Raw genomic sequence first — 288,358 nt, 5'->3', positions numbered from 1 at the left:
TGGTAATCTGAAACATGATTTGATCTGTTACTTCAACTCAGTAAACATCATTCTTTAGTAAAGCTGAGAGGCAGCTAGGACTTGGAGGGTTCAACACTTCAACCATGATGTCAATCTGACATTTAGCTGTGCTTGTATGCGAGCTGATTCTTAAAGACTAATAATGGCAAAGTCATATCGCACAGACTTCGTGTGATATAAATGGTGTGATCGTCACCTCCTGGCAGGGCAGTTACACTGCACAGACATTCACATGACATGCCATACTATTACTGTAAACTGAGAAGACATGTGTTTTCCTCACCACCCCTGACTTAGACCGCATGCCAATGCTGACAGCAGTTGGAAAAAAGGCATCGTTCACACTTCCTCCCTGCCAGTACCCATTGACATATGGTCAGTGCCCCCTTCTGCCTGCTTCCAGATTTTCCCTTCTATATTAGGCAGGTTTGGCACCTGGTTCTCTCTGCACCTGTAGCTCTCTCTAGCTGCAGATGCTGAACACCTTGGCTTCAAACTACGTTTCAAGAGAGACTATTTATAGACGTATTTGAAAGTGTATGAAATCTGGTGTTTAATCGCGTATTCATAGTTAAATATAACTCACCAAGAACAAGAACGACACTTTTCAACACAAATTGTTTTGTCTTGATACATAGTATGAAAGGAAGGAATCACTTTCCTGTGAATAAATTGTGACCTATTGTCTTGTCTGTCAACAAGACCCCCTTGGCTCATCAGAACTGAACCACAAAGCATTCTATGTCAATCAAGTGGTCAACTGTAGTGTACTGGATAAAGACAGTTTAGGATGCATACAAGAGCAATCATTGAGAAGACAAACGTTTCTGCAGCCCGTTCTAAGCAGTGTATGTCTGGAGGTCCTACTACAGTGACATTATCTTCCTGATAAAAGCTGTTGATCCCTTTGGTCCCCTGTCTGTCTGCTGAGTGGTTGTGCCCCTCCTGCTCCTTATAAAAACGCACTGAGTTCATAGCACGCTCAATGTCCACTAGATGGCGATAGAACCAAATGTTTCACGCTGAGAATGTAACGTAGCTGGGGGGTAGTGCTTCTTCAGACGGCTCTCATCCTACTTCAGATGGCTCGCGGTTTGGGGGGCTTTTGAAATGATAATGAAATACTTTTATGGGTGAGTGAGGGGTGGAGTTAATGAATTCGTGAATCGACTGATTGATTAATGTGATTGTGTATCACGTTATATTAACCAACGTACATTTTTATAAGGCAACACATCCATAAAAAAAACATATTGATGAACAAGAATGAAGTCCGTCATTTAACTCATTAATGTTGGATTCACAAAAAAAAATGTGTATGTTATTAGGGTTTCAAAAATGTCCGTTTGTTTATTGGGTATAGAAAATGTGTAAAACGGGATAAAACTGCTGCAGGAAATATATAATTTAAATGGGTGACATTGGATTTGAGTTTAATCCAATTGCTTGGCATTTTAGCCAGTTGTAGTCTACTACAACTTGGTTCCCCTTTCTCGTCAATTCAAAGCTTATTTCAGTGTGAGTTTACTTTAACATGACAGTCCGTGCAACTATACGTCGATGGTAAGCTATTCATTTAAACAATCACCGCAAGAATATCGTTAGAACGAAGATATGCATCAGTGAGTGCATATCAATGGGGAATGAGGACTAGTCCACTTCCTATTAGATCACATATCAACAGCCACTTGACATTGAGAGAGAGGAAATACAACAGCATGTCATTTAAACTCAGCACAGCTAGAGACAGGCAACCATATGTACTTCATATTGCAAAGACATGAAGTACATAGATTGCCCGAAATACGCGTATGGACAGTTCATTTAAAAAATATATGGTTTATCTCGCCAATAGTACAAATTATATTCTAATCTGTAAAGTGAACAATATTCGATTGCAGATTAGATGGTTCCTTATTTGCAGATATTTGATGATACTATTTGTACACCCGACATGCATTTCTCTCTTGTAGGCCTATACTTTTGTCATTATAAATTAGATAATTAATTATGTGAAAATGAATCGATATGAACCAAAAGCTTTCAAGCAACCCTAACATCGCAATTTCAACAGATATCACGTGTAAAAAGTAAGCATGTTGTCAAATGCTGCAGAAAATGACAAAATATAGTCACATAAAATTGATAATTGACGGATATAATTACATATTCCATCTTTCAAAAAAAATCGTTACACAATTGTTTCTATAACCTAGGCTATCTGAATGGGTATAATAGTATAATGAACATTCTAAGGATCATGCAAATATGCTTTGAGGTACTAATTTGGGAGTAATGATATAACTACATCTGCAAGTTAAAGTTCCACGTTTTTAGTACTCAGCTCATCACTTACAAAACAACATCTCAGGTGTATGTAGATGCATCCATAATGACATACAGGGGACAAATGAAGGATTAGAAAACTGAATAGCGGGGCTCAAGCAATTCACACATATTTATTTCTGCATTTTAGCAGCTTCAAACCAGGGAGTGAAATCCGGACAGGTTGTTATAGCTACCCAATCCACGGGGGTTCCGATGTCTATTTAAAAGACCTCGGACCCTCCCTCTTCTCCTTTAAACAACATTATATATCACACACAGCATGCCAATGCGACCACGTCTTAATGAGCACTAAAACATTATCTTCTTAAAATGGGCTCATTCTTGTGTTTGCGTTCAGCCTAACTGACTCAGGCAAAGAGCGCGCGCAAGGGAACGAACAGCTATCACCAGAATTTCCCCTTTGGCAGTACCTGCTGATTGGGTCCTAAAAGCAAGCTGGTTTTAACTTTTAATATTTGGCTCCTGTGTTCTGCCATGACTAGTCGCAAAATACTGTTTCTCTAACCTATCACTAGTTTTAGGACAAGGCGAGACATTTTGGTAAGCAGCGCAGATTGTTTCGTTTTTTGTCTCATTGAAAAACGAGTGTGCGCGTATGAGCGCGCGTGTATCTGGTGAAGATGTTTAGCGAAACCTTTTTAAGGATGATATACCTTGGATGTTTCCTGTTTCTTTGTGGGCTTACGCATGCCATACCAAGTTACCCTATCTGGTGGTAAGTTTACATTTCACTCTACTTTTAACTTCATTCTGCAATATCATATGCTAGTTATGCCTGCCTGTTATTTCAACAATATACAGTACTTTATGTTAATTTATTGTTGCTTTCAGTTCGTTTCTTTGAAAGGATAGGCTAATATCAGCATGTGGTTTCCAACGCTGGTCACCCTGGCAATTAAGTTGTAGCCTATCATACCGGTCTAATTGACCCTGTCAACGGGCAGTTGATATCGACGTTAACAAGCTGAGACGGAATCGTGAAGATGGGTTACAAAGCTAGTCAAGTGAAATTGTATGAAGAAAAAAAATAATGCACGTGAGTCAATGACACTATTGATTTCAAAGTGCACACATTGCGGAAACAAAGGTATAATACCGACACAGACTGGTTATGCAAAATAAAACATTTTTTTTGTGCAAACTAGTTTCAGCATGATTTGATTAACTTAAAAAGAGGTCATGCTCCGTTCTGCTTCATTCAATATTCGATGACAGACATAGGCCTAATGGCAGGTGCAGAATACGTTCGTTTATGAGAGAGGCAGTGGGAAAAGGGAAAGGTACATTTTTGGGAATCAAAATGAATTATGTTCTTATTTTAATGAGACTAATATCTAATAATAATAAGAATAATGTGGAATCATAATTCAACAAAATACGTGCAGTTTACTTTCCTTTCCATTATTACTTATTATTACTCAGAAAATGTATACGCAAAATGTACATTTCCTAGTAATCTCAATGATTTCTTCGATATCATGTAAGGAATCCTTTATACACAAATTTAATAAACGGATTTCACTATTAAGAATATTGATTATTTCCCAAGTATTCAATTGAAATTGGCCTATCAGTTATGTTATCCAATGCAGTTGTGTAACCCCATGAGATAGAGGCTATACTACAATTATTTGGATATAGCCTCAGCCACTGATTCAGCCACTTTCAACGATGCTTCATTAACTACAGTTTTATTTGGTCTCCATAGCCAAATAATCAAATGTAATTTGTTGGTCTTTTTATGGCACTGATGTTGATCATTTCCCAAACAGTCAAATTCCCTTTGACATCTTATTGTGTTAAGCAGTAGGCCTAAGGAGAATGAGGGATGCCTTCAAGCCTTGAGTTAGGGGTCAGTTGAAAAATGAATGAAACCCAATTGCCCATTCCCAGACTGTGGAAATTAGGGTGGGAGATTTTCAACTGGAATTTTCTTTTGATTCTAAATAATCCATCGTTGACCGAATGTTTTATTTTAAAGGTAAGAGCTGTCTGTTGTCCTCTCTTGACAAAATATGAACTGTTTTCTGAGTTATTGAGTAGGCCTATTGCGTGTTGTAATATTATCATGATTGAAGTCACATTTGGAATTGAAGTAGATTGACTGACAGGCCATTATAGGAGTTTTAATTGATAAATGATTGATTTCTGTTGAAAGAAATTGATGAAAGGAAAGAGTGGGATTTGAGACAACTGGGCATTAGGTGGACTGTTAGAGTCAGCCGATCAAACTGAGAGAGAACAAATTATGGCAAAGTGCAGTTGGAGGATGGAAAATTGGATGAATGTGAATTCCATTCACTCATCTTTAGGATGGATTTCGTAGAAAGGCTTGTGGAGCCCTCTTGTTGAACAACTCATCTTCCCTTGAGAGGGCAGACATTTGTCAGATTCTGCAGCTCAGCGGCATTAGAGCCAGAGGACAGGGGATGCTACAGAAAAGACACCGTCCTAGATCAGAGATCCTCAGTCCCAAGACATTCACTACAGGTTTGGATTTCACCAATCGCACACCGCGTCCTTCAACAAATCAATATTTTCCTATGAAATATTAAAGATGCTGTGTCCTGCACTTATTTCAGCTAATAGGTCTCCTGGTGGTAATACTGATGAGAATCTAATTACATGCTCAGCTGGACAGAAATCCATCATAAACAGTGGTGGGCTCTCTAGTCCTAGATCAGCACTCCTACTCTTAGACCCAGGGCTGGGAAAGACTGGACAAAATCAGGATGGGTTCTTTCTGTGGGGAGAAACCTAATGATCTATTTCTGTTTTTCGCAAACCTCTCTTTGAGTATCCCCCAGACGTTCCCCTATTTGATCTATACCAGTACCAGTACCAGCACCAGTACCCGATTCAACTGGTGATAATCATCAAGCCGTTGATCAGCCATTTTTTACCTCAATATCAAATCATTTCTGGGTAACAATTAAGTTCTGTACAGTGATTGCTTTCAATTAAAATTGTCAAAAAGAAACAAAAATAGCTTTTTAGCAAAGGGCAATTTCTCAAACAATAATTTTGATTGGAATGTCTGGGAGTGGTCTGAGTGGGGAGGGAAAAACTGAAAATTAGCTGTTATTGGCAGAGAGGTTTGGAACTATCTTTCTTATTGGTCTATTAACTAATTTACTGCATAGTGATGTCACCATGGAAGGCCAAAACAAAATCCCACCAAAACAAGCAGAAATGTATTTTCAAACAGCTCTTACACTAAAATGGAATTAACATAATTTTAACTATTTCACAGTATTATTCCAACCTCATAGTGTGGAAATACATTATAAAACACAGGAAATCAAGTTTTTGATTGCGCTAGGCCTTTACTGTGCCTTCTGAAAGTAATTATTCCACTTGACTTATTCCAAATTTTGTTGTGTTACAGACTGAATTAAAAATTGATTAAATTGTTGTTGTTTTTTCTCACCCATCTACAGACAATAATGACAAAGTGAAAACATATTTTTAGAAATGTTTGCACATTTATTGAAAATGAAATACAGAAATATCTCATTTGCATAAGTATTCACACCCCTGTGTCAATACTTTGTAGAATCACCTTTGGCAGTGATTACAGCTATACGTCTTTCTGGGTAAGTCTCTAAGAGCTTTCCACACATGGATTGTGCAACATTTGCCCATTAATCTTATCAACATTTTCAAGCTGTTTGATGATCATTGCTAGACAACTATTTTCAGGCCTTGCCATATATTTTCAAGTAGATTTAAGTCAAAACTGTAACTCAGACACTCAGGGACATTCATGGTCTTCTCGGAAAAGAACACCAGTGTAGATTTGGCCTTGTGTTTTAGGTTATTTTCCTGCTGAAAGGTTTATTCATCGCCCAGTGTTTGGTGGAAAGCATACTGAACCAGGTTTTCCTATAGGATTTTGCAAGGGCTTATCTTCATTCAATTTATTTTTTATCCTCAAAAGATTGCAAGCATATCCATAACATGATGCAGACACAATTATGCTTGAAAATATGGAGAGTGGTACTCAGTAATGTGTTGTATTGGATTTGCCTCAAACATAACACTTTGTATTCACGACAAAAAGTTAATTGCTTTGCCATTTTTTTTTGCAGTATCCTTGTTGCAAAAAGGATGCATGTTTTGGAATATTTGTATTCTGTACAGGCTTCCTTCTTTTCACTGTGCATTGGGTTAGTATTGTGGAGTAACTACAATGTTGTTGATCCATCCTCAGTTTTCTCTTATCAGAGCCATTAAACTCTGTAACTGTTTTAAAGTCCCCTTGGCCTCATGGTGAAATCCCTGAGTGGTTTCCTTCCTCTCCAGCAACTGACTTAGGAAGGACACCTGTATATTTGAAGTGACTGGGTGTACTGATACATCATCCAAAGTGTAATTAATAACTTCACCATGCTCAAAGGGATGTTCGATGTCTCCTTTTTTCTATAGGTGCCCTTCTTTGCGAGGTATTGGAAAATCTCCCTGGTCTTTGTGGTTGGATCTGTGTTTGAAATTCACTGCTCGACTGAGGGACCTTACAGATAATTAATTGTATGTGTGGGGTACACAGATGAGGTAGTCATTTAAAAATCATATTAAACAATATTATGAGTATTGGTTGACATTATGGGGTATTGTGTGTAGGCCAGTGACATAAAATCTCAATTTAATCAATTTTAAATTGAGGCTGTAACACAATAAAATGTGGAAAATGTCAAGGGGTGTGAATATTTTCTGAAGGCACTGTAAGTAGAACTGGCTGTGGCTACTCAAGGAGAGGTTTGGGAAACACTGGTCTAATACAATGCTGACAGAGAGGGTTGTTCCCTGAGTTCCACCAGAATCAAAGTGACAGAGTTATGTACAACCCACAGTACACAGTCATTCACCCTCTCCTTTTTGATCATAAAAGAGCTGTCTTTTGAGTTTCTTTTTTGTGGGGCCAAGATTGTATCAAAACACCAGAACCAGTCATGATGACTGACAGAAGATGGCAGGCTTCCATTTGGTCACAGCAAACAGCCTCTGGCACCAAAATAAAGTCATCAACTTGTGTGTTTATGATTTGCTATTGGTGGGTGGGTCAGAGCACTGATTCAATCTGGGCAAGAGTGCAACGACGAAAGCAAAACAGAGGCGAGCAAGTCCAAAGACGCCGCTGAGCGTTCTCTGGGCTTATTGTGTCACCCCTACCAATACAAACAACGCCCAGCTGAAGCTGCAGCACCAGGCTATAAGAAGCTGATGTGAAGTCACCATTGAACTCTGCATACTTTATGTTATATTGAGTTTTGATTCATTCTGGCTTTAATGGAAACTAGATACCTCACTAAAGAGTGAGATAAGAAGCTAAAACAGGCTTGTGTTTCATGGTACTGTAACTTAACCCTCCTGATGTGTTCCGGTCGAATTGGACCTATTTACAAGTTTTCTCTCTGATAAATGTAGTTCAATTAATCTGACTGTCATAAGGTTCCATGAGGTTCCATGACAAAAATGACCGGTCATTAGAAATGAATGGGTGAGACTACAATTAGTGTATAAAATTGAGTTCAGGCACATGCCCATTCATCAAATGGACACACACACACACACACACACACACACACACACACACACACACACACACACACACACACACACACACACACACACACACACACACACACACACACACACACACACACACACACGCACATACACACACACACACACACACCTCACTCCCTTTCTTGGCTTCCATGGCAACCCCCATGGGAACCTTTCCCCAATAGAATCCTTCCCCCACGGGAACCACACCTGTTGGCATTCTCACAAACAATCGCAACATTGTTTCAATAATACATTGAACTTTTCTTGCAGCTCTGGTATATAAAGCTTTTTGAGGCCTTGCTCACAATTCATTCTGTGGCACAATGACCAAATTATATACTGTATGTGAGGCTCTTGATCATATCTTTGATCATGACACTGGTGAGGAGAGAGTCCTTGTTAAACTTCGACACAAAGTAGTCTGTGATAAATAGCACAATATGTTTCATCTGAGTATTTGTTATAGTCAAAATAATCCATACATTATGCTTTTTTTTTAACTCGAAATCGAGTTGTATGAGCTCAGGTCAATGAGACCTACAGGCCATAAATAGCAAATATAAGTTTAAAACTTGTAATGTTCACAAGAACTTAAGTTGATAAAAAGATCTAACACAACATTAGGTGATAATATATGTATTATTATGTATTTATAATCAGCTGTAATGGGGCAGTTATTTTGGACCGGGAACACAGAATTAATTAACATGAAACGAACACAACAGAAGGGTTAACACCATTTTTTACATAAAACCTTGCTGTTGAACAATATGTGCCTTTTAACTCCTCTCACTAATCGTGTCTTTACTTTTGCAAATAACTGTCAATCATCCAAGAACTGACAGATATTATTATCATGAAATGTCGCTTTGTGGAGTTTTGTTGGCAGAAGCTGAACACTCCTTGGAGTTAGAATGGTTAGAATGTACAATGGTGGAGGATTGGTGGAGGATTGGAGGAGGATATGGGACTCGACCAACACAGGTTCATGTCTCTCTAACTCCTCGACCTGTCATGGCTCAGCCTGACACACACACACACACACACACACACACACACACACACACACACACACCACCCCACCTTAAAAGATAAATACCTGGAGGTGAAAGCTTGCCGCACATTCCTTTTCCCAAACGTGCTCTCTTGATGTCAAAGTCGGCTCCAAAGCCCCAGGGCCTGCAAGAGTAAAGTGGTAATTCTACGGTACCCTGCTTGGGCTTGCTGAAATATGCATTAAACCTAGTCTGGATACACTTAAATGAGAGGAGGAAAGATCTATACTGACTGAGACTAGAATCAAACATGATATCTATTATTTTCTCTTGTGTGTGTATTTCTGATGATAATATGCAGCTACTGTTTATGGAGATGACACTGGCAAGGTTTATATGAATCCTCAATCGTCTTGGTTTTGTTTGAGTTTGGGTATCACCTAAAGTAAAGGAATCTGGTATAAGACACATGATTCATTCTTTACCTATGAGAAAATGAAAATGACCTTTGTAATCAGAAGCACTTTTATTCGCTAAGCACATTCACATATACCCAGAATTGTACTTGGTGATATGGTGCTGCTGGCGGTATACATAACCTGGTCTCAGAGCAAAACCAATTATATTTGACTAAAATCTGTGCCACTCCATTTAGTATGATATGTTTTTTTACGTTACGTTACCTTACATTAGCTAAAATGTTAATGTTGTCTGTGATGAGGTTCGGACACGCAACCTTTGGGTTGCTAGAAGTCTGCGTTGTCTGTGATGAGTTTTGAACACCCTTCCTTTGGGTTGCTAGAAGTTTGCATTATACGCCCACCTAACCACCCTAACCAAACACCATCCTTTTGTTTCTAACCTACTGTCTTATCGAACATAATATATCATACTAAACAGATCAAATAATGTAACCTAATGTAAAGTAACATATCATACTAAATGGAGTAGCACAGATGTTTGTAAAATATAATATGTTTTGCTCTAAGACCAGGCTCCGAGACCAGGCTGGTAGACAACGTATTATATTATAGAGACAGAAACAGAGAGGAATTTAGTTCACATTAGAAGTTAGATCTATGAATTACAAGGAGGAACAATTTACTAATAAATGAAAACATTTTGCATTCAACTTAAGACCACAAACTCCATATATCTTAAATGGAGTTGTACAACATGTAAAATATGTATTTTTTAGTACTCAATAACACCATGTACTCCATAGTCTACCTCTGTAATAAATCCATAAATCATATGGTTGAAGCTTTCCCCACTTCCTCTCCTCCTACTTCCTAACAGTAATAGAGGTGACCTGAATCACTCAGCCTGTATAGGACGTCCTCAGAAGCAGAGCTAGCGTGAGGGCCATGGGTCTGACCGCCTTAGGGCCCACACACCTATAGGGGCCCTGTAAGGGGCTCCCTGTTCTTGCAGATAAAAAAAAATAGAAATAAAGATAAAACATTATTTAACACTCTAAATCATGGCAAAATGGATAAATATTATATCATAAATAATATAATTTCATCAAATCCTGGAATTTGTCTAAGCTGGTGTTGGTTATTTTATAAAGCAATGTCCAGCTGTGTCTGTCGCTATACCCCCTTGAGGGGCCCCCTGCATGGCCTTGGAACAAAACGCAGTTATCGGAAAAACACCATTCTAAAGCTCAACTGATACGAGTGGTTTCATGTGACAGAGGTGAAAATCTCCATTAGAAACACTGAAAGAGGTGAAGTCTAAAGATGCAACTAGGATGAGTTGCTAATATGACTAAGATTGTGCCTTTGGCTTCTGGACGAAGAAAAAACGTTGACATGAAAACCAATAGAACATGAGAGAAATGTTGCTTTCAATGGCATGTCAGGAAGTCTTTATAAAATACAGAGTGGGGTTCCAGATTTTCGGGAACCCGATTTGCCATAGCTAAAGTTACTGAGATTTCTGCGCATGTGCGTGATTTTTTTTTACATAGCTGCTGCCCACTCCGTACCGTCTCCCCCTCCTTCCAGATTGTTTTATGTAGCTAAGCTTACAACGCTGACTACGTAGCTGCTGCTTCCCCCTCCTTGATCAGCCATGTGCGCCTTTGTCTGGTGTAGCCTACAAACTCCATGTTGCACACAAAAGACATGGTCAACATGTTCAAACGATTGTAGAATAGTAGGCTATTAAGCATAAGCACGATTTGATGTTATTTTTCAGGAGGGGAGTTAGGCTAAATGCTGAGCTATTTACATGTTGGGGCACCAGGCAATGCAAAACAAACTTACCCACTGTCAGACTCTGGTTACCAGTCCGGATACATGCTTGGCTGCCTAGAGCCTTTCGCTGCCCAGAGGTGGAACAGCCACAGTAGGTAGCCTACTCGTGCTGTACTTCCATGATCATTGAGAAGCTAAATAGCCGTTTAGAGCCTGTGTGTTGCTAAAACACAGATCGTTTTTACCCCAATGCAAAACTCAAGTGGGGAGTGACACCTAATTAGCGTTGTATTTTTTCATCATCATTGCAAACATTCGCTAAGCAGGAGGAAGACAGGCAGTCAAAGTAATAGTGTTCTTTTTTTCAGCAACTGTGGCTAGTGGCTACAATATGGCAGCAACTATAGCCTACGTCATCACACAGAACAATTACTGTTTTTGCAATGTGTAGGGACTGCTTCCTGCTTGTGCAACTGCAATATTCATTGCAACAGACAGAGAAGGTTGTAGCCTTCATAATAGGCTATATGTTTTTTGGAATGTTCATTCAAATTGCCGCAGGGTTTTTTATTTCAGCTGTTTAGAAAGATAAGGCAGACACCTAGGCTGCATCATCATGGTTTAGAAGAGGGTGAGTAAAGAGAGAAACTTCAAAGATTTGGGGGAGTGTCAGCAGCAGCTACATATACGTAAAATAACACATGCGCAGAACATGATCCAGATCTTTATCTTTGAGAAAGAGGTTTCCAGAGTATACAATAATTCCCTAAATGTTTCTACGGTTGGATTTTGGCTAGGCTACTTTGAAGCAAGGTAAGACATCCCTTGTAAATAGGCTAGGAAGTTAAACTTCCAGGGTTCAAACAGTTAAGTATATCTTCTCAACATGCAGACTGCCTTCAACCAAAGCCAACCCTAGATGTTAGGAGGCCCTCAGTGAAATCTTGTTTGGGGGACCCTCTATTACAGGGATTGAAAATATTTTAGTGGCTCCCCTCTTGATGGCGGAGAGGGAAAAAATATGTTTTTGAGTTAATTTCCTGCAATTCTACACATTTTGCCATGGGGCGTAGACAGGGCTCTAAAGGGCGACCAATTTCATTGCATATGCAATGAAATATTTTGCTGTGCGACCTGAAGTTTTAATTTGGGAGCAACAGTTTCTAAAACTAAAATAAATAAAAAAATTAAATGAGTAACAATATTTCACCGCAACAATCTTTTCTACTCTGCCCAAACAAGCTGTCACATCATGCTGTCAATTCATTCACTCAACACATTCTTCCAAAACAAGAACATTGCTGCTTTCCACATTGCTTCTAAAGATGAATCCACATGTTTTGTCTATTATACTATTAGTTTGTGTATCTTACTCTCTGCAAAACGTGAGTTAGTCAGCTAGTCTAAGGAAGCTGGCATGTGGTTAAAATAATTCTAATCATTAATGCTAATTGCTAACTAGCTAGCATTTAGCTAAATGCACTAGCTAGGGCAAAGCAAACGTTAGCTCTAATGTAGGTTGCTACCAGTGGTGGTGTAGATCAGTATGTTGTAATCGTTGTCTAAATGTAACTTCTATTCAAATGTGACTCGAGTCCTCTGGGAAATACTGAACAACACTTTGGTTCCTACCCTTTCATAACTCTTACCTGGCTTTTTGATATGTTGTCACGCTAAACAACACCAACCATAGAATTACAATAATCATTCTATTTCTGTGATTCCAACAGTTCACCCAAGTGTTTTGATTTTGCTGCGAAGAGACAGAATCATTATATAATTTATTCTGATATTGCCCCCATGCAGCTAGTTTCTGGTCACAGGTTCAGGTTAATTTAAAATTAACCCTACAAATAGCAGTGTTGGGAAATTTGGAAAGCTATAGTCAATCAATCAACAATATAATAATACTCTGAGGAAAATAATAATATTTTTTTATGTAACCTTTATTTCACTAGGCAAGTCAGTAAAGAAGAAATTCTTATTCACAATGACAGCCTACACCGGCCAAACCCAGACAATGCTGGGCCAATTGTGTACTGTCCTATGGGACTCCCAAACATGGCCGGTTGTGATATAGCCTGGAGTCGAACCAGGGTGTCTGTAGTGACCCCTCTAACACTGAGATGCAGTGCCTTAGACCGCTGTGCACCTCAGGAGCCCAACTAGCTAGCTTACAAACTGTGGATACTGTGCGATTAGAAAGATTCAAAATTAATGTAAGACATCACAGCACAGTCTGTTTTTTTTGGCCCATATCGTGCTGCCCTACTAACAACCTGGCAACTTTAGCAGTATATGCAAACATTTGGTGGCACAGGAAAAAAAGGTAAAGTGATGTATTTTAACAGGAGATGTGCTTCAAAAGTAAGTAGGATTATTTGACTGTCTTTACACAGGCAGCCCAATGCTTATATTTTTTATTTTGACCAATCACATCAGATCTTTACACATCAGATATTTTGTCAGAACGTATCTGATTGGTCAAATGAAAAAAAAGATCAGAATTGGGCTGCCTGTGTAAACACAGCCATATACAGTGCCTTCCGAAAGTATTCACACCTCTTAACTTTTTCCACATTTTATTGTATTACAGTCTGAATTTAAAATGTATTAAATTGAGATTTTGTCTAACATAATAACCCATAATGTCAAAGTGGAATTATTTTTCAAAATGTTTACAAATTCATTAAAAATGAACAGCAGAAATGTCCTGAGTCAATAAGTATTCAACCCCATTGTTATGGCAAGCGTAAATAAGTTCAGGAGAAAAAAATGTGCTTAACAAGTCACATAATAAGTTGCATGGACTCACTCTGTGTGCAATAATAGTGTTTAACATGATTTTTGAATGACTACCTCATCTCTGTACCCCACACATACAATTATCTGTAAAGGCCCTAAGTCGAGCAGTGAATTTCAAAAACAGATTCAACCACAAAGACCAGGGAGGTTTTCCAATGCCTCGCAAAGAAGGACACCTATTGATAAAAATAAAAACGCAGACATTGAATAGCCTTTTGAGTATGGTGAAGTTCCTAATTACACTTTGGATGGTAAATAAATACACCCAGTAACTACAAAGATACAGGTTTCAGGAGAGGAAGGAAACCACTCAGTGATTTCACCATGAGGCCAATGGTGACTTTAAAACAGTTACAGAGTTTAATGGCTGTGATAAGAGAAAACTGCGGATGGATCAACAACATTGTAGTTTCTCCACAATGCTAACCTAATTGACAGAGTGAAATGAAGGAAGCTTGTACAGAATGAAAATATTCCAAAACATGCATTCCGGTTTGCAACAAGGCACTAAAGTAATACTGCAAAATAAAGTGTCAAAGCAATTCACTTTTTGCCCTGAATACAAAGTGTTATGTTTGGGGAAAATCCAATACAACACATTACTGAGTACCACTCTCCATATTTTCAAGCTTAGGGGGGCTGTATCATGTTATGGGTATGCTTATAATCGTTAAGGACTGAGGAGATTTTCAGGATAAAAAATAAATGGAATTAAACTAAGGACAGGCAAAATCCTAGAAGAAATCCTGGTTCAGATTGCTTTCCACCAGACACTAAGAGATAAATTCACCTTTCAGCAGTACAATAACCTAAAACCCAAGGCCAGATCTACACTGGAGTTGCTTACCAAGAACACAGTGAATGATCCTGAGTGGCCGAGTTAGTTTTGACTTAAATCTACATGAAAAATTCAATGCCAAGTCCTGAAAATGGTTGTCTAGCAATGAGTAATGACCAATTTGACAGAGCTTGAAGAATTTAGTTTTTTTGTTGCACAATCCAGGTGTGGAAAGCTCATAGTGACTTACGCAGAAAGACTCACAGCTGTTATCGCAGCCAAAGGTGCTTCTACAAAATAGTGACTGAGGTGTGTGAATACTTATGTAAATTTGAAATTTCTGTATTTCATTTTCAATACATGTTCTAAGATTTCTTAAACATGTTTTCACTATATCATTATGGGATATTGCATGTAGATAAGTGAGAAAATAAATCCATTTAATACATTTTGAATTCAGGCTCTAACACAACAAAATGTGGAATAAATCAAGGGGTATTGCTTAGTTGAGGTCAAAATAGCTCTTACAATATTTCAGTGGTATAAATACTTGGTAGAACTGTAATGCAGAAACCAGCTACCCTCTGAAAAAATAGTTATACTATGGAAAATGTTATATAAATACCAGATTTCCTATCCTGCAATATTCTATATGTGCAACTTGTTATGGTATTTGGGTTGTTTAACATTTGGTTTAAAGTGACTGAGGATTTGGGCATGCTTTTTGAAGCTTCCTGCCATATGTAAGACATACGTAAGCCCTACCACTCCCATTGTTTCACTAGCAGCGATGCTAATGCTGGCTGTGGGGTAAGTAAATAAAGAAAAACGAAGCCATATTTTTGGTCATTATCTCTCAGGATCAATGGTTGAATAATTTTTTGTCACTAAAATTAAGTATATTTCAAATGTTGGTGTACTGCCCCGTTTTTAACGAATAAATAAGACACAATTCATATTTATTTCAAAATTCGAAAAACTAAATGATACTACTATCAAATTATGGTAAATTAGCTTTTTAGTACTAGTGTGGATTGCACTTTGGAAAAGAGATGCTTATTATTTATTAAGACAAATATATATATATATTCGATTTCCAGAATATGTTTTGGTTATATTTTATTTAAGGTAACATTATTTACATGTCTATTTACATGTTTTTGATCCCCTGCTGATTTTGTACGTTTGCCCACTGACAAAGAAATGATCAGTCTATAATTTTAATGGTAGGTTTATTTGAACAGTGAGAGACAGAATAACAACAAAAAAATCCAGAAAAACGCATGTCAAAAATGTTATAAAATTATTTGCATTTTAATGAGGGAAATAAGTATTTGACCCCTCTGCAAAACATGACTTAGTTCTTGGTGGCAAAACCCTTGTTGGCAATCACAGAGGTCAGACAATTCTTGTAGTTGGCCACCAGGTTTGCACACATCTCAGGAGGGATTTTGTCCCACTCCTCTTTGCAGATCTTCATTAAGTCATTAAGGTTTCGAGGCTGACGTTTGGCAACTCGAACCTTCAGCTCCCTCCACAGATTTTCTATGGGATTAAGGCCTGGAGACTGGCTAGGCCACTCCAGGACCTTAATGTGCTTCTTCTTGAGCCACTCCTTTGTTGCCTTGGCCGTGTGTTTTGGGTCATTGTCATGCTGGAATACCCATCCACGACCCATTTTCAATGCCCTGGCTGAGGGAAGGAGGTTCTCACCCAAGATTTGACGGTACATGGCCCCGTCCATCGTCCCTTTGATGCGGTGAAGTGGTCCTGTCCCCTTAGCAGAAAAACACCCCCAAAGCATAATGTTTCCACCTCCATGTTTGACGGTGGGGATGGTGTTCTTGGGGTCATAGGCAGCATTCCTCCTCCTCCAAACACCGCGAGTTGAGTTGATGCCAAAGAGCTCCATTTTGGTCTCATCTGACCACAACACTTTCACCCAGTTGTCCTCTGAATAATTCAGATGTTCATTGGCAAACTTCAGACGGGCATGTATATGTGCTTTCTTGAGCAGGGGGACCTTGCGGGCGCTGCAGGATTTCAGTCCTTCATGGCATAGTGTGTTACCAATTGTTTTCTTGGTGACTATGGTCCCAGCTGCCTTGAGATCATTGACAAGATCCTCCTGTTTAGTTCTGGGCTGATTCCTCACCGTTCTCATGATTATTGCAACTCCACGAGGTGAGATCTTGCATGGAGCCCCAGGCCGAGGGAGATTGACAGTTATTTTGTGTTTCTTCCATTTGCGAATAATCGCACCAACTGTTGTCACCTTCTCACCAAGCTGCTTGGCGATGGTCTTGTAGCCCATTCCAGCCTTGTGTAGGTCTACAATCTTGTCCCTGACATCCTTGGAGAGCTCTTTGGTCATGGCCATGGTGGAGAGTTTGGAATCTGATTGATTGATTGCTTCTGTGGACAGGTGTATTTTATACAGGTAACAAACTGAGGTTAAGAGCACTCCCTTTAAGAGTGTGCTCCTAATCTTAGCTCGTTACCTGTATAAAAGACACCTGGGAGCCAGAAATCTTTCTGATTGAGAGGTAGTCAAATACTTATTTCCCTCATTAAAATGCAAATCAATTTATAACATTTTTGACATGCGTTTTTCAGGATTTTTTTGTTGTTATTCTGTCTCTCACTGTTCAAATAAACCTACCATTCAAATTATAGACTGATCATTTCTTTGTCAGTGGGCAAACATACAAAATCAGCAGGGGATCAAATACTTTTTTCCCTCACTGTATCTATGCATGTAAAATAGGCCCAGTAGCAATAGAAAGGTCGGTTCCTCCTATTTTTAGAAATCAAAACTCAGTTTTTGCGCACGACTGCGCGTAGAAAGGTTTTGCAAAGACTGGGTTTATAAGAACAGCTGTTTGAGGAGCTGGGCAGTGTGAGCGCTCACTACGAGATAGGGTTTTTCCAATAGGCTCTGTATGCGATGCGCATATGATAAATAAGAAACATGACTAACTAACAAAAAGACACACATTTAATTCCACTAAATTATGCAAATGACCTGTAGACCGATAAGCTTGACCAGTCAAATTTATTTTCAGCAGTTAACCAACTAACGGTTAACTGTTGACATCCTTAGTGTTGATGCCTAATTTGTGTTTTATGATAGGCCATATCAGCTATTCATTTTTTAAATGATTTGGTCAGAAGGGCGCCTCGAGAGCACCCCACTCCCTCTGTGCTGAGACTAGCGCCACGCCTGTACGTCCCGAGACTTATGACTGTGTGTATTGTCCAGGCAGGTTCTGTTTGTCTGTCTGGCCTGTTCTGATCTGATCATCTACAGTATACACTCACACAGTAGTCAGACAATACTAGCTTTAACCAGCTCATACATGGTCAAACAGGAATCAACAGGTAACACCTAAAATAGTATAACCATATTATCAGGCATGGGGAACAGCATAATGCAGTACAAAAATAAGCGCAGCACAATGGTGAGATAAAAACATATACAGTAGTACAGTATCTATGTAGCTAGTGGGATAGGTTGGAACCTTGCCGCTGTTTGTTTTCTTCCACCTGCTGACCTCACTCAACACCCACAGAGAAATTCACAAGTTCTTCCTGGCAGAACAGAACGTCTACAGGTCAAATTAAAAGCTGTGCCACTTGTTTTCCCTTCTTCCTCCCTCAGTCTTTCCCAGACAAGATCTTATCTGCTCACACTTGCGGAAGGGGCTGTACTTGTGTTGCTGGTTTCACTTGGCATGGTTCAGAAGTCATCACATTCCTGCTCTACATGTTATGGCTATTAGGAGCAAGTGTCTGCGGTGGGTTGTGATGTGGACTCAGGTTTCTGTTGTGCGAGGTCTGCTGTGCTCAGCTTAGCGCCTTAGGGTGCGGATTGACAAGCACCAAAGAGAGGTCAATTTGGAATAGGAGTTTCCTTGTTTACTGACGTGCTTGCTTTCGTTCATATGTATTGCAGACAAAATGCAGGCTGTGAGGACTTGATATCCTCTCAGACTCTTTTAGAGCCTGTTTCCCCCCTGTCTTTCTTTTTGTATTTCTCATATATGATTAACCAGAGGTCTAGTCATGTCTCTGAGCCAAGGAAAATAATATGGGAAAGCCTTTAAAGTGAGCATGACACATTGCTCCGCCATTTGCTCGGGGATATACTTTGGAAAGTACTAAATGGCTACACTTACTCGGTAACCCATTGACGTATGTAGGCTACAGACAAGAGGTTGAAAGCAGACGCATGAGACTAGGTGTATTCAGTTAAGCTTCATTTGTTAGAGCAAACAATATATCTGCTACATTGACTTGATTTGCGACGCAAACGTCTGGTACACAAGGTCAGCCTGTCTCTCAGGGACGACCTGGGTCTCGTTCTCCAGTTGCAATGTAACTTAAGCATTACGATGATCGTACCAGTCGCATCGTTATTTCCGAGGCAACATTTTTAAGTGTTTCCCGGAACAAGCACGCAGAGAGAACATTCTCTAAGTGCATCTTTAGCCATTGGTCGACACTGGTTGGATCGAAAGAAAAGCAACACTGTTCTCGGATCAGCCTTCTCCACTCAGATCTTGCCATAATATCTTGTCACACATCATGAAGCATATTGAGGCAAAAATGACAGGCAGTAAGTAGCCTAGTGGCAAAAATAAAACTCAATATGATTTTAATATGATTGAAATATATAGGCTCATGTAGCATATTTATCTTTTAATGCAGTTATCTCGGTTTTCATTTGAAGCATTATTTTATCTATCACTTGTTGATAATAATTGCAAATACTTTGGCACTTTGTATTTGTAGTCAACTTTGTTCTGAAGTTATTAGAGCTTACAGTCAGACAGATGCCTAAACATCTTGATCATATGTTTAACGGAGATCTTCTGCGAGTAAAGTGATGCGGAAGGGCAAAAAGCATCTAACGATGCACTTTAGCTCCTCTACAAGTATCTGGATCACTCGTAGATGTGCGAACGTTTTTAAGAGCAACGTTACTAATGAAGCCTCTGGGAAACAGATCGGCTACTAAAGATACATCGTAAGATGGTTCTAATGACAATCTCAATGCTACGAAGTCTCTGGTAAACCTCGCAGTGTAGAGTGATACGGTTAAATCATTTCTTTTTTAGAAGTGGAATTTAGAAATGCCTGGGGTGAGACTCGGGCTCTGTATGATAATCTTGTTGTTGTGATCACAGAGTGATTACTTCTTTAACATCGTTGCCCAGGTCAACAGATAGTGAGATAATTGAGCTGCGCAAGTCCTGCCTGCTCCCACCTGCTCTGGCTTGAGGCCTACTGTCGGAGCCACGTTTGGGAGTGTCAGAAACAGTGAGCGGATATCCCTTCTTTCTATGTACTTGATCTTCTTTTTGTCCAGCTCCTGTTATTTTGGATGAGTGTAAAACTCCCTTGTTCTACTGTTGGAGGTTGGAGCAGATCACTGTGCAAACAAACACTGCACTGTCTGTCTCTGTCATAATGGCCAAATCACTCAGACGTGGATCGCCAGATTACTGTCATCAATAGCAGCTTCAGTGAGGACTGAGTTTACTGCAGAAGGAGCTGTTGACTGCAGTGCCAACAAGGAACTTGTTGCTACTATGCAGTAGTTGCCTTGCCAATGACAATAGGAAGTCAGTTATTAGATCAAATGTTATGTTACGGTTGTAATATAATACGTTTTTATTCATGGTGAATTGATTGATATAACAATCCCATTCATAGAATGAGGTTTATCCAATCCTATCGTCTCTATGAGCTGTATTTACCTGAGCTGACAACAATGGATAGTAATTGGAATGGAATTAACCCTAAACTGTATGTAGTACTCTGGGAGAGGGTGAATGGAAATAAATGCATGGTGGCTAGATGAAAACAATGTGATGGATTATGAGGAGCAGAGCAGAGGAACAGTGAGTGAGGAGTGAAGGAAAATACTGTATGTTAAAAGCTTTATGTGGAAGTGCATGAGTGTGGTCTGAGTGTATCTTATTAATATATTGTAATACATGGGTGAAATACAGTAGGATCTCAACCAAGCACCTATATTGTGGAATGGATAATTGAAGTGAAATATATTTGCTATCAATGTGTCCAAAATAGTTCCCCCCGTGGGGACAATAACGTGTATCAGCTGTTGTTAGAACATAGTGGCCATCATTTAATCTAATTTCATGCTCATGTACATGCTTCCTTTCATCCTCATTGGATGGTTGTCATCCTCCCACTCTCGACCCTCCCACTGACGGTAGTAGGCCACTGTACAAAAGAGTGGAATACAAACTGACTGGAGCCAGATTGACTGCGTTCTTTAGATCAAACAATTACAATTACAGCATGCTGCTTCAAAAGTCTTCTTCAAAAGTACCACAATGACATAACATGAGATGACAGCACCGAGATAGTTGTCACGTTTCCATGGTTACGAGCGATGTTAACACCTTAATTGAAAGACACACACACACACACACACACACACACACACACACACACACACACACACACACACACACACACAGAAAGATATAATCAGAGAACAATCAAGTTTGCACTTGTTGCATCCCAGAATATCCGTCCTCAAAGAGAAAGGGGGATGGATGGATAGATATGTAATTAATACATCCGTCTGAAGTCTCAATGTACAGTTGTACTCTCATTACCCTAAGTCAAGGGCCTGTTTAGCGTGTGGACACTTAAAAAAAGTTGTGGTTCTCTGTAATAACAAGGTGAAGCTTCCAAGTTGTCAACCTAGAGGTCTATGAACCACTTTGGGTTCACGGGGGGACTTTCATCTTTCCTCGTGGCGTGGTTAACTTTGTGGAGTATAGCACTGGGACTGCGGTTTAAATCCACACAAAGGCCAGGTGGCTACAGAGGGGATAGATAGAGGGATAAGGCATTGATGCTTAATGGTAACATCTGACACACACACACACACACACACTGCACGTACACACATAAGCACAACATACACACACAAAGAAAGAGAGACACACACAAGCAGTCAGTATATCATGTCACTGCCTCCTCTCTCCCCGTGCAGGTCCCTAGCGGTGGGCCACCAGTACTCGTCCCTGGGCTCCCAGCCCATCCTGTGCGGCTCCATTCCTGGCCTGGTGCCCAAGCAGCTGCGATTCTGCCGGAACTATGTGGAGATCATGCCCAGTGTGGCAGAAGGGGTGAAGATCGGCATCCAGGAGTGCCAGCATCAATTCAGGGGCCGTCGTTGGAACTGCACCACCATCAACGACAAGGCCATCTTCGGACCAGTGCTGGACAAAGGTAATGTATGGTAATAGATTTATAAGAGAATGCAGGACACACTCATGAACAGTAGTGTAAAGTACTTAAGTAAAAATACTTAAGAGTACTACTAAAGTAGTTTTTGGGGGTATCTGTTCTTTACTATTTATACTTTTGACTACTTTTACTTTACTACATTCCTTAAGAATGTATTGTACTTTTTACATTTTCCTTGACACCCAAAAGTACTCGTTACATTTTGAATGCTTAGCAGGACAGGGAAAGAGTCAAATTCACGTACTTATCAAGAGAACATCCCTGGTCATCCCTACTGCCTATGATCTGGCGGACTCACTAAACACACATGCTTCGTTGTAAATGATGTCTGAATGTTGGAGTGTGCCCGTGGCTTTCCGTTCAAACAAGAAAATGGTGCCATCTGGTTTACTTAATATAAGGAATTTGAAATTATTTATACATTTACTTTTAATACTTAAGTATATTTTAAACCAAATACTTTTAGACTTTTACTCAAGTAGAATTTTCCTGGGTGACTGTTACTTTTACTTGCATCATTTTCTATTGAGGCATCTTTACTTTTACTCAAGTATGACAGTTGGGTACTTTTTCCACCACTGCTCAATGTCACGGCTGTCGAAAGGATCGGACCAAAGTGCAGCGTGGTTGTAGTTCCACATTTTATTTAATCCGTGAAACTTTGCAATACATAAATAACTGAATTGACAAAAACAACAAACCGTGACGCAGAGAGAAACAAACACTACTCAAAATATAATCACCCACAAAACCCAGGAAGAAAAACCCCTACTTAAATATGATCTCCAATTAGAGACAACGAGGACCGGCTGCCTCCAATTGGAGATCATCCCAAACAAGCCAACATAGAAATACAAAAACTAGAACCTAAGAACATAGAAATAGAAAACATAGAAAAACACAAAACATCCCCTGTCACGCCTTGACCTACTCTACCATAGAAAATAACATCTTACTATGGTCAGGACATGACACTCATAAAACACTGCAAACTAGCCATCTTTGGACCAGTGCTTGACAAAGGTAACAACATATCTTGAGAGAAAAAGGCACTATAATAAAACAGTGCAGCCTTGGCATTTCTCCTACTGGGCTACTCATCCACAGAACAGGATGGCTATGGGTGACAGCCTACATTATACATTTAATAACACTTGAGAACCAAGTCTTAACTGTGAGAACCAAGTCTTAAACCTGTTTGCTACATTAGAAAAAAACATTACTGTGCTGTATAATACAAGTGACATTATTTTCCTGCATGACTTGAATACATGCAGTGAGTGTTTTCCCCGTATCTGTTCCCAAGTTCTTGAAAGAATACTAGTGTACTATAATAATTTCCTTGCCTGTCAATGTTGGTAATGCTTGGCATTTCAAATGAGAAACGATTCCTAACCCTGTCTCGACTAAAACTCTACCACTCACTTTAATCAGGGCTGCAACTGGTGTTGATATTGAGAGGATAGAATAAGACCATTGTGTTGTAAGTTGTTGTTATATTATGTTGTTAGTTGATAGATCAAACAAACAACTGTTTTAACTCCATCCTGCCTCAGTCAGTGTGTGTGTGTGTGTGTGTGTGTGTGTGTGTGTGTGTGTGTGTGTGTGTGTGTGTGTGTGTGTGTGTGTGTGTGTGTGTGTGTGTGTGTGTGTGTGTGTGTGTGTGTGTGTGTGTGTGTGAGAGAGAGAGAGAGAGTATCATATGCAATTAAAATCCTTGTTCAAATAGACTTGTGAGAGTCACTCAGCTATGAGCTGTTTGAACAGATGAAATGATGTGTATACACACTTTGGGTGGAGAATGTTGTCTTTTGTTGGAATTTTCTCTGGAAGGGAATCCCCTTCAAGGCCCCCCCTCTCCCTCCCCTCAGCTTCTATGTGAGGTGTGTAAAATAGGGATGAAGTCAGACCTTATAAATGAAATTCAAGCAGAAAATTACGTTTTCTAATTTCTGTTCTATCATCTCTATTTGAGATTAAGTTAACCGAAGAAGAAGCACCCATATTTTACTCTAAAAATGTTCATCCTTGTATTATTCAGCTGTCATATCATGAAGCTAGTGGATTCTCTGTCTCCACACTATTGCACTGAGACCCTGGGATTAGTTGCCAGTAGTCAAGGGTAGAGGATGAGCAGAGAGGAGCATGGAGGGGTAAAGGAGAGGAGAGGGGGAAGAGGAAAAAGAGAGGGGGGGGGGTCTAAACCTGTCAACTGGATTTGGAAAAGACTGATGTTTACTATAGTGTGATTTGGGGTTAGTTGGGGCAATTGCTTTTAATAAACTCTTGAGCCAGTTGTTACATTGATGGAGAAGGCTTGAGCTCAAGTAGGTGGGTAATGATAGGGGTTCACAGTCCCTGGCCTCATTGTGGTGTAAATACCTCCACATCACCCCCATGGCTTCTCTCCCTCCTTGTCTAAATTGCAGGGGCACTGGGTGGAAAGGGGAGGTGGGGAGAGAGGCAGCCGGGCCAGGCTACTCTTTGGGTCTGGGGGGACTTTAGTAAATCATTTTGATTGGATTAAGGTCAGTGAAGCCCTTAAAAAACGTGAGAGGTCAAAGTGGTTGGATTAAGTGTCTTTGTCAGGGTCCGGGTAGAGTGACTGGCAGGGCTCAGGGTCTTTTGATAGGGCTTAGTAAGGGAGAAGTTTCTCATTTCATTTGCTTTGATTGATGCTTGTATTTGTCTGCGCATCGGGTCCATTGTCCCCCGGCAAGGCTAGTGTCTGTTCTGTTTGTCTGCTGAGCAGACGGATGCGTGTTTGTTTCCTCCTTAGGCTTTTTTATTGGGAGAAAGGCTGAAAGGAACCATAGGCCTCAAAAGCTTTGCACCTATCTGTTAGTTAGCCTATTAATACCGATCCCTTGTCTTAACCAGTTTATTGGCAGGCATCCCCCTGAACAGCTTCCAGGCAAAGCTGAGGAAAGAGCAGGACTCAAGTTTGCTCCTTCAGATACATAACCTACTGTATATGGCATCACGTAGGTAGGGAAAGGATGACTGAAGGAAAATATGTGTGATTTAGAATGGATTTATACACTGAGGTTACAAAACATTAGGAACAGCTTCCTAATATTGAGTTGTACCCCCTTCTACCCGCAGAACAGCCTCAATTTGTCGGGGCATAGACTCTACAAGGTGTCAAAAGCGTTCCACAGGGATGCTGGCCCATTTTGATTCCAATGCTTCACATTGACTGGATGTGCTTTGGGTGGTGGACCATTCTTGATATACACATGGAACTGTTGAGCGTTAAAAACTGCTGCGTTGCAGTTCTTGACACACTCAAACCGGTGCGCCTGGCACCTACTATCATACCCCCTTCAAAGGCACTTAAATCTTTTGTCTTGCCCATTCATCCTCCATCCTTGCCTAATCACCCTCAAGCCAGACAATCCATGTCTTCATTGTCTCAAGGCTTGAAAATCCTTCTTTAACCTGTCTCTTCCCCTTCATCTACACTGATTGAAGTGGATTTAAGGTGACATCAATAAGGGATAATAGCTTTCACCTGGATTCACCTGGTCAGTCTATGTCATGGAAATGTTTTGTACACTCAGTGTATGACAGAGAATACACGTATTTGAATAGACACACAGGTTATAGAATGCCCTGAAACACTGAGTGACTTATTGCTGGTTCTGGCAACAACCCGTTGTACTGATCACACCCTCTCACTCACACTATCTCTCCTTTTGTTCAGTACACATCAAACAAACAGTATCATGCAGATGTGCTGTTATGCAAACATTCTACATCGTATTCGGATCTATTCGGTTTTGGGACAGTTTTCCTTGGTGTTTTCCATCATTTGTTTACATGAATGCATGTGGAACCATCCTTATCCGATAATCATGACAGAGATCATGGGCAGCCAGTTATCTTTCTCCCTCACGTTAAACTGGAGCTCTTCCTGAGCTCTCTTCGTCTCTCTCACTCTGTCGCTCTCTCTCGCTCTCTCCCTCTCTCTCGCTCTCTCTCTCCTCTCTCTCTTTCTCTCCCTCCTCTTTCACTCTCTCTCTCTCTCTCTCTCCCTCTCTTTCTCTCCACTCTCCGCCCTCCCTGCCCTTGTCACAGGGCCTAGCATACCTCCAGGCTATGTCTGCGTCAGCACTCATTAATTTACATTAACCAAAGTGTCAAAACATGGGCCGCTGGAATCTATCTGTGATGAAAGGGGAAGCAAACTGTGCAGGTGTTCTCAGTTTGTGTGTGTGTGTGTGTGTGTGTGTGTGTGTGTGTGTGTGTGTGTGTGCGTGCGTGCGTGCGTGCGTGCGTCGAACAGGACAGGGACATTCGTTGGAGAGCTTGTTTGGCGCACTTGGAGTAGGAGAAGTAGCAAAACCCTAGTGTGACTTATAGAGTTGCTTAGAACAGGGAAGGCCAACAAGAGTGGACAGACAGTCACACGAACACAGACTCAAAAGCTCAGTCTCACAGGTATAAACATGCACTGTTAGTCACACCAGTGGATTAAATGGATAAAAAAGATATTGAGTGTCTTTCTGATAGGCTAGGTCTCCATTATGTAATACCTGTAAGTGAATATGATATGGACTCACAATTAGCAATAATATGTGGTACTGTCCCAATTGTGAATTATAGTTCGGTATTCATTTCACAGTTGGACTTTATAGTACTGCAATACTCTCGAGAATAATGTGCCACTGACAACCATAGTCACAAGGGCTGGAAAATCAGGATATTTTTACTTGATTGATGGACTGATATATAAAAAATAACTGTCTTAGATGGAAAATAAAGGCAGTGCATCTGCTTTTATATTCTAGGTGTTCAAATGTCAATGCGTTCAAGTGATGCACTTTCTATGCTTCTCCTAGGTGCTTAATGCCTCAACTAAACCAAGCAGTGAAAAGGTCAGTCAGGGAATTCAGGTTATGACCCCTGACCTCAGGATGAGAAAGTGTTACAGTTTAGGATGTGCTAAGAGGGCCCTGCTTTTCATAAAGTGCATGTTTCTCCATGCTGGGGGAGGTGAGGTTAGCGCACCATAATATCATTAACTCTGGCTAAGAAAGAAAGAATGGGTGTGGTAAATGGAGTTGATGGGGGGACCTTAGCCCCGCACCCCACTGGGCGCTGCTCGGAGCACAATATCTCTGCAACCATGAGATTAAGCCGGGAGAGAAAGCGCTTTTCCCCATTCACACGCCCTTTAGATTGTTTTATTAAACCATTTGAATAGGGATTTCCCAGTCTGCCGACATGCGGGGTCTGGCCAACGCATAGTTCTCTGTTGCTATGACTTAACTTGGTCCCCACTAATCACTGGCGAGGGCAGAATTCATATAAAATATCTGGGGCCATTGTGGGGCTAACGCGGCGTGACAGTGGCAGCACAATAGGGGATTCAGCCCCCCAGCAGGTCGTTGGGACCACTTGCCATGCCAGGGTCCGGCAAACTATGATAGGGGGGGGGTCACAAGTAATCAGTCCACTTAGGCTAGGCACCCCCCGACACATTCTGTTCCAGGTAAGCCCTGGTCTGTCCCACCCACCACCCACCCCTAGATGTCAGGACCTAGTTCTTGTTTCTCCGTCTCTCCTTCTTTTTCCTCATCTTGTCCCCAGAGATCTTATTTTCCTTTCTTTTGGTCTCATCCCTCCATTTCTCCCTCCTCTCTCCCCCTTTCTTTGCTCCGCGGCATCATTGTCAGTAAGCCGTAAGGGTTTGACCCGTGGTTTATTGGCTTCCTGATAATAAAATAGAAAAGACACCCTCCCAAGCTTTAGACCATTCATACCTCCAACTACCAGCCACCACCTAGTGACTGCTTCAGGGTAATGGAATAAGAATTCAGTCAACATTAACTGTGCTGTCATTTGTAAAGTTCTATCTGTACGTTTCAAAGGAAGACATTTTTGGATGGGATTCAAGCAAATAAATTAGCCCTTTATTCTGTTTTTATTCTGTTTTCCCAATCCGCGGTGTATATATATCACACAATTTCAAAACATTATGAGCAAGGAGCAGCAAAGGATATTAGAGATACTGGGGATAAGGTTGGGTAGCACTTCTTTGTATAGTCTGTCTATAGATACTCAATAAACTCTCAGTAACATGTCAACTGGACTATAGACGTTCAACTAATCTATACTAGACTGTTAAGTCATCCGCATCCTTCCCGTCCGAAATAGTTCTGAACAGTTTGTGCCTATATTATGACGACACTTTGGTCACATTTTGTGACACATTTTGGTATCAGGTACGTTTTTTTTTTTATGCTGTTCGTGCTCACCAAAAAGAATTTTGGAGGCAAGCCGAAGTTCGGTAGCCAAAGTCTACGTCCCTTCATCGGTCATTGGTCAATAGTAGGGATTCTTCAATGAAGTGATTGTTGTCGTTCAATGATAGACGACTCGTTTTCATGCACATTTTTTCACTTAAGAAATACTGCACCAAACATCTTAGTTAAATGAAAAATCGCACGACTAACATCTACTGGGCAAAAACATCAAAATTAATGACAGATCTTTTGACTGGCGTATACTGGCTACGGCGTCTCAAGATGGACAAAGTACCATTGGCACTTTTTTCAATTGAAATAAAATAAATCTTGTTTTTCAAGCGAAGGTCTTTTAGGGGAGTGTGCGTGCACACTCATTCGGTTCGCCTAGCTGAGTTCGTCTAGGCGCCAGCCGACCCGAAGCATGCGGAAGCCTTTAGTTTCAATGCTGAGATGCGACATCCCAGAGTAAACCATAATAGTGCTTGGTACAGTCCTGCTAAGGGAGGGTGTGATGGAGAATGGATGCCAGTAAACCTCTGTTGCATCATTGTTCTTAATGCCCCTTATTCCTCAAACTGGTTGAAACCTGCAGCCTGGGAGGAGCTCACACAGTACCTACTCCCCATAGTCATTTACTTATCTCTCTCTCACTCTCCCCCCCAACTTGTTCACTCTTTCTCTCCCTCCCCAACTCCCTCCCCTTTTCTCTCTTTTTTCTTCTTCTTGTCCAACTCTCTCACTCTTTCTCTCTTTTTCCCTCCCGTCATCCTTTTGCTCTCCTTTTCCCTGTTCCTCTCGCTCTCTTCCCCTTCTACTACCCTCTCTTCCTAGCTGTCTCTCTGTTCTTGTCATTGTGCAAGACCATACAAGACCTAAGCACATATATCCAGGGAATCCTTCCTGTCATAAGGGATCCTGTAAAAATCAGGGACAGTGGAACGTCAACGAGACCTCACTGAAACATTGCACCTCATATTAAATGGTTATAGTTTGACATGTACGACACATCCCTGAACCTTCCCTCTCTCTCTCTCTCTCTCTCTCCCTCTCTCTCCCTCCCTGTTGTGTCTCGGCTTAGTCTTATAGTGTGAGGCCATTTTCCTAACCTTTCAAAAGCTTAATTGAGTCTGTTAATTATAGTCCTGTCAGGCCTGTCTCTTCCTCTCATCTCCCTGGAAGTTTCTGATGATGAGTCACCAGTAAACTATGTCAGACAGACAGAGACCTCCCTCCCTCTATCGCTTGCTCTCTCCCTCCCTCTCTCACCACACGCACACACACCCAAGACAGATGACTGTCCTTGATTGCTCAAGCAGATCAGATTGGATTGGATTGAATTGTATTGGCATGCCAATCAACATAGTCATACATTGCAGATGTCTATGACACTGTCTATGGAATGTGTACGGATCGGAGCTTGATGGAGCATTGTTTGTGTGGAGCATTGTTTCACGAACAAGTGTGGCCTAATGATTACGTAAATGGAATATTTGCTTTGGTAGGGTTGATGTGTGACATTTACAGTATTATATAGTATTATACAGGACAGCACAGAAAAGTAGCAGGTGCCAGCATCATCGTTCTGTAGACACTGATCTGAATTCCTACATGCTTTTTGAGATACATTAATGGGTACATTCGAGCAAAGTTATTGGTAACAATTTATCATTCTCTGCACTGCAATGGTTTCAGATGTATGGACCTGTATGTAAACCATATAGATGTAGGATCTTAATTTGAGCTGGTTTGCTACAGCAGGAAAATAATCCTTCAGCAACAGGAAATGTGGATTATTATGATGGACATTGATGGACATTTATGATGGACATTTAATGGACATGTTTGTAGGGGTTGATACATTTCTCGTCAGGGCAAATCAAGTCTGAAATTTCAAAGTGGAATTTGCAAACTTTAGAAGACTTTTTAAAACTGAAATACACTACAATTTTGCATTTTCTGCTTTGTGGGAAAATTCACAGCCACAAAAGAGTGATCAAATTTAGATCCTACATCTGTATGAACTATACTCATTCACAAACAGAGATCCTACACACAAGAACTGAGCTGCTTACAAGCAGCGTTGCGTAAAGACCTATGTGGTTGTTCACGTCTGTAAGAATGCACCCATACGATAGATATATAAATATGACATCTACTTCTCCCTCTCTTTACAGCCACGCGTGAGTCAGCATTCGTTCATGCCATCGCATCAGCTGGTGTGGCGTTCGCGGTGACACGGTCCTGTGCAGAGGGTTCGGCCACCATCTGTGGTTGTGACACGCGCCACAAGGGTCCGCCCGGCGAGGGCTGGAAGTGGGGCGGCTGCAGCGAGGACGTGGAGTTCGGCAGTATGGTGTCCCGGGAGTTTGCAGATGCCCGTGAGAACCGGCCCGATGCGCGCTCCGCCATGAACCGCCACAACAACGAGGCTGGACGAACAGTGAGACATTTTCTCTCTCTCTCTCTCTCTCTCTCTCTCTCTCTCTCTCTCTCTCTCTCTCTCTCTCTCTCTCTCTCTCTCTCTCTCTCTCTCTCGCTCTGCATCACTGATAATATCAGCCTTATGGATTAAACATTCATAAACATCCCCAAGTGTTAGTTAGACTTAACATTCATTAAACTAATTGCATCCCTGCGTCTATCTCTCCCTCAGTCTCTGAATGACAACATGTTTCTGAAGTGTAAGTGCCACGGCCTGTCCGGCAGTTGTGAGGTGAAGACGTGCTGGTGGTCCCAGCCTGACTTCAGAGTGATTGGAGACTACATGAAGGACAAGTATGACAGTGCTTCAGAGATGGTGGTGGAGAAACACAAGGAGTCCCGTGGCTGGGTGGAGACGTTGAGAAGCAAGTACAACTTCTTCAAACCCCCCACGGAGCGAGACCTGGTCTACTACGAGAGCTCGCCCAACTTCTGCGAACCCAACCCAGAAACAGGCTCGTTCGGGACACGCGATCGCACCTGTAACTTGACGTCGCACGGCATTGACGGCTGCGACTTGCTGTGCTGTGGCCGGGGACACAACACCCAGACGGAGAAACGGAAGGAGAAGTGCCACTGTATCTTCCACTGGTGCTGCTACGTCAGCTGCCAGGAGTGTGTTCGAGTCTACGATGTTCACACCTGCAAATAGATAGGGCCTCTGGCACCACTCTTTCTGCACCTCACCCCATTTTTTTAAAAAATTTTAAGACTTCAACATATAAAACAAGAAGCTACTGTACGAGTCGGGCTCAGAGAACTTGAGAGGCTTTGATTTGACTTTGATCTAGTGTTAACCGACTCGGCTATAGTACAGTCAGCTAATAGGCAAAAGAAATATAGCCGCCTGTCATGTGATGCGGTGGATTCAGCCTCTGTCTTAGAATGCTGTGGTAGTTCTAGAACACAGAGGTGCGCCCATGGAGGCTCCATTCAGACAAACAACATGATGACGTTGATGATGTTGATGAACACCATCTCATCGATAGAGGCAAAAGAGGAGACCATTACAGAGTGGGCTGATTGTAGCCAAGGAGGGACTTCCAGTGATTTCCAGAAAGGTGTTTCAAGGTATTGGTTTCCTGACACAAGAAAAGAGAGCTGTAGGTTTTATACGGGCTATATAAACTGTGCTGTTGACAAGCACCATATTGGTGAATTATCTGTGTACTCTGTGTCGTCACCTTCATGTAGAGCATAACAGCACTGTCTAAACCTTTGGGACACCATACAATCTATGATGAACATGTCATATTTTTCTATTCCCACTAGATAGGCCAGCAGCAAAGTAAAAATTGGCTATATTATAAAACTGTATGAAAACAAAATGTATATTTTTAATCTTAATTCAAGGTTACGGTTAGGCATAAGGTTAGCAGCATGGTTAAGGTTAGGGTTAGGTTTAAAATCAGATTTGAGGAAGATAAATTGTAGAAATTGGAGGGGTTTACGACTTTGCCGCTTGCCCAGATAGTGACAACAATATTTTTCAAAATATTCTGTGGTACTCTCTGCTCTCCACCCTCATGGTGTTATTTTTTAAATAAAATGCTTATGAGTTTATATATCTACAAAAAACAGCATTTCTGAGCTATGTTCTCAACTTTGTATTACCATAACCAGGTTTCCATCCAACCTTTTTATTTGTTCATGTCGGATATAGAAATGTAATGAAAGGCCTGATGGAAACAGCAAATTTGCCTAGTAAACTTCCAAATTTCGACAAAACAAAATACTTTAGACAATGTGCAAACTTTTTGTGTTGGTAAAATTAATAATGCAAAAAATGACGCTGGAAATGCTTTTATCTTCGAGTCACGCGATGACTTGTTGTGTGGTCCTCCCACTACGATTTGTAAAAGAATGCCATTTATTAGGCTACAGATTAAATAAATTACGATGAACTTCACAGGGGGGTGACATTGCACTGTGATGAGCTTGATGCACCTTTCCAATAAATATCAAGATACTTATTCTGGTGACATGATAATCGATGCTTGGCTACCGTTTGACAAATAAAAATAATCTCGCTATTTTGTCCATAATAATCTCATCATGTCGGCGTATTACCGCACTGTATCTGCGAGCTGTTGGCTAGAGCGCACGTGCCAATACCAGAGTAGGCACATTCGCTATATAACGCAACATTGTTTTGTGACAAAACGATCAGTAGAGTTGAAAATGTGATGGAAACCCATTTAACTTGTATGGGAATTCAACCGCGAAAGTATGTTTTATGTGCACTACGTCATCACATACAGACTTTTATCTGCAACAAGTCCGTTTGATGGAAACACATATCTGGTGGGAAACTGAGCAGATTTAATTTATGCAGATTTTAGAATATTCGCATGAAAATCTGTCGTCAACTGGATGGAAACCTAGCTATTGATACACTCAAAAGCACATATTCTACTCTACATTTGTGGTATATAAGTGGTAACTAACTTTTCGACTGAGTGAATGGGATTTTTTTAATGTTAAATATAGATCTAGTGTTAACCTGGTACTAATGTTGGGGTTAGAATGCAATTGTACCTAAGTGAATGTTGTTTTTACATTTCATGTTCTCAAATCCTCTGGCTTTTTTTTTATCTGTGGTATTAATTGGGATTATTCTGATCTCAAAAAGCACATGAGCACAAATCAACCAAACAACAGGTTTGAAATTAAGAATATTGAGAAAGCATTGACGTGTATCCCTATACAATGTACTATAAATGTCTCATCGGAACCTTGCTACAAGAGGTTTGGCCACAGTACGATCGATGATAAAACAAAGTTTAGCCCAAAGACAAATTACTTTCAGCTGGAGGAGCATGAGGTGGTCAGTCTAAAGTGAGTTTGAAAGTTCAGCACTTGTGTCTAGTTGAAGAGTATGAAGCTTATTCTCCTCGTTTTTATCAGTGTTAGTAACGTTCACCGAAACACAGTGTGTATATCACCACGTGACCCGGTGCAGACAAACCCATGCTATTTAGTGTTTGAGAATGAACGTTTGTGAAAGGGAATTGCCCACTAGAATATTTCTGTTTTTTGTTATGCCCATGAATGCACGTATGCTATGTTATCTGTAAGCTATTACTTATTGTAATCTGAAATGCTCCTCAGCGTATACTTTGTATGTCATGAACAGCAATCTGATGGCAAGTGGTAACCCAGATGCAGTTGCTGTAAAACTATGACCAAAAACTGTGTATCTGATTCTGATCCCTGGCTTATTCTTTCTCCTCCAACCTTAGAAATAGCAGCATCACTGAAACTATCAAGACTTTCCCCTTTGTATGCTGCTAATTATTAACATGTATGTATGTACAGTGCCTTCAGAAAGTATTCATACCTCTTGACTTATTCCACATTTTGTTGTGTTACAGCTTGAATTATATAAAAAAAAAATTCTCACCCATCTACACACAATACCCAATAATGACAAAGTGAAAATATATGTTTTAAATGTAGCAAATTTAATGAAAATGAAATACAGAAATATCTAATTCCCATAAGTATTCACACCCCTGAGTCAATACATGTTCTAATCACCTTTGGCAGCGATTACAGCTGTGAGTCTTTCTGGGTAAGTCTCTAAGGGCTTTGCATGCCTGGATTGTACAATATTTGGCCATTATTTTTTTCAACATTCTTCAAGCTCTGTCAAATTGAATGTTGATCATCGCTAGAAACCAATATATTCAGGACTTGCCATAGAATTTCAAGCAGATTTAAGTCAAGATTGTAAATCGGCCACTGAGGAACATCCACTGTCTTCTTGGTAAGCATCTCCAATGTAGATTTGGCCTTGTGTTTTAGGTTATTGTCCTACTGAACGATTCATTAATCTCCCAGTGTCTGTTGGAAAGCAGACTGAGTCAAAGGCGAGTTCAACATGGCTTCTGTTTCCAGGGAACATGTTGCCAGAGTAACAATTTAAATTGAACGATTTTAATGAACATTCAAAAATGTTATGGTGAAATATCAAACAGCTACTTCTTGTAAGGATTACTGTGGCTTTTTAGCGACAATATTCAACCTGAAAACGACTTAGCTTTTCCTACTAAATATAGTAGAAATTGAATACACCACAGCTTTTCCTCTAGGAAAACCACTATGCTTGAAAATATGCAGAGTGGTACTCAGTAATGTGTTGTGTTGGATTTGCCCCAAACATAACACTTTGTATTCAGCAAAAAAAATTAACTGCTTTGCCTCATTTCTTGCAGTATTACTTTAGTGCCTTGTTGCAAACCGGATGCATGTTTTGGAATATTTTTATTCTGTATAGGCTTCCTTCTTTTCACTCTGTCAATTAGGTTAGCTTTGGAGAGTAACGACAATGTTGTTGATCAATGCTCAGTTTTCTCCTATCACAGCCATTAAACTCTGTAACTGTTTTAAAGTCACCATTGGCCTCATGGTGAAATCCCTGAGTGGTTTCTTTCCTCTCGATCAACTGAGTTAGAAACGACGCCTGTATCTTTTTAGTGACTGGGTGTATTGATACACCATCCAAAGTGTACTTAATAACTTCACCATGCTTCACCAAGGGGTTGGATACTCATTGGCTCTAGACATTTCAGCCCTTCATTTTAAATGAATTGGTAAAAAAAAATGTAAAACTTTATTCCACTTTGACTTTATGTGGTATTGTGTGTGACAAAAAAAATCTAAATTTAATCCATTTTAAATTCAGGCTGTAACACAACAAAATGTGGAAAAGGTCAAGCGGTGTGAATCCTTTCATAAGGAACTGTATGTTTATGTATGTTATTATTCTTTCTATGAAAGAAAGTGTTTAGACTTAGTTTGAACAACAATGTGAAGTTTTCTACTAATTCATTTTGCATATAGACAGCATAGACATGTATGTACATTAACCAAATAGACATATTTTGATAAGTATTGTTTGCTATTCTTTGTTTTGGTTGGGGAATCATGTATTGACTGGTCCAACTGTGGATTCCAATTATGTTGAGCATTTGCTCAGATGAACTACTCATTGCTTGGACAAATCTGACACCTGTTTTACAGGTCTACTGTACATCAGTACACCTATATTATGTGAGATCAAATGCAAAATAATATTCATACCTTTTGCAGAACAAAAATTACAATACTGAACCTTGAATCAAGAGTTATGAAGACCATAAGTAGCAAAGAACTTCAGCAATAGTGTTGCTGGTTCCAGAAGCTCTTGAGAAATAGTAAAGATTGATGGTTAATGAAATAGTCAACTATATATTTTCTGTCTCAGGCATGTGTAGCTCTCACCATGTCCATCTTCCATAGACTTAGACATTCCTTATACATTGACTGCTGTAATCCTGTTGAAATGAAAGGCCAGCCCTAGAATGATCCTATCACGATTCACATTATATGACTTTTTGACTATGATAAACTACTGAGCAACCATTGTTGATACAAGATGTGCTTTTCTGCATTTATATTTTGTTTAATGTTTTGTCTGTCTGTCTGTCTGTCTGTCTGTCTGTCTGTCTGTCTGTCTGTCTGTCTGTCTGTCTGTCTGTCTGTCTGTCTGTCTGTCTGTCTGTCTGTCTGTCTGTCTGTCTGTCTGTCTGTCTGCCTGCCTGCCTGCCTGCCTGCCTGCCTGCCTGCCTGCCTGCCTGTGTAAACAATTTGCTGATGTTATAAACGTTTTCTTATGGTCTTTAAATCCAAAGTTTTGTACAAATTAGTTTTTGTGTTTTTATGGATTTCTAAAGTCTGATGTTTTTATGATTATTTATTTTACCGTAAATGTATATATTAGTAAGTAAGAGTATATATTTGCAGATAAAATCCTTTTTCGAGACAGTGTTGTTACTTGTAGCACTGTAACAGTTTTACCTCAATGTCTGTTTTAAAACTGATTGTACACAGGATACTGTTTGTCCTATTGTCTGTACTAGATTGATAGATGTTAACTTTATAATAACATAATAAAACAACATAAAAACTACAAACATGGAGTCACTTTAAATTCATTTTTTTATACTATATATAGGCCTAGTCTCATCGGATACAAATTTCCATGCAGAATGATTGGTAACAGTGTGGGGTACTTCCATGTCACCATCTTCTTTCCATCAACCACAAACGTGTTTACAGTGAACAAAAAAATATATATGTAAAGTGTTGGTCTCATGTTTTATGAGCTGAAATAAAAGATCCCAGAAATGTTCCATATGTACAAAAAGCTTATTGCTCTCAAATGTTGTGTACAAATTTGTTTACATCCCTGTTAGTGAGCATTTCTTCTTTGCCAAGATAATCCATCCACCTAACAGCTGTGGCATATCAAGAAGCTGAATAAACAGCATGATCATTACACAGGTGCACCTTGTGCTGGGGACAATAAAATATGTGTAGTTCTGTAAACACAAAACATTGCCACAGATGTCTCAAGTTGAGGGAGCGTGCAATTGGCAAACTGACTGCAAGAATGTCCACCAGAGCTGTTGCCAGATATTTAATGTTAATTTCTCTACCATAAGCTGCCTCCAACATTGTTTTAGAGAATTTGGCAGTATGTCCACGTGTAACCATCCACATCCGGCTTCTTCACTTGCGGGATTCTCTGAGACCAGCCACCCAGACAGCTGATGAAACTGTGGGTTTGCACAACCAAAGATTGTCTGCACAAACTGTCAGAAACCGTCTCAGGGAAGCTCATCTGCATGCTTGTCATCCTCACCAGATCTTGACCTGACCGTAGTTCGGCATTGTAACCGACTTCAGTGGGCAAATGCTCACCTTTGATGGCCGCTGGCATGCGGTAGAAGTGTGCTCTTCATGGATGAATCTCGGTTTCATCTGTACAGGGCAGATAGCAGACAGCACGACACATCTCCTTTTCATAGAGTTGATCAGGCTGTTTGTTGATTGTGGCCTGTGGAATGTTGTCCCACTCCTCTACCATGGCGTCGTGTGGGCAAATGTTTACTGATGTCAACGTTGTGAACAGAGTTCCCCATGGTGGGGTTGGGGTTATGGTATGGGTAGACATAAGCTATGGACAAGGAACACAATTGCATTTTACCGATGGCAATTTCAATGCACAGAGATACCGTGACGAGATCCTGAGGCCCATTGTCGTGCCATTGTTCTGCCACCGTCACCTCATGTTTCTGCATGATAATGCACGGCCCCATGCCGCAAGGACCTGTGCACAATTCCTGGAAGCTAAAAATGTACCAGTTCTTCCATGGCCAACATACTCACCAGACATGTCACCCATTGACCATGTTTGGGATGCTCTGGATCGCTGTGTACGACAGCGTGTTCCAATTCCCGTCAATATCCAGCAACTTCGCACAGCCATTGAAGAAGAGTGGGACAACGTTCCACAGGCCACAATCAATCAACAGCCTGATCAACTGTATGAAAAGAAGATGTGTCGCGCTGCATGAGGCAAATGGTGGTCACACAGCAAATACTGACTGGTTTTCTGATCCACGCCCCTAACATTTTTTTAAGGTATCTTTGACCAACAGATGCATATCTGTATTCCCAGACGTGTAATCCATAGATTAGGGTTTACTGAAGTTATTTCAATTCACTGATTTCCTTATATGAACTGTAACTCAGTAAAATCTTTAAAACTGTTGCATGTTGCATTTATATTTTGGTTCAGTGTCGTTCTAGAGATTATATAGTCCTCGCTGTAGATAAAGGTATCTACATCACAGGTAAGAACAGTGAAGGCAGTCCAGTCACCACCCCATTCCTAAAAATGATGTTGACTCATGTTGAGGTGAAATCATGCTTGACTGATGACATCTATAAAAACAGAGAAAATAAACAAAAAAGAAATCTGGCCGTAAAACAGATCACACTGTTTTCTTTCTCGCCTAAAATCTTACCATGTGGAGGATGGATGCATCTGGCATTACAAAAACAACAAGACAGGTCTCCAGAATACTGTTTTTTTCATTCACTATATTGCAGCATTGAGCATAGAGATACAGGACGTACCGGACTGGGGAGGCGCACTGGAGGCCTGATGCGTTGGCCCGGCACAGGTTGCACCGGCCTGATGACACACTCTTCAGGGCGAGTGCGAGGAGCAGGCACAGGACGTACTGGACTGGGGACACGCACTTCAGGGTGAGTGCGAGGATCAGGCACATGATGTACCGGACTGGGGAGGCGCACTGGAGGCCTGATAGGTGGGGCCAGCACAGGTTGCAGCAGACTGCTAACCGGATCCTCTGGTCGGATGCTGCGCAGAACACACTTGCACAACATCTCTCTCATCTCTCTCTCTCTCAACTTCCCCATTGCCTCCCTGACGGTCTCTGGCTCTTCAGGGCGAGGGCAGGGAGCAGGCACATGATGTACCGGGCTGGGGAGGCGCACTGGAGATCTGGTGCGTGGAGCCGGCACATATGGCACCGGACTGATGACCCGATCTTCAGCCCGCCTGCGCTGCCGCATACTCCTAGCCAACTCCATTCTCATGTATCCCTCCTCACACTGTTCCATCGAATCCCAGGCGGGCTCTGGTACTCTCCTTGGGTCGACCGACCACCTCTCTATCTCTTCCCATGTGGTCTCTGGCTCTTCTCTCTGCTCGAACGCCAGCTCCATGTGCCCCCCCCTCTGACGACACGCTTCTCCAGAGTTTGCCATTCGGGCTCTGGCACTCTCCTCGGCTCGACCAGCCACCCCTTGTGCCCCCCCCCAAAACAAAATCTTGGGGTTGTCCTTGGGCTTTCTGTGGTCGCGAACCCCGGCGTTGTCGCCGTCCTCCATCATTACCTTCCGTCTGCCACCAAGGAAGGGTCTCGCATCCACCCATCACTTCTTCCCATGTCCAAAATGCCTTCACCTGGTGAACACGCTGCTTGGTCCTGGTTTGGTGGGATAATCTGTCATGGTTGTCGTAAGAACGGGACCATGGCGCAGCGTGTGTAGAGTTCCACATCTTTATTCCAAAGTGAAACTTCAAGCAAAAACAAATAAATCAAATAAATCAAATAAACGAACAACTAAACATGACTACGTGGTGCACAGGCACAAACACAAAACAATATCCCACAAACACAGGTGGGAAAAATAGCTACTTAAATATGATCCCCAATTAGAGACAACGATTACCAGCTGCCTCTAATTGGGAATCATACAAAACACCAACATAGAAAATATAAACTAGAACACAACATAGAAAATATAAACTAGACTACCCCCTAGTCACACCCTGACCTACTACACCATAGCGAAACAAGGGCTCTCTATGGTCAGGGCGTGACAGTGATGGAAAGTCTACAGGTACAAACCTAGATGACCAAACTGTGTACAATAACGTACATTTACATTGTGGTTTGTAAGGATGGTAAATTAATACTGCACAAAAACTGGTTGTTGACCATGTTATTTGATCAAGATGTTGATGTGGATGTTTTGTGTCTTTGCCCATAACTTCGCAGAGAAAGGGACAGGGCAACTATTGAATCCTGCAAGATACTGTTCTTAATTATACAACTTCCTTTTTTGCCAAGCTGACTCTACAGACGTCTATATCAGTCCATTAATACTAGTAAAAGCCCAGTGCAGTAGTTTTGTGAATTGTTTTTCAAAGAATGGTTCGACTTGACACACAGTGTCATAACACGTTATGACAAGGTCATAACCATGTCATAATATGTCATAACAGCTGACAGAACTTGTCATAATCTGTCATAATATGGTCATAACACTGTCATGACCCATATATTTACACCTGTAGTGACATTTATTGTGTTATTTTACGGCTGTCTATGACACCTACATAAGAGTGTCAAAACCCACATTTATTCAAATTAGTTTTTCCCCTGTCAAGAATCTTCCTTTTGTTTAAAAGTTTGTTACTTAAATCCTTTGTTGTTGTAATGAATTCCTTAGAGTCACGTTTTTTCATCATATTTTAAATAACTTAGAAAATACACTATGACACTGTCATGAAGCATTATCACCATCCTGTGTCCCTTTACTTGGACTAGGAAAGTACACTTTATGACACTGTCAAGAAGCATTATGACCATCATAATCATATAAGCCAGATAGACCTCTCACGCACATTCCCTTATGATAGTTATCAGTCAAAAAGAGTGTCTTGTCATGCTGCTACATTCATCCCAGTCATCAGCAACAGAGCATTGTGGGGTAGGTTTTGTGGGTTTTGACAAGCTCGTGTAGCTGTCATAACCAGCCACAAAATAACGCAAATATATGTCACAACAGGTCTAAATATATGTGTTGTGAAAGTGTTATGACCATATTATTACAGGTTATGACAAATGTTAGCTGTTATGACATATTATAACATGGTTATGATCGTCTCATAACGTGTTATGACGCTGGGTGTCAAGTAAAGTTTGACCAATTATTGTTATCCTAAAATATTGTCATATAATTATAAATTCAGTGTATACAGGTTTTGTAAAAAAGGTCTGTATAAAAAGGCTGTAAAATATATGTAAACAGACCATAATGTCTCAATGTTTGTTTTCTTGAAAAGCTGAGAGTGTTATACTATAATACTGTCATAAGACCTTTCATGTCCATTCTATTATTCTAATTCCTAATTCCTGGATGGAACTATCAAAGCAGAAGATAGTCTCCTTCAAATGTTGCTATTTGGTTGCATTGACAACCAAACACAATTCAATATCACTTTTGGAATGCAGTAAAAAGCCTATTAACTTGACAACAAGTTAACTAATGATATGTTGGATTCACATCTCCAACTCAACTAAAAATTAAAGTTAAAGAATAGGATTAAGCCGGTGGCACAGATGGAGCTATCCAAGCCATATAGATGCATCTCCTTTAATTACTGCAGTGGGCTCAATGAGAGTCACACAGAGTGTTTCTTGGTAGTCTTAAACAAATGTACTTTGAAACAAAAGTATACACCTCACACACATGGTTATGGGCTCAAAAAAAAGAAGACACCTGTACCATGTCAGATATAGAGTTTATATGTATTCAATCTTGACTTTGCATCCCTATATTACACTTCATATACATCACAGAATACTGAAATATAACAAAACCATTTGACATAGAAACACCGGATTTTCAGCGTATTATTTTTTTGGGGGGGATTAATTATGAAGTTATGAAAAATATTAATAACATTCCAACCATGAGGCCACTAGAGGGCGATTTGGTCATTTGGCTACATGTTGATATTTGGTTGCGTTGTCAAACAAACACAGTTTGGTTAAGGCTACAAACTGAAGTAAGAGTATTTATTCAACCTTAAAATGAGTAACATATCCATGGCGACATTTGGAGGTTACTGTAACTATAATGTCTTCTTATGTAATCATTGAAAGCATGCATGTTCAAGATCGCAGGTCAGTGGGGTTCTTCACAATTGCTTTAATAATCTGCCCAAAATCTTGAACGGCATTGATCACCTGCACCATGTACTTTTAACGTAATCTCAATTGCAATTCAGGTAATTTGGTTGTTATTAGATGTGTACATTCAGTTGTTGTATACATTAACAAAATATATGTAATTGTATTCCCATTTGAACTGTGTTGTGCTTTTAAGTATTTAAAGTGCAGTGATACACATTTAGGTGACAACTAAACCTAAATAAGCCGTTGTTGGTAATCAGGCTTATTTTGTTTGCTGTCGTGTCGTCAGCAAACTTGATGATTGAGTTGGAGTCATGCATGGCCACACAGTCATGGGTGAACAGGGAGTACAAGAGGGGGCTGAGAACACACCCCTGGGGGGCCCCCGTGTTGCGTTTCAGTGTGGCGGAGGTGTTGTTGCCTACGGTCCCCACCTGGGGTCGGCCCGTCAGGATATCTAGGACCCAGTTGCTAACCCAGTTTTTTGCATGGGGTGCATCTTAATCCACTGCATCCACCGATGTCGGCCTTCCCAATCTGCGGTGGAAGGTGGCAGAGCAACAGCGGTGTTTGTCAGACTGGGAGACATCCCAAAAATCTGTTTTCTCACGAAAACGTCTGAAGTGACCGAACGGTTTGGACTAGAGTCTATTCTCTAAAGCTAAGACTCTCACAAAAGTGTTATCTGTTTTGCTCTACGACACCCACAAGCTTCACAGGACTCACCTCAAGGTAACCCGGTAACAGCCCGTAAAAAATGTATGAAAATTAATAGGATTTTTTGTGACAAGGGTTACACATGTAAAAAAAAAAAAAACATCCTGATGCTTTCCTATATCTGTCAGATACATTTCAGACACCTGAAACCATATCTCCTTTTGATAAATGTTTTGACTATCTGTTTTGGCGTGTATGAATGTGTTATTCAATGTGTTTCTATGAGCTAAGAGCAGTAAGGCAAAATTCAATGTTTCATCAAATCCTTTTTTTTATATAAAGCATTTTTTTACCTACAGGGGTCATAAAATTCAACATCAAATAGCTAAAGGATCTTTGGTATGACCGTCTTTAAAAAATGTATATGTTAGCTTAGTAGACCCCTCCCCCCCACGTCATTTCATAAATATAATTCAATGTGATGCAGTTAAATCTACGTTGAAAACGGATTGTACAGTACATCACTGGGGCCATGCTTCCTGCCGTCCAGGACCTCTATACCAGGCGGTGTCAGAGGAAGGCCCTAAAAATTGCCAAAGACTCCAGCCACCCAAGTCATAGACTGTTCTCTCTGGTATCGCACAGCAAGCGGTACCCCCTCACCCCCATTTTTACGCTGCTGCTACTCTCTGTTTATTATCTATGCGTAGTCACTTTACCTACATGTACATATTACCTTAATTACCTTGACTAACTTGTGCCCCCTCTCATTGACTCTGTACCGGTACCCCCTGTATATAGCCTTGTTACTGTTATTTTATTGTTGCTCTTGAGTTATTTGTTGTTTTTCTTTTTTATATACATATATATATATATATATATATATAGAGAGAGAGAGAGAGAGAGAGTGAGATTTTTTTTTTTCTCTGTTTATTTTAGTAAATACTTTCCTAACACTTATGTTTCTTAAAACTGCATTGTTGTTAAAGGCTTTTAAGTAAGCATTTCACTGTAAGGTCTACACCAGTTGTATTCGGCGCATTTGACAAATATTTATATTTTTTTATGTCCAAAAAGTAATCAATGTAAGGGAATTTTATATTTTTTTCACATATCTTTTAACCTAAATCCAATAATATGCTGATATGTTGTGTTGATTTCAAATTGAATTCACATCAGCTGACAACTCAACCAAATGTCAATCAAAAATAGACGTTGAACTGATGTCTGCACCCAGTGGGATGCTTAGATTCATCATGACATCTCTGATTTAATGATTTGTAAACAGCGACAGTTTCGTTGCAAACAAGACACGCTGATTTACAGTACCTTCAGAAAGTATTCATTCCTCTTGGCTTCTTGCACGTTTATTAAAAATGAAATGCAGAAATATCTCATTTACATAAATATTCACACCCCTGACACAGTACATGTTAGAATCACATTTGGCAGTATATTACAGCTGTGGGTCTTTCTGGCTAAGTCTATAAGAGCTTTGCACACCTGGATTGTACAATATTTGCCCATAATCTTTTTACAAATTCTTCAAACTCTGTCAAATTGGTTGCTGATCATTGCTAGAAACCATTTTTACTGTCTTCTTGGTAAGCAACTCCAGTTAAGATTTGGCCTTGTGTTTTAGGTTATTGTACTGCTGAAAGGTGATTTAATCTCCCAGTGTCTGGTGGAAAGCAGACTGAAGAAGGTTTCCCGCTAGGATTTTGCTTGCGCTTAACCGTTTATTTTTTATTCTGAAAAACTCCCCAGTCCTTAATGATTACAAGCATACCCATAACATAATGCAGCCACCACTATGCTTGAAAATATGGAGAGTGGTACTCAGTAATGTGTTGTATTGGATTTGCACCAAGCATAACACTTTATATTCAGGCCAAAAAGTGTATTGCTTTGCCTATTCTTTGCAGTATTACTTTAGTGCCTTGTTGCAAACAGGATGCATGTTTTGGAATATTTTTTATTCTGCACACCATCCTTCTTTTTACTCTGTCAATTGGAGTAACTACAATGTTGTTGATTCATCCTCAGTTTTCTCCTATCACAACCATTAAACTCTGTAACTGTCATCATTGGCTTCATGGTGAAATCCCTGTGCGGTTTCCTTCTTCTGTGACACCTTAGTTAGGAAGGACGCCTATATCTTTGTAGTGGCTGGGTGTATTTATACACCATCCAAAGTGTAATTAATCATTTCACCATGTTGAAAGGGATATTCAATGTCAGTTTTTTTTTTACCCATCTACCAATACGTGCCCTCCTTTGCATGACACTGGAAAACCTCCCTGGTCTTTGTGGTTGAATCTGTGTTTGAAATTCACTGCTTGACTGAAGGACCTAACAGATAATTGTATGCGTGGGGTCCAGAGATGAGGTAGTCATTCAAAAATCATGTTAAACACTATTATTGCACACAGAGTGAGTCCATGCAACTTATTATGTGACTTACTAAACACATGTTTTACTCTTGAACATATTTAGACTTGCCATAAGAAAGGGGCTGAATACTAATTACCTCAAGACATTTCAGGTTTTTATTTTGAGTTAATTTGTAAAAATTATGAAAAACATAATCTCACCCTGACATTATGGGGTATTTTGTGTAGGCCAGTGACAGAAAATCTCCATTTAATCCATTTTAAGTTCAGGCTGTAACACAACAAAATGTGGAAAAAGTCAAAGGGTGTGAATACTTTCTGAAGACACTGTAGATTTGGAGAAATATGATAAGATGAACGCATAGGCCTATCTGTCCCTTCTAAGCCTGTCATTTTGGTCATTTGTGTGGTATTAAAAAAAGATTCTGCTAAGGTCTCCAGACATGTAAAATGAATTGCATTTTTCTCTGACCCGCAAATCTTTTCACCCCTGCTCTTGTCTGTGGTGGTCTGCGAACCCACAACCTTCTGGCAAGCAGCCCTGCATGCTATCAAAATGGCTAATTTGCCATTAAATGCCTACAGGAAGAATAACATAGCTAAGGCTTTGGATTAGGGTTGGAGTGAAAACCTACAGGACAGTAGCTCTTCAGGAACAGGGTTGGAGAGCCGTGCTCTGGTCTCTCCTAGATGTGAGGGTAAATGGTAGGCATGTTCTCTGATGTCCACTTTATGTTTTAATAATTATTTTGGGTATAGGAGAGGGTCACTTGTTATTTTTTAAAGCATTCAGAGAGGCTTTAGTGAAGGGGCGATCATGGTAAACCTTTATTTCTCATTTCTAACAACAGTAGACAGTGTCTCTGTTCCTCCTCAGCTGTATCTTACCTGGTCACAGTGAGAAAACTGCCTGAGAACTATGGAGATGACATGTCTACCCCCCCCCCCCACCCCCCCAACGCCACCCCCCAAGGCTTTGCACAACACTGCCCTTTGGCATGCCAACTGCCAAACTACCTGTTCACTTGTAAAGGGGATAAGATGGATAAGATGCCTCACTGCATCGATGCACTGACTGGCTGGACAGACAAATGCAGCCAGCCTCAGTGGGTCCTTCACAATAACTATCTCAACAGGCAGACAAAAGTACATTGAGACTGAATGGACCTAATCCCTTGAGATGCCCTTTCATATGCCTGAAGGTCATTGTATCATCCATGGTCATCTCCTGCTGATGGGGGAGACTATAGACAACACAAAACAAATTAATAAAGTTGAATGCTTAAAATGCCAGAGATTAAAATCCGGATGAGTTGGTACAATTAGAATCTGGGAAAAGTCCACAAGCGGAGGGACAATGCTGTCGTTATCCTTGGCTTTTCACAGGAGAGAAAGAAAAAGAGAGAGGCAGAGAGAGGGAGAGAGAGAGGCAGAGAGGCAGAGGGAGAGAGAGAGGCAGAGAGAGAGGGAGAGAGAGAGGGGGGAGAAAAAGAGAGATGGGGAGAAAGAGGGAGAGAGAGAAAGAGAGAAAGAGAGCGCTTTGGGAGGAGAGAGCGCTGATCTGATCTGGGGGTAGATAGATTAGAGAGGGTGATCTGATGAATAGAGCCCACCAGTGCTCCAGCTCAGCCCCGAAGCCCCGACCGGACCCCTGATACTCTTTCATACCCACAACAATGTCACCACCAGAGGCCAGGGCTCAGTGCTATCTAACCCCATTATAAAATAATAAGATTGATACACAACCCCCCTCTGAGAGGAATGGCTACAATATAGCCAGGCAACTATGATACCTATTCCTTTCTGTTCTTATTCATGTGGATTCATTTGTCTCCTAACTCAAACTGTATAGCTGGCTGTCATTCATAAGTTCTTCATAGGCCTGGGGGTCCAGCAATACATTAATGAAGGAATGATGGCAGTTCATGAAGATTCAAGAAAGTGCTGTTGTTTCTCGTAACATTCACTTGTGTGTGCCCCTTCGAGACGATTGCAGTTTTGCAGCTAGAGACAGAGTAGATTGCTTACAGTCCAGACCAGTATAGCGCACTCATTCCACACACTTTGATTCTTCCACTTTTCACATTGACTGAAAAGGACCAGAAAACCTAATACAAAACATGAAACAACCAAACAACAGAGAGATCAGAGGATGGACAGAAACTCCCCTGCAGCAACACCGAGGGGGGAATTGGGCCCTTCCCTCCCTTCTCTTCCACCAGAGCCACCTAACTGCATTGTCACCCACGTGAGACGTACCTTGTTAGCAGATAGTTGCCAGAGGAGGATACAGCGGCTCCAGCTATGAGAGCTGGCATCCTGACTGTGAGAACTTTGACACGGCTAGACCCTCAAGTGGCAAATCCCAATAACCATATAAATGGGAGACAATGGTCCTAATTGCAATCAGTACCCTCCACCTGATTTGATTTCCTGTTTTTGCTGTTGTCGGATACAGAGAGAGAGAGAGAAAAGCCAGGGATTCACAATAGAGGGAGTCCCGTCCCCATCCCATGCATTTCAATAAAGCTGTGGTATTCTGGAGGGGTAGGTAGACTGGGGCATGATATATAGTGGTTGGTGTTCTGTGGTCGTCTGACACAAAGCCTGTCCTCTACAAGTGACATGATGCAAAACACTCCCACTGTCTAAAGTCACACTTTACTTTCAACAGTCCCAGGCCTTGTCTCACTTTTCTTAAAACCTTTTGATGTCCAAACAATGTAGCATGGATTCCTTAACGTCATATTTGCATACAGATCACAATGAGATGTTGTTATTGTTGTTGTGGTTGGCCTGGGGATGGTGATCGATGGCTATGGCTTTTGACAATTTTGTATTTGTTGTTTTGCTAACACTGTACATCAGTGGAGGTTGGTGACTTGAAAAATGGAGGAGGATGGGAGACCCACGGTATAGGCATGGGAACGCACGGAGACGAAAAAGTGTTTCAAGAATCGTCAAAGACTAAATATTTTAACCTAAAGCATTTAATAAAGAAATGTATAGTATAATATTATGGGGAATTGGAATGAGAGGGCTACTTACACAGCGTTGGGAAGGGATCACAGCAGAGATTGAATGAGGGTATGAGGCATGAGTTGAGGAGTTCAGGGGCTTGACTTCAGTGCAGGACAGGGGTTGAGGTGTCCATAGGATTCAGTGCAGGACAGGCTCATCATGGATGGAGAAGAGCCCAACTCTTCCACTGAAGGAAGAACAGGATTTGACTGGGAAGACAAATTCAATAACACAAGACACTACACAGTTAGACAAAAGAGCTAAGAATGAGTTCATGTCAGGAGAGAGTTGACAATGGTAGAGGAGTGGAGTAGTCATTACCTCTTAATCAGGGAACAGGAGGGGACTTAGCTGTAAATACAAATAGCAGATACATTCCATTGCAGCAGTGCCATCGTAAGTTGACGTTAAACTCAGACATCTCAAAATTAACAAAGTCAAACACAGAACGCTCATCTCCCTCACTTGACACATCAAAGTAGCCCAAGAAACATTCCTGAATCAAGCCCTGATCCTCCTCATACCTGACGATAACTGACAACTGCAAGAAGATTGGTGGCACCATAGGTCCCAGAGTGGTGGAGCAATTTTGAATTGATTTCGACATCCCAGAAAAGACAGAAAGTTCCATGTGTTCAGCAAGTAAAGCAACGTACAATTACCGCTGCAAGCTCCTCGTAGTTGCACTTGTTAGCGGAACTTTCCCCCTGGTCATGTCCTCTAAAAGCCAGTTCTTGCATACCCAAAAACGCAGTGGTGTTAATAAGCTTGAGAACAACCCTGTTTCCTCTTACTTTCTCATTGTGTTGTGCAGTTTGAATACTGTCACGTCCTGACCAGTATAAGGGGTTATTGGTTATTGTAGTTTGGTCAGGACATGGCAGGGGGTATTTGTTTTATGTGGTTCGGGGTTTAATGGATATGTATTTATGTAAGAGGGGTGTTTGATTTATGGTTACGGGGGTTTTGGGTAATGTTCTTGTTTTGTATTTCTATGGTTTTCTATGTTGTGTATTTCTTTGTGTTGGCCTGGTATGGCTCTCAATCAGGAACAGCTGTACATCGTTGTTGCTGATTGAGAGTCATACTTAGGTAGCCCTGTTTCACCTGTCCCTTTGTGGGAAGTTGTTCGTTGTACTGCTGTGTGTTAGCCTGCAACACTGTTCGTGCGATCGTTTTGTTTGTTACGTGTTCTAATAAAGTTAAGATGAGCACCAACCCGCTGCCCCTTGGTCCATTACGTACGACGACCGTTACAGAACTTCCCACCACCAACGGACCAAGCAGCGGGCCCAGAAAGAGGAAGGATCCTGGGCCAGGGAGAGAAGGGAGTGGAGGACATTTTGGACATGGGAGGAGGTAATGGCAGGGGACAAGACCCTGCCATGGAAACAGGTGGAGACATCGAGGGAGGAACGGCAAAAGTGGAGCGAAGAGTGGGCCCAACGTAGGATGCATGAGAGGCAGCCCCAATAATTTTTTTGGGGGGGCACACGGGTAGTTTGGCTGGGCCAGGGTTAAGCCCCAAGCCAACTCCCCGTGCTTATCGGAGGCAGCTTGTTACTGGTCAGGCCCCGTGCTATGGGGTGATGCGCATGGTGTCGAGGCCGAGCATTCACAGGCCGGTGTGCGCGGTGCCAGCACCCCACATTTGCCAGGGGGAAGCGGGCATCCAGCCAGTAAGGGTGGTGCCAGTACTGCGCTCAAGACCACCAGTGCGCCTTCATGGCCCAGTGTATCCTGTTCCCGCTTCTCGCACAAGCCCTGAGGTGTGTGTATCCAGTCTGGTGTCTCCTAAGCCAGCACCATGCACCAGGCCTCCAGTGCGTCAGCCCAGTCCAACTCGTCCTGTTCCTGCTCCTCGCACTAGCCCTGAGGTGTGTGTTTCCAGTCTGGCACATCCAAAGCCAGCACCACGTACCAGGCCTCCAGTGCATCAGCCCAGTCCAACTCATCCTGTTCCTGCTCCCCGCACTAGCCTTGAGGTGTGTGTTTCCAGTCTGGCACATCCAAAGCCAGCACCACGCACCAGGCCTCCAGTGCATCAGCCCAGTCCAACTCGTCCTGTTTCTGCTCCCCGCACTAGCTTTGGGGTGCGTGTATCCAGTCTGGCATCTCCAGTACCAGCCCCACGCACCAGGCCTCCAGTGCGTCAGCCCAGTCCAACTCGTCCTGTTCCTGCTCCTCGCACTAGCCTTGGGGTGCGTGTCTCCAGTCTGGTACCTCCACTACCAGCCCCACGCATCAGGCTTTCAGTGCGCAGTCCCCGTCCAGAGTTTCCGACGACAGTGCCCCGTCCAGAGCTTCCGACGACAGTGCCCCGTCCAGAGCTTCCGACGACAGTGTCCCGTCCAGAGCTTCCGACGACAGTGCCCCGTCCAGAGCGTCCGACGACAGTTCCCCGTCCAGAGCGTCCGACAACTGTGCCCCGTCCAGTGCGTCCGACGACAGTGCCCCGTCCAGTGCGTCCAACGACAGTGCCCCGTCCAGAGCGTCCGACGACAGTGCCCCGTCCAGAGCGTCCGACGACAGTGCCCCGTCCAGAGCGTCCGACGACAGTGCCCCGTCCAGAGCGTCCGGCGACAGTGCCCCGTCTAGAGATGGCCCACAGTCCGGAACCAAGAGAGACGGCCTACAGTCCGGAACCGAGTGAGACGGCCTACAGTCCGGAGCTCCCATAGTCACCCTACAGTCCGGAGCTCCCAGAATTGTCCTTCTGCCTGAGGTCTACAGCGAAGTGCTTCAGCCCGAGGTCTACAGCGACGTGCCTCAGCCAGAGGTATTCAGGGGGGGTGGACAGGTTAGGTGGTGGACTAGGGCCAGAGCCTGAGCCACCTCCACATTAGGAGTATTGGGGAGGGGGGGAGTAGCAGCCACCCTCCCTTGCCTCCGTTTAGTTTGGGGGGTTTATTTTGTGTTTATTTTGGGTGAGGTGCATCCAGGGTCTGCACCTTTGGGGGGGGGTATTTGTTTTATGTGGTTCGGGGTTTAATGGATATGTATTTATGTAAGATGGGTGTTTGATTTATGTGTTCCGGGGTTTTTGGGTAATGTTCTTGTTTTGTATTTCTATGGTTTTCTATGTTGTGTATTTCTTTGTGTTGGCCTGGTATGGCTCTCAATCAGTAACAGCTGTACATCGTTGTTGCTGATTGAGAGTCATACTTAGGTAGCCCTGTTTCACCTGTCCCTTTGTGGGAAGTTGTGGTTGTACTGCTGTGTGTTAGCCTGCAACACTGTTCGTTCGATCGTTTTGTTTGTTACGTGTTCTAATAAAGTTAAGATGAGCACTCAACCCGCTACGCCTTGGTCCATTACGTACGACGACCGTTACAATTACGCAGATCTTCGTCATGATAGATGCTGCTTTTTCCCACAAGCTTGAATCTGTTGTGAACATTTATATACTCCCTGCTTTTGTTTTACAGTTTAACTGAACAATGTTCTTCAGGTCACTGTATTCGCCCAAGAGTCGGACTTTCCAAAAAGCAGGCAAGGCAAGCAATATAGGCGGCTTTGATACCAGTTGGTACTGAACACACTCACCTTTTCATCCTTCTTCATGAAACTGATCTCAGGCAATGGTCGACCCTCGGTTTTAATTTGCCCCTTTCCGTGTACCGCAGAGAATGAAACGGGTTTTTCAACAGAAAGTCAACCAAATTTGCGGTAGTGTTGGTGGCGAAAACTGCACACTCGAGCTGGTAGCTAGCTAGCTACTGAAATTAGCAAGGCAAATTGAAATAACACAAAAATAAAGATCTAAAACAAAGAACTATTTATTATCTACCTCCTCAGTCTCCTGTACTTTGAAGAAACTAATTTGAATTTAATAATATCGCTAATGTCACCAACTCACCAAACTTCTCAACAAATAGAACCCCCCCTAATGATCTGCGGCACAACCCCAATACACACACTAGGTTCATTCTCTGATCCTAATCTTATGATTGGATGGACAACATGTCAGTTCATACTGCAAAAGCTTTAACTGGTTGGAGGTTGTCCTCCGGAAGTGGTCATAATTACCATGTAGGTCTATGGAAGTGGGTGAGGCCTACGAGCCTCCTAGGTTTTGTATTGAAGTCAATGTACCCAGAGGAGGACAGAAGGTAGCTGTCCTCTGGCTACACGATGGTGCTACCCCAGAGAGTGCTGTTGAAGTTACTATAGACCTTCATTGCAAGACAGTGTGTTTTAATCAATTATTTGGTGACATATGAAAATATTTAGTATAGTTTAATCTAAAAAAGGATAACTTTTTTTAGTGTCACAATTTTTTTTAAAGGAAATTTCACTGAGGAGGATGATCCTCCCCTTCCTCCTCTGAGGAGCCTTCACTGCTACATATGTAATAGCTAGTGTCCTAGTGCACTTATAATTCATAAGAGTGTCAAAGAAATGTTGATTTGATCATCTAAGAGCCTCTTCACACTTATTATACTTTTTGTAAAAATACCGTCTGCTACACATATTACTCAAATGTAAACTCGCATACTTGCTATGGCAGTAGCGCAAGCCACTAGCTAACAATTGCCCCCCTTGAAGCGACGTAGTGTAAACAGTATTTTCTGGTTGAGCCAACACTCCTACAGTATAAATAGTAATAGCAGAGCAACGTTTTTGAAACAGCTGAAATGTATTGACATTTTCCTAATATTTGAGACTTGTTTTAATGAGTTTTTACCTGAAATTGCAGGAACAGCCTGTTACAATCTGAAATTGTCGCAGTAGCTGCCAGCTGCAATGAGCCACGTAAAACCATGGAAGCTCATCCCCACCACCAAAAACATGTCAAATGTAGATCATACAAACAGGATGTTTTTCATTTTGTAAAACTGTGTGCTGATTTCAGAGGTGGCGCCACAGGTCCTGGGGAGGTGGGGGAATTGTTTTCCTGGGCCCAGAGTTTTTCCTGCCTCCAGAACTTAGTTGTAGCATATGACATAGTATTAAATCAGCTGTTAAAAAATATCTAAAATAAAATGTATATGGACTACGATCAGGTCACATGTTGTTTTTTTTTACTCCTGGACAAATTTACACAGACAAAGAGACAACAACTGGGATTTGACAAAAACAAACCAAAAACAAACAGCGCTTGCTGTTTGCAGGGTTACATCATGTAGGCCTTTGCATCAGTAATTAAAATGGTACTCATACTGTATGTCATCACTATTGTGTTGTTGTTTGATTAAAAAGGTCTAGGTATTCTGTCCCACGGACAGAATAAAGAATAGAAGTTAAATGGGTTAAAAACACATTTTCAACTGATGGTTTTCCCACAATTTTGGGGAGGCTTATATAGCGTGTGCCCGCTCTGGTATTGGTGTGTGCTATAGGCGCACTGTTGGCTAGAGCATATTTACCGTAATTTCCGGACTATTAAGCGCACCTGAATATAAGCCGCACCCACTGAATTAAAAAATATATATTATTTTGAACATAAATAAGCCGCACATGTCTATAAGCCACAGGTGCCTACCGGTACATTGAAATAAATTAACTTTACACAGGCTTTAACGAAACACGGCTTGTAACAAAAATAAAAAGGCTTTTACGAAACACGGCTTGTAAAAAAAAAAAATAGGCTTTAACGAAACACGGCTTGTAACAAAAAAAAAAAATTTGCAGTAAACAGTAGCCTACCAAGAAAGTCATTGCTCCAGACCAAGCTCCCGTGCAGCAGCTCTATTTCCTTTTCCAACAGCCAGATCAATCGCCTTCAACTTGAAAGCTGCATCATATGCATTTCTCCGTGTCTTTTCCATGATGAGGGTGACAAAATGACTACCGTAATCAGAATGATGGGAAGTTTGAGCGCGCTCGATTTAATCTAAACAGTAAACAAAAAAGTTGTTTGACCTTAACCCGTTCGGCAATTTCATTGGTCTAATGAAAGCTTCATGCCGCCAAAAAACTGAGCACGTCACAGAATGTGTTTTTTTTTTTAAAATTTAAAGCGGGAAAAATCCATATATTAGCCGCGTCATTGTTTAAGCCGCGAGGTTCAAAGCATGGGAAAAAAGCAGCGGCTTATAGTCCGGAAATAACGGTATAGCCTACATGATGAAATTATTATTAAAAAAAGAGCGAGATTATTGTTATTTGTCAAATATCAACCAAGCATCGATGATCCTGACACCAGAATATTTATTGGAAAGTAGCATCAAACTCATCACCTTGCACTTTCACCACTCTGTGAAGTTCATCATAATTTATTTCATCTGTCGCCTAATAAACTGCATGTGTTTTCTGACGACTCATAGTGGGAGGACCACACAACATGTCATCGCATAATTATATCAACATTTGCTCATAAAAGCTTTTCCACCAACGTTACCTGCATAATTCATTTTATGACACAAAACCATCCCACCTTGTCTAGCATATCTTGGTTTCTCAAAATTTTGAAAGTTTACAGAAAAATGTTTCTATCAGGCCTGTCATTACATTTTTTATCCCACATGTACTTTACTTTCATAAAAAGTTTAGATGAAAACCTGGTTATTGTGGAATAGTTTGTCATTACTGGCTAGTGGCTACTGTATATAAGGTCAATTTCAGCTGTGGACCAAAAATGTCACTGTTGCCAGTCACGACGAAAGGTAAGGCAAGGCAAGGATGTCATGTGAATTGAAAAGTAGAAGTCACTTTCGCCACCCTGCTCCTCAGACTCGCCTTCATATCTCCTGTTTTATATATTTTTTATTTAACTGTGATACAGCCTGAGATCAAACCAGGGTCTGTAGTGAAGCATTTTGGAACTGCGATGCAGTGCCTTAGACCGCTGTGCCACTCTGGATCCCCTATTGGGAATGGGGCCTGAGATTTAATCAAATCAACACTTCTACCTAACTAGATTAGATTTGAACCTTTGCTGATGGCATTTCATAGCAATGGGACTAATTCCTGACATTGAACAGCAAGTTGGGAAAGAATGTGGTAGTCAAAGCACTATTCGTATATCATACGTCCCAAACATTTGCCACAATAATGGACGTACAGAGCAAGCTACTTGAATGTGTGGACATTTCATTATGATTAGGAATTTGAAGTAAATCTTTTGATGTGCATGTGTGTTTCAGATCCAGTGCAATATTGCTCCACATTCACTATACTTCCACACACCAGCTTTGAGCAAGGCAATGAGTGACATAATGGCATGATTATAGACTAACTCATTATTCTACACTTGTAAGGTAAACTATGTTGATAATGCTAGATTGAGGTGTGAGTATTATTGAGGCCTACAGTAAATGTCTTTAGAATACAGAAGTGCAAAAGATTATCACTTGCAAGCAATATATATATATATATATATATATATATATATATATATATATATATAATATATATATATATATATATATATATATATATATAATCCAGTTGCAACAAGTCAAAGACGTGATTTCAAACACTTCCTTTAGGTTAAACATAGACATGTGTTGCTTCTCACACAAACCTGATTACTGAGAGTTAACAGTACTTTAAGATAAACAATCAACACAATCACATTCCACCATTAAATCTAGACTAGGCCCAGGGGCGAAATATTATAGAAGTATCTTCATTTATTTAGGTTTATATGGTAACTTTTTACTGGATGGGGACTCAGTTGCTGATACAAATGCCTCTGTTCTGTTGCTGTGAAATATCTTATAGCTTAAGTTGTGGCAATCACGGCCCTAGCCAATTTAATATTTTATAGCCATGGAGGGGAAACATGAGAAGTGTGTCACCTGCCCTGAATGAGCTGGTTGGGGCTGTCCCCTGGCTTTCTACAGATGAGAGCAACAATCAGGAGAGCTGTGGCACCTGTAGACCATTCTTCTTCCTTTTGAAGTGCTTGTTGTGAACAAAGGAATTTTGCCACCTTTGTACTTTACAAATGTGGAGGATAATAGCAGGGGGGATGCTAATGATGTGAGATGTGTGTGCGTTTATGGGTGTGTGTGTGTGTGTGCGTGTGTGTGTGTGTGTGTGTGTGTGTGTGTGTGTGTGTGTGTGTGTGTGTGTGTGTGTGTGTGCTACTGTAAAGGCAGTCTGGAGGTTGGTGTATGTGTGTGTATGTATGTGTGTGTGGGGGGGGGGGGGTTGACCAAAGGTCAGCTAGGATCAAGGTAGGATGCGGGGCAGAGAAGTGGGAGCAGACATGATCAGTCACCTTTTCACCCCCTAACCTGAAGCAGTTCAACAGGTATGACATGCATGGACAGGGTTGGGGATTAACTGATTGCATGTAATCTGATTACATTTCTTTACTCCAATCAGTTACAGCATGTCACCAGCAAAAATATTGTAATCAGATTACAGATATGTTTGAAAAACTAGATGATTACTTATTGAATTACTTTTAAATTTAGAAAGGATGTTTGCACCTTTCTGTTTTCTCAATGACATTCAATTCAGCATTGAAAAAAGGTGCAAGTTTAAGTTTGTCTGACCACAAGTCAGAGACCAATATGATGAAACACCAAATGCATTGGATGGATCCTTTTTGTCTTTTTCTAATGCCTCTTAAGGGGAAAATAATCAGATTCCATTACTGAGTTTGGGTAATCCAGAAGTTACGTTACTGATTACAATTTTGGAAAGGTAACTAGTAACTATAGTGTATTACATGTATAAAGTAACCTACCCAACCCTGTGTATGGATTTCCTCTCAGTTGATCTTATCAATGTGGGACAACATGGGTTCATTCATGTATTCAGTCATTCATTGAACAAGGACCCTGTACTGCAGCTCATGGCAGAGACGTTTCCTATTAAGATCACTTGCATCTGTAGTAACTGGACAGGTTCAGATGTAGGATCTCTTTTGTTGATGATCATTTTCATGCAAAGCAGGAAATGCAAAGTTTTAGTGTATCTGAGTTTTTAATAGTCTTGTAAAGTTTGTAATTTCCACTTTGAAAATTCACACTTGATTTGCCCTAACAGAAAATGTATAAACCTGTACATAAATATCTATTAATTATTATCCACATAATCATTCACACGTTCTGTTGCTGCAGGATTATTTTCCTGCTATACCGAACAGGCTCAAATTAAGATCCTACATCTGTAAACCAATCAGTTACAAAAATACACTGCGTAAAACACAACTAAGATAGACATTTTCTGTGCTCTACATCACCATACGAGACTACTTACAATACTACAGCAGGATTTAAGTCAATTTATGTTTTAAAACTTTGTCAACACTGATTGTGTGTGGGAGCGTGCATGTGAGCGTGCACGACTGTCCTTACGGCTGTGCATGCATAAAGTGTGTGTGCATGTGTGCATGTGTCTGTGCGTGTGTGTCCCCGATAGGGTGTATCAATGACAAGGTGACTAGCATGGGGAGTCCCCCAGTAGAGGGGTTATCATTAGCAGGGACTGGCGCTGGCCTCTGCTAGTTCCAGTAATTACCTCACAAAGGGCACTGCCTGCCTTCCCACTGCTTTTCCCACACAGGCTCAGAATTCCAAGCTGCCCCAGACCTGCAATCTCCTTGGTTTTAGCCAGCAAATTACTGACAAGTCCCATTCTTCACAGCGCTGTAATTGCATTTTAGTGCTGTTTTTATTGGGGTGCCCCCCCCCCGTGCCCATTGGGGTGCCCCCCCTCCGCAGTCCCCATTAAGGAAGGGAGGGGGGGGTTAACATAGATTGCATTATTTCTCATATTGGAAAATCTAAGAATGGAGGGAGGTACATAACCAAAAAGAGTCTTACTTTTCTATTTCTCTCATCTCTTCTCAATGTCCCAATATCACTGATTGTCTTTCCACCATTGCCGGTTCTGACATCATAACATCACTGCTAAGTTAACTATTCATCAGTTGCATATTTTATGTCTAGAAAGGAATTGAAATGGTCATACTTTTTATCCGTTTTTTTTTTTTTTCAAATAAACTTTTTGCCATTTTTCAAACTGGCATTTAAATGTGTATGTCCAGGAAGTGTATGGGTCAGTCTACTATTGGCTGACTTCTTGTCAAGCGTTATAGTAGTAGTTGAGCATCTTGGCTTGTCTACAAGTGTAATCACTGCGTGTTGTCTTTCCCAACCCTCCACATTATTCCCTCAGTGTTTTACTGTGTGGAAATCATTAGTCTCCATGTCAATACAAGCTCTCATTATCACACGTAAACAGATCCAGCTGCATTCTTAGCTCTGCCAAGCTGTTCCTCTCTTTTCCCTTTTTTTCTCTTCAATATAGTTACTTTTCTTTTCATGGAAGAGGGGACAAATTCTCAACGTTCCAATGCCGGACAACCAAACAGTTGCTCGTTTGAAACGAGAAAAGGAGAAAGGGATGGAAAATGGCTGCAGGATTAGAGGATCTAGACAGGATAAAAGAATAAGAGATTCTTGGTGTGATCCAGTTTAGTTTGAAAGATGGAGGGTCTTAACAAGGATTTGAGACTTTAGACTGCTTTGTGCCATTATTTCCATCCAATGCAGTTTCATCTAAATTGTCTGCAGTTTGGTGGTCCGGACCGTGCAACACACACACGGCCTCTTGTCATACCTGAAATCATATGCTAATTAGTTACTCATTTTCACTCTTAAATAGATTGAAAAAAAAACACGCACACACACAATTGCAAATATGTTTGCGTTCCTTTTTTATTTGCTGTCCTTCTTTTGAGATGCAATTATAAAGGATAACGAAAAACCAACAGGAATGTAAGGCCACGTTACACTGCCCTGTGTTCTAAGTCTAAAGCTATATAACACTGTAAGTATTGTATGACCTTGTTTTCCATTTTTCTGTGCCAAAAAGTGGAATAAAATGTGATACAAAGTATGACCAGCTCTCCCGATTGTGTGCCGTGGTGCCCCAGGGTAGGGGTAGTTGACTTAGGGAGCAGACCAATTCGTCTGTGCCATAATCTGTCCATCCCTCCCTCCATCCACCCTCCGTCTGTCAGTCAGAGCAGGTTGACACCTCTGACCCTGCTAAGTGTCTAATGGGTTGTCAGAGGGCTTCAATAAAGCAAAATGACAAGCCCTCTAATGCATTACTACTCTTGGAGCTGCAGTTCCAGCCAGCAATGAGAGGCTGCTCACTGTGGCCTATTTAGCCTTGAGGTAGACAGGTGTGCTCCGCTCTGGAACAACACACACACACACACACACAAAGTGGGAAAAATGCATCAAGCAACAGAACTCATGGGGATTGGGAGAATACAGGCGAGAGCGAGAATTCCTCTCTTGATAACAAAGAATTAGGGTGCTGTTGATTCCACAAAGTACACTGGCTGGATGACATGCTGGGAAGAAATCCCTGATTCAACTTCTGTCAGATAATTATAGGTGTATTTTCTGCACTACCGCAACTATTTGGATTGTTTTAGAAACGACACTAATTCCATCACGGTTTACTGTCCAATTACCAAGATGACATACCAGATGTACTAAGGCTACACAATTGGCCCAGCGTCGTCCGGGTTTGGCCGGTGTGGGCCGTCATTGTAAATAAGAATTTGTTCTCAACTGACTTGCCAAGTTAAATTTAAAAAAAATATATATATATATATACACAAACAATAATCACATTCCAAACACAATTTGGAATAATCTATAGCCTCTAGCTTTATTATATCACTGATGGACATACATACACACCAAGGAAACACAATACCTCCAGGAAAGTTGTCAGTAGCAACACAGACCCATACCCCAGTCAGCCCAGCCCCAGACCACCTTAGAGTGATATGTTGTGAGCGTGTTGGCTCTGTCAGCATCTCTCTCTCTCTCTCTCTCTCTCTCTCTCTCTCTCTCTCTCTCTCTCTCTCTCTCTCTGTCCAGACCCAGTCACATTCACCCTGTCAGTCTGATGGAGGCTTGAATGAGGGTTGGTTACAAATAATTTGGCATCGATGTTGTTCAAGGCAGTAGGTACCTTTGATGCCACAGGCTTTCAATTGGCGCTGGGTCTCTCAGCCCTCTTCAGTCTGTGCACCGACACGCTACTACATTCCAACCAATGATCTAGCCCAAGGTGGAACAGGTTAACATCTTACCTTTGATGCCTCCTCTACAGAGTCTTTGATTGAATCATGGCACTGAAGGTACAGGGTGGGGCATCCTTTATTCTTTCTTTAGTCATCATTCAGGTACTGCTCATGGCAGACGAACAGGGACAAACTTCAAACGGAGACCACTGAGAAAGAAAAAAACGATATTCTCCCTCTCTTTGATTAACCTCAACTTATTGTTGATAGTATTGTCAGGTTTATGAATATTGGCCACATGATGACCTGAGTGCCTGTTCTCAACTGAGAAAAACAGTACATTTCTGCACACTGCAACAGAGGTCAAACAGAGTCTGAAAAACTACTCCAAGAAATCTGACCCCTTTGGCCAAGAAATCTGACCTCTTTGGCAATGACACAGAGTGCCATGTGAACTCTCACACATCGCTCGCCAACACACACATCTTACCTCATGGCCCACAATGCCCATGCATGGTTGATAATACATGGCCCCGCTTCTCCCTGAGGAAGTGTATCATTGAAGTGCTTGTCTCAATCATCCGTCACGGATGTCCCTAGTAGATATCCCCTACGGCTCCAACGGCCAACACAATCACCACTCATTTCCCCCATTCAGAACCAATATGGAATTCATGTGGACCAAATTGGCGCCAACAAGCAAATGTTACTGTTTAGTAGATACATTCAACAATATATTCTTTTTTGCATCTGCTATTTGGAAGCGCTTCCTCATATATTCGCAGAAGTTAGGGTGGAGAATGGACTGCTGTCTTCAGTCCCCAAACATGATCTACAATAGGTGCTATTGTTTTATTGTGCTGTGTGGTCCGCATTGGCTTCTTGGTGTAACTGTGACAGTCTTATCCAAACCCCTAAAGTCCCAATTACTTTAGATGACAATATTACATTTATGGTGATACTTGTGTCCAGCAATTGGTTTATTTCATCATGTCTTCTTCTTTGCACAATTCGTCATCAAAATCTCATCGAAGATGAGGGTTCTCTGTGCAATGGAGAACCCTCAACGTGGTACCACACATTTCGTTACGCACCCAAGGCGGAGTATACTAAATGTTATGTAAATCCCCTTAACGACCTTTTCAGGCCACCGACAATCGCCACACAAAGGTGATTGGCAGCCGACACCATGGTGCACATTTATCCTTTGCCCCGCACCGCCTCTCTCTATGGCGCCCCCTACTGTGAGAGGCGTGGGGTAGGGTGCCCAGTGGCGGTCGTTGCCAACGGGGTAAAGCCAGCATGGATCCTCTCACGGCAACCATGTGGGTCGTGGTAATAATGTTCAGTTTGTTTCCTGTCCCACACACCCGATTCCCTTTCGGGAATTGGCCCGGGCCGATATTCCGGCACAGGGAGGCATCCAATGCCTGTTCGTCTGTATTCCAGCATGGATTGGCCTTCTCTAGCTCCATTGTACGGCTCACAGGGAAGCCTATTGGTGGCCCCATTGGACCACTCCACTCCATAATGTTTCTATTGTCATCATTATTATGATTTTAATTATTTGCCCCAACCTCCATCCTCGAACCCATGTCTAGCCCTCCCAGAGAGGGATATGCATGGGCTCCGTCCATACACAAACTGTCTCTCTTCTCTAATGTCTCAGACTCTGAAGGACTACTATGCATCTGCTGATGACAAAATACCCCCCGATACACACGCACGCACACACACACACACGCACACACACACACACACACACACACACACACACACACACACACACACACACACACACACACACACACACACACACACACACACACACACACACACACACACACACACACACACACAGACACAAAAGTCCACTGTTCCCAAGCCCCTTACTGAGATTGTTTATTCTCTCCAGGCCTCATCTCAGAGGGGAGTACGGCTGCCCCCTACTGAGTCCCATACCCACTTCCTACAGCGAGGGAAGCCTGTTCTGTTCAGCCCGCTGGCCACCTTCCTCCATTCAGACACTGCTGACTAGCCCTGCCGACTCCCTGCCTGGTCACCCATAAATTTGCTTTGATTTGGGCATGAATGACTCAGCTACATGAATAACACATCCAGGGTTGATGACCTAAGCTGAAGACGCTACTTCAACATTTCCCATGGTCATATGTAGCCTACAGCGTGTGTAATAGACAGTAACTCTTGGGGGCCTTACTGTCCTTGCTGGGGCCCAGTCTCCTGTCACAAAAGGATGATATGGGGAAGACATTGACAAGCGTGTGTGTGTGTCTGTGTGTGTGTGTGCGCAAATTCGTATTTGTTTGTGTTTGTGAGTGTGTTTTTTTCCAAAGGGCGGGTGTAAGATATACGCCCTGTATTATCTCAAGTTGTAACAGGCTGTCCACACATCTGAACTGTCACTCTTTAGACAGTTATGAAGCGATGAGGAAGAATCCCAACATATGGACGCTACCGCTCTTATGGACCTGTATGACCGGACTATGGGAGGATGTGTGCAGGATCTCGCCTACTGAAACCAGGTTGTGGTATGTCCAAAAGGAGCATTTATAAACTTTTTTTTATATTTTTCAGATAACTATGTATATATGATATGAATAACTTTTCTCCCACATACAGTTTGAAAATTAATAGATTTTACCCAAACAAAATGAAATAATTTAGCCCCGTCCATGGCATTTTGGTATTTCTATTCATGATGCAGTGAGTAATATTGATAAACATTGTTTTGATTGAGCAATTGACTGAGGGATAATATTAGATTGAAAAATACATTTTAGAAAAATAAATGTCGTAATAAATTGAGAATGAGGCTCATGCAGAATGACCACCAGCGGTCCTTTGGAGCTCAGTTGGTAGAGCATGGTGCTTGAAATGCCAGGGTAGTGGGATCGATTCCTGGGACCACCCATACATAAAATGTATGCACGCATGACTGTAAATTGCTTTGGATAAAAGTCTCTGCTAAATTACATATATATTATAACATACATAATCCCCAATTTAAATACTAGCTTTACAAAGACTATTTCAAGCATCGACTGCAGCTTGTTATTTTGTTATTTCAAAACCTGCAGGGAAATAGTGATTGCTCTGCTCTCACGTACGTCCTTGTGGCATCTTGGCTTATTGGCAAGATGAAAAAATGAAATATGTATATTTGACTGGATGCCATGCAGTTGTTTCCTCCTAACACGACCATCATCACCTGCCCCTGTGCTCTGTCTTACTCACCGTGTCTGTAGATCAACTGACTGGGGATATACACTGTATCTGGAAAGTATTCAGACTCCTTGACTTTTTCCTAATTTTGTTATGTTTCAACGTTATTCTAAAATGTATTAAATTGTTTTTTCCCCCTCATCAATCTACATACAATACCCCATAACGTCAAAGCAACAGCAGGTTTTCCATTTTTGTATAATATCACATTTACATAAGTATTCAGCGCTTTACTCAGTACTTTGAACTACAAAAATCTCTGAAACTGGAAACACTTATCTCCCTCACTAGCTTTAAGCACCAGCTGTCAGAGCAGCTCACAGATCACTGCACCTGTACATAGCCCATCTATAATTTAGCCCAAACAACTACCTCTTCCCCTACTGTATTTATTTATTTTTTTATTTTGCTCCTTTGCACCCCTTTGCACTTTCTTCCACTACAAATCTACCATTCCAGTGTTTTACTTGCTATATTCTATTTACTTTGCCACCATGGCCTTTTTTGCCTTTACCTCCCTTATCTCACTTCATTTGCTCACATTGTATATACACTTATTTTTCTACTGTATTATTGACTGTATGTTTGTTTTACTCCATGTGTAACTCTGTGTTGTTGTATGTGTCGAACTACTTTGCTTCATCTTGGCCAGGTCGCAATTGTAAATGAGAACTTGTTCTCAACTTGCCTACCTGGTTAAATAAAGGTGAAATAAATCAACTTTGTTGAAGCACCTTTGGCAGCGATTACAGCCTTGAGTCTTCTTGGGTATGATGCTACAAGCTTGGCAAACCTGTATTTGGGGAGTTTCTCCCATTCTTCTCTGCAGATCTTCTCAAGCTCTGTCAGGTTGGATGGGGAGCGTCGCAGCACAGCTATTTTCAGGTCTCTCCAGAGATATTCCATCGGGTTCAAGTCCGGGCATTGGCTGGGCCACTCAAAGACATTCAGAGATTTGTCCCGAAGCCACTCCTGCTTTGTCTTGGCTGTGTGCTTAGGGTCGTTGTCCTATTGGAAGGTGAACTTTTACCCCAGTCTGAGGTCCTGAGCGCTCTGGAGCAGGTTTTCATCAAGGATCTCTCTGTACTTTGCCCCATTCATCTTTTCCTCGATCCTGACTAGTCTCCCAGTCCCTGCAGTTGGAAAACATTCCCACAGCATGATGCTGCAACCACCATGCTTCACCGTAGGGATGGTGCAAAGTTTACTCCAGACGTGATGCTAGGCATTCAGGCCAAAGGAGTTCACTCTTGGTTTCATCAGACCAGAGAATCTTGTTTCTCATGGTTTGAGAGTCCTTTAGGTGCCTTTTGGCAAATTCCAAGCAGGCTGTCATGTGCCTTTTAATGAGGAGTGGCTTCCATCTGGCCACTCTACCATAAAGGCCTGATTGGTAGAGTGCTGCAGAGATGGTTGTCCTTCTGGAAGATTTTCCAATCTCCACAGAGGAACTCTGCAGCTCTGTCAGAGTGACCATAGGGTCCTTGGTCACCTCCTTGACCAAGGCCCTTCTCCCCCAATTGCTCAGTTTGGCCGGGCTGCCCGCTCTAGGCAGAGTCTTGGTGGTTCCGAACTTCTTCCATTTAAGAATGATGGAGGCCACTGTGCTCTTGGGACCTTCAATGCTGCAGAAATGTTTTGGAACCCTTCCCCAGATCTGTGCCTCGACACAATCCTTTCTCGGAGCTCAGCGGACAATTCCTTTGACCTCATGGCTTGGTTTTTGCTCTGACATGCACTGTCAGCTGTGGGACCTTATATAGATTGATGTGTGCCTTTCTAAATCATGTCCAATCAATTGAGTTTACCACAGGTGGACTTCAATTAAGTTGTTGAAACATCTCAAGGATGATCAATGGAAACAGGATGCACCTGAGCTCAACTTCTAATCTCATAGCAAAGGGTCTGAATACTTATGTAAATGTGATATTGTGTTTTTTATTTTCACTAGATTTGCAAAAATAACAAAATCAACTTTGTCATTATGTTGCATTGTGTGTCGATTGATGAGGGGGGAAAACTACGTAATCCATTTTATAATAAGGCTGCAACGTAACAAAATGTGTAAAAAGTCAAGAGGTCTGAATACTTTCCGAATGCACTGTATGTGGAGGGTGTGACTGACTCATTGGTTCCATTTGGAATCAAGCAAGACAAAACAGTGTTTTGTTGCTGGATGTGCTAAATTTGGTTTTGGGATGGGAATTAGGAAATCAGCCAAACTCTACAGGCTAGGAAGATATAGGAGTCACATAGCATACATTGCTGTTGAGGCCTCTGTTCGTTCTCTTCCCTACTATCTGTCTAATCACACTCCCGCATGCTAGTTCTGTGGAGGACCACACAGTAGCAGGCTGAGGCTAACGATTGACTGCTTTTACTGTATTGAGGGTGTTAGAATCACACTGCATTGATGCATGGTTTGGGAAGGAGCTTCAATGCAAGATTTGCATTGACTTGTTCTTCAAATGTAAGCATTGTGAAATTCAAGCATTGCGATAGTATTCCTTATTCAGCCTGGTTTGGTTAATTAGAACCCCAATAACTGACCCATAGTATTGACGAAAGTAGTTTGCAAGACTGTGTATTCCACAAAGAAACATAGCCTACCCCCTATGTATAAACTTGACTTGGTGGACTTTTACATGAACCGCATTGTAAAGAGGAATGTTGGCAGCTTTTCGTGTCTTTAAATATAGCCGTTCTGTTCTGGCCTTACAGCATGTTTGGATGTAACGACCGAAGTAATTGTAACTAATTAAAGCTGAATATTTCACTTTAAATGAACACAGCTATGACAGAAACCAAAAGTAATGACAACATTAAATCACTGGTACTTATATTGCACAGACCTGTTTGGTTGGAGCTGTTTTGTATAAGGGCATTTCCATCATGTGCCCATTTCCATCGAAAAGGACACATGAGCACCATCATGTTTATTTATTTTTTTATTTTTTATTTCACCTTTATTTAACCAGGTAGGCAAGTTGAGAACAAGTTCTCATTTACAATTGCGACCTGGCCAAGATAAAGCAAAGCAGTTCGACAACATACAAAAACACAGAGTTACACATGGAGTAAAACAACATACAATCAATGATGCAGTAGAAAAAAATAAGACTATACACAATGTGAGCAAATGAAGTGAGATGAGGGAGGTAAAGGCAAAAAAAGGCCATGGTGGCAAAGTAAATAAAGTATAGCAAGTAAAACACTGGAATGGTAGATTTGTAGTTTGAAGAAAGTTCAAAGTTAATATAGAAATAATATGGTGCAAAGGAGCAAAATAAATAAATACAGTAGGGGAAGAGGGAGTAGTTTGGGCTAAATTATAGATGGGCTATGTACAGGTGCAGTGATCTGGGAGCTGCTCTTATAGCTGGTGCTTAAAGCTAGTGAGGGAGATAAGTGTTTCCAGTTTCAGAGATTTTTGTAGTTCGTTCCAGTCATTGGCAGCAGAGAACTGGAAGGAGAGACGACCAAAGGAGGAGTTGGCTTTAGGGGTGACCAGAGAGATATACCTGCTGGAGCGCGTGCTACAGGTGGGTGCTGCTATGGTGACCAGTGAGCGGAGATAAGGGGGACTTTACCTAGCAGGGTCTTGTAGATGACCTGGAGCCAACCAACGAGAGCGTACAGGTCGCAGTGGAGGGTAGTATATGGGGCTTTGGTGACAAAACGGATGGCACTGTGATAGACTGCACCCAGCAGTCTATCACAGTGAGTAGGGTATTGGAGGCTATTTTGAGTAGGGTATTGGAGGCTATTTTGTAAATGACATCGCCGAAGTCGAGGATTGGTAGGATGGTCAGTTTTACAACGGGTATGTTTGGCAGCATGAGTGAAGGATGCTTTGTTGCGAAATAGGAAGCCAATTCTAGATTTAACTTTGGATTGGAGATGATTGATGTGAGTCTGGAAGGAGAGTTTACAGTCTAACCAGACACCTAGGTATTTGTAGTTGTCCACAAATTCTAAGTTAGAACCGTCCAGAGAAGTGAAGTGCCAATTGATGTCAAATGAAAGCCAAGAGTCTATATTTTAGCATAGATACATCTTTCAACCTTTTTCCATCTTAAAAAGTAGGCATAGGTAAAGGCTTTGATTTCTGAATAAACAGATGTATAACAGGTCTTAGAAAACATCAAGCAGAAAATGTCTTAAAATGTATTAGAAATACATTAGAGCACAATAATGTTGAAGCAAAGACCCCTGTCAACTAATATCAGCACTTATATTTAGCTTTGGAGAAATTGTTTACCTTCTGTAAGTTTATGAAATAATACTATTGCCTTGAGCCTTGTACTTCCATTACCAAAAACACACATATTTTTAAGATACAGTTGAAGTTGTAGGTTTACATACACTTAGGTTGGAGTCATTAAGACTTGTTTTTTAACCACTCCACAAATTTTTGGATAACAAACTATAGTTCTGGCAAGTCGGTTAGGACATCTACTTTGTGCATGACACAAGTCATTTTTCAAACAATTGTTTACCGACAAATTATTTCACTTATAATTCACTGTACCACAATTCCAGTGGGTCAGAAGTTTACATACACTAAGTTCACTGTGCCATTAAACAGCTTGGACAATTCCAGAAAATGATGTCATGGCTTTAGAAGCTTTTGATAGGCTAAATGACATCATTTGAGTCAATTGGAGGTGTACCTGTGGATGTATTTCAAGGCCTACCTTCAAACTCAGTGCCTCTTTGCTTGACATCATGGGAAAATCAAAAGAAATCAGCCAAGATTTCAGAATAAAAATTGTAGACCTCCACCAGTCTGGTTCATCCTTGGGAGAAATTTCCAAATGCCTGAAGGTACCACTTTCATCTGTACAAACAATAGTACGCAAGCATAAACACCATGGGACCACGCAGCCATCATACCGGTCAGGAAGGAGACTCTGTCTCCTAGAGATGAAAGTACTTTGGTGCGAAAAGTGAAAATCAATCCCAGAACAGCAAAGGACCTTGTGAAGATGCTGGAGGAAACAGGTACAAAAGTATCTATATCCACAGTAAAATTAGTCCTATATCAATATAACCTGAAAGGCCGCTCAGCAAGGAAGAAGCCACTGTTCCAAAACCGCCATAAAAAAGCCAGACTACGGTTTGCAACTGCACATGGGGACAAAGATTGTACTTTTGGAGAAATTTCCTCTGGTCTGATGAAACAAAAATACAAGCCGAAGCACACCATCCCAACTGTGAAGCACGGGGTGGCAGCATCATGTTGTGGGGGTGATTTGCTGCAGGAGGGACTGGTGCACTTCACAAAATAGATGGCATCATGAGGAAAGAAAATTATGTGAATATATTGAAGCAACATCTCAAGACATCAGTCAGGAAGCTTAAGCTTGGTCGCAAATGGGTCTTCCAACTGGACAATGACCCCAAGCATACTTCCAAAGTTGTGGCAAAATGGCTTAAGGACAACAAAGTCAAGGTATTTGAGTGTCCATCACAAAGCCCTGACCTCAATCCTATAGAACATTTGTGGACAGAACTGAAAAAGCGTGTGCGAGCAAGGAGGCCTAAAAACCTGACTCAGTTACACCAGCTCTGTCAGGAGGAATGGGCCAAAATTCACCCAACTTATTGTGGGAAGCTTGTGGAAGGCTACCTGAAACTTTTTACCCAAGTTAAACAATTTAAAGGCAATGCTACCAAATACTAATTGAGTATATGTAAACTTCCGACCCACTGGGAATGTGATGAAAGAAATAAAAGCTGAAAAAAATCATTCTCTTTACTATTATTCTGACATTTCACATTCTTAAAATAAAGTGGTGATCCTAACTGACCTAAGACAGGGAATCTTACTAGGATTAGATGTCAGGAATTGTGAAAAACTGAGTTTAAATGTATTTGGCTAAGGTGTATGTAAACTTCCGACTTCAACTGTATGTTCTAATTTCTTCTCCCTCATGAGGAGGGAGGTTAATGAAAGTTCACAGAAGTAACAAGTAAAGGTAGACCTATCAATTAGTTTGTGTTTTTACTGATTTAAATTATGAAGTGATTAAAACTCGTAGGACTTACCAAAAATCATTAATGGATTTACTGCAACTGACTTGGCTACAATGTCAAATAATAATGGTCACAAACTACAGTTGGATCACCTGCTACTGTCCTCTCTTCCACTGTTTTCTTTCTCTTTCTGTCATCTGGTTGTCAAACCAAGAGTGTTAAAATAGTCTGGACAACTCCTCCCTCTCTCTCTCCCTCTTTTTCTCTCTCTCTCTCTCTCTGCCTTTCTCACTCTCCAGTTATTGTCACCTCTCCCAGCTCTTAGTGACACCTACCCATGAGCCCCCTCTCTTTCCATTTACTTTAACCAGCATCCTCACCCACTGAGCACTGACTGACACCGGACGTCCATGGACATTGAAAAGTAGTTGAATTTTGGTCAGCCCACCCTGGCCTTAAAGTTAACGTCAACAGACGGACCGAACCGGACTAAATCTGAACCTATTATATCATAGAAGTATGTTTCACAGGTTTGGATAGTACAATACAGTACAGTAAGTAGAGCACAGTAGGGTACCACACAATACAGTGCAATACAGTATAGCACTGAGTACAGTACAGCACAGTACTGTACAGTGAATAGAGCACGGTATAGTACAGTAACACACAGCACATAACACAATACAGTACAGTACAATACAGTACAGTACAGTACAGTACACTACAGTACAGTGAGTAGAGCACAGTAGTGTACCGTCCAATACAATACAGTAGTGCAGTACAATAAAGAGTAAAGTAAAGTAAAGTAGAGTAGAGTATAGTACAGTACAGTACAATATATTTTACTGTTCTCTGCTGTACTGAACAATAATCTACTGTACTGTAGTCTACTGTACTCTGCTGAGCTCTAATCTACCCTACCATACTCTACTCTGCTCTGCTGTGCTGTATTGTCCTGCACTGTACTCTACTGTGCTCTGCTGTGCCGCCCTGTGATGTCCAAACTCGTGACACATGAGGAGAATGACATTCATATCCATTAAGCATTTCTGTGTAGTACAGATCAAGGACCCATGACGTAATTCTGTTACCGTAATTGCATTACAGGATGTAAATCCACTTCACTTATTGTAGTTCGATAACCTCAATGTGTCATGTTATAGCTGACACCCCACTGTTTCTGCAGGAATCTATGAATATTCATTTGGAGTAGATATTTAATAGTCTTTGGAAAACGGGGTCACATAAAAACCTGAGGGACATTTTACCATAAATGATTTTCTGATGTTGGCATCTGCACAGTTCCACTAAATCCATTTTATTTATTTTTTTCAATTTTGCATTGTTCAAAGTAGCCCTTGTGCATAGAGTTGTATGGTTTGTTAAACTTTGAAATCAATATTTTTTGTTTGGCACAAAGTGTAATTCCGTTATCGTGGAATTGCCCATAAGCAGTCAGGAAAATACTAAATCACTTACTTGAATCAGTAAAAATAAAAAGAGCTGAGTGCGCAGTCTTAGCTAGTAATTTATTTTTAAATAAGTGTGCTTTCCATTTTTTCAACTAGGTAGTCAACAGTAGCTTATTACTTGGGAAATCCCAGTCACCTTTGAAAACAATCGCTTATGTATGCTGTGCTGGGTTTATACCAGTAGACTACCTACAGCAGATGCATTTACACTGAGTGTACAAACATTAGGAACACCTTCCTAATATTGAGTTTCATCCCCTTTTGCTCTCAGAACAGCCTCCATTTGTCGGGGCATTGACTCTACAAGGTGTCGACAGCATTCCACAGGGATGCTGGCCTAAGTTGACTCCAATGCTTCGCACAGTTGTGTCAAGTTGGCTGGATGTCCTTTGGGTGGTGGACCCAAAGGATACACACAGGAAACTGTTGAGAGTGAAAATTCCCAGCAGCATTGCAGTTCTTGACACACTCAAGCCGGTGTGCCTGGCACATACTACCATATCCCATTCAAAGGCATTTTGTCTTGCCCATTCACCCTCTGAATAGCATACTTACACATTCCATGTCTCAAGGCTTTAAAATCCTTTTTCAACCTGTCTCTTCCCCTTCATCTCCACTGATTGGAGTGGATTTAACAGGTGACATCAAAAAGGGATCATAGCTTTCACCTGGATGCACCTGGTCACTCTATGTCATGGAAAGAGCAGGTGTTCGTAATGTTTTGTACACTCAGTGTATAGCCAATGTTTTTCACTTGTTGTGATCTTTAACATTTTTCCAGTGCCACTGCCAAAATCAGTTAATGTCATCTGTCAAAAACAGATAAGCTCTAATTACAAACACCTGTGATGCTAACAATTGAAATCATCATGTTTGTTTTTGATAAAAGCTTTTAGCCTAAACCTGATCTTAAAACATTTGGATTTGACCTACTCCAGTTTGCAATTTATCCTGTTGAAATCATGCAGACAAAATTCAATATATAAGGCAAATAGATATTATTATTAGTTGGTCACTAAAGAAAGAGATACCTTTTTGAACATATTAGTGCCCCATTTGAATAGGAATACACATAGGCTTAATTGTATAAAAAATGGCAGAGTGGACATGTCCCCTGAAATAAATAGTGATCCTCTTGATCTTGGTCTCAAAAGTAAAACTGAGATATGAGGAAAGGAACAAAAGAAAATGAAAGGCCAAATTAGAAAAATATTAGATTGATTTGGCTCATAATTAGAACAGTCAAACCACAACCATTCGGAATAAAAACATATTGCAGACAAAACACAGCACTCCTTTACAAGTGAAGACTATGGTGGTTGCCTGCAAAACAAAAATATGCTGAAAGGTTTTCTTCCCCAGGCATTTGGCAGGCAAAACCACAAATTAAGGTTCCCGTAGTGAGAAAGCATTATGAGGAGGCTTCGCTGTGTGGTCCTCCACCAACCACAGACCCACTTTCTCCCCTGCTGCTCCCTCCCTGAGTCCCAGGCGCTGCCCTCTCTATTGGGGAAGAGGTAGACATGGTTGACCCTGGATATATGACCGTGAATCTGAGGAAGTGAATTTGAAATATTGTTGGGGACCACATTTTTGGAATTCCTGTCACATAAATATAGGCCTATGTGAAATGCACAACAAACTACAATCACAATAGTGTGAACTGAATTGTCTTTAGCAGACCTAGAGAATATCCCTATCCGTCCCTTGGAAACCTTCAGCCTGAATTTATTTTATTTTATTTAATACGTTTATTTGGACAGGGACAATGTACAACAAAAACACAAGTCTCAGAATTGAGAAGTGCTGCATTGCACCAGATTTAGTTCATGTGCAAATGACGCTTTCCTACGACATACTTCCGTGTTCATGTCCTTAGTCTTTTGAATGGGCTTGATGATTATATGAAATTCATGAAAACACGGTCATATAAGATATATAAAAAATTATATTTGCGTTTGTGGATGAATTTACTTCTGCCAGATGCCTTTCATTAAGTTTTTGCGCTGAAGAACAATGCACTACGTTTTTGCCCATTGAAGACCATTAAAAAAAGTCCAGAAAATGTAAAAATGACAAGGCTACTTGCCGCGTTACTTGCATAGCGTATTTACATCTGCAGTCCCCAGGGAGGAATTGGCTGCGCTACCCTGCTCAGATGTTGCACACATCAACGAATGGTTGCGTGCCACGTCATCGACGGTGTCATCGACTGACAGTTTTTTTCTAACATATGTGGTTAGCTGATACGTAAAATACCTATCCAGGTGTTGTAAGATCTGGCATGCTTAAGCAACTCCTTGTCTTACGTCAAATGGCGTCACTCCTACACAACACAGGTCCCTCATGCGCTATCGGACATAAGACAATGCCCATGCTGATGACTCTATAAACCTGAAAACATAATATACAAACAGACAACATACTGTGCATACATCAGAATGTACAGTGCCTTGCAAAGGTATTCAACCTCTTGGTGTTTTTCCTATTTTGTTGCATTACAACCTGTAATTTAAATGGATGTTTATTTGGATTTCATGTAATGGACATACACAAAATAGTCCAAATTGGTGAAGTGAAATGAAAAAAATATCTTGTTTCAAAAAAATTCTCAAAAATACAAAACGGAAAAGTGGTGCGTGCATATGTGTCACGTACGTCATAGGAAGGAGATCAAGGCGCAGCGTGGGTATCGTTCCACATCTTTTATATTAATGTGAAACTTCGCAAGACAAACAATAAACTATAAACAAAACACAAACCGTGATGACAGAGGTGCTACATGCACTAACTCAAAATAATCTCCCACAAACACAGGTGGGAAAAACAACTACTTAAACATGATCCCCAATAAGAGACAACGATGACCAGCTGCCTCTAATTGGGGATCATACAAAAATCCCAACATAGAAAAAAGAAACTAGAACCAAACAACATAGAACTAAATAAACTAGATAAATCCCCCCAGTCACGCCCTGACCTACTCTACCATAGAAAATAAGAGCTCTCTATGGTCAGGACGTGACAATATGTATTCACCACCTTTGCTATGAAGCCCCTAAATAAGATCTTGTGCAACCAATTACCTTCAGAAGTCACATAATTAGTTAAATAAAGTCCACCTGTGTGCGATCTAAGTGTCACATGATCTCAGTATATACAAACCTGTTCCGAAAGGCCCCAGAGTCTGCAACACCACTAAGCAAGGGGCACGACCAAGCAAGCGGCAATATGAAGACCAAGGAACTCTCCAAACAGGTCAGGGACAAAGTTGTGGAGAACTACAGATTAGAATTCGGTTATAAAAAAATATCAGAAACTTTGAACATCCCAAAGAGCAGCATTAAATCCGTTATTAAAAAATTTAAAGAATATGGCACCACAACTAACCTGCCTAGAGAGGGCCGCCCACTAAAACTCACAGACCAGGCAAGGAGGGCATTAATCAGAGAGGTAACAAAGAGACCAAAGATAACCCTGAAGGAGCTGCAAAGCTCCACAGTGGAGATTGGAGTATCTGTCCATAGGACAACTATAAGCCGTACACTCTACAGAGCTGGGCTTTATGGAAGAGTGGTCAGAAAAAAGCCATCGCTTAAAGAAAAAAATAAGCTAACACATTTTGTGTTCGCCAAAAGGCATGTGGGAGACTCCCCAAACATATGGAAGAAGGTTCTCTGGTCAGATGAGACTAAAATTGAACTTTTTGGTCATCAAGGAAAACGCTGTCTGGCGCAAACCCAACATCTCTCATCATCCCGAGAACACCATCCATCCCCACAGTGAAGCATGGTGGTAGCAGCATCATGCTGTGGGGATGTTTTTCATCGGCAGGGACTGGGAAACTGGTCAGAATTGAAGGAATGATGAATGGTGCTAAATACAGGGAAAATCTTGCGGGAAACCTGTTTCAGTCTTCCAGAGATTTGAGACTGGGATGGAGGTTCACCTTCCAGCAGTACAATGACCCTAAGCATACTGCTAAAGCAACACTTGAGGGGTTTATTAAGGGGAAACATTTAAATGTCTTGGAATGGCCTAGTCAAATCCCAGACCTCAATCCAATTGAGAATCTGTGGTATGACTTAAAGATTGCTATACACCAGCAGAACCCATCCAACTTGAAGGAGCTGGAGCAGTTTTGCCATAAAGAATGGGCAAAAATCCCAGTGGCTAGATGTGCCAAGCTTATAGAGACATATCCCAAGATACTTGCAGCTGTAATTGCTGCAAAAGGTGGCTCAACAAAGTTTTGACTTTGGGGGGTGAATAGTTATGCACGATCAAGTTTTATGTTTTGTTGTCATATTTCTTGTTTGTTTCACACAAAAAATTTACATTTTGCATCTTCAAAGTGGTAGGCATGTTGTGTAAATCAAATGATACAACCCCCCCAAAAATCCATTTTAATTCCAGGTTGTAAGGCAACAAAATAGGAAAAATGTCAAGCAAGCCACTGTTAATAACACGTTCACAATTTGATCTCTTTTGAAATGGAACCAACTCACACTTGAAAATTGGGTTATGAATAGAATAGCAAGTAATGGAAAATGAAGAATAGAATAGATCTATTCTTGCAACCAACCCTGTCGCAGAGGCATTATGTTCTCATTGCTTTTTCCATTGACGCCATGACATCTTTTTGCTTGCTCACATTAGCCTCTATTGTCAGTGCATGCACACCTGTCTCACAGGCACACAGAGGACATTGTTTTGTAGTAAGTTAGTAAGTGGACAAGGTCTTGCCATGACAAAAAGAGAGGGGCAATTCTGGGCCGGGTTGGCTGGCTGGGCCTCTGTACTCCACCCCCATAATGGCAACAGCTGAGCTACCCTGGTCTCACCCTGAGACCGTGAGAAGACAGACATGATGAAAAGCCAAGTGTCTGGAAGACAGCCCTCAAATGCCCCCGATTGGCACTGCAGATCTGCCCACATGAAAAGGCCTATGTGCCATTGTATTGTAAGCAACAGTGCTGGCAATATCAAGGGTAAAAGTGAGGTTCATTTCTCTACTCACTCCAACACCTGGGAGGCAAGACAGGGAGGGGCATGTACAGAAAGAAACAATGATGTTTTGTAGCGACAGCACCACCACCCCATGGCCTTCTTCTGAAAGTGCTTATATTATTATTTGTACACTGGAGTACTAGGAAAACCAACGTCCATCAGTCTGATAATGAAGACGTTGAATTGGACTAATATTCATGTGTTTATGACTGTATATGTTTTATAAACAGTGTATGTCTTGGTTAGAGTTACATAATCGTGTTCTGCCTTATCAGACATGTCAGTGTTGAAACTCTATCTGCCCTGTGGCTAAGCTTTATAGGAATACAGGAGGGTTTGCAATGGCCTAGAATGGAAATATTGAAACAAAACCTACTAACACATGCACAAACTGATTGTCTTGCGTTGTGCTGGGTGTGAATAAAGACTAGCTGGGTCTCAGATATGTCTTTTTAACCTTGGTCTGGATCTTGAGGGCACAGTAGGCCTATCTGGCCTTTGGTAAAGTCACTTGAATTTCTGTCGGCCAAGTCTACGGAAGTCTATGGCAGAATGAATTATCTCAGAGTCACAGGAGGTTGGTGGCACCTTAATTGGGGAGGACAGGCTCATGGTAATGGTTGGAGCGGAATGAGCGTAAATGTGTATCAAATACATCAAACACATGGGTTCCATGTGTTTGATGCCCTTTCATTCACTCCTTTCCATCCATTATTATGACCTGTCTTCCCCTCAGAAGCTTCCACTGGTCAGAGTGAATTATTGCCCAATGCACTGAATGCAAACTTATTCTTGAGTATGACACTTTTTAAAGTTGATGGGGTGCTGGTGTTGTGTGCATAGTTTAAAAGAAAAAGAAAGCGTTAGCTAGTAACACTAGCAGTCCAGGAAGAGGACTTGTTTATAAAATACATGTAAACACTTCTAAAATGGCACATCAATAGGTTAAAAAAAAAGTTGTTCAATACAATCCATCACAACCTATAAAGGGATAGTTCATCCAAATTATAAAATGACATATTGTTTTCCTTACCCTGTATGCAGTCTAGTGACAAGGTGGAACAGTAATCCATGGTTTAGTTTGCCTTCTTGCCAAACTCTAGCTGTTATGATATGGGGGGGGTGTAGATTAGTGAGGGAGTTCTATTAACCTAAGCCGCGGTGCACAGGTCTATGGCCCGTGACATGAACGGGCAAAAGCTGTGAGGGAGGAGTGCCCTTCTCAAAGTGAAAAGTAATCTGCACCACTTGGTCATGTTACCAACAAAACAGCATGGTGCATTGTCCAGAAAACATACATCTCTTTTCCATAAAATGTATGTTTGAATTTTCTAACTAATTTTCTTTGGGTAGGCAGATAAAGCGTTTTTATCAAAAGCAATCACTTTTGCATGTGAAAACACAGAATCCAACTCATTACTCCACGTTCTTACACTAGCCTAGTCTACGTAATTTTTGTTTTGAGACGACTTTGCTGCAGGCTTTGAACGGGGCACCTTGCTCAGGCATGGGAGGCTGCTCGGTTCCAAAATGAATGCAATCACCCAGGGAAAACTCCTCCCACCCAGTGGCGTGTATTCATAGCTTCCAAAGGAAAAAAAGGGTAACACTTTACTTGACACCCAGCTTCATAACACATTATGACAAGGTCATAACCATGTCATAATATGTAATAACAGCTGACATAACTTCTCATAGCCTGTTATAATTTGGCCATAACACTGTCATGACACAAATATTTAGATCTGTTGTGACATATATTGCGTTATTTTATGGCTGGTTATAACACCTACATAAGAGTGTCAAAACACACAAAACTACCTCATGAGGCAAAACATTCCATTAAACCATAGCCAACGTGACAACATGTTTTTTCTATACATTTTTTTTTATTGACCATATTACATTATCATTGTAATTGCGTAGACTGATGTCAAACATGCACCCACCCCAATGCTCTGTTGCTGATGGCTTTGACGAATGCAGGAGCAGATTTCATAAGCAGGACAAGACACCCTCTTTTTGACTGATGACTGATATAAGGGCTTGTACGTAATAGCCCTATCTGGCTTTTATGATTATGATGGTCATAATGCTTCTTGACAATGTCATAAAGTGTATTTTCTTAGTCCAAGTAAAGTGATACAGGATGGTCATAACGCTTCTTAACAGTGTCATAAAGTGCATTTTCTTTGTCCAAGTAAAGTGACACAGGATGGTCATAACAATTTATGACAGTGTGATAGTGTGTATTTTCTACACGTTATTTAAAATATGATGAAAAAAACATGACTGTAAAGAATTAATTACAACAACGACAAAGGATTTAAGAAACAAACTTTTAAACAAAAGGAAACTTCTTGGCATGGAAAAAACTAATTTGAATAAATGTGGGTTTTGACAGTCTTATGTAGGTGTCATAACCTGCCATAAAATCATGCAATATATGTCACAACATCAAATCAAATCCAACTTTATTTGTCACATGCGCCGAATACAATATGTGTAAACCTTACCATAAAATGGTTACTTACAAGCCCTTAACCAACAGTGCAGTTCAAGAAAGAGTTAAGAAAATATTTACCAAATAAACTGAAGTAAAAAATAATTAAAAGTAACACAATAAAATAACAATAACGAGGCTACATACAGGGGGTACCGGTACTGAGTCAATGTGCGGGGGTACAGGTTAGTCAAGGTAATTTGTAAATGTAGGTAGGGGTGAAGTGACTATGGATAAACAGTGAGTAGCAGCAGCGTACAAAACAAATGGGGGGGGGGGGTGTAAATAGTCAGGTGGCCATTTGGTTAATTGTTCAGCAGTCTTATGGCTTGGGGGGGTCGAAGCTGTTAAGGAGCCTTTAGGTCCTAGACTTGACGCTCCGGTACCGCTTGCTGTGCGGTAGCAAAGAAAGCAGTCTATGACTTGGGTGACTGGAGTATGACAATTTTTTGGCCTTTCCTCTGACTACGCCTAGTATATAGGTCCTGGATGGCAGGAAGCTTGGCCCCAGTGAAGTTCTGGGCCGTAGGCACTACCCTCTGTACCACCTTACAGTCAAATGCCGAGCAGTTGCCATACGAGGTGGTGATGCAACCTGTCAGGATGCGCTCAATGGTGCACCTGTATAACTTTTTGAGGATCTGGGGACCCATGCCAAATCTTTTGTGTCTCCTGAGGGGGAAAAGGTGTTGTCGTGCCCTCTTCACGACTGTCTTGTCTTGGTGTGTTTGGACCATGATAGTTCGTTGGTGATGTGGACAACAAGGAACCGGAAACTCACGACCCGCTCCACTACAGCCCCGTCAATGTTAATGGGGACCTGTTCGGCCCGCCTTTTTCTGTAGTCCACGATCAGCTCCTTTGTCTTGCTCACAATTGAAGGAGAGGTTGTTGTCCTGGCACCACACTGCCAGGTCTCTGACCACCTCCCATAAGGCTGTCTCATCATTGTCGGTGATCAGGCCTACCACTGTTGTGTCGTCAGCAAACTTAATGATGGTGTTGGAGTCGTGTTTGGCCACGCAGTCGTGGGTGAACAGGGACTACAGGAGGGGACTAAGTACACACCCCTCAATGGCCCCAGTGTTGCGGATCAGCATGGCAGACGTGTTGTTGCCTACCCTTACCACCTGGGGGCGGCCTGTCAGGAAGTCCAGGATCCAGTTGCAGAGGGAGGTGTTTAGTCTCAGGGTCCTTAGCTTAGTGATGAGCTTCGTGGGCACTATGGTCTTGAACACTGAGCTGTAGTCAATGAATAGCATTCTCACATAGGTGTTCCTTTTCTCCAGGTGGGAAAGGGCAGTGTGGAGTGCAATTGAGATTGCGTCGTCTGTGGATCTGTTGGGGTGGAATGTGAATTGGAGTGGGTCTAGGGTATCCGGGAGGATGTTGTTGTATTTGAGCAATGACCAGCTTTTCAAAGCATGTCATGGCTACCGACATGAGTTCCACGGGGCGGTAATCATTTAGCTCGTCTGGTAGGCTCGCGTCACTGGGCAGCTCGCGTCTGGGTTTCCCTTTGTAGTCCGTAATAGTTTTCAAGCCCTGCCACATCCGACGAGCATCAGAGCCGTTGTAGTAGCATTCAATCTCAATCCTGTATTGACACTTTGCTTGCTTGATGTTTCGTCTGAGGGCATTGTGGGATTTCTTATAAGCATCCGGATTATTGTCCCGCTCCTTAAAAGTTGCAACTCTAGCCTTTAGCTCGATGCGGATGTTACCTGTAACATTTGTATTTGTATTTTGTGGAAAAGAGTTCCATGTAGTCATGGCTCTATTTAGTACTGTGCGCCTTCCATAGTCTGTTCTGGACTTGGGGAATGTGAAGAGACCTCTTGTGGCATGTCTTGTGGGGTATGCATGGGTGTCCGAGCTGTGCGCCAGTAGTTCAAACAGACAGCTCGGTGCATTCAACATGTCAATAAATACAAGCAGTGATGAAGTCAATCTCTCCTCCACTTTGAGCCAGGAGAGATTGACATGCATATTATCAATATTAGCTTTCTGTGTACATCCAAGAGCCAGCCCTGCTGCCCTGTTCTGAACAAATTGCAATTTTCCTAAGTCCTTTTTTGTGGCACTTGACCACACGACTGAACACTAGTCCAGGTGCGACAAAACTAGGGCCTCCAAGCAGTTTAATCACCTCAACTTGCTCAATTTCCACATTGTTTATTACAATATTTAGTTGAGGTTTAGGGTTTGGTGAATGATTTGTCCCAAATACAATGCTTTTAGTTTTAGAAATATTTAAGACTAACTTATTCCTTGCCACCCACTCTGAAACTCTTTGTTAAGCGTTGCAGTCATTTCAGTTGCTGTAGCAGCTGACATGTATAGTGTTGAGTCATTCACATACATAGACATTCTGGCTTTCCTCAAAACCAGTGGCAATTCATTAGTAAAGATTGAAAAAAGTAATGGGCCTAGACAGCTGACTTGGGTAATTCCTGATTCTACCTGGATTATGTTGGAGGCTTCCATTAAAGAACACCATCTGTGATATGTTAGACAGGTAACTGTCACGTCCCGACCAATATTTAGGTATTATTTGTATTATATTTGGTCAGGACGTGGCAGAGGTTTGTTTTGTATTATGGGGTTTTGTGTGTGGTGTAGTGGGGTGTGTTAGTTGTTGGTATAGGTTCTAGGTTTGTTTTTCTATGTATAGTTAATTGGGGTTGGACTCCCAATTGAAGGCAGGTGTGTTGAGTTGCCTTTGATTGGGAGTCCTATATAGTAGGGTGTGTTTGTCTTTGTGTTTCGTGGGTAGTTGTTTTTTGCACTGCTAGGTATAGCCTGCGAAACTGTCATTCATTGTTCTTGTTTTCTTGTTTTCACGTGTTCTCATTCATTTAATAAATTATGATGTTGAACACGCAACCCGCTGCGTATTGGTCCACTTTCTCTGACGATGATTTCACTATATCGTCTGACGACGAAGAAATCCGTGACAGTAACTCTTTATCCACAATATAGCTGGGGGTGTAAAGCCATCACATAAGTTTTGCCAGCAGCATACTTTGATCGATAATGTCAAAGGCCACAATGAAGTCTAACAAAACAGTCCCCACAATCTTTTATCATCAATTTCTCTCAGCCAATCATCAGTCATTTGTGTAAGTGCTGTGCTTGTTGAATGTCCTTCTCTTTAAGCATGCTGAAAGTTTGTTGTCAATTTGTTTACTGTAAAATAGCATTGTATCTGGTCAAACACAATTTTTTCCAAAAGTTTACTAAGGGACGGTAACAGGCTGATTTGTTGGCTATTTGAACCAGTAAATGTATAACCATGTATAAATATATTGGTCATGACAGTGTTATAACCATATAATGACAGGTTATGACAAGTTATGTTAGCTGTTATGACATATTATGACATGGTTATGAAGTGCTACCAAGAATATATATATATATATATTAAATAATTCATCTTTCGTGTCTCTGTGTTTCATAACTGTCCTCCAATTTGCAAGAGGCTGAATGTATCTCACAGGAGAAAGCACCTGAGCGAGTGAAATAGTGCCTCCCTGTCTCTGTATGTGTAGGCCATCTATCTGATGCTGTCTGGTTAAAAAGAGTATGACATTGTTGCCGCCCATAGCATTGAATGCAAGGGAAGCCAGTGAGCATTTGGCCTCCCTTGATAAAAAAAGATAAAATAACAGCCAATCAGTGTTGTGCTAAACTGAGCGTGCTCAGCTGTGAATGGTCCTGGCGCACCGAAAGAAAGTGTCAAGGGAAACCAGTTTGGATTTGGCTTTACTCCAATCACATCACATCGAGACGCGAGCAACACGTCATAGACAGAAACAACTTGAATTATAGCATCTTGTGTTGTTGTCCACCAGTGGCTAGCCAGCTAAAACTGGTCGTTTCCTGAATTAGCCATTGAAGGAGAGAGGGACTTAGATTTAGACTTGTGGTTTTACTTAATTCTCAGTACTGGCCAATGATTATAACGGTGATTCTGATCCAACCATAAATTCTTACTTTGTGCCCCTAGCCTGAGAGGATGGAAATTCAATTCGTAGCTAGATGTAGAAGGCTAATGTTAACTAGCTAGCGTTGCCCATAAAAGGAAGTTACGCTAGCGAGCAAGAATTTTAGCCAGGTAGCCTAGGACAACAAAAAATAAAAGTGTGTAATGTATGACCGAGTCATAGACTGTTTAATCAACATGAAAGAGAGAGGGTGGCATTTGCGTTTCTCTACAACTAGGGTGAGTCAACAAGTTTTTCTACTTCCACGAACGCACGCACGCACGCGCACATACACACACACCAGGGGCGGAAATCCCGGGGGGGACGGGGGGGACACGACCCCCCCATCCTGGGAAAAATATGATTTGTCCCCCCCAATATATCACTGAAACATAACTATGTAATTTAAATAATATTAATAATACGCAATGAAAGCAATTGTGCTGATTATAGACACTTAATAGCGCGTTTTTAAGTTTCAAAAGATTGCGACCCCCCCGCCCTTTGCCTCACAATGGTTTGATCCACTGCCAGTTCCTTAGTTTGCACGTAACTGCCGTGAGGTTCATCCAGTCAATCGCGCACACACACACTAGCTGAATATGCAGAGCTAGCGCGCAAATATTAACTATTAAGCTAGCTAGTACCTATTCCATTTATGTGGCGTCGTCAAAGATGGAATCAGCATGCAGATGATGTAAGTTAGTGCTTCAAAGTCCCTGTGATAAGGTTAGCGATAAACTGAAGTCCAAACTGAACAGAACTACACTCTCATCTACCATTGTCTTAAATATATTTAATGGTCTCGTTGCAAAAGCTAAATTGTCGCAAGGGAACTTTTATTTATTTATTTTATTTCACCTTTATTTAACCCGGGTAGCAAAGATTATAGCAAACACCACTGAAACTGAATTGGTGCTCGCTAGCTTTGCAAATTCAGCTATTGTTGGAAGCCAGCCAATATGAAACAAACTATTAAAATTACAAAAGGTTGCAGCATATGTTGTGTAAATGGTGAACTCATACAGCTGTCAACTCTTGTCATTTTAATCCGTTTCACATTTGCTAGCTACCTTTTAGATCGAAGCCCATATAGAATGATTGAAGATGATAGAAGCCCATCTCCTACTGTAAATAACCTACACACTGTGTGTGTAGCCAGCCAGGTAGAAAAATGGCTGAAAAATAAAAGACGGATATCAGAGTATTTTTCAATACACCAAAACGCATAGTAAGAACCCTAGTAGCCTAATATCTCAAAGACTAGTTGATAAAATGTTCATAAGAAAGAAATGAAATTCTAATGGAAATGTTTCACAATGATGTCATTAGGCAGAGCAGGCAACAGATGGCACACAGACAGCAGAGTTGGGGACAGATATGCAGGGACAGACTGGCAGAGACAGGGAGTCTCAGGTAAGTTTGTTGAGTCTTTGTTTGGCAACATTATGAAAGGTTCTCAATTTTTTTTACTTGTAAAATAGGAACATAATTGGAAAATGCCATGGATAACCCCCACTCTCAACTTAAACTGGTGACTGAACTAAGATTTGTTAAAGGCAATGGTATTGCTGTTGTGATTAGTTGTGTAGTTTTGGGTACCGGTTGTTAGGAGTACGGCAAACACCTTATTTCTTTGGTTCCTCAATATACACTTACCATATTAAAATGTAGGCTATGTGTTACAGCACTACTTTTGGTGTCCCCCTCAGGAATTGCTCTTGAGAAAATTTCATGTAATTGTCCCCTCCAAAGTGGATATCAGATTTTCGCCCCTGACACACACACACACACACACACACACACACACACAGAAATCCAAACGATCACGGCTCAGGAGAAGACTCAGATGCAGACAGTAAAAAGAAAAACAGTTTATCACAAAAACAGGGGGCAGGCAAACAACAAGTCAAGGGCAGGCAGAGGTCAGTAATCCAGAGCAGAGTACGAAAGGTACAGAACGGCAGGCAGGCTCAGGATCAGGGCAGGCAGAGGTCAGTAATCCAGGTCAGTGTCACAAAGTACAGAACGGCAGGCAGGCTCAGTACGGGAAAAACGCTAGTAGGCTTGACGAGACAAGACGTACTGGCAACAGACAAACAGAAAACGCAGGTATATATACACTGGGGATAATGGGGAAGATGGGCGACACCTGGAGGGGGGTGGAGACAAGCACAAAGACAGGTGAAACAGATCAGGGTGTGACAAGAACCATCGACAGCCACATCATATTTAGCTTACATTGATTGAACTAAATTGTTTTTGGTATCTTTTAGTTGTCACTGTATTAGACTAAGCAGTGGTTCTAAATCAATAGTTTTTTAGTAGTTGCTCTACCGTTTTGTGATGAAACAAAGGTTGAATTTATTCTGCCACTATGTCTTCTTATTGTCTCGGCCTTTAGGCCTATATATCACGGTCGCAAGGAATATGAACTAGCAGGATTTATAGAGCAAACAATTATCACAACACATATGTTGTAATATGGCTTCCCTAGTGATTTTACACACGCATCGCTACTGCTCCCACCGGGGTTAACCCTGGCCAGATAATCTAAGCATACAGTTAGGCAAATCAGCATCTCAGCTGGCATAGCCATGAGGCTGCTGGGTTTTTTTGGTGGCCATGAGGCCTTTCATTTTTTTTTGAGTCTTTAGTTTGTGCATGCCTTCTGTATTTTTCCTTTTTATACATATGTATGTTTCATCACCATCTGAACAAATAACAATCAGTGTTTCGGAAGCTACTCAGAAAATATAGTTCACCAAGCATCCAATTACTTCGTACTGGAAGAAGTTTAGCTACACTAAAGCTCCCCTTAGGTCAAATATACCGTAGTTTAAATTAAAGTTATTTTAAAAACGACTTAGTGAATATTATATGTAAATCTGAAATGTCATAGACTACAAATTACACAACAGAATGTGTAATTTAGCCTATTAAACACAAAAACTATGTTTCAAGTGAGAATTAGGCAGGTCTGATGCTGAAAAAGTGACGAAATTATTACCCATATTTTCTTTTGATTTAGAATTTTTTTTTAGAGTGTAGTTAGCTACACCACTACATAGCAAAAAAAAGTAATTCACTACTGGAAACACTACCTAGATTTGATTTTAGTTCAACTACCACCAAGCTACTGCAAAATGTAATAAAATTACTAGTTGAATTACATGTAATTCACTACTCCTCAACACTGATAATAATCCGCTTGGATTGGCCGACCAAGATGTCAGGAAGGAGCTGGCCCTGGACCTAAGGTAAGGTGGCTAACTCCTGGGTACATACATTCAGCACCCAGTCGCTCACATTGTCTTCCCATATTTATGCACACATCACATCAGGTTACAGACCATGTACAGTTGAAGTCGGAAGTTTACATACACCTTAGCCAAATACATTTAAACTCAGTTTTTCACAATTCCTGACATTTAATCATAGTAAAAATTCCCTGTCTTAGGTCAGTTAGGATCAACACTTTATTTTAAGAATGTCAAATGTCAGAATAATAGCAGAGAGAATGATTTATTTCAGCTTTTATTTCTTTCATCACATTCCCAGTGGGTCAGAAGTTTACATACACTCAATTAGTATTTGCTACCATTGCCTTTAAATTGTTTAACTTGGGTCAAATTTTGGCCCATTCCTCCTGACAGAGCTGGTGTAACTGAGTCAGGTTTTTAGGCCTTCTTGCTCGCACACGCTTTTTCAGTTCTGACAACAAATGTTCTATAGGATTGAGGTCAGGGCTTTGTGATGGCCACTCCAATACCTTGACTTTGTTGTCCTTAAGCCATTTTGCCACAACTTTGGAAATATGGTTGGGGTCATTGTCCATATGGAAGACCCATTTGCGACCAAGCTTGAACTTCCTGACTGATGTCTAGAGATGTTGCTTCAATATATCCACATAATTGTCCTTCCTCATGATGCCATCTATTTTGTGAAGTGAACCAGTCCCTCCTGCAGCAAAGCACCCCCACAACATGATGCTGCCAACCCCGTGCTTCACGGTTGGGATGGTGTTCTTCGGCTTGCAAGCCTTCCCCTTTTTCCTCCAAACATAACAATGGTCATTATGGCCAAACAGTTCTATTTTTATTTCATCAGACAAGAGGACATTTCTCCAAAAAGTACAATCTTTGTCCCCATGTGCAGTTGCAAACCATAGTCTGGCTTTTTTATGGTAGTTTTGCAGCAGTGGCTTCTTCCTTGCTGAGCTGTCTTTCAGGTTATGTCGATATAGGACTCGTTTTACTGTGGATATAGATACTTTTGTACCTGTTTCCTCCAGCATCTTCACAAGGTCCTTTGCTGTTGTTCTGGGATTGATTTTCACTTTTCGCACCAAAGTACTTTCATCTCTAGGAGACAGAACGCGTCTCCTTCCTGAGTGGTATGACGGCTGCGTGGTCCCATGGTGTTTATACTTGCGTACTATTGTTTGTACAGATGAACGTGGTACCTTCAGGCATTTGGAAATTTCTCCCAAGGATGAACCAGACTTGTGGAGGTCTCCAATTTTTTTCTGAGGTCTTAGCTGATTTCTTTTGATTTTCCCATGATGTCAAGCAAAGAGGCACTGAGTTTGAAGGAAGGCCTTGAAATACATCCACAGGTACACCTCCAATTGACTCAAATTATGTCATTTAGCCTATCAAAAGCTTCTAAAGCCATGACATCATTTTCTGGAATTTTCCAATCTGTTTAATGGCACAGTCAACTTCCGACACAGTCAACTTCTGACCCCCTGGAATTGTGATACAGTGAATTATAAGTGAAATAATCTGTCTGTTAACAATTGTTGGAAAAATGACTTGTGTCATGCACAAAGTAGATGTCCTAACCAACTTGCCAAAACTATAGTTTGTTAATAAGAAATTTGGGGAGTGGTTAAAAAAAACGAGTTTTAATGACGCCAACCTAAGTGTATGTAATCTTCCGACTTCAACTGTATATAGGCATAAGACCCCTAAATAGTACAAATTCAGCAAAACAAGTAAGCTAGTTATCAATGGCCTTAACGGACACCCCCACAGCCCTGCAAGCAAACCTCAAAAAAGTCCTTCATAAACTTTTTTAATTTCAATATGTACTAGGAAGGTAAGTGTTTGTTTCTTGGGCTTCAATACTTTGACTGAAGAAGGTTCAAAATAATAAATAAACTGATTGAAAGTATAAGGAAGGGGATATCAGTGAACAAATACCATGTTCAAGGCTACAACTTTGCCAGTGCAATGAGTGGAGCTTACTTAGGTGATCTGAAGCGTATATCAGACCGAAAGCCTAATGCTTCTTAGGTAGTTCTTTATAAGTTTTAATTTCAGGAAATGCAGAGGCAACAGTTACAGGGATGGAAAACACAGCTTGATTGAAGGGAGTTGTGCTTCAAATACAACAGTTCTGTAACATCTTTAATTGAGCCTCTCATTCTCCTTAATTGCTAGCCACAACACGTTATGGAAAGAGATTAACTCTATATGAAGCTCTGGGGACAGGTCGTCTGGATACTGGACAGCCAATAAATTGGCAGATGCAAACAGATGATCATCTTTAGCAGACAACAGTTCTTGAGGGCTTGAACAAAAAAAGCTGTTTGCGAGATCGTTCATAAAAGCCCGCATTTGATTTGTGTGTTTGCAATATCAACAATCCCTTATCTCTGGTATATTTTGGCATGCATCATTCAAGACTAAAATTAAATTGTGTGCAGCACAATGGACATATAATGCACAATGTTTCAGGAAAGACTGTCTGGGTTGGCAATACTCAGTATTGAAAACAGTCGGGCCCGCAACCTGGACCTACAGGCCGTGGTGAAAACATTTGCACACAAAAAAGGAGGTCTCCAGGACACCAGGGGAGTCTCTCAAATTTGATTTAATTTACCATGAATATTGCAGCCCATTTGTGTATGCTATTTTAGCCGGACAAAGACGAGTTCAACAAAAAATTGTGGCTGAATTTATCCTCAAGCTGACTACTTTTTCCCTCATTCTTAGGCTATTTGATGTGTCATTTTTATAAAAAGTTTATAAATAGCAGCTAAATACGGTATAATGCTATAGATAGTACACTGCATAATGAAACAATCCCTAGTAAGGTAGGGTTTTGAGGGTGGACTGACTGTATTATTTTCCTATCCAAATTGGGAGCGAGCCCAAGGACGGCTCATGTCATGCAGGTTCAGGTAGCCTATACAGGACAGTTGTATATAGTGCATTCGGAATTCAGACCACTTGACTTGTTCCACATTTTGTTACGTTAGAGCCTTATTCTAATATTGATTAAATCGTTTTTTCTATCTACCCTCGATCCTGACTAGTCTCTCAGTCCCTGACGCTAAAAAACATCCCCACAGCATGATGCTACCACCACCATGCTTCACTGTAGGGATGGTGCAAAGTTTCCTCCAGACGTGACACCTGGCATTCAGGCCAAAGAGTTCAATCTTGGCTTTTTCAATCTACACACAATACCCCATAATGACAAAGCAAAAACTAGTTTTTACAAATGTTTGCTAATTTATGAAAAATGAACAACTGAAACATGACATTTACATAAGTATGCAGACCCTTTACTCAGTACTTTATTGAAGCACCTTTGGCAGCGATTACAGCCTTGATTCTTCTTGGGTATGATGCTACAAGCTTGGCACACCTGTATTTGGGGAGTTTCTCCTATTCTTCTCTGCAGATCCTCTCAAGCTCTGTAAGGTTGGATGGGGAGCGTTGCTGAACAGCTATTTTCAGGTCTCTCCAGAGATTTTAGATCGGGTTCAAGTCCGGGCTCCGGCTGGGCCACTCAAGGACATTCAGAGACTTTTCCTGAAGCCACTCCTGCATTGTCTTGACTGTGTGCATAGGGTCGTTGTCCTGTTGGAAGGTAAACTTTTGCCCCAGTCTGAGGTCCTGAGCGCTCTTGTGCAGGTTTTCATCAAGGATCTCTCTGTACTTTGCTCCATTCATCTTTCCCTCGATCCTGACTAGTCTCTCAGTCCCTGACGCTAAAAAACATCCCCACAGCATGATGCTACCACCACCATGCTTCACTGTAGGGATGGTGCAAAGTTTCCTCCAGACGTGACACCTGGCATTCAGGCCAAAGAGTTCAATCTTGGTTTCATCAGACCAGAGAATCTTGTTTCTCATGGTATGAGAGTCTTTACGTGCCTTTTGGCAAACTCCATGCAGGCAGTCAAGTGCCCTTTTCTGAGGAGTGGCTTCCTTCTGGCCACCCTAACATAAAGGCCTGATTTGTGGGGTGCTGCAGAGATGGTTGTCTTTCAGAGTGACCATCAGGTTCTTGGTCATTTCCCTGGCCAAGGCCCTTCTCCCCCAATTGCTCAGTTTGGCCGGACGGCCAGCTCTAGGAAGAGTCTTGGTGGTTCCAAACTTCTTCCATTTAAGAATGATGGAGGCTACTTTGTTCTTGGGGACTTTCAATGCTGCAGAAATGTTTTGGTACCCTTCTCCAGACCTGTGCCTCGACACAATCCTTTCTCTGAGCTCTACGGACAATCCCTTCGACCTCATGGCTTGGTTTTTGCTCTGACATGCACTGTCAACTGTGGGACCTTATATAGACAGGTGTGTGCCTTTCCAAATCATTTACAATCAATTGAATTTACCACAGGTGGACTCCAATCAAGTTGTAGAAACATCTCAAGGATGATCAACGCAAACAGGATGCACCTGAGCTCAATTTCGAGTCTCATAACAAAGGGTCTGAATATTTATGTAAATAAGGTATTTCTATTTTTGATTTTTAATGAATTTGCAAAATGTCAAAAAAACTGTTTTTGCTTTGTCATTATGGGGTATTGTGTGTAGATTGCTGAGCACAATTCTTTATTTAATTCATTTTAGAATAAGGCTGTAACTTAACAAAATGTGGAAAAAGTCAAGGGGTCTGAATACTTTCCGAAGGCACTGTATATACAAAAAAAAATGTGGTCGCTGATTAGTATGCTGTTGCATCAAACATTTATTTTATAATCTGCAGTGTTCGAATTTCCAACTTTATTTACTGAAAAAGTAATTATATCATTACCAGCAGTCTACAAATGTCAGCATTGCGTCACTGTGTGTAGCTTTGTGAAATGTTAGGCTTAACATGAGAAAATTATGACAAAATATGCCTACCAATAAACATTTATCCATAAGCTAAAGCTAAGCTAAAAGCCCTGGCACCACAATGATCGGTAAAGTCTATACTTCGAGCTCCGACCTCGTGGTGGTCCAGAGAAACTGCATGGTCAATCCCTCAGCATTGATATAAAATTTGGGCAGCGCACGGCGATGCGGTATGAAGCTCAATTTGGCTTCCACATGCCACCGGAGGCTTCACAATTGCATCACACTATCCATATGGCGCCTCCGACCACATTTTAAGATCAAGCATAAATGGGGTTTTAAGCCAGTGCTAGTTATTTGTTTCATAAGATATGGGGGCTCATCCGGAATAAATGTTAACAGATGTGTTATTATTATTATTTCTTAATTTTTTTGTTGTACTTTTACCCCTTTTTCTCCCCAATTTCGTGATATCCAAATGGTAGTTACAGTCTTGTCCCATCGCTGCAACTCTCCTATGGACTTGAGAGAGAGAGAGAGAAAGAGAGGCAGTGTTTTGTGCTGAGGTAGAATATAGTTGGGTTTTCTCAACGTAAAGAGGGATCAGTTAGATCAGGTGGCAAAAAGGATGAAATAGCAGAGGAGTTGAAAAAGTTAAATGTTGCTATGCTTTTGGGTGAAGTGGAGTGAGTTGTTGCCGCCGGTTCTGGTGGAAAGCAGTCAAGAGGAAGAATATTTGTTGGAAATAGCCAAGTCAGAACAGGAAATAGCTCTTGAAACAGAAGATGAATGAAGGGCAGCATAGAGGGGAGAAAGTTAGTGTTGCCAGTCAGTCAGACAGTCGTGTTACTAAACCAGTTTCCACCTGTGATCAGAGTGATGAGCTAGTTTCCCTAAGTGATCAGGTTTGGGTAACTCCAGTGACAAGTCAGGTGGGTCAATGGGCGGAGTCTCTCAAGGAGTGTTTTGTGGTATCCCCAGTGTGTGCTGGTACTCAGGGTCTGAAGAGTGCTGATAGCAAACCAGATAGGGAGGAGGATGATTTGTGTCGGGACTTGGAGGAAACATTCTTTGCCAAACTAAACAGTGGTTCCAAGGAAATGTTTCTTGCTAGTGAAGGTGGTGATTCTTGTGTCTCTAACTGAGACCTTCTGGGCAAAGATATGTGATGTAGTGTGCCCTCTGCAGGTTGAGGAGGAGGTTGATTTGGGTGTCAATTTAAGGGAGACATTATTTTTGAGTGACACTGGGCCAATAGGTTCTATTTGTGGTCTGAAAAAGGAGTTGGTTCCCCCAAGTGATCTGTTGAAGTCAGAGATTGTCAGTGAGCATTTTGTTATTTTATCTGAGATGTTATTTTCCATAGTTGAGGAGGTTGTGGTTACTCAGCAGGCTGAGCGTAACGTTGTTTGAGTGTCAGGTTTTGATTTACCTGACACGTTTCACAGTGAGCTATGGGAGGGAGGAGATTCTTCTCAACCATGTTATGAGGTCACGTTCAAGCTGACTACCATTGTCATGCTGAGTGAAGGAGGGTCTCATTTCATACACAAGCGCATTTTCTTTCACGTTTCCTCTGCTCGCCGCCTTTCCTCGATTACATTTGACATTTTTCAAAAGTAAGTGGGAGGACGCATGAGGTAAGCAAATGTAATTGAGAAAAGACCCTAGTGTGGTTCCTGTTAAGGTGGAGGAAATTGAGGAGGATATGGCTAACAGTTCCCCTCCAGTGAGTGCTCAGGGTTGGAGAAAAGTTGTGGTCAATGTTCACTTGTCCCTGGTGGTGGTAGCCCCAAGTCTCCCAGCTAACACATTTGGTTCCTTGGAAGTTGTGGGAATGCAAGTTTCTGGTTTGCCATTGGTTCTGGGAATTAATCCATACGTTTCCTGACCGGTAAAACGTAACGTTTTTGTTTTTTTACTTTCCGGGAACGTACATTTTTAGGTTACAAGGATGTTCTGAGAACGTTTTACTCTAGTTGCTTGAAAGTTTTCCTGGGAGGTTTTATTAAAGGGAAACTTAAAAATTCTTCAACTTCATATTCATCATCTCCAGCACCAACATACTGTATGTGAAAATGGTGCGTTTCTATGTTTTGTAGTACAAAAGATCATCGGTGTGCGTCCTGTGATTTTGGCCAATTGTGAGCAGGCATTACCTACTAATTGCCAACCAATTGTCTACTAATTGTTTGATGATGTCATTGGAAACATTTTTTACTTCAAAACATAGAAACAAGGAATTTTCACATACAGTATGTTAATATTGGGGTGGTGCCGGAGATGATGAAGTTGAACATTTTTGAAATTTCCCTTTAATGCTCTGAGAATGGAAAATATAGGTTATTTAGATTTTTTGTTTAGAAGTTTCACTGAATGTTTCAATAAGACTTACTCTGCTAGCTAATGAAATGGTTACCCGGGCTATTTGCATTGACCCCATTATTTTTATTCTTATCTATTATAATTTTTTGCACTGACTCTCTTACACAGGCTCGATGTACACTCACTGGACTCTAACCACACACCATCACAAACTACACTGACACTCAGACACACACACACAAAACTATACCGCCAGCTGGTTTTTCAATACATTGTGCGGATAGGAATAAAGAACTCTCCGGGAAGAAAAAAGGCGGAAGTGTATGTTTCGTGATTAACTACTCGTGGTGTGATTGTGGTATACAGGAACTCAAGTCCTTTTGACAAACGAACTAGAATATATCACAATCAAATGCCGAACGCATTACCTCCCTGGAGAATTTCTTCGGTTATCGTCACAGCCGTGTATGTTCCCCTTCAAGACAATACCACGACAGCTCTCAAAGAACTACACTGGACCAAGTGAAACTACATATCCTGAAGCCACATTTATTATAGCTGGAGACTTTAATAAAGCAAATCTGGGAAAACGCTACCGAAGTTATATCAACACATCGCCTGCAGTACTCGCCCTTCAAAAACTCTCAACCATTGTTACTCTCCCTTCCAGGATGGCTACAAGGCCCTTCACCAACCTCCCTTTGGTAAATCAAATCACGACTACATTTTGCTCCTCCTAACCTATAGGCAGATTCTCAAACAGGAAGTATCTGTGTTAAGGTCAACGCAACGCTGGTCTGACTATTTGGAATCCATGCTTCAAGACTGTTTTGATCACGCGGACAAGGACATGTTCCGAGTTGCCTCTGAGAATAACATTGAGGTATAACTGACACGGTGACTGAGTTAATCAGGAAGCATATAGGGGATGTTGTTCCCTACTGTGACGATTAAAACCTATCCAATCCAAAAAACGTGGATAGATGGCAGCATTCAAGCAAAATTGAAAGTGAACCATCGCATTTAACCACGGCAAGTTGACTGGGAATATGATTGAATACAAACAGTCCAGTTATGCCCTCCATAAGGCAATCAAACAGGCAAAACGTCAGTACGGAGACAAAGTGGAGTCGCAATTCAAACGCTCAAACACGAGACGTATGTGGCAGGGAATCCAGACAATTGCCGATTATTAAGGGAAAACCAGCTACGTCGTAGACACTGCTGTCTTGCACCCGGACAAGCAGAACACCTTCTTCGTTCTCTTTCAGGATAACACGGTGCCGCCAACACGGTGCCGCCGACACGGGCCACCCCCGACGACTGTGAGTTCTCGTTCTCCATGGCTGGCGTGAGTAAGACATTTATGCATTTATGCGTTCTCAGAGCATGCGCAGACCAGCTGGCTGGAGTGTTTACAGACATATTCAATCTCTCCCTGTCCCAGTCTCGTGTCTCCACTTGCATCAAGATGTCCACCATTGTTCCTGTACCCAAGAAAGTGAAAGTAACTCACCTAAATGACTATCACGCTGTAGCACACTTCTGTCAGCATGAAGTACTTTGAGAGGCTAGTTAAGGAGCATATCACCTCCACTGTTCTCCTACAGGTTCTAGACTTCCTGACCAGCCACCCCCCCAGGTGGTGAAAGTAATCAACAGAACCTCCACTACGCTGATCCTCAACGCTGATCCTCTTGTACTCCCTATTCACCCATGACTGCATGGCCACGCACGCGTCCAACTCAATCCTCATGTTTGTAGATGACACAATAGTGGTAGGCGTGATTACCAACCGATGAGACAGCCTACAGGGAAGAGGTGAGGGCCCTGGTGGAGTGTTGCCAGGAAAATAACCTCACCCTCAACGTCACCAAAACAAAGGAGCTGATCGTGGAATTCAGGAGACAGCAGTGGGAGCACGGCCCCATCCACTTCGACGGGGCCACAGTGGAGAAGGTGAAAAGCTTCAGGTTCCTCAGCATACACATCAGTGACCATCTGAAATGGTCCACCCATACAGACAGTTTGGTGAAGAAGGTGGAACAGCGTCTCTTCAACCTCAGGAGGCTGAAGAAATTCAGCTTGGCCCCTAAGACCCTCACAAACTTTTACAGATGCACCATTGAGAGGACCTGTCAGGCTGTATCACCGCCTGGTACGGCAACTGCACCATCCGCAACCCGGTGTTAAAGAAAGGCCAAGAAGATCATCAAGGACCTCAGCCACCCAAGCCACGGACTGTTCACCCGCTATTATCCAGAAGGCGAGATCAGCACATGTGCATCAAAGCTGGGACCGAGAGACTGAAAAACAGCTTCTATCTCAACACCATCAGACTGTTAAATAGCCATCCAGTATTCTGTCCTGAACTTGGTCATTGTCACTAGGCGGCTACCACCAGGTTACTCATCCCTGCACCTTAGAGGCTGCTGCTCTATGTACAGTGCCTTCAGAAAGTATTCAGACCCCTTGACTTTTTCCCCATTTTGATAAGTTACTGCTTTATTCTAAAATTGAACAATCGACACACAATACCCCACAATGACAAAGCAAAAACAGGTTTTTAGAATTGTTTGCAAATTCATTAAAAATAAGAAACAGAAATGTGTTTCTACAACTTGTTTGGAGTCCACCCGGGGTAAATTGAATTGATTGGACATGATTTGAAAAGGCACACACCTTTCTATATAAGGTCCCACAGTTGACAGTGCATGTCAGAGCAAAAACCAGGCCATGAGGTTGAAGGAATTGTCCGTAGAGCTCCGAGACAGGATTGAGTCAAGGCACAGATCTGGGGAAGGGTACCAAAACATTTCTGCAGCATTTAAGGTCCCCAAGAACAAATTGGCCTCCATCATTCTTAAATGGAAGAAGTTTGGAACCACCAAGTCTTCCTAGAGCTGGCCGCCCAGCCAAACTAAGTACTTGGAAGAGAAGGGCCCTGGTCAGGAGGTGACCAAGAACCCAATGGTCACTCTTACTGAGCTGCAGTTCCTCTGTGGAGATGGGAGAACCTTCCTGAAGGACAACCATCTCTGCACTACTCCACCAATCAGGCCTTTATGGTAGAGTGGCCAGACAGAAGCCACTTCTCAGTAAAAGGCACAACAGCTCACTTGGAGTTTGCCAAAATGGACCTAAAGGGCTCTCGGACCATTAGAAACAAGATTCTCTGGTCTGATGAAACCAAGATTGAACTCTGGCCTGAATGACAAGCGTCACGTATGGAGGAAACCTGGCAGCATCTCTACGGTGAAGCATGGTGGTGGCAGCATCATGCTGTGGGGATGTTTTTCAGCGGCAGGGACAGGGAGACTTGACATGATTGAGAGAAAGATGAATGGAGCAAAGTACAGAGATCCTTGATGCTCCAGAGCGCTTAGGACCTCAGGCTGGGGCGAAGGTTTACCTTCCAATAGGACAAAGACCCTAAGCACACAGCCAAGAAAATGCAGGAGTGGCTTCAGGACAAGTCTCTGAATGTCCTTGAGTGGCCCAGCCAGAGCCCAGACTTGAGTCCGATCGAACATCTCTGGAGAGACCTGAAAATAGCTGTGCAGGGACACTCCCCATCCAACCTGACAGAGCTTGAGAGGATCTGCAGAGAAGAATGGGAGTAACTCCCCAAATACAGGTGTGCCAAGCTTGTAGTGTCATACTCAAGAAGACTCAAGGCTGTAATCGCTGCCAAAGGTGCTGAGTAAAGTGTCTGAATAATTACAGTACCAGTCAAAAGATTGGACACACCTACTCATTCAAGGGTTTGTCTTTATTTTTACTATTTTCTACATTGTAGAATAGTAGTGAAGACATCAAAACTATGAAATAACACATATGGTATCATGTAGTAGCCAAAAAAGTGTTAAACAAATCACAATATATTTAATATTTGAGACTCTTCAAAGTAGAATGCCAAGAGTGTGCAAAGCTGTCATCAAGGCATAGCGTGGCTACATGATTCCATATGTGTTATTTCATAGTTTTGATTTCTTCACTATTATTCTACAATGTAGTAAAGAGTAAAAATAAAGAAAAACCCTTGAATGAGTAGGTGTGTCCAAACTTTTGACTGGTACTGTATATTTGTGTGATATTTCAGTTTGTTATTTTTAAGATATTAGCAAAGAATTCAAATAACCTGTTTTTACTTTGTCATTATGTTTTTACTTTGTCATATTGTGTGTAAATTGATTTTAAAAAATGTGAATACATCTGTAACGTAACAAAATGTGGAAAAAGTCAAGGGATCTGAATACTTTACGAATCCATTGAATATATATTTATACTCCGGACTCCGACAATGCTCGTCCTCATATTTCTTAATTCCATTATTTTACTTTAAAATGTGTGTATTGCTGTGTATTGTTAGATTTTACTGAACTGTTGGATCTAGGAACACAAGCATTTCGCTACACCCACAATAACATATTCAAAGCATGTGTATACGACCAATAAAATTTGATTTGAAACCTGTAGGAAATGTTATGCTGTAGTATTGAAATCCTCACAGAAGAACATTTCTTTACTAAGAAGACTGGTGGCAAGTACAAACAGTGTGAACAGTACACCAGGTCGAGCTTTGGAAGTGAAATTAAAGTGAATGAGCGTGAGTTAAGTGAAGTGGAAGGTGTGGTGATGAGCTCTGAGCCCGAGCCTTGCATTGATGAACATGATAAAGAAGAATCTAGTCCAGTAGGAGTGACATTTTTGGAGAAAGTGGATCATTGCCGCTTGGCGAATCCATGTGTGGTTTCAGGGTGGGTGGGAAAGGAGTAGGGTGCAGTTGAGTCAGTGAAGGTAACAGGTAGTGGACTTGATATATCTGTGTGTGTTTCTTCTGCCCAGGGGGAGTGGGCGAATCATGTCACGCAACTTGGGGCAAGATCGGTTTCTTGCTTTGCTCTTATGAACAGGGCGCCATTGAAAGGAGTGATTTACGGGGTAGCGTTAAATGCAGAGGTGGAGCAATTGAAGGTGAAGATTTGCAGTGTTTGTAACGACTACTGTTTGGTGAGACGCAGACCTGGTGGATGAGCGTGGGTAAGTAGAGGAGTCACTGTCTGCCCTTTTTAGTTCTGAATCAGTCTTTACTTGACAAAGTCATGTTAGGATATTTCAGTTATCCTGTTAGTGTTTTTGTGCAAAACCCACTGCGGTGTTTCAGGTACCACGAGTATGGTCATGTTGAAGGCGTGTCAGGAGGGAGATTCCAAAATGTGGGAAGTGTGCAGGAGGGCATGGGACAGAGGAATGTGTAGTTTCAGTGGAAAAAGTTGTGTCAACTGTAGGGGTGCCCATGTTGCTGGAGATCGGAAGTGTCCGGTGTGAGAGAGGCAGAAGTAGAGGAGGATGGTTTGGTCAAGGGTGAGGGACCCTGAGAGGATCCCTGTTGTTGGTGGCGGTAATGCAAGATAAATTGGATGCCAACTGCCGTTATTAAACCTCACAGAAGAAGACAAACCATTCTAGCCAACAAGAGGGCAGATACATGTTTGAACAACCACAGTGATTCTTGTTATCAGGAATCCTTGGGATGTCCCTACCCCATTGAAGTTGACATTTTAAATGGTTAAGGTTAGGTAAGGCTTATGGCTAAGCTTAGGGTAAAGACATCTGAAGGATCCAGGGATGCACTAACAGGCACAACTCATATATTTTTTTAATTTAAGTAGGCAAGTCAGTTAAAAACAAATTCTTATTTTCAATGACAGCCTAGGAACAGTGGGTTAACTGCCTTGTTCATGGGCAGGACAACAGATTTTTACCTCGTCAGCTCAGGGATTTGATCTTGCAACCTTGGGTTAACTAGTCCAACGCTCTAACCACTAAGCTACCTCTCAAAACATATAAAGTGTTTTTGTCTAAAAGATGACAGGATGTCATGTGTCTTACTTATATCAGTACACTCATAATAACCTGAGCATTACAAAACAGGGATTCGATCTTGGAACCTTTCGTTAACTTGTCGAACGCTCTAACCACCAGGCTACCTACTGCCCCTCAAAACATATAAAGTGTTTTTGTCTAAAAGATGACAGGATGTCACGTGTCCTACTTATATCAGTACACTCATAACAACCTGAGCATTACAAAACGTATTTTTGATCAAATAACCCTCTTGTAACAAATAAGCCATTCGATATTTTGTTGACCATATTCGACTCATTCATCTCCATACAAAAACTCCTTGCTTGGTGTGTGAAAAAATAAGAAAAACGCCATCTGCTGGAGAAGACAGATTGTAATCCGTGTTATCCCTCTTCCTCTCTGGCCATATGCCAAAGGCTCTGTTTCGGCCGTTTCACGGAAGTAATTCTGGAAGCTCTGACGTGACTAAATAATAATCGCCATCTTGAGGAAGGAAACGCCTTGAAGAGGAAAGAATTGAAAACAACTGTAATTTATACTCTTGATGTTTGAATATGATAATAGTCACATTTTACATGGTTTTTATTTGCTAAGTAGCTATATAACGTAAAAAGGATTCATTTCATGGCGTCTAGCTAGTTAAAAAGTTCTGGAAAAAACTTGCCAGGTGGCTGGCTAGGCTAATTTAGCTGGGCTCCACTTGCTAACGTCGCTAGCAAAACATCCAGCTAACTAGCTTAGCTAAGTAGATAGCTAACTTAAAGCTAGCCATTTGTCTACTGTCAAATCACTGCAAGACAGTTTTGTACACGATAGTTGTCTTCCTTTATTCAACTGGCTAGTATACAAATGATTTGTATAACGCAAGATAGTTAACGTTACCTAACTAACAGTTGACGCTAACTACATGGTTAGCTAGCTCAGTAGCTTCCTGTTAGAACTTATCTTGCTAGCTTAAAAAATAACTTGTCAGCAAGTTTCTAAACTAGGCATATTGAACAACTCATAAATGCTTAAAATATGGGTTAACCTATAATTGGCAGCGCAAAAATACACACTGACTGTTACAAAGCTGATTGGTTTTTCTCTTGTTCTCTAGTTTTCCTTCTGACAAAGTTAAATCCCTCATCTTCACTATGGGGAATTTATTTGCAAGTCTCTTTAAAGCATTTGGCAAGAAAGAGATGAGGATCCTCATGGTGGGTCTCGATGCTGCTGGTAAAACAACAATCCTGTACAAGTTAAAACTTGGAGAAATTGTAACTACCATTCCAACTATAGGTAAGTAGTAGTACTGGTGTTGTGTAGGCCTACATGTTGTCAGCCCAGTTTGTATGTATATTATATTTTGTGTAACATTGAGACTTAAAATGTTTTATTAAAAACAGCATAATTCATTCCCCCCTAGACATGTTCATGTGTTGCCTCAAATAGGTTGTACAGGTTATTCATATCTTCTCTCCTCCACTCAGGTTTTAATGTTGAGACAGTTGAGTACAAGAACATAAGTTTTACAGTGTGGGATGTAGGCGGTCAAGACAAAATTCGACCGCTGTGGCGTCATTACTTCCAGAACACACAGGGTAAGTTATGTGCAGACAGCAAGTGATTTCACTCCTGTCAAAGGGGTGAACAGACTAGAGCAGGGCTTGGCATTAACTTTTTAGCCACTTGTGCTTTTGACAAGTAAGACTGATTATACTTTTTTTGTCCAAAAGCTCAAGTCACTTGCATTGTATGATGCAAATAACCACTTTACAAAATAAGATGCATTACAAACTTTTTTTAATATACAGAATCAGACAAAAATGTAGGCTACACTGCCTATTGGCTTCTTTACCTATTCAAGCCTGTGTCAAATTACAACAATGCCCCTTTAAGGCTCTCCTGGAGGATGGTTCGCCACCCTTGGTAGCCTATAAAATATTGCAGCATTACAATTACAACCAAATACCAAATGTCTTTATAAAATAATTCCCTCCAGGGCTCGAAATGAAGGGTGTCTGGTCATCCCTGGGAAGATTAAAAAATACATATATGGTTCAACAGACTCTGGGACAGTTATGGGACGACTGATCCAAAATTCATACAACCACTTAAAAATGTTTAAAGCAATGAGGCTGTTGCAACAGATCAGACCGTTTAGCTTAAAATGTTGATAGTTTTATTTCTTCGTATTATAAGCTAAACAATGCACACATGGCTGTAGAGTACACGCAAATGTTCCAAAATGCAATTAGCGGGAATACGCTTGTTCTCAAAAGCACACCGCACTGGTGAGCAGTTTCATCTGACCAGGATGAAAATATAATTTAGAAATTAAAAGGGTAGATATAAAGATACATCAACTAGCATGGGTTACTAATATGACTAGGATTATACCTTTGGCTGCTGGACAATAAAATAATGTTGATTTGAAAACTAATAGAACATGAGAGAAAGGCTGATTTCAATGGCATATTAAGTGTTTATAAAATAATTCCCTCAACATTACTATGGTGATATTTTGACCGGGCTATTTTGAATCAAGGTAAGACATGCTTCATAAAATGTCCAGGTTTTAAACAATTAAGTTTGTGGTTAAATAGTTTCAATAGCTTCCGCTCAGATTCAAGGCGGGTGATGTGCGGTGCGCAACAGGCACTGTCCTTCACTCTCCAGTCTTGTGACCATTTGATCTGAATTAACTGTGCCTCGAGTATGTCAACAGAATCATGCCTTTAGAAGTTATTGTTAATTATCCTTTACTATATTTGTCAAACATGACCGTCTTTTAACCTATATTTATGTAATTAAAAGTCTCATTAAAGTTTCTCTACATTTTCTGTCACCTCACTTAAGTTAGCATCGATTTGGACATGTCACCTACATTTTGACATGTAGACTTTTTTATTGGTGTACATGGAAAAATAGATTTGAATTGTATTCCAATGTTAGCCCCTCTGATCGTAATAGGCTAATTGTTTTGATATTGTGATTTTTGTGTTAATTTCTATAATTTTTTTACTTGTCCATTCGGACAGCTTAAATCTATATACTTCTTGTCCGACAATTAAAAAAAAAAAATGTCCTGGACAAGAGGGCAAGCATTAATGTTGACCCTGTAGAGGCAAGTCAGATGACTCAAAATGTTCATGTTTTTCTCTCGGGGTGTTTTTCAGGTCTTATCTTTGTTGTGGACAGCAATGACAGAGAGCGCGTGAACGAAGCCCGTGAAGAACTGATGAGAATGTTGGCAGAGGATGAACTACGAGAGGCAGTCTTATTAGTATTCGCTAACAAACAGGTATGCTACATTTTTTTCATCTCAATTATCCAGTGTATGATGCCTAAAAGCAGCCGACTTACATTTTTGTCTTAATAATATAGAAATTACTATATATACACCCCTGTACTATACTTTGGATGTCCTTCCCTGGCTTAGCTTTTGTCTCATAATGGGAAAATGTCTCTTTTCAGGACCTCCCAAATGCTATGAATGCGGCCGAAATCACAGACAAGCTGGGACTGCACTCCCTCCGCCATAGAAACTGGTACATCCAGGCCACCTGTGCTACCAGCGGAGACGGTCTCTATGAAGGACTGGATTGGTTGTCTAATCAGTTAAAAAACCAGAAATAGGCCTAATCATCCGCTGTCCTCCTCAACTCACATATACCGTTTTCACACTATCCTGCCGACCCAAACCGTACAGTGGCTCGGATGTTTTCCTTCCACATTTTCCTTTCCAGCAAGGTTCTAGCAACTGTGGTAGATGAGTAACCAGGCCGATGCAGTACAGCTCGGCAAGGTTCAGTTTGGCTTGGCTTAGTAGTGTGAAAAGGGTAACACTATCTTCTCTCTACTGTTGTTTGTACTCTTCTGATGTTGCAAATTGAGCTACTTTTGTCAAAACGTACCTACTGGAAACCTGCCCTCATTTCTCATCTCAAGTTACAACAATACACCATATGGGCCAGGAAAGATAATAACCCAATCTTGGAAAACTGTCAGGGTTTCTTATTTAATGTAAATAGTAAAAAAAAATGGGGGGGGGTTATGAGGCAGCTTATTACACACTTACAAAAATGGACCTGGGTTATTTCCTCTTCTTGGCAGACATACTCGTGTGTAGTAAATTGAAAAGGGAGGCAAAAAAAAATGATTAAACCAGCTATCATGGGACCCCATGTCTCAACCTAACATTTAATGACTGCATTATACGTCAGCTGGTAATTTGTACTGTAAGAAGGAGCGTTTCATATATATTTTTTTTTGGGGGGGGGTTCTGAATAATGCATTTATACAGATGCACTACTTGAAACAATTATGGTTTAATACCTCAATGCTACAATATCCTGCTCTCCCAAAATACCATTTAGCAAAACACTGGCATTAACTAGTTGTACTGTGAGTATGTTCTTGAGATGAAGCCTAAAGCAGAGCTCATGGGCTTCAAAGTCAAAAAGTCTTGTCAACACTTACCAGCTTTTGTTGTGTGCCATATCATTTTGAGAAGTGGCTGCCATGCAGTCTGTTCCCGAGTCTCATCATTCACCTGCTTTATGATGAACAGAGGTGCAGAGGTGTCTGTTCAGCATTGTTTGTATGACAGCGGTTTAGGTTAATAATCATGTGTACTGCCTTTGTCACAATGAACCTGAATTTAATAGCAAAAAAAGTGCAGGATGTGGTCCGTATGTTGGTCTTGTTGGCGAGCAACACGTGCATGTTAGAGATTCATAGATTCTTCACAAATCAACAGATCTTTACAATGCCTAGAGAAGCAGAATTCCTTCCTGTCTATCCATTTGCTATAATAATCCCATATCCTGTGCAGAATCTATCTCAAACACACATTGATTGTCAGCGGGACTAGCTAATTGATTGTTTACATTTTTAGTCTGCACAAGCATTCTGTCGTTACCCCTCCTGTTACCCCTCAACATCCGCATCACAATGACTTAGCGCCACAACAACCCTATAATTTAAGGTGTATGCTATGTGATGCACTGGTATGACAAAACAGTTATAGGCCTACATTCTGACGTCCTGCATTTGCCTCCATTATGACCTCAAGATGTTTTCATGCCTTTTAATGAAAATGATAAAAGTATATTGTTTTGGAATGAGGCATGTGTCAGTGGCAATAAGAAATCTGTATGAGCTCCACATTTTTGAAATTAGTGCTAGTATCTTCTCTCCTTTGCAGCTCATGTTGTCTGTGGCAAGTTCTGAGGTATACTTTTGTCCTCATGTCAAAGAAACATGCTGTTCCATTACGAACCTTTGAGCATCTTATCAAAAGGTTTTGGGTGTTATTCCACCAGCAGGGCTGGGATCGAATTGAAGGCAGTCAATTCAGGAAGTGAATTTGAAACTTGATTGTAATGAACTTTCAAAATGCTTCTACTCCACAGTTTGAGAAGTCGTTGAAAATAGATGCATTTTATTTAATTTTGCTTCCTGAATTGACCCCAGCCCTGTCCACCAGAGTGCTATGGAAATGTCGTAGTGTTTCTTTTAAAGGCGTTGGATTAAAACAACTTCTCTTGATTTTAAACTGATTGCTTGAACCTTTGTTGAAAACCTTGTTAATCTCTTTACCAAAATGTCTAAACAGGTATTTTTTTTTAATGTAAAGTTTCCGTTAATTTTTTTGGAGAAAAGCACTGTAATTAAAGCAATTAGATAACGTTTACATGTTCTGTTTGTCTTTGTGCAGTTAAGTGAAATATAAATTGGATTTGATCATGCTGACATTACATCATTAACCTCTTATCTCCTTGGACTCTAACATTATCGGTTGACAGCAGATCAAACCAAGGAAGGCAACATGTATCTGAATGAATCTACCAACTGTCCCTAAGCAAATTGTGTATTTAAGTTCACATATTAACTATTAATAACTTCCAAGTTAGAAACTGGCCCTGCCCCATGCGTACAAGTTAAATCAAGCCTCTCTCCCATTGACTGTTTGAATTCAAAATGACTTCACATCCTTTAAAAATGGACATGGCCTGTACTTTGGTGTCACAGCCTCCACTCTCTTGCCCCAAATCCTCAATCACACCCAACTACTCTCACCCCATGACCTGGGACTAATGGAGCAGGTTAGTCAAAGGTGATGACAGCCAACTAACTAGCCAAAACTGGTGTTGAATAAGTGACAAATGGAGATAGTGAGGCCTGTCCCTGTATGTCTGTTATGTTGGTGTCTGCACCGGGGGGGAGGCAGGCAATAATTGGGGAGCAATCTAGGACAACGCTCTTTCAGGTTGATTAGGCTGCCATGGTTAACGCAGCCAAGCCTATAAAACATGGCAGGAGAGTATGGTAGAAGAGGGAGGGGCGGGACTCTCAGGTCCCTTAGAGGATGGCTTTGTCTCTGCCTCCTCTCCTGCTGGTCCATCAGCTTGGTTTGTGTGTGGTGGTCCTAACGGTACTCGGCCATATAAAGGACCAGCCTGGTTTTTTGCACTTTCCTTTGTGAATGCCTTGCTCTTTTTAGTGCACCCCCAGGTGCCAGCCAGCAGAATGCCCCTTTCAGAGCCAATTCAAGGCAAACGCAAACACTATACTCCATTATGACCACTGGAGTGCATTCCAATGGTATCTCAGCCACAGCCAGGGAGGCAGGGAGCTGAACCTAGAACAGAATGGAGGGATGGGGACAAAGGAGTTCTGGCTTGATGGAGGAAAGAAAAGGAGCAAAGCTGCTGAGTAGTGCAGGAGGCACAGTGGGATGGAGAGGGGTATTGGAGGCTATAAGCATCGGAATGAGAGGATTTTCAACAGATGACCAAGAGAGACAAACCAAATAGGAGGTGACAAACAGTTGATGGCCCACTTTAAACATTTTTTTTTTTTTATGTTTTGGTGGTATGGGCAAGTGTGACACCAGAATGAAATATTTTGGACAGCAATAGTTTTTATTGACAGTAACTTAATTTCAGCACCAAGTACACATCTACTTATCTTGCTTTCAGTACTTACTAGTCCCTGATTTACTTGCATGAATAGTGGCAAAATGTCCCTCAATTTTGGTAGCTAGATCATAAAATACATTTGTGTTGGTTCAGAAAAAAATAACCAAGAAACAAATTCAACAGATAAAAACGACAATCAGTTCCAACAAGGTCACAAGCCTGTGGGTGGTTTGAGGAGTAGCCTACAGATTGACACACTGTTCTCAACCACAGTCCACTGAGTCCAGTCCAGAGGTACATGAGGACAGTCCATAAACCAGTCAAGCTGCTCTGCTGTGGACTAGAGGGCTCCTCTCCTTCTGCGTGTGTCTGATTGTGGGGTTAGGGGGAACTTAATCGTCCGAGTCTGTGTCATGGCGCCGCCTGTGGCTTTGTGTAGGAGCAGCAGGGGCTGCCTTGTGGCTAGCACGGTGACGGGGGACAGGGGACCCCCTGTCGGAGGAGTCTGTGTCATGCCTCTGCTGGCGTCGTTGGGAGGAGGAGGGGTGGCGCTCGCCCTTTGGCCCCCCCCTTGAATGGCTGTCATGGGGTCTGGCTCCAGTCTGACTGAGGCATGATGGATTATGATGATGGTGGTCCTTTCTGTGCCTGAGGAGTAACACACACACACACACACACACACACACACACACACACACAGAGTCAATGATTGGGACTAGTAGGTGGGGGTTGAAGTAAGCTGTTGTGAGAGCTGGCTGAGGAAGATAAAGCAGAGATACACTTAATGTTATGATACAAACCTTTACCTCATCTATGAGGATGATAACTACCTGGGTTCCATATGAGAATAATAAATAAGGCCTTCCCCACTCCACCCCCCCAAAAACAAGATAAGCATTACGTGGGCTGGATGATGCATTCACTCAGTTCAAATCAACCCTACACCCATTTTAAAATTTCATAAGACTACCTCTTCCTGTTGCTAAACATCCTAAGACTCCTTTTTCATCATTGCCCTGTAGTACCACCTAATTAAGCAGCTGGACACATTAACTGACACATCCTTAGTAAGGGTAGCTACAACCTGTTCTATATTTCGACCAAGCATACACAGTTTAATGGTTGACAGAACTTTTGAAGTTTGGCACAAAAACTCAGCTTTTGAGATGGAACCAAAAACCAGCTCCACCTCCCCCTGCAACAGTGATTTAGCGCCCTCTAGTGCAAAGACTTGTCTTGTAGCATTATTAGGACTTGTGTCAAATCAAATAAATATTTTTTGGTCACATACACATGGTTAGCAGATGTTAATGCGAGTGTAGCGAAATTCTTGTGCTTCTAGTTCCGACAGTGCAGTAATATCTAACAAGTAATCTAACAATTTCACAACAACTACCTTATACACACAAGTGTAAAGGAATTAATAAGAATATGTACACATAAATATATGGATGAGCGATGGCCGTGCGGCATAGGCAAGATGCAGTAGATACATATGAGATGAGTAATGTAGTGTATGTAAACATTATATAAAGTAGCATTATTTAAGTGACTAGTGATACATTTATTACATCCAATTTAATTATTAAAGTGGCTAGAGATTTGAGTCAGTATGTTGGCAACAGTCACTCAAGGTTAGTGATGGCTGTCTGATGGCCTTGAGATAGAAGCTGTTTTTCAGTCTCTCAGTCCCAGCTTTGATGCACCTGTACTGACCTCGCCTTCTGGATGATAGCGGTGTGAACAGGCAGTGGCTCGGGTGGTTGTTGTTCTTGATGATCTTTTTGGCCTTCCTGTGACATCGGGTGGTGTAGGTGTCCTGGAGGGCAGGTAGTTTTCCCCCGGTTATGCGTTGTGCAGACCTCACTACACTCTGGAGAACTTTACGGTTGTGGGCGGAGCAGTTGCCATACCAGGCGGTGATACAGCCCGACAGGATGCTCTCGATTGTGCATCTGTAAAAGTTTGAGTGTTTTTGGTGACAAGCCAAATTTCTTCATCCTCCTGAGGTTGAAGAGGCGCTGTTGCGCCTTCTTCACCACACTGTCCGTGTGGGTGGACCATGTCAGTTTGTCCGTGATGTGTACGCCGAGGAACTTAAAACTTTCCACCTTCTCCACTACTGTCCCGTCGATGTGGATAGGGGGGTGCTCCCTCTGCTGTTTCCTGAAGTCCACGATCATCTCCTTTGTTTTGTTGACGTTGAGTGCGAGGTTATTTTCCTGACACCACACTCCGAGGGCCCTCACCTCCTCCCTGTAGGCCGTCTCGTTGTTGTTGGTAATCAAGTCTACCACTGTAGTGTCGTCTGCAAACTTGATGATTGAGTTGGAGGCGTGCATGGCCATGCAGTCATGGGTGAACAGGGAGTACAGGAGAGGGCTGAGAACGCACCCTTGTGGGGCCCCAGTGTTGAGGGTCAGCGAGGTGGAGATGTTGTTTCCTACCCTCATCACCTGGGGGCAGCCCGTCAGAAAGTCCAGGACCCAGTTGCACAGGGTGGGGGTCGAGACCCAGGGTCTCGAGCTTAATGACGAGTTTTGAGGTAAGAATGGTGTTAAATGCTGAGCTGTAATCGATGAACAGCATTCTTACATAGGTATTCCTCTTGTCCAGATGGGGGCAAGGGCTGTGTGCAGTGCGATTGCGTCGTCTGTGGACCTATTGGAGCGGTAAGCAAATTGGAGTGGGTCTAGGGTGTCAGGTAGGCTGGAGGTGATATGGTCCTTGACTAGTCTCTCAAAGCACTTCATGATGACGGAAGTGAGTGCTACGGGGCGATAAGTCGTTTAGCTTAGTTACCTTAGCTTTCTTTGGAACAGGAACAATGGTGGCCCTCTTGAAGCATGTGGGAACAGCAGACTGGGACAGGGATTGATTGAATATGTCCGAAAACACACCAGCCAGCTGGTCTGCACATGCTCTGAGGACACAGCTAGTGATGCCGTCTGGGCCGGCAGCCTTGCGAGGGTTAACACATTTAAATGTTTTACTCACATTGGGTGCGGTGAAGGACAGCCCGCCGGTTTTGGTAGCAGGCCGTGTCAGTGGCACTGTATTGTCCTCAAAGCGAGCAAAGAAGTTGTTTAGTTTGTCTGGGAGCAAGACGTCGGTGTCCGCGACGAGCTGGTTTTCTTTCTGTAATCCGTGATTGACTGTAGACCCTGCCACATACGTCTCGTGTCTGAGCCGTTGAATTGCGACTACTTTGTCTCTATACGGATGCTTAGCTTGTTTAATTGCCTTGCGGAGGGAATAGTTTCACTGTTTGTATTCGGTCATGTTTCTGGTCGCCTTGCCATGATTAAAACCAGTGGTTCGCGCTTTCAGTTTTGCGCGAAATTTAGGGAACCTTGTTTTCAGATTAGCCTTGATAAAACCCCCAGCTACAATAAATGCAGCCTCAGGATATGTGGTTTCCAGTTTACATAGAGTCCATTGAAGTTCTTTCAGGGCCGTCGAGGTGTCTGTGTGGGGGGGGGGATATACACGGCTGTGATTATAGTCGAAGAGAATTCTCTTGGTAGATAATGCGCTCGGCATTTGATTGTAAGGAATTTTAGGTCAGGTGACCAAAAGGACTAGAGTTCCTGTATGTTGTTATGATCACACCACGACTCGTTAATCATAAGGCATACCCGCCCTTCTTACCAGAGAGATGTTTCTGTCTGCGCGATGTGTGAAGCGTGAAGAAACCGGGTGGCTGTACCGACTCTGATAACGTATCCCGAGTGAGCCATGTTTCCGTGAAACAGAGAATGTTACAATCTCTGATATCTCTCTGGAAGGCATCCCTTGCTCGAATTTCATCTACCTGGTTGTCAAAAGACTGGACATTGGCGAGTAGTATACTCGGTAGCGGTGAGCGATGTGCACGTCTACGGAGCCTGACCAGAAGACCGCTCCGTCTGCCCCTTCTGCGGCGCCGTTGTTTTGGGTCGCCTACTGGGATCCGATCCATTGTCCTGGGTGGTGGTCCAAACAGAGGATCCGCTTTGGGAAAGTCGTATTCCTGGTCGTAATGTTGGCAAGTTGACGTTGCTCTTATAGCCAATAGTTCTTCCTGGCTGTATGTAATAAGACTTAATTTCCTGGGGTAACAGTGTAAGAAATAATACATTAAAAAAACGAAATACTGCATAGTTTCCTAAGAACGCGAGGCGACCATCTCTGTCGGCGCCATATACTATTCACAGTTTCTTGTGATAAATGTTGTATTATCATTTTAAAAAGGCATAAGGATAATATGTACAAATGACCTGCAGGTTAAAAAGGCAGAAACATGCTAACCTTTTACTGTCATTGTCTGAATCTGAAGAGGAAGAGTCTCTTCTCTGCCTTTTCTTCTTCTTCTCCTTTTTTTTTTCTCTTTTCCTTTTTGTTCTTTTTGCTGCTCTCATGTCTATGATGGGAAAGTATAACAGACAAGTCTTGATTATATATATTTTTTGTTTAGACAGTAATGGAAGAAATGTACCTCAGGGAATCGATTGACAACACAATATGTGATCAATAACACGTTACCTTTGATCCATGTCCTGTTTCTCTGTGTTCTCAGACATCTTTCTGGCTGAGGCTTCCTGGCTTCCAGACTTCCCTTCTGTTTTATGGTGCTGTGAAAATAATGCTCTCCATTATGACCATAATCATGTAACATGTCTATTACAGCATCAATTCCCAAGCTGTATGAATCATGTAGCTACACCAGTGGCGGCTCCTCAGAGGAACAAGGGGACCATCATACTCAGTGAATTTCATAAAAAGTTATCATTTTTAGATACAACTATAATAAATATATTAATGTCACCAAATAACTGATTAAAACACTGTTTTGCAATGAATGTCTATAGTAGCCTCAACCGCATCTTCTGAGATAGTTCAATAGTGTAGCCGGAGGACAGCTATTTTCATAACAAAACCTAGGAGGCTCATGGTTCTCACCCCCTTTCGTAGACGTACACAGTTATTACGACAACTTCCGAACGATGTCCTCCAACCTATCAGAGCGCTTGCAGCATAAACTGACATGTCTATCCAATCAAAGGATCAGAGAATTAATCCAATACTGAAAGCATAAGCTACAGATAGCTACCACTGCAGTGCATAAAGTGTAGTGAGTAGTTGACTCAGAGAAAGATAGTTTAGCAGTTTTGAACAAATTCATTTCTAGCTATATTTAGTATTTTTCTCTTCTTCTTAGTTTACCTTTCACTTTGCTAATGAAGCGAATTTAGCCTACTAAACAACCAGATTCAGAGAACAATGCTATTTATGTTAGCTAGCTGGATGAAGGCTATCCAACACTGCAACTCATCCAAGCGTATATGTACATTCCGCCGATTCTGTTGCAAAACGTTTCTTTTTTTAAATATCCAAAACATACAATATACTTGCAGTGAAGCCGCTCAACAACTACACCATACCAGTCATCCAACACACTCCCATTCAGAGCGGCACACAGAAGCATCCAGGGTCAACACCCTGCTCAAGGGCACGTCGACAGATCTCCCACAAGGCCAAAAAAAACAGGGACGCGAACCCTCCAAGATCCCCCCACAGCTGTCCCTCAACCATCCGAGACCCTTCCCACTGTCCCCCCCAAAGAAAAAAATATATATATTTTTTTAAAATAAAATGTATTCCATTCCCCACCCCCCCCCCATGCACAAACAACCAAGAAAATTAACTCATGAGAAAAAAGAAAAGAAAAAGAAAAAAATGACAAAGACGACTAAAATCATAACAGCAAGGCCAACTGTATATGTTTGAGTGCATGTCTGGCACTATTTACGTGAGTGTGTGTGTGTGTGTGTGTGTGTATTTGCAGCAACTCCACTCCCACTTGTCTCCAATTCCACATCCCCAACCCTCAGCTTCCCTCAGCCCATCCCGCCTACCTCTGCTGGCCACCCTCGTCAGATTTCTACACAACATATACAGTGAGGGAAAAAAGTATTTGACCCCTGCTGATTTTGTACGTTTGCCCACTGACAAAGAAATGATCAGTCTATAATTTTAAAGGTGGGTTTATTTGAACAGTGAGAGACAGAATAACAACAAAAAATCCAGAAAAACACGTCAAAAATGTTATAAAATGATTTGTATTTTAATGAGGGAAATAAGTATTTGACCCATCTGCAAAACATGACTTAGTACTTGGTGGCAAAACCCTTGTTGGCAATCACAGAGGTCAGACGTTTCTTGTAGTTGGCCACCAGGTTTGCACACATCTCAGGAGGGATTTTGTCCCACTCCTCTTTGCAGATCTTCTCCAAGTCATTAAGGTTTCGAGGCTGACGTTTGGCAACTCGAACCTTCAGCTCCCTCCACAGATTTTCTATGGGATTAAGGTCTGGAGACTGGCTAGGCTACTCCAGGACCTTAATGTGCTTCTTCTTGAGCCACTCCTTTGTTGCCTTGGCCGTGTGTTTTGGGTCATTGTCATGCTGGAATACCCATCCACGACCCATTTCAATGCCCTGGCTGAGGGAAGGTGGTTCTCACCCAAGATTTCACAGTACATGGCCGCGTCCATCGTCCCTTTGATGCGGTGAAGTTGTCCTGTCCCCTTAGCAGAAAAACACCCCCAAAGCATAATGTTTCCACCTCCAAGTTTGACGGTGGGGATGGTGTTCTTGGGGTCATAGGCAGCATTCCTCCTCCTCCAAACACAGCGAGTTGAGTTGATGCCAAAGAGCTCCATTTTGGTCTCATCTGACCACAACACTTTCACCCAGTTGTCCTCTGAATCATTCAGATGTTCATTGGCAAACTTCAGACAGCCATGTATATGTGCTTTCTTGAGCAGGGGGACCTTGCGGGCGCTGCAGGATTTCAGTCCTTCACGGCGAAGTGTGTTAACAATTGTTTTCTTGGTGACTATGGTCCTAGCTGTCTTGAGATCATTGACAAGATCCTCCCGTGTAGTTCTGGGCTGATTCCTCACCGTTCTCATGATCATTGCAACTCCACGAGGTAAGATCTTGCATGGAGCCCCAGGCCGAGGGAGATTGACAGTTCTTTTGTGTTTCTTCCATTTGCGAATAATCACACCAACTGTTGTCACCTTCTCACCAAGCTACTTGGCAATGGTCTTGTAGCCCATTCCATCCTTGTGTAGGTCTACAATCTTGTCCCTGACATCCTTGGAGAGCTCTTTGGTCTTGGCCATGGTGGAGAGTTTGGAATCTGATTGATTGCTTGCTTATGTGGACAGGTGTCTTTGATACAGGTAACACACTGAGATTAGGAGCACTCCCTTTAAGAGTGTGCTCCTAATCTCAACTCGTTACCTGTATAAAATAAATCTTTCTGATTGAGAGGGGGTCAAATACTTATTTCCCTCATTAAAATGCAAATTAATTTATAACATTTTTGACATGCGTTTTTCTGGATTTTTTTGTTGTTATTCTGTCTCACTGTTCAAATAAACCTACCATTAAAATTATAGACTGATCATTTCTTTGTCAGTGGGCAAACGTACAAAATCAGCAGGGGATCAAATACTTTCTTCCCTCACTGTATCTTTCAACTCTGATGTTTAACATACAATTTAAATCTATCTAATCGAATAGAATCCACAGATTGCGAGTTGAAAATAAATACTTTTACTAAGAGTATTAGTATATTAGTAATTGACTGACACGGTCTCTGCAGATCTCCTAACAGTACTATTTCTAGGGTCAATTTTAGATCAATGTTATGCATTTTCAGCCATTCCTGAACCTGAGACAACAAAATCTGCAGAGCTTTGATGATTTTATGCCCCAAATACTCAATGTTTTGTTGTTGGCAAGAGTTCTATATAATAATTTTAGCTGAAAAGCACGAAGTATTGAATCTTGCGTCGTTTTATATATCAAGTCAATAACACTGTACCATGGAATCAGTACATCAAAAATCTCTTCCCAACTATTTTGCAATCTGTATGGCACAGTTGTCAACATACTGGTCCTCAAATGAAACTGGTATACTTTCCTATTTATGCAATTTTTATTCCTCTGCCTGTTTTGATCCTTTATATTGGGCCGACAGACCAGTTCCCTACCTCCTCCCGCTGCCACCTGCCTCCTCCATGTTTTAGGTAATGCTGTAATCAATTGGTTGTACGGGAAGGATTGAGCAGACCTTCCCGTACAATTCTGATAACTCCATGAAAGATATAACTCTACCATTCCAATTAACAACATAATTTTAGAACAAAATACCCTTTTCAAACATCTTTCCCATAAATACAGGTATTTTAACAACCAGCACATTTGAGTTCAGCCATAATGTTTGTTCTCTTTTCAGGGGGATGAAATTGAATATGTAGCCAGCTCTGCAATGCTTTGAAAAAAAGTATAATTTTCAATTAATCTTAAATGAGACATGGCAATCTGCACAAAGGCATTTTTTAGACAATGGATGAGCTTTTCTTAGTAATCTACTTGAGAACCATTTAAGGTTCAAGTAAAACTTTTGAATAAGTGAAGCTTTTAGAGAAAGGTTTAGTGCTTTTATATTAATAAACTCAACCCACCCAATTCATATTCATTATATAGATAGGCACGCTTTATTTTGTCTGGTTTAGCATCCTAGATAAAGCAAAAGATTTTTGCTCATATGATTTGAAAAACGAATTAGCAGGAGTAGGCAGTGCCATAAGAAAGTGAGTAAACAGATTTGACTATGGAGTTAATCAGGGCAATTTTTCCATAAATAGACAGGTATTTACCTCTCCACGGTTGCAGGATCTTGTCTATTTTTACAAGCTTTCTATTGAAATTCATTGTGGAGAGCTTATTTATATATTTTGTGATATGAATACCAAGTATGTCTACTTCATCGTCAGCCCATTTTATAGGTAAATTGCAGGGTAATGTAAAAGTTGTATTTTTTAAAGATCCAATACGTAATATTGTACAATTATCATAATTAACTTTTCTGGACTAAAAGCTATCTAGATCTTCAATGAGACATTGCAGGGATCTAGGTTACGGACTTAATATAAAACTTGAGTCATCGGCATACATGGACACCTTTGTTTTTAAGCCTTGGATTTCTAATCCTCTAATGTTGTCATTGGATCTGATTTTAATAGCTAGCATTTCGATGGCCATAGCGAATAGATATGGTGACAACGGACACCCTTGTTTAACTCCTCTTGACAAATCAAAACTCTGAGAAGTAGCCGTTATTTACTATTTTACACCAGGGGTTGCTATACATTACTTTTACCCATTTTATAAGAGAATCACCGAAATAAAAAAAATAAAATAAATCCAGTCTTACTTTTATCAAAGGCCTTTTCAAAATCCAGGCCTGGCTTCTTAGAGGTTTCATGATGTTCTATTATTTCTAGTAGTTGTCATATATTATCTCCAATGTATCGTCCATGTAAAAAACCTGTCTGATCAGGATGAACAATACCTGGTAAAACCCTTTTCATTCAGAGTGCTATGCATTTCGCTAGTATTTTTTCATCCCAACATTGAAGTGTTAGGGGCCTCCAGTTTTTTTTAGATAGACTGGGTCTTTATATTTGCCATCTGGGTCTTGTTTGAATAATAGTGAAATCAGACCATCCTGCTGAGTACCTGACAGACTACCATTTCTATAGGAGTAGTTAAAACAAGCTAACAATGGAGTTGAGTATATAAAAAAAGGCTTGATATACTTCTACCGGTATGCCATCAAGCCCTGGGGTTTCTCCAGACAAAGGATTTAATAGCCTCAAAGTTCTCTGTAATTTGGCCTTCGCACTGATTTTTCTGACCATTTGTTCATTTTCAATTTTTTATATTATTTGGAAAGAATTCCTAACCGTAATCTTCATTCAGTGGGAGAGGATGAGACGGAAAAGAGAACATCTGCTTAAAATGTTTAGCTTCCCCTTTTAAAACATCATTCGGAGAATCATAGATGACTCCATCTTCAGTAACGAGTTTCTGCAAATTATTTTTGTTAGCGTTCCTGTGTTGGAGATTCAGGAAGAATTGTGTGCATTTTTCAACATATTCCATCCAGTTTGCTTTATTTTTGTAATAGATTATATTAGATTGTTCTTGAATAAGTTCAAGTGTTTTGTTTTTCCTCTAACTTATTTTGTATCTACCTGTACTATTAGTTCATGTATTTCCCTTGTTAGTCTTGTCTCTTTAGCCAGAAACTGCTTTTTTATTATTGATGAATATTGAATTGAATGACCTCTGAAGGTACATTTAAAAGGTATCCCAAACAGTAAGTGGATTTGCTGTTCCTATATTATACTGGAAAAATGGTTATAAATGATTTTGTCTTAGATTAAAATAAGTTGTCCTCCAGTAAACTTTGATTAAATTTCCAATATACCCGTCCACATGGAAATTCTATAAGAGTTATGTGAAGGCAAATTAGATGATGATCCGATCGCATTCTATCTCCTATTAAAACTTTTTTAACCTTTGATGAAAGAGACAAGAAAGTAGTCAAGACGACTAGCTTGATTAAGTCTCCTTCATGTATATCTCACTAGGTCTGGGTTTTTTAGTCTTCAAATATCCACTATTTCTAATGTGTCCATAATATTTGTGATTTCCTTAAGGGCACGGTGATGATAGTTTGTAGAGTGATTTCCCTTACGGTCCATTGAGGTACTTAACACTGTGTTATAGTCTCCTACCATAATGATTTGATAATTTGTTTCCTGTAAGTTCAATAAATTGGTATAAATATTTTCAAAGAAGTATGGGTCATCCTGATTTGGATCATATAGATTAATGAGCCAAATCTCTTTTTCGTCCACTTTCATATTCAAAAATATCCACCTTCCTTGCGAATCATTCCTAACTATTTGCACATTCATTTTTGTTAAATTAATATCATCACACCTTTTGAGTTCCTTCATCCATGACAGAAAATTATTTCACCACGCCATTATTTTTTCCACGCAACTTCATCTAAGGATGTAGAGTGAGTTTCCTGTAAACAGTATATGTTATATTCCTTTTCTTTTAGCCACATAAAGACTGATCTTTTTTTTAATAATCTGCTAAACCGTTACAATTATAACTGGCTATACTTATTTCACCCTTACCATAACTAGATACTATTCTCAGTCTAAATTGATAATAATTAGTGCTTGTAAAGTTACTGCCATCAGAGGTATTATGACAGTCAAAACTAGAGCGTTCAAATGTCTGATATTTAGATTTAAAAAAAAAAAAAAAGGTTCTATGCCCCTGTCTGTAAGCCAATGTCACAGATGTTAGAAAATTGAGACAAGATATTATGTGTGTAGTAAATCTAAGTAAGTTGATGTGTATGATATTGGATGTGATTTAGTGAGTGTGTACGATGTCTGTATATGTGTGATGTCCAAATAAATAATAACCATGCAAAATGGCGGGGTTAAGTGTCTGTGTGTAACATGTAGTGCGTATAGCCTTAATATTCATGATGATAATTGTAATCCATATTGTATCACCATCATAGTTGCATCATATTTACCTTTAACATCATTGAAAAACACATCCCAGCACTTCCATAGCAATTGACGTTTCACATGATCATGAAAGAGACCTCGCATTACTATAGAGACGGCTTCACTACAGTACAAATGTATCCCATACAATGTTATTATTCCCCAATGTCCCTATTCTGAGATCTTCCCCTTGCTTGTTGTAAACATGTAGATAAAGACAGAAAATATTAACAAGAAACATTCAATTATAGAACAGTTCGACAATCGAGAGAGAGGTGAGAGGGAGAGAAGAGAAAAAAGAAAGAGAGCGAGATCAAGTGTATATGTATTAGTCCGTATGTTTAAGTGAACATGTAATTGAATACGTGTGTGTTCATATCCACTTCAGTGTTCAGATATTTTTACAGTTCCCATAACGTTACTTTCTTTTTTTTCGTAACCTGAAGTCCCTGTAGAATTTTGTACAGCCACAGTGTTATGGAGCTGTCTCGGAATAGCTGTCCATCTATAAAGCGTTTGTCCACAATGAGAAAGGCACGCTTACCCCTCTCCCTCTGTTGCCTCTGTACAGGATACAGTCTCTTGCGACGTTTGTTTATCTCCTGTGGAAATTGGTCATTGAGACCGAATTTGCTCCCTTTAAGCCCCTTTCCCCTGCTTTTGATCAGCTCCTTTTGTTGGTGGTGTTCAAATTTTGGAATGATCGGTCGGGTACCCTTGGTCTTGTTTCGCCGAGCTCCAAGTCTGTGTACACGGTGGAAAGACACCTTGTTTACAGTCTCTAGAGGAAGTTTCAAGGTGGATTCCATGAATTCTCTAATCATGCCCTCTGGATTATTGGATGCGTCTTCAGGAATCTCAGAAAATATTACATTTTCATGCATGCTACGACTTTGTATGTCCAGCTCTAACTCCTTCATCACCCTGTTTTCCCGAGTAGACAATCCATTTTAGAATCGTGGATTTCTTAAATGGAAGCAAACGGAACGAAACGGGATGGACCTACCTGAATTTGTCCAATAGAAACTCATTTTAGTTGCAAAACTGAACATTTTGCAACTGTTTGGACTAATGATTACGCCCCAGATCAGCTAGATGCAGGCTAGGTATTGAATGCATCATTGTCTGTCACCTTGATTACACCAATTTGTCTCTCAAACTTTCATTTGTAGGCTAGGTTGTAACAACCTCATGATGGATATAGGGCAAATTCAAGTATTATGTAGTAGCCTAAACCTATCGATGATATATTGAGCTGGGGGAATGGAATATGAATGACAGTCATCCAATATGCTGTAATAGAAATACAGTCATGCTCATAAATAAAAAATAAAAAAGTGTCTTCCCTGATCTTAAACGCCACTGGGATACAAATGTGTAGCTAACACAAATGGATTAACACACCAACACGTTGTTGTGTACTATACTGGATAGCTAAACTGAGTTTGGATGTATCTACACAGAGAGCATGAAAATAAACTTACTGTGAAGACTGTCAAGCCAATTTTGGCAGCTTCCTTCTCCTTTTGGGAGAACACCATTTTCCGTGACGTTGCACTGATGACAGAAAACATATCAATAAATACTCAACTAGTACAGCTCCAATCCAATACGGCAAGCACTTTCTTTCTCCATTTGAAATTTTAAGGGGATACTCGGCCATGGATTCATCTATGTTCCTACAAAAATAGAGTCTAAAGAGCAACATTGCTTAGAAAATAAACATCTCTAAACTGAGGATACATAAACAACTCAAGTGCCATAGTGGCTCCAAAACCATTCATCGCTTGTTGGTGAAATCTCCTACTGTAATACATAATCAGAACCTAACACTTTTGCAAATAGCAGTCAGTTACCCAGAGCTTCCAAGGCCTGAGACTCTATCCACATCTCTGTCCTCAGCTTCCGCATCCTCCCTCCTGCACACATCTGAAAGGTCCTGTTGGGCACATTGCAATTGGAATTAAAGCAATCATGTTCTCATCCCTAAAATGTATGATCAAATTTGATTGGAAATGGATTATGCTTGCTATTTGGGATCTGGTCTAGTTACTGTAAATCACTGTGACAACTGCAAAACATATATTCTTTTTTATTAAATAAATAAATGTGATTTTTTGAAACGTTATCTTCCCTGTTCTAATGCAGTTGTGATACTATAAAACAAAGACATGATTGTGATCCAAAACATACAATCTAGCACATAATACAAATGTGTCTCAAAAACACTGAAGGAAAAAAAGTAGCACCTCTTTGGTCAGGCCAGTTGGTTGTCTCTTTATATTCTTGTGGCCTCTGAGAACACAGAATAAGACATTAACTTGACATTTTATTCAAATATTTCTGTAAGGTTCTTATTTTTGTGTGATGTTCCTCTTACAGGGCAGCCATCAGTGCCTCTTGCTCTGCTGCTTTCACAGTGGCAAGCTCCTCTTCTCTTGACATAGGCTTGACAGCGCCTTTTTTGTCTTTGGCATACCACGTCAGATCTTTGCCTTTCTGCCATCGCCCCACTGGTGCCATAAGAGAGTTCCCTGGGGATGATACAATAACAGGGATGTAACTATACTTAAAATGCAAGCATGCATGCCCAAATCAAATCAAAGTTTATTTGTCACGTGCGCAGAATACAACAGGTGTAGACCTTACAGTGAAATGCTTACTACTTACAGGCTCTAACAGATACTGCAAAAAATATATTAGGTGAACAATAGGTAAGTAAAGAAATAAAAACAACAGTAAAAAGACAGTGAAAAATAACAGTAGCAAGGCTATATACAGTAGCGAGGCTAAATACAGACACCAGTTAGTCGGGCTGATTGAGGTAGTATGTACATGTAGATATGGTTAAAGTGACATGGCTTTAATAATGAACTTATACATCAAGTTTAATTATGTTTGATTTTCCAAACACAGAAGTGATTATCATAACTATTCTTACTCAGGGTGATATCTAAAAATCTAAGATTTTGCAACAGGCTGCAGTGTTGATAACTATTTTTCTAAGATTTTACGTCACCGGTGTATTAATTTGGAGAACATCTCAAAATTGTACAGCGTTTCAAGTCAGTCAATTCATACATACATTACACACACATACATACATGGCCAGAAGTACTGTATGTGGACACCTGCTCATCAAACATCTCATTCCAAAATCATGGACATTAATATAGAGATGGTCCCCCCTTTGCTGCTATAACAGCCTCCACTCTTCTGGGAAGGCTTTCCACATGTTGGAACACACCTGTGGGGACTTCCATTCAGCCACAAGATAATTAGTGAGGTCGGGGACTTATGTTGGGCGATTAGGCCTGGCTCACAGTCAGTGTTGCAATTCATCCCAAAGGTGTTCGATGGGGTTGAGGTCAGGGCTGTGTGCAGGCCAGTCAAGTTCTTCCACACTGATCTCAACAAACCATTTAAGTATGGACCTTGCTTTGTGCATGGGGGCATTGTCATATTGAAACAGGAAAGGGCTTTCCCCAAACTGTTGCCACGAAGTTGGAAGCACATTCATCTAGAATGACATATGTTGTCGCGTTAAGATTCCCCTCCACTGAAACAAAGGGGCCTAGCTAAACCATGAAAAACAGCCCTAGATCATTATTCCTCCTCCACCAAACTTTACAGTTGGAACTATGCATTGGTGCAGGTAGCATTCTCCTGGCATCCGCCAAACCCAGATGGTGAAGCGTAATTCATCACGCCAAGGAAACGTGTTTCCACTGCTCCAGAGTTCAATGGCGGCGAGCTTTACACCACTCCTGCCGATGCTTGGCATTGCGCATGGTGATCTTAGGCTTGCATGCGGCTGCTCGGCCATGGAAACCCATTTCATGAAGCTCCCGAACAGTTCTTGTGCTGAACATTCTTCCAGACGCAACGTCAGTTTGGAACTCGGTAGTGAGTGTTGCAACCAAGGACAGACGATTTTTACGCTCTTCAGCGGTCCTGTTCTGTGAGCTTGTGTGGCCTACCACTTCGCGGCTGTGCCGTTGTTGCTCCTAGACATATCTACTTCACAATACCAGCACTAGCAGGGCAGACATTTGACTTGTTGAAAAGGTGGCATCCTATGACGGTGCAAAATTGAAAGTCACTGAGCTCTTCAGTATAGGCCATTCCACTGCCAACATTTGTCTATGGAGATTGCATAGCTGGATGCTCGATTTCAGGTGTGGCTGAAATAGCCGAATCCACTCATTTGATGGACTGTCCACATACTTTTGGCCATGTACACTGAACAAAAATATAAACACAACATGTAAAGTATTGGTGCCATGCTTCATGAGCTGAAATAAAAGATCCCAAAAATGTTCAATACACACAAAAATTGTATTTCTCTCAAATGCTGTGCACAAATTTGTTTACATCCCTGTTCGTGAGCACTTGTCCTTTGCCAAGATAATCCATCCACCAGACAGGTGCGGCATATCAAGAAACTGATTAAACAGCATGATCATTACACAGGTGCACTAAAATGGCCACTAAAATGTGCAGTTTTGACATACAACACAATGCCACAGATGGCTCAAGTTTTGAGGGAGTGCGCAATTGGCATGCTGACTGCAGGAGTGCCCGCCATAACTGTTGCCAGATAATTTAATGTTAATTATTCTACCATAAACCGCCTCCAACACGTTTCAGAAAATGTGGCAGTACATCCAACCTGCCTCACAACCTCAGATCACGTATATGGCCGAGAAGATTGCAGATGTCAATTTTGGGGACAGATTGGGGTTATGGTATGGGCTGGCATAAACTACGGACAACGAACAAGATTGCATTTTATCAACGGCAATTTGAATACACAAACATACAGTGACGAAATCCTGAGGCCCATTCTTTTAAGGTACTGTATCTGACCAACAGATGCATATTTGTATTCCCAGACATGTGCAATCCATAGATTAGGGCCTAGTGCATTTATTTCATTTGAATGATTTCCTCATGAACTGTAACTCAGTAAAATCAATGAAATTGTTGCGTTTATATTTCAGTATAGTGTGTGTATTTATGGTTACTTCATATCTCATAGCAAGCTATATCTCTGCGCCTACTAGGTACGTAGCTGGCAGCATCACATTCCCCGACCAACTGCAGCCGAGTGCGTGCTGCTCTCCATGGACCTTGCCAGTATTAAATAATGAGGTCAGTTGTGTGCGTTTGACTCAAGTTCGACATAACTAGGTTTACCAAAAGTAAGTTTCAGGCGGATATTGAGTTACTCACAAGCAATGTAATGAAGGACTACAATAAGGAAAAAGGTAAGAAAACGTGGCATTGAGAAATGTTTACAAGCTAACGTTACTATTGCTAGCTACATTATTGATTATACATTGGCACTTACACGCATCTAACTAGTATAAAATTGACCGATTTATTTAACAGTTGGCTAGTAATTCGCAAGGCGAATATAGTGAACTAGACAGCTACTGTAGCACCGCACTGTCGTTGACGATGGATGCCCCATTTTACTCCACTTACCGAGGTAGTTTTCCCTGTGTTTATCGCCTTTCACATCGTCCCAGTTGAACTGGTCTTGCCCTCCCCTTACACCCCCAGATCTCGAGGCACCAAACATTATTTCAGAGTTTTAATAAAGATGAAAGGCTTGTTTACACGTGCGCACTAGGCCCTGTATTGTTCTGCATCCAGAGTTTCCTTCTGACTGTCCTGCCAGGTTGGTTCTCTTCCTCGTTCGCCTCCTGCGAGAAAGCGAGCACTTTTGATTATATAGCAAGCTAACGTTAGAAGCACGTTGAGTAGCCTTTAGTATTTTGAAGAAATGTAAGCTAGCTAAACTTTTGAAAAACTAAGTACACCACGGTTGCAAACTGCTTTGTTTCTCGGGCGTTTGCACGATCAGCATGCGCGCAGATGGCTAATTTAGCTGGGGCGTTCATTACGCACAGTTCGTAATGCTAAATCTGCTACCACTGTAAAATACGTTAATCAAACAATTCGATTATTTTCTCTGTCCGCTTTAAAACATTGCTTTGGTTGTAGATTGCCAAACGAGCTGTGGAAGTCTGTGTATAGCATGCAGTCTAAACGCTCACGAATTACTCGTTTATTTGGCTCGTGATGATGACGTCAAACTCGATCTGTAATGCTCTCACACAAGGTGGACAGAATATGGAGAAGACGCCTTGGAGACATTATTGAGATCTTGGACCGCAGTCATTGCAGATGTATATGAGGTATTTCTTCAGGCTCTTCTCAGGTAGGATGATATACTCTTTTGACCGCTGGTCTATAAAAGGTGTCAATAGCCCTGCTGTTTCCCTCTCATCACTGAAGACGCTAGTTAGCCAGTCTCACACAGGCCATAAACATTGGTCAATCCGTGTTCCATTCGACAGAAGTCGTTGTTTGCTTCTTAATTAAGTTTAAAATGTCTTGTTTACATAATTATCTATCCTCTCCCACACAGCTATTAGAAGTCCAACCTGCTATAGATATTATAAGTGGTGCCTAAATTGGGTGTCAACGTTAAGCTGGCTTCAACTTGGATGTTTCTAGAAAGCCAGCATGCCTGTGATTTTTATTATAGGGGACAATATGGTGAGAAAAGGAAAACTGATTGTTAGTACAGATTGGACCTGGATTGGCTGCTTTTGTCTACTTTGTTGTTGAATGGAAACAAGTGCCTTATTTTAACTGCATATAATATGGATTCTAAGACCTTCCCATGCAATATGGTTTTTAGATTATTGTCAGGGGGGAAAATAAGATGGAACGGTTTGGTATGAAGTATCGGCAAGAGCAATAGTGGGGGTATGCAGTCTACAGTTCTCTTGGAATCTATTTGACTATTTATCATTACCGCATGTAAGTCGCATGAAAAATTCACAAATAGATCTGGAATACGCTCCAAAATGTGGTGTGGTTCAATGGTAACACAGACATTTTGCCAAGGCAGAGATAAGTGCGTGGACAGCAGTGTACGCATCAATTCAGGTTGCAAGACTTGTTTAGGCCTAATGAATGAGTGAAATACTATAAGAGACATGTTGGCTCGTTTTCACATCTTTTCAGTTCCTTAACCGGTCAAACTGATGTCATATGGAAATCTCCCTGGTCCCTAAAATGCCCTCGCTCCGTGAGTGAAGAGGAAATGAAAACACTTTTCCGACGTCAACTAGATTGTTGATGATGCATTGATAATTCTATCGATTTATGACATTCTGGTGAGCAAGGCTTTATTTAGTATTCTAGACCGGGGTTTCCCTAACTCGGTCCTGGGGCCCCCACTGGGTGCATGAGCTAGGACCAAAAAAACGAAACTACACAGCTGATTCAAATAACCGTCTCATCATCAAGCTTTGAGTATTTTAATCAGCTGTGTATTGTAAGGGGTCAGGTTAGGAGTTCAGAAATTAGCATTTTCAAAATGCAGACCTTCATTTGAAACCACTTCACATGCATTTTTTCCTTAACAGAAAATGCATTAGTGCAACACGTTCGGCAGAAAATAACTACATTTTCATAAAAACAGAAGTGCAACGCTAACAGTTTACACAAGTAAATGAGCTTACAATGAAAAAGCAATGTATTTTTTGCATTGCGATCATATTTCTAATGTTTATCATAGAAAGAATGTAGCCAACTACATTTCCTAAGTTAATTTTACCAGAGAAACACTGAGAAAAGTAGCTACATATCAGTCAGTGCTGTCTGATGATAGAATGTCAGTTTGTGATTTCTCATCCAAGTGGAAAAGTATAACTGAAGCACAACATTAGTCTGATGCTGAGCAGAAATGACAATAAGAAGCATTTTTTTTTATCTGCGTTTACAAAAGGCAGCAAGATATCTTATGCATTCTTTTTTTTTCTCTGCATGAAAAACGCAGAATTCTGCATTAACGCGACTCCCGGGGGCCCCAGGACCGAGTTCGGAAAACCCTGTTCTAGACGAGCATCAAGTAATGACAGCAGATAAGCTGAATATATCTAATTATAGACAAGAAAAAAAAATAGCCTACCAAATGTCATAAATTATAAGCAGAAACAAATCTAAATGAGGCTTAAACTATTCCCCCCCCCTTGAAATTCCGCCGTCCCTGAGTAATGTGTGCTGGTAGTCTACATGAGCCTTCTGAAGTAACTGACTATCAGATGAGAACATCATGACTGGTTGTGTTTGACACATTAAAAGGTAGGCTAATACATTTTAAAAGTTAAACAACAAATCTTGACTATTAAATTAATAGGGATTCTATATGTAATTCTATTATTAGGCCCATAAAATGTTTAAATAAAAGCACGTGCAAACATAGGAAGTCCCTGTACTGGGAAGAAATTAAATATACTTTCACCCCTGATTTTTAAAGTTAATACCTGTTGGGGATAGGGGGCAGTATTTGCACGGCCGGATAAAATACGTACCCGATTTAATCTGGTTATTACTACTGCCCAGAAACTAGAATATGCATATAATTATTGACTTTGGATAGAAAACACCCTAAAGTTTCTAAAACTGTTTGAATGGTGTCTGTGAGTATAACAGAACTCATATGGCAGGCAAAAACCTGAGAAGATTCCTTACAGGAAGTGCCGTCTCTGACCATTTATTGGGCTTCTACACTCTCTTTATTGAAAACTGAGTATCTCTGCTGTAACGTGACACTTCCAACGGCTCCCATAGGCTCTCAGAAGGCGGCAAACCGCTGAATGATGTCTTTGCAGGCCCTGGCTGAAAAACATTAGCGCATTTGGATGGTGGTCGATCAGAGGACAATGAGACTGAGGCGCGTGCACGAGGCGACACCATGTTTTTCTTTTCTCTGTCTTTGAACGTAAACAGAGTTTCCCGGTCGGAATATTATCGCTTTTTTACGAGAAAAATAGCATAAAAATAGATTTTAAACAGCGGTTGACATGCTTAGAAGTACGGTAATGGAATATTTAGAATTTTTGTCACGAAACGCGCCAGGCGCGTCACCCTTCGGATAGTGTCTTGAACGCACGAACAAAACAGAGGATATTTGAACATAACTATGGATTATTTTGCTAGTTCTGAACGTCACATGCTAATGTAAAAAGCTGGTTTTTGATATAAATATGAACTTGATTGAACAAAACATGCATGTATTGTATAACATAATGTCCTAGGATTGTCATCTGATGAAGATCATCAAAGGTTAGTGCTGCATTTAGCTGTGGTTTGGGTTTATGTGACATTATATGCTAGCTTGAAAAATGGGTGTCTGATTATTTCTGGCTGGGTACTCTGCTGACATAATCTAATGTTTTGCTTTTGTTGTAAAGCCTTTTTGAAATCGGACAGTGTGGTTAGATTAACGAGAGTCTTGTCTTTAAAATGGTGTAAAATAGTCATATGTTTGAGAAATTGAAGTAATAGCATTTCTAAGGTATTTGAATAACGCGCCACGGGATTCCACTGGCTGTTGAGTAGATGGGACGATTTCGTCCCACCTACCCTAGAGAGGTTTTAAGCATATCCTCTGGTGGAATTATTCTAATCGAATGACACTATTAGATTTCTTCAAAACAATTTAACTTTATTTATTACTTCAGTAATGGAGTGTTAACGGTCACCCAATGGTGTAGACTTCAAGCCCAAATAAACAGGGTTAGGTTACAACTTTATAGTGTTCCTGAGTCCTTGTGACGAAGAACAGATATAGAAATTATACAAAAGGGTACATTGTGATCTCATGCAACAAACATCAAGATTTACATGCCGCCAAATATCTGTCTCTAGTTAATTTACAGATTATTTTTTTATATATACAGAAATACTAATGTAACCTAGGACACTAGGTCATTCCCTCAAATGATTAAGTCCAGTGTTCATCTTCCATATGGGATAAATAAACTGGAGATTGGGTCTCCCTGGCACCGACAGACAGGCACACAGACACTAATCTTAGAATGGAATGCAGTCTTTAGGTTATCACCAAGCCATCGTAAATCTACTGTCAGCGTTAACAGACTCATGATAGTTCTAAGAACCCAATTCTGTTTGCTGTCAGAAAAAAAGACAGTGTGAATGTACTAATATAGGATTACATTCTAATATAAAAGTAATGTGATTAACATAAATGTTGTAATTCTACGACACCTCCTTTTTTTGGGGCGGCAGGTAGCCTAGTGGTTAGAGCGTTGGGCCAGTAACCAAAAGGTTGCTGGATCGAATCCCCAAGCTGTCGTTCTGCCCCTGAAGCCACTGTTCCCTGGTAGACCGTCATTGTAAATAAGAATTTGTCCTTAACTGACATGCCTAGTTAAATAAAGGCTAAATGTACAAAGATGTATAGAGCCTACACACGTGGAATATCTTACATGACTGAACACTTTGTTCATATTTCTGACTGCATTAACTACCAATTAGCCTAATGAAATTTTAAGAGCCAACTGATTTTACATGATGAAAGGTTGGTCACTGTCTGGCAAAGACCGATCACATGCTGTGGAACGCATATGTCCTAGTAAACCTAATGCCAAATCTGTAATGGCATGCAGACTGTTTCTTGTAACCTTTTGAATTAGCTTTATCCCATGCCTGTAGTCAACTCGCATGCACCTTGTTTTCTGTCACATTTGAAAAGTGGTGCCTTGAGGTGTTACGGAAATCTTATAGGCTCAACCTATGTATGGTGATGTTGTAGACCCAATTCTTTTGGAATGTGTTAGGGATGCACCGATATGACATTTTGGCCGATATCCAATATTTTCCTTGCAAAAACCCCCCCCTGATAATCGATATTTAACATTTGTGGCCTTTTTATAAGCATTCAAGAACAGTTAAATGGTTGAAACACACACTGACCAAAATGTTATTTTGTTGGCTTTTATGTATGTCCCCATTACCAGTAAAACATAATCAAAACCTATTACTTTGCTGTGCTGTTTCGTTGTTCAGTCTCAACCAGGATTTCATCATACATGTCAAGCAGTGAAGTTTCAGCTCTTTATGTCTGTGGCCTCTCTTCCTCGGTGCGCTCTGTCACTGTGTCCGTGTATCTTGTCCAGCTGTGTCTAACATTTCACGTAAACCCTGTTTCTTGTCTGCATCGAAGTAGAGGTCCTTGTACCTAGCATCGAGCATGGTGGCGACACAGTAAAGAGGCTCAGAGAGACTGCCACTGAATCGCTTGTTCACAGCCTCGAGTACTTTTGCAAGTTAGACCCACGGTCTGTGTCGGTAGTTTTGTTGAAGGCGTTTCAATGCCATGACAGAGGGTATCACGTCTGCTGCAGGCGCAGTTGATTAGCTTATTTCTTGAGTCAGTTGTTCAAATGGCGCTAGGAGTGTTCATGTTCTCAAATGCCATTGAAATGGCAGCAGCGGTATGAAAACCAGCACATTCTTGAGTATGCAATACGGCTTTCCTCAGTACAAAGTCCTTGTCGACCCACTGTGCTGTCAGACTCAGCATGCTCATGAGGCTGACATCGCTGATCCAAATGTCAGTCGTGAAGCTAATAGCAGTGACGCCCATAGCAAGTAGCTCATAGATGTGCGTTTCAACAATGTGTAACTCCGGTAGGGCAACATCTGAAAAATAGCACCTACTTGGTAGTGTGTACTGGGGCTCGAGGTGCTCGACCAGTTGGCAAAAGCCAACATCATCCACGACAGAGAACGGTTTGTTGTCAAGGGCAATGAATACCATTATCTTGGCATTAATGGATTTTATTCTTAGTTGTCTCGCTGAAATGTTCTTACTCTTTCATACTTTGTTAAAAGTATTTTTCTGCTTTTGTTCTGTGTAGCGCTGTATTTTTCGTGGCGTCATTACGTCATCTACCTACTTTATATAGGTATGCACGTCAGCTTTGACATCGGTTTTTCACATCGGCGTTAAACTAGACTTCATGCCGATGTTGGCATTTTTTGCTAATGTCGGACGATTCCGATATGCTTACTGATATATCGTGCATCCGTAGAATGTGTTAAAGATTATTTTCACTAACTTGTCACCTTCTTTGGAAATTCACAATTTCTGGTTGGTATTCTGATTGCAAGTAAGAAAAAGCTAGATCTAGACCCAGCTAGATTTATATGGATGGGCAATGGTGCGGTTACTTTATTAGGCATGACATTAACAATATGGTTTGTATCCAGTCTGTCACAACATATGGACAGAAAATAGTCTGACTCTTTACATCCCAGAGTCAAGCCCATTACTCTGATTCTGGCATTGAAAGGAGCTGTCCATTTTGTTTGGGGTTTAAATATTCAAGAGGTGGTGGAGAATGAATGAATGCCTGTCACCCGCAGTTGTCAGGAAAAACCTCAGTGCATGGATCTTTCTTGTAGGGGGTGAGCCGAGGATTGGGTTAAGCTGAAGCTGGGTTTCTAAGGTCTGATTAGCCTATTACATAGAGAGAGAAATAAAAAAGTATGGAAATTACAAACTCCTTTTTCTGCAGATATGTCTAGTTCCTTTAAATTAGCATCTATAGATTTATGCGGAGGAGGCAGCACTATAGCTAAATATAACACGTCATCCGCATGGAGTGTTATTTTTGGACATCTACCCTAACCCACTGACTGTTCAGTAAGTAGCCTATAGACTAGCAATGCATAGATGGTATGGTCGTTTAAGAGTGAGATGCAATATACCTATTTTGTGGTATGAATAGGCCTTATTTAGTAATTTATGAGATATAGGCTAGGTCTTTATATGTTTGCAATGTTTAATAGTAATGGAATAGGCTGTGGTATGTAGACTGTTGTATGATAGATAATTGCTCGTCTGAGTTTTTGTGTTTTGCATGATTGGTTTATAATTTTCAAACTCATTTTGCATTCGGTCTTCAACGAGGTCCGGACGGCCGCTCTGAAAATGTGTTATTTCCTGACTGTCCCAATTTGTAAAAAAATATTCTTCTATCCATAGTTTTGAGAATTATCGATGCTCCCTGACTGTCTGGCTTTCATTTCAATGATTATTAGAGAACTGTATACAGTCAAACTGAATGTAGGCCCATTTATCATTTCTACATAGTTTCGATTTGGTTTATAGTCATCTAAAAGTACGAGTTCAGTTTTTTCATAACAATCGGTAATCTGCATTTTTGGACACCGATCATGGCCGATTACATTGCACTCCACAAGGAGACTGCGTGGCAGGCTGACTACCTGTTATACGAGTGCAGCAAGGAGCCACGGTAAGGTGCTAGCTAGCATTAAACATATCTTATAAAAAACTATCAATCTAAACATAATCACTAGTTAACTGCACATGGTTGATGATATTACTAGTTTATCTAGCGTGTTCTGCTTTGTATATAATCGATGTGGTGCCTATTAATTTATCATTGAATCACAGCCTACTTCTCCAAACGGGTGATTTAACAAGCGCATTCGTGAAAAAAAGCACTGTCGTTGCACCAATGTGTACCTAAACATCAACGCCTTTCTTAAAATCAATACACGAGTATATATTTTTAAACCTGCATATTTGGTTAATATTGCCTGCTAACATTAATTTCTTTTAAATAGGGAAATTGTGTCACTTCTCTTGCGTTCTGTGCAACAGTCAGGGTATATGCAGCAGTTTGGGCAACCTGGCTCGTTGCGTGAAGACTATTTCTTCCTAACAAAGACAGCCAACTTCACCAAACGGGGGATGATTTAACAAAAGCGCATTTGCGAAAAAAGCACAATCGTTGCACGAATGTACCTAAACATCAATGCCTTTCTTAAAATCAATACACAGAAGTATATATATTTTTAAAACTGCATATTTAGTTAAAAGAAATCTAGGTTAGCAGGCAATATTAAACTAGGGAAATTGTGTCACTTCTCTTGCGTTCAGTGCACGCAGAGTCAGGGTATATGCAACAGTTTGGGTCGCCTGGCTCGTTGCGAACTAATTTGCCAGAATTTTATGTAATTAGGACATAACATTGAAGGTTGTGCAATGTAACAGGAATATTTAGACTTATGGATGTCACCCGTTAGATAAAATACAGAACGGTTCCGTATTTCACGGAATGTTTTGTTTTCGATAGTTTTCGGATTTGACCATATTAATGACCTACGGCTCGTATTTCTGTGTGTTATGCTATAAGTCTATGATTTGATAGAGCAGTCTGACTGAGCGGTGGTAGGCAGCAGCAGGCTCGTAAGCATTCATTCAAACAGCATTTTTGTGCGTTTGCCAGCAGCTCTTCTCTGTGCTTCAAGCATTGAGCTGTTTATGACTTCAAGCCTATCAACTCCGAGATTAGGCTGGTGTAACCGATGTGAAATTGCTAGCTAGTTAGCGGGGTGCGCGCTAATAGCGTTTCAATCGTGACGTCACTCGCTCTGAGACATTGAAGTAGTTGTTCCCCTTGCTCTGCAAGGGCCGCGGCTTTTGTGGAGCGTTGGGTAACGATGCTTCGAGGTTGGCTGTTGTCGATGTGTTCCTGGTTCGAGCCCAGGTAGGGGTGAGGAGAGGGACGGAAGCTATACTGTTACACTGGCAATACTAAAGTGCCTATAAGAACATCCAATAGTCAAAGGTATATGAAATACAAAATGGTATAGAGAGAAATAGTCCTATAATAACTACACCCTAAAACTTCTTACCTGGGAATATTGAAGACTCATGTTAAAAGGAACCACCAGCTTTCATATGTTCTGAGCAAGGAACTTAAACGTTAGCTTTTTTACATGGCACATATTGCACTTTTACTTCTCCAACACTTTGTTTTTGCATTATTTAAACCAAATTGAACATGTTTCATTATTTATGAGGCTAAATTGATTTTATTGATGTATTAAGTTAAAATAAGTGTTCATTCAGTATTGTTGTAATTGTCATTATTATAAAAACGTATATATATATTTTTTTTTAATCAGCCGACGTAATCGGTATCGTTTTTTTTGGTCTTCCAATAATCGGTATTGAAAAATCATAATCGGTCAACCTCTACTCCTGGGGGCTGACAAACTTTACGCCACAGCAATGTCTCAATGTAGTGACCGTGACCCCCTCCCCCTTAAACAACTAATGGACAATTTGCAATGACATCTCAGTAGAAAATCTCCCTAAAGGAGCCCCATAAAGAGAGGGGAAACTAAAAACAAATTATATCTCAGCTCCAACGTGACAATGGCTAGCGAGACAGAGAGAAGCAAATTTGAAGAGGAACCAACGTCTTTCAAATCCGCTGTGTGGGAACATTTTGGATTCAGCGTTCAATACGATGACGTGTGTAAGAAGACCATAAAACAAAGTAGAGTCTGCAATCATTGCTTTGCCACTGTCGGCTACTCGAGTGGAAACGCTCCTAACATGATGTCTCATTTACGTGGCCATCACCCGGCCGTATCCCTTGCAGGTGGAACTGGAGCAAGGAGAGTCCAATCATTAGCGAAAACACAACAATCTCTCGCTGCTGCCTTCCATCAACAATTTGTGACAAATTCAGAAAAACAAAGAAATAACGAAAGCAGTGGGAGTATTCATAGCCATATTCGGTGGTTACTGACTCGGGATTTCGTCACCTGATGAGAAAAAGTTAACCGGGTTACAATGTCCCCTCCTGCACACATTTCAGCAGCAAAGTAATTTCCAAACACTATGAAACATCACGGAGAGAAACTGAAAATGAATTGACACAGGCAGCCTATCTAGATCTCTCCACTGATAGTTGGACCTCCCAGAGCAACTCAAAGCTACCTCACTGTGACTGTTCACTATGTACGCGATTGGGAGATGAAGAGCCACAGGTTATCCAAGCTAAGAAGCACTTTTTATTTGTAATGTATTTTTTTTCTCCCCTTGATTTCATACAGTAGAGACAGAAAACAGGCCTAGTAAGTCATGCTGCCATTTTTTCAAAGGGAAAGCTTTGTCTATAGGCAAAATAAGAGTTAATTGTTTAAGGGTGATGTGTTTTATATTTTTGATTTACACAACATGCCTACCACTTTGACGATGCCTACCACTTTGCCTACCACTTTGTGAAACGAGAACAAAAAAACAGAACTACTTCAATACTTTGTAGAGCCACCTTTTGCAGCAATTAGCTGCAAGTATCTTGGGGTATGTCTCTCTAAGCCTGTCACATCTAGCCACTCGGATTTTGCCCGTTCTTCAAGGCAAAATTGCTTCAGCTCCAAGTTGGATGGGTTCTGCTGGTGTACAGCAATTTAAGTCATATCACAGATTCTCAAATGGATTGAGATCTGGGCTTTGACTAGGCCATTCCAAGACCTTTTAAATGTTTCCCCTTAAACCACTCAAGTGTTGCTTTAGCAGTATGCTAAGGATCATTGTCCTACTGGAAGGTGAACCTCCATCCCAGTCAAAATCTCTGGAAGACAAACAGGTTTCCCTCAAGAATTTCCCTGTATTTAGCACCATCTTCCTTCAATTCTGACCAGTTTCCCAGTCCCTGCCGATGGAAAAACATCCCCACAGCATGATGCTGCCACCACCATGCTTCACTGTGGGGATGGTGATGAGAGGTGTTGGGTTTGCGCCAGACGTAGCATTTTCCTTGATGGCCAAAAAGCTCAATTTTAGTGTCATCTGACCAGAAGACCTTCTTCCATATGTTTTGAGGAGTCTCCCACATGCCTTCCGTAAAGCTCAGCTCTGTGGAGTGTATAGCTTAAAGTGGTCCTATGGACAGATACTCCAATCTCCGCTGTGGAGCTTTGCAGCTCCTTCAGGGTTTTCTTTAGTTGCCTCTGCCATTGTTGCCTCTGATTAATTCACTCCTTGCCTGGTCCATGAGTTTTGGTAGGCGGCCTTCTCTCTTGGCAGGTTTGTTGTGGTGCCATATTCTTTCAATTTATTTGTTTTAATGACGGATTTAATGGTACTCCGTGGGATGTTCAACGTTTCGGATATTTTTTTATAACCCAACCCTGATCTGTACTTCAACTTTGTCCCTGACCTGTTTGGAGGGCTCCTTGGTCTTCATAGTGCTGCTTGCTTGGTGGTGCCCCTTGCTTAGTTAGTGGTGTTGCAGACTAGGCAGCCTTTCAGACAGGTGTGTGTGTATATATACTGAGCTCATGTGACACTTAGATTGCACACAGGTGGACTTAATTAGTTAAATAATGTGACTTCTGAAGGTAATTGGTTGCACCAGATCTTATTTAGGGGCTTCATGGCAATGTGGGTGAATATATATGCACGCACCACTTTTCTGTTTATTTTTTGAACAAGTTTTGTTCTTTTTTTCCCCCCTGATTTTTTGACTATTTTGTGTATGTCCATTACATGAAATTCAAATAAAAAATACATTTCAATTACAGGTTGTAATGCAACAAAATAGGAAAAACACCAAGGGGGTGAATACTTTTGCAAGGCACTGTGTGTATATACACACACACACACACACACTACTGGGCAAAAGTTTTAGAACACCTACTCGTTCAAGGTTTTTCTTTATTTACTATTTCCTACATTGTAGAATAATAGAAGACATCAAAACTATGAAATGACACAAGGAATCATGTAGTAATCAAAAAAAGTGTTTAACAATTCAAAATATATTTTATCTTCAAAGTAGCCACCCTTTGCCTTGATGACAGCTTTGCACACTCTTGGCATTCGCTCAAGCAGCTTCACTCTGCGGTCCAGCTCATCCCAAACCATCTCAATTGGGTTGAGGTTGGGTGATTGTAGAGGCCAGGTCATCTGATGCAGCACTCATCCACTCTCCTTCTTGGTCAAATAGCCCTTACACAGGCTGGAGGTGTGTGGAATCATTGTCCTGTTGAGAAACAAAGTATAGTCCGACTAAGTGCAAACCAAATGGAATGGCGTATCGTTGCAGAATGCTGTGGTAGCCATGCTGATTAAGTGTGCCTTGAATTCTAAATAAATCGCAGACAGTGTCCCCAGCAAAGCACCATCACACCACCTCCATGCTTCACAGTGGGAACCACACATGTGGAGATCATCCGTTTATCTATTCTGCATCTCACAAAGCCACGACTGTTTGAACCAAAAATCTCAAATTTGGACTCATCAGACCAAAGGATAGATTTCCACATGTCTAATGTCCATTTCTCGTGTTTCATGACCCAAGCAAGTCTGCTTCTTATTGGTGTCCTTTAGTAGTGGTTTCTTTGCAGCAATTCAACTATGAAGGACTGACTCACACAGTCTCCTCTGAACAGTTGATGTTGAGGTGTCAGCAATTTCTGAGGCTGGTAACTAATGAACTTATCCCCTGCAGCAGAGGTAACTCTGGGTCTTCCTTTCCTGTGGCGGTCTTCAGACAGTTTCATCATAGGGCTTGATGGTTTTTGCGACTGCACTTGAAGAAACTTTCAAAGTTCTTGATATTTTCTGGATTGACTGACCTCCATGTCTAAAGTAATGATGGACTGTTGTTATTCTTTGCTTATTTGAGCTGTTCTTGCCATAATAGGTCTTTCACCAAAAGGGCTATCTTCTGTATACCATCCCTACCTTGTCACAAGAGAACTGAATGGCTCAAACGCATAAAGAAGGAAAGAAATTCCACAAATTAACTTTTCACAAGGCACACCTGTTAATTGAAATGCATTCCAGGTGATTACCTCATGAAGCTAATTGAGAGAATGCCAAGAGCCTGCAAAGGGGGGCGCTCAAGATGGCGGCATGAGAGGGTGTAACATTTCTAGCTGAGGAACAATTTTAGGGTTTTATCAGAAAGTTTATAGTTTTAAACTGCAGTTGCAATTTGTTTTTTCACAAAAAAATGATATCTAACCATACAATGTAGCTATTTTGAATAATCTTATAATTAATCGAACCATTTGAAATATAGTTTTGATGATTTCCAACGAACAAGCTAGCTATCGAAAAGTTTCAGCGTGAGTAGTTAGCCTGCTAACGTCTTCATAGCTAGTAGCATGGAATCAGGATATGACCAAACTGTTGCTGAGATGGATGTTGTAACTTCCAAGGAGAAAAGAGGCATTGTTGAAACTCACTCATATGCTTGCAGTGTAAAAAAAGGGGTGAATGTGATTCATACCCGAATACCCCAACCAAGGAACAACTTCCAAAGAAGCTGAAAAGTGAACCATCAATGAGCCAGCTACAGGACATTGTCTGCATCCTCACGGCTAAAATCAAAGAGAGCGCAGATGACATCATGGATTTGGTGAAAAAGAACACTATCAGTATCGTTAACCTGAAGAAATCAATTCATTTCAATTCTAAGAAAGTAAAAACTTTGAAGCAGCACAACGCAACATTGAAAATTCAGGTTGCAAAGCAGGAGAAGGAACTCACTGAAATGGAGTCAAAGGTAAACGAGAATGACTGGTGTAGTTGGAGATGGAATCTTCAAATTTATGGAATAGCATAAAAATCTGACGAGAACATCAAAGCAAGAGTGAAAGACAGGGCAATAGTCCCGGAGGAGGAGCGAAATGGTGTTGCAGGTTCTCTGGATGTAGTGCACTGCCTGGGTAGGCTGAGAGATGGGGAAAACAACCAGCCACCACGACCAGTGATCAATGAGATTCATCTCCAGGACATCGAGGGATATGACATGGAAAAGTGCAAAGAAAAATTACTATTTAAAAAAGAACAACCTGAGGCATTTCAGCAGGTGTCGCTATTATAAAAGGCAACTTTAAGGGTCATATTGAGTCATGAAGCAGATAATACAGGGAAATGGATTATACTATTGGTAGATGTCAACCACGTTCAATTCATTGTTGTAAATATTTATGCTTCCAATAAGTCAAGTAACTGTATTTTATTTAGAGACATTGAGAGGAAAATAAGTTCAATTGTCAAAATTTCCATTGGCCAAAGTAATATGGGGTGGAGATTTGAATACAGTATTACACGATAATCTAGATGGCCTCCTAAGGATAGACATATATTCCTTATCTCACAAACAGAATTGCTAAGGTTAGGTGTTCTAGATATTTGGAGACATAAGAACCCAGATAAGATTATGTTTACATGGAGTATCAAAGATTTATCTATACAATCCCGTATTGATTTCTGGCTGATATCTGAACATATGGCTGACAAGGTTGATAGTCTCGATTGAACCATCGATTTTTAACAGCGCACAAAGGGATCTCAATAAAGATAAATATGCATGGTTTGTCAACAAGAAAAGTTAAAGGTTACTGGAAAATGAACAAGACTACTAGAGAATGAAGTATTTAAGAAGGAAGTAGCAGGAATTATTGATAAATACTGTAATTGTTCTTGTGTTATAAATACGTTTGGAAGTTACTGGAAGCTAATGAAATTTGATAAGGCTTTTGGCTATTTCAATGGGGAAAGAAATTGCTCGTGTCGAGAGAGAAAGAATATGAAATCATAAAGGGAATAATGGATTATACAAAAAAAACGGAACTACCTTCATTGCAAATGCAGTTAGACTGTATCTACAAGGAAAAGGCCTGGGGAGCGAAAATGACAAATGGATGGAAGGAGAGAAAAATACAAAATATTTATTTTAATTTAGAAAAAAGGGCAGGCGAAAAGACTTACATATGTAAATTAATGATTAATAATACTCCCAATGAAAATCCAAAAGAAATCTCAGCATGTTGCCCAGTTTTATCAGAATATGTATACATCAGCCCAGTCAACTTCCAACATGGATCTTTTCTTAGACAATGTAGCAAACATTGCTAAGTAGATAGATAATGATTTCAAGGATTTTTGTGATGAGTTATCTGAAATTGAGATAAAAGACTATTAAAATCCTTAAGGGCAATAGGTCCCCTGGAAATGATGGTTTAATAAGCGAGTTTTAAAAAGCATTCAATGATAAACTGATTCCTTTCATTCTTGCTATGTTTCAAGAATCAATAGAAAAAGGGGAGGTACCGGCTTCCTTAAAGCAAGGTGTAATTACTTAGGTTTGGGAATCAAATAAGGATACTCTTTATATAGACAACTGGAGACCCATTAGCCTGTTGAATAATGATGGGAAATGATTTGCCCTTGTATTTGCTAAGAGGTTGAAACAAGGCTTGCATCATATAATTGATGAAGAACAATCTGGTTTTATGAATGGTCGACACATTAGTAATAACATCAGGTTGATCTTAGATATGATATGACTTTTAATGACCTCATCCTTGATAGTTTTCTTAGGTTTGTTGATTTTTATAAAGCTTTTGACACTGTATAACATGAGTTTATGTTCAAAGCAATATGTTGTTTGGGGACTTTTTTGAAAGCAGTCCAAACTTTATATAGTGGTTGTACTAGCTCTGTAAAATTAGCTCACGGGACATCCCAAAGATTTGATATTGGCCGTGGCATTAGGCAGGGCTGCCCAATTAGTCCATTTTAAATGTTTTATTGGTTACTCAAATTATGTCTCTTCATATCAAGAAAGGGAATTTTAAAGGTGTTTCAGCACTTGGCAATGAATTTAAACTATGTCAACTGGCTGATACCACCATATTTCTAAGAGACAGGAATGAGGTTTCTAAAGCAGTTTCGTGTATTGAAGACTTTTCCTTAGTTTCGGGTTTGAAAATTAATATCAGTTAGTCAGTCTCATTTCCACTCAAGGATTGTGTTTTACAGGAAGTATATGGTATCCCAATTAAAGATAAGTAACCTTATCTTGGAATTGTTATATGCAAGGATGAAAAACAAAGGAGTGAATTGAACTTTAACCCCATTATTGACAAAACAAAGAAGAAGTTGATGAGCGATATTTCGTTATACAGGTCTTATTGTCCAAAGCTGAAGGGTTATCCAGATCGGTTTATGTCTCGTTATCACTTGACATACCCCCTAAAATTGTAAAGGACTTAGATAAGATTCTTGATAATTTTATTTGGAGGAACAAGCCTCACTATCTACGGAAATATATTCTCACTAATGCCTAAGAACAAGGAAGTCTTGAGGTTTTAGATTTCAATGCTCTAAATAATACTTTTAAAATAAAGCAGGCAATTTTAGCTTGGATGTTAGCATATAAACACAATTTCTCCCCACAAATACTTTATATGGAACAACAAAGATATACAACTTAAAAATAAGTCTCTTTTCTTTCATAACTGGTTTGAGAATAAAATTATTTTGGTTGGTCAGTTACTGAATGAGGATGGATATCTACTCTCATATGGGGAATTTCTTGATAAGTTTAAAATTCCAATAACCCCAAAATAATATGCACTTTTTTTGATGTGATTCCAACAGGGGGTTGTATGTCTTTTACATTTCTCTGTGGTTGATGTAAGTAACATAGATTTACATGAAAATATATTCATTGGCAATATTAACATCAAAGATAAATGTAGTAATAAACAGATTAGGAATATTGTTTGTGATACTACAATTCCCTCAGCAAGATTATTTTGGTCAAATATCTATGGTGATATACAATGCATAGAAAATTGCTAACAAATATTGTATTAGTAACAAAGTAAAGGAAGTTTCATTTAAAATTTTACATAGAATTTATCCTGTGAAACATGTTTTGGAAAGATTGAAGCTGAATATTGACTATAACTGATTTCAGTGGAATGGAGAAGGAGACCATTTTGCATTTGTTTTTTGCCTGTATTTATAGTATAATTTTTTGGGGGGATTGACAAAGAATTTCATTACAAAAAAATAGTACCGGTTGTACTATTTAATGGTTTTGATATGATTTATTTCAGAAATTCTGACATTGATAAAGATGTAGTATATTTAATTCAACTGCTAATAAAACTTGATAAATTTCATATTCACAAATGGTCTAATTCAAAACCAAACTTTTTTCACTTTATAAATGACTTTAAACAATATGGCACTACTTTAACCTCTCTGGGCTAGGCGGGACGAATTCGTCCCACCTACGCAACAGCCAGTCTAATCCAGTGGCGCGATTTTCAAATACCTATTACTTCAATTTCTCAAACATATGACTATTTTACAGCTATTTAAAGACAAGACTCTCGTTAATCTAACCACGCTGTCCGATTTCAAAAAGGCTTTACAACGAAAGCAAAACATTAGATTATGTCAGCAGAGTACCAAGCCAGAAATAATCAGACACCCATTTTTCAAGCTAGCATATAATATCACAAAAACCCAGAAGACAGCTAAATGCAGCACTAACCTTTGATCTTCATCAGATGACAACCCTAGGACATTATGTTATACAATACATGCATGTTTTGTTCAATCAAGTTCATATTTATATCAAAAACCAGCTTTTTACATTAGCATGTGACGTTCAGAACTAGCATACCCCCTGCAAACTTCCGGCGAATTCACTAACAAAATTCACTACTAAATTACTCACGATAAACGTTCACAAAAAGCATAACAATTATTTTAAGAATTATAGATACAGAACTCCTCTATGCACTCTATGTCCGATTTTAAAATAGCTTTTTGGTGAAAGCACATTTTGAAATATTCTAAGTACATAGCCCAGCCATCACGGGCTAGCTATTTAGACACCCGGCAAGTTTAGCACTCACCAATATCAGATTTACTATTACAAAAGTTTGATTACCTTTTGTTGTCTTCGTCAGAATGCACTCCTAGGACTGCTACTTAAATAGCAAATGTTGGTTTGGTCCAAAATAATCCATCGTTATATCCGAATAGCGGCGTTTTGTTTGTGCGTTCCAGAAACTATCCGAAAGGGTATATCAAGGTCGTGCGCATGGCGCAATTCGTGACAAAAAATTCTAAATATTTCATTACCGTACTTCGAAGCATGTCAACCGCTGTTTAAAATCCATTTTTATGCCATTTTTCTCGTAAAAAAGCGATAATACTCCGACCGGGAATGTCCATTTAGCTAAACAGAGGAAAGAAAACAAAGCTTTCGGTCGACGCGGGCACGAGCCTGAGTCTCACAGTACTGTAACCAGCCACTACCCAAACGCGCTACTTTGTTTCAGCCAGAGCCTGCAAAGCCACGATTCAGCATTTTGCCGCCTTCTGAGCGCCTATGGCAGCCGTAGGAAGTGTCACGGGACAGCTAAGATCCTCACTCTTCAATAAACAGAGACAAGAAGAACGACACCTTGTCAGACAGGCCACTTCCTGCATGAAATCTTCTCAGGTTTTTGCCTGCCATATGAGTTCTGTTACACTCACAGACACCATTCAAACAGTTTTAGAAACTTTAGGGTGTTTTCTATCCAAAGCCAATAATTATATGCATATTCTAGTTACTGGGCAGGAGTAGTAACCAGATTAAATCAGGTACGTTTTTTATCCAGCCGTGTCAATACTGCCCCCTACCCCCAACAGGTTAACAAAAAGGCAATTAAAACTTGTATTATTAATGAATATGATTTGTTTGTTTTAGGATTCCTGGCTATGTAAATAGTTTATGTATGCTTGTTTGCATGTTTGTTGATAATTGTTTATTTAAAAAAAAAAAAGAGCCTGCAAAGGGTTGCGTCTTTTTAGTGTATCAAATATAAAATACATTTTGATTTGTTGAACACTTTAAAAAATATATTTTTTCATTTTTTTACATATTGTTGTCTAATAGTTTGTCTTCTATTATTCTACAATGTAGAAAATATAAAAAATAAAGATACCCTGGAATGAGTAGGTGTCCATTTTTGACTGATACTGTGTTTATATATGCATGTACACTACCGTTAAAGTTTGGGGTCACTTAGAAAAGCAATTTATAATTTTTTTTGTCCATTTTAAAATAACTTCAAATTGATCAGAAATGCAGTGTAGACAAGAGAAAGGTCACTGTTATAGCCATCTCTCTGGTTGTAATTCCGATAGTGTCCACAAGATGACAGCAGTGTGCGTGAAAAGTTTCAGTTGGATAACTTAGGAGTATGACTGATCCTCAAGACTTTTAGTGTGAAGTCCCCAGGTACATTTGGGCAAATTGTGAAGGAGACATTCGCATTCATATTCCATTTTTCTGGAAGAATATCGTCAAATCTGTTTACTTCGACTTTGATTCAGCTTTCCAAGTATTAGTAGCCATATTATAAGTTCAACATTTGCAAAACAACCAGTTTTCATAACTCTGAATATCCTTATTATTTTTGTCCAAACTGAAATGGCATGCTGTCGAACAAGGTTAGAAGCTACTTTTTACGACATATACGTTTTCATGAAACTCCCGTAACACCCAGCTCATTGACTATTAAGCTAGCTTTGTTTGACCCCGATTGGTGCTGATTTGACAAAGATACAGTTGTTCAAGTGATGGCCGCCCGCGTCATCGGTGTGCCATGAAGGCGTCGCTCTCTGACCAAATATGGTGTTCTATAGGATATACTACACCCCTAATGATATAGTGAAGTCTTGTTACCTTCTAGGATCTCAGCGGAATAGATACGAATGTGATTTGACTCGTTGAAACAACGTTTAGGGTGAGATTTTCACAGATTCCTTTCTTTGCAAATTGAACGAGTGGAAATAAAAAATCGATTGTGCATGCTATATGGACCTTTTTTAGGATATGAAAAATGATTTTATCTAACAAAACGACACTTCATGTTATCTTTGGGACCCTTTTGGATGATAAATCAGAGCAAGATTTCCGAATGTAAGTACACATTTGACCTTCAGAGGTGAATTTATCAAACCTATCGCGGTGAAAAAAAGTGTTTTGTTGTTAGGAGCTCTCAATAGCATGGTATTTTTTTGCAGTACTAGCTACTGTAAATTGGACAGTGCAGTTATATTAACAAGAATTTAACCCCTGTGTGGCATACGGGACGGACATCCAGCGAAAAATCATAGCGCCATTAGCATAACAAAATGTAATAATTAAAAAAAATAATAAGAATTCAAATTATATCGTTTTATAGATACACCTCTCCTGAATCGAACCACGTTGTCCGATTTCAAAAAGGCTTTACAGCAAAAGCAAAACATTAGATTATGTTAAAGGAGTATATCGTAAAAGTAGCCACCTAGCCATTTTCCGACCAACCACATGCATCACAAATAACCAAAAAACAGCTAAATGCAGCACTAACCTTTGACAATCTTCATCAGATGACACACCTAGGGACATCATGTTACACAATACATGCATTATTTTGTTCGATAAAGTTCATATTTATATATAAAAACAGCATTTTACATCGGTGCGTAACGTTGACTAACTATTTTCCCTCAAATGCATCCGATGAAACAGAGCTACAATTTACTAAAGTACTATTCGAAAACATTTTTAAAATGTAATATTGTCATTCTAAGATTTATAGATGAATATCTCTTGAAAGCACCTGTAATGCCAGATTTAAAAATAACTTTACTGGGTAATCATACTTTGCGATAAAAGGGGATGCGATACTCTGAAAAATAGGCTAACGTTACAGGTCAGCGCCATCTTGGAACAATCGCATATCACATCTAGTCTTGTATACTATTGTCAATAATCCCTTACCTTTGGTTGTCTTCATCAGAAAGCACTTCCAGGATTCCCAGGTCCATAACAAATGTATTTTCGTTCGAAAAAAAATACTCCTTTATGTTCCAAGAGCTTGTTAGCACGTCTTGTTAGCGCGTCTGAAGGCTGCTCCAAAACATCCGTCGGCCACGGGACAGCCATTTCTAGAAATTGCATTTTTTTCCCATTTAGGTTCGTTCAAACATGTCAAACGTTGTATAACATAAATCTTCAGGGCGTTTTTCAACAAGAGAGCCAATAAGATTCGAGGGGGACGATTGCATTGTGTTTCAAAACGTTTCGAAAGGGGAGGGTAACCAGGGGCGTCGGCGTCATAATGGTGATGGCCCTCTCCGTGTGACCACGTTCCACAGCGTCTCATTCATTCAGTTTTAACAGTAGGAGACTCAAACCACTTTGTAAAGACTGGGGACATCTAGTGGAAGCAATAGGAAGTGCTCAATGAACCATAGCTCACGGTGTGATTAATAGGCAACGTGATGAAGTTGAGTTCGCAATTCAGAATTCCACTTCCTGTTTCGATCTGTCTCGGGGTTTTGACTGCCATATGAGTTCTGTTATACTCACAGACACCATTCAAACAGTTTTTTAGAAACTTTAGGGTGTTTTCTATCCACGGGTATTAATTATATGCATATCCTAGCTTCTGAGTTTGAGTAGGAGGCCGTTTAAAATGGGCACACATTTTTTTCAAAAATCGCTTTAGCGCCCCCTATCCTAGGGGAACGCCAAGAGGTTAAGCTTTCAGACGATATAAGACACTTATATGTACCGACATTTTGTTGTTTCTCTAAAATCTGCCATCTTGACATAATGCGCTGCATGATTTACATTTGTCCCGTTGACGGGACGCCGATCCTTAAGAAGAATCACCACCATAGTCCCTGTGCCCAAGAACACTAAGGTAACCTGCCTAAAATGACTACCGACCCGTAGCACTGACGTCTGTAGCCATGAAGTGCTTTGAAAGGCTGGTCATGGCTCACATCAACACCATTTTCCCAGAAACCCTAGACCCACTCAAATTTGCATACCGCCCTAACAGATCCACAGATGATGCAATCTCTATTGCACTCCACACTGCCCTTTCCCACCTGGACAAAAGGAACACCTATGTCAGAATTCTGTTCATGACTACAGCTCAGCGTTCAACACCATAGTGCCCTCAAAGCTCATCAATAAGCTAAGGATCCTGGGACTAAACGCCTCCCTCTGCAACTGGACTTCCTTGCGGGCTGCCCCCAGGTGGTAATGGTAGGTAACACATCCGATAAGCTGATCCTCAACACAGGGGCCCCTCGGGTGTGTGCTCAATCCCCTCCTGTACTCCATGTTGCTCATGACTGCACGGCCAGGCACGACTCCAACACCAAGTTTGCTGATGACACAACAGTGGTTGCCTGATCAATGACAAGACAGCCTATAGGGAGGAGGTCAGAGACCTGGCCGTGTGGTGCCAGGACATCAACCTTTCCCTCAACTTGATCAAGACAAAGGAGATGATGGTTCTCCTTTCCCCCTTCTGATAACCAGGCGGCGAATCGCATCTCTGCATGTCTGTCAGACATATCAGTGTGGATGACGGATCACCAGCTCAAGCTGAACCTCGGCAAGACGGAGCTGCTCTTCCTCCCGGGGAAGGACTGCCCGTTCCATGATCTCGCCATCACGGTTGACAACTCCCTTGTGTCCTCCTCCCAGAGTGCTAAGAACCTTGGCGTGATCATGGACAACACCCTGTCGTTCTCCACTAACATCAAGGCGGTGACCCGATCCTGTAGGTTCATGCTCTACAACATTCGCAGAGTACGACCCTGCCTCACACAGGAAGCGGCGCAGGTCCTAATCCAGGCACTTGTCATCTCCCGTCTGGATTACTGCAACTCGCTGTTGGCTGGGCTCCCTGCCTGTGCCATTAAACCCCTACAACTCATCCAGAACGCCGCAGCCCGTCACCCCGCTCCTCCGCTCTCTCCACTGGCTTCCAGTTGAAGCTCGCATCCGCTACAAGACCATGGTGATTGCCTACGGAGCTGTGAAGGGAACGGCACCTCCATACCTTCAGGCTCTGATCAGGCCCTACACCCAAACAAGGGCACTGCGTTCATCCACCTCTGGCCTGCTGGCCTCCCTACCTCTGAGGAAGCACAGTTCCCGCTCAGCCCAGTCAAAACTGTTCGCTGCTCAGGCACCCCAATGGTGGAACAAGCTCCCTCACGACGCCAGGACAGCGGAGTCAATCACCACCTTCCGGAGACACCTGAAACCCCACCTCTTTAAGGAATACCTAGGATAGGATAAAGTAATCCTTCTAACCCCCCCCCTTAAAAGATTTAGATGCACTATTGTAAAGTGGTTGGTCCACTGGATATCATAAGGTGAATGCACCAATTTGTAAGTCGCTCTGGATAAGAGCGTCTGCTAAATGACTTAAATGTAAATTGTGAACTATAGGAAAAGGTGGACCGAGCACGCCCCCATTCTCATCGACGGAGCAGGTTGAGCGCTTCAAGTTCCTCGGTGTCCACATCACCAACAAACTAACATGGTCCAAGCACCCCAAGATAGTTGTGAAGAGAGCACGATAAAAATTATTCCCACTCAGGTGACTGAAAAGATTTGGCATGTGTCCTCATCCTCAAAAGGTTCTAAAGCTGCACCATTGAGAGCATCCTGACTGGTTGAAACACTGCCTGGTATGGCAACTGCTCGGCCTTCAACCGCAAGGCACTACATAGGGTAGTGTGTAGGGCCCAGTACATCACTGGGGCCAAGCTTTCTGCCATCTAGGACCTCTACACCAGGTGGTGTCAGAGGAAAGCCCTAACAATTGTCACACTCCAGTCACCCAAGTCATAGACTGTCCTCTCCGTTACCACACGGCAAGTGGTACCGGAGCGCCAAGTCAAATGGCTACACAGATAATTTGCATTGCCCCCCACACTGCTGCTACTCTATCTATGCATAGTCACTTTAATAACTCTACCTACATGTACATATTACCTCGACTAAACGGTGCCCTTGCACATTGACTTTGTACCGGTACCCCCGTATATAGTCTCGCTATTGTTATTTTACTGCTGCTATTTAATTACTTGTTCCTTTTATTTCTTATTCGTATTTTTTTTAAACTGCATTGTTGGTTAGGGGCTTGTAAGTAAGCATTTCACTAAGGTCTACACCTGTTGTATTCGACGCGTGTGACTAATACGATTTGATTTGATAGAGCTCAAGAGTTCCTCTGTGGAGATGGGAGAACCTTCCAGAAGGACAACCACCTCTGCAGCACTCCATCAATCAGGCCTTTATGGTGGCCAGACGGAAGCCACTTCTCAGTAAAAGGCACATGACAGCCCGCTTGGAGTTGATGAAACCAAGATTGAACTCTTTGGCCTGAATGCCAAGTGTCACGTCTGGAGTTAACCTGGCACCATCCCTACGGTGAAGCATGGTGGTGGTATCATGCTGTGGGGGATGTTTTTCAGCGGCAGGGACTAGAACCCGATCGAACATCTCTGGAGACCTGAAAATAGTTGTGGAGCGACGCTCCCCATCCAACCTGACAACGCTTGAGAGGATCTGCAGAGAAGAATGGGAGAAACTCCCCAAATACAGGTGTGCCAGGCTTGTAGCGTCAGCCCCAAGAAGACCTGAGGCTGTAATCGCTGCCAAAGGCGCTTCAACAAAGTACTGAGTAAAGGGTCTGAATACTTATGTAAATGTGATATTCAATTTTTTTTAATTTTATATACATTTGCAAAAATGTCAACCTGTTTTCGCTTTGTTATTGTGTGTAGATTGAGGGGGAAAACAAATGTAATCCATTTTAGAATATGGCTTTATTGTAACAAAATGTGGGAAAAGTCAAAGGGTCTGAATACTTTCTGAATGCACTCATATAATGGCCGAGGGTCATCTGTTTGACACCCCTGGCCTACAGACAACCTAGGGATTGCCTTCTTTCAGGTATGTCACAAACGGATGGCCAAGGTTTAAACTGTGTACTGAGAGGTGATTGGAGAGATCAACGATTTGGTTTCACTGTTTGCGCGTGCGTTCATACAGTCTGCTACCACAAACACCACCTTGACTGGTCCCAGGCTTCAGCATATTATCGTGCTGCTCAATTCACTTTCCTATTCCGTCCTCACACATCCTGCTGCTCACCCAGCTCCCTCACTCACAAGTCTACTGACGGTGACCAAAGGTAAGGAGGAAGAGCGACTTTAGCCAATATGGCTAACAACAAAATCGTTTTGCTTAATCTCAGTTTGAGACTAAACAGGCAGTCATGAGGTAGAGATTATAGTAATTGTGCCATCGAAACCGCTGTGAAAATATATTTTCCATAACTAAAACATTTTTTTTGTATTTTCAGCTGTTTGAATCTGGTGTACAAAACCGAAAGTAAAATATGCAAACACTAACCTTAAGAACGGGAAGCATAGAAATTAGGGTTGGGCTGAGTACTCGGACAAAATGAGTATCATAACTGATATGGAGAATTTTCCGAATAAGATTTTGACACGAGTGTTTTTTTTGTAATTTAACTGTGATCGGAAAACTATTTTCAGCTGCCAGCATTTCTCGCTCTCACTCAAACAGTGCAAAGAGCTGTGTGCTCTAAACAACTATTGGCTAGTTCTTCTGTCTGTAAAGAAACGGGCGGGTTATCGATGAAGCCTGCTGCAACGATTGGATTAGAACATGCTGCTTTCAAATCCCAATACGGACACGCGCAGCTGTTTCACTCGTCTCAGGGCACAAGTTTCATCTTCTCCAAACATCGTGTACGATCCGTAGCTAGGCATTGTTCAATTTTAGTTAATTCCAGACGACTTTGCTGAGGCCATATGGTTGTTTTTGTCTGTCTACTTGGCGTTGTTTGTTAGGCCTACCTTGTCTGTCCGTATAACTATTCCATTGCTGACGACGTCTGTCATTGTGTCGTGATCAGAGCCCATGCTTACTTGCTATTATTATTATTTATTCTCGCATAGGCATGTTTACCGAGCGACATATCATTCGGAGAGAAAAAAAACAAGGTTGAATCATGACATCAGCGATCTTCAGGTCAGAACTCTAGAAAGAGGCCTGGGTTCCCGACAGTTGGATGACCGTTCAAAATATATTTTCCCCAGTTCTTGTTTTTTTCCGACTTTCCAGTTGTCTTGAACTCACTGAAGTCTGAGATTTCCTAGTTTCCAGTTTTGAACTGTGCAGAAGTAATTCTGGATTGACAGCATGGCCAATATTCAACCTTTTATGGCTCAATTAATGTTTATCCTTTTATGCTTGGAAAATTACCCTTAAACCCAGACTTGGACCACACACTCACTCCACTGAATAGCAGGCTAGTGATTGGTTTGCAACGCTTGCAGTTAACCACTGATTCCTTCCAAACCAACTTGTTGTGTAATGTTTATGGCCGACGAGCACAATACGTTTTATCTATAATTTCTCTTCATATGACAAGGATTTGCCAGTAGATTGTTGATTCATGATGACTGCTAGCTAAGATTTTGAAAGTATGTTGCCCAATCAAAGCTGCGGTAGATCTAACGTGATTTGATGGCATTTTTATCTGTGGACAATGACCTTGAGCCTTCTTGGATGGGCACTTCTAATGTAACTCTATGGCAGCACCCAAGGGCTTGATTTCCGAGATCTTCCTGTAGAGTTTGCGGTGACGTAGAACACTGAGCCAATCACGGCACTAGATCACGGCTCCGTATTTTCCGCTGGCTGCCGCAGCACCACAGAAAGCACTGAGCTAGGCTGAAACACCTGCATTTTGCAGCTGCCTTTTAAAAGGAGAACAATGACCATGTTTGTATGCGTTTTATTAATTTGAAGATACACACATATATATATATATATATATACTTTACATGTATTAATGCCAAAATAACATGCCAAACGGGCAACAAATGTATACAATTATAAAACGGGTGACCAATGTTTTATATGGCCCTAACAAAATGTATTATTATTTTAGCTTTAACAGGTGGTGTTCAAACAGGTGGGGCTCTAACCCACCAGCCCTGCATGATGGGTCGCCACTGAAAATGACAAATGTATATTGTTTATCTTGATTTACAAGTGTCAGGAGAGAAATGTTGCGCTTGCAAATGAAACAATATATGGGTCAAGCGAATTACCCTACTTTCATCTAAATCTCTGTCTGGAATAAATATAGGCGGTAGCCGGCCATGAATCCGGCTAATAAGTAGCCCATGTCGTTGATAATTGAATAGGACTAATTAAGTAACTTGTGCATTGTTGTCTGTCGGGGTTGTTTAACTGTGTGTGTGTGTGTGTGTGTGTGTGTGTGTGTGTGTGATTTATTTTGAATGAATTATTTGAAGAAATAAAAATTAAATCGCCAATTTGGCAACCCATCCCTTATGGGTTTAATTGACACATAAACAAACAGTACATTAATTCACGTGGTGATCATTCTTCCGGTGTTTTCTGCATTGCGCATCGCATAAAGAGTGAAAAAATGTAAAAATCAATGTATATAAGGTTATCCAAACAATAAAATATATCACTATATACAGAAAAATGAAATGGAAGGCTTTTGAACCCAGTCTGGCACAAAGAGAAGATTCATATGGGAGACAAGCCCATACACACACAGTACCATTTACCACATAGACGCTAAATATTCGAACAATTGAATTATAGGCAGCACTTTATTTTATTCCAGGCTTTATCTAAATATTCCTCAAACAGAAATACACAATGGATAAACATTTCATTTTCTCCTCGTCACTGAGCCACACAATGCCAGGTATATCTGGTGTGCTTTCTGGAATAAGAGCAATTGTATATCGTGGTAGAAAGGGCTATATAACTTGAAGAAATATAGGATAAAATGGGTTTTGTTCTCTAACTATTGTGACCTTGAAGAAATAGTCTTTCCTCTTCCATTTCACCACAATACCGACCTGTTTCAATACGCAGAGGCAATATCCCTGATCTTACCTGTTTCAATACGCAGAGGCAATATCCCTGATCTTACCTGTTTCAATACGCAGAGGCAATATCCCTGATCTTACCTGTTTCAATACGCAGAGGCAATATCCCTGATCTTACCTGTTTCAATACGCAGAGGCAATATCCCTGATCTTACCTGTTTCAATACGCAGAGGCAATATCCCTGATCTTACCTGTTTCAATACGCAGAGGCAATATCCCTGATCTTACCTGTTTCAATACGCAGAGGCAATATCCCTGATCTTACCTGTTTCAATACGCAGAGGCAATATCCCTGATCTGACCTGAGCACATAGCGATCTCTTGCTTTTAGGAAGGTTATACATAATGTATCTCTCACACACACATTCACCCTTAATCAATTCGGGTTTATGATTAATCTCCTCCACCCATTTTATTTTTCATATTGTATCAACAGTTTTTTTAAATATCTGTCTTAATTTGGTTTTCGTACAGATGTTCAGTCAAAATGTTGAAAAAGGTCAGACATTTGAGTTGCCCAGGCTCCCCCAATGTGATAGATCCCATTTTTGAAAAACTTTACTGGCTATTCTATTCCAGTCTCACCATACATGCCTTCCATCTCACCTCACAGCCCCATGTCCCCAGTTATTGCAAGTACAGTATAGTTGTAAACTTGTGGACACGTAAAAAGTAACGTACTGCTCTGTTATGGACATACCTCTTAGCACCCCACACTCCTGCTAAATAGTCCAGAACAGGAGACACGCATGTCTGATACAGTTTGGAATATGTAGCATAACCAATATCTTTGAGTTTCAGTTTTTTCTTCATACAACTCCCCCAAGAGCTCTACTTGCTGAGTCGGACAGGGCAGATGTTCCCTATAGAACGGTAATATGTTCATCAATCAAAAGACCCAACATATTTATAATTTCTAGTAAACTCAAGAATGTTTTCACCCCAAAAACTAAATACTTCTCTTTGTACCTGGTTTTCTAAAATGCATTCTGTGTTTTTTGTCTGGTTGATCATGAGTCTCCAATTTTATAAAAAAAAACCTTTTTTTTACACAAATTGACTACATGTTCTTCAGGTCTTGTTCAGTTTCTGCCATCAAAATAATATCAGCATATAAAAGGATACTTAGCATTTCATCATATCTTACTCCAATATTTAACTGTTGCATTTCTTTTGCCAAATCATTACTAAACATAGCAAACAAAGTCGGTGATAAGGCGTCTCCTTGTTTTACACCGGAGGGTGTGCGAAACCAATCCGTACGATATTCATTAACAAGCACACAAGCAATTAGTACTTTGTAAAGAGACTGGATTGCGTGATAACGTCAACCCGTCTTTAACAAACTATAGGCTAAAATATCCCGATTTGCGAAATCAATGAAACATGCAAAAGTAGTCTGTGTAATCTATTTCTTATTATTGTACCGATTGAGAAGATATGATCTATACAGGCTCTGGATTCTCAAAAAAAACATTTTGTTCTTCCACCAGAATGTTTTGATCCTCAAAAGGTCATTAGCCTATTGGTTGAGTATGGATGAATATAATTTATAAACCGTACTCAATAAACTTATGGCCCTATAATTCAGTGGCACTCTGGTCTTTTTTAAAGATTTGGGAATGGGATTCAGTATAGACTTTAACCAAGTGGATGGCAGTATACTGAACTCAAAACAAATTTGTAGCAAATCATATAGGACATCAATTAAGGAGATTTAAAACTTCATTAGGCAGTTCATCAATGCCAAACGCTTTCCCATTGTTTGCTGCGTCAATCACCTTAACTTCTGCCACAGAGCTCCTAGTGTGTGTACAGTTGAAATACACCTTAGCCGAATACATTTAAACTCAGTTTTTCACAATTCCTGACATTTAATCCTAGTAAAATTCCCTGTCTTAGGTCAGTTAGGATCACCACTTTATTTTAAGAATGTGAAATGTCAGAATAATAGTAGAGGTAATGATTTACTTCAGCTTTTATTTCTTTCATCACATTCCCAGTGGGTCAGATGTTTACATGCACTCAATTTCGTATTTGGTAGCATTGCCTTTAAATTGTTTAACTTGGGTCAAATGTTTCAGGCAGCCTTCCACAAGCTTCCCACAATAAGTTGGGTGAATTTTGACCCATTCCTCCTGACAGCGCTGGTGTAACTGAGTCAGGTTTGTAGGCCTCCTTGCTCGCAGATGCTTTTTCAGTTCTGCCCACATTGTCTATGGGATTGAGGTCAGGGCTTTGTGATGGCCACTCCAGTACCTTGCCTTTGTTGTCCTTGGGCCATTTTGCCACAACTTTGGAAATATACTTGGTCATTGTCCATTCGGAAGACCCATTTGCGACCAAGCTTTAACTTCCTGACTGATGTCTTGAGATGTTGCTTCAATATGTGCACATAATTTTGCTTCCTCATGATGCAATCTATTTTGTGAAGTGCACCAGTCCCTCCTGCAGCAAAGCACCCCCAAAACATGATGCTTCCACACCAGTGCTTCGCGGTTGAGATGGTGTTCTTCGGCTTGCAATCCTCCTCCTTTTTCCTCCAAACATAACGATGGTCATTATGGCCAAACAGTTCTATTTTTGTTTCATCAGACCAGAGGACATTTCTCCCAAAAGTACAATCTTTGTCCCCATGTGCAGTTGCAAACCGTAGTCTGGCTTTTATATGGTGGTTTTGGAGCACTGGCTTCTTCCTTGCTGAGCGTCCTTTCAGGTTATGTCGATATAGGACTCGTTTTACTGTGGATATAGATACTTCTGTACCTGTTTATTCCAGCATCTTCACAAGGTCCTTTGCTGTTGTTCTGGGATTGATTTGCACTTTTCACAGCAAAGTACACTCATCTCTAGGAGACAGAATGTATCTCCTTCCGGAGCGGTATGACGGCTGAGTGGTCCCATGGTGTTAATACTTGCGTACTATTGTTTGTACAGATGAACGTGGTACCTTCAGGTGTTTGGAAATTGCTCCCAAGGATGAACCAGACTTATGGAGGTCTACATTTTTGGCTGATACATTCTTGGCTGATTTCTTTAGATTTTCCCATGATGTCAAGCAAAGAGGCACTGAGTTTGAAGGTAGGCCTTGAAATACATCCACAGGTACACCTCCAATTGACTCAAATGATGTCATTTAGCCTATCAAAAGCTTCTAAAGCCATGTTATAATTTTCTGGAATTTTCCAAGCTGTTTAAAGGCACAGTCAACTTAGTGTATGTAAACTTCTGACCCCCCTGGAATTGTGATTAAGTGAAATAATCTGTCTGTAAACAATTGTTGGAAAAATGACTTGTGTCATGCACAAAGTAGATGTCCTAACCGACTTGCCAAAACTATAGTTTGTTAACAAGAAATTTGAGTGAATGAAAAACGAGTTTTAATGATTCCAACCTAAGTGTATGTAAACTTCCGACTTCAACTGTACATACGTGTGTGGGTTCTAACATTGATTTCCATTTTAGTTCTCAGGGAAAATATCTCTCTTAAAAAATCTTCCTCAAAATATGCCACATTTTCGTTACCTAAAAACAAACTAGAAAACCCCTTCTCCCACTCCTTAAGTACCTGTGTTTTATCAGAGTTCAGCCCCCCTGCTCTTCCCTGATTTCCATTGTAATTTTCTAATTGGTTTTGATCCAAACTTGTTTATTTGGCTCAAACTGTTGAGGATGTCTTGTCTGTATCTCCTCAAGGTGTAATAACTGCTCTCTCTGTTTGAATAGGTGTTGTGTTTTATCAAACACATGCTGTTTTTTCTTAAATTCCTTGATAAAATGTTCTCTTGTATTCCTATCTTAACGCTGTAAAAATAAGTACTCAGCCTTGTGCATTACTGACCATATTAATGAATACGTGAAGGAACATAATGATGCCCTCTGAGTGATGGCGCACTTGAGGTATAGGCTTTACCGGCATTTAAAGCGCACTGCTGGGTTTTCCGATTTACGAGTATCAAGTGTGATAGAACAGATACAATTACGAATATGATGAGATCGGCACATAGGACAGATTTACCTCTTCTTAGGCTTGCTTTCAATGAGAATGACAAATCGATATCTCACATTTCTATGCAAATTTGTTTGGGTTGTCCAAAAAGTTACATATTGCAGCTTTTAAACAGTCATTCCAGACTGAAAAGCTGTACTGAAATCACTTCATCTGCCTTGCAATCGGAAGCAGCAGAGTCATTTTAGGCTCTCCAATGAAATTGTTCCATGGTGGTGCCGTGGTAACGGCCTAACAGGACATGATAACCACTGTAGGTGGTAGGGTTAATTGGTCCTACTAGTCTTGCTTAGGATGTGTACTACAGAATCACCAATTTGTCAGTTTTTATGGGATACCTGGTTCGTCATATCCATGTCATATTCTGCTCTTGGGCCTATTTGTGGTGTTGTTTAGACCAGGCGTATTACACCACTATTTGATTTAAAGGCAACTAGAGATTTTCTAGTTTCATCATGTGAATAAAGGATAGGCCTAGATATGTTTTTAATTTAAAGAATGACAGCTGCTGCGCCGGGCCGGGCCGTTTCTCCTCATGACACCAGTTCCAACCGTTTGTCTCGTTACATAACTCATGCCATGAAGACATGATGTAACCACCACTCTCTGTGCAGTGAGGAATTCCAGGACTCTGTGTTGTGTTCTCTCGTCTTACCCTGTCTCTCCTCCTCTCCCCCAGCTATGGCAGGACCCAGGCCAGTGGTGCTGAGTGGCCCGTCAGGGGCTGGGAAGAGCACACTGCTCAAGAACCTGCTCAAGGAGTACGAGGGCGTCTTTGGCTTCAGCGTCTCACGTAAGTGTGCTCTGCGCCAGTCCCCTGTTAACTGTGTAAAATGTCAGGGAGGTGTCAGTTACAGAAATAAAATATCTAATTGTGTGCTCTCATCCTTTAGATACAACGAGGAGCCCTCGTCCTGGTGAAGAGAATGGCAAAGGTAGGTAGGGTTTTTAAACTCCAAGATAGACACTTGTGCTCCAAATCCTCCTGTTGCATCAATTTAATTTGCTTCAACCATCTTTGGGCGACCTATGCTGTCCCGTGTCTTTATTATTATTTTCAATAACCAACTGTTTAACATGAAATTGTTGTTTCAGATTACCATTATGTTACAAGGGAGTATATGCAGGCCAGCATCGACAAAGGGGAGTTCATTGAGAGCGCAGTGTTTTCGGGGAACATGTACGGGACGAGCAAGGCCTCGGTGCAGGCCGTTAAAGACAAGAACCTGATCTGCATCCTGGACATCGACATGCAGGGCGTTAGGGCTGTCAAGACGACAGACCTCAACCCCATCTACATCTCGATCCAGCCTCCGTCAATGAACATACTGGTGAGAGCCAGGAGGCAATATAAAATGGTGTACCAGGGTCATTTTTGTCTTTAACTTGTGTATATTATTGGTTATATAAGTACAATATGGTTATAAAAGTGTAGTAACTCCTGATCTAAAGCTAACCCACCCATGATGATCTCCCTCTGGCATTTTAGGAGAAACGTTTAAGAGACAGAAATACTGAGTCAGAGGAGAGCCTCCAGAAACGTTTAGATGCTGCTCAGGTGGACATGGAGATAAGTGAGTGATTCTGGAGAGACTTTGGCCTAAAACAGAGTTGTATGTTTTTATAAATGAAATGTTGAGAAGTTCTTGAAGTATGTTGTCTAAAACGGTTTCCCCGATCTTTCAGGCAAGGAACCTGGCATATTTGACATTGTCATTGTCAATGATAATCTCGACGATGCCTATGGGAAGTTGAAAGACGCCCTTATTGAGGTGAGTTTGTAGCGACATAACAGAGCTGGGTATGATGGACTGGGCCATATGCACCATTTTTAACTTAATAGATATTTGTCAGTAAATCATTAATAGATTTGTCAGTGTTGAATTTCACCATCTCCAAAATGTCATCCTCAAACCTACTTTCTTTCTTCAGGAAATCAAAAAAGTCCAGAAAAACAACTTGTCTTAAGCGACGAGAAACCTGACAGCCATCCTGGCCACTCCTTACAAAATGGCAGCCCTCCTATTCCAATCCTGAACATTCCGTCAGATACCGGTGTTGGGAGGAACTCCAGACAACCTGCCTCGCCCTGAACCACAGATGGTAGCCTTCTGAGTGCGCAGGAATATCTTTTTACATATTTGGAAGATAGAAGTGAACTATTTTGCTGTATTTATTTATTTGGCTGGTGGTCAGTTTCAAAGTTGTTGTATTTTGATCCACAAAGAAAAATACTCCATTAATGGTTAACCTGGGACTTGCTTGTTTTATTTTACTATGAAGGAGTACTGCACACAGGAGTTTCTGCCGCTAAGTCATTCTTCTGTGCATCTACCAGTATTATAGCCCCTAAGCATTCTATTTGTATTCACTCTGACCATAATAACAAGACCCATTCCACCTAGTGCTCAGCAAGAGTAGATACTTGTATGGAATGTTCGCAAATGTCATGGCTTGCCCCAAAGTCTGGCCCTGTCAGTACAGCTTTAGAACATTGCTGTCCTGTTCCTGTCTAGCAGAACTGACCTGAAAATGTGGTTGTACGGAAATGCGTTGGTTGTCATTAGCCACGACACGGTTCCACAGCTATAGCCAGAAATATAGGGAAAGGGGATTGTTGACTAACAGTATTGTCAACATAGAGCAGCTAACAACCAATCACAATGCCAGGGGCTTGGGCACTAGCTAACTTTGGCCCTTGCGTAGTCATACAGGGAAGCACCATCCATTCATATACATTCATAGCCGATCTCAGGAACTTACTGTAGCCTAGCTGCTGTTTGCTAGGGATCCTAGTCAACTTGTGTGTTTGTGAAGCAATCTGTTTGAAGTTTCTCTGTAGGTTTTTACCATACTATTGAAATGATAGAATGACTTAATTTACCAATAGAACAACAGATTGCCAATTAGGATTTACCATCATGTTAATCACTAGAACAGCTATACAGGAAGCTGCACTTCCTGAGACCACGGCTTACCCCGAATAGATTTTTGTTCACTGTTGTACAGGCGTGAAACTTTTATATTGTATATGTTTTGTGTTCATTATTTTACAAATCTCACCTGTAGTATAATATGCAGTGGGTTCTTTTGGACAAAAACAATTGAATGAGAATAAAAGGTCAATGGAATATTTAAATAAATGGAGCAAATAGTGTCAGTCCTTAAAGGAGAATAAAGAAAAGCTCAGAACTAAGCACACGGAGCATCGGCTTCACTTGAAACTGGCTACATTGAATTCCACCAAAAAACGGTCTTAAAAAAAGGCTACATTGTCTCAGCAGCTTTTGATGTCTTTTAAGTTTGTAGTTTGACATGCCTTGTTTTACAAGGCAACTTCCATTCACAACCCAAATTGAGTGCATTAGTAACTTTTTATTTGACATAGGCTACTGTGGCCCATGACTAATGCGCCACTGCTTCTTGTCCTTTTGAATTTGATCTCCCTTTGAACATGAAATTCATTACTTTGCACAAATTACTTAATTAAACTTATTTGACTTTTTCCACTAACCAACCTTTCAATGATTTAAGGCTTGATTCAGTCTAAAGCTGAAGCGTTAGGTTCATTGATAGAATTTAAGGTCATTTACGATTGAGCCGACATGCAGCATTTACCGTGAATGCAGTCTCCACTAAAGCGGAAACATTGCCTTTAATTTTAAATCAAGCTATAAAGCTGAGCTTCCCCGATGCAGATTGAAGCCCTGCTTTGCATGTATAATTGTTTACATTGGCCAGATATTGACCATTCACCCAGCCTTCAAGTCCTTGTTTTACAAATATGTATGTCTAGTAACATTTCATGTATGTGTTTTACAACTGTAGTAAAGTCAAATAATGAAACTATATTGCCTGGATATCCTTTTATTTTATACATGTAGTGATCCAGTTTTCAATCAGTAACTGAAAACAGCCAATGATTTGCTGAACATTATGGCAGGTGGAACATTATGGCAGGTTGAAGGCCAAGCACCTGACCTGAAATATGTAATCAGTAGTTAGAGCTACCATTGTTGACTCCTAATTCTGGCTAGTATTTCTTAGCCCTACACTTCAAAACTCAGCAAAAAGAAACGTCCTCACAGTCAACTGCGTTTATTTTCAGCAAACTCAACATGTGTAAATATTTGTATGAACATAAGATTCAACAACTGAGACAAACTGAACAAGTTCCACTGACGTGATGAACAGAAATGGAATGTGTCCCTGAACAACGAGCAGTATGGCTGGTGGCATTGTCATGCTGGAGGGTCATGTCAGGATGAGCCTGCAGGAAGGGTACCACATGAGGGAGGAGGATGTCTTCCCTGTCTGTAATGCACAGCGTTGAGATTGCCTGCAATGACAACAAGCTCAGTCCAATGATGCTGTGACACACTGCCCCAGACCAAGACGGACCCTCCACCTCCAAATCGATCCCGCTCCAGAGTACAGGCCTCGGTGTAGCGCTCATTCCTTCGACGATAAACGCGAATCCAACCATCACCCCTGGTGAGACAAAACCACGACTCGTCAGTGAAGAGCACTTTTTGCCAGTCCTGTCTGGTCCAGCGATGGTGGGTTTGTGCCCATAGGTGACGTTGTTGACGGTAATGTCTGTTGAGGACCTGCCTTACAACAGGCCTACAATCCCTCAGTCCAGCCTCAGCCTATTGCGGACAGTCTGAGCACTGATGGAGGGATTGTGCATTCCTGGTGTAACTTGGGCAGTTGTTGCCATCCTGTACCTGTCCCACAGGTGTGATGTTCGGATGTACCAATCCTGTGCAGGTGTTGTTACACGTGGTCTGCCACTGTGAGGATGATCAGCTATCCGTCCTGTCTCCCTGTAGCACTATCTTAGGAGTCTCACAGTACGGCCATTTTATTTATTGCCCTGGCCACATCTGCAGTCCTCATGCCTCCTTGCAGCATGCCTAAGGCACGTTCACGCAGATGGGCATCTTTCTTTCTTTTTCAGACTAAGTTTTAATTGCCTCCCGTCTGTAAGCTGTTAGTGTCTTAACGACCGTTCCACAGGTGCATGTTCATTAATTGTTTATGGTTCATTGAACAAGCATGGGAAACAGTGGTTTAACCCCTTTACAATGAAGATCTGTGAAGTTATTTGGATTTTTACAAATTATCTTTGAAAAAGGGACGTTTCTTTTTTTGCTGAGTTTATATCTTAAAGATTCAATCTAGCTGAAGATAGACTAGAGTGGGGGGGTAGGCAACCCTGTTCCTGGAGTACTGCAGGATTTTGTTCCAACTAAGCACTATGCCTGAGCAACTGAGCCAATGGATCAGTTCAGTGATTGCCTAAATTCAACACACCTGGTTTTCCAGATCAGTTAAATCAAAAGACATGAAGTGCCTGCAGCCCTCCAGGACCAGGGTTGCCTACCCCTGGACTAAAGGAAGACAATGCACAAACATTTACATTCAATGATTACCAACCAATTGTTTATATAAAACCCAGGATGCGCAAGTCCAGTCCTCGGGGGGGCCTGATTGGTGTCACACTTTTGCCCCAACCCCAGCAAACAATCCTGGCTCCAATAATCACCTAATCATGATATTCAGTTTAGAATGCAAAAAGTTTAATCAGCTGTGTTTGCTAGGGATGGGGAAAAGTGTGCCCACCCCTCTGGCCCCGGGAGGACTGGAGTTGTCCATCCCTGATATAAACCAACCCAAACGTTCACCAGGAGTGAATAAAACAGGCTGATCATGTTCTTCAGTTGCAATTAATTTATTTAGGTATATTCAACATTTATTTGCATTAACTAAACATGTGCAGGCAGTCAAACCCTATTTGTGCTTTATGTTGAATTTCTTACAGTAAATAAGTATTTCAGTGCTTCTACAAGACGTTTAAAATAACATAAAACATCACTCTTACTTTGGGAAACAGTAATTCACTATTTAAAACAAAGTTCTTAAATCCAGTGTGATCAATGACTCACTCCTAACTATGCAACTGCTCTCACCTGAACCGAATAAAGGATTGAAATGACATTGTGTTAATCCGATAAACACTCAAATCAGCTTTCAAACAGCTAATACATATCATGCTGTCACTTTTCTAAACATATTTTAATTACATTTTACTCCAAAGTAATCACAAATACTTTAAAAATGGTCTAAAGTCAATCCACTGGTCATTGCTCTTAATAAACTGATAATGAAGAGTTGGCTTTCTATAAAACAAATGACCCAGGACAAGATTCATTATCCTATATAGCTCCATGTTTTGGATGTATTTAACCTGAAGTAAATTGAGACCCTTTTATATGAGACCTGTAAAGCACAATCGTAGACCTAGATCATTCCACACCACAAGTGATATACAGTTCATGTAAATGTATCAACTCTGCACAACATGTAATTGACCATTTAGAAATGTTTAAAACATTTGAGACTTTCTTCTGCATAGGAGGACAGACTACCCAATCCGAAGTACAATTCAATGAGCCATGTGTCTGGCTTTAATCTGCATTCTCAAGTGACTGCTATTGAGAGAACATTGTCAACGTGTCACACAATTCAGCAACTTCAGTAATCAATGCTCTTATACTTCTATCATCTTGTCAAAGTTATTCTTTTTGGGGTGGATTCCAGAATTACAACTTCTCTGTTACATTTCAAATCTGACTGCTCTTTACTGTACAATACCATCTTTGTTGCTGAAGTCATTGGTTTGGTCAGTTACTGTTCGAGACACAAACAGTTTCTCCTTCCACAGGAGTAAGCCTATGTACAAACTGATATGCTACAAGTCAATGTGGATATTCTTTGTTCATTAAACTTCAGCTGGAAATAACAGAGAGACATACACTGAGTGTACAAAACATTAGGAACACCATGACATAGACTGATCCCTTATTGATGTCAATCAGTGTAGATGAAGGGGAGGAGACGGGTTAAAGACGCATTTCTAAGCCTTGAGACAACTGAGACATGGATTGTGTATGTGCGCCATTCAGAGGGTGAATGGGCAAGACAGAAGATTTAAGTGCCTTTGAACGGGGTATGGCAGTAGGTGCCGGGCGCACGTTTGAGTGTCAAGAACTGCAACGCTGCTGGATTTCACGCTCAACAGTTTCAGGTGTGTATCAACAATGGTTCACCACCCAAAGGACATCCAACCAACTTGACAACTGTGCGAAGCATTGGAGTCAACTTAGGCCAACATCCCTGTGGAACTCTGTCGACACCTTGTAGAGTCCATGCCCCGACAAATTGAAGCTGTTCTGAGGGCAAAAGGGGGTGCAACTCAACATTAGGAAGGTGTTCCTAATGTTTTGTACACTTAGTGTATAGTGCTGTACACTGATGTTCTCCTACAGGACAAAAGTTTAACATCGAAGAATTTAAAATGATAAACATCTGTCGCCTGAGGGTAAAGCAGATGGAGTTTTGAACTTGAAAATAGTGTCAGTCCATGTTGCAACACTCATAATTATTGTATTTTTCAGTAAATCAAATTTGTGTCAAGAAAGGCAGCAATAAATTGAAGGCTGGATAGTATACAATGGCGTTCGGAAATCATTTAGCCTAAACATATCCGACCCCCTTTTGATGTTTTGTCCTTTAAAATCCACTTTCTGTCTGGCCAAACGACTGACTTCCTGTGTTTGCATTTTACTTTTAGCTGGGTTGCTTGAAAATGGAATGATTCGCCATTTGCAGTAAAATGCAATGTTAGAATATGCTTTTTAACACTTAACTAGAAATGTTCCCATTTAAGACTAAAAGGGCTATTGTACGTATCACAGAATAACAACAATCTGCTTGGTTCTAATCCAGCTACTTATTTTCACACACTAAATTATTGGTTTTGATATGGGTTATTCTTGCTAATCTGAAGAGTGACTGGCTTGCCCACTGATGTGTAGACTTTGGTTTTGTAGCTCTGCTGCACTCCCTCCACTCTCTGCACCTCAGAGCAGTACAACGGCTTGACCTCTAGGTTGGCATGGCTGACCTGGATGGGAATCTCCCTCCTGGACTGACCTCCACTGGGGTGGTGGTTGTAGTTGTGGTGGGGGGCGGCTGGGGAGAACATGCTTCCTGAGAGGTGATCTCTAAAGCGGCTGAAGAACCCCGGCCTGGGCCTCTCCCTAGGCATCACCACATGCCTCCCTACGTTGAGCAGCACCGGCTGGCCCACAGCAGAGCCCCCAATCTCCCTCTGGAGCACTGAGATCTCGCAGGGCCTCTCGGGAGGTGATGAACGGGTGTTGGAGGAGCCGTAAGTCTCCCCCTCCCTGGGGACGTAGTCCTCCAGGTCCTCCAGGGTGAGAACGTGACCGCCCTGGGTCAGGATCTTAGGCTCCAGCTTCCTAGGTGTGTTGTCTTCGTCATCCGGTTCTGTGATGAAAGCCACTTGCTGCTCCTCTAGCCAGGCCTCATCCTCTTCGTGTTCATGGTCGTTAGGAATTAGAAGCGAGGAGACCTCGTAGGCCTCTCCACTGATTCCAGGGACGACATCGGATCCATCCACAACCACGTCCTCATCCTCCTCCTCCTCATCGTCGTCCAAGTACAGAGGCTGTGCCCCCTGCAGCTCGGAGTGGTTCTGCAGTTCTACCAGGTTGTTGTTGGAGTTGTTGTCATTAGGGTTTGCGGACCTCTGTGGCCGGGTGGAGGAGGAGGTGTGCGCCCGCTCCGACCCGGCTGGGGAGACACCTCTCCTGGAGGGCCTGGGCGACTTGTTGACCTTGTACTCAATGATTTCCTCTACCTCCACCCACTTGTTCTCCGCAGCACAGGGCACTGCGGCCCCCTCGGGCTCTGTGACGTACAGGGTGGGGATGGTGGTCTTCCTGTTGGCGGAAGCCTGCCTCCTCTGCCTGGCCGTGGGGGTGGTGGGGAGATCTGGGGTGGAGGTTTGGGAGCGGTTGAACCCAGATGGAGACAGGCCACGACGCTTCATACGGGTGTTCTTCACCACCGTGGTTATGGTCTCCTCTCTGGAGGGAAAAGGAAAGGGGGATACCTAGTCAGTTGTACAACTGAATGCATTCAACTGAAACGTGTCTTCCGCATTTAACCCAACCCCTTTGAATCAGAGGTGCGGAGTGCTGCCTTAATCGACATCCACGTCTTCGGCGCCCGGGGAACAATGGGTAAATTGCCTTGCTCAGGGTCAGAACGACAGGGACACAGCACAGAGGGTATGAGAGAGACAGCAGAGGTGTGTGAGGAATAGAACAGCTTGTTTGCATGCTGTTTTCACACTAGGCCTACATAGGCAAGGTGTTAATTAGCGTGTACATACACACAGAGAGAGCAAAATGGAGTCTTGTCTACTCATACAAACATGTCATGAGAGGCTTTGCCTGCGATGGTACATGAGTTAAGGAAAACGACTAGACACAAAAAAGATTAATGACAATTCTTTACGCATTCAATATGCCGGCTCCTTGGAAGTTATATTTGGGGTTGAGTCCCTCTCACACTCAGGGTTCAAATACTGCACGGCCATGCACGCAGAGGCCAAAGGGGGACACGCACAAGTATACATGCTTCTTCTAGCCTGCTTCATAAACTGGTCACACTTACATGATGATGGTTTTCTTTGGTATTTTAGTCTCCTGCTCGGTGACTACAAGGAAAGCAGGACGGGGCTTATGGAGTTAGCCAGATAAATAAATAGCTAGCTAATGTTTATGACAGAAGACTACCGTATCTAAATTGTTGATGAACTGATGTTACATCTTTTTCTTTGAATTATTGTGGCATAAAGCATACATTCTCTACAGTTGAAGTACCCGGTAAAATAGGAAAATGATTAAACCAACGCACCACGGTATATGTATGAAAGGGAGTATTCCTACCTTCGATGGTGATCGCCTGCTCTCCTCTCCTAGTCACAGCAGAAGGAAGGCACAGATCAGCTGCACACCTAGCACTGCCCAGTCGATTGGACAACTGGGATGGGCAGGGAGGAGAATGCATTAGGGTTACTTAACCAATGGCTTCATCTTATCAATGGTAATTTCTCGTGAAAAACAATCCTCTTTAGAAAGAGCAAAGCGTTGGATGCAAAACATCCACAGCATGTAAACACTGTTACATGTTACTTCTACTATTTATCTCTGTGGTTTTCATTTATATTGATCATTCCCAAGTGATACACTTATGTCGGCAGCAATTCCGGTCAGGTGGCTTGCAAGTCCAGTGTTTTACAACTGTATGGAATGGTTTCCTGGACCCGGATTAAGCCTAGTCCTGAATTAAGAATGTCTATTGAAAGTACATTTCAGTCCAGTACTAGGCTTTATCTGCCTGGGAAACAGGCCCTATATTCTTTAACTGAGGTGTGGTGAATTATAGGCCTACCTCACATTCGTAATGTCCCAGATCTCTCTCCGTAGGGCCTTTAATGACTAGCACCAGTACTCCACTACGGGACTCACTGTAGGTCTGATACTTCTCCTGGTCAGTCAGCAGCCTGCCCTCCTTGAACCACCTGGCCAGAAAACACACAAAACGGTTTATTGCGAGCTCTCAAAAAGGTTTATTTCAATACTTATTCATTATCTTATGTATACTTATTAACCATTAAAAATGGGTAACATAATGACGGCAGCAATTAGAAAGAAATGCCACAGTCCGATGTAATTAAAAAGTTGTCAGTTTGAAGAGCCTATCAGAGGGGTGTGGTGGGGTGTACTGTACCTGATCTTGGGGCTGGGGGCGCTCTGGATGGTGCAGGAGAACTGAGCATCCTCACCAACGGTAAAGACAGCATTCCTCACCTTGTTCACGAAACGAGGAGGCACTGCAACACACACAAACACGCACACACTCTTAAAAATAGTGTTCTTCTCTCATAAGAATAACAATTATCATCCTGGACAAGCAAAGTATCCCCCACTATAAGCTGCTGGGAAGAGCTATAGGACGGGCTCATTGTAATGGCTGGAATAGAATAAATGTAAAGGTATCAAACACATCAAACATATGGAAACCATTTATTCCATTCCAGCCGTTACAATGAGCCCGTCCTCCTATAGCTCTTCCCACCAGCCTCCTCTGATGAATATCCATGATTCTCATGAGTAGTCTGCTATATTCACTTTCGCAAGTTCAAGCCCAATGTTAGTGTCATATCCCCTCTGTAATGGAGACTGACCTTGGACAGTGATCTTCCCCAGGGTGCTGGCGTTGCCTGCGGTGCTAGTGGCGAAGCACATGTACTGTCCAGAGTCATCAGCTGTCATGTTGTCCAGGATCAGGGTGCAGGAACCGTCAGGGTCCTCGATGATGATGTGGTGAGGGTCGGCCTCCACCGCATGCCCGTCTGTCATCAGAGAAGGAAACAGTGTTAACACATGAGATGTTTCTACATTAATGCAATGTGACCACAGTATGTAGAGAAAAACAAACGTGCCATGTATGTTACTGTATGTAGTTCATTGATATTCTAAAACGCCACACACACACACACACACACACACACACACACACACACACACACACACACACACACACACACACACACACACACACACACACACACACACACACACACACACACACACACACACACACACACACACAAACACACTGATCCCGCTGGTGCGTCTCTTACCCTTGTACCAGGTGACCACAGGTTTGGGTACTCCAATAACCTTGCAGGCCAGTTTCACTGTCTGTCCCAGCTCCACTGTGCAGTCAGCCAGAAGCTCATCGAAGTCAGGCATACCTGGACAGATAAGGGATGAATTTACACAATCTATCCTGAGTGGAGGGATGACACATTTTATTCAATTACCTGTCAAATAATGGTATGCAATTTTATAGTTTGTAAAATATACTTGTTTGATGGTAAAGGTTAGATCACAATGTGCTATGTCGTCAAACTATGCCTCTCTGTTTGTCTACTGTGTGCGTCAGGTGGATCTGACTGAATGTGTGTTTGTGCATGTGCTGTGTGTGTCGGGTGGATCTCAAATCAAATGTTATTCGTAACATGCTTCGTAGACTAACAGTGAAATGCTTACTTACGGGTCCTTTTCCAAGTTAAAGATAGTTAGTTAAAGATAAGATAAAAAATGCAACAAAAAATACAAATAGTGACAGTGAATAACAAATACAAATAACGAGTAAAAAATAACATGGCTACATACATTGATCTGAGTGAATGTGTGTGTCAGACTCACTCCAGCCGGGCATGGTGTAACGCTGCTGCAGGTCCCTGAGGTCTCGCAGCCAGGAGTTCTTGATGATGACGGTGCGAGCCTGAAGCGTGTACTTCCTGACAGAGTCCTCGCGCTCGTGCCAGATCTCAAAGGCCCGGTCGTCACCCTCCACTGTCTCATTCACGTCTATGTTGTTCAGCTAGGGAGGAAGACAGACCGATAAACAGTAGTCATCCTCGAGACAAATTATTGAGTTTATTTATTCTGTTCGTAAATCCTTTCTATGTCATAGGAAGAGTGACAATGACGATATATTCTCTCCACCAGCAAGAATCTTTTACTATGTCAACCCTGAATACCTGATTGGAATTTGATGGTATTTCTTTAGTGCCTTGCTTCAGTGGATGGCCATGCTGAGAGATCTGATGTATAACAGAAAGAGCAATAAACACAATCTTACCTTCATCATGTTCTTAAAGACGTAGCCCTGGGTGTCTGTGTTGGAATCTCTCTTGGATTTGCAGATGATGACATAGTTTTTGAAGAGGAACGCGTGTCGACGGTGGCCTCTGGAGGAGGACCTTACCCCAGGTGCACCCTCCCACATCATGAAGGGTCCCTGTCACAAAACAAATCACAACTCACCACATATCGACTCCAGACAAATTAGACTATTTAGGCTCCAACTGATACAGTAGCTCTAACATGTAAGTCCTTAGTCAAAGACTCCAATTCCCAAAGTGGGCATCATTCAGTCTATGGTTTTACTGGAGCTGTCCTTTTGGTCAGGTTCCTCTTGTAAAATAGGTATTCTGACCTCAATAGGACACTCTGACATTATATCCAGATGAGTTACCTGTCTGATGGGCTCCCCCAATACATCCAGAGTGGCAGGGTAGTTCTCTATCATGGAGACGTGGTGTGTGTTCTCTGAACGCTGAGGCAGTGATGAAACCATGGCATAGGCCTCCTCCAGCAGGCAGCAGTTCTGACCGTTCCTGGCCTTGTTCCTGATCAGCTCCTACAGTCACAGACATTTAAGATGAATAATAACAGTAATATTCCAACAAGATTTGAATGAGTACATTTTCATATTATAAAAACATGGTAATCTCTGGTGCATTCATCCATACTGTGTGAAATTGTGCACGTTGTGGTAAGAACAAAGAATAGATTCGATTCGATTAGAATAGATTCACTCATTCGGGAACGGGCAATAGTGAAATGTGATACATAAAATATAACTAACTGTGTAAAATAATAATTGACATTGAAACTATAGGGTTGTACAATAACATTATGTGTAACCCTCAGGGACCTTGGACATAAAGGGGATGTACAGTAGGGGAAAAAAGTATTTGATCCCCTGCTGATTTTGTACGTTTGCCCACTGACAAAGAAAGGATCAGTCTATAATTTTAATGGTAGGTTTATTTGAACAGTGAGAGACAGAATAACAACAAAAATATCAAGAAAAACGCATGTCAGAAATGTTATAAATCAACAGGGGATCAAATACTTTTTCCCCCCACTGTATAACATTGAGTATAGGAGGGACAGCTATGTAATGTGGAAGGGAGGGGTAAGATTCCTTAAAACTTCTTCGGGATTGGTGTCCCTTCCACAGGACGGTTGAGCTAACGTAGGCTAATGCAATTAGCATGAGGTTGTAAGTAACAGGAACATTTCCCAGGACATAGACATTTCTGATATTGGCAGAACGTTTAAATTCTTGTTAATCTAACGGCACTGTCCACTTTACAGTAGCCATTACAATGAAAGAATACCATGCTATTGTTTGAGGAGAGTGCACAGTTTTGAACATGAAAAGTTATTAATAAAGAAATTAGGCACATTTGGGCAGTCTTGATACAACATTTTGAACAGAAATGCAATGGTTCATTGGATCATTCTAAAACTTTGCACATACATTGATGAAATCTAGTAGCCAAAATCTAAATTGCACTTGGGCTGGAATAATACATTATGACCTTTCACTTGCATTTCAAAGATGAAAAAAATACAAAAGAACGGTTGGTTTTTCCTTTGTATTATCTTTTACCAGATCTATTGTGCTATATTCTACTACATTCCTTTCACATTTCCATAAACTTCCAAATGATTCTTTCAAATGGTATCAATAATATGCATATCCTTGCTTCAGGGCCTGAACTACAGGCAGTTAGATTTGGGTATATCATTTTAGGTGACATTTAAAAAAAAAGGGGCTAATCCTTAAGCTGTTATTCTTGTTTAATTTTTTTCATGAATGTGTATGTTTGATGTTATGTCTGGCCTATGCCAGGTCTCTTACCATATCACAATGCATCTTCTTGTACGTAAAGTAAATATCTGTGAAAATCAGACAATAAAGAAATATCTAATCCCCTATTTACAGCATTAAATGGTGATCACTCACCTTGAGTGAGGCCTTGTACTTCTGTATTCTGTCCAGAGGTTTCTGTAGGTAGGCATTAATGCTCAATACAGGCCCTTCAGCAGGGTCGGCACTGGCCTGCTGTTTGTCTGTATACTTCTGTGTCAAAGACATAGACAGCAAGGTTTAGAAATGTGGCCATTACTAGCCTTACATCAGCAATCCATTATATTAACAAAGATGACAACACAAACACATTTATGACCATTTGTGTTAACAGTACTTGAGAAGGGTTCACTTGCCTTGAAGAAGTGGTGTACGGTCTTGTCACTGATAGCGGCCTCTGCCTTTTGCTGGCCTACAAGGTACTGGAGGTATTTCTCAAAGCCCTCCCCGCTCCTCAGGAACCGCATGGCCACGTCGTCATCAGTGTCGCACTCGCGCAACTTAGGGAACATGAACCTTCACAACACACATTATGGGGTCAATTAATTTAGCAGCATAAGGGTAGTATATAATGGTAAAATATCAATACAATATAACCAGCTAGGTGATTTCTATACAGGCATTATAAAGGGTTTATGAAGGCTTCATTAATCCATAAAAAGTTGCTGTTTAAAAACAGGCCAGCTGTACTTACTCGCTATGGAAGGCCTTGATCTCGTTGATGTTCCTGAATATGGCCTCCTTCTGGCTGGTGACGTCAGATGGGGCGTCAGGGCTCTCCACATGCTTGACGTGGTGGGAGGTGAAGAAGTCCATCTCTTTGACAAACTCTGCCTCGCTGTTGATCATGTCCTGGATCAGTTGGCTGGGGAAGACAGAGCATTATGGATATATTATGGTTTGCCCTTGAGTGTGGTGGTGTTTCTTGCTTGTGCACAACACAGGACCGAATCCTCATGATCTGTGAACGTAACAAACATTTATTTGACATGAATTATCTCATGGAGTTAATTTACTGAGTGTCTTAGTTATGAAAAGTCGAGTCTCAGGTTAAGTCTTGGTACTAATAGAAGATTGTGTGAGAAGGTCTGGACTCACAGTAGTCTTCTTTTGTACTCTCCTTCTGAGACCTCTTCTCCACCTGTCTCTGGGACATCACCAGCATCAGCAGACAGCTAGCCCACAATAGTTGAAATAACATTAAGAACATAATAACATTTATCAAAAATAAGTGGCGAGAGAGTAGATTAGAATTAACAGGAAACGGGGAGAGGTAGATGTACAATATTGGTACTAAATCAATTACTTAGATCTTGAAACAAACCTTGAGTTTCTTGTCCAGGTAGGCAGGTGAGACCCAGCCCTGGCGGGATGGGGTTGTTTTGGTTGGTTTGGTCCGGACCAGCCATTTGAGTGGATGTGCCGAGTCCAGAACCTCAACATACTGGCCCTCCTTCAGGGAAATGGTCTCTTTGTTGGGGATGGTGGGGTTGTAGTCAGCCGTAGCCACATAGATGTCAAACATCTGTAGAAGGAGGAGGACATCAGACACAAAGTCTATAACTAGCATGCTTATAAGTGCTCACATTGGCAGAGTGACTTGTATTTCTAAGAGATTTGCCCAGAACTGGGTTCGCTGGAGATGCAGGCCAGTTGAGGCTCTTTTCTGCACTTGGAGCTAAAAGGAATAAGTCAAGTAAGTATTCTATAGCCAAATTCAATCAGAAATATCAGAAAGAGAAAAAACTTGAAGGAAAATAGACCCATTCCAGTGTCATTAGAGAAAACTCAGTATGAGTGAACTGGAATGACGGATTCTCCTTCTATGGTTCCATACCTCTCCCCTGGCATCAGGGTCGTCAGACTCAGAGGAGGAGTCTGCGAGAATGGAGCTGGGGTGGGAGCGGCCGTGATGGGGCGAGGCGGAGGGTGTTTTGGTCTCATCGTCGCTATCGCCTCCCGGGACACGTAGTGAGGCTGGGGCAGTGAGGGGGAGGAGGGGGGTTCAGAGGGAGACAGCCAGGAGAACATACAATACACACACACACACACACACACACATCTCCACATAACACAGTATAGACATAGGCCTATATACTGTACACACATTCACAGAAAGGGGGAATTGGGCACTGAAATACCCACAGACCATCTGGAATGTGTAGCTTTGGCTTCTTGACCGAGAAAATAAGGTGGATATTTTATATATTTTACTATCAATGTCAAAACTGTATCTTTTTGAATCAGTACAATGAATTATTAAGATTTCCCAAAAGGTTAGCTAAGCTACACATTAGTACAATCAACAGTTTTGCTGCTACTGCACAAGTGATTTGATTTAATAGTTTTCACTATTACAAACTAGTTAGTTTTCCAGATGTTTTCCAAATGCATGCATAAGTACTGTCCATACATATCTGAGTGTCGGCATGTACTCCAGCTTCAGTATATGCTATGCTGAGTATCAATTCAAAGCCATTTGAATCATATGCTCAGGTAATCACAGTTACCTGCTTAGCCAATACAAAACGTATTCTACTCATGCATCAAATAAATATCATTGAGCGCAAAAACATAAAGGGAGAGATATTTGATCACGCATATATACACATTCATCATATATACTGAGAATGATGGAACTGTCTTGATGACAGCTTCGTCCACCACTTTACAATGGAATCCTGGCCGTTTTGTCTCAAAATGTGTTCACGTGTAACTGTCTTCAACTGTGAAATACTGTATCTTAATGCCATCTTAGACAAAGAATAATACCAGTACATTATTTCCACAAGTCATCACCTCAGGCGATAGCCAAGATATCCTCACTGTCGTGCAGCATGAACAGAGGGATGTCATTTTCTGACCCCTTATTGTTTCATGCCAAGTACTCCTCTTTTAAATGAAATAAATCCAAGTAAGACAGGTGAAGACAGATGCAGAGAAGGGAACAGAGCATAAGCTTCAACGTCAAGAAGCAGATCAAAAGCGACACTGACTAACTTGTGGAAAGAATGTATGGCTTTCAGTGAGAGTAACTGAGATCTTGATGTACTGTAAGATACATACTGGAGGCTTTGGGCCATGATTTCATCCACTGGAGCACTTCAAGGTTCTGTGCGCTGTCTGAATAACAGATTAACGATTGGATGAGAGCACGTGAGTGAATGAATGCATGGGTGGAGAGGGGAAGGATGATGAAATGAAGGCAGGACAGTCGTAAGGGAGGAAAGGGTGTAGGAATCCACACGTTGCTCAAAACACACGCAGGACAAGCATTAGTGAGTGCAAGGAAAGAGAAAAAGGCATCGTTGCTTATAGAAACACATAAAGGAAATTGCGAGCAGCGAGAGGCAATGTGCATGACATTTTCTTTGAGCTGTTCATTCTTAAAGCCTACATAACGATCTATTAGGAACTGACATATCCACTGACGTAGCAGTGCAGCTGTATCCAACGAACGTTGGCATGTTAGCTGGCCCTGTGGCTAATGGACTGCATGTGGGATAAGAGTAACATGTCATAACATGACATAAACTGTTATGAAGTGTTATGACATATAGCTTATAGTGTTCATGACAGAATTACAAAATTACAAAGGCAATGCATATATACAATTTGAATTTAGACTTCATCAATGGCAATGTATATATTTTTATTATGCTATAAAACACTATAAGAACATACTCTGTATTACCAGAGATGTACAGATGCAAATGTTTTTGCCTGCAATAAAAGCACACACAGCAACCTTTCCAATACATCAGGACTATTCCACCATTATTTCCCAGATATTAAATTGGAAATATTCATTTGAAATGACCTATTCTATAAGTAACTAGAGCCAAATGAAAGGTAACACATCAATTCAAAATAAATTCAAATCAAATCACAAAGTGCATTTACTTTACCTTAAATCCACATGAAAAGTGGAAGAACATTTATTTAAAGAAAATGTTCTCACTGTCCTCTATTTTGGAGCTTTGATGGAACAGTCCTTGACACATTTTTACTCACCTTGGCTGATCTTGGCAGATACCATCTCTGTGATCTGTGAGGTGAGCTTCATAAGAAACTCTTCTGTTCCAACTTCACCTAGATAAGGCATTTTTCTGGCAGCATCCTCCTCTGGAGGGCTGATAGTAATACCCAGAGGGATTTTGGTCTCTTCCTTTGGTCGTGGCGCTACGACAGAAAGCAGATAATACATTAGGTACGTGGCAGAACTTGCCATCTGCCACGTACCTCATTATTATATATATTATAATGATTACAAAAGCATGTATCATTATGTTTTCCTATTACATAATATGTATTGGGGACCCCAAGGAAGACTAGCTGTTGCTTTTGTAACAGCTAATGGGGATCCAAACAAACAAACAAGAACAGTATAGTCTTCCGTTTCTTACCATCCTCCACCTCAAAGTGGGCAGTGCAGATGGACTGGCCGGCCCTGTTGGTGGCTATGCAGGTGTAGGTGCCGGCGTGCTCAGAACCCGCATCCATGAGGATGAGGCTGTGTTTGCGCCCAGACCTGGCCACCTTAAAGCCCTTAGTGTCTGGCTTGATCCACAACACGTCCTCAGCAGATTCCTCTTTCAGCCACGTCACCATGGGGGTGGGAGAACCTTGGAGAGTTGTGAAAGACAGCGGGACTTCGGTATTCACATGCATGTTGTATGATGACTAGTCTCTCCTAACAGTAGTCTGTGGACTGGCATGTATTTTTGTATGATGAATGACCATATCCTTTGTGGAAGCATACTGTATCTCACATATGACTGATACTGGTCCTGGCAAAAGAGAAGAGTGTTGTGGATACAGTACCTTCCACTCTGACTGACAGGGTGACACTGGCTCCCTGTTTCACCTTCCTGTTGCTAAACTTCTCCAGGAACCGTGGCGGCACCAGAGGCACCTTGGGATCTAGGAAGTAAAACATGGATGCAGAACAGTGTCATCATCACATAGCTCACAATTCAGAACAGTGTGACATGTTATTGGGGCGGCAGGTAGCCTGGGCGGTTAAGAGAGTTGGGCCAGTAACCAACGGTTGCTGGTTCGAATCCCTGAGCCGAACTAGATGAAAAATTGCTCCAATAAGTTGTTCTAGATCAGAGCGTCTGCTAAATGACTACAATGTCAAATGTAAAAAAAACAAAATAGGTAGCAGCGTAAGAATCAATCAATAAATGAATCAATTGGTATTATTTAATGATAATTACATACCGTGCTCTTCTACAGGTGTGAGCTCTCCTGGACCTGTTGAAAGAGGGTCATCATGAATTCGGTAAATACAAGAATGTTGTGCTGTGTATAAAATAACACGCACATCGCAATGTAGACTAAAGACTTTATCCAAAGTAGAAGACAGGGATCCCTCTCAATATAAACCTTTCAGTCATGAGTAGACCTACCCAGAACCAGTATCCTAGCAGAGGAGTATGCTGATCCAGCAGCGTTGCTGATGTAGGCAGAGTACTCTCCTGTATCCTCCCTCTTCACCTCCAGGACCTCCAGACTGTGGACGTCTCTCTTGTCCAGCAGCAGGATCCTGTCTGAGGAACGCAGCGGGATACCGTCTTTGAACCAGTACACTCTGGGCGTGGGGAAACCTGGGAAATATCAACAGAAAGTAAACAACTAACTTACCCTGGGGGCAGTAATTCCTCTTTATTTAACTTATGGAATGGACCTCTGACGTTCCTGTGCAGAGACAATGTAGTCTAGCAGGGTCTTGGTGTGATTAATACAGAAGTGGTGGAGAGTAACTCACAGACCAACCTTTGACTTTCAGCTGCATCTTAGCGATGGGTGAGCCTGGACTGACATGCACATCATGGAGCTCATCCAGTACTTGTGGTATCTGCTCATCCTCTGCCACAGACTCAAACGCTTCAGTTTCCCTGAGGGGAGAAGATTGGCAGAGAGTAAAGCTGTCAGTTGATGATTCGACATTTTGAACATATTAAATAAATGATAGAGAAGAAGCATAGAATCAAAGGAGAAAGTTAAGGGTTCTCTGTAGAAAGCCAGAAGGCTTTGAAATGTGTTTGATGAAGGAGAGGAGAGCGACGTGTTGATATAGGGAAGACAGATGGATATCTGTGGATTAGGTGAGGGAGGGGTTGAGGTCAGCAAATGAGGGGTGAGGTCAGTTCCCCTTCAGGGAGTAATCGGGGTTTAGTATCTGGTTACCTTCTTCCTGTTGGGCATAAACTGTAAGGATTGGAGAGAGGGAGTGTCTTAAGTGGGATATAAATATCTGGATGGGACAAATGTTGGGTTGTCTGATTACAGCTGTACAGAAACTTTGGGAATAATTGAACTTGGTTAAAGCTTCTCTAGTGTCCGTGGGTTATTTACTCAGAAAAATAAGAACCTAACACAGTAAAGGAGTAACACGACCAGTGAAACATTTCAGGTACTATTAGGAATCAGGTTTGAATTGTAAAGAAGGTTGAAGTCAAAGTCAAAGGCCTTGTTCGCTGGTTCTCTCGTTCACCTTGACATGTAGCCCTTGGCGCTGATGTAGGAGCCTGTCTCAGTGGCATCAGCTGCAGTATCGTAGTCTGAGCTGCAAGACACTGAGGAAAGAGAGATGTATTACACAATGACTCGCAATCAATCCATCAATTAAGCAACCAACCAATCAATCAATCTAATATGTTCTGTACTTACTGTCAACCCTGAGCTCAGCCTTAGTGGCAGCGATGCCACTGGTGTTCTCGGCCATGCAGCGGTAGACGCCCATGTCAGAAGGCAGCACGGTGGTGATGATGAGCTGGTGGCAGCCCTCGTGGTCCTCGTTGATCATGTAGTGGTCATTCTCCTCCAGGAGCTTCCCGTCCTTGAACCAACGCACGCTGGGTGTAGGCTTTCCGATCACCACGCAGTCAAAGCTGACCGGGTAACCGTCATGCACGTCCTGGCTCTGGAGTTCGGTCAGGAAGACGGGGGCAGCTGGGGGAGAGACAGGGACAGGGGAGAGGGGAGAGGGGCAATCAGTTAGGCACAACAATAAGTTAGGAGTTTTTATAATTATGCAGGAGTTTAAAGTAACTGTCCAGTGTTTCAAGATTTCTATAAAATAGTGTATGACCTATAATTAATTACAATAAGATTGAAATGTATACTTTTTAAATGTTTAATTAAGTATGTTTAAAAGCATATTTTCTGTGTTGGTATGGTGTGGGCATACCCCAACAACAGACTGGTGTGGGTGTACAGTGCCTTCGGAAAGTATTCAGACCCCTTGACTTTTCCCACATTTTATTACGTTACAGCCTTATTCTTAAGTTGATTAAATCGTTTTTTTCCCCTAATCAATCTACACATAATACCCCATAATGACAAAGCAAAAACAGGTTTTTCAAAAACTAAAATACCACATTTACAAGTATTCAGACCCTTTACTCAGTACTTCGTTGAAGCACCTTAGGCACCGATTACAGCATCGAGTCTTCTTGGGTATGACGCTGCAAGCTTGGCGCACCTGTATTTGGGGAGTTTCTCCCATTATTTTCTGAAGATCCTCTCAAGCTCTGTCAGGTTGGATGGGGAGTGTTGCTGCACAGCTATTTTCAGGTCTCTTCAGAGATGTTTCATCGGGTTCAAGTCCAGGCTCTGGCTGGGCCACTCAAGGACATTCAGAGACTTGTCCTGAAGCCACTCCTATGTTGTCTTGGCTGTGTGCTTAGGGTCGTTGGCCTGTCGGAAGGTGAACCTTTGCCCAGTCTGAGGTCCTGAGCGGGTTTTCCTCAAGAATCTCTTCTGTACTTTGCTCCGTTCATCTTTGCCTCGATGCCGACTAGTCTCGCAGTCCGCTGAAAAACATCCCCACAGCATGATGCTGCCACCACCATGCTTCACCAGGATTTCCATTTGGGCCAAAGAGTTCAATCTTGATTTCATCAGAGCAGAGAATCGTGTTTCTCATGGTCTGAGTCATTCAGTGACTTTTGGCAAACTCCAAGCGGGCTGTCATGTGCCTTTTACTGAGGATTGGCTTGCATCTGGCCACTACCATAAAGGCCTGATTGGTGGAGTGCTGCAGAGATGGTTGTCCTTCTGGAAGATTCTCCCATCTCCACAGAGGAAATCTAGAGCTCTGTCAAAGTGACCATTGGGTTCTTGGCCACCTCCCTGACAGAGGCCCTTCTTCCCCCGATTGCTCAGTTTGGTCGGGCGGCCAGCTCTAGAAAGAGTCTTTGTGGGTTCCAAACTTCTACCCTTTAAGAATGATGGAAGCCATTGTGCTCTTTGGGACCTTCAATGCTGCAGACTTTTTTTGATGCCCTTCCCCAGAACTGTGCCTCGACACAATCCTGTCTCGGCTGTGTGCTCTATGGACAATTCCTCCAACCTCATGGCTTGGTTTTTGCTTTGACATGCACTGTCAACCTTGGGACCTTATATAGGCAGGTGTGTGCCTTTCCAAATCATGTCCAATCAATTGAATTTACCACAGGTGGACTCCAATCAAGTTGTAGAAACATCTCAAGAATGATCAATGGAAATAGGATGCACCAGAGCTCAATTTCGAGTCTCGTAGCAAAGGGTCTGAATACTTATGTAAATAAGGTTCTGTTTAATTTGTATATAAACTTGCAAAAATGTGTTTTCGCTTTGTCATTCTGGGGTATTGTGTGTAGATTACTGAGGAAAACATTTATTTATAAGGCTGTAACCTAAGAAAATTTGGAAAAAGTCAAGGGGTCTGAATAGTTTCTGAAGGCACAGTATACCGGTCATTAAAATATTTATGTGAGTAGATAGCTGATTGGCCAGCTCAGCCAATGAGGCAGGATGACATCATCCAAATAAAAAGGATGATAATATTACTGAGGAAAAAGCAATACTTTTTAATGGTCTTTTGGAGATACAAGTTTGAGGTGGGGTTTTTTAAGTGTTTTTTCTCCAATTTATGCTTTGGCCACAAACATGAGAATAAGACGAGGTAACAAGATTATGAACTTTTAAAAATGAGGTTTTCACTCGACAGTTACTTTAAATCCACTGGTAGTCCATGTGTAATTCTTACTGATAGTGATTTTTCTTTCTGTATAAAAATGTGCTTTTACAATACAGCAACGAAAAGCACACATAATGAAAGGGTGTGATGGCAGGCAGTACAACATGAGGATAAATGGACAGAAAGGATTGTGTCAATACTGGAATGAAGTGGGTAAAGGAGAGTTGAAAGCAACCATAACATCACAGGAATATATCAAACTGAGGACTATGTCAGGCATCACAACATGATGAGAAATGGAAGGAAAGCGTCAATAGAAAGATAGAATGAATGGATACAGTGTGTCAATACTGAGAGGTGGGCAAAAAGAGAAATTGTTGGAGAAATTGAAGCAACTATTAAATTACAACAAAGACAAACAAACACAAATGTTTGGGACAAAATTGAGGACATAAAAACACTACATCCAAACAAACATATCAAATAAACCACACATTGACAAGACTGAAATACATCGTTTTTGGTAAGAGAAAACTAACATTAAGCCACACACAAAGCAAACATTAAGCCACACACAAAGCAAACAAGGTACTGTAGTAATCACACGGAACACACAAGGAAAAGCAAGATGAAAGGCTGGATGAGGACAATGTGAACATTAATTTAGCAAGTACAAACTTAAGTCTTAGCAAAAGCTCCCATTAATGAGACATTTTTAGGGGAATTAAAACACATTGAAACATGGATTATATTATTTAAGCAAAATAAACACTGTCATACATTTATTGAGTCAAAATCAATATGACCTTCCCTGAATTACAAAGTATTTTTGTGTTTTAACTTGTTAATTTTTTATACTGAATGGAATGGGCTACAAAAGTATTTAATTTAATAGACATTAAATTACTATTTAATTCCAAATTATTTTCAAATGATCTAATACAGTATATACAGTGAGAGTAGGGGAGAGCCGGAATGAAAGTAACACGCCCATTTTCTCAGATAACACAGAAGCTAGAATGACGTAGTGAAATCAACGCGTTCTTAATGTGCTCCCTGTAAAAAAACTGCCCAGTCCGGCCATGTTTTGTCAAGTTATCAACAAAAAGTGGTTTTGAACGATGTAAGTAAAAAACATCAATAGAATTATGCCTTAATCAATTGACTTGATGGTCAGCTTCTCACGTAAGCTTTTATCGACGGGTTTCTGGTTAAAAATAAATATATTTAATAACTCTGGGGGTCAATTGCCTTGTGTCAAGCCCTTGAAATGTGATAAGCATATTGAGTTTACCCTTGTGAAGAAAATAAAAACAATCATTCTATCAAGACACGAGGAGTGCGCATGACAAGGACATCTGGAGTGCACCTGATTGGTTGCTCGCCATCCTTCAGCCAGTGCACCTTGTCAAGCTTGCCCTCCGCCACACACTCCAGGTGGATTAAAATGTGATGTGAAAATTATGCCTAATATAGCTATTATATGATCCATTTTAGTCCGATTAATATTGTAAAGCAAAATACTGTGTTTGCGCAACATTGCGGTTGACGCATGGTTAATTTTCATACATTTCAAACCTAGAGCATCAATTATTAAAATCGATACAAACATGAAATTATGGCTGATAGTAGATTTGTTGAAAGGGAGAGCATTACAAACCAGAAACATGGAGATAAGAAAGATTGTGTTACTCCCGCCACGCCGGCAGGTACAAAAGTAATGCTGCGGTAGTTCTGTTCTGTGTCTATTAATTTAAACTCACATACCCCAGAAATTAAATTACAATTGCTAATGCTAGAGGACATATATAAGTTGTTTGTAATAAAATATGGTGTCTCGAGGTCTATCGAACTCTGAGTAATTAGGAAAGAAACTGTTACTTTCGTCCGAGTTCTCCCCTGCTCTTGTGTTTTCCTACCGGTTGCTCCTGTCATGAACGTGGGCAGCTGCTTCTCCTGTGTGGGTGTTGCAGAGCCATCTTGGGTGTATCCCATCTTCATGATGCGCAGCTCCACTTTGAGAGGTCCAGCCTCCTGGATGGTGGTCTCCACAGGCATCCCCTGGGCCGTGAACATCTCCTGAAAGTGCAGCAACGCCACCTGGGCCTCAGACCGCGTGTCAAAGCGGATGTAGAGGTAGCGCTCGTCCTCGCGGTACGATTTGGGCTCGGGGGCCTGCAGCTCAGCCTCATCATCACAGCTGACGAACGACTCCTCCTCCGACGTGGCCGGCAGGCGTGTGCGGAGGAGGCGGCGCAGCCGTTTGCTGGCCTGCCTCAAAGACTCATCCATCTCGCTTTCTGCAGACGAGCTCTCCGCCTCGCTGTCGGCGCTGTAGCCCATGGTCAGGGGCCTCCTTCCAGATGCCTCCCGTGCCGAGCCTACTGTCACCTTGCCGCTGTGGATGGTCACGCCGAACTTGTTGGTGACCTCACATGTGTAGATGCCCGTGTCCTTGGTGGTAACGGCGGTGATTACCAGAGAGCAGGTGCCATCGTTGTAGATGTCGATATGGTGGTGTTTGCTGTCCACAAGTGGCTCGCCGTCCTTCAGCCAGCGCACCGTGTCAGGCTTGCCCTCAACCACACACTCCAGGTGGATGGTGCCATTGGGCTCCTTGGTCTGGTCCTTGAAGACATCCTTGAAGACTGGACACATGTCCTTGCAGGACTTGTAGCCCTTGAATGCAGCCTGGATCTTGACAGCAGCATCCAGCAGCCCCTTTTCTTCATCCTCCTCATTTCCGCACTCAGTGATCTCTGTGGTCTGTGCTGTGATCTTCTGTCCCGAAGATGAGGTCTGTAGGACTGTGGTCTGTTGCACTGAGGTCTGTGCATAGAACTTCTCAGTTGAGATGGACTCTGTCTGGTCGGATGCAGAGAGGGAGGACTTGCTGCTCTTCTTCAGGTAGGACACCAGCGTTGGAACCCTGGACTCATCCTCAGAGCTGGTGTGTAGATTGGTATCCAACTCCTTCTTCTTTGCGATGATGACAGGCTCCACAACCTCCTTTTCCTTTTCGTTCACCTTCTCTGAGGCTTTCTTCGCTTTGACTGGCTCCTTGGGTGTTTTGGGCTCCTTGTCCTCCTCATCAGGCAGCTCAGAGATGGAGTCGAGGGTGGGCTCTCGGCTCATGCGGCGTTTCTTGGCCAGGGCCTCCCACAGCGCGTGGACATCACCCTCAGAGGCAGCCTCAGGAGGCAGGCTGGGCTGGGCCCCCTCCAACTTAACCCCATCTCCACCTACAACCAGGGCACAATGGAATGTTATATGCAGCAAACTGACACCTGTAACATCTATAGTATAGCAGCCCCAAAACACACACACACACACACACACACACACACACACACACACACACACACACACACACACACACACACACACACACACACACACACACACACACACACACACACACACACACACACACACACACACACACACACACCTGTAAGAACTTAATCTATGTTGATCATGTAGTGGTAAATAACTGTGGGACTAGATCATTTTCTGATAGGAGAATTGTGTCCACACATCTTTTTGAGGAATGAGCTCACCATCACTATCTGCTAGAACTAGCTGACCAACTTACCTTAACTTAACCCTTAAATAACAAACACCTCTCCACCAAGCTTCCAGTTTGGCTTGAGGAAAATAGCTTACAAGTCTCACAATAAATAAATTTCAGCAGATGGAAATACCAAGTTGCATGGTATAATATTCTGTCTTGTTTGGGAGTCTGTACCTGTTGGTAGGTTGAGATTAATGGAGCTTTCTGCCTCGTCTGAGGCCACACAGGTGTACACGCCCTGGTCAGCAGACTCAAAGTCTTTGATCAGCAGCACTTGTGTCTTGCCCTCAATGGTGACCTGGTATTTGACCCCAAACTCCAGCTCCTTGTTGTCTCTGAGCCAGGTGACCGAGCTGCCCTCAGCAGAGAGCTGGCACTCTACACGGGCCATCTTACCCTCCTGCAAGTCTGGACAGGCCAACTGCTGGGTCACTGTGATTGGAGCCTCTGTGGAACAAAACAATTGATTGATTGATTTATATATTTTTGCCAATAAATGGGACACTACATACACAATTCATGCCAATGGAAAATGTATTGCACTCACCTGGGTTGTATGCAAATGATGTAACTAACACATACATTATCTAGGACTAGGTTATAAGTATGTTGTTCAACATGCTGGGCTTGAGACAGAGCCATATAGAAATATATTTGTTTGGCTCAGGTTTGAGCACATCATATTGCCAACTCACCCAGTTGAACAGTCTGAGGCAGCTGGACAGGTTCTCCAGTCCCAGCTCTGTTGATGGCTGCCACCCTGAACCTGTAGCCGCTCCCTGGGATGAGGTTATCCACAGAGAACTCTGTGTTACACACAGGCTCTGCATGGCACGGAAGCCAGAGGGCGCTGTCCGCCAGCCTCATCTCCACCCTGTAACCCAGAATGGGGCTGCCTCCATCGCTAAGAGGTGTGAACCAGGACAGGGTCACCCCCTGTTTATGCTTACTGACCAGCTCTGGGTCCTCCGGGGGGTCTGGAACGGCTATATCAGGAGAGGAGGGAGATTGGGTCAGTGGTGGGTTTGAAGAGCGATGAATAGGAGAAAGAGAGGGGAATGGACCTAAAAAGATTGTATTTTGCTTCCCTGGAGAAAGCTACAGTCCGGTCCAAAATGATTGGCGCCCTTGATAAAGACGAGCAAAAAAGACTGTATAAATATAAATAATTCAAATTCTGAGCTATATTGTATGCTCAAAAAAATACAATATTTACAGTGCATTCAGAAAGTATTCAGACCCCTTGACTTTTCCCATATTTTGTCATGTTACAGCCTTATTCTAAAATGGATTAAATAAAAAATGTCCTCATCAATCTACACATAATAAGACCCTTTGCTATGAGACTTGAAACTGAGCTCAGGTGCATCCTATTCCCATTGATCATCCTTGATGTTTATACAACTTAATTGGAATCCACCTGTGGTAAATTCTATTGATTGGGCATAAAAAAGGTACACACCTGTCCTTATAAGGTCCCAGAGTTGACAGTGCATGTCAGAGCAAAAACCAAGCCATGAGGTCAAAGGAATTGTCCGTAGAGCTCCGAGACAGGATTGTGTCGAGGCACAGATCTGGGGAAGGGTACCAAAAAAAATCTGCAGCATTGAAGGTCCCCAAGAACAAAGTGGCCTCCATCATTCTTAAAGGGTAGAAGTTTGGAACCCACAAAGACTCTTCCTAGAGCTGGCCGCTCCACCAAACTGAGCAATTGGGGGAGAAGAGCCTTGGTCAGAAGAACCTGATGGTCACTCTGATAGAGCTCCAGAGTTCCTCTATGGAGATGGGAGAATCTTCCAGAAGGACAACCATCTCTGCAGCACTCCACCAATCAGGCCTTTATGGTAGAGTGGCCAGACAGAAGCCACTCCTCATTAAAATGCACATGACAGCCACTTGCAGTTTGCCAAAAGGCACCTAAAAGACAAGTTCTCTGGTCTGATGAAACCAAGATTGAACTATTTGGCCTGAATGCCAAACATCACGTCTGGAGGAAACCTGGCACCATCCCTAAAGTGAAGCATTGTGGTGGCAGCATCATTCTGTGGGGATGTTTTACAGTGGCAGAGATACTAGTCAGGATCGAATGAAAGACGAACAGAGAAAAGTACAGAGAGATCCTTGATGAAAACCTGCTCCAGAGGGCTCAGGACCTCAGACTGGGGCAACAAGACAACGACTCTAACCACATAGCCAAGACAATGCAGGAGTGGGACAAGTCTTTGAATGTCCTTGAGTGGCCCAGCCAGAGCCCGGACTTGAACCCAATCAAACATCTCTGGAGAGACCTGAAAACAGATATGCAGTGACACTCCCATCCAAACTGACAGAGCTTGAGAGGATCTTCAGAGAAGAATGGGAGAAACTCCCCAAATACAGTTGTGCAAAGCTTGTAGCGTCATATCCAAGAAGACTTGAGGCTGTAATAGCTGCCAAAGGTGCTTAAACAAAGTACTGAGTAAAGGGTCAGAGTTTTTCTAAAGTAATTTTTTGTAAACATTTCTAAAAACCTGTTTTGGTTTTGTCATTATGGGGTATTGTGTGTAGATTGATGAGAATTTAAATAAGAATAAGGATGTAATGTAACAAAATGTGGAAAAAGTCAAGGGTCCTGAAAACCTTCTTAATTCACTGAATAATACTAACAGAATTGCTCAGAAAAAAAAAAATTAACAAGCACCCCTAAAGATTTTATAAATAAAATGAAACCATTCGACTTTTTAAGTTAATCTCAGTTTAAGGAACTATATTGTGGCTTCCCGTTTCACTGGGGTATAAAAATGAGTTGACAGGCGAGTAAAATTCCTTTGTCATTCATCAGCATGGGAAAAGGCAAAGAGCTCACAAATGAAGAGACAAATGGTTGCTGACCTTCACAAATCAGGAAATAGGTACAAAAACTTTGCAAACATAATAAATATACCACTTACCACCATTAGGGCAACAATTAAGAAGTTTAAAACCACGGGGACAGTGGTAAATTTGTCTGTTATTAGCGCAGCTGTATCTAGTCCAATCACACAGTGAGGAAGATCAGCTTTAATATTGCAGATAGATTGTGGGTTCTGTTAATTGCAGCAAGTAGCCTAGTGGTTAGCGTGTTGGCCCAGTAAACGTAAGGTTGCTAGATCAAATCCCTGAGCTGACAAGGTAAAAATCTGTCGTTCTGCCCCTGAACAAGGCAGTTAACCCACCGTTCCTAGTCTATCATTGTAAATAAGAATTTGTTCTTAACTGACTTGCCAAGTTAAATAAAGGTACAATAACTTTTTTAAATCTATGTAATTGTAGGCATCATATCCAATCACCCATATATTTGGGGAAAACAATACTTAGGCTTCTGCTTCCAGTTTATACATACTATATACATTTTATAGACACAGTATATTGTACATTAGTTATCCTCTTTTATTTGGTTTTAGTCCCCCTTTGAGCTACCCTCAACCCCTCCCATTATCTCTGAAAACCATCCAGTTTCCTAATTGTTGTATAAATTCTGAATCATTCTCATAGTTTCAACAGATTGGAAATGAAAGATTACATTTTTTTACTAAGAGTATTATTATTATTATATTATTGATCGATTGACTATTGCTTTTCAAATCATCCAGCAGTGCTATCTGCAGAGTTAACTCCAGGTATATGTTGCAATTCTTCAGTCATTCCTGAACTTGCGACCAAAAACAAGCTACATATGAACAGTACCAAAACAAATAATCTAATGATTCTGTCTCTTCACAGCAACATCTGCGCAGAGCTAGAATGGTTGTATCCGCCATGTACATACCATTCTATTAGTTGGAAGAATTTTGTATAATAATCTTTATTGAAAAACTCTGTTTTGAATCTAGCGTTGTTTTGTGTGTCAGTTCATAAACCATGTGCCATGGAATCGGTACATTGAAAATCTCTTCCCAACTATTTTCCAACCTGTATGGTGCAGATGTAACTTTTTTGGGTCCTTAAATGAAACTGGTATACTTCTTATTTATCACAATTTTCTTTAACCAATTTTGGTCTTTAATACAGGGCCGGCAGACAAGTTCCTTACTTTCTACCCCTTCTACTTGCCTCTTCCATTTTTGCGGTAACGCTGCAATCAGTTGGTTATAATTTGGATAGAGCAGACATTTCCATATATTTTTGTTAGCTACATTTGTGACAACTCCACCAGTTCTATTAATGTTATAATTAACAAAGATTATTAAAAAAAATTCTCACTAAAATATATATATATATTTTAAATCAATTAGAATGTATGTTTGTGTTTAACCATAATATTTGTCGTAAAATTTGTTCTGTCTTTTCTGGTGGATTAAACAGAAGATGCAACCAGCTTTCTATGGCTTGTTTAAAAAAAATTGCGATATTCTGCAGATCATTTCATTTTAAATAACTGCAAGTGAGAGGATGTAATATGTAAAAAGGGAAAAAGACCATTTTTAATACTGGGTGAGTCATTTTTACTAATCTGATGGAAAACCAGTTTGGATTAAATACAATTTTTGTGTGACTGAAGCCTTTCGTGACAGGTTAAATGCTTGAATATTTATTCATTTCAGCCCTTTACATATTCATTATATACAGTACCAGTCAAAAGTTTGGACATCTACTCATTCTACTCACCAAACAAATTATTTTTGAAATTATAGGAACAAAAAAATTTCAACTTTATATGAAACATTAAGCCAGACAAAATTCAACTGGCCTATTTACAGTAGCAGTCAAAAGTTTGGACACACCTACTCATTCAAGGGTATTTCTTTATTTTTACTATTTTCTACATTGTAGAATAATAGTGAAAACATCTAAAATATGGAATAACACATATGGAATCATGTAGTAACCAAAAACGTGTTAAACAAATCAAAATACATTTCAGATTTTAGATTCTTCAAAGTAACCACCCTTTGCCTTTATGACAGCTTTGCACACTCTTGGCATTCTCTCAACCAGCTTCAACTGGAATTATTTTACAACAGTCTTGAAGGAGTTCCCACATATGCTGAGCACTTGTTCCTGCTTTTCCTTCACTCTGCGGTCCAACTCATACCAAACCATCTCAATTGGGTTGAGGTTGGATGATTGTGAAGGCCAGGTCATCTGATGCTGCACTCCATCACTCTCCATCTTGGTCAAATAGCCCCTACACAGCCTGGAGGTGTGTTGGGTCATTGTCCTGTTGAAAAACAAATGATAGTCCCACTATGCGAAAACAAGATGGGATGGCGTATCGCAGCAGAATGCTGTGGTAGCCATACTGGTTAAGTGTGCCTTGAATTCTAAATAAATCACAGATAGTGTCACCAGCAAAGAACCCCCACACCATCACAGCTCCTCTTCCATGCTTCACGGTGGGAACTACACATGCAGAGATCATTCATTCCCCTATTCTGCGTCTCACAAAGACACAGCGGTTGGAAGCAAAAATCTCAAATTTGGACTCATCAGACCAAAGAACAGATTTCCACCGGTCTAATGTCCATTGCTCGTGTTTCTTAGCAGAAGCAAGTCTCTAATTCTTATTGATGTCCTTTAGTAGTGGTTTCTTTGCAGCAATTCGACCATGAAGGCCTGATTCACACAGTCTCCTCTGAACAGTTGATGTTGAGATGTGTCTGCTTACTTGAACTCTGTGAAGAATTTATTTGGGCTGCAATCTGAGGTGCAGTTAACTCTAATGAATTTATCCTATGCAGCAGAGGTAACTCTGAGTCTTCCTTTCCTGTGACGGTCCTCATGAGAGCCAGTTTCATCATAGCGCTTGATGGTTTTTACGAATGCACTTGAAGAAACTTTCAAAGTTCTTGAAATATTCCTCAATGACTGACCTTCACATCTTAAAGTAATGATAGACTGTCGTTTCTCTTTGCTTATTTGAGCTGTTCTTTCCATAATATGGACTTGGTCTTTTACAAAATAGGGCTATCTTCTGTATACCACCCCACCTTGTCACAACACAACTGATTGACTCAAACGCTTTAGGAATGAAAGAAATGACACAAATTAACTTTTAACAAGGCACACCTGTTAATTGAAATGCATTCCAGGTGACTACCTCATAAAGCTGGTTGAAAGAACGCCAAGAGTGTGCAAAGCTGTCATCAAGGCAAAGGGTGGCTACTTCGAATAATCTGAAATATACAATATATTTAGATTTGTTAAGCACTTTTTTTACTACAAAATTCTATATGTGTGATTTCATAGCTCTGATGTCTTCACTATTATTCTACAATGTAGAAAATAGTAAAAATAAAGAAATACCCTTGAATGAGTAGGTGTGTCCAAACCTTTGACTGCTACTGTAAATAGGCCAGTTTAATTTTGTTTGGCTTGCCGTTTCATATAAAGTTAACATTTTTTTGTTCATATATTTTCAAAAAGAAGTTGTTTGGTGTAGGCAGAGCCATAAGTAAATAGGTGAACTGGGATAGTACAAAATAATTAATGAGGGTGATTTTTCCACAAATAGACAGGCATTTATCTTTCCATGGTAGCAAGATCTTACGTATTTTTGCTAACTTTCTATTCAAATGCATTGTAGTGAGAGCACACACTTACTGATGACAGTGAGCTTGGCCATGGAAATGGCGTCCCTGGCAGCGAAGGTGATCTCCTGTGGTGGCATGGCTGGGGCCTGTCTCAGCACCAGGTGGTAGGAGCAACCGTCAGCCTGCATGGCCCAGGTGTTATCATTCTTTAGCTCGGCTCCATTAGAGTACCAGGCTACCTCCGCCTCAGGCACAGGTTCAGTCAGCACGCAGCTGAACTCTACTTTCTCTCCCACCACAGCTACCTTATCCTCCAGACCGCTCACCACATCCAGCTGCCAGCCTACGCACACAAAAGCCACTTCATATCATATACGGCAGTTCTTCCTTATTTTCAGCTGTAGTATGTCACAGTATATTTCACAGTAAGACCAGGCCTTAGCAAAAACAATAACTAACTTACTGACAAACAAACATAAGGGGGTGAGAAACCTTTGACGTTGAGCATGGCGGAGGTCGTTGCGGTGCCAGCCTGGAAGGTCACTTTGCAGTTGTCCCCGACGTGCAGATCCTTTAGCAGCAGCAGGTGGCGGCGGCCACTCTCGAAGGACACAATCTCAGTGGTTGGCGAATCCTTCACCGGCTTGCCGTCAATGAGCCAGCAGCTGTCTTTGATCTCGCAACGAGAGATCGAGCACTCGAACAGGGCCTCGCCGCCGTCGATGGTGTCCATGTTCTCCAGGCCCTGGAGGATTTCAATGGGTTTAGCTATAGGGGAGAATGGAGAGCAGTGTTTACTGTAAGATAATAGCTTTAACTGAGAGGGCAGAATGTGTCATAAAACAAGCCTTTTCCCCACTGTTGGTGGGGATTTTATGTTCACGGGGGCCTATAGGACAAGTGGATGTTTTATTGCTAGACACTTGCTACTATTCAAGCTGAAACTCACAATGAAAACCTGCCAAGACATCATGAAATTACATAGTCTTCGGTAAGTTTTAGGTAGCTTTGTTTTGAACTTTCTGATATCCATTTTGACACTAAGGCCATTTTCCTGACCATGTGACCTGATCATGAGAATCTCTGAGCCCTAGTTGATCGCTATAACTAGGGCCCAGAGTTTTTCCTGATCAGGTCTCATGGTTTAGAAGCCATGCACATTTTTCATTTTGCTTTGCCTGGCTGGATTGATTGCAAAAGAGGGGTGGGGGAAAGATTGCATACATAAAACAATAATAAAATAATGATTAAAAAAAATGCCTGCTTGAAATTGCTATCTGCTAATCATAACAGAACACAACAATAAAAACAGCAGAAAGAAAGATAGTTTGAAGCTCATGGGGAGGGGAGGGTAGGTAGGTGCTCTTTCCTAAGAGAAGAGAAGCTCACCTTCCACCTCCAGCGAGGCGACCACGCAGGTCCCCTCTGTCTCACAGGAGTACGTCCCCCTGTCCTCAGTGGACACGCGGCTAATGTACAAGCGAGCCACGGTCCAGTCCTGCTCCACTACCACCCTCCTGCCGTCAGGCTGCAACGGCCGTCCGTTTCTTTTCCACTGGGCCTTGACCGGCCGGGAGTACTGGCAGATGAACTCAGCCGACTGGTCCTCAGCCACACGAAGGTCCTGCATCTCGCTCACCACCTCTACTGTGGGGTCTGAGAGTGGGGGCAGTGGTCAAGGGTCATATGACAAGGTCATCATGACTGACATGCACTCTCTCGACATGGCGAAGAACGACACCTGGGCTTTATAAACACCCCAGCACACCTTGGAGTATTTTGGTTTATTTTACTTTTAATTGAATTAACTTTATTTATCCCCAGTGGGGAAATTGTATACATTATAGATTTACTGGTGGTATCAGAGGTGGCTAAGTATTTTAATAATGTGCATAGAGTTGCCTTGATCCGCAATACATCTTATGGATGCAGCACTCAGTGCCCAAATACAGTATGTACTTAGATACAGAATGTGAATGTGTACACTGTGACAGTTGTTTTGTTACTCCAAACTGAAGGGGGAGGGAAAAGCCAAAATGTCTCAAGAGGCAGGAGGAGTTGGACACAACTACTGCCCACTAACCAACCAATGAGAAAGGGGAAATATGCCAATGGGTGGCTAGAGATGCCATACAGAGCAAAGGCAGGAAGGGTTAGAGAGTTTTAGTTTTAGGCAGGCTAGGGGCGGTGCATTGCAGGGTGGTGAGGCTAAGAGTAAATAAGGGAAATGGGCCGGCCAGGGTGGATGGATGGAGCAGCACTGCCCAACTACTGCTGCTTCTCTTTATACAGCAGCAAAGTTTGTTTACAGGTCAAATCTCTCCTACTGAAGCCACAGAACTACAAAGTCAAAGGCAAGCTTAGTTAAAATACTCTGTAAAATACTCAGTGCACACGTTGTCTTTTATTATTTTTGAACTACCCGTGTGCACACATTACTTCTTAACAGCAATCATACATCACACATACTGCCACAAAATTATTAAAACTACATCATATGCAATCTATTTCAATGTGAATATACTACACTAGGCAGATAAGATTTCAATAATTCTGAATAATATTATAGTGGATGCTTGCTGTACATTATGACTAAAATATACTGAACAAAAATATAACATATAATAATTTCTAAGATTTTACTGAGTGTCACGGTTGTCGTCGGTTAAGGAGGACCAAAACGCAGCAGGAATGTTGATGCTCATCTTGTGTATTTATTTACAAACTAAGTGAACACCAAAACAACAAAACGAACTTACGAACAACGAAACAGTCTTGAAAGGCACACTCAGCAAAACAAGAAACAATCTCCCACAATTACACAGACAAACACACCCAACTAATATAGGACTTCCAATCAAAGGCAACACCACACAGCTGCCTTCAATTGGAAGTCCACCCCAATTAACCAAACATAGACATACAACTAACTAGATCAACATAGAAATACGTAAACAAGGAACAGTGCCCAAAAACCCCGGAATACTTAAAATCAAATGCCCTTTTAGAAAAAACACCACCCCGAACCACATAAACCAAATACCCTCTGCCACGTCCTGACCAAACTATAATAACAATTAACCCTTATACTGGCCAGGACGTGACAGTACCCCCCCCCCCTAAAGGTGCTAACCCCGGAAGCACCTCAAAAATAACAACCCCCCCCAAAAAATCCCCCTAACTAAAGGGAGGGAAGGGAGGGTGGCTGCCGTCAACGACGGCACTGTGCTACACCCCCCCTCCCCAACCCACCTATATCTGGAGGTGGCTCTGGTTCTGGCAGTTCCGGGCAGACGACCCACCCCGGCAGCTCCGGGTAGACGGGCCACTCTGGCAGACCCGGAGGACCGTCGGGCCACTCTGGCAGACCCGGAAGACAGTCGGGCCACTCTGGCAGACCCGGAAGACAGTCGGGCCACTCTGGCAGACCCGGAAGACAGTCGGGCCACTCTGGCAGACCCGGAAGACAGTCGGGCCACTCTGGCAGACCCGGAAGACAGTCGGGCCACTCTGGCAGACCCGGAAGACAGTCGGGCCACTCTGGCAGACCCGGAAGACAGTCGGGCCACTCTGGCAGACCCGGAAGACAGTCGGGCCACTCTGGCAGACCCGGAAGACAGTCGGGCCACTCTGGCAGACCCGGAAGACAGTCGGGCCACTCTGGCAGACCCGGAAGACAGTCGGGGCAGTCTGGCATCGCCGGGCAGTCTGGCCACTCTGGCAGCTCCGGGCAGTCTGGCCACTCTGGCAGCTCCGGGCAGTCTGGCCACTCTGGCAGCTCCGGGCAGTCTGGCCACTCTGGCAGCTCCGGGCAGTCTGGCCACTCTGGCAGCTCCTGACTAGTGGGCGGTTCTGGCCACTCTGGCAGCTCCTGACTAGTGGGTGGTTCTGGCGACTCTTGACTGACGGGCGGTTCTGGCGACTCTTGACTGACGGGCAGTTCTGGCGACTCTTGACTGACGGGCAGTTCTGGCGACTCTTGACTGACGGGCAGTTCTGGCGACTCTTGACTGACGGGCAGTTCTGGCGACTCTTGACTGACGGGCAGTTCTGGCGACTCTTGACTGACGGGCAGTTCTAGCAACGTCGGACTGGGATGACGCACTTGAAGCCTGGTGCGTGGTGCTGGTACTGGACATACCAGACTGGGAACACGCACCTCCAGGCTAGTGCGGGGAGCGGGAACAGGACGAGTCGGACTGGGCTGACGCACTTCCGGGTCCGCACGAGAGACAGGAGCTGGAAACCCAGGGCTATGGAGGCGCACAGGCGGTCTTGATCTTACCTCCTGCACAACCCGTCCTGGCTGGATGGAACTAGTAGCCCTGTACGAGCGGGGTGCTTGTACAGGGCGGACTGGGCTGTGCAGGGGCCTGATGGTAGCCGTGCGTAGAGCGGGAGTTGGGTAGCCTGGTCCTCGGAGGCGTACCGGCGACCAAATGCGCTGCGCAGGCATCCTCCTACCAGGCTGGATGCCCGCTCTAGCACGGCACCTGCGAGGGGCTGGAATAACGCGCACCGGACTGTGCGTGCGTATGGGTGAGATGTTTCGCTGAGGAGCGCACTATGGCGCTCTCCACCTCATACGCTCCTCCATATAACCACGGGTAGCTGGCTTCCGGCTCTTCCTAGGCCTAGCCAAACTACCCGTGTGCCCCCCAAAATGTTTTTATTGGGGGTGCCTCTCGTGCTTCTCCCTCAGCGCGTCCAAGGCCTCGTACCTCCGCCTCTCTGCCTTGGCTGCCTCAATTTCCTCTCGTGGGCGACGGTACTCCCCAGCCTGGTGCCAAGGTCCAGCCCCATCCAGAACTTCCTCCCAGGTCCATCTCTCCCGCCAATCCAACTCAAAATCCCTTTTCCTCTGCTGCTTGGTCCTTAGTTGGTGGTGGGAGATTCTGTCACGGTTGTCGTCGGTTAAGGAGGACCAAAACGCAGCAGGAATGTTGATGCTCATCTTGTGTATTTATTTACAAACTAAGTGAACACCAAAACAACAAAACGAACTTACGAACAACGAAACAGTCTTGAAAGGCACACTCAGCAAAACAAGAAACAATCTCCCACAATTACACAGACAAACACACCCAACTAATATAGGACTTCCAATCAAAGGCAACACCACACAGCTGCCTTCAATTGGAAGTCCACCCCAATTAACCAAACATAGACATACAACTAACTAGATCAACATAGATATACGTAAACAAGGAACAGTGCCCAAAAACCCCGGAATACTTAAATCAAATGCCCTTTTAGAAAAAACACCACCCCGAATCACATAAACCAAATACCCTCTGCCACGTCCTGACCAAACTACAATAACAATTAACCCTTATACTGGCCAGGACGTGACACTGAGTTAAAGTTCATATATGGAAATCAGTCAATTGAAATAAATTCATTAGGCCCTAATCTATTGATTTCACATGACTGGGCAGGGGCGCAGCCATGGGTGGGCCTAGGGGGGCATAGGCCCACCCACTTGGGAGCCAGGCCCACCCACTGAGGAGCCAGGCCTAGCCGATCAGAATGAGTTTTTCCCCACAAAAAGGCTTTATTATAGACAGAAATCCCAGGGGTGAAGAAACTGGATGTGGAGGTCCTGGGCTGGTTTGGTTACACGTGGTCTGTGGTTGTGAGGCCGGTTGGACGTACTGCCAAATTCTCTAAAACAACGTTGGAGGCGGATTGAACACTGAATTCTCTGGCAACAGCTCTGGTGGACATTCCTGCAGTCAGCATGCTACCTGCACGTTCCCACAAAACTTCAGCCCTCCTTGGCATTGTGTTGTGTAAGAAAACTAGACATTTTAGAGTGGCCTTTATTTTCCCCAGCACAAGGTGCACCTGTGTAATGATCATGAGGTTTAATCAGCTTCTTGATATACCACACCTGTCAGGTGGATGGATTATCGTGGCAAAGGAGAAATGCTCACCAACAGGGATATAAACATTCTTGTGTACAACATTTGAGAGAAAAAAACTTTTTGTGCGTATAGAACATTTCTGTGATCTTTTCTTTCATCTCATGAAACATGGGACCAACACTTCATATGTTGCATACGTTGCATTTATACTTTTGTTCAGTGTGTCCACCAGTCCTACTCTATTCCGATTACTGTAGATACTGTGTATCTGTAAACCACAACTGTTAGGTGCCATTTGCCATTATTAGCTAAAAGTATAGCTACACAATTGAACTGAGGGTGTGAATCCTCATTGACTAGCATAGCTCTTGCTGCATATCACTAAGAAACTGGTGGAAACCTCATCTGTGCCGTACCATCCGGTATGTTTTGGTCTCATCAAAAGTACACAGCATGAAAACTCTCATTCTAACTCTATTAGTGAAATTACTCAAATGTATGCATGCATGGATGAGGAACAAAAAGTCATTACCTACTGATCTAGTCATTCCCACTACTGAGGAGTTTTGAACTCTTTTGAGAACGCCTACATAAAACTGTCAAGAATAACATTAGCCTTGCACAAAACGTGTGAAAAGAGTAGACATTCTTAGTGTACTACCAATGCGGTTTCCTAATGTATAGCTGTAATTGATTGAAATTGCTCTGGTGGTCACTCTGAAAAATAAATAAATATTAGAATTTAAAATTGTATCTAATCACAATTTTCAGTGTGGATTTTTTATAGAGGAAAAAGTATACCAAAAGTATAACAAAAATGTTTCATTGACAGTTCCCCAGTGTGTGTGAATAATCAGCATTGATGCTTTGCGATAATAAAGATTACTTTGACCTTGACCTGTCTCATTCCTCATTTAAACTTTGACTTTAAGTAGGCTAGCATTCTTACACACTTCATTGTGTTATTTATTCCCTACACATTCCATGATACAATCTATAGTTTGTTCAGCTGATGTGACATAATGCGTGAAAAATGCAAATGGAATTTGTGCCACAAATGCTTAAATGTTAGCATGTGGAAACGGTGCCAGGGAAACTAAACTAAAGCATGGATTACTGTCATACCATGCTTATAGGGTAAGGAAACCAACGTGTCACTTTGTAATTTGGTGAACTCTCCCTTTAACCATATGTATTCCATCAAGACTGGAAACTTCAAAATGACATCCTACAACTGATCATCTTTAACTTGCTGACATAACATACTTGTTGAAACCACAATGACTATCTAAAACCGTTAGGAATTCATTCCTTCATCCTTGAGAAAAGAAAAGACCATACAGAAATGAACCCTCTCAGAGACAGATGGTGTAGTGACATTATACCTTGCACTGCCACTGACGCCGTGGTGAGCTGGTCTCCAGCATCACAGGTGTAGTAGCCGTTGTCCTCTGGCTCCAGGTTGCGAATGTGGAGCTCCTGAACGCAGCCCTCCTGCCTCATCTCGTACTTCTTACCAGCCTGGAGGACTGCGCCTCCCTTCCTCCACTCCACGTGAGTGCCCGCCTTGGAGAGCTCACAGTGCAGAGTGATATCATCACCCTCCTGGGCTTCCTGGTTCTTCAGCTCCTTCTGAAAGAATGCCGGGGCACCTGGTGGAAGTAAGAGACATGACATATGTGTTGGACAGAGGACGTAAAGTAGTGTAGGTGACAGTAGCCGGCGTGGACAGTGTAAGATGGCTCTGTTAGTGTATGTTGATGGAAGACTGGGTGCATGGTAGTTTGTAGAGGGCAAAACAGTCAAGAAGAGTATTGTGGGGGAACTCATCCTGAGTTTATCTTGATCCAGAGCATTCACTGTGAGGATTGGGCTGGTAACTATTTTGTGGTATTAGATGCAGTGTTGAGGGTCCAAACTTTTATAGTGCCGGCATCATTCTTTACCTTCCACAATCAAGGTGACGGTGCACTGTGCATCCCCGGTATCGCAGCAGTAAGTTCCAGAGTCCTCCATCTCCAGGTTGTGGATGCGCAGCTGCAGGAGAGCTCCGTTCTTCCGCAGGTCGTACTTGAGTCCTGCTTTGATGGCCACATCATTCCTGCTCCAGGTGACGGTGGCCGTGGGGTCGGAGACAGTGCAGGACAGGGTGACTGTCTCACCCTCCAAGGCCACTGTATCGTGAGGCTTCTCAAGGATTAAGGCTGTAGATATGGGAAATCCCATGCTAAGTACAGTGTAATGCACTTTGAGTGTCAAGTGTCATATGTCAAACTTGTATGGTTTTTATATGTGCAGTATTTAATGTCTCTTTTTCCACAGGTCTACAATCTCTTGTATGAACTTACAGTAGCATGCCAATGATAACCACAAAGACTATGTCCATTAAGCATGCATCACTTAATTGATAGTCAAATTGATACTGAAGTCAGCAGAGTGATATGTTTATATCAGCGACAAACGTCTTGTTGTCAACTTCATTTTATAGTATCTTTAAAGACAGATATGCTATAAAAAGAAAAGCCAGGAGGATGACCAACACATGTCTAAAGAAAGGCTAGGATGGAATGGATGATGCCGCACAGCAGATGAACAAAGGGTGTTCTAACGTGCCAAGACAAAGCTGTTTGATGGAAGATAGAGATGGAGAGATGGAGATGGAGAGATGGAGATGGGTGAGGACTAGGAGGCCATCTTTAACATCTCCGTTAACATCTCTATTACCTTTGGGCTTCTCTTCCACCAGTAGGCAAGCAACGGTCTTCTCCTCGCCCACCACAAACGCCACGTCCCCTGAGTCATCGGGGGTGACCATCTGTAGTGTCAGCCGGTGTACCCGGCCCTGGCAGGTCATCTGGTTCAGGTCGTTGTTCTGGAGGAGGTTATCGCCCAGCCACCACTCTCCGTTGGTCACGCCCTCCTGGGACAACTCACACGCAAAGACCGCATTCTGCCCGGTGGTCACTGTGATGTCGTGCAGCTCCCGAGTGATGCGTACAGACTCTGGAGGTGAATGAATGTGATGATGGGGGAGTGAGAGATCTAAAGGTTCCCAGGGTCAGGGTTTCCCAGGGGATTCATTAAGGTGAAACACTCAGGCATTAGAGCACCACCATTGGTATCCTGATTTAAAAGTGAGATCTAAAGAGGATGGACAATTGCACTCCAGGAGACACCAGTTCATGGAGTTTCAATTAAAGAGTACAATATTACACAAAAACACATTTTCACTTCCAACGTGATGGCTAACGTGTAGGAAGGTAGACATAAGTACAAAAAATTATCTCTGACAAAATACATAGTATAGGTCTGAATATGACAGCAAAACCAACAAAAATGCATACTGCAGTCCCCAACATGGCAAATAGATTGCGGTTCAAATGTAAAAACACATTGATTATGAAACCTATATTTCATGATCAACTACAATTTTATTGTTACCCCTACAACTACGTGAAATAATAGATAACGTGTTTACTCACAGATTACACTTAAAAAACTGGTTACAACAAGTTTGGCTACAACAATATCCAAGTAAAAGAACATTAAGAAGGAAGTTCTTAGTATGTTGGCACACATAATGACAGCAGAGGATAATGTAGAGTGACAGCAAACCAGTAGAGACAGACATGAATACAGCCACGTTTCATTACCTTTGACTGTCAGGGTGGCTGTGCTCTGCTTATCCCCGGTATCGCAGGTGTACTCTCCAGCATCTTCAACCTTTAACTTGTGAACCATCAGGATGTAGGTAGAACCTGTGTGCTCCATGGAATACTTCTCCCCCTGGGTGAGGAGCACAGAGCCCCTTCTCCAGGTCACCTTGCCATCAGCACTGATCTCACAGGTCAGGGAAACACTGCCTCCCTCCACTGCTTCCTGGCTCTCCAGCTCCTTCTTGAACACCACAGGGGCCCCTGCCGGGACACAGCAAGATAGATACAGACCGCCACAAGATTAGGATGGATGGAGACGTTAAACTGTTTAGGGAGTGGACACGGACGGGACGGACATTCAATCACATCCAATATCTTGAAAGGAAACATTCAATGCAACATTTAAAAGCATTTGCTAGAAAAACGTTTATCCACTATAGGTTTCAAATAGCATAGGTCTCAAAGGACAAAAACAGCGAGATTTATTGTTTCTTGCCATTTTGTAATGTGAGTGAAATGAACAAGTGGCCTACCAATAGCATGCACCGCTATACCAATCGATGTCCACAACAAGATGACCACGAATTGAGAGATCCAGAATGAGTTGCTAGATCAAATCCCCGAGCTGACAAGGTAAAAATCTGTCGTTCTGCCCCTGAACAAGGCAGTTAACCCACTGTTCCTAGGCCGTCATTGTAAATAAGAATTTGTTCTTAACTGACTTGCCTAGTTAAATAAAAGGTTAATAAAAAATAGTTAGACCTAGTAAAGTTGAGTGATTAGGAGACATACATTACATAACCCCTTACCTCAGACTTTACAGTATAAGTGCCCTTTACTTTCATTATATGGGTATATGCACCTCTTACCTTGGACAGTCAGGCTGTAAAATGAGTTTGGAATGGACTCCGGGTATTGAGGTAAAATGGTTAGGTCTAGTAAAGGTGAGTGATTAAGAGACTCATATTATACATACCTCAGACTATACAGTATATGTACCCTTTACCTTGGATGGTCAGGCTATGAAACGGGTTTGGAATGGACAAAAGAGATCCAGGTATCGGGTACAATGGGAGAGGATAAGAGGTGATCACCAGACTTGTACCCCTTACCTCGTAAAGTCAGGTTATACAATGAATTCAGAATGGCTCCAAGTATTGGGAAAGAATGGAAAAGGGTTTGTACTGATCAGCAGACTCATACTGTACATGAGTCTATATATAGTATATAACCCCTTACCTTAGACTATATACAGTCACCATTTACATAAGATGACATATAGTTGAAGTCGGAAGTTTACATACACCTTAGCCAAATACATTTAAACTCAGTTTTTCACAATTCCTGACATTTAATCCAAGTAAAAATTCCCTGTCTTAGGTGAGTTAGGATCACCACTTTATTTTAAGAATGTGAAATGTCAGAATAATAGTAGAGAGAGTGATTTATTTCAACTTTTATTTCTTTCATCACATTCCCAGTGGGTCAGAAGTTTACATACACTCAATTAGTATTTGGTAGCATTGCTTTTAAATTGTTTAACTTGGGTCAAACTTTTTGGGTAGCCTTCCACAAGCTTCCCACAATATGTTGGGTGAATTTTGGCCCATTCCTCCTGACAGAGCTGGTGTAACTGAGTCAGGTTTGTAGGCCTCCTTGCTTGCACGTGGTTTTTCAGTTCTGCCCACAAATTTTCTGTAGGATTGAGATCAGGGCTTTGTGATGGCCACTCCAATACCTTCACTTTGTTGACTTTAAGCCATTTTACCACAGCTTTGGAAGTATGCTTGGGGTCATTATCCATTTGGAAGACCCATTTGCGACCAAGCTTTAACTTCCTGACTGATGTCTTGAGATGTTGCTTCAATATATCCACATAATTTTCTTTCCTCATGATGCCATCTATTTTGTGAAGTACACCAGTCCCCCCTGCAGCAAAGCACCCCCACAACATGATGCTGCCACCCCAATGTTTCACGGTTGGGATGGTGTTCTTCGGCTTGCAAGCCTCCCCCTTTTTCCTCCAAACATAACGATGGCAATTATGGCCAAACAGTTCTATTTTTGTTTCATCAGACCAGAGGACATTTCTCCAAAAAGTACAATCTCTGTCCCCATGTGCCATTGCAAACCATAGTCTGGCTTTTTTTATGGCGGTTTTGGAGCATTGGCTTCTTCCTTGCTGAGCGGCCTTTCAGGTTATGTTGATATAGGACTCGTTTTACTGTGGATATAGATACTTTTGTACCTGTTTCCTCAAGCATCTTCACAAGTTCCTTTGCTGTTGTTCTGGAATTGATTTGCACTTTTCGCACCAAAGTACTTTCATAACTAGGAGACAGAATGCGTCCCATTGTGTTTATACTTGCGTACTATTGCTTGTACATATGAACATGGTACCTTCAGGTGTTTGGAAATTGCTCCCAAGGATGAACCAGACTTGTGGAGGTCTACATTTTTTTTAAAGGTCTTGGCTGATTTCTTTTGATTTTCCCATGATGCCAAGCAAAGAGGCACTGAGTTTGAAGGTAGGCCTTGAAATACATCCACACGTACACCTCCAATTGACTCAAATGATGTCAATTAGCCTATCAGAAGCTTCTAAAGCCATGACATCATTTTCTGGAATTTTCCAACCTGTTTAAAGGCACCGTCATCTTAGTGTATGTACACTTTTGACCCATTGGAATTGTGATACAGTGAGTTATAAGTGAAATAATCTGTCTCTAAACAATTGTTGGAAAAATGACTTGTGTCATGCATAAAGTAGATGTCCTAACCGACTTGCCAAAACTATAGTTTGATAACAAGAAGTTTGTGGAGTGGTTGAAAAACAAGTTTTAATGACTCCAACCTAAGTGTATGTAAACTTCCGACTTCAACTGTATGTATGTATGTATGTATGTATGTATGTATGTATGTATGTATGTATGTATGTATGTATGTATGTATGTATGTATGTATGTATGTATATATATATATATATATATATATATATATATATATATATATAAATAGGCCTAATGTACCCCTTAACTTAAACAGGCAGGGTATAAAACGGGTTTTGGCTCCTTACCTCGGACGGTCAGGCTTGCGGTGGAGGTATGGTGACCCACGGTGAAGGTAACTGTGCCCGAGTCGGCCTGGGTGACCCCCCTGAGGGTGAGGCTGTGCACCTTGCCCCGGGCACGGATCAGGTTCATTTCATTGTTCTGCAGAGGGACGTCCGCAAGCTTCCACTGGACCTCCTTGGCATCAACGTGGGACAGATGGCACTCAAAGTGGACATCCTCCCCCTCGTGCACCGAACAGCTGTTCAAGACCTTCACTATGGTCACCTCCACCTCTGTTTGATAAAGCCAGTCATGTGTTGTTACTGGCTAGATGTGAATCTTACTCTAAAGGACAGCTAATGTCTATATGGTGTTAATGGTTAGGTGCCAACAGAAATAGGGCACCTTACCATGTACACTCAGTACAGTTACAGTACAGAGACAACTGTTAAGAGTACGGTTGTGAAAAAGACACAAGGTTGCTCCTGTCAACACAGAAAACAGATGAAATGGAAGTGTGAGACAGACCATTGCCCCTAACAACAGAGCGCTCAAGTGGAATGGTTATGACGGTAGAAGTGTAGAGGAAGATGCGTGAAGGATATGAAGGACATAGGAAGTTTTAAGTGACTGAAGAAAAGTATGAAGATCACCAAGCTTTAATTCCTTGCCCTTTAAGGCCTTTCGTCCTCTAAAGCCTAGCGTGACATTAGTCTTGTGGGAATCTCTCAGGATGGAAAGTGGTTGATTGGGATAGAGTGAATTAGAAGATAAGTGCCATGATTCAAGAGGTGTGTAGAGAGAGAATGATTGAGAAGAATGGCAGAAGACAATAGCAGACTTTCATCTTGTTCCCTACCCTGTACAGTGAGCATGGAGGAGGTCTTCTGGTAACCTGTGTCACAGATATACTCCCCAGAGTCAGCCCCTTGTAGGCTATAGATGATAAGCTTCACAATGGCCCCTTCCTGTTTCAGCTGATACTTGTTGTTAGATTCCAGGACCCTGTCGCCCCGGCTCCAGACAACGCTGGCCCCAGGCTTGGTGATCTCACAGCGGAGGATGGCGATCTCACCTGCATCCCACTCTAGATTCTGTAGTCGAGTTTTGAAGTAAACGGGCAGGGCTAGGTAGGAACGGTAGAGGTTGGGAGAGGTGAGATAGTGAAACGTTTTGAGAGCAGAATTATGCCCCCAAATCACAATTAATACACGAGGGAATATGGTTTCACAACAGCACAACTGCTAAAACAGAATACTTTTTTTCTCAGCCTACCCTTCACAGCAAGGTGTGCTGTGGTTTTCCGGTCACCACTGTCACAGGTGTAGCTGCCTGAGTCTTCTGGGTCTAAGTTTTGGATGACTAGCCTAGCTCTGTGCCCTTCCTGGATGATTTCATACTTGGCACAGGGGCAAAGACCCACCTCCCCCTTCCTCCATTCCACAGGGAGCCCAGGTTTAGAAAGCTCACAGTGCAGGGTAACACTGCCCCCCTCTTCAGCCTGTTGGCTCTGCAGCTCTTTAGTGAAAATGACTGGCGGAGCTGACAAATAAAAATCCCAAAAGATTAATTATAAGTCTACAGATCCAAAAAGCTTTAACAAAAAATGGTAGGCATTATTCCAAGGTAACTGTTTTGTTACATAACTTTGACTAACTGTTTATTGCGTTTCTGTTAATACATGTGGTGCTCCAGTTTAAGTGTTGTGCTAGTGAAGAATGGGGCAGCAGTGAAAAGGTCTTCATCATCCTACCATTGACTTTCAGGTATGCTGAGCTCTCGGTGTCTCCAGTCCTGCAGTGGTAGGTTCCTGTGTCTTCAGGTTTCAAATCACAGACTTGGAGTTCCACACTGCAATCTTTCTGCTTCATCTGGTACTTTTCTCCAGACTGCAGGACCTGTGTTCCCTTCCCCCATTCCACAGGGACCCCAGGTTTAGAGAGCTCACAATGCAGGGTAACACTGCCCCCCTCTTCAACCTCCTGACTCCGCAGATCTTGTTTGAATATGACTGGAAGAGCTGAGAAATTAAAGGGTTAAAAAAGTATCTGCAGACTGCATTCACTCTTACAATGCCTCAAAAAGAGATATTGCTAAACCATATGGTGAAGATGTTCCCAATGGAACGATGTCTCTATGTATGGTAAACACTTTCAAGGACCATTTATATATGCACTCTCCTTTGCTTGGTGTCCATCCGTCCAGACCAGCAGCTGTAAAAAGGATTTGGTGTGTGACCCACCACAACCACCTTGAAAGTGAGATTTTAACTATGGGTTTACACATAACCAAGATGATTTGTGTACAGCACTGCATGAAGAATCCTGGTCTCTGACTAAATTTGATATTTTGTATGCAGAATTCCATTGGAATATCATAATCAAACTACAAAGAATCTACAACAAGTACACTCCTGCAAGGTCAACAATAGACAACAAAGCAAAATCTATCCTGTTGCCTAGTTACCCCACTTTTCCCCTACCTACAGTATACAGTATGTACATAGCTACCTCAATTACCTTGTCGCCCTGCACTTCAACTCAGGACTGGTATTCCCTGTATGTCACGCCCTGACCTTAGAGAGCCTTTTCATTTCTCTTTTGGTTAGGTCAGGGTGTGATTTGGGTGGGCATTCTAGTTTTTCTATTTCTTTGTTGGCCGGGTATGGTTCCCAATCAGAGGCAGCTGTCTATCGTTGTCTCTGATTGAGGATCATACTTAGGCAGCCTTTTTTCCCACCTTAGTTTGTGGGATCTTGTTTTTGGTACTGTGCTGTATGCCCTACTGTACGTTACGTTTTTGTTTGTATTTTGTTTTGTTTCGGTGTTCATTTAATACATTTAAAATGTACGCCTACCACGCTGCACCTTGGTTCGATCCTTCCATCAATGAACGTAACAGAAGATCCCACCACCAAAGGACCAAGCAGCATGGCCAGGAGGAGCAGGGATCCTGGGCCCGGGAGAAAAGGGAGTGGAGGAAATCATGGACATGGGAGGAGGTTATGGCAGGGGACAAGACCCTGCCCTGGAAGCAGGCGGAGGCAGCGAAGGAGGATCAACGGCGACTCTGAAGCTCACGACCACGACGGAAGCCTGAGAGGCAGCCCCAAACATTTTTTGGGGGGGGAACGGGTTGGTCGGCGAAGCCGAGGGGCAAATCTGGGAGCGAGGAGGAATATTGGGATAGACTGAGCGAGGAGTATTGTGAGATAGTTGAGGGAGGTGATGAGGTAGAGTGGATGCATTGGTGTCTGGAGCAAGACAGTCGCTGTGAGGAGCGTGGGACCAGTCAGGCACCATGTTTTGAGGAGATACGCAATGTGTCTCCAGTGCGCATCCACAGCCCGGTGCCTTCTGTGTCAGCTCCTCGCACTTGCCGTGCGAAAGTGAGCATTCAGCCAGGACGGGTTGTGCCGGCTCAGCGCTCCTGGTATCCAGTGCGCCTCCTCGGTCCAGGATATCCTGCACCAGCTCTACGCACTGTCGCCAGTGCGCCTTCACAGCCCAGTGCGTCCTGTGCCAGCGCCCCGCACTTGCCAGGCTAAAATGAGTATCCAGCCAGGACGGGTTGTGCCAGCTCTACGCTCCAGACCTTCAGTGCGCCTCCATGGTCCAGTATATCCTGCACCGGTTCTACGCACCAGGTCTCCAGTGCGCCTCCACAGCCCAGTACGTCCTGTGCCTGCTCCTCGTACTCTTCCTGAAGTGCGTGTCCCCAGTCAGGTACGTCCTGTGCCTGCTCCCCGCACTCGCCCTGAGGTGCGTGTCAGCAGTCTGGTGCCACTTGTCCCGGCTCCACGCACCAGGCCTCCAGTGCGCCTTCCCAGTCCAGAGCTTCCGGCGACAGTTCCCAGTCCACAGCTTCCGGCGACAGTTCCCAGTCCACAGCTTCCGGCGACAGTTCACAGTCCGGAGCTTCCGGCGACTTTTCACAGTCCGGAAACTCCGGGGCGGTCCACAGTCCGGAACCTCTTGAGATGGTCCACAGTCCGGAACCTCTTGAGACGGTCCATGGCCCGAAGCCTCCAGTGATGATCCATGGCACGTTTTAACACAGGCTTAACACCTAACAAACACTGTCATTTTTTAAAAACACTTTTAAAATAGGCCAAGCCCTGTTGTTACCTCATATCCCAGCGATAATGCCTTGTATTGATCCTGGGAATAAAACACTTCAATTTGCTCAACTTGCCATAGGCTCAACCAATGGCTCAACTTAACCTAAGGCAAACATTTTGACTATATTAGCCCACACAGCTACAAGGATCCACTTCCATGTTAGGTTTAAGACCTCATATTGAAGCTTATAGAGACCCCAACTGATATATAGAACAATCTTAAAATGATTTACTTTGGTTTAGATACAAGCATCATGAAAAAAAAGGGTGGCTTAACTTAACCCTTTGGCTCAACTTACCCCACATTCCCCTACATACTGTAGTGAATTTGGGGGTAGCCTCGACTCGAACTCAGGTCCAGCGCCCGTCAAACCTATACCTTAACCGTTACGCCAAGAGGTCAAACTCCTTGAGGGTGTCGCTAGGTGTTGGGTTAAAGGACAAATCCACCCAAAACCACAAATTCCTTCATTTTACAATGTTAAATAACAGTAATATGTGAGATATTTGTTTTTGTGAACCATTGTTTTATTTTGTCGTTATAATAGCAAGATGTGAAAATCATTGTGGAAATCTGTTGCAGCTCAAGTCGACTATACAACCCACAATGCAATGCTCTCTTTATGGGCTGTCTGGCTAGCTAGCAAGCTAGTAAGCTAGCTAGCAAGCAACTGTAGCTACACACAATAATACCAAAGTAAATATCAGCATGTGAAGTAGCTAGTTGTAAAATCGCCTAAAACTGCAATATCAATTTAGGAGTCTACAATCTCACCATGTTCAACCAGCAGGTTGATATGTCGCACAGAGTGGAGCCTGACATTTACAACGGCCATGCAATGACACCATGAACTCTGGACTGAAGAGGCAGACAAATACTGTAGGAGAAATATGGTGGACCATCTGTTAAATTACATCCCTCGAGGTAGGAATATCAGAGAAATATGATCAATGGCTCATTCGAGAGAAGATAACCTCCCGCATTATGACATTGGCTAGTTTTGAAATCTAACATGTATGATAGACGTTTTCGTGATCTCAAAGTCATATTTCTATTAACTTCCAGTGTGGTGAAAGCAGCTTTATTGTAATGCTACGTCATACTGGTCGAATTTCTACCTGCTTGAACGGCAATAGCTCAGATACACATGAAAACATGAAATGACCCTGGGAATCGATAGAACATCGCTCAGAGACATACATTTAAAAAAAAAGTATATATCCTTTGAGGTCGCTACATTACCCCCTTCCTTTGGGAGAGTGTGTCCCCACGCTTCTCTATACCAAGTCCCTCACGTGTACACACCTCTCCAATGGTCTCAGGGGTGCCATCCCACTTCGGGCACCAATGTAGCGAATTCGGGAGGTAGCCTTAACTTAACTTCAACACCTGGACAAGACCACAAAATTAAGCAGAGACCTAGAAAATGAGCCACAATGATAAAACAGCTTATTAAGTTTGCCTGAAAAGATTGGCCTAAGAGCACCAGATCCTATGTGACTGCAACACAATGCACAGGTAGATTATGAGTTCAACAGGCAATAGATCTGTCTTTTTTGTACAGTCTCCTCCTTCTGGGGTTCCGGTTTAGCGGTGGTAGGAGCAGCAGGCTAAGAGAATTCAGCAAAAGACCAGCAAAAAATGAGCCGCACAATGCTAAAGCCACAAATGTTCACTTGAACAGATTGACAAAAGAGCAGCAGTTCATGTGACTACAACATTTACCCGCTAGAAAAAAAGGTATGAGCTCAACGGACAAGAGATACACCACATGATAAAAAATATGTGGAAACCTGCTCATCGAACATCTCATTCCAAACTCATGGGCATTAATATGGAGTTGGTTCCCCCTCTGCTGCTATAACAGCCTCCACTCTTCTGGGAAGACTTTCCACCAGATGTTGGAACATTGCTGCGGGGACTTGCTTCCGTTCAGCCACAAGAGCGATACTGAGGTCGGGCACTGATGTTGGGCGATTAGGCCTGGCTCGCAGTCGGCTTTCCAATTCAACCCAAAGGTGTTCAATGGGGTTGATGTCAGGGCTCTATGAGGCCAGTCAAGTTCTTCCATACCGATCTCGACAAACCATTTCTGTATGCACCTCGCTTTGTGCATGGGGGCATTGTCATGCTGAAACAGGAAATGGCCTTCCCCAAACTGTTGCCACAAAGTTGGAAGCACAGAATCGTCTAGAATGTCATTGTATGTTGTAGTGTTAAGATTTCCCTTCACTGGAACTAAGGGGCCTAGCCCGAACCATGAAAAAGAGCCCTGCTCGGCCATGGAAACCCATTTCATGAAGCTCCCGACTAACAGTTCTGGTGCTGACATTGCTTCCAAAGGCAGTTTGGAACTCGGAAGTGAGTGTTGTTCAGCACTCGGTGGTCCCGTTCTGTGAGCTTGTGTGGCCTACTGTACCACATCGCAGCTGAGTCGTTGTTGCTCCTAGATGTTTCCACTTCACAATAACAGCCCTTACAGTTGACCCCGGCAGCTCTAGCAGGGCAGAAATCTGACAAACTGACTTGTTGGAAAGGTGGCATCCTATGACTGTGCCACGTTGAAAGTCACTGAGCTCTTCAGTAAGGTCATTCTACTGCTAAGGTTTGTCTATGGAGATTGCATGGCTGTGTGCTCAATTTTATACACCTGTCAGAAACGGGTGTGGCTGAAATAGCCAAATCCACTAATTTGAAGGCGTGTCCACATACTTTTGCATAAATAGTGTAGCTCATCTTTTTCTACCAGAGGCTTCTACCATGGACTTCTTCTCTACTGTCTCCTTCTGAGGCTCCGTTTTGGGCGTGGCAGGAGCAATAGGGCCGCAGGCTTAGAGACTATTACAAAACACCATAATAACTATTTACAAAATAGCCTCCAACACTCTACTCAGCAAATTGGATGCAGTCTATCACAGTGACATCCGGTTTGTCACCAAAGCCCCATATACTACCCACCACTGCGACCTGTATGCTCTCGTTGGCTGGCCCTCGCTTCATACTCGTCGCCAAACCCACTGGCTCCAGGTCATCTACAAGTCTTTGCTATGTAAAGCCCCACCTTATCTCAGCTCACTGGTCACCATAGCAGCACCCACCCATAGCACGCTCTCCAGCAGGTATATCTCACTGGTCACCCCCAAAGCCAATTCTTCCTTTGGCCGCCTCTCCTTCCAGTTCTCTGCTGCCAATGACTGGAATGAACTGCAAAAATCTCTGAAGCTGGAGACTCTTACCTCCCTCACTAGCTTTAAGCACCAGCTGTCAGAGCAGCTCACAGATCACTGCACCTGTACATAGCTCATCTGTAAATAGCCCATCCAATCTACCTCATCCCCATACTGTATTTATTTATTTATCTTGCTCCTTTGCACCCCAGTATCTCTACTTGCACATTCATCTTCTACCATTCCAGTGTTTAATTGCTATATTGTAATTACTTTGCCACCATGGGCTATTTATTGCCTTACCTCTCTTATCCTACCTCATTTGCACATGAAAGCATATCGATTCTTCTACTGTATTATTGATTGTATGTTTGTTTATTCCATGTGAAACTCTGTGTTGTTGTATGTGTCGAACTGCTTTGCTTTATCTTGGCCAGGCAGCAGTTGCAAATGATAACTTGTTCTCAACTAGCCTACCTAAAGGTGAAATAAAAATTTAAAAAACGAAACATTCTTCAACAAGTAACCAGAAATATTTGTATTTTCAACTGTCTCCTTCTGGGGTTCTGGTTTGGGGGCAGCAGGAACAGTAGTCTTCAATGCTACGACAAAACACCGTAATAACTCAATATTCTATAGCTAAACTCCAGAATGATCTCAACAGAGAGCATATCTCATCTCGTCCTACCATGGGCTTCTACTGCAGTTTTCTTTTCTGCGGTTGCCTTCTGGGGCTCTTTGGTTTCCTGTTGTTTGGAAGTGGCTGGAGGAGCTGGGGGTTGAAACATTTCAGAGACTCCAAAACAAGGACAGGCCACTAAGCTAAAGTGACATTGTGAACAGACAAGGTTTACATACACACTAAAACATAGAAAGATGGACCCCAGCAATAAACACTATCTGTAGTATATATCTGTTTCTAAGGCTCAGTTATAACCTGGTTAAGGGTTTATTCTTGACAGATAAAACAAACTACATCTGGCTAATCAGAAGCAAATTACTATAATAGTACCGCCCTACGCCCTTGATTGACAGAGGAGACGGAGCACAATCTGTAGAGATGAGGTATCTGAGAGATACCTCAGATACATGTCTCTAGAAACACTAGAAATATAAAATTACAACTGTAACTCAGATGATTCAAACTAGTCGGTATCCAGAATATGCGCAACAAATAAAGTAACTGAAAACCATCAGACAACATGGCTGGAGCATACATTAGCAACCATAAAGAATATAGTAATGCCCACACGACTTGACACCTGGCACATAGCCTGACATTAACTTACAGATAAAAAGCTCTACAGAGAGAACGCCTCAGATCATTCGACATCCAGAGTATGTAGTCATCCAGAGTATGTACAACAAATAAAGCAGGAGAAGAAATCTTCCCTCATACAGTAAAATATTCAACAGCGGCACAAACTAACAGCAACAAAACACTTACAGACATACCATGAAGACAGAGGGCCAAGCAGTACACCAAACGTGATCTCCTTGTCCTTCCCTACCTTCTTCCCTTTTGGCCTCCTCCTTCTGTGGCTCCTCCTGTTTGGGAGTTACTGGAAGAGCTGAAGGCTTCAGAGCTGCGATTAAAACATTGAACTTCGAATACAAAACCTCATAACCAAACCTTTGATGACAAGATCGACCGTAACAGAAAAACAGCCAACAGAGGGATATACCGAACCAACTGGCAACAAAGGACGAACCACACAAGTCTTAAATAAAGAGATTTCTTTAAAACTGTGAACAGCGGAAGTAACGGAGCAAAGACTCAAGAACATGTGGATTGACTGCAAACAGAACACAGAGAGCAGCTTACGACACTGATCCAAATTTAAAAAAGATGCCCATCTTATTTCCTTTTTTTAGCTCAACAAACAGTGGCACAAACAAACCACAAGAAACCTGCAGCATAGTGACATATGCACTCACTGTAAAAGGACGTCGAAGACTATCAACATCATCATCAGGACCAAGCAGCAAGGCAAACTGCACATATGGCAAGTGAAAGCAGACAACCAAACCGTTCTCCATGTCCACTCCCCTCCCTACCTTTTTCCAGTTTGGTATCCTGCTTTGGAGGCTCTTGTTTGGGGGAAATTGGGGTAGCTGGGGGCTTCACAGCTATGATAAAACATCCAACTTTGAATGGCAAGGCAAACAATATAACTGAAAGTCTACTAAGAACACAGCTGGCGTAACATTCACCCTTTAGGGCTACGATGGTGGAAAGCTTTTCACAATATCCTCCTTTGGCCGTCTCTCCTTCCAGTTCTCTGCTGCCAATGACTGGAACGAACTACAAAAATCTCTGAAACTGGAAACACTTATCTCCCTCACTAGCTTTAAGCACCAGCTGTCAGAGCAGCTCACAGATCACTGCACCTGTACATAGCCCATCTATAATTTAGCCCTAACAACTACCTCTTCCCCTACTGTATTTATTTATTTATTTTGCTCCTTTGCACCTCAATATTTATATTTCTACTTTGGACTTTCTTCCACTACAAATCTACCATTCCAGTGTTTTACTTGCTATATTGTATTTACTTTGCCACCGTGGCCTTTTTTTGCCTTTACCTCCCTTATCTCACCTCATTTGCTCACATTGTATATAGACTTATCTTTCTACTACTATTATTGACTGTATGTTTGTTTTACTCCATGTGTAACTCTGTGTTATTGTATGTGTCGAACTGCTTTGCTTTATCTTGGCCAGGTCGCAATTGTAAATTAGAACTTGTTCTCAACTTGCCTACCTGGTTAAATAAAGGTGAAAATAAATAAATAAATAAAAATATGATGGGATTCAAGTTGACCCATATATCATCCCATATGAATTGACCATGAGGAAGAATACATAGAGATAACAGTGTTTGTACTCAACAATGTCACTTGCTCAATAAATGAATGGCAAATATGAAGCCCAACCCAACTGTCGTTCAAATGCATCAAGGTGATATGTAGCAATTTCCTGAATATTTGTCCTTATTTTAGTAAAACGTTATTTGCCTTCACCATTCCTCCATTTCAAAACACATATAAAATGACAGAAACAAACAGAAACAAATAATGAATTTGAAGACAACATTCAATACAGTACAACAAAGGTTACAACTGTGAACATAAGAACATTTTTGTGATATTCAATTAAAATGTATTAAGTGACAAAGGCACTTCTGAATGTATCAATTTTCTCTTACCCTTAATCTTGAGACTGGCTGTAGTCTTCTGGTCTCCACACACACAGCTGTAGTCCCCACTGTCCTCTGGTAGCACTTTGCTGATCAGGAGTTCACTCACAGATTCTTTCTGCTTCAGCTGGTACTTTTCTCCAGACTTCAGCACCTGTGTTCCCTTCCTCCATTCCACAGGGACTCCAGGTTTAGAGAGCTCACAGTGCAGGGTAACATTGTCCCCCTCCTCAGCCTCCTGGCTCTCCAGCTTGTGTTTGAAGGTCACTAGTTGGGCTGTGGAACCGAACCATTAGGTGGTTAGTTTTGAATTAAACTATTTTAAAAAACGAACAACTAAAATCACCGTAGCATAGTCAATGGAACACCCACAAAGGAGCAAGGAACAAAGCAATACAAATACCAACAAATTATAGAAACAACCAATCTGAAACACCATGACTCAAACCAATATAGACAAAAACACACAGACAACACTGAAACAGACTACCCACAGACACAAAGATACAAACAAAAAGACACACATAACATTTCCTAAAACATGCCAAAGTCAACCAATAAATGAACATCATAATCAACAATTGCTGGACACCCATATGTTAAAAAAAAGAAAAAAACTTTCTGCTTGACAAAACACTGAACTTCCATTTCAAACATTGCATACCAGTAACAGGGCGTCGCGGGGATGAAAGCACAACAGCTTTGCATATAGAGTATGATAAATAGTTAACATGTCTTCCTCCTACCCTTAATCTTGAGACTGGCTGTAGTCTTCTGGTCTCCACACACACAGCTGTAGTCTCCACTGTCCTCTGGTACTAGTTTGCTGATCAGGAGTTCACTCACAGATTCTTTCTGCTTCAGCTGGTACTTTTCTCCAGACTTCAGCACCTGTGTTCCCTTCCTCCATTCCACAGGGACTCCAGGTTTAGAGAGCTCACAGTGCAGGGTAACATTGTCCCCCTCCTCAGCCTCCTGGCTCCCTAGCTTTTGTTTGAATGTAACAGGTTGGGCTGGGGATTCAAAATAAACCATATAAAATACATTGAAAAACAATATGCCTAACCAATGATACGAGGCAATCAGACATGAGTGCATCCTCTAAAATCATGAGAATGGCACAGTTTAAAAAGCAGATACTTGAATAATGAACCGAAACACAGAAACAGAGACAGAATGATCACTAACAAAGACTAACAACATGATCAGCACAATGAAGACACACAAGACTACAAAGGCACAAAGATTAACTGGACAGAGACAGATAACACACAGAGACAGATAACACACAGAGACAGTTAGAGGAAAATGGCTGGGAATACTTCTAAGCTTAAGCACTGGCATTGCAGAACTTGCAGAACTTGCTGCTGACACTGAATCATAAAATATACAACATTTATCTCAGGGATAGCCCCCTTTTTTTCAATTTTCGCCTAAATGACATAGCCAAATCTAACTGGCTGGAGCTCAGACCCTGAAGCAAGGATATGCATTATCTTGGTACCATTTGAAAGGGAACACTTTGAAGTTTGCGGAAATGTGAATTGAATGTAGGAGAATATAACACAATAGATCTGTTAGAAGAAAATACAAAGAAAAAACTAACCAGTCTTTTTCTACCACCATCTTTGAAATGCAAGAGAAAGGTCAAAGTTCTAGCCATCACTCTGGTTGTAATCCCGATAGTGTCCACAAGATGACAGCAGTGTATGTGAAAAGTTACAGATGGATAACTTGAAGTATGAGTGAACTACAAGACTTTTAGTGTGAAGTCCCCAGGAACATTTGGGCAAATCATGAAGGAGACATTCGCATTCATATTACAATTTTCTGCAAGAAAATCGTCAAATCTACATACTTGGACTTTGATTTAGCTTTCCAAGTATTTGTAGCCATATTATAAGTTCAACATTTGCAAAACAACCAGTTTTCATAACTTCATATCTCTGAATATCCTTATAATTTTGGTCCAAAATGAAAAGGCATGTTGTCGTACAAGGTTAAAAGCTACATTTGACAAGATATACATGGTTTCTGGATACTCCCGTAAAGCCCAGCTCATTGGCTATCTATCTAGCTTTGTTTGACCCCGATTGGTGATTATTTGACAAAGATACAGTCGTTCAAGTGATGACCGCCCACGTCATCGGCGTGCCATGAGGGCATCGCTCTCTGACCATATATGGTGTTCTATAGGATATACTACACCCCTAATGATATAGTGAAGTCTTGTTACCTTCTAGGCTCTCAGCGGAATAGATACGAACGTGATTTGACTCGTTAAACCAAAGTTTAGGGTAAGATTTACACAGATTTCTTTCTTTGCAAATTGAACGAGTGGAAAAACAAAATCGATCGTGCATGCTATATGGACCTTTTTAGGATATGAAAAAGGATTTTATCTAACAAAATGACACTTCATGTTATCTCTGGGACCCTTTGGATGATAAATCAGAGCAAGATTTCCGAATGTAAGTACACATTTCACCTTCAGAGGTGAATGTATCAAACCTATTGCGGTGAAAACTGTTTTTTTTTGTTAGGAGCTCTCCTCAAACAATAGCATGGCATTTTTTTCCGCAGTAATAGCCACTGTAAATTGGACAGTGCAGTTATATTAACAAAAATTAAGCTTTCAGCCGATATAAAATAATTATATGTACCGACATCTGTTGTTTCTCTAAAATCTGCGATCTTGACATAACGTGCTGCATGATTTACAACTGTCCCGTTGACGGAATGCTGATCCTTAAGCCATGATGACAACTACTCAACACAATCAAAGCCGTTATAACAAACCAACTTCTTGAAAATAATCTACTGAATCACACTTGAAACTTGATAACGGCAGTGAAAAAGACAGTACAGAACAACTTCAGCGGAACATACAGTGGCCATTCAATGACACCAATCTGCCTCCTACCCTTAATATTGAGACTGGCTGTAGTCTTCTGGTCTCCACACACACAGCTGTAGTCTCCACTGTCCTCTGGTAGCACTTTGCTGATCAGGAGTTCACTCACAGATTCTTTCTGCTTCATCTGGTACTTTTCTCCAGACTTCAGCACCTGTGTTCCCTTCCTCCATTCCACAGGGACTCCAGGTTTAGAGAGCTCACAGTGCAGGGTAACATTGTCCCCCTCCTCAGCCTCCTGGCTCTCCAGCTTGTGTTTGAAGGTCACTAGTTGGGCTGTGGAACCGAACCATTAGGTGGTTAGTTTTGAATTAAACTATTTAAAAAAACGAACAACTAAAATCACCGTAGCATAGTCAATGGAACACCCACAAAGGAGCAAGGAACAAAGCAATACAAATACAAACAAATTATAGAAACAACCAATCTGTAACACCATGACTCAAACCAATATAGACAAAAACACACAGACAACACTGAAACAGACTACCCACAGACACAAAGATACAAACAAAAAGACACAAATAACATTTCCTAAAACATGCCAAAGTCAACCAATAAATGAACATCATAATCAACAATTGCTGGACACCCATATGTTAAAAAAAAAAAAAAATACATTCTGCTTGACAAAACACTGAACTTCCATTTCAAACATTGCATACCAGTAACAGGGCGTCACGGGGATGAAAGCACAACAGCTTTGCATATAGAGTATGATAAATAGTTAACATGTCTTCCTCCTACCCTTAATCTTGAGACTGGCTGTAGTCTTCTGGTCTCCACACACACAGCTGTAGTCTCCACTGTCCTCTGGTACTAGTTTGCTGATCAGGAGTTCACTCACAGATTCTTTCTGCTTCAGCTGGTACTTTTCTCCAGACTTCAGCACCTGTGTTCCCTTCCTCCATTCCACAGGGACTCCAGGTTTAGAGAGCTCACAGTGCAGGGTAACATTGTCCCCCTCCTCAGCCTCCTGGCTCCCTAGCTTTTGTTTGAATGTAACAGGTTGGGCTGGGGATTCAAAATAAACCATATAAAATACATTGAAAAACAATATGCCTAACCAATGATACGAGGCAATCAGACATGAGTGCATCCTCTAAAATCATGAGAATGGCACAGTTTAAAAAGCAGATACTTGAATAATGAACCGAAACACAGAAACAGAGACAGAATGATCACTAACAAAGACTAACAACATGATCAGCACAATGAAGACACACAAGACTACAAAGGCACAAAGATCAACTGGACAGAGACAGATAACACACAGAGACAGATAACACACAGAGACAGTTAGAGGAAAATGGCTGGGAATACTTCTAAGCTTAAGCACTGGCATTGCAGAACTTGCAGAACTTGCTGCTGACACTGAATCATAAAATATACAACATTTATCTCAGGGATAGCCCCCTTTTTTTCAATTTTCGCCTAAATGACATAGCCAAATCTAACTGGCTGTAGCTCAGACCCTGAAGCAAGGATATGCATTATCTTGGTACCATTTGAAAGGGAACACTTTGAAGTTTGCGGAAATGTGAATTGAATGTAGGAGAATATAACACAATAGATCTGGTAGAAGAAAATACAAAGAAAAAACTAACCAGTCTTTTTCTACCACCATCTTTGAAATGCAAGAGAAAGGTCAAAGTTCTAGCCATCACTCTGGTTGTAATCCCGATAGTGTCCACAAGATGACAGCAGTGTATGTGAAAAGTTACAGATGGATAACTTGAAGTATGAGTGAACTACAAGACTTTTAGTGTGAAGTCCCCAGGAACATTTGGGCAAATCATGAAGGAGACATTCGCATTCATATTACAATTTTCTGCAAGAAAATCGTCAAATCTACATACTTGGACTTTGATTTAGCTTTCCAAGTATTTGTAGCCATATTATAAGTTCAACATTTGCAAAACAACCAGTTTTCATAACTTCATATCTCTGAATATCCTTATAATTTTGGTCCAAAATGAAAAGGCATGTTGTCGTACAAGGTTAAAAGCTACATTTGACAAGATATACATGGTTTCTGGATACTCCCGTAAAGCCCAGCTCATTGGCTATCTATCTAGCTTTGTTTGACCCCGATTGGTGATTATTTGACAAAGATACAGTCGTTCAAGTGATGACCGCCCACGTCATCGGCGTGCCATGAGGGCATCGCTCTCTGACCATATATGGTGTTCTATAGGATATACTACACCCCTAATGATATAGTGAAGTCTTGTTACCTTCTAGGCTCTCAGCGGAATAGATACGAACGTGATTTGACTCGTTAAACCAAAGTTTAGGGTAAGATTTACACAGATTTCTTTCTTTGCAAATTGAACGAGTGGAAAAACAAAATCGATCGTGCATGCTATATGGACCTTTTTAGGATATGAAAAAGGATTTTATCTAACAAAATGACACTTCATGTTATCTCTGGGACCCTTTGGATGATAAATCAGAGCAAGATTTCCGAATGTAAGTACACATTTCACCTTCAGAGGTGAATGTATCAAACCTATTGCGGTGAAAACTGTTTTTTTTGTTAGGAGCTCTCCTCAAACAATAGCATGGCATTTTTTTCCGCAGTAATAGCTACTGTAAATTGGACAGTGCAGTTATATTAACAAAAATTAAGCTTTCAGCCGATATAAAATAATTATATGTACCGACATCTGTTGTTTCTCTAAAATCTGCGATCTTGACATAACGTGCTGCATGATTTACAACTGTCCCGTTGACGGAATGCTGATCCTTAAGCCATGATGACAACTACTCAACACAATCAAAGCCGTTATAACAAACCAACTTCTTGAAAATAATCTACTGAATCACACTTGAAACTTGATAACGGCAGTGAAAAAGACAGTACAGAACAACTTCAGCGGAACATACAGTGGCCATTCAATGACACCAATCTGCCTCCTACCCTTAATATTGAGACTGGCTGTAGTCTTCTGGTCTCCACACACACAGCTGTAGTCTCCACTGTCCTCTGGTAGCACTTTGCTGATCAGGAGTTCACTCACAGATTCTATCTGCTTCATCTGGTACTTTTCTCCAGACTTCAGCACCTGTGTTCCCTTCCTCCATTCCACAGGGACTCCAGGTTTAGAGAGCTCACAGTGCAGGGTAACATTGTCCCCCTCCTCAGCCTCCTGGCTCTCCAGTTTGTGTTTGAAGGTCACTAGTTGGGCTGTGGAACCGAACCATTAGGTGGTTAGTTTTGAATTAAACTATTTAAAAAAACGAACAACTAAAATCACCGTAGCATAGTCAATGGAACACCCACAAAGGAGCAAGGAACAAAGCAATACAAATACAAACAAATTATAGAAACAACCAATCTGTAACACCATGACTCAAACCAATATAGACAAAAACACACAGACAACACTGAAACAGACTACCCACAGACACAAAGATACAAACAAAAAGACACAAATAACATTTCCTAAAACATGCCAAAGTCAACCAATAAATGAACATCATAATCAACAATTGCTGGACACCCATATGTTAAAAAAAAAAAAATACATTCTGCTTGACAAAACACTGAACTTCCATTTCAAACATTGCATACCAGTAACAGGGCGTCGCGGGGATGAAAGCACAACAGCTTTGCATATAGAGTATGATAAATAGTTAACATGTCTTCCTCCTACCCTTAATCTTGAGACTGGCTGTAGTCTTCTGGTCTCCACACACACAGCTGTAGTCTCCACTGTCCTCTGGTACTACTTTGCTGATCAGGAGTTCACTCACAGATTCTTTCTGCTTCAGCTGGTACTTTTCTCCAGACTTCAGCACCTGTGTTCCCTTCCTCCATTCCACAGGGACTCCAGGTTTAGAGAGCTCACAGTGCAGGGTAACATTGTCCCCCTCCTCAGCCTCCTGGCTCCCTAGCTTTTGTTTGAATGTAACAGGTTGGGCTGGGGATTCAAAATAAACCATATAAAATACATTGAAAAACAATATGCCTAACCAATGATACGAGGCAATCAGACATGAGTGCATCCTCTAAAACCATGAGAATGGCACAGTTTAAAAAGCAGATACTTGAATAATGAACCGAAACACAGAAACAGAGACAGAATGATCACTAACAAAGACTAACAACATGATCACCACAATGAAGACACACAAGACTACAAAGGCACAAAGATCAACTGGACTGAGACAGATAACACACAGAGACAGATAACACACAGAGACAGTTAGAGAGAGAAAAATGGCTGGGAATACTTCTAAGCTTAAGCACTGGCATTTGCAGGCAACTTGCAGAACTTGCTGCTGACACTGAATCATAAAACATACAACATTTATCTCAGGGATAGCCCCCTTTTTTAAATTTTCGCCTAAATGACATAGCCAAATCTAACTGGCTGTAGCTCAGACCCTGAAGCAAGGATATGCATTATCTTGGTACCATTTGAAAGGGAACACTTTGAAGTTTGCGGAAATGTGAATTGAATGTAGGAGAATATAACACAATAGATCTGGTAGAAGAAAATACAAAGAAAAAACTAACCAGTCTTTTTCTACCACCATCTTTGAAATGCAAGAGAAAGGTCAAAGTTCTAGCCATCACTCTGGTTGTATCCCCGATAGTGTCCATAAGATGACAGCAGTGTATGTGAAAAGTTACAGATGGATAACTTGAAGTATGAGTGAACTACAAGACTTTTAGTGTGAAGTCCCCAGGAACATTTGGGCAAATCATGAAGGAGACATTCGCATTCATATTACAATTTTCTGCAAGAAAATCGTCAAATCTATATACTTGGACTTTGATTTAGCTTTCCAAGTATTTGTAGCCATATTATAAGTTCAACATTTGCAAAACAACCAGTTTTCATAACTTCATATCTCTGAATATCCTTATAATTTTGGTCCAAAATGAAAAAGCATGTTGTCGTACAAGGTTAAAAGCTACATTTGACAAGATATACATGGTTTCTGGATACTCCCGTAAAGCCCAGCTCATTGGCTATCTATCTAGCTTTGTTTGACCCCGATTGGTGATTATTTGACAAAGATACAGTCGTTCAAGTGATGACCGCCCACGTCATCGGCGTGCCATGAGGGCATCGCTCTATGACCATATATGGTGTTCTATAGGATATACTACACCCCTAATGATATAGTGAAGTCTTGTTACCTTCTAGGCTCTCAGCGGAATAGATACGAACGTGATTTGACTCGTTAAACCAAAGTTTAGGGTAAGATTTACACATATTTCTTTCTTTGCAAATTGAACGAGTGGAAAAACAAAATCGATCGTGCATGCTATATGGACCTTTTTAGGATATGAAAAAGGATTTTATCTAACAAAATGACACTTCATGTTATCTCTGGGACCCTTTGGATGATAAATCAGAGCAAGATTTCCGAATGTAAGTACACATTTCACCTTCAGAGGTGAACGTATCAAACCTATTGCGGTGAAAACAGTTTTTTTTGTTAGGAGCTCTCCTCAAACAATAGCATGGCATTTTTTTTCGCAGTAATAGCTACTGTAAATTGGACAGTGCAGTTATATTAACAAGAATTTAAGCTTTCAGCCGATATAAAATAATTATATGTACCGACATCTGTTGTTTCTCTAAAATCTGCGATCTTGACATAACGTGCTGCATGATTTACAACTGTCCCGTTGACGGAATGCCGATCCTTAAGCCATGATGACAACTACTCAACACAATCAAAGCCGTTATAACAAACCAACTTCTTGAAAATAATCTACTGAATCACACTTGAAACTTGATAACGGCAGTGAAAAAGACAGTACAGAACAACTTCAGCGGAACATACAGTGGCCATTCAATGACACCAATCTGCCTCCTACCCTTAATATTGAGACTGGCTGTAGTCTTCTGGTCTCCACACACACAGCTGTAGTCTCCACTGTCCTCTGGTAGCACTTTGCTGATCAGGAGTTCACTCACAGATTCTTTCTGCTTCATCTGGTACTTTTCTCCAGACTTCAGCACCTGTGTTCCCTTCCTCCATTCCACAGGGACTCCAGGTTTAGAGAGCTCACAGTGCAGGGTAACATTGTCCCCCTCCTCAGCCTCCTGGCTCTCCAGCTTGTGTTTGAAGGTCACTAGTTGGGCTGTGGAAACGAACCATTAGGTGGTTAGTTTTGAATTAAACTATTTTAAAAAACGAACAACTAAAATCACCGTAGCATAGTCAATGGAACACCCACAAAGGAGCAAGGAACAAAGCAATACAAATACCAACAAATTATAGAAACAACCAATCTGTAACACCATGACTCAAACCAATATAGACAAAAACACACAGACAACACTGAAACAGACTACCCACAGACACAAAGATACAAACAAAAAGACACAAATAACATTTCCTAAAACATGCCAAAGTCAACCAATAAATGAACATCATAATCAACAATTGCTGGACACCCATATGTTAAAAAAAAAAAAATAACATTCTGCTTGACAAAACACTGAACTTCCATTTCAAACATTGCATACCAGTAACAGGGCGTCGCGGGGATGAAAGCACAACAGCTTTGCATATAGAGTATGATAAATAGTTAACATGTCTTCCTCCTACCCTTAATCTTGAGACTGGCTGTAGTCTTCTGGTCTCCACACACACAGCTGTAGTCTCCACTGTCCTCTGGTACTACTTTGCTGATCAGGAGTTCACTCACAGATTCTTTCTGCTTCAGCTGGTACTTTTCTCCAGACTTCAGCACCTGTGTTCCCTTCCTCCATTCCACAGGGACTCCAGGTTTAGAGAGCTCACAGTGCAGGGTAACATTGTCCCCCTCCTCAGCCTCCTGGCTCCCTAGCTTTTGTTTGAATGTAACAGGTTGGGCTGGGGATTCAAAATAAACCATATAAAATACATTGAAAAACAATATGCCTAACCAATGATACGAGGCAATCAGACATGAGTGCATCCTCTAAAATCATGAGAATGGCACAGTTTAAAAAGCAGATACTTGAATAATGAACCGAAACACAGAAACAGAGACAGAATGATCACTAACAAAGACTAACAACATGATCAGCACAATGAAGACACACAAGACTACAAAGGCACAAAGATCAACTGGACAGAGACAGATAACACACAGAGACAGATAACACACAGAGACAGTTAGAGGAAAATGGCTGGGAATACTTCTAAGCTTAAGCACTGGCATTGCAGAACTTGCAGAACTTGCTGCTGACACTGAATCATAAAATATACAACATTTATCTCAGGGATAGCCCCCTTTTTTTCAATTTTCGCCTAAATGACATAGCCAAATCTAACTGGCTGTAGCTCAGACCCTGAAGCAAGGATATGCATTATCTTGGTACCATTTGAAAGGGAACACTTTGAAGTTTGCGGAAATGTGAATTGAATGTAGGAGAATATAACACAATAGATCTGGTAGAAGAAAATACAAAGAAAAAACTAACCAGTCTTTTTCTACCACCATCTTTGAAATGCAAGAGAAAGGTCAAAGTTCTAGCCATCACTCTGGTTGTATCCCCGATAGTGTCCATAAGATGACAGCAGTGTATGTGAAAAGTTACAGATGGATAACTTGAAGTATGAGTGAACTACAAGACTTTTAGTGTGAAGTCCCCAGGAACATTTGGGCAAATCATGAAGGAGACATTCGCATTCATATTACAATTTTCTGCAAGAAAATCGTCAAATCTATATACTTGGACTTTGATTTAGCTTTCCAAGTATTTGTAGCCATATTATAAGTTCAACATTTGCAAAACAACCAGTTTTCATAACTTCATATCTCTGAATATCCTTATAATTTTGGTCCAAAATGAAAAAGCATGTTGTCGTACAAGGTTAAAAGCTACATTTGACAAGATATACATGGTTTCTGGATACTCCCGTAAAGCCCAGCTCATTGGCTATCTATCTAGCTTTGTTTGACCCCGATTGGTGATTATTTGACAAAGATACAGTCGTTCAAGTGATGACCGCCCACGTCATCGGCGTGCCATGAGGGCATCGCTCTATGACCATATATGGTGTTCTATAGGATATACTACACCCCTAATGATATAGTGAAGTCTTGTTACCTTCTAGGCTCTCAGCGGAATAGATACGAACGTGATTTGACTCGTTAAACCAAAGTTTAGGGTAAGATTTACACATATTTCTTTCTTTGCAAATTGAACGAGTGGAAAAACAAAATCGATCGTGCATGCTATATGGACCTTTTTAGGATATGAAAAAGGATTTTATCTAACAAAATGACACTTCATGTTATCTCTGGGACCCTTTGGATGATAAATCAGAGCAAGATTTCCGAATGTAAGTACACATTTCACCTTCAGAGGTGAACGTATCAAACCTATTGCGGTGAAAACAGTTTTTTTTTGTTAGGAGCTCTCCTCAAACAATAGCATGGCATTTTTTTCGCAGTAATAGCTACTGTAAATTGGACAGTGCAGTTATATTAACAAGAATTTAAGCTTTCAGCCGATATAAAATAATTATATGTACCGACATCTGTTGTTTCTCTAAAATCTGCGATCTTGACATAACGTGCTGCATGATTTACAACTGTCCCGTTGACGGAATGCCGATCCTTAAGCCATGATGACAACTACTCAACACAATCAAAGCCGTTATAACAAACCAACTTCTTGAAAATAATCTACTGAATCACACTTGAAACTTGATAACGGCAGTGAAAAAGACAGTACAGAACAACTTCAGCGGAACATACAGTGGCCATTCAATGACACCAATCTGCCTCCTACCCTTAATATTGAGACTGGCTGTAGTCTTCTGGTCTCCACACACACAGCTGTAGTCTCCACTGTCCTCTGGTAGCACTTTGCTGATCAGGAGTTCACTCACAGATTCTTTCTGCTTCATCTGGTACTTTTCTCCAGACTTCAGCACCTGTGTTCCCTTCCTCCATTCCACAGGGACTCCAGGTTTAGAGAGCTCACAGTGCAGGGTAACATTGTCCCCCTCCTCAGCCTCCTGGCTCTCCAGCTTGTGTTTGAAGGTCACTAGTTGGGCTGTGGAAACGAACCATTAGGTGGTTAGTTTTGAATTAAACTATTTTAAAAAACGAACAACTAAAATCACCGTAGCATAGTCAATGGAACACCCACAAAGGAGCAAGGAACAAAGCAATACAAATACCAACAAATTATAGAAACAACCAATCTGTAACACCATGACTCAAACCAATATAGACAAAAACACACAGACAACACTGAAACAGACTACCCACAGACACAAAGATACAAACAAAAAGACACAAATAACATTTCCTAAAACATGCCAAAGTCAACCAATAAATGAACATCATAATCAACAATTGCTGGACACCCATATGTTAAAAAAAAGAAAAATAACATTCTGCTTGACAAAACACTGAACTTCCATTTCAAACATTGCATACCAGTAACAGGGCGTCGCGGGGATGAAAGCACAACAGCTTTGCATATAGAGTATGATAAATAGTTAACATGTCTTCCTCCTACCCTTAATCTTGAGACTGGCTGTAGTCTTCTGGTCTCCACACACACAGCTGTAGTCTCCACTGTCCTCTGGTACTACTTTGCTGATCAGGAGTTCACTCACAGATTCTTTCTGCTTCAGCTGGTACTTTTCTCCAGACTTCAGCACCTGTGTTCCCTTCCTCCATTCCACAGGGACTCCAGGTTTAGAGAGCTCACAGTGCAGGGTAACATTGTCCCCCTCCTCAGCCTCCTGGCTCCCTAGCTTTTGTTTGAATGTAACAGGTTGGGCTGGGGATTCAAAATAAACCATATAAAATACATTGAAAAACAATATGCCTAACCAATGATACGAGGCAATCAGACATGAGTGCATCCTCTAAAATCATGAGAATGGCACAGTTTAAAAAGCAGATACTTGAATAATGAACCGAAACACAGAAACAGAGACAGAATGATCACTAACAAAGACTAACAACATGATCAGCACAATGAAGACACACAAGACTACAAAGGCACAAAGATCAACTGGACAGAGACAGATAACACACAGAGACAGATAACACACAGAGACAGTTAGAGGAAAATGGCTGGGAATACTTCTAAGCTTAAGCACTGGCATTGCAGAACTTGCAGAACTTGCTGCTGACACTGAATCATAAAATATACAACATTTATCTCAGGGATAGCCCCCTTTTTTTCAATTTTCGCCTAAATGACATAGCCAAATCTAACTGGCTGGAGCTCAGACCCTGAAGCAAGGATATGCATTATCTTGGTACCATTTGAAAGGGAACACTGATGAAGTTTGCGGAAATGTGAATTGAATGTAGGAGAATATAACACAATAGATCTGGTAGAAGAAAATACAAAGAAAAAACTAACCAGTCTTTTTCTACCACCATCTTTGAAATGCAAGAGAAAGGTCAAAGTTCTAGCCATCACTCTGGTTGTAATCCCGATAGTGTCCACAAGATGACAGCAGTGTATGTGAAAAGTTACAGATGGATAACTTGAAGTATGAGTGAACTACAAGACTTTTAGTGTGAAGTCCCCAGGAACATTTGGGCAAATCATGAAGGAGACATTCGCATTCATATTACAATTTTCTGCAAGAAAAACGTCAAATCTACATACTTGGACTTTGATTTAGCTTTCCAAGTATTTGTAGCCATATTATAAGTTCAACATTTGCAAAACAACCAGTTTTCATAACTTCATATCTCTGAATATCCTTATAATTTTGGTCCAAAATGAAAAAGCATGTTGTCGTACAAGGTTAAAAGCTACATTTGACAAGATATACATGGTTTCTGGATACTCCCGTAAAGCCCAGCTCATTGGCTATCTATCTAGCTTTGTTTGACCCCGATTGGTGATTATTTGACAAAGAAACAGTCGTTCAAGTGATGACCGCCCACGTCATCGGCGTGCCATGAGGGCATCGCTCTCTGACCATATATGGTGTTCTATAGGATATACTACACCCCTAATGATATAGTGAAGTCTTGTTACCTTCTAGGCTCTCAGCGGAATAGATACGAACGTGATTTGACTCGTTAAACCAAAGTTTAGGGTAAGATTTACACAGATTTCTTTCTTTGCAAATGGAACGAGTGGAAAAACAAAATCGATCGTGCATGCTATATGGACCTTTTTAGGATATGAAAAAGGATTTTATCTAACAAAATGACACTTCATGTTATCTCTGGGACCCTTTGGATGATAAATCAGAGCAAGATTTCCGAATGTAAGTACACATTTCACCTTCAGAGGTGAATGTATCAAACCTATTGCGGTGAAAACTGTTTTTTTTTGTTAGGAGCTCTCCTCAAACAATAGCATGGCATTTTTTTCCGCAGTAATAGCTACTGTAAATTGGACAGTGCAGTTATATTAACAAAAATTTAAGCTTTCAGCCGATATAAAATAATTATATGTACCGACATCTGTTGTTTCTCTAAAATCTGCGATCTTGACATAACGTGCTGCATGATTTACAACTGTCCCGTTGACGGAATGCCGATCCTTAAGCCATGATGACAACTACTCAACACAATCAAAGCCGTTATAACAAACCAACTTCTTGAAAATAATCTACTGAATCACACTTGAAACTTGATAACGGCAGTGAAAAAGACAGTACAGAACAACTTCAGCGGAACATACAGTGGCCATTCAATGACACCAATCTGCCTCCTACCCTTAATATTGAGACTGGCTGTAGTCTTCTGGTCTCCACACACACAGCTGTAGTCTCCGCTGTCCTCTGGTACTAGTTTGCTGATCAGGAGTTCACTCACAGATTCTTTCTGCTTCAGCTGGTACTTTTCTCCAGACTTCAGCACCTGTGTTCCCTTCCTCCATTCCACAGGGACTCCAGGTTTAGAGAGCTCACAGTGCAGGGTAACATTGTCCCCCTCCTCAGCCTCCTGGCTCCCTAGCTTTTGTTTGAATGTAACAGGTTGGGCTGGGGATTCAAAATAAACCATATAAAATACATTGAAAAACAATATGCCTAACCAATGATACGAGGCAATCAGACATGAGTGCATCCTCTAAAACCATGAGAATGGCACAGTTTAAAAAGCAGATACTTGAATAATGAACCGAAACACAGAAACAGAGACAGAATGATCACTAACAAAGACTAACAACATGATCACCACAATGAAGACACACAAGACTACAAAGGCACAAAGATCAACTGGACTGAGACAGATAACACACGGAGACAGATAACACACAGAGACAGATAACACACAGAGACAGAGAAAAATGGCTGGGAATACTTCTAAGCTTAAGCACTGGGTTTTCAGGCATTGCAGAACTTGCTGCTGACACTGAATCATAAAACATACAAAATTAAACAAAGCCATGATGACAACTACTCAACACAATCAAAGCCGTTATACCAAACCAACTTCTTGAAAAGAATCTACTGAATTACACTTGAAACTTGATAACGGCAGTGAAAAAGACAGTACAGAACAACTTCAGCGGAACATACAGTCGCTATTCAATGACACCAATCTGCCTCCTACCCTTAATCTTGAGACTGGCTGTAGTCTTCTGGTCTCCACACACACAGCTGTAGTCTCCACTGTCCTCTGGTACTACTTTGCTGATCAGGAGTTCACTCACAGATTCTTTCTGCTTCATCTGGTACTTTTCTCCAGACTTCAGCACCTGTGTTCCCTTCCTCCATTCCACAGGGACTCCAGGTTTAGAGAACTCACAGTGCAGGGTAACACTGCCCCCCTCCTCAGCCTCCTGGCTCTCCAGCTTGTGTTTGAATGTCACAGGTAACGCTGACAAACCATTGGATTAAATATGCAATTATACTGTATTTACAATAACAAAACAAAATAATTCTACCAACACATAACATTACAAATATCATTTTTGACTGACTGAGCCCCTGTAAACTCAAACTTCCCAACATTCCCATTGACCAAGACTATGTATCCATACCATGGACGTTTATAGTCGCTGTGGTCTTCTGGTCCCCACACTCACAGGAGTACTCTCCACTGTCTTCAACATTCAGATGCTTTATCTGAAGCTCGCAGGAGGCATCTTTTTGTTTCAGCTCATATTTGTCTCCAGCTTTGAGATGCTCAGTGCCTTTCTTCCACTGAACATTGACCCCAGGTTTGGATAACACAGAGCAGAGAGTGACACTCTCCCCTTCCTTGGCCTGCTGGTTCTTCAGCTTTTGTTTAAAGCTGGCAGGCAAGGCTAGAAAAAGACGAACGGGCCCAAATTCATTAACAAGTAGGCAAAACATTCTCTTTAAAATCCTCAGTTGTGATGGAAGTGGAACAGAAGCAAAATGGTAGAGAACATTGGGTAATGGATGATGACAGTGATCCAGATATTTTCACGCTGTCCTTTGGAACCTAAATATGATTCCAATGATTGGGTTGGTCAATGAAACAGACGACTTGTTAAACGAAGATGGTAATCAAACCAGTACATGCAATAAACATGGCCTTCACAGCTGAACACAACCACAAAACAAAATGAAATCCTTCCAAAGTACACAAAAGGATCAGCAGCATACAGAGACAGGCATTTTTGGAGGTTTTGGCAGAACTTATGCAACATACCTTTGCATTGAGGCATCATTAACAATAATCAGAACAGTTTCCAGATAGGAATCATTTCTTAGTTTATGACCCTGCAGTATTTTCCAGGACACAATAGAAGCATACTCATTACCTTGGATGTAAAACCGAGCCTACATGCTAACACAGATTTGTTTTCTTTGAGCAGTGACTTCAAATCAAATTTTATTTGCCCCGAATACAACAGGTGTAGACCTTACTGTGAAATGCTTACTTGCAAGCCTTTAACCAACAATGCAGTTCAAGAAATAGAGTTAAGAAAATATTTATTAAATAAACGAAAGTAAAAAATTAAATAAAAAGTAACAATAAAATAACAATAACGAGACTATATACAGGGGGTACCGGTACCGAGTCAATGTACAGGTGTACAGGTTAGTCGAGGAAATTTGAACATGAAGGTAGGGGTAAAGTGATAATAAGATAATAAACAGTGAGTAGCAGCAGTGTAAAAACAAAGGGGGGGTGGGGGGGCATTTGATTAATTGAACTGCGGTCTTATGGCTTGGGGGTAAAAGGTGTTAAGGAGCCTTTTGGACCTAGCCTTGGTGCTCCGGTACCACTTGCAGTGTGGTAGCAGAGAGAACACTCTATGACTTTGGTGACTGGAGTCTTTGACAATTTTATGGGCCTTCCTCTGACACCGCCTAGTATATAGGTCCTGGATGGCAGGAAGCTTCACCCCAGTGATGTACTGGACTGGTAGCACTACCCTCTGTAGTGCCTTACGGCAGTTGCCATACTAGGCGGTGATGCAACCGGTCAGGATGCACTCAATGGTGCAGCTGGAGAACTTTTTGAGGATCTGGGGACCTATGCCAAATCTTTTCAGTCTCCTGAGGGGGAAAAGGCATGGTCGTGCCCTCTTCACAACTTTCTTGTTGTGTTTTGACCATGATAGTTTGTTGGTGATGAGGACACCAAGGAACTTAAAACTCTCGACTCGCTCCACTACAACCATGTCGATGTGAAAGGGAGCCTGTTCGGCCCTCCTTTTCCTGTAGTCCATGATCATCTCCGTTGTTTTCCTAGCACCACACTGTCAGGTCTCTGACCTTCTCCATATGAAGGTGATCAGGCCTACCACCGTTGTGTTGTCATGAAACTTAATGATGGTGTTGGAGTCGTCCTTGGCCACTCAGTCTTGGGTGAACAGGGAGTACAGGAGGTGACTAAGCACGCACCCCTGAGGAGCCCCCTTGTTGAGGTTCAGTGTGGCAGATGTGTTGTTGCCTACCCTTACCACCTGGGGCGGCCCGTCAGGAAGTCCAGGATCCAGTTGCAGAGGGAGGTGTTTAGTCCCAGGGCCCTTAGCTTAGTGATGAGCTTTGAGGGCATGTTGAATGCTGAGCTGTAGTCAATGAACAGCATTCTCACATAGGTGTTCCTTTTGTCCAGGTGGGAAAGGGCAGTGTGGAGTGCGATTGAGATTGAGTAATCTGTGGATCTGTTGAGGCGATATGCAAATTGGAGTGGGTCTAGGGTTTCCGGGATGATGGTGTTGATTTGAGCCATGACCAGCATTTCAAAGCACTTCATGGCTACCGACGTGAGTGCTACGGGACAGTAGTCATTTAGGCAGGTTACCTTCACTTTCTTGGGCACACGGACTATGGTGGTCTGCTTGAAACGTAGGTATTACAGACTCGGTCAGGAAGAGATTGAAAATGTCAGTGAAGGCACTTGCCAATTGGTCCGCACATGCTCTGAGTACACATCCTGGTAATCCGTCTGGCCCCGTGACCTTGTGAATGTTGATCTGTTTAAAGGTCTTGCTCACATCAGCTATGGAGAGTGTGATCACACAGTCATCTGAAACAGCTGGTGCCCTCATTCATGCTTCAGTGTTGCTTGCCTTCGAAGCGAGCACAAAAGGCATTTAGCCCGTCTGGTAGGCTTGTGTCACTCTGGCAGCTTTGTAGTCCGTAATAGTTTGCAAGCCCTGCCACATCCGACAAGCGTCAGAGCCAGTGTAGTATGATTCATTCTTTGTCCTGTTTTGACACTTTGCCTGTTTGATGGTTTGTCTGAGGGCATAGCGGGATTTCTTATAAGTATCCGGATTAGTGTCCCACTTGTTGAAAGCGGCAGCTCTAGCCTTTAGCTCGGTACGGATGTTGCCTGTAATCCATGGCTTCTGGTTGGGATATGTACATATGGTCACTGTGGGGACGACGTTGTCGATGCATTTACACGGAACCCAAACCGGCTGCGCACGTGCGCCATCATGTGCCATCGTGCATAAATGTATTTTGTCCCCCACACCAAACACGATCACGACACGCAGGTTAAAATATCAAAACAAACTCTGAACCAATTATATTAATTTGGGGACAGGTCAAAAAGCATTAAACATTTATGGCAATTTAGCTAGCTAACTTGCACTTGCTAGCTAATTTGTCCCATTTAGCTAGCTTGCTGTTGCTAGCTAATTTGTCCTGGGATATAAACATTGAATTGCTATTTTACCTGAAATGCACAAGGTCCTCTACTCCACCAATTAATCCACACATAAATCGGTCAACCGAATCATTTCTGCCATCCTTTCAGGCTTTTTCATCTCTTGACTTTATATTGCGATTGGCAACTTTCATAAATTAGGTGCATTATCGCCACTGACCTTGTTCATCTTCAGTCACCCACGTGGGTATAACCAATGAGGAGATGGCACGTGGGTACCTGCTTCTATAAACCAATGAGATGGGAGAGGCAGGACTTGCAGTGCGATCTGCATCAGAAATAGAACTGACTTATATTTTAGCACTTGGCAACGGAGACGCTCGTTGGCGCGCGCGAGCAGTGTGGGTGCAATAATTGAATAATATATATTTCTACATTTATTTTGCAATGCTCGTGCATGCGAACGCGAGCGGTGTAGTCAGCCTGTTATTGATGAAGCCAGTGACTGAGTTGGTATATGCCTCAATGCCATTGGATGAATCCCGGAACATATTCCAGTCTGTGCTAGCAAAACAGTCCTGTAGCGTAGCATCCGCAACATCTGACCATTTCAGTATTGAGTGAGTCACTGGTACTTCCTGCTTTACTTTTTGCTTGTAAGCAGGAATCAGGAGGACAGAATTATGGTCAGATTTGCCAAATGGAGGGCGAGGGAGAGCTTTGCATGCGCCTCTATGTGTGGATTAAAGGTGGTCTAGAGTTTTTTTTCCTCTGGTTGCACCTGTGACATGCTGGTAGAAATGAGGTAAAACGGATTTAAGTTTGCCTGCAATAAAGTCCCCGGCCACCACGAGCGCTGCATGTGGATGAGCATTTTCTTGTTTGCTTATGGCCTTATACAGCTCGTTGAGTGCGGTCTTCGTGCCAGCATCGGTTTGTGGAGGTAAATAGACGGCTACGAAAAGTATAGATGAAATCTGGTGAGCTAATAAACTGGACATCTAAGAATCAGGGATCCCGCTGTACATAAAGTATGCATCCTTCAATATCTAATCTTTCTCTCTTTACTCTGAGGATGAGAGAATGATGAACAAAAGCATCAAAGATCATTACGGAATGGTTGACTGAGATGTGATGGTATGAATGGTGCCACAGGCGTCGAGGACACCAGCCGTGGTCACTTATGATATTGCATAAATTGTGCATTTGACAATGCACACTGCAACAACGAGGCTAGATGAACGTTAAAAGTCAAGCAAGTATCATTTCAATTTCAGAAAAACTAAAGAGGGAAAATGCAGTGATGCACTTCCATCTCAGGTATCTACTAAAGCTATAGATCTGCTAGATAGGACGGGGGGGGCAGGATTGTTATGAGAGTGCCCAGCCCCCTCTAGCCTCCGTATAATTCGAACCATGGCCCCGGCCATGGGAGTTACCTTTGACCATTAGCGAAGCGTACACTCTCTTATCCCCAATCACCACATAGACGGTGCCTGAGTCCATAGGTGTCAGCTCGCCCACGGTGAGAGAGTAGAAACCCCCCTCAGATACCTGGATCTCATTGAGGGGGGTGGGCTGCAGAGGGATTTGGTCTAGATACCACTGCACCAGATAGGACAGGTCCCCCTTGAAACACTCAACATCCTGGGGTGGCTCCACTATGAACACTGTCTGACCTGGATGAAACAGATCTTAGACCATGACGAAAAGCAGAGACAAGGGCACATGCTGTTCTGAGCATAACGTGTGTCTTGTCCACCAACCAGAATGGGATTCGACAGTAGGAAGGAATGATCTCCCAAATGTTAAAACATTCAGCATATAGTAAGGCAAAACAAAGGGACCTGAATAATGCTCAGTCAATACAGTTGCATCGTATGAATGTTGTCTGTTCAAGAAGACAAGCAGGAGAGTCAATCTTACTAGATGTTAAAATGTCAGCTCCAAGATACCAAAAACAAACTATTGCTCATATAACCCCTAGTATTATTCAAGTACCGATCAATAAAAGTTGACGGAGACAACCTAATCGCTCACAAAACATTTTTGAAGAAGCATCTAAATTCTCAACATTAATTCAAAGCTCTGTGCCCTGCTATGCACTGCAGTCAGCATGTCAGCAAATCTTTCATTTTCAGTGTCTGTAATTACTACATTAAAAAAAGTTATTAACATACGGTAGGAATTTGCAAAACCATACAACAATTTCAGTCAAAGGTAATATCAATTCACCATAAATTGTTTGGTGATCTCATAGTAATTGAAAGCATTATAAAGAAAAGATCTATACTGTATATAGACCAAGGTCTTACCTTTGACTGTCACCTTCGCCGTCATCGTGGCAGTGCCCACGTCACAGGTGTAAGTGCCGCCGTCTTTCTCCTCCAGCTGTTTGATAGTCAGGGTGAGGATGGTCTCCTTCTGACTCATCTCATAGCGTCCCCCGGACATCAGCTCCACGCCTCCCTTGGACCAGGTGGCCTTGGAGGCAGGCTGGGCTGTCTCACACTGCAGGGTCACTGAGCCCTTCTCCTCCACCTCGCTGTCCTTAAGCTCCTTGGTAAACTTGTGGACTGGCTCTGAGAAAAGGTACATCCAGGTAGGAGCACAGCAGAGAGCATTGAGGTAGGAGAGGATTTTTTAAATTTATTTAACATTAAAAAGCAGTCACAGTTTAAAAGTGGTAGTTCATGGTCAATGATACATGAATATCCAGTAACCAACAACCGTTAAACAATTGAAGGTGTCTGTTAAGGGAGCTTGTCAGACTTACCTTTGATCTCCAGCTTGGCCTTGGTAGTGGCCCCTCCGATAACCTCACAACTATATTCCCCAGAGTCCTGAACAGTGACACTGTGGACGGTCAACTTCATGACCCTCTCCTCTTTACTGATCTCATACTTCTCACTCTTCCTGATGTCCTTCCCATCTTTGGCCCACTGGACAGTGGCCCTGGTCTCTGTGACCTCACAGGAGAACACAGCATCCTCCCCTGAGACTACACTAATGCTCTGCAGCTCCCGTGATACAGATTTAGCTTTGCCTGGAACAAATTTCAATTATTTGTTTTAATTCTGAGGATGGCTCTATTTCCTTTCAATTACATGCAACAAACAATCTCAGAAATGTGATATATTTTCTCTCAATGGTCTACATACCCAACTTTGCGATAACCTCAGGGATCAGTTGATCAAAGTCTCAAAACCATGAATGCTAAAACCCATGCAGATTGACATTAGAACCTCAACTGGTAAAGATGTCTGACCTTCAACAGCTAAGGTAGTCTTGGAGTTCAGGTTCTTGATGTTGAAGACCACCTCACCAGCATCGGCTGGCATCACATCCTTGATAACCAGCATGTACTTGCGACCTGTACTGGAGACCTGGAAGCGTCCTCCGTTAGCCACGGTCTGGCCATTCAAGGTCCAGGAACACTCGTCAGTGCTTTCCCGTGACAGAATACACTGAAAGCTACATGTCTCTCCCTCCATCGCCTCCACGGACTTCAACTGCTTGGTGATACCTATGCTCAGGTCTACATAAAGGGTAGAGAGAGGAGTTTTTGTTTCATAGACATGAGGACACAATTGCTGCTTCAGCACACTATAGTAATTTGTTTGCAAGTTATGCAGCTTTGTCATACACACCTCTCACAGTGACCTTTGACTTGGAAAGCTCAGTTCCCAGGTCGCAGCTGTACTCCCCTGCGTCTTCCTTGGTAACATCCTTGATGATCACACCCAGGGACTTGCCTGTGTGCAGGACCTCATACTTAGAGCCAGTGGTCAGGATCGTACCATCTTTCCTCCAGGTGGGGGAGACCCTGGGCTTGGAGACCTCACAAGCCAGGGTGATCATACCTTTCACCTCTCCCACCACGTCATCTAGAGACTTGAGGAACACTGCACGCTTCTCTGGATGAATGCAAATGGAGATCACAAGCACCAGTCAAAGATGTTTAACATATTCTTTAGTCCCACTTCTACACTACAATATTTTCACTTGGACCAAATTAGCTCATGAGTCCTTACCTTTGACTTTTAGGGTCACAACCTCCTTGATTTCCCTGACCTTAAAAATGATGGTGCCCCCATCCTCAGGTGCCAGATTCTTGAGTGTGAGCATGTGCACTTTGCCCACGTGTGTGATGGTGTTGACCTCGTTGGAGAAGAGTGCTTTTTCATTGAGTAGCCATTGCACCTCCTCATCAGTGTAGTTGATCTCACAGGTGAACACTGCATCACTGTCCTCATCCACCTCTGTGTCCACCAGGTGTTTGGTGATCTCCACTTTCCGAACTGCAATAACCCACAGAACACATCTCATTTGAACCATCAACGCTCAGCAAAGCAATCAGCATTGAAGTCAAATCAACACCGAAATCTGATACAAAACATACCCTCTACAGTGAGAGTGGCTTTGGTCTTGGCAGCAGCCGACTGACAGCTGTACTCCCCAGTGTCTTCCCCAGTCAGCTTCTGGATTGTCAGCTGAGCCCTCACAGCGTCCTGTTTCAGGCTGTACTTGTCTGAAGCATCCAGGAGGGTTTGCCCTTTGAACCAGCTCACCTCTTTGGGTGCGGCGGAGAACTTGCAGCTCAGAGTGGCTGAGCCCTTCTCCTTGACTGTCACATCTTTAATGGGCTCTACCACCTCAAGAGGACGCTCTGTAGTTGAGAGAATAAGAAGAACAAACAACTCTGATCATAGGCAAGTCATATAGCATGCTCCTAACCCACTTTAATCCGGTTATGATAACGTAATTTCAACCAGCTATACCCACTGAGAACATGGTAGTCTGACATAACCATTTGGTTCCATGTTCTGTGTATGGAGAAGCCTCTGACCTTTGATAGTAAGCTGGGCCACAGACTTGCTCTTGCCAGCCATGAACTGGACAGGTCCTGTCATGGAGGCCTTGGTCTTCTTGAAGGTGAGGCGGTGCATGGAGCCCTCCTTCTCCATCTCCACGTCAATGCTCTCCTGCACGGCCACACCATTCAGGGTCCACTTGGGGGGCTTGACTGAGTCGATGTTGATCTCCACCTCGAAGAAGGCGGCAAAGGGCTCGGTCACTTCCACGGCACTTAGCTCCCGTACGATGCTGATGGCCTGCTCTAGAGGGACCACAGATACAGAGGGTTTAGGTCATACTTGAGGTAAAATCACTCTTAATTACACTCTTTAGGGATCTGTTAAGAGTGCTATTTCCATTCACTCATTGACTGGTAGTCCTGTGTCCTAAAGTATTGATATGTGCTAAAAGAGATTCGGAAGTATATTTTTATGAAGCCACATCATACTTTTAAAAAATACACTTCATAGAAAATGAATACATGTTTACAATAGACAATGTCCTGGATTTCCTCCTGTTACCTTCCACAAGAAGTTTACAGGATGTCTTGTCATCGATGGCGTCACAGGTGTAAATATCCTCATCATCCGAGCCCACGTCGTTTATGGTGAGTTTGCGGTATATACCCTCACTGCTGATCTCGTGCTTCTTGCTGGGCTTGATCTCCTTCTTGTTCTTGTACCACGTGACCTTGGCGCTGGCCCGGGACACTTGGCATTCCAAGAACCCACGGTGTGTATACAAGGCTAACTTATCCCTGAGCTTCTTCACAAACTGGACAGGGAGCTCTACAGTAACAATAACAACCGTATCAATACAAGGAAGCCATACTTAGCAGTACCACAGAAACATATCAGAACACTATCATACATCAAAGCAGTAAGTAGCACTAAACTAAGACAGGGAACAGAAAGGACTCAACAGGGGTCAGTACGCCAAAGAAAACAACTCCACATCTCCCTGTGCAATTCACATCCACAGGCTCTCCCAAGGAACAGTGATTTATCATGTGCTGTCTTCCATCAACTCCAACATCCTGAGGGGCTCAGATAGCCACTGCATGACCTTCTCATTCCTGGCCTGGCACAGACGGATCGCCATAAACAACACGAGAGAAAGTTCCCGAGGGTAGTCAGGTCACCCTAGGATCGAGATTCTGTGGTTCAGGTTCCCAGAGGATGTATAGCAGCCATACGTCAAAGAAAGACAGCACCATGGATTCCCAGAGAAACCACTACAAATTGTTAAGGATGTAGCCCTCTGGCCAGGGATACAAAACACCAATATTCCAGTCTGAAAGAGGCCAATGCAGTATCATCCCCACAGACGTTTGGCTGCTGAACCAAAATAAACCTCAGGAAAATATGTCTAAAGACACAGAGGACAGGCTGGATCTGGATCAGTTGACATAATATTTTTCAGATTTGAGTTATGGATAGAGAACTGCATTCACCATTGGCATATTTAATGAGTGCTAGTGAATTCTTTGAATTTGTTATGTACAGTATATTGTGATGTGCTGACCTGAATATGTTATTATATCCTATGTTGCTTAGCATATCATGCCGTAAATACCATGCTATAGGTAAAGCATGCTGGAAATAGACTTTACCTTTCACTGTCAGTTTGGCTGTTGAAGAGGCCTTTTCAGCTGTGAATTTAATCTCAGCAATGTCTTCTGGGGTCACCGACTTAAACAGCAGCACATAGATTTTACCTTTAATTGAAAGAAGGCAACTTATAAGAACAGTACTGAATGTTAAAACACTGAAATAGTAAATTTGTCCTAATTGATCAATGATAATAATTCAAAAATGGTGTATTACTAAAATGTATGAGTGTTTATCACAAATATGGACATCTAAACATGTATTTGGAAAGTATGGCAAATGTGTGTATTCTCCTCACCCTCTTGTCTCATCTTGATGTTGTCACCGACTTTGAGTTTGGTGTCACCTTTGAACCACTGGCAGTCCACTTCATCGTGAGAGATCTCACAGAAGAACGAAGCGCTCTCCTTCTCCATCACCTCCACGTCCTCAAGCTTCTTCACTATTTTAATGTCTCGGGCTGTGGAGCGAGAAGCACAAGAGACAATAAAAAGAGACATTAGAAAGTCTTCAACACATCTAATGCTGAATGGAATATGGCCGTTATTTTACATTGATTTTTAGCTATGTATAGCGGGGTCTGAAATGATTCACACCCTTGATAAAGATTAGCAAGAATGACTGTATAAAATAAATAATTAAAATACTGTGCTATATTGTAGGCTGAAAAAATTGGGGAAATTATATTATTTTATACTAATACAATTGCTCAGACAAAGAGAATTTGTTTAACAAGTAATATACTTTTTTTGCAAAAGGTAGGGGTCAAAATTATTGACACGTGTTTTCAATACCTCACCTTGCAAGGATAATAGCACTGAGCCTTTTTATGAGTTGAAGAACACATTGTATTTGTATTTATTATGGATCCCAATTAGCTGCTGTCAAGGCAGCAGCTACTCTTCCTGGGGTCCAAACACATTAAGGCACTTATATCACACATAAAACAAAAGATTAAACAGTACATCATATAACATTATTCATATCTACAATACAAAATGTATAATACCACAATACACCTATATTACAATATACTGTAAGTGTGTGTAGAGTGAGTGTGCTAGCGTGTGTGTGCATATGAGTGTGTCTGTACCTGTGTGTGTGTGTCTCTTCACAGTCTCCGCTGTTCCATAAGGCGTATTTTTATCTGTTTTTTTAATCTGATTCTACTGCTTGCATCAGTTACCTGATGTGGAATAGAGTTCCATGTAGTCATTGTGTTATGTAGTACTGTGTGCCTCCCATAGTCTGTTCTGGACTTGAGGATTGTGATGAGACCTTTGGTGACATGTCATGGGGGGTATGCATGGGTGTCCGAGCTATGTGGTAGTAGTTTAAACAGACAGCTCGGTGCATTCAGCTTGTCAACAGCTTGTCTTACTACTTGTCTTACAAAAACAAGTAGTGACGAAGTCAATCTCTCCTCCACTTTGAGCCATGAGAGATTGACATGCATATTATTAAATGTTAGATCTCCGTGTACATTTAAGGGCCAGCAGTGCTGCCCTGTTCTGAGCCAATTGTAATTTTCCGAGGTCCCTCTGTGGCAGGTGCCAGGTGCGACAAAACTATGGCCTTGTTGATAGTGTTGTTAAGAAGGCAGAGTAACGCTTTATTATGGACAGACTTCTCCCCATCTTAGCTACTGTTGTATCAACATGTTTTGACCATGACAGTTTACAATACAGGGTTACTCCAAGCAATTTAGACACCTCAACTTGCTCAATTTCAGTCGCTGTAGGAGCTGACGTGTATAGTGTTGAGTCATCCACATTTACTCAAAGCTAGTGGCATGTCATTAGTAAAGATTTAAAAAAGTAAGGGGCCTAGACAGCTGCCCTGGGGAATTCCTGATTCTACCTGGATTATGTTGGAAAGGCTTCCATTAAAGAACACTATCTGACAGATAACTCTTTATCCACAATATAGCACATACGTTTTTCCAGTAGCAGGCTATGATCGATAATGTCAAAAGCTGCACTTAAGTCTAACAAAACAGCTCCCACAATCGTTTTATCATCAATTTCTCTCAGCCAATCATCGGTCATTTGTGTAAATGCTATGCTTGTTGAACGTCCTTCCATACAAGCATGCTGAAAGTCTGTTGTCAATCTGTTTACTGTAAAATAGCAGTATATGTGGTCAAACACAATGTTTTCCAAAAGCTTACTAAGGGTGATTGGTTGGCTATTTGAGCCAGTAAAGAGGGCTTTACTATTCTTGGGTAGCGGAATGACTTTTGCTTCCCTCCAGGACTGAGGGCACACACTTTCTATCAGTCTTTGATTGAAGATATGGCAAATAGGAGTGGCAATATCGTACTCTATCATCCTCAGTCATTTTCCATCCACGTTGTCAGACCCCGATGGATTGTCATTGTTGATAGACAATATTTTTTCACCTCTTCCACACTCACTTTACAGAACTCATAATTTGGTCAGTTATACTTGGATGTGTAGTGTCAACGTTTGTTGCTGGCATGCCATGCCTAAGTTTGCTAAACTTGCCAATAGAAAAATCATTAAAGTAGTGTCACGTCCTGACCAGTAGAGGGTGTAGTTGGGTCAGGACGTGACAGAAGGGAGTGTGTGTTTTTTATTGTTTCATTGATTTTGGCCGTGTGACTTCCAATCAAACACAGCTGTAGAGGGTTGTGGTTGATTGGGAGTCACACATAAGTTGCCTACGTTTCCTTTGTGTTTCGTGGGTAATTGTGCTTGTCAATGTGGTTGCACCTGACAGGACTGTGTTGGCTGTCAGTTTTTGTTGTTTTTGTAAATGCATAGTGTTCGTGACATTAAATATGACGAACCCTAACTCCGTCGCATTTTGGTCCACTTCTTCCATAGACAGCCGTTACAGAATTACCCACCAAACCCGGACCAAGCGGCGGAAGAGGAAGGAGCAGCAGGAGTATAGCGTTATGGACCAATGGACTTGGGAACAGATCCTGGACGGAGAGGGACCATGGACTCAGGCTGGGGAGTATCGCCTCCCGCAGTGGGAGATTGAAGCGGCGAGAGCGGAGAGGCGCTATTACGAGGAGAGAGAGCGCAACGAGCGCGAGAGGCAGCCCCAAGATTTTTTTGGGGGGGGCACACGGGACAGTCGGTGGAGCTGAGGTCGGAACCAGAGCCAGTCGGGATAACATTGGAGGTGAGCGAGGGATATGAGACAGAGACTGTGACGGGATTAATGGGGAAATTAGGAGAGAGAGAGATGAGAGAGCTGCTAGTATGGTGCATTAAGTACGGCATTCGCCCTAATGAGCGTGTCGTGGGAATGATGTCACTTGAGGCAGCTCTCCATACTCGTCCTGAGGTGCGTGCTGGTTGTCTGGTAAAGACTGTGCCTGCGCCCAGAAACAGGCCTCCTGTATGTCTTCCCAGCCCTGCACGTCCTGTGCCTACGCCCAGAACCAAGCCTCCTGCATGTCTTCCTATCCTGGTCAAGCCCGTGTCTCCTCCACGGACCAGTACTCCAATGGGTCTCCCTATCTTGGTCAAGCCCGTGCCTCCTCCACGGACCACTACTCCAATGGGTCTCCCTATCCTGGTCAAGCCCGTGTCTCCTCCACAGACCAGTCCTCCAGTGGGTCTCTCCACCCTGGTCTCTCCTGTGCCACCTCCTCAAACCAGGCCTCCAGCGGGTCTTCCCAGACTGGTGAGTCCAGGGCCTGCGCCCAGAGCCAGGTCTCCGTTATGTCTCCCCAGCCTGGTGAATCCTGAGCCGGAACTGCCAGAGTGGCCAGACTGCCCGGAACTGCCACAGTCACCAGAGCTGCCCGGCCAGTCAACAGTCGTCAGAGCTGCCCGCCAGTCAACAGTCGTCAGAGCTGCCCGCCAGTCAGCGTCACAGTCCCGAGCTGCCCGCCAGTCAACAGTCGCCAGAGCTGCCCGCCAGTCAACAGTCGCCAGAGCTGCCCGCCAGTCAACAGTCGCCAGACTGCCCTGAACTGCCGGAGTGGCCAGACTGCCCGGAGTGGCCAGACTGCCCAGAGCTGCCAGAGGTGCCCGCCTGCCAGGATCTGCCAGGGTGCCCTGCCTGTCCTCCGGCCCAGCCCGAGTGGCCCTCCTGCCCTCCGGCACAGCCCTCCTGCCCTCCGGCACAGCCCTCCTGCCCTCCGGCCCAGCCCGAGGGGCCCTCCTGCTCTCCGGCCCAGCCCGAGGGGCCCTCCTGCTCTCCGGCCCAGCCCGAGGGGCCCTCCTGCTCTCCGGCCCAGCCCGAGGGGCCCTCCTGCTCTCCGGCCCAGCCCGAGTGGCCCTCCAGTCCTCCGGCCCAGCCCGAGTGGTCTGTCTGCCAGGGTCAGCCCGAGTGGCCCGTCTGCCCGGCGCAGCTATCGGCGCCACCAAAGTGGGCGACGCCGAAGGTGGAGCGAGGTCCACGTCCTGCACCTGAGCCACCTCCAGGATAGGTGGGTTGGGGAGGGAGGGTGTAGCACAGTGCCGTCGGTGACGGCAGCCACCCTCCCTTCCCTCCCTTATTGTTTAGGTGTTCGTTTTTGTTGGGGATTTTCTTGTGTGTTCTTTTTTTAGGTGCATCCCGGGGTCTGCACCTTGAGGGGGGGGTACTGTCACGTCCTGACCAGTAGAGGGTGTAGTTGGGTCAGGACGTGGCAGAAGGGAGTGTGTTTTTTATTGTTTCATTGATTTTGGCCGTGTGACTTCCAATCAAGCACAGCTGTAGAGGGTTGTGGTTGATTGGGAGTCACACAAGTTGCCTACGTTTCCTTTGTGTTTCGTGGGTAATTGTGCTTGTCAATGTGGTTGCACCTGACAGGACTGTGTTGGCTGTCAGTTTTTGTTGTTTTTGTAAATGCATAGTGTTCGTGACATTAAATATGACGAACCCTAACTCCGCCGCATTTTGGTCCACTTCTTCCATAGACAGCCGTTACAAGTAGTTGGTAATATCAGTGGGTTTTGTGGTGAATGAGCCATCTAATTCAATGAATGACGGAGCGGAGTTTGCCTTTATGTCCAAAATTTCATTTTTTATATCAATTGTCTTTGTTTTATAGTATAGTGTGTTCCTCTTTGTATTCAGTTTAGTCACATTATTTCTCAATTGTAAGGGATCGTAGACCATTCCTACGTACAAAATCCTTCCAGATCCTTGATATCCTTTTTTTGGAAGGATTCTGTATGGAGGAATGTTTCTAAGATCCTTGTCAATGTGTTCTCATAAAACAATTTTGAGAACTTCCGTGCCGTTATCCTCGCAAGGTGAGGTATTGACAGTTATTGAAAAAAGGGGTGTCAATAATTTTGACCCCCACCTTTTTGAGATTTGTTTTAATCACTTGTTAAACGAAATCTAATTCTCTGAGCAATTGTATTCGTATAAATTAATATAATTTCAAAATTTTTTGAGCTACAATATAGCTTAATATTTGAACTTTTCTTTTATACAGTCAATTTTGCTCATCTTTATCGAGTCTGTCAATAAGATCGGACCCCACCGTATCTGGTAAGAAGGAGGTCTGTTATTTCAAAGTGAGACACGCACTATTTTTAACTACCTGTACAACAAAGTACAACTATCATTGACAAGCCTATAAAATAATTTGATTTTATTACACAATCAGTATCATTGGATTGCATAATATACAGTGTATTGTACCATATGAATAACATGTGGGGAATCATACCATGAATAGTGAGTTTAGCTGATGTGTTGTCATCAGACGTTTGGCAGACGTATGTGCCCTCATCCTCTTTGGAACATTTGTGGATTAGCAGGCTGCGTGTCCGGCCCTGGGAGTGGATGCGAAAGTTCTTTCCTGGTTTTAGTTCCATGTCACCCTAAGAAACAGTGGTATTTTAGTAAAAATGATTTAATTGTATACACAATTATGCAAATCAAATTGCTGACATTGAACACTTTCTCACTTTTCATGACTACAGTTCCATGATTTACTGGAATATGTTTTCTCACCTTGAACCACTTGACCTCAGCATTAGTTCTGGACACCTCACACTCAAGCGTAGCCTTCTCCTTCTCTGGGGCTTTGACATCCTCCATGGGTTTAGAGATCATAGCCGCAGGTTCTATAAAAACCCCAACACCAATAAGCACAACCTTCAAATAACAGCTGCCACCTCAATTAGCACTCAACTCGATTAATAGTTTACTGTTCGTCGAAAATGGATATACCTACCTGTAACAATGAGTTTGGCAGAAGTTTTGACCCCCTCTGCTTGGAAGGCAATTGTTCCTGCGTCCTCCATCTTGATTTGGGATAGTGTGAGGGCGTGCTTCTTTCCCAGGGCTGTGATGCGGCAGTTGGACCCTGCCTTGAGCTTGATGCTGTCCCTGGTCCAGGAGCCCTCCACGTCAGCCTGGCTGAGCTCCACCTCAAGGGTCACTGTCTCCTTCTCATGGGCCTTGACCTCCGGCAGCAGGCCGTTCACCACCTCAATCTTCTTCACTGTGAAACACAGACAGAGGGAATGTTTAGGTGTGTTGGAATATGCATAAAATTATAGGTTACACTGCATCATCAGTAAGTGTCCTGTACATCTCTTCTTGGCACTGAAACTGTAGATATAAATAGTTTGAGTATCTGGGTGGGGATCAAATGTTCAAACAAAACTGCATGTAATATTAGAGAATACTGTCTCTGACTTACTATACTCAATAAGGGCTAATTACCGTATACAGTGCCATCAAAGTATTCACGCATCAAGACTTTTTCCACATTTTGTTGTGGGATTAAAAGGGATTTAATTGTCATTTTCTGTCAACAATCTACTAAAATACTCTGTAATGTCAAAGTGGAATAAAAATTCTAAAATTTGTTAAATATTATTATTTTTTAAGTATTTAATAGATACATATTCAACCCCCTGAGTTAATACATGTTAATAAATCAAATGCATTTATAAAGCCCTTTTTTTTTACATCAGCAGATACCCAACCTATAACCCCAAAAAGCAAGCAATGCAGATGTAGAAGCACGGTGGCAAGGAAAAACTCCCTAAAAAGGCAGGAACCTAGGAAGAAACCTAGAGAGGAAGCAGGTTCTGAGGGGTGACCAGTCCTCTTATGGCTGTGCCGGGTGGAGATTATAAGAGTACATGGCCATTAAGGACAGATCGTTCTTCAAGATGTTCAAACGTTCATAGATGACCAGCAGGGTCAAACAATAATCACAGTGGTTGTAGAGGGTGAAACAGGTCAGCACCTCAGGAGTAAATGTCAGTTGGCTTTTCATACCCGAGCATTCAGAGGTCGAGACAGCAGGTGCGGTAGAGTGGGAGAGAGAGAGGGAGGGAGAGCTAGAGAGAGGGAGAGAGAGGGTCGAAAACAGCAGGTCTGGGACAATGTAGCAATTCTGGTGAACAGGTCAGGGTTCAATAGCCACAGGCAGAACAATTGAAACGGGAGCAGCAGCACGACAATGTAGCACGTCCGGTGATGTTAGAATCACCTTTGGCAGAGGTTACAGCTGTGAGTCTTTCTGGGGAAACGAGACTGAACGAGACGTTAGCTCCTCTAAATGCAACAAAAGTCAGACTTTGGGTGGGGCCTCTAAATAATGCTAATGTAACCATTTTCCTATTTGTTTAAAATGCAGTGGTAAATATGTTGTACAGTGGTAAACATGAAAACAAAACCTTCCAATGAAATGAACACCCCCACCTCTCTGTCATGGTTTAAACCATTTATTTATATGTGGCAGCGCTGGCAGTCTCAGCTGAACACCTTTACGCAATAGATTTTCATTTGTACTTCCTTATTTTCGCCATTTGTTTGCCGTGCATCCTTGATAAAATATATCCTATGGATTTATTCCAATGCATCAGCTTTATCCGTTGATGTATCATTGTTTGATTTGTCAGTCAGCTCAGCTGTTCAGGGCACTCATTGCTTTGTTTCTCAGGTGTGTGCTGGTACTCGTGTTCTCCATTCTCCAGTAGTAGTAGACCATTTATTTAGCCTTATTATTTTCTTTACTGCATCACCTGATGATGGTCAACAATATCACTAGACAACTAGCCTACAGCTAGACATCAATGCGCATCCAACAAGTATACGTTAATGACAGTAGGCCTATAGTTGACTCTCGTTTAGAAGCATTCGATTTTGCAGTGGGATAGGCCTACATTATTTTGGATTTGTGTCCCCATGGGAACTGTTTTAACGGTGAAACATAATGAAATGTTACGTTGGCATAGTTACACTTACAGAGCATTTTCCCAGATCTCCAAGATCCATGATAGGTACAGGGTTTAAGATCAATATTCTATTTCAATTGTTAAACGCTAAATAATGAAAAATAACACTGTCATAAATGTAAGGAAAGAAAGGCCGTGTTTTATGTCACACGATCTGTGAAGACTCCAAGCATTAACTCATGAATTATGGACAACTCATGAACTAGGCTGTAAAACATGTTATGATTCAACTCATGTTTTATATTGAATGTAGGCTACCTGTTCTGCGTGTGTTCATGTGTATAAAATTGCGTTGGCTGAGAGGGTAGGCTACAGGCAGTGGTGCAGGCCTAGTGGAGGTTAAACGCAAGTAAACACCGTTCACCCAACTTTTAAAAAATTAAATGCATTAAAAGCATAGGGAGAGTGACTTTTTTCACCGCGACCGGCAATCAGAGTTTACTCACCTATTATTGTATTTTTTTTTACACTACGTCACTGGCTACTGGTAGGTCTATTTGAAGTTCATGGTAATACACATTGTAGCCTAGTCTAGTAAATTGGCAGTATGTGTTAGGGTGACCATCCCGTTTTTCCCCGAGACAGTTTCAGACCCATTTCAGGTGTCACGAATTTTCAGCCCCCCACCACCAATGTCATGGTGTAATTCACACTCTGGTTCCACACCTGGATTGTGCAACATTTGACCATTATTCTTGTCAAAATTCTTCAAGCTCTGTCAAATTGGTTGTAGATCATTGCTAGACAACCATTTTCAGGTCTTGCCATAGATTTTCAAGCAGAGTTAAGTCAAAACGGTAACTCGGCCACTTAGGAACATTCACTGTCTTCTTGGTAAGTAACTCCATTGTAGATTTGGCCTTGTGTTTCAGGTTATTGTCCTGCTGAAAAGTGAAATCATCTCCCAGTGTCTGGTGGAAAGCAGACTCAACCAGGTTTTTTAGGATTTTGCCTGTGGTTAGCTCAATTCCGTTTCTTTTTTATCCTGAAATACTCCCCAGTCCTTAATGATTACAAGCACATGATGCAGCCACCACTATGCTTGAAAATATGGAGAGTGGTACTCAGTAATGTGATGTGTTGGATTTTCCCCAAACATAACACTTTGTGTTCTGGACAAAAAGTTAATTGCTTTGCCACATTTTTTGCATTATTACTTTTGTGCCGTCTTTTTACTCTGTCAATTAGGTTAGTATTGTGGAGGAACTACAATATTGATCCATCCTCAGTTTTTTTTCTATCACAGCCATTAAACTCTGTAACTGTTTTAAGCCACCATTGGCCTCATGGTGAAATCCCTGAGCGGTTTCCTTCCTCTCCGGTAACTGAGTTAAGAAGGACGGCTGGATCTTTGTAGTGACTGGGTGTATTGATACGCCATCCAAAGCGTAAATAATAACTCTACCATGCTCAAAGAGATATATTCAATGTCTGCTTTTTTATGTTTTACCCATCTACCAATAGGTGCCCTTTGCAAAGATTTGGAAAACCTCCCTGGTCTTTGTGGTTGAATCTGTTTGAAATTCACTGTTTGACTGAGGGACCATACAGTTAACTGTACTGTACTGTATGTGTGATCTACAGATCTAAATCATGTTAAACACTTCTATTGCACACATAGTGAGTCGATGCAACTTATGTGATTTTTTAAGCAAATTTTTACTCCTGAACTTATTTAGGCTTACCATAACAACAGGGTTGAATACTTATTGACTCAAGATATTTTAGCTTTTCATTTTTAATTAATTTGTAAAAAAAAAAAATACATTTGACATTATAGGGAATCGTGTGTAGGCCAGTGACCAAAATGTAATACATTTAAAATGCAGGCTGTAACACAACAAAATGTGGAAAAACTCAAGGGGTGTGAATAATTTCTGTAGCTACTCTACATAACCATAAAACTACCGCACCATTCTTACTTACCATCCACTGTGAGTTTGGCCTGGGTCTTGTCATCCAGGGTCTCACAGGAGTAGTAGCCACGGTCGGCCGTAGTCACAGTCTTAAAGACCAGGGTCTGCTTGGCTCCGTCCACCCTGATCACCATGTTACCTCCAGGCTGTAGCACCACGCTGTTCTTCATCCACCTGACCTCTTTAGAGGGCTTACTCAGCTCTACCTCCAGCTTCACCTCCTTCTGATCCTCCACCGCCATCACATTCTCCAGCTTCTTCTTGAACATCACCGGCTCCACTGTCAGGGCACAAAGAAAACACAGATATTACAACTCCTTTCTGAAAACTGCAAAATTGCTTAGAAGGCTCCTACATTTTTGTAAACAATGGCTGTAATTGTATATCAATCAATGAAAACAATCAGAGGATTTTACAGAACAGATGCATATCCATGGGAAATGTGCATATTTTTTATATCATAAGTGTTAAAGCTGCAATATGTAACTTTTTGGGCAACCTGACCAAATTCACATAGAAATGTTCATTATAGATGTCATTCTCATTGAAAGCAAGACCAAGAAGCAGTACATCTGTTCCGTTTCTATGCTTCTTGTTCTTAAGTTTAGCGTTTGCATCTTTTACTCCTGGTTTTGTACACCAGCTTCAAACAGCTGAAAATACTATATTTTTGGTTATGGAAAAGATATTTCAAAGCGGTTTAGATGGTAAATTGATTCTCTACACTATACTTGCTCTTTTGGTCACATAAACTGAAATTAGGCAAACTATTCGAATTTTAGCAAACAGGAGCTATTTCTCCATAGTGCACCTTTAAAGCAAATGGAGGTTGGTTCTTACGTTGCACTTGGAGGGTAGCACTGCAGGTTTTTCCCTCTGCATCAATGCTGATCTCCTGAGCATTATCCTGACTGACTGAGGTGATGGTGAGGGAGTGGCAGGTGCCCCCATGCTCAATCTTATATTTGGGCCCAGCAGTGATGGGCACGTTGTTGCAGAACCATTTCACTTTGACGTCAGCTGGGGTGACACTACACTTGAAGATGGCCTCCTTCCCCTCCACAGCAGCGACGTTGCTCAGCTTGGAAGTCAGCTTCACCAGTCTGGGTGCTGAAAAGGTCAGAAAATAATAGATTATTTGGAGACATAATTAGACTCCGAAACACAGAAAATGTGCTAATATGGAAATAAATGGCTTAACATCTAGTGCGTTTGACTGTATGTCTGTAACTACTGTATGCTGTATCTTGTATATGTCTGTAACTACAGTTCATGTTGTAGTAGTCAGTGACCAAGTTGTAAATCTAATGAAAACAAAGCCTCAGCTACCTTTGGTGGAGACCTTGGCAGAGGTCTTATCATCTTTGCATTCACAGCTGTATTCTCCCTCATCCTCTTTTGCCATTCCTGTCACAGTAAGGACCCGCTTGGGACCATCAGTGCTGACACAGAACCTGCCGCCGGGTTTGACCTCACAGCTGTTGTGGCGCCAGAGCACGTCCCCTAAGGCTCGATTCATTTCACAGGTCAGGGTCAGTGTACCACCCAGCTCTGTGGCTACAGGCTGCAACTGCACCACAAACTTCAGTGGTGAATCTGAAGGGAAACATGGCCAGCATTTCATTAGCTAAATGGAATATGTAGGATCTTCATAGGTATTGACTATACTCACAGAAACATACAACACTAGCCCGTCAATCAATTGTTCTGATGAATGAAAAGCAAACTAACCTTTGACTTGAACTTTGAACTCAAGCTTGTCGTCAGCAGTGTGGCAAGAGTAGGTGCCACTGTCTTTGACTTCAGTGGACTTCACAATCAGGGTACGAGAATGTCCCTCTCTCTTCATGTCATACTTAGAGCTCTCCTTCAACTCCACACCATCCCTGAACCACTTAACACTGGCACTCTCCGAAGTCAGCTCAGTGGTCAAAACAATCTTCTCACTTGCTTCAACACTGCATATATCCTTCACTGCAGTTTTTTTAAACTTGGCAGAGGATTCTAGAAACCAAAAAGAAGACTTGTTAATATAGAGGTGATAGCAAAGACATTTGGGTACAACAAATATTGTTGAAAGTCAATGACATCCTACCTGCCACCTCTATCTTGAAGGCCAACTTCTCCGCTCCAACCTCACAGGTGTACTCTCCAGCATCCTTCTTCTCCACCTTCTCTATCACCAGCTGACGAGTCTTGCCCTTTGTCTCCATGGAGACTGTCTTACTGGAAGTCAGCAGCTTGCCATCCTTGTACCATTTCACCTCTGTCTTGGTGTCGGACACCTCACAACTCAGAGAGGCTTTCTGGGAAAGAGTAGCTTTCACCTCCTTCTGTACAGACTCCTTGTTGGTGAAGGCAGCCTGTTGTGCTTCTGATGGAACAATCATGGAGGGGCACAATGGCAGAAATATTTCATTTAGGGTCAAACAGTATCAACACCAAACACAGGACACATCCCTTACTGTCCTGTACAGACCATGGGGACAATGAACTACAGAACGTACACCGGGAGTCAACAATTCTAACATGATACGGAGACAAAGAAACTATGCAACAAAGATGGAAACAGACTTTTCAGACATAATATAAGCTAGAGCAGCAACACAGATTGCAGGAGACATCAACTTGGGAAGACAACTCAACAAATGAAAGAACCTTTGTCAAACACAAGTTTTATTGGATAAATATCTGTAAGACATGCATATGGACAACCATCCCTCCCACTATAAGCCCTATAGCAGACGATAGATGGACAGTAAATCCAATAGCTGCAAAACATCCATACCTGCCACCTGAATCTTATAGACCAGTTTCTCCGCTCCAACCTCACAGGTGTACTCTCCAGCATCCTTCTTCTCCACTTTCTCTATCACCAGCTGACGAGTCTTGCCCTTTGTCTCCATGGAGACTGTCTTACTGGAAGTCAGCAGCTTGCCATCCTTGTACCATTTCACCTCTGTCTTGGTGTCGGACACCTCACAGCTCAGAGTGGCTTTCTGGGAAAGAGTAGCTTTCACCTCCTTCTGTAAAGACTCCTTGTTGGAGAAGGCAGTCTCTGAAGGAGAAATCATGAAATGGCACAGTAATATTAGAAACCCTTCATTTAGGGTGGAACACAAGAAATACAGGAAGCATATCTCTACATGAGATATACATGGGAGTCAATAACCAGCAATTCAAATATAGTTTTAGATAGACACAAATATGCAACCGAGAGACAGAAATCTACAACAAAAACAGCCATTCAGAGAACATCAGCTTGAGTATATACATTTTTTTTGGGGGGGGGGACCATTCAACATCCAAAGCCTTGAGAGAAACATCAATATAGACAACCAGCTTTCATATCATCCCTACCTGCCACCTGTATCTTGAAGGCCACTTTCTCTGCTCCAACCTCACAGGTGTACTCTCCAGCATCCTTCTTCTCCACCTTCTCTATCACCAGCTGACGAGTCTTGCCCTTTGTCTCCATGGAGACTGTCTTACTGGAAGTCAGCAGCTTGCCATCCTTGTACCATTTCACCTCTGTCTTGGTGTCGGACACCTCACAGCTCAGAGTGGCTTTCTGGGAGAGAGTAGCTTTCACCTCCTTCTGTACAGACTCCTTGTTGGAGAAGGCAGCCTGAGTTTCTGAAGGAGGAACCGTTGAAGGATATGATGGAAATGAAAAACCTTTCACACAATATAACATCAAAACAGGAACCATATCTATAGACTGGACAAATACGGGAGGTATTGGATATTGAGCAGCCTTCCAAAGTCAACCATCGGATATTCAAATATTTTATGAAGACGGAAACACACACCAGAACAACAAACAAGGAAACAGAGCACTCAGATATCCCCATGAGCAACGTCAGTCAAACAAGACACAATATTAAAAGGACATTGTTGTGAGGAATCAAAACAACCAATTAAAAAACTCCCCAAACCTTTCTGTTTGTAAGATAGAACTTACAAATTCTATGGTCCCAATTACACTTTGAAAATAACAAAATAGCTGAAAGTTAGTAAGATAAAAACAGAACTAAAAACCTAACTGTGTCTGCCCCATAACATCTCCTCAGACCTAGGTACTGTAAATCTCTTCTTGAAATAAGAATAATACAATTTGAATTCGTAGGACAGACAAATGGGCAACCATTCCACCAACCAAAGCCTAAATGGCATCACAGAGAGCATGTAACTAAAAAATAACTCCTCCTTACCTCCTGTCACGTGTATCTTGAAGGCCAGCTTTTCTGTTCCAACCTCACAGGTGTACTCTCCACCATCCTTCTTCTCCACCTTCTCTATCACCAGCTGACGAGTCTTGCCCTTTGTCTCCATGGAGACTGTCTTACTGGAAGTCAGCAGCTTGCCATCCTTGTACCATTTCACCTCTGTCTTGGTGTCGGACACCTCACAGCTCAGAGTGGCTTTCTGGGAAAGAGTAGCTTTCACCTCCTTCTGTACAGACTCCTTGTTGGAGAAGGCAGCCTGTTGTGCTTCTGATGGAACAATCATGGAGGGGCACAATGGCAGAAATATTTCATTTAGGGTCAAACAGTATCAACACCAAACACAGGACACATCCCTTACTGTCCTGTACAGACCATGGGGACAATGAACTACAGAACGTACACCGGGAGTCAACAATTCTAACATGATACGGAGACAAACAAACTATGCAACAAAGATGGAAACAGACTTTTCAGACATAATATAAGCTAGAGCAGCAACACAGATTGCAGGAGACATCAACTTGGGAAGACAACTCAACAAATGAAAGAACCTTTGTCAAACACAAGTTTTATTGGATAAATATCTGTAGGACAGGCATTTGGACAAACACCCCTCCCACTATAAGCCCTATAGCAGACGATAGACGGACAGTAAATCCAATAGTTGCAAAACATCCATACCTGCCACCTGAATCTTATAGACCAGTTTCTCCGCTCCAACCTCACAGGTGTACTCTCCAGCATCCTTCTTCTCCACCTTCTCTATCACCAGCTGACGAGTCTTGCCCTTTGTCTCCATGGAGACTGTCTTACTGGAAGTCAGCAGCTTGCCATCCTTGTACCAATTCACCTCTGTCTTGGTGTCAGACACCTCACAGCTCAGAGTGGCTTTCTGGGAGAGAGTAGCTTTCACCTCCTTCTGTACAGACTCCTTTTTGGTGAAGACAGCCTGGGCTTCTGTAAATCAACCATTAGCAATTCAAATATAGAATAGGAATAGACACACAGCCCCAAAAGGGACAGAGACCAGTGAGACGCCCCAATAAGCAACAATAGCAAGCCAGAAGTCAAAACAACCAGAACCATATCAAGCAAAGAAACAACCTTGATGCGTCAAATACAGGTGTAGGATTTTTGCCAGTTTGCTACAGCAGGAAAATAATCCTGCAGCAACAGTAAATGTGAATCATTTGTGGGGGTTGCTACATTTTTCGTAAGGCAAAATCAAGTCTGAAATGTGAAAGAGGAAATTACAAACTTTAAAAGTATTTTTAAACTTCAAATACACTACAAGTTTCACATTTCCTGTATTGCAGGAAAGTTGTCCTGCAACAGGGTGATGAAATTAATATCATACCCCCTTGTCTGTATACCCCCTTGTCTGTATACCCCCTTGTCTGATAGAATCAACTAATCCTAAAATTGCCATTTTAACACTATGGCAACAACAAAATAGGTATTGGTTTCTGACTGAGATTAAATCTAAATGTAATTTAACAGTACATTTGCCAAAGCTTCCCAGAGGCGAGATAAATATATAACAGTTATATTTTCCTAAGATAAACATGTAAAATGCGCATATCAGACAACCATTCCAGCAAAAGCAGACCAGACAGTGAGTAGATCCTCCTTACCTGTCACCTGAATCTTGAAGGCCAGTTTCTCTGCTCCAACCTCACAGGTGTACTCTCCAGCATCCTTCTTCTCCACCTTCTCTATCACCAGCTGACGAGTCTTGCCCTTTGTCTCCATGGAGACTGTCTTACTGGAAGTCAGCAGCTTGCCATCCTTGTACCATTTCACCTCTGTCTTGGTGTCAAACACCTCACAGCTCAGAGTGGCTTTCTGGGAGAGAGTAGCTTTCACCTCCTTCTGTACAGACTCCTTGTTGGTGAAGACAGCCTGTTGGGTTTCTAAGGGAACAATCACGGAGGGGCAAGTTGCATCACAAGGGTTTAAACACTAAAAACATGATCTTTCGACTCTTGACATCTGTCTCTCTCTTTCTCTCCCTTCCCGGAGGACCTGAGCCCTAGGACCATGCCTCAGGACAACCTGACCTGATGACTGCTGGCAGTCCCGTTACCCAGTCCAACTGGTCGTGCTGCTGATCCAGTTTCTGCTGTTTGGCTATGGCACCCTGACCTGTTCACCAGACGTGCTACCTTGTGCTGCTGTTCCAGTTTCAACTGTTGTGTCTGCAGCTATTGAACCCTGACCTGTTCACCGGATGTGCTACATTGTCCCAGACCTGCTGTTTTTTTTACCCTCTCTCTCCCTCTCCCTCTCTCCCTTCCTGTCTACCACATCTGCTGTCTCAACCTCTGAATGCTCGGCTATGAAAAGCCAACTGACATTTACTCCTGAGGTGCTGACATGTTGCACCCTCTACAACAACTGTGATTAATATTTGACCCTGCTGGTCATCTATGAACGTTTGAACAACTTGAAGAACGATCTGGGCTTAGTGGCGATGTATTCTTATAATCGCCACCTGGTACAGCCAGAAGTGGACTGGCCACCCCTCAGAGCCTGGTTCCTCTCTAAGTTTCTTCCTAGGTTCCTGCCTTTCTAGGGAACTTTTCCTAGCCACTGTGCTTCTACATCTGCATTGCTTGCTGTTTGGGGATTTAGGCTGGGTTTCTGTATAAGCACTTTGTGACATCTGGTGATGTAAAAATGGCTTTATAAATACATTTGATTGATTGATTGATTGATTGATTGATTGATTGATTGATTGATTGATTGATTGACATGGGTAGCATTGACTGATAGTTAAGCATGTCACCCACCTACAACTCTAATATTGCAGAGACAGAGGTGTCCTGAGAAGCCATGATATTCACCCAATGAAACAACTTTGAAGCCCAAATCTACAAACCATGCTTTATCTGATAAGCTCACCGAATTCATTCTCAATTATAACATATTGAAACTAACAAAACAACCATACATTTAAACATGTCAACCCTCGCAAGGCTGCAGGCCCAGACGGCACCCCCAGCCGCGTCCTCAGAGCATGCGCAGACCAGCTGGCTGGTGTGTTTACGGACATATTCAATCAATCCTTATTCCAGTCGGCTGTCCCCACATGCTTCAAGAGGGCCACCATTGTTCCTGTTCCCAAGAAAGCTAAGGTAACTGAGCTAAATGACTACTGCCCCATAGCACTCACTTCCGTGCTTTGAGAGACTAGTCAAGGACCATATCACCTCCACCCTACCTGACACCCTAGACCCACTCCAATTTGCTTACCGCCCCAATAGGTCCACAGACGACGTAATCGCAATCACACTGCACACAGCCCTAACCCATCTGGACAAGAGGAATACCTATGTGAGAATGCTGTTCATCGACTACAGCTCAGCATTTAACACCATAGTACCCTCCAAACTCATCATCAAGCTCGAGACCCTGGGTCTCGACCCCGCCCTGTGCAACTGGGTCCTGGACTTCCTGACAGGCTGCCCCCAGGTGGTGAGGGTAGGTGACAACATCTCCACCCCGCTGATCCTCAACACTGGGGCCCCACAAGGGTGCGTTCTCAGCCCTCTCCTGTACTCCCTGTTCACCCACGACTGCGTGGCCATGCACGCCTCCAACTCAATCATCAAGTTTGCAGACGACACTACAGTGGTAGACTTGATTACCAACAACAATGAGATGGCCTACAGGGAGGAGGTGAGGGCCCTCGGAGTGTGGTGTCAGGAAAATAACCTCACACTCAACGTCAACAAAACAAAGGAGATGATTGTGGATTTCAGGAAACAGCAGAAGGAGCACCCCCCCTATCCACATCGATGGGACAGTAGTGGAGAAGGTGGAAAGTTTTAAGTTCCTCGGCGTACACATCACGGACAAACTGAAATAGTCCAACCACACAGACAGTGTGGTGAAGAAGGCGCAGCAGCGCCTCTTCAACCTCAGGAGGATGAAGAAATTTGGCTTGTCACCACAAACTTTTACAGATACACAATCGAGAGCATCCTGTTGGGCTGTATCACCGCCTGGTACGGCAACTGCTCCGCCCAAATCCGTAAGGCTCTTCAGAGGGTAGTGAGGTCTGCACAACGCATCACCGGGGGCAAACTACCTACCCTCCAGGACACCTACACCACCCGATGTCACAGGAAGGCCAGAAAGATCATCAAGGACAACAACCACCCGAGCCACTGCCTGCTCACCCCGCTATCATCCAGAAGGCGAGGTCAGAACAGGTGCATCAAAGCAGGGACCGAGAGACTGAAAAACAGCTTCTATCTCAAGGCCATCAGACTGTTAAACAGCCATCACTAACATTGAGTGGCTGCTGCCAGCATACTGACTCAAATCAAGCCACTTTAATAATGGAAAGATGTATGTAATAAATGTATCACTAGCCACTTTAAACAATGCCACTTTTATATGTTTACATACCCTACATTACTCATCTCATATGTATATACTGGACTCTATACATCTACTATATCTTGCCATCTTGATGTAATGTATCACTAGCCACTTTAAACAATGCCACTTTTATTTGTTTACATATCCTACATTACTCACCTCATATGTATATACTGTACTCTATACCATCCACTGCATCTTGCCTATGCCATTCTATACCATCACTCATTCATATATTTGTTTATGTACATATTCTTATTCATTCCTTTACACTTGTGTGTATAAGATCATTGTTGTGAAATTGTTAGGTTAGATTACTCGTTGGATATTACTGCATTGTCAGAACTAGAAGCACAAGCATTTCACATCTGCATGTGTATGTGACAAATAAAATTTGATTTGGAAGCAATTCAAATGTTGTACAGTCGTGGCCAAAAGTTTTGAGAATGACAAAAATATTCATTTTCACAAAGTCTGCTGCCTCAGTTTGTATCATGGCAATTTGCATATACTCCAAAATGTTATGAAGAGTGATCAGATGAATTGCAATTAATTGCAAAGTCCCTCTTTGCCATACAAATGAACTGAATCCCCCAAAAACATTTGTACTGCATTTCAGCCCTGCCACAAAAGGACCAGCTGACATCATGTCAGTGATTCTCTCGTTAACACAGGTGTGAGTGTTAACGAGGACAAGGCTGGAGATCACTCTGTCATGCTGATTGAGTTCAAATAATAGACTGGAAGCTTCAAAAAGAGGGTGGTGCTTGGAATCATTGTTCTTCCTCTGTCAGTCATGGTTACTTGCAAGGAAACACGTGCCGTCATCATTGCTTTGCCCAAAAAGGGCTTCACAGGCAAGGATATTGCTGCCAGTAAGATTGCACCTAAATCAAGCATTTATCGGCTCATTAAGAACTTCAAGGAGAGCGGTTCCATTGTTGTGAAGGGTTCAGTGCGCCCAAGAAAGTCCAGCAAGCGCCAGGACCGTCTCCTAAAGTTGATTCAGCTGCGGGATCGGGGCACCACCAGTACAGAGCTTGCTCAGGAATGGCAGCAGGCAGGTGTGAGTGCATCTGCACGCACAGTGAGGCGAAGACTTTTGGAAGATGCCCTGGTGTCAAGAAGGGCAGCAAAGAAGCCACTTCTCTCCAGGAAAAACATCAGGGACAGACTGATATTCTGCAAAAGGTACAGGGATTGGACTGCTGAGGACTGGGGTAAAGTAATTTTCTCTGATGAATCCCCTTTCCGATTGTTTGGGGAATCCGGAAAAAAAGCTTGTCCGGAGAAGACAAGGTGAGCGCTACCATCAGTCCTGTGTCATGCCAACAGTAAAGCATCCTGAGACCATTCATGTGTGGGGTTGCTTCTCAGCCAAGGGAGTGGGCTCACTCACAATTTTGCCTAAGAACACAGCCATGAATAAAGAATGGTACCAACACATCCTCCGAGAGCAACTTCTCCCAACCATCCAGTAACAGTTTGGTGACGAACAATGCCTTTTCCAGCATGATGGAGCACCTTGCCACAAGGCAAAAGTGATAACTAAGTGGCTCGGGGAACAAAACATTGATATTTTGGGTACATGGCCAGGAAACTCCCCAGGCCTTAATCCCATTGAGAACTTGTGGTCAATCTTCAAGAGGCGTGTGGACAAACAAAAACCCACAAATTCTGACAAACTCCAAGCATTGATTATGCAAGAATGGGCTGTCATCAGACAGGATGTGGCCCAGAAGTTAATTGACAGCATGCCAGGGCAGATTACAGAGGTCTTGAAAAAGAAGGGTCAACACTGAAAATATTGAAGTTCATGTAATTGTCAATAAAAGCCTTTGACACTTATGAAATGCTTGTAATTATACTTCAGTATTCCATAGTAACATCTGACAAAAATATCTAAAGACACTGAAGCAACAAACTTTGTGGAAATTAATATTTGTGTCATTCTCAAAACTTTTGGCCACGACTGTACATTATCCAAACCATCTCCAAGGACTGAGATGGAAAATGTTTTACATTTGAACGACTGACACATGGACAACCACTCCAGCAACTTTTCGTCAAAAGCAGACAATAGACAGTCAGAATATTACCTGAAACATGTATTTTAAAGTCCAGCTTCTCTGCTCTAGCCTCACAGGTGTACTCTCCAGCATCCTTCTTCTCAATTTTGTCTACTACCAACAGACGACTCCTGCCCTTTGTCTCCGTGGAGACTGTCTCAGTGGAAGTCAGCAGCTTGCCATCCTTGTACCATTTCACCTCAGTCTTTGGGTCGGACACTTCACAGCTCAGAGTGGCTTTCTGGGAGAGAGTAGCTTTCACCTCCTTCTGTACAGACTCCTTGTTGGAGAAGACAGCCTGGGCTTCTGTGTGAACAATCATAGAATGGCACAGTAAAATCAGAAACCTTTATTTTTGGGTTGAACACTAAAAACAGGAACAATATTTGCATAGGCAGTCTGGGATTCTGAAGGGCCAATGGTTTTTGTAGATTTGCCTAGGTTATTAAACAAACTGAAATACAATTATACTATTCGTCCAGTGTGCTCGACAGACGTTCCCTTCTCTCTTACCTTTTATTTTGACCTGGAATGTGACTTTGTCCTCGACTGTCTCGCAGGAGTAGTGTCCCTCGTCACTCTTCTTGGCATTCTTGATGACCAGTCTCCTCTGTGTCCCTTTGGAGACGATGGTGGTTGTTTGGTCCTCAGTGACCAATGTCTGATCCTTCCTCCACACCACCACCGCGCTTGCAGACGACACCTCACAGCTCAACTCAAGGTCCCCGTTGAGGGCAGGCGCCACCCCGATGGGACCCCTGGGCTTGTTCAGGAACTTGGCTTCATCTGGAAGAGAAACAGGGATGGGATTTGTCATCAAGAACAAAAACTTGAATTGTCCACTTTTTTTATTCATAGAAATGTGGCAGCAATCCATTGAAACCTTAAAGTCATAATTAATGTTAACAAAGGACCATGTGGAATTGAATATGAAAAAAATGAATGCAATGACAGAATTATCGGTGATGATTTATTCGCTTTACAATTACTGGATTATTCTACTGTAATCAAACAGTTACATTTCATATACCAGTGGGTGTCTGCCTGTGCGTGGTTGGAAGATGGGGGACGGTACCAGTGACACATTGGACTTTATTACAGGATGACAGAGAGCTCTTTTCCATGCTAGACGGCTCACTACCACCTGGTGTTAGCAGTCACAGCCCAGTCTGTCCCTGTGTGTCATCTGGTGTGAGAGGGGCTTTCTGTAGGCAATGTAGGTTAGAGGTTGCATTTGATACACTGTGTCACTTTAAGACTCGGGGTCAGACTAACCCACCGGATTTAGAGTTTTTTTTTAAGAGAAGAAGAAAATTAAAAAATTGTGTTAAGTGAAAGAATATAGCATTTTGCTATTCCTGCAACTCTAATAAAAGGATATGGGAATCTGAGGTACCAGGTTTCCACTTTCCACCGGGTGCCAACAAGTTATTAATAAGTTATATACGTGTACTCATTGGAGTGGTTTCTTCTTTCTAGCATGACAGATCACTACAGGAGTTGAGGTCAATCTTTTTTCTTGATCTTTCGACTGTCCTGTTGTACCTTTTAGAGAAAGCTGCAGGGACATTCGGTCTTCATTTAAGACACACTCATAGATTCCCGTGTCCTCTTCGGTGACGTTGTGCACCATCAGGATCCTCTTGCGGTCGGTGCTTATGCACTCATACTTCTTGCCCATCTTCAGCTCCCGTCCATTCTTCATCCAGACCACCTACAGAGTTAGAGGAAACGTTCAAATTCGGCTGAACACACAACCCACATAAGAGTCAGCATAACACATTCATTAACACAGTGAATTGAATCAGAACAATTCTAAAGAGTTACAATATTTTGGTATTTATTACACTACGCCTTTTAAGTTTCCTAACCCTAACAGACCAATAAAGCATTACTTTGCGCATTCATTCATTCAGTCATCTGGACTTTTCCCACTACACACCTGAGCATCATAATCGGACACCTCTGTGGCCAGCTGGGCGGAGGACTGGGCGCTGCAGGTCACCACCTCAGTGTGAGTGGACTTACTGGTGAACCGGATAGCTGGAGCTACAAATAGAGGTTTCACCTGTAGCTGTTGTTTGTGGAAAATCTAATGGAACGATGAGGACTGTCTACCAACAGAAAACACCTGAGGAACTGAAGTTAGGAACTGAGGTTCCTAACTGCTTATATAGCATGAATACAAAAGGACTCATAAAGACACTGTATATAGAGCCTCTATATAGGCAAGTCTTAGCATCAATCTAATGAAGACATGCACATTCAACCCACAGTTCTTATTCTTGGCATTGCTCTCTATTCCAGTGCTTACCCTTCACTTGGAGTATACAAGTGCTCTCGGAGCCACCGCCCACAAATTTGATCACGGCTCCATTCATCTCCATCAAGACAGTTCGGATCGTCAGCGTATGTGTGGTCTTTTGGCGTGTGATGAGGTAGTCAGCCCCACTCCGCAGGAGGCAGCCGTTGATAGACCAGAAGCCAGAGCACACGGCAGACAGGTCCACGGAGAGGGAGGCCTCCTCGCCTGAGATGGCTGTGCTGTTCATCAGGCCAGTCTTCACCTCTGCAGAGGGCTCTGGAAAAAAGGGGTAAAATAAATCACGTCACTATGCTTCATTCAAAAGCTGCATGCTGGGGTTTTACTGAAGTGATAAACTCTGGAGAGGGTGTGGTTTATAGGATGTATTGTCTCACAGCTAGGGGTTTAGAGTTTATTATTCGTATTGTTAAGCCAGAGACGGAGAGAAATAAATGACACATGGGGGAGTAATAACAATGAGATGTTTCTCTGTCTCACCGAGGTAGAAGGTGCCAGGCACCTCCATGTATTGACTCTGGCCGTAGTCGTTGACTGCGGAGATGCGGAACTGGTAGCTGGCCTCCTCTGTGATATTCTGGATCGTGATCTCAGTAAAGGGGCTGATCTCCATGCCATTGCACCTCTGCCAGGTCTGGGCACCCACCTTCCTCCTCTCTACCATGTACCCTTTGATGGGCACGGGGCGGTCACTGTCTGGGGGGGACCAGTGGAGGGTGATGGACGAGTCGGTCTTGTTACGCACCACCACGTCGATAGGGGGATCTGGAGGGTGCTTTCTGGCAGCTGCGGAGGGAGGTGAAGTTTGATTAGGCTCATGTATGTATGATACATCCTGAGATAATTCTAAGTGATATGATGTATCTGCAGATGTACATCACATAAGAGTAACCTTTGTGATGGGATTTTTCAGAAGTGTATTCTAATTTAGGATTCCCTTATTTAGTGTCGTGATAGGAAAAGGGCTTTGGGTCTGTGTTCTATGTAGTTCACCCGCGACAGAGAATCGTGTGGAGGTCTTGCAGTCTCCAGCCACAAAGGCCACCTCTCCTGAGTCGTCGGCCTGGCAGTGGCTGATGGTTAGCGTGTACTGTCTGAGGGTGCACGCAATGGATATCCGTGTGTCCGGCTTCAGACGCTCGCCGTTGCGTGTCCAGTAGGTGTCAGAACTGGGGTGCTCCAGCTCAACGCAGAAGATCACTGTATCACTCACCGACACTACAGTCCTCCTGGGAAGCTTCTTAATGATGTTCCCTGGAAGTGACAAGCACAGGGGTCACCAAAGGGCAGGTGTAGTGTGGTCTACAACGCTGCAGCACTAACACTGTGTAAACTAAATACCAAGGTTATTGTCCCCTGGAGAGGTCATAAATGAAATTGGATACCCCCTTTGCACCGATACAGTATTTTCACAGTATCGTTTGACAGTAATATGCAGTAATGCCTATTCCTTGACGAAACTGCACAACATGTCATTGTAAACTAAAGCAGTGTTAACTTCTATCTTACATGTTTCCCATCAAAGTATATGTAGGAATGATCTCAATGTTGATGATGTTGCCTTATCTGTTAATGGATACATCAGAAGGTTGTCAGAAGACTAGAGAGACAAGAAAATGGCTCTACTACCCAGCACAGTGAGCTCGGCTACGGTGCGGCTCCCCTCCTTCATCTCGCAGATGTAGACGGCATCATCATTAGTGGTGACATTGCGGATGGTGAGGCGACGCATGGTCCCCTCCTCCTCCATGCAGTACTTGGAGCTGTCCTCCAGACGTGTCTCCTCCATGAACCAGCTGGCCTGGCTAGCCGAAACGGGCACCTCACACAGCAGCATGGCCGTCATCTTCTCCTGGACCTCCACATCCTGCAGCTTCCTCCTGAACGGCACCTTGGGCTCTGAGGATCATGGGAAGAGCGCAGAATAATTCTCAAAAGGTGAGGAAAATTATGCATATTGGTAGATACTATTGGGGTAGGTTCCTTGTTCGTTGTCAATCATTTGCTTATTGGTGAAATCAGCAATCAGACAATATCTTTAAGTAATTCAATCATTCATTTATTAATGTAATTGCAGACAGAAGTTGACAACGGGAACATAGCACGCATGTTCCTGAGTAAGTTCTGCCAATAGGAAAGGGTCCAAGTTGCTTTAATATGCTTGCAGTCCCCTAGTGATGTAAGTGCCTACGTCAACACCTTCTACTCATGAGACCAAGCCCATGGTCAAACAAATAAATAAAATAATGTACTTTTTACTCCATACATTTTCCCTGACACCCAAAATACTCGTTACATTTTGACAGGAAAATGGTCCAATTCACACTTATCAAGAGAACATCCCTGGTCATCCCTACTGCCTCTGATCTGGTGGACTCACTAAACACAATTGTTTTGTTCGTAAATTAGTGTTGGAGTGTGCCCCTGGCTATCCTTAAAAAAATGTAAAAAATAATTGTGCCGCCTGGTTTGCTTAATATAAGGAATTTGAAATTGTTTATACTTTTACTTTTGATAGTTAAGTGCATTTTAGCAATTCCATTTACTTTTGATTCTTAAGTATATTTAAAACCAAAAACTTTTAGACTTTTACTCAAGTAGTATTTTACTGGGTGACTTTCACTTTTACTTGAGTCATTTTCTATAATGGTATCTTGAGTGGGTTGAGTCACTGACGTGATTTTCCTGTCTGGGTTGACGCCCCCCCTTGGGTTGTGCCGTGGCGGAGATCTTTGTGGACTATAAGTAAGGTGGACTATAAGTACTATAGGCTAGCTAGTAATTTGGTGGTTGAAGATTACCCTCTAGTGGTGTTGGGGATGTGCTTTGGCAAAGTGGGTGGAGTTATATCCTGCCTGTTTGGCCCTGTCCGGGGGTATCATCGGATGGGGCCACAGTGTCTCCCGACCCCTCCAGTCTCAGCCTCCAGTATTTATGCTGCAGTAGTTTATGTGTCGGGGGGCTAGGGTCAGTCTGTTATATCTGGAGTATTTCTCCTGTCTTATCCGGTGTCCTGTGTGAATTTAAGTATGCTCTCTCTAATTCTTTCTTTCTCTCTCTCGGAGGACCTGAGCCCTAGGACCATGCCTCAGGACTACCTGGTCTGATGACTCCTTGCTGTCCCCAGTCCACCTGGCCGTGTTGCTGCTCCAGTTTAAACTGTTCTGCCTGCGGCTATGGAACCCTGACCTGTTCACCGGAAGTGCTACCTGTCCAAGACCTGCTGTTTTCAACTCTCTAGAGACAGCAGGAGCGGTAGAGATACTCTGAATGATCAGCTATGAAAAGCCAACTGACATTTACTCCTGAGGTGCTGACCTGTTGCACCCTCAACAGCCACTGTGATTATTATTATTTGACCCTGCTGGTCATCTATGAACATTTGAACATCTTGGCCATGTTCTGTTATAATCTCCACCTGGCACAGCCAGAAGAGGACTGGCCACCCCTCAGAGCCAGGTTCCTCTCTAGGTTTCTTCCTAGGTTCTGGCCTTTCTAGGGAGTTTTTCATAACCACTGTGCTTCTACACCTGCATTGCTTGCTGTTTGGGGTTTTAGGCTGGGTTTCTGTACAGCACTTTGAGATATCAGCTTATGTAAGAAGGGCTTCATAAATACATTTGATTTGATATCTTTACTTTTACTCAAGTATGCCAATTGAGTACTTTTTCCACCACTGATTAATAATGCTTTAGTTCTCTACGATGTAACTGTCTGTTAACTTTATTATGGAATGAGTTTACAAGGCAATTTACAGTGGGTTCAAAATAGTGCCTTATGCTTTTGGGAAAATCATATTCACTTACATTTTGGGTAAGCCTTTATGTGCTGCTCTCATCTTTACACATATCCTATCATCTAAATGTGTGTGTTTTGAACGTTTGGCTGGGACTTTGACTACTGAGTAGGTTTCTATTATGACCTTTTCCAAAGTTGCTTCTTGCATCTCAGGGGGGTTATCAAATTATCTGGTATTAATAGGAACACTGGTGCATACAGGGCAGAGGGATACAGCCCCTCTCCTTTGCAAATCCCCCGACAAAATCCTATAAAACAACAACACAACAACAAGGCAGGCATGTCGAGTATCCATTATCTGGCGTCAATTATAACCAGACACAACCAAATGCCAGCCATAGGCTCTGCACTCGCTGTCAAATTGAGACAGAGATTAACAACCGCCATTGATAATCCATGCTCCAGGCTTCTAGCCAATTAGGGGTGGCTCATGGAAAGTCACCCTAGCTCTGGCGCCTGGGGGTTACAGCGGGCTAATAGCCACTGTGAAATACTCATCACCGGCAGAAAATAGATGAAACACAACACTCCTCCTTCATATCGCTGCCAGCATTCCACCACTTAGTTGCGCAGTTTAAGTCTACAGTATGTTGGAGAATAGTAAATCTGTGCTCAGGTGAACGTTTTAGCTTACTTTGGTTAATTCTGGTGGGGTAGACCAGGGGAGAACGACCACCCCTCTCATCAAGTCATGAAGTTCAAGGCTGACTGCGGTACTGCAAGCATTGTTTGCAGAAAACAGGATTCCCCATTATAGTGAATGGGGAAATGGCAATCTTTGTTGTCAATCTAACTCAATGAAAAGGGGCAGAACTGAGCTAGCCTGCAACGCCACTACCTGGGCTAGCTCAAACTGCGCATGTTATGTCTCCATGAGACGCCATCTTAAATGCGCTATTGAGTCTTCACATAGGAATGAATGGTGTCACATGAGCGATGGTTTTGTCCATTCAAATATACAGTCATTGGTGTAGACAGACTTGTTGAGATTAATTTCAGAAAGAGCATGACTGTATAACATTATACACTATCTCAAGCGAAACACTCAGTTAACCTCAGATTCCTTTAGCTATCATGCTTATACTCTCTTTGAAACCAATGTTTTGAAGTACACAAGCCCAATACAGGGGGACCTTGACATCACAAGACTGACAAACTGTTATGCAGGCTTGCATTGCAGACAGCTATATTTAAAATATATATATTTATAATATATATACTAGTCCAGTATCAGCAATTCATATAGAGCCATGAGAGTTAATCTAAGGTCATCTCCCTACATGACAAGCATTGTCATGTCCCTCCATGTTTCATTAATCATTTTATTGAAAAACTACCCTCACTTTTACCTCAGCAGCCAAGTGATGAACTAGACTTGGGAGTAAGGCAATGCGAGATATTTAAAAACTAATGCTAAACATTTTATTTTAGAATGGAGAAATTGAAATTATCATACAGAGAGTAAATTCATTATTTTACATAATTTACAGTATATTGAAATACTGTACCAACATAACAGCATATTCAGTGGCGTAGCGCATTTTAGTGGGGCCCCCCGCAAGGTCCGAGCAAGGCCCCCCCATTGCAAAAAAAGAAAACATTGTAATTTTTTTTGCAATGGGGTATAGACTCCAAAAAATCAGTTTAATAGCTAATCTCGTGCTATTTTACACATTTTGTCATGAGGCTGAGAGAAAAATCTGAAGTTTTAAAGCTAATTTCCCGTCATTCCAAAAAATGAAATCATGGCTTATGGCGTGTTCATATGCTATCTGGGGGCCCGACCTCCAGGGGAACCCCAACCATGAGGGCTGCGGGGGCGTGTGCTACACCAGTGAGCATACTGTATATCAAGCTTGTCAAAAGGTTTCAAAAAAGCTCTTCTTACCTTTAACAATCACCAGCACAGCACTGTAGGTTTGTCCAGCCATATTGGAGGCATTACAGGTGTACAGGCCATTGTCGCTCTGCTTGCAGTACAGGATCTTGAGGATGAAATTCTCGGCCTGGTCCTCATACATGATGTGCCTTCGTCCCTCGCCGATGTTCGTCCCATCCTTCCTCCAGATGATATGAGGCTTGGGGTGACCCGTCACGAAGCAGCTGAGCTTGGCATGCTTGCCCTCAGTCACCGTGCAGGTGCGGGTGAAGACGCTTTTGGGTAGCTGGCTGATCAGTGCTGCGCTGCCGTGGTCCAGACCCAGACCGCTCAGCCCGTCTGTGACCATAGTGGTGGCCGTGGAAGAGGTGGTGGTGGAGTTGTGAGAGGAGCTGCTGGTCTCTGCTGCGCGGTAGATGGAGATCCCTTCTTTACGCTTCTGCATGTGGGAGAGGAGGGAGGTGCTCTTGTCCTGGCCCAGGTGACGGGAGTCCTGGGTGTCTATGACCAAGGTGGCGGCAGAGTTCGACCTGCCCACCGAGTTCTGGGCGCGGCAGGTATACATGCCGCTGTCTAGGCTGCGCACGCTCTGGATCCTCAGGGAGCTGCTGTCGCCGTCCGAGGACACCTTGATGCGGTTTGTCTCGGCTAGGTAACGCCCGTCCTTATCCCAGTCAAATTTGGGCTCTGGGTAAGCAGCAACCCGGCAGTGGAAGACCACATCGCCCCCCAGACCCACGCGTGCAGAGGTAGGCTTGACCATGAAGACGGGGGCCCTCTCCACCATCTCCTGTGGAAGGCCTACATGAAGGGTTACACATGCGTATGCCTCCCCGACGTTGTTTTTGGCCCGGCACATGTACAGGCCGCTGTCTTCCAGGGTTAGATCGTAGATGGTGAGGCGGTAGACATTACCATCATCCACCGTCTTGAAGCGGCCCCCAGAGGTCAGACGTAGCTTCTCCTTTTCCCAGGTAATCAGTAGGGTGGGGTTGCCCACGATGGTGCAGCTTAGAGTGGCATCCTTGCCCACGCACACTGCGAACGCTTTGGGCCGCGTGAGGAATCTGGGGGCCCCTCCAAACAGGTTCTGGTCCATTACTTGTTCCTAGATTACCAAGGAAATAATGCCATTTAGAATAGAAACACACAATTGAAAGGAATCAATTCATGAGTATAGAATATAGAAGTATAGAATAATATATCCAGTAAGTGAGGGTAATATAGATACACTTATAGAAAAATACTAAGATATATCAAGATCATGAGGCAAAAAAAGCAAGATGTCCTATTGTTGTTGTCAATCATTTAAATCACTTGCCTCTTGAACTACAATGTCACACATGTATGACACTACACGACCTCTAGTGTCTCATCCTTCTCATGCCTGACACTAATGCCTAACATGATCATGTAATAACACTACACCAGGAAGTAATGACTTGAAGGTTTGGAAAACCTTGTTCTCACATAGAGGCATAATGTGTTTGAGTGTGCCACTACGGAGTGAATTGTTTGCTGCAAATTGAGATAGTTTTCATAGGAACTTGGAAGAATGTGTTAACATGCCTCACACATGGCTCAGATATTTTTAGTGAAGTCTGTCTGCCATGGAAGTCAACAAAATTTAAGATATGCATTGATGACTAATAACTACGGTTCAAAAAGGACATACACATTTTTTTAAAACATTATCTCGTTATGTTGAGATCCCAACTTATTTATCTCAAGATCACGACATAACAAAAGTTGTTTTTTCTATAATCACAAGATAATTTTCTCACGATCACGACATAACAAATGTTGTTTTGTCGAGATTACGAGATAAACTCTGTAAATAGGAGTGGACACATTGATGATAGAGTGACTGAATGGCTGGGGTGGCAAAGCCCACAGTGGATCAGCACATATCGTAATTTCCGGACTATAAGCCGCAACTTTTTTCCCAGGCTTTGAACCTCGCGGCTTAAACAATGACGCGGCTAATATATGGATTTTTCCCGCTTTCAAATTTAAAAATTTAAAATTAAACACATTCTGTGACGTGCTCAGTTTTTTGCCGGCATGAAGCTTTCATTAGACCAATGAAATTGCCGAACGGGTTAAGGTCAAACAACTTTTTTGTTTACTGTTTAGATTTAATCGAGCGCGCTCAAACTTCCCATCATTCAGATTACGGTAGTCATTTTGTCACCCCCATCATGGCAAAGACACGGAGAAATGCATATGATGCAGCTTTCAAGTTGAAGGCGATTGATCTGGCTGTTGGAAAAGGAAATAGAGCTGCTGCACGGGAGCTTGGTCTGGAGCAATGACTTTCTTGGTAGGCTACTGTTTACTGCAAATTTTTTATTTTTTGTTACAAGCCGTGTTTCGTTAAAGCCTATTTATTTTTGTTACAAGCCGTGTTTCGTTAAAGCCTATTTATTTTTGTTACAAGCCGTGTTTCGTTAAAGCCTGTGTAAAGTTCATTTGTTTCAATGTACCGGTAGGCACCTGCGGCTTTTAGACATGTGCGGCTTATTTATGTTCGAAATAAAAAAAATGTTTTAATTCAGTGGGTGCGGCTTATATTCAGGTGCGCTTAATAGTCCGGAAATTACGGTATGTTTTTATTGATTGCTACACTAAAGATGGTGCATTTCATGCTAACATCATGCTTTCATTTGTGTTTGGAGCTCATTATCAGTTTATAAGTTAGAAGGTTAGCAAGCTGAATGTCCCTGATCTTGAGCTAAGTAAGAGTTCTTGGGGCATCTAATCCATCGTGGGGCATTTAAGCTCTGAATGATGCCTGACAGGTAACTCTGAGTCTGTATGCCACCCCCAAGACCAGAGCCAATCGCAAGCAACAATGTAGCTAGCATGGCTGGTCTTGTAAGCAAGCTATCTAGCTAGTTAGTAGATTTTTTTTACAATGTTTTCAAACTGATAAGTGACACGTATTAATGACAAAATAACATGAAAAACAAAAATATATAAATATATACGGTTCCAGTCAAAAGTTTGGACACACCTACTCATTCCAGGGTTTTTCTTTATTTTTACTATTTTCTACATTGTAGAATAATAGTGAAGACATCAAAACTATGAAATAACACATATGGAATCATGTAGTAACCAAAAAAGTGTTAAACAAATCAAAGCATATTTTATATATGAGATTATTCAAACTAGCCACCCTTTGCCTTGATGACAGTTTTGCACAATCTTGGCAATGTCTCAACCAGCTTCATGAGGTAGTTATCTGGAATGCATTTCACTTAACAGGTGTTCTTTGTTAAAAGTTAATTTGTGGAATTTCTTTCCTTCTTAATGCATTTGAGCCAATCAGTTGTGTTGTAACAAGGTATGGGTGGTATAGGGAGGATAGCCTTATCTGGTAAAATACCAAGTCCATATTATGTCAAGAACAGCTCAAATAAGCAAAGAGAAACGACAGTCTATCATTACTTTAAGACATGAAGATCAGACAATTTGGAAAATGTCAAGAACTTTTAAAGTTTCTTCAAGTGCAGTAGCAAAAACCATCAAGCACTATTATGAAACTGGCTCTCATGAGGACCCAGAGTTAACTCTGCTGCAGAGGATAAGTTCATTAGAGTTACCAGCCTCAGAAATTGCAGCCCAAATAAATGCTTCACAGAGTTCAAGTAACAGACACATCTCAACATCAACTGTTCAGAGGAGACTATGTAAATCAGGCCTTCATGGTCAAAATACTGCTAAAGGACACCAATAATAAGAAGAGACTTGCTTGGGCCAAGAAACACGAGGAATGGACATTAGACAAGAGGAAATCTGTCCTTTGGTCTGATGAGTCCAAATTTGGCGTGTCTTTGTGAGATGCAGGGTAGGTGAATGGATGATCTCTGCATGTGTAGTTCACACCATGAAGCATGGAGGAGTAGGTGTGATGGTGTGAGGGTGCTTTGCTGGTGACACTGTCTGTGATTTATTTAGAATTCAAAGCACACTTAACCAGCATGGCTACCACAGCATTCTGCAGCGATACGCCATCCCATCTGGTTTGCGCTTAGTGGAACTATAAACCAACACACCTCCAGGCTGTGCAAGGGTTATTTGACAAAGAAGGAGAGTGATGGAGTGCTGCATCAGATGACCTGGCCTCCACAATCACCCGACCTCAACCCAATTGACATGGTTTGTAATGAGTTGGACCGCAGAGTGAAAGAAAAGCAGGAACCAGTGCTTAGCATATGTGGGAACTCCTTCAAGAATGCTGGAAAAGCATTCCAGGTGAAGCTGGTTGAAAGAATGCCAAGAGTGTGCAAAGCTGTCATCAAGGCAACGGGTGGTTACTTTGAAGACTCTAAAATCGAAAATATTTTTATTTATTTGTTACTACATGATTCTGTATGTGTTATTTCATAGTTTTGATGTCTTCACTATTATTCTACAATGTAGAAAATAGTAAACATAAAGAAAAACCCTTGAATTAGTAGGTATGTCCAAACTTTTGACTGGTACTGTATATATATTATATATATAGTTTTAGCTAAACACATGTGGCTCAAAACAGGTGGGGCTCTGCCATATCAGTTATGCAAGCTAACAACCAGCATAGATAACAGACTAGCTTGCTAGCTTTCTTCCTAGCTAACGAGACTACCTAGCTAACTAGCTAGCTGACAAGACTAGCCAAGTTAGCTGCTTTGTTCCTTGCATGCGATTGGCTGTGGTCTTGGGGACAGCCTGGGAGACAGGGCTGCTGGTCAGGCATCGTTCAGGGCTTAAATGGGGTCAACACAGTGACAGGGCTCCTTGATGAAGTGGTTATCATGCATCTGAACAAATTAATGGATTATATGTGGTACTTTGATTATCTCTTGATCTCCACAAAACAACTTTTGTGATCATGAGAAAATTATTTTGTGATCTCGATAAAACAACTTTTGTTATGTAGTAATCATGAGTTAAATAAGTTGTTATCTCAATATAACGTGGGAACTATTTGTTTTTATTAATATGTCCTCTCTAGACTTCTGTAGATAACAATAGTATCTCAGTAGTTAAAACATTTATAGAGCAAATCCCACAGCCTAGTAGAGAGTTGTTTAACAGGTCTTTACTTTATCTGTTTACAATTACATAACCACTACACAATGCTGACTTAAAATTCAACGACAAAATACACAAAGCATGCTGTAAATTTGGTGACTTTTAAGAACACATTGCACATAATGTTTCTAGGTTACGTCAAATTGTGACATTCAATGTAACAATCTGCATTTTTATCATTTTGTATAGCACATTTGCCAACCCTGGACAGAGACCCAACTAAAACACTGTGATATAGAGTAAACAACATCACTTTTTTTTTTGCCTGTTATTTTGTCATTAATACGTGTCACATATTACTTTGCAAACAATCATAGAGTTAATAAAGCTGCATAGAAACATGGTTCTTTTTTGCTTTCTTGAGTAAGGCAGCTGCAAAATGTAGGTGTTTCAGCCTAGCTAGGTGCTTTTTGTGGTGGTGGGGAAGCCAGCGGAAAATACGGAGCGTAAGGGTTGGTAATGTTCTCTAGTTGCGCCGTGATTGGCTCAGTGATTGGCTTCTGTCACTCATGGGAACACTACGTCACCGCAAAATCTACGAGGAGAACTCGAAGTTCAAGCCCCTTGGGTGCTGCCATAGATTTACATTAGAAGTGCCTATCCAAGAAGGCTCAAGATCATTGGTCACAAAGAAAATGACGTCAAATCATATTATATACGATTGCAGTGTGACGTAGGCAATCAACCAGACCCCTATCACTATCAAGGTCAAATAACACCTACAGTACACACTTCCATAAAAAGGTGCATCGAAAGTGGAGCAGTTGGATTCCCACTGGGCACAAACTGGTTGAATAAAAAAATGTAAACGTAATTTGTCAACAACAACAAAAGTTATCATCGTAAACTGTTGTTTTGAGGGTGAAATTTCAAGCACATGATTATGTTATCATGGTAACCAAATTTCAACATAAATGACTTCTATCCACAGTTTTCATACGAGTAAAGTCATACGGTATAAAACTACATCACGACAGCTGTGATGGAAACAGGACTTTTCGGTACAATTGTGCAAATGCTGGCAGATAATTTGTTCGTTGGACATGGTGCGATCTTTTTGTGCCTGTAAAATGTATTTTGCTAGAAATGTCGGTGAAAATTCCTTTATGCGCAAATATTGATATAATAACCATCATACTGAAATCAATTTAGAGTCACGTGATAATATGGTGCGTGATCCTCCCACTACGACTCTGGAAACCATGCCGTTTGTTAGGCTACAGAAGACATACATTGTGATGAACTTCACAGGGTGGTGAAAGTGTACGGTGATGAGCTTGATGCTCCTTTCCAATAAATATTGAGGATCTTATTCTGGTGACATGATCGATGCTTGACTGCCGTTTGACAGATAAAAATATTCTCGCGATTCTCGTGATGGAAACACAGTGAACTTAACATTTTTAATCGGTACATGAAAACTCTAAAGTCATTAAGCACTGACTTTTATCTGCAATAAATTAGTTTGGTGGAAACACCACTGATGGAAAAATGCATATATTGTCTTTATACGGAGTTTTGAATATTCACATGAACATCTGTCGCCAATTGGATGGAACCGTATCTATAGACCAACCTTGTATGAAATATGTTGAATTTGTACCTTGAAAACAACGTCAGCTCTTCAACATTATATCCGCTATCAGAATAAAAAGCTGTAGGTTGAGCAGCACCTACTACTGGAGAATATATCTATATAGAGCTACCCTTTGGCCTACCATTCAGGGTTTTATTTTAAATTTTATGTTGTAATTTCCCCCGGTTTTGTGATATCCAATTGCAATCTTGTCTCATCGCTGCAACTCCCAACGGGCTCAGGAGAGGTCATGCGTCCTCCCGAAACATGACCCGCCAAGCCTCGCTTCTTAACACCCGCACACTTAACCCGGAAGCCAGCCGTACCAATTTGTCGGAGGACTGACGACCGAGTCAGCCTCCAGGCGCCCGGCCAGCCCCAAGGAGTAGCTAGAGCGCGATGAGCCAAGTAAAGCCTCCCCGTCCAAACCCTCCCCTAACCCGGACGATGCTGGGCGAATTGTGCCTCACCGTATGGGACTCCCGGTTACGGCTGGGATAGAACCCCAGGCTGTAATGACGCCGCAACACTGCGATGCAGTGCCTTGACCGCTACGCCACTGGAGAGACCATCCATGGTTTTAACCAAGCCCAGCCCTGCTTACCTATGATGTTTTCACTGAATATTACCAATGTGCGATTATGAGAAGGATTGGTGAGAAATCTCGACTTAAAAACTAAATAGATTCACTGTTCCAATCAAGTCATTCCAAAAGGTATGTTTAACAGAGCAAATGAAATGTGACCATACTTTATCACTCATATATCATCAATTATGTTATTTAGCCCTATATAGCATTCACAAAGTCATCAACAGCTATTGTTTCAATTCTATCCAGAATTCAGCTAAAGAAATACAATAAAATAGGCCTAGGGTTTCAAGCTTTGGTTGATTATTGATATTTAGTGATTTTGTCAAAGCAACCAAATATCAACATTTGAAGGAGATGTACCTTCTGTTTAGATACTGCCATCTCTGCCACTTACTTAGTCTGGCTTTAATTCCAGTTTGTCTACAAATTATTAGTTGATATGTTGGATTCACATCTCAATCTCAACCAAAAACAAAAGTCAAAGAATAGGACAAAAATATATATAATAATATCCTTCAAATGTTAATATTTGTTTGTGTTGACAACCAAACACAATTCAATTCAATAATTCAATTCAATAATTCACTCACATAGACATACAGCGCCTTCGGAAAGTATTCAGACCCCTTGACTTTTTCCACATTTTGTACTTGCCTAGTTAAATAAAGGATACATTTTTTTTTTAAACAGTGCATGTCAGAGCACAAACCAAGCCAATGATGTCAATGGAATTGTCTGTAGAGCTCTGTGAATTGTTTCGAGGCACAGATCTGGAGAGAGTAACAAAAAATGTCTGCAGCATTGAAGGTCCCCAAGAACACAGTGGCCTCCATCATTCTTACACGGAAGAAGTTTGGAAGCACCAAGACTCTTCCTTGAGCTGGCCGACCGGCAAAACTGAGCAGTTGGGGGAGGAGGGCCTTGGTCAGGGAGGTGACCAAGAACCCAATGGTCACTCTGACAGAGCTCTAGAGTTCCTCTGTGGAGCTGGGAGAACCTTCCAGAAGGACAACCATCTCTGCAGCACTCCACCAATCAGGCCTTTATGGTAGAGTGGCCAGACAGAACCACTCCCCAGTAAAAGGCCCATGACAACCCACTTGGAGTAAGCCAAAAGGCACCTAAAGAATCTCAGACCATGAGAAACAAGATTATCTGGTCTGATGAAACCAAGATTGAACTCTTTGGCCTGAATGCCAGGCGTCACGTCTGGAGGAAACCTGGCACTATACCTACTGTGAAGCATGGTGGTGGCAGCATCATGCTGTGGGGATGTTTTTCAGCGGCAGGGACTTGGAGACTAGTCAGGATCAAGTCAAAGATAAATGGAGCAAAGTACAGAAAGATCCTTGATCAAAACCTGCTCCAGAGCACTCAGGCCCTCAGACTGGGCCAAAGGTTCACCTTCCAACAGGACAACGACCCTAAGCACACAGCCAAGACAATGCAGGAGTGGCTTCGGGACAAGTCTCTGAATGTCCTTGAGTGGCCCAGCCAGTCTGGACATGAACCCGATCTAACATCTCTGAAGAGACCTGAAAATAGCTGTGCAGCAACGCTCCCCATCCAACCTTTCTAGGGAGTTTTTCCTAGCCACCGTGCTTCTACACCTGCATTGCTTGCTGTTTGCGGTTTTAGGCTGAGTTTCTGTACAGCACTTTGAGATATCAGCTGATGTAAGAAGGGCTATATAAATACATTTGATTTGATTTGATTTGAACCTGACGGAGCTTGAGAGGATCTGCAGAGAAGAATGGGAGAAACTCCTCAAATACAGGTGTGCCAAGCTTGTAGCGTCATACCCAAGAAGTGTTGAGGCTGTAATCGCTGCCAAAGGTGCTTCAACAAAGTACTGAGTAAAGGGTCTGAATACTTCTGTAAATGTGATATTTCAGTTTTTAAGTTAGCAAGAATTTCTAGAAACCTGTTTTTGTTTTGTCATTATGGGGTATTGTGTGTAGATTGATGAGGAAAAATAACAATTTAATCAATTTTAGAATAAGGCTGTGTGGATATACACACATCCACACACACACACACACACACACACACACACACACACACACACACACACACACACACACACACACACACACACACACAGAAACACTGTTATATACACACATCACAATTGCTGTTACCAGACTCAAATATACTATTGCACAATTTAAACACTTGCAAATCCCCCTTTTCTCTGATACAAGTTATGTGTAAATATTGGACTATAAATTGTACCTTCCTGTATTATACTCAAATGTTTATTCTATTCTACTGAACCATTTACTTTATGTTCCTATTCTTATCTTTTAATATTTCTTATTGTTGTTGCATTGTCGAGAAGGAACCTGCAAGTACGGATTTAGTTGGATGGTGTATACCACGTGTATCCTGTGCATAGTACCATCAAAATGTGAAACAATATCACTTTTGAAATACAATTAAAACCCTACAATACATATCCTATTAACTATTAAAGTTAACAAATGATATGTCGGATTCACATCTCCAACTCAACGAAAAATACAAGTTAAAGAATGGGATTAAGCCATTGGCTCAAATGAAACTTTCCAAGCACTAGATAGATCTCCTTTAAACGTTGATATTTGGTCGCATTGCCAACCAAACACAATTCAATATTACTTTTGTAATCCGATAAATAGCCTAAAGTTAAGGCTATCTTACAAACTAATGTAACATTCAACTTTCCAATGAATAACACATCCATGGTCACATTTTGAGTGTTAACTATACATTTCTTTTAATGTAATCATATAGAGCGTGCATGTTCAAGATAACATGCATAGGTCGTGGAGATCATCACAATTCCTGTAATAATCTGCGCAGAATCTCGAACTTCATTGATTACTAGCATTATGTACTTTTAATGTAGGCTAATCTCAATTGCAATCCAGGTAATTTGGTTCTGCTATTAGATGAACCACAGTGATAACACATTCATCTGTTATATAAAAAAATATATATATATATCTGACATTCAATTCCCATTTTAACTTTGCTTTTAAATGATTGAAAGCGCAGTGATAGACATTTGGGTGACAATTAAACCAAAAATCAGACATTGTTTTTCCATTGAAATTTGGTTGTGCTTGTAGAAGGTTGAAAGCAGAGTGATAACACATGGAAATTCAACAAACGTTTGGCTGTCTTTTTGAGTGGGTGAATATAGGTTGTTGATTGATCAACATCTTAAACAAAGATTAGTCAATTATCCACGTTGAAATGACGAAGGTAAACTGACATCAACACACCGCCAGATTGGGACAAATTATGTTTTAACACGGTTAAATAGAACAGATATGTGTCTTTGAAAGGGTGACATTTGCCATCTTTGTCACCTCACTCCCTTGAGCTGCCTGTACCCAAAATAACCTCAGCTGTCGGGCCGCGTCTCTGTCCATTGCCATTTGTAGAAGCGAAGAGGGATCAACTGTTTTGATAGGGCACCACAACTGAAGGAAACGCTTCTTTGTTCTATATTGTTTAATAAACTTGCCAATACCATTAGCCTATTGAAATTGATCATACATATTTTATGTAGTTGGTTTTGTGTAGGCTAGATAGCCGGCAAAAAAAAACAACCGTTTTACTGACGGTATTCTCGGACCAACAAAGTTGCTCATTGTAATTAAATAAATAAGTTATGAAAACATATTTTTGGGGGAAGGTAAAACTGTCACCACAAACATAAAGCACATTAATAAACATGATTCCTCTAAAATAACGACACTCGATTCCCATTCAAAAATATATGAATTATGCCTTATGTTGATCAGTGATTGCAAATTGAATGTCCTTTTAGGTTATTTAAACTGGGAACTGGGTTAGTTCAACTTCAGCAATGATTTGCTCACCGTGAGTCTTCAGCCACTCTGATAAAACAAGCGCTGAAACATGTGAACTAAAACTTCAAGTTTTACAGCGTAAAATAATCCAATCTTTGCCGTTGAGATCCAATAAATGTATGTCCGGTGAGTATCAATATCCCTACAATGATGATTGTGTATCCAGGAAAGCGTAACATTCCCCCAGTCTCCTGCGGTGGATGGTTGACTACGCTTTCTTTTTTTCTAATTTGGTACCACATGATGCCAAACAGCTAACGTTCCTATTTTGGTGCAGCCTCCATTCCAAAATAGACTTGTCATTTAATGAAGAGATAGCCTAGGTGCTGGAGCATGGGTCTGGACAGGCTGCTATAGGTTATCTATCTGACTACCCTGAAACATTACTCATGCCATGTTTATATGATATCTGAATGAAAGTGACTAACAAAATCAAAATCAACCCTGTGCGGTATTTTTCGGCCATGAATACTACAAGTTTAGATAGCTGGCTAGACTAATTAACCGATAAAAAAAGTGACATGGGCTAATTGAGTGACTGTCAGTGAGTGACATATAAAAAGAGGAAAACTACTGATGGACAACCAATTTTCAAAATTGCACCTTTTGTAACTCTCAACAGTAATTTAAGACTGACTGAGTTCCAGAAAAAAATTGAAAATAGAAAAAACTACAGAGGTGTGTACGTTGGTGTCCTCTTGTAGCAGTGGCGATTCTAGACCATTTCAACTGGGGGGGAAGCTGGGGCCAGTTGTACTGGAAGAGGGGCCAGTTACATTAGACGTTATTGTTGTCATATCGTTTTATTAACTGCATTGCAGGCATTAGCAGGCAAAAGACCATGTTCATAATCATTCAACAATTTATCTGCATTTTCTGTCTAATAACGGATGTAAAAAAAGAACGATAGCAAAAATTTGTTATGTGAAAATTATTTCATACTCCACATTTAGGGAGGGGGTCCAAAATTGTTGTCACAGGGGCAATTTATATATAGATAAATAAAAAAGAGCATTACAGGGAGCAGTTTGGAAAAAACTAATCCCGTCCGAATCGTCCTCTGGAATAATTGACATTCTGGGATATTACACAACCGGTGGGTCTAATCCTGAATGCTTATTGGTTAAAACCGCATTCCAACCAGTGTCCATTCCACAAATTACCACGGCTAAAGCTATGACATTAAAATGCTTATTTACTCTGTTCAATCTGACAGTGCAATCCGCTGTCTCATCAGCCCAGCCAGGCACTTTATAAACTTGATCACTACTATAAAAAGCATCTAGACATTATCTCAAATTTCTTTTTTTAGTTTTCAACTATGGAGATTTGTATAAATCTTGCTGTCTGATTATCCAACATTTGCAACATTGTTTCAATATTCAAATTGGATCTCCAGCTGTCTCATAATGAACTTGTCAGGAGTAGGGAAGAGACAGACAGGCAGGCAGTGTTTCTCAGCCAATAGAAACCATGAATCAGCTGGCATCATTTTCATGGATATATACAAAGAAATATCCATTGAAAAAAGTTAAAACGAAACGAAGTGCAGCTAGTTTGCAGTCTTTCCAGCTTCAGATTGAAGTTATTGTGTTAGCTGTGTTGTTGGCTAGATCCTCTGAACAACAGTGTCCTGACGAGTGAGCAAATTTTCTATGCCAGGCCTATAACAACCGAACGGATAGAACAAACTACCATCCGGCATGGGTAGCAACCCTAGATGTGGAAGGATTAAATAAACTCAGCAAAAAAAGAAACGTCCCTTTTTCAGGACCCTGTCTTTCAAAGATAATTCATAAAATACAAATAACTTCACAGATCTTCATTGTAAAGGGTTTAAACACTGTTTCCCATGCTTGTTCAATGAACCATAAACAATTAATGAACATGCACCTGTGGAACGGTCATTAAAACACTAACAGCTTACAGACGGTAGGCAATTAAGGTCACAGTTAAGAAAACTTAGGACACTGAAGAGGCCTTTCTACTGACTCTGAAAAACACCAAAAGAAAGATGCCCAGCATCCCTGCTCATCTACGTGAACGTGCCTTAGGCATGCTGCAAGGAGGCATGAGAACTGCAGATGTGGCCCAGGCAATAAATTGCAATGTCCATACTGTGAGACACCTAAGACAGCACTACAGGGAGACAGGATGGACAGCTGATCGTCCTCGCAGTGGCAGACCACCTGTAACAACACCTGCACAGGATCGGTACATCCGAACATCACACCTGCGGGACAGGTACAGGATGGCAACAACAACTGCCTGAGTTACACCAGAAACAAAAAATCCCTCCATCAGTGCCCAGACTGTCCGCAATGCGCTGAGAGAAGCTGGACTGAGGGCTTGTAGGCCTGTTGTAAGGAAGGTCCTCACCAGACATCACCAGCAACAATGTCGCCTATGGGCACAAACCCACCGTTGCTGGACCAGACAGGACTGGCAAAAAGTGCTCTTCACTGATGAGTCGCGGTTTTGTCTCACCAGGGGTGATGGTCGGATTTGCGTTTATCGTCGAAGGAATGAGCGTTACACCGAGGCCTGTACTCTGGAGCGGGATTGATTTGGAGGTGGAGCGATGTGGTCTGGGGCGATGTGTCCCAGCATCATCGGACTGAGGTTGTTGTCATTGCAGGCAATATCAACGCTGTGCGTTACAGGGAAGACATCCTCCTCCCTCATGTGGTACCCTTCCTGCAGGCTCATCCTGACATGATCCTCCAGCATGACAATGCCACCAGCCATACTACTCGTTCTGTGTGTGATTTCCTGCAAGATAGGAATGTCAGTGTTCTGCCATGGCCAGCGAAGAGCCCTGATCTCAAACCCATTGAGCACGTCTGGGACCTGTTGGATCGGAGGGTGAGGGCTAGGGCCATTCCCCCCAGAAATGTCCAGGAACTTGCAGGTGCAAGTTTGTTCAGGGACACATTATTCAAATTCTGTTAGTCACATGTCTGTGGAACTTGTTCTATTTATGTCTCAGTTCTTGAATCTTGTTATGTTCACACAAATATTTACACTTTAAGTTTGCTGAAAATAAACGCAGTTGACAGTGAGACGACATTTCTTTTTTTTTGCTGAGTCTAGTATTCATAAATTCATCAAAATAATGTTTTTCATTAAAATATTTCAATCATTATTTGAATATGTTGGTAACCAGTTGTATAAAAATGATAATACCCTCAAAGCTGGTGTTTGGAGGATATATTGACACGGTTTGTCAGCCCTCGACGAACAACACCAGTGCCAATATATCCTCCAAACACCAGCTTCTCTGGCATTATCAGTTAAATAAATACCAACACAGCACAAATACATAACCGATGTTCTCTAGGAACACTAGTCAAGTGCAAATAGGGCTTTATTCTACAAATATCGTATTAAAGATACAGTTGAAGTCAGAAGTTTACATACACTTAGGTTGGCGTCAATTAAACTTGTTTTTCAACCACTCCACAAATTTCTTGTTAACAAACTATAGTTTTGGCAAGTCGGTTAGGACATCTACTTTGTGCATGACACAAGTAAATTTTCCAACAATTGTTTACAGACCGAATATTTCACTTAAAATTCACTGTATCACAATTCCTTTGAGTCAGAAGTTTACATACACTAAGTTGACTGTGTCTTTAAACAGCTTGGAAAATTCCAGAAAATGATGTCATGGCTTTAGAAGCTTCTGATAGGTTAATTGACATCATTTGAGTCAATTGAAGGTGTACCTGTGGATCTATTTCAAGGCCTACCTTCAAACTCAGTGCCTCTTTGCTTGACATCATGGGAAAATCAAAAGACCTCAGAAAAAAACTGTAGACCTCCACAAGTCGGGTTCATCATTGGGAGCAATTTCCAAATGCCTGAAGGTACCACGTTCATCTGTACAAACAATAGTACGCAAGTATAAACACCATGGGACCACACAGCCGTCATACCGCTCAGGAAGGAGACACGTTCTGTCTCCTAGAGATGAACGTACTTTGGTGCGAAAAGTGCAAATCAATCCCAGAACAACAGCAAAGGAACTTGTGAAGATGCTGGAGTAAACAGGTACAAAAGTATCTATATCCACAGTTAAACGAGTCCTATATCGACATAACCTGAAAGGCCGTTCAGCAAGGAAGAAGCCACTGCTCCAAAACTGCCATAAAAAAGCCAGACTACGGTTTGCAACTGCACATGGGGACAAAGATCGTACTTTTTGGAGAAATGTCCTCTGGTCTGATGAAACAAAAATAGAACTGTTTGCCAATATGACCATCGTTATGTTTGGAGGAAAAAGGGGGAGGCTTGCAAGCCGAAGAACACCATCCCAACCGTGAAGCACGGGGGTGTCAGCTTCATGTTGTGAGGGTGCTTTGCTGCAGGAGGGACTGGTGCACTTCACAAAATAGATGGCATCACGAGGAAATAAAATTATGTGGATATATTGAAGCAACATCTCAAGACATCAGTCAGGAAGCTAAAGCTTGGTCGCAAATGGGTCTTCCAAATGGACAATGATCCCAAGCATACTTCCAAAGATGTGGCAAAATGGCTTAAGGACAACAAATTCAAGGTATTGGAGTGGCCATCACAAAACCATGACCTCAATCAAATAAAAAATGTGTGGGCAAAACTGAAAAAGCATGTGCGAGCAAGGAGGCCTACAAACCTGACTCAGTTACACCAGCTCTGTCAGGAGGAATGGGCCAAAATTCACTCACCTTATTGTGGGAAGCCTGTGGAAGGCTCCCCGAAACGTTTGACCCAAGGCAATGCTACTAAATACTAATTGAAATAAATAAAAGCTGAAATAAATCCTTCTCTCTACTATTATTCTGACATTTCACATTCTTAACATAAAGTAGTGATCCTAACTGACCTAAAACAGGGGATTTTTACAAGGAGTAAATGTCAGGAATTGTTAAAAACGGAGTTTAAATGTATTTGGCTAAGGTGTATGTAAACTTCCGACTTCAACTGTATAACCCCATCAACTATAATGCCGGTAACATACAGTATGTGCTGAAGGGTCAGCCAATGAAATTGTATTGTGCCTCAAATATTGTACAGCACCAATGCACTGACACCACAGAAACATTCTGGGAATGAAGAGAGCCGTTCCTACCATAAATCAAGGCCAATAGGCACAAATAAAAGAAACACAAATAATCATAAAATGAGGTGGGTCAGCAAACAAAATAAACTATTATGTGCCTTTATCTACATTGATTCTGTCAATCAATCCTGATCTGTTTCACCGGTCTTGAGTCGTGATAGAGTCATGCACTTGACAATTCTTTCTTGCAATCTTAGAAGGTAAAGGCAGGGCCAAATAGTTCAAAGCAGAATCATATTACGTTATTATATTTTGGTTCCACAAAAGGGTTCTACCTGGAACCAAAAGAGTTATCCTATGGGGACAGCCGAAGAACCCTTTTGGAACCATTTTTCTAAGAGTGTGTCCCTCCCACTGTGGGCTTTCCCCCATGGCTGCTCTGCTTAGCTTACTGTGTGACTGACAACAGCAGCAGGCCTCCCATGGCTCTTATTTAAACTTTCTGAAACTCTAGCAGAGGGTAATCCAAACATTACTAACTCTCTGTTGCCATGGACTACTTGAATTCTGACTTCTGGTCTTTACTGCATGTCCTGAGCTAACTTGAGAATAATCTGTCCTGTAGGACCCTGTAATATAAAGATGTAATACTCATGTTGAGTATTAAACCAGAGTCAGTCATATTGTAAACTGACAGTCATGCTTTTGACAAACCATGGAAAGGCTAATACTATGCTTCGGTGACAAGGCAAGATGTATACATTTTTATGCCGATACTGTACCTGATTGGGGATAGGTGAATTGGATAGGGTCACACAAACTAAATACATTTGTAGTATATCTGCTTTTAGAATTACAGACCGTCAGCACATGAACAGTTATTATTTATTATCAATGAGACCGACACTCTAATGTCATGAATCTTTTCCTTCACACAGACATACATGTGCAGCATTGTAAAGGGACAAATGGCACCTCAGTTGCTTTAGAAGGGGTGGTCGTTTGCTGGTGAATGCTTTTCGGAGATTTACTGAGGGGTGTGGAAAAGATTTACAATGCCCCTCTAGACTGGCTGGTTTTATATAAGTAGCTAGGTGGGACAACCACATATCACAGGCATAGTAAATACACTAATCTGTAAGGTAATATTACAGTAGGTTTGTGTGTGCATAAAGCAAGCACAACCATCTCTGCAGCACTCCACCAATCAGGCCTTTATGGTAGAGTGGCCAGACGGAAGCCACCCCTCAGTAAAAGGCACATGACAGCCCACTTGGAGTTTGCCAAAAGGCACCTAAAGGATTCTCAGACCATGAGAAACAAGATTATCTGGTCTGATGAAACCAAGATTGAACTCTTTGGCCTGAATGCCAAGGATCACGTCTGGAGGAAACCTGGCACAATCCCTACGGTGAAGCATGGTGGTGGCAGCATCATGCTGTGGGGATGTTTTTCAGTGGGAGGGACTGGGAGGCTAGTTAGGATTGAGGGGTAATGAACAGAGCAAGTTCAGATAGATCATTGATGAAAACCTTCTCCAGAGTGCTCAGGACCTCAGACTGGGGTGAAGGTTCACCTTCCAACAGGACAACAACCCTAAGCACACAGCCAAGACAATGCAGGAGTGGCTTCAGGACAAGTCTCTGCATGTCCTTTAGTGGCCAAGCCAGAGCCCGGACTAGAATCCGATCAAACATCTCTGGAGAGACCTGGAAATAGCTGTGTAGTGACACTCCCCATCCATCCTGACAGAACTTGAGAGGATCTGCAGAGAAGAATGGCGGAAATTTCCCAAATACAGGTGTGCCATGCCTGTAGCGTCATACCCAAGAAGATTGAAGGATGTAATCGCTGCCAAAGCTGCCAACAAAGTACTGTTTTTGCTTTGTCATTATGGAGTATTGTCTGTAGATTGATGAGGGAAAAAAACTCTTTAATCAATTTTAGAATAAGGCTGTAATGTAACAAAATGTGGTAAAGTCAAGGGGTCTGAATACTTTCCGAATGCAGTGTATTATCTACTTAGTTTGACACCTCCAGGCAGAACTTCAATGAAAATACTACAGCAGTGCAGCTACGTGTTGCCTACAGTATCTTTGTATCCTGTTTTCATTGTGACGTTTTTACCTTGAACTATATTCAATAACTGTTTATTTGTAATGACACCTCTATATGTGTAGATTTAAACTAAATGGGAATGTGTGTGAAAATGAATAGATTTTTTTATTATCATGCCTTGATTCGTCGGTGCATGGACTCTACAAGGTTTCGAAAGCGTTACAATGTGATGATGTCCCATGTTGACTCCAATGCTTCCCACAGTTGTGTCAAGTTGGCTATGTGTCCTTTGGGTGGTGGATCATTCTTGATACACATGGGACACTGTTGAGCGTGAAAAACCCAGCAGCGTTGCAGTTCTTGACACACTCAAACCGGTGCGCCTGGCACTTACTACCATACCCTGTTCAAACGCACTTAAATCTTTTGTCATGCTCATTCACCATCTGAATGCCACACATACACAATCCATGTCTCAATTGTTACAAGGCTTAAAAATCCTTCTTCATCCTGAGTCCTCCCCTACATCTACACTGACTGAAGTGGATTAACAAGTGACATCAATCAAGGGATCATAGCTTTTCGCTGGATTCATCTGGCCAGTCTATGTCATGGAAAGAGCAAGTGTTTTTAATGTTTTGTACGCTCAGTGTAGAACCTGCCGTTGAGAGGAGACTTGACACAGTTACCTAGGTGACAGTAATGTGCAAATCTGAAAACCTTGTGGAACTTTCAGACATGGAAATAAATGTTCCAGCATGGCTACTCTGTACAGTCAAAGTAAAGGTAACAACATAACATGCATATAGGCTTACTGTTATGTACAGTATAGATGCCCACTAATTGATATAAAGCCATTTTAAATGTGTGACATTCAAACAGAAGATCCAATTTACCCACATTACCAAATGAATATGTGAAACAGCTCAGTTTCCTAATATTCTTCACCTTGTCAGTTCAAAATGATACAAATCAGTAAAATATACAGATAAGCTAGATATAGAAATCAAAAGTTTTCTGTAGCTGGAAAGTTTTATGGTATGTGCTTGTGAGTTGTGAGTTTGTGTATGTGAGCTGGTGGTTCTTCGACCAAGTGGCAGACAGACATGGAAATAAAAGGTCTTTCAAACCAGAGTTGCAACACACATTTTGATTGACGGGGGAACATGAATCATGAGACGCTTCGCAACTTTCCTGGCTGACCTTTCCTACTTCGAATTGGCCAGTACCTTCAGAAACATGCGTCACTCAAGAACAGTTAAGTGCACTTTTGACAAACTGTGTCATCAACAATATTGTTCCTATTGTCATCATAGTAACAACAACAATATAGTTAACCCTGAAGCGTATTTAAGGTGTGATCAACCAGATAAAACATAGTTGTATAGATTTGAGGATAAAATCTACAGTGGGGGGAAAAAAGTATTTGATCCCCTGCTGATTTTGTACGTTTGCCCACTTACAAAGAAATTATCAGTCTATAATTGTAATAGTAGGTTTATTTGAACAGTGAGAGACAGAATTATTTTTTTATTTTTTTAAACGCATGTCAAAAATGTTATAAAATGATTTGCATTTTAATGAGGGAAATAAGTATTTGACCCCTCTGCAAAACATGACTTAGTGCTTGGTGGCAAAACCCGTGTTGGCAATCACAGAGGTCAGACGTTTCTTGTAGTTGGCCACCAGGTTTGCACACATCTCAGGAGGGATTTTGTCCCACTCCTCTTTGCCCTGGCTGAGGGAAGGAGGTTCTCACACAAGATTTGACGGTACATGGCCCCGTCCATCGTCCCTTTGATGCGGTGAAGTTGTCCTGTCCCCTTAGCAGAAAAACACCCCCAAAGCATAATGTTTCCACCTCCATGTTTGATGGTGGAGATGGTGTTCTTGGGGTCATAGGCAGCATTCCTCGTCCTCCAAACACGGCGAGTTGAGTTGATGTCAAAGAGCTCCATTTTGGTCTCATCTGACCACAACACTTTCACCAGTTGTCCTCTGAATCATTCAGATGTTCATTGGCAAACTTCAGATGGGCATGTATATGTATTCTTGAGCAGGGGGACCCTGCAGGATTTCCGTCCTTCACGGCGTAGTGTGTTACCAATTGTTTTCTTGGTGACTATGGTCCCAGCTGCCTTGAGATCATTGACAAGATCCTCCCGTGTAGTTCTGGGCTGATTCCTCACCGTTCTCATGATCATTGCAACTCCACGAGGTGAGATCTTGCATGGAGCCCCAGGCAGAGGGATATTGACAGTTCTTTTGTGTTTCTTCCATTTGCGAATAATCGCACCAAATGTTGTCACCTTCTCACCAAGCTGCTTGGCGATGGTCTTGTAGCCCATTCCAGCCTTGTGTAGGTCTACAATCTTGTCCCTGACATCCTTGGAGAGCTCTTTGGTCTTAGCCATGGTGGAGAGTTTGGAATCTGATTGATTGATTGCTTCTGTGGACAGGTGTCTTTTTTACAGGTAACAAGCTGCGGTTAGGAGCACTCCCTTTAAGAGTGTGCTCCTAATCTCAGCTCGTTACCTGTATAAAAGACACCTGAGAGCCAGAAATCTTTCTGATTGAGAGGAGGTCAAATACTTATTTCCCTCATTAAAATGCTAATCAATTTATAACATTTCTGACATGCGTTTTTCTGGATATTTTTGTTGTTATTCTGTCTCTCACTGTTCAAATAAACCTACCATTAAAATTATAGACTGATCCTTTCTTTGTCAGTGGGCAAACGTACAAAATCAGCAGGGGATCAAATACTTTTTTTTGTCCACTGCAAAATATAACAGTGGACAGTAACAGCTGCAAAAGTTATATTTGTTGTGTTCAGAATGATTGTTCATTATGCTGTTTAAAATAAATATATATCAAATTTAGCAATATTAAAGGCCAATGCTCTGATTGATCTATTTAGCAGACAAATTAGGCTTTGTTGAAACATGTAGGGATTTTTCCGGAAACAGATTAGGCCTAGTTCTGTAAAAAACCATGACGACACTTCAGGAGGGTTTTTCCTAGAAGCCTGGATTGCTCAACCCTGGATTTTTTTGTAAGAACAACAGACAGACTATAAAACAGCAGAAGTAGGAAGTAGGAATCAGACATGAAGATGAAGGTCCAGGTGAGATCTCTCATCCTGCTCGCTGTGGCTGCCCTGCTGGTCAGATCTCAGGACCAAACTGGGACCAGGTATGAAGACATCATCTCAGTTGCTTTGCCTCAGCTGCTTCCTGGGGAAGAGCAGGCTTTCCGTCCAATTCTGAACCAGCTCCAAGTCGAGACTGTGAGTATTCTGACAGTATGAATATTTCCTTCCTTCACAAAAGTTTGTGTCATGTTTTATTTAATATTTTTCTTTCAGTCAAGTCAAGGAATAATTGTCTGTTAAATATGCACCATCATGTACACATTTTCCAAGCCCTTTTTTGTGGAAAAGAAACAGACTCAATGTGGGGGAATGACAATTGAAAGAAATAAAAATACTATAAGTCCCAGTATTGTCTTTGTCTCTCTGAAATCAGTTGAATACAGAGGATGTGGACCAGTCTGAGGTGTCTGTAAGGCTGACCTTCCCCATGCAGGAGACTTTCTGCAGTAAATCACAGGGGCAGCCAGGCAAACCATGTCCTCTGAAGAAAAATGGGGTAAGAACAGTTGGATTTTACAGTATTGTGGGGGAATAATAATCATGCGAAGCAGGAAATGACAAATAATATTCTGAGGTTAGCAAATGGCTAATTGTCAATTACTCCTTCCTCTAGAAACTAATGATGTGCAGCATGATGGTCAGACATCCGATTCTGGAGGCTAGCAACAACCTGAACACTGACCTGTCTAAAACAAATTGTGAATACATGGAGGCAGAAGATGCTATGCAGGTACTGAGCAATGCAAGTTATTTCTCAACACCCCCCTACCTACATTAGTTAGGATGTCATGATAATGGTAGCCTAACAGTGTCAGATCAGTTGATCTGCAATCTAAAAGTGTAGATGTGAAAAGTGCATTATCTGCTTATGAATTTCATGGAGGTTGGACTTCATGTTTCTTGAGAAAGTAAACATGCACCTTATTTTTCTGATTATACTTGTCTAATTATTCCGGGGTTTTTCCCCGCAGCAGAAGATTCGGACAAGAAGAAGCCAAGCCAGAAAATGCTCCAGAGGCAATGGTGGCAAAATTGGCAGCATTCGTTGTCGTGGGGGTGGCACTCGCCTTGGGGGTGGCTCCTTAATTGGTCGTCCTGAGGGTGGCTCTCCTCCTGGGGGTGGCTCTTTCACTGCTGGATTTATCAGAGATCAACGTGATGGAAATCGCTTTGCATAGATCAGCACGATACAACCTCTGGATAACTGAAAATAACCCATCTATCAAAGAAATGTCATAAGGTTATTTATCTTTTTTATATGTATCAACGTTGCCAATTGTTGAATTTGATGAAAATTACTTCCAGATTATGTTTACGGCAATAAACTGCAAAATAAATTTACAAAAGACGATGTCTGTAAAATGTGTTATTTATTTCATGTTTCATGGCATTTCAGGAATTCAGTTTTTTTTTTAGTTTTTGTGTTTATTGTTCATTATGTTGTTTCAAATAAATGTCTATACTTCGTCAGATCTATTAGGCCGGCAGTCTAACCTTTGCTGAAACATCTAGGACCGAACACAGATTCAATTAAGAGTTATTAGTATGTGTCCGCCTAGGAACCGGAAATGTAAGAGCCATAATGCAAGAAAGAGCATTTTGCTACTTTTAAGATATTATGTACACAAATACATGTGCCACAATGGAGCAATCTGGCAGTTTACAGTGAAGAAAACAGAATTGCAGTGCAGCTTACATGAGAAAATGAACATGATTAAAAGAGAAACACTTTAAAGGTCCAATGCAGCCGTTTTTAACGTCAATATCAAATCATTTCTGAGTAACAAATGAAATACTTTACTGTGATCGTTTTCAACTAAAATGGTCAAAAATAAACAAAAACAGCTTTTTAGCTAAATGCAATTTGTCAAGCAAGAATTTAGCTAGGACTGTGGGAGTGGTCTGAGAGAGGGGCCTAATTGGAGGAGCCTAATGGGGGGATGTGTAACCTGAAAACTAGCAGTTATTGGCAGAGAGCAGGTCAAACTCTTTGTTATTGGTCTATTAACT

The 288,358-nt window shown here is 41.9% G+C and overlaps 6 protein-coding genes across 22 annotated transcripts; 4 read left to right on the top strand and 2 right to left on the bottom strand.

Annotated features, from left to right (window-relative positions):
• The first annotated feature begins 2,623 nt into the window (after positions 1 to 2,623).
• On the top strand, positions 2,624 to 32,653 carry LOC106599872 (protein Wnt-3a). Its single transcript, XM_014191223.2, has 4 exons — positions 2,624 to 3,085; positions 21,760 to 21,998; positions 30,445 to 30,710; positions 30,924 to 32,653. Exons 1-4 carry the CDS (start codon positions 2,991 to 2,993, stop codon positions 31,401 to 31,403), a joined length of 1,080 nt encoding a protein of 359 aa, XP_014046698.1. The 5' UTR covers positions 2,624 to 2,990; the 3' UTR covers positions 31,404 to 32,653.
• A 66,323-nt stretch (positions 32,654 to 98,976) lies between these two features.
• LOC106599871 (ADP-ribosylation factor 1) lies at positions 98,977 to 104,264 on the top strand. Its single transcript, XM_014191222.2, has 5 exons — positions 98,977 to 99,112; positions 99,684 to 99,865; positions 100,057 to 100,167; positions 101,746 to 101,870; positions 102,044 to 104,264. The coding sequence occupies exons 2-5, from the start codon at positions 99,721 to 99,723 to the stop codon at positions 102,203 to 102,205; spliced, it is 543 nt and encodes a 180-aa protein (XP_014046697.1). The 5' UTR covers positions 98,977 to 99,112; positions 99,684 to 99,720; the 3' UTR covers positions 102,206 to 104,264.
• A 1,137-nt stretch (positions 104,265 to 105,401) lies between these two features.
• On the bottom strand, positions 105,402 to 122,737 carry LOC106599867 (multiple myeloma tumor-associated protein 2 homolog). The gene is given in 9 exon segments (XM_014191216.2): positions 105,402 to 106,140; positions 109,783 to 109,856; positions 109,858 to 109,894; positions 110,017 to 110,105; positions 118,420 to 118,492; positions 118,792 to 118,874; positions 119,185 to 119,230; positions 119,316 to 119,469; positions 122,426 to 122,737. Coding segments are annotated over 9 exon segments (909 nt in total). The 5' UTR covers positions 122,523 to 122,737; the 3' UTR covers positions 105,402 to 105,884.
• kgua (Guanylate kinase) lies at positions 122,014 to 158,104 on the top strand. 4 transcript variants are annotated; one of them, XM_014190928.2, is made up of 7 exons: positions 122,014 to 122,205; positions 154,935 to 155,048; positions 155,149 to 155,190; positions 155,351 to 155,586; positions 155,745 to 155,829; positions 155,942 to 156,027; positions 156,188 to 158,104. In XM_014190928.2, the coding sequence occupies exons 1-7, from the start codon at positions 122,181 to 122,183 to the stop codon at positions 156,221 to 156,223; spliced, it is 624 nt and encodes a 207-aa protein (XP_014046403.1). In that variant the 5' UTR covers positions 122,014 to 122,180; the 3' UTR covers positions 156,224 to 158,104.
• A 1,872-nt stretch (positions 158,105 to 159,976) lies between these two features.
• obscnb (obscurin, cytoskeletal calmodulin and titin-interacting RhoGEF b) lies at positions 159,977 to 276,384 on the bottom strand. Of its 13 annotated transcripts, XM_045714736.1 has the most exons (85): positions 276,102 to 276,384; positions 264,989 to 266,087; positions 260,932 to 261,201; positions 260,296 to 260,556; positions 259,783 to 260,088; positions 259,294 to 259,560; positions 258,922 to 259,028; positions 258,525 to 258,693; positions 257,493 to 257,765; positions 257,010 to 257,285; positions 252,156 to 252,434; positions 251,203 to 251,478; positions 250,507 to 250,788; positions 249,653 to 249,928; positions 249,081 to 249,350; positions 248,388 to 248,666; positions 248,024 to 248,296; positions 247,622 to 247,888; positions 247,133 to 247,402; positions 246,303 to 246,572; positions 242,357 to 242,626; positions 242,134 to 242,246; positions 241,847 to 242,000; positions 236,495 to 236,656; positions 236,199 to 236,303; positions 235,108 to 235,374; positions 234,579 to 234,848; positions 234,132 to 234,398; positions 233,764 to 234,030; positions 233,380 to 233,646; positions 232,998 to 233,267; positions 232,506 to 232,775; positions 232,045 to 232,311; positions 226,674 to 226,940; positions 226,244 to 226,510; positions 225,403 to 225,669; positions 223,224 to 223,490; positions 222,486 to 222,752; positions 220,309 to 220,575; positions 219,572 to 219,838; positions 217,389 to 217,655; positions 216,653 to 216,919; positions 214,477 to 214,743; positions 213,739 to 214,005; positions 211,562 to 211,828; positions 210,825 to 211,091; positions 202,081 to 202,347; positions 201,603 to 201,869; positions 201,187 to 201,453; positions 200,351 to 200,620; positions 197,272 to 197,535; positions 196,343 to 196,621; positions 195,565 to 195,822; positions 195,004 to 195,270; positions 189,141 to 189,407; positions 188,244 to 188,519; positions 187,822 to 188,094; positions 181,956 to 182,246; positions 181,435 to 181,707; positions 179,606 to 180,928; positions 175,394 to 175,675; positions 175,218 to 175,299; positions 174,497 to 174,618; positions 174,130 to 174,327; positions 173,942 to 173,974; positions 173,540 to 173,638; positions 173,122 to 173,340; positions 172,730 to 172,897; positions 171,782 to 171,838; positions 170,553 to 170,692; positions 170,040 to 170,240; positions 169,814 to 169,890; positions 169,410 to 169,580; positions 169,072 to 169,231; positions 168,812 to 168,928; positions 167,249 to 167,413; positions 166,853 to 167,011; positions 166,414 to 166,591; positions 165,843 to 165,956; positions 165,384 to 165,551; positions 164,927 to 165,029; positions 164,588 to 164,717; positions 164,083 to 164,176; positions 163,808 to 163,850; positions 159,977 to 163,215 (listed from the first exon to the last, which is right to left on the bottom strand). In XM_045714736.1, the coding sequence occupies exons 2-85, from the start codon at positions 266,076 to 266,078 to the stop codon at positions 162,072 to 162,074; spliced, it is 21,447 nt and encodes a 7,148-aa protein (XP_045570692.1). In that variant the 5' UTR covers positions 266,079 to 266,087; positions 276,102 to 276,384; the 3' UTR covers positions 159,977 to 162,071. The 13 variants fall into 13 exon arrangements, with proteins under 13 accessions (XP_045570692.1, XP_045570693.1, XP_045570699.1 ...); XM_045714737.1 differs by lacking the exon at positions 171,782 to 171,838; XM_045714743.1 differs by lacking the exon at positions 213,739 to 214,005.
• A 9,818-nt stretch (positions 276,385 to 286,202) lies between these two features.
• Positions 286,203 to 287,710, top strand: LOC100136453 (cathelicidin). Of its 2 annotated transcripts, NM_001123586.1 has the most exon segments (6): positions 286,304 to 286,483; positions 286,722 to 286,844; positions 286,962 to 287,078; positions 287,323 to 287,441; positions 287,443 to 287,518; positions 287,521 to 287,526. In NM_001123586.1, coding segments are annotated over 6 exon segments (621 nt in total).
• The last annotated feature ends 648 nt before the right edge of the window (positions 287,711 to 288,358 follow it).

This window comes from Salmo salar, chromosome ssa03 (assembly GCF_905237065.1).
Source record: "Salmo salar chromosome ssa03, Ssal_v3.1, whole genome shotgun sequence".
Classification (NCBI taxonomy): domain Eukaryota; kingdom Metazoa; phylum Chordata; class Actinopteri; order Salmoniformes; family Salmonidae; genus Salmo; species Salmo salar.
The sequence above is the reverse complement of the archived record's forward strand: the minus strand, read 5'-3'. Positions and strand labels throughout refer to the sequence as shown.

Coding starts and splice junctions, on each gene's coding strand:
- LOC100136453 (XM_014190921.2), top strand. CDS start 286,304: ATGAAGATGAAGGTCCAGGTGAGATCTCTCATCCTGCTCGCTGTGGCT. Junction 286,484..286,721: donor ACCAGCTCCAAGTCGAGACT/GTGAGTATTCTG, acceptor CTCTGAAATCAG/TTGAATACAGAGGATGTGGA. Junction 286,845..286,961: donor GTCCTCTGAAGAAAAATGGG/GTAAGAACAGTT, acceptor TCCTTCCTCTAG/AAACTAATGATGTGCAGCAT.
- LOC106599872 (XM_014191223.2), top strand. CDS start 2,991: ATGTTTAGCGAAACCTTTTTAAGGATGATATACCTTGGATGTTTCCTG. Junction 3,086..21,759: donor CCAAGTTACCCTATCTGGTG/GTAAGTTTACAT, acceptor CTCCCCGTGCAG/GTCCCTAGCGGTGGGCCACC. Junction 21,999..30,444: donor CGGACCAGTGCTGGACAAAG/GTAATGTATGGT, acceptor CTCTCTTTACAG/CCACGCGTGAGTCAGCATTC.
- LOC106599871 (XM_014191222.2), top strand. CDS start 99,721: ATGGGGAATTTATTTGCAAGTCTCTTTAAAGCATTTGGCAAGAAAGAG. Junction 99,866..100,056: donor AACTACCATTCCAACTATAG/GTAAGTAGTAGT, acceptor TCCTCCACTCAG/GTTTTAATGTTGAGACAGTT. Junction 100,168..101,745: donor TTACTTCCAGAACACACAGG/GTAAGTTATGTG, acceptor GGTGTTTTTCAG/GTCTTATCTTTGTTGTGGAC.
- obscnb (XM_045714736.1), bottom strand. CDS start 266,078: ATGGACCAGAACCTGTTTGGAGGGGCCCCCAGATTCCTCACGCGGCCC. Junction 233,268..233,379: donor GTCAAAGGTCACTGTGAGAG/GTGTGTATGACA, acceptor CCCTTTATGTAG/ACCTGAGCATAGGTATCACC. Junction 202,348..210,824: donor AGCCAGTCTCAAGATTAAGG/GTAAGAGAAAAT, acceptor TTAATTTCTCAG/CTCTTCCAGTCATATTCAAA.
- kgua (XM_014190925.2), top strand. CDS start 123,131: ATGTATATGAGGTATTTCTTCAGGCTCTTCTCAG. Junction 155,587..155,744: donor CTCCGTCAATGAACATACTG/GTGAGAGCCAGG, acceptor CTGGCATTTTAG/GAGAAACGTTTAAGAGACAG. Junction 155,830..155,941: donor TCAGGTGGACATGGAGATAA/GTGAGTGATTCT, acceptor CCGATCTTTCAG/GCAAGGAACCTGGCATATTT.